This window comes from Urocitellus parryii, chromosome 3, assembly GCF_045843805.1.
Source record: "Urocitellus parryii isolate mUroPar1 chromosome 3, mUroPar1.hap1, whole genome shotgun sequence".
Taxonomy (NCBI): Eukaryota; Metazoa; Chordata; class Mammalia; order Rodentia; family Sciuridae; genus Urocitellus; species Urocitellus parryii.
In genome coordinates, this window is record NC_135533.1 from 144903729 (window position 1) to 145182998 (window position 279270).

The window sequence follows — 279270 nt, forward strand, 5'->3', positions numbered from 1 at the left end:
GTAACCACCTCCCCTCTAAAAAAAGATAGTGATACTTGTAAAATCATCTACAGGCTGCTTCAAAGAACACACACAAGAAAATAAGAGAACAGAGAAAAGTTAAAACAAAAATAGAGCCCAAGATCCATTAATATCTGACTAAGTTGACATTAGGGCCAAAAGCATTCTTTGAATTTGCTAGGAATAAAGAGGAGCAATATATAATGATAAAATATTCAATTCATCAGAAAGCTTTAACAATTCCAAACTTATGAACAATTAATAAAACAGTACTGAAATATGCAAAGCAAAAATTGAGAGCATACCAGTAGAAATTGACAAGTCCATCAGCAAAATGGAAGACTTCAACACCTACCTCTGAGTAACTGAGTGTGTGAACAACACAACTTAAAAGCGTGATTTAATTGATCCACTATATAGAAGTCAGTGCCCAACAATTACAGAATGCACATTCTTCACAATCACTTATGAAACATTTACAAAACCTTGACCACATTCCAGGCAATAAAGCATATTCCAACGACTTTCAAAACATCAATATAGGGTTGGAAATACAGCTCAGAGACAGAGTGCCTGCCCCAAATGTACAAAGCCCTGGGTTCAATCCCCAGCACCAAAAAAACAAAACACAATATCATGGACTGTGACCTCATGATCTCTGATCACAAGGCAAATCAATAATGAAGAGAAAACAAAAGGTTGGCATTTAAGAACTTTCTGTATGATTCATGGGCCAAAGAAAATTGTAATGGAAATTTTTAAATACTTACAATTGAAAATAATGAAAATGCTACAAATGGAAGTTTATGAGAAAAATAGAAATGCTGTAAATTCAAGTTTGTGGGCTATAAATTCAAGTTTATGGGATGCTATGAGAGAAGTACTTCAAACTAAAGGTATATCCTTAAATATTTATAATAGGAAAGAATGACTAAAAATAAACAAAGTAATAATAATAAACAAATAAACAAACTTAAGAAGTTACAAATGTAACAAAGTAAACTCAAAGAAAACAAGGAAAGCAATAATAGAAAGAACAGAAATCACAGAATAATAAGAGAGACATACCCCCAAAAAAGTCACATATTGGTTCTTTGGGAAAAACTAATAATATAGGCAATCTTTTGTTGAGATTGATCTACTCAAAAAGAAGTTAAGTACAAATGGAGAATGTGTCTAAACATGCCTAGAGGTGATATTTTTAAAAGATAAAGGAATAATGTGAAAACAACTTTATACCAACACAGTCGGCATTTTAGCTACATATGGAAAATTATGTATTTTATCAAAACTGGCTCAGGAAGAAGTAAAAATCATGAAGAGTCCTAAAACCATTAAAGGAAATTAGTCAATAATTTAAAATATTTCCTCAAAAGAAAAAAAAAAGGCCTAGGTAGAATTCCAGGCAACTTGTACCAAACTTTCAAGAAACAGAGAATTCCAATGTTATGAAAACTTTTCTAAAGAATGGATGACAGGAAATGCACCCCAAATATTTTTAAAGCTTATATAATCCCGATACCAAAACTGGACAAGAACAGCAACCCAAAGGATCATTACAGTATAATCTTACAAATAAACTTAGATGCAAAAATCCTAAATATTGAAAGGCAAAACATATATATATATATATACATATAACCAACGTTGCCAAGTTACTTTTGGACCAGGAATGTGGGATAAATTTATAAATTGCCACATTATCAGATTAAAGGAGGAAACGATATAATCATGTCCATCGATGCAGAAAAAAAGTGCCCCACAGAATCTAACACCTGAGGTTAGCTAAGGATATAAGAGTTTGGCAAAAATCAAGAGCATTCTGTGTGAACTGTAAACTTGGAAGTTGCAGTAAAGGAATATCATGTGTATTTTTTGAGTGGGGCAGTACAGGAAATTGAACCTAGGGGTGCTCTACCACTGGGCCACATCCCCAGCCCTTTTGTTTTGTTTTATTTTGAATCCCACTAAGTTTTCAAGGCTGGCCTGGAACTTGTGATCCTTCTGCCCTGGCCTCCGGAGTAGCTGGGATCACAGGCCTGAGACACCACACCCCATTGGAATATTGTATGGTTTACAATATTTGTAAACTGCAGGTTATGCATCCTGTATGTCAGAAAATGTATAACAAAAGTATCTGTTATTTATAACATAGAAAAAAAAAGGATGATGAGTCAATACAGTGAAATGATAAAAACCGAGACTCTGGCTAGAGTCTTTACTGCACCTCTAAGTGTCGTCTAAGTTTCAATATTTCAAAATAACTTATTCAGAAACAATGCAGGTGCAATGTACACATATGTAGACCAGCAAAACCTGACAGATGCATTTCAGGAGACCCAGTGCACTAAAAGAGACGTAAAGAGGATTCTCTGGGAAGAAGTCTATTTCTATGCAGTTAGAAATAGAAATTAAGAACACAGTGTGTTGGGCCTGGGGTTGGGGCTCAGTGGCAGAGCACTTGCCTCGTACGTGTGGGGCACTGAGTTCGATCCTCAGCACCACATTAAAAAAAAAAAAGAATAAATAAAAGCATCGTGTCCATTACAAATAACACGTATTAAAAAAAAAAAGAACACAGTGTGGGGGCTGGGGATGTGACTCAGTGGAAAAATGCTTGTCTGGCACGTGTGAGGCTCTGGGTTCTATCTCCCGCATCCAAACATATAAAAAAAAAAAAGCAGGATGGAACTTCTTCAAGAAAAGACAAATAAATTTTTTAAAAAAATGGAACAGAGTCACTTTTCTTTGGGCACTCACTCGATTGATGACATATTAAGAATGGTAGTGGATTAATGAGATTTCCGCAAGGCGAGCAGAGAGTCTTTACTCCTTTCTCACCCCATAAACTAAAAGTCCTCTTCCCACAAAGGACTCCATGAGATGTGCATTCGCCACTGGGAGATGCTGGCATGTATCTTCACTTCACGGAGGGTACCCCTGTGGCACTCCATCTCTTGGTAGGATTGAGAAATTGCACCTTTGGGGGTGGAAATTGGGGGTTTCTAGGTAAAAACCAAAGTTGAGATATTCTCAAATGGCTCCAAGAGCAGGGTGCTGGAGCTAACAGACAGAAACATGGGAAAATTGACCCAGTGACCACAGCTGACAGACAACCTGTCACATGCCTAAGTGACACCTCACCAGCTCTGCTATGCAGGAATGAAGAAGCTCTTGCAGTAGTCTGGGGAATGGGTGGGAGATGAAGGTGAGGGCCATCTGGCTGGTACTGGGAAAGTGATTCCTACTGAACCCAAATAAACTCTAACTTAGGAACACCTGCATGGTCTGAGTCAGGTCTTGCCTACCTGTGCAGCCTCAAAAACTGGCCTAAGGTAGATGAATTCATTTGCTAGGGCTCCTGTAGCCAAGGACCACAGATGGAGTGGTTTCCACCACAGAAATTCATCTCCGTCTGGTGCTGGGACGTAGACGTCTGAGAGCAGGTGCCAGCATTTTCCTCTCGGGTCTCTCCCCTGGCTGCTCGGGGGGTGTTTCCTCTCTGGGTCTTCACATGATGGCCCTTCTGTGCCTCTGTGTCCTCATGCCCTCTTCTCCTAAGGACACCAGGCAGGCATGCTGGATTAGGATCCACTCCTCTGACCTTGAGGTAACCCAATGACCTCTTTAAAGGTAGATCATACTATGGGGTACGATATTGTTAGGGCTTAGACATGAGGTGCCCCCCCAAAGCTCAGGCGTGAGACAATACAAGAATCGTTCTGAGGTGAAATAATTAGATGGTGACAGATGTAACCGAATCCTTAGGTTCGTCCACTGATGCAGTGACCACAGCCAGGTCGGGTGTGGCTGGAGGGGGTGGTCACTGGAAGTGTGCCTTTGGGGTTCCTATCTCATCCTTGGTGAGTGGAGCTCGCTCGCTCTCTACTTCCAGACGCCATGCCCTGAGCTGCTCTCTTCTGTCACACCCTTCCACCATGATGTCCTGCCTCACTGAGGCCCAGAGCCATGGAGTCGGCCCACCATGGACCGAGCTTCTGAGACCCTGAGCCAAAATACACGTTGCCTCCTCTAAGTTGTTCTTGTCGGGTCCTCCTGTCACCTCCTGTCACCGTGAAGAAGAGCTGATTAAGACAAGGATTCCAACATCTGAATTTCAAGGGATCCCCATCCACCCTTCACAGAAGGTATTCGATGACACCCCACTCAGCAAGTGAGCGAGTGGAGGAACAGCGCAGGCCTCCATCACAACAAGCCTTTCCTGGAGGAAGATCCCAAGCCCAGATGCCCAGGCTGTGGGGCATTTAGTAGCATCCTGAGCTCCCTCCCTTGCAGCCAGCCATCCAAGTGTGGAGAGTGGGTCCATCCCAGAGACACCAGGGAGCCAGGCTAAGTGCTCATCTGCTCATCGCTGCCACAGAGCTGAGATCTTCAATTTCCCAGCACTAAACCCTGGGGCCCATTTCCCCAACAGGAATCCACAGTCAGATCCAGTCACCTTTTCAAATGAACCCTTACAAAGCACACGACACACACAACCCCCACCCCCGAAAGGTCTCCCTTGTCACAATGTGCGGTAAGACAAGAGTGTGCCTGGCCCAAGATGTGGGGTCATGTATCCTCGGTTTTCTAGGTCAATGCGGTCACTAAGGCCAGAGTCCAGACTTGAGCTCGCTACCTCCTTGGTCTGTGGTTGCCCAAATTCTGGCAACTCAGGAAATGGTGGCGAAAAGCTTGAATAGCCCACACTCACAGGCCCTGATCTCTAGATATATCATCACTTTAAAAAGGAATGCTTTGGGGTTTTTTTTCTTTCCATTTTTATTCAATGTTTTTATTAGTGCATTCTGGTGATACGTAATTTTGGGTTTCATTTTGACATGATCATACATGCAGAGAATATAATTTGCTCCACCTCAATCCCCAGTACTTCCTATTTCCTCCCCTCCTCCTCCCTCCTCCCCTTTCTCTACTCCACTGATTGATTTATTTATAGCTTTTTCTTTAAGTGAGTGCTTTACAGGTGTACATAAAGGTGAGATTCACTGTGCTATATTCACATGTGTGTGTGTGTTGAAAAATGGAAAAGCATCTGAGATTCATCTAATTATGTTTTTTTTTTTAAAAAAAAAAGGCCATAAGAAATCCCAAATTTTAAGATACCTTAATTCTATGCAATATCCCGTTTTTCATCACACGCTTATATTTCTAACATATTTTCAAAGCCATATATGGCTTTGAAATCCATATGTCACTTCGTTCATTCATTCATTTAATCACTGGCTAACATTTACTACATGTGGGACACTGTCCTAAGCATTGGGATACAACAGTCAAGGAGAGTTTCTACTTCCGTGAAACTTACATATTAGCCGGGCATGGTGGTGCGTGCCTGTCATCCCGCAGCTCCAGAGGCTGAGGTGGGAGGATCAGAGTTCAAAGCCAGCCTCAGCAAAATCAAGGCCTAAGCAACTCAGTGAGATCCTGTCTCTAAATGAAATGCAAAATAGGGCTGGGGATGGGGCTCAGTGACCAAGCTCCCCTGGGTTCATTTCCCAATAACAAAAAAAAAAAAAAAAGAAGAAGAAGAAGAACTGTGATTTGTCCAAGGTCCCCCAAACAAGAAATACGGGAGAGGAGGAGATACCACATGTGAGCCCGATGATTTTCAACACCATATCGACTACCATCATCCCTCCTATGAAGTGCATGACTCTTGACCTAAGCCAGCTCCTAAAATCCTGGAAGATCTCAAAGACTTCTCTGACCTTCCTAAGGGACCCTTACTGTTCCTCTAAAGCCATTTGGGGGCCAGATCCAGGTGAGCTCCATCTGAGTCTCTGGGGAAAGATTTTAATAAACAGAGATGTCAGAATTTGAACCCAAGGCTGAACATACAGCTGCCTCTTTATTATTTTTTGGAAAACTCTCCTAGGCGATTCTGGTGAGCAGCCAGGAAGAAGACTGACCCACACAGACAGACCTCCCAACCACACAGCCTCTGCAGGGAACCTCCCAGACACCAGGAACTGGTCACATTCCAATTTTAATTCTAAGAGATGCAAACTTCTTTCTTGACTGCCTGAAGTCTGCTTTTCCCCAACTTTGGCTGGAGAAACAGAAGCCATCTCATGCCGGAAGGGTCAGAAATTCTGATAACTGATTATCCCACATCCTTCCTGGTCTTGTTTAGGGGTTTTGTAAGGGAAAACAGAGCACCCCAGTGTGCAAATCAGAAAAGAGAAGAAAAACATATGTTGTTCCTCATTATATCCACTTTGCAAAAAAAAAAAAAAAAGATCAATGAGACAGAAAGAAGAGGATTTGTGGAAAAGGGACAGGGGATAGGGGGAGCAGGTGATGAAAACAGGAAGAACAAGCATGGGTCAGACATGGGTTCTGCTGACCATGGCTTTGACCTCGAAAAACCCACTTTCAGTGATATTTGAAAGAATAATCAAGAGATTCTTCTCTCAGCAAGAACATGTTGTATTTACATTGGCCAAAAAGATGCAAGAAATTTCATCCCTTAATGTAAAAAAAAATTCCCTAGGAGCCCAAGGAAGAGCTTTCTCGCTGGATTGTGATGGCGAGTCCACTCCTTCATGTATAATTTAAGACATTCAGGACAGCATTAGAACCCTTCCTGCTCATAACACGGAACTGCCTTCCACCCCTGGCTAATGCGCAGTCCTCCCAGGAAGCTCTCCTAAGCTATTAAAAATGGTTAATTCTGAGTCTGAGAGCCTCCATGCAGATGGAAGAGCACATTCTAGACTTATTCACTCTTCAGCGTGCTCCCTCAGTGCCAAATGTGTAGGTGAGACTCATTAACTTTTTTTTTTCCAAAATAATGTAAATCATGAAGTGATCGTTTGGAATGAACATCTCCTTTTCATTTATCCAACTGATTTCTCATTTGCCAAGGGTAGGATGGAAAACTATCTTAAGTGTGGTCCCTACCCCTCAGGAACAATTTTCTTCCGAGGGCTTAATGCTGGAATCCCATCCAATTTCAAGACCTAATTTAATTCATATTGCACTGAAGCTTTATTTTGCATGACAACGGTGAGGCGTAGAGTCTCGAAAATGAGAAGGAAAAATCTTATTAGGCTGTGTGGATTAGAGTAGTGATATTCAGTCTCTGGTCCACAGATCAGCAGTACCTGAGAGTTTATGGGAATGCAGAACGCTGGTGTGGTGGCACACGCCTGTAAACCCAGCGACTCTGGAGGCTGAGGCAGGAGGATCAAAAGTTAGAGGACAGCCTCAGCAATTTAGCGAGGCCCTAAGCAACTTAGTGAGACCCCGTCTCAAAATAAAAAGGAAAAAGGGCTGGGGATGTGACTCAGTGATGAAACACGCCTGGCTTCAATCCTTGGCATGAAAGAAAGAAAGGAAAGAAGGGGTCAGAACCCTGCTTCAGTGCAGGGATGCCCAACAGAGGTGATGTTACGTCCCCCTGGGGGACACTTGGAAGTGTCTGGAGACATTTGATGGTCACAAATGGTGGTGGGGTGCAATTGGCATGGGATGGGTGGAGACCAGAGATTCTGTTTGACATCCTGCCATGCACAAGACAGCCCCCTCCTGCCCCAAGAGAGCAACAGTGCCAAGACTGAGAAATCCTGATTTAGAGAAAAGTGGATTGGAAATGGTGGGATGGGAGAAAGAAGAGCAAATATGGAATTGTTTCACTCTGGCAAATAATGGGGGTCCAAGAAGGAGGAAAGAAAACATTGGCATGAGATTCATTGAACTTGGACTGCGGTTGCAGGGGACGGTGTGCCCTTAGGAAAGTCAATTCTCTGTGGATTTCATTGACACATCCGTCAAATGAAGGAGAAAATAAAATTGAGCTAAAAGGACGGAGTTACCGTCTACAAGGTTCTTTGCAGGATAGATCCATCACATTTGGGATTTTCCCACACTTGAGTCACCCACACCTCACCCTCACTCTGTGCTGTCTTTGCTATTTTGGACTTATAACTCACATATCTCCTAGTTTAAATGTACTGTAAAGGAAATTGTACATCACTACCATTCGTTTAAAGCCACGCCTGGTTTGGAAAACTAGAAGTCAGCATGATCCAGAGAAAACTGTGTCATTAAATTTTAGCCAGATATCATTCGAGGGTCTTCCCAATGGAGCTTGAAACCAGTCTCTTGGTTAAATGGTTGACCAGGGAGAATTAAAGGGGTTGAAGGCATACGAGCCCCAACCACCAACCTGGACTCTCTGTACCATCTTAAGTGATCTTACGTCCTACACTTTGGAAGACCATGGTGTAGAGGTTGAGAGGGGAAGCTTTGGAAACAAACTCATTTGAGCCCCAGACCCTTGACTGGCTATGGTTGTGCAAGCAACTGAATCTCCTTGAGCCCCGGTTTCTCCTTGGGAGTTAGTAGTGGGACCTAGGCTGATATGGTGGGCAGCCTCTGAGGTACCCCCCAGGGGTTTCCCATCTTCAGGCATGGTATAAACCTTGAGTGTGCACTGCCCCTGGGGACCTGCTCATAGCCAAGAGAATGCAGCAAAAGTAAGGGGTGCCACTGCTGAGATTCAGTTGCAAAAGTCTCCCCACCCCCTCCTCTTCTTGCCATTATTCTAGAATAAATAGCTGCCCTTTCCCATATGGCAAGGAACTGAGGTCTAATGTCCCCCAGCCAACATCCAAGAGCAAAACCAGTCAGAAATAATAGAAAGTCAGAGGGTAGCAAGGATCTGTACCCAGAGGGACTCTTTTGAATCCAAGTTTGGGCGCTTTAGTTCTGAAAGGTTTCAGAAACAAGAAGAATGGCGGAGGGAAGGAGAAATGTCCCAACTTCTTCAACTCCAAAGCACTAAAATTGGCTGTGAAAGTCTCCTTTTTTTTAGGGTGACCGCAATGTGGTCATTCTCAAGGCAACTCAGTTGATGATGATTCTCCTGGGGATCCTGAGTTAGCGTGTGCTACAGCCAGGTGCTGAGACACCTGTTGAATTACATCCCTCTGGAGGTGAGATGAGCCCTTCACATCAATTCTCTTTCTCTGAGACGTGCAGGTCTGTGTGTCTCCTGCATTGTGGAACATTTCTCAATCCAAACCCTCTGCCGGTTCTATTCCTCCTGCCTAGCAGCCTGTTAGCTTTGTTCATGGCTCTTCTCCATCTCCTGCTTCAGGTCTTGGTTTCAATGTTAACATCTTAGTGAGGCTTTCCCTGACCTCTAAGCAAGTCCCTGTTACTGTTCTGTTCTCAGGTGGTCAGTCCACTAATCCTTAATGAATACTTCTCTTGTGCCAGTCCCTATTTGGTCTCTGGACATGCAAGTGTGACCCAACACAAGCCCTGCCCATAAGGAGCATTTTGAAATGATTTGTTGGTGCATTTTAAAATCATTTTGATTTGCTTTTATTGTCATCATTGTTTTGATTTGATTTTTGAAGAGAGAGGAGCCACCCCCCAAATATAAGCTCTATAAGAACCATGGACAAGGAAATTATGTAGCTCGTCATTTTATGACCCCCAACAACACATAGGTCAGTTTAAGGCATGCATTTGCACAGTATTTGCAAAGAAATCAAAGAATAAGTGACCCCTTTATTTCTGCCATGCTGACCAATTAGAACCCACAGCACGCTGGTTCTGGGTAAAGTCAGGGTCTTTTTCCCAAGACTTTGGAGTTTGATCCATAGAGACTTGGTCACTGGGAGCCACACAAGAAGAGACTAACCTCTATGGTGAGGTCCCCAGATCAGCCTGGCTCCTGCCTATTTTGAGACCTAACTCTTCTGGGAGCTTATGAAATAAATCTTCCTTCCAATAAATTTCCCAAGGTCAGCTTTAACCCACCAGGGATAGGCTAACATACCAGGGATGGGCGGTGGGGCTGTCGCTATTAAGCCTAAGGGGAAGCAGTCGGCCATGTTCTGGAATTCGAAGGCTGAGATCTGTGGAGTTAGCTGCCTCAGAGCACCTGTGAATACTTCAACTCAGTGATTCATCAGCTCTAGGCAACTCAGAAAGAAGGGGGTCAGGAAGGAAAATACTCTGGTATTCCTCTCCTCCCTTTTTCCCCTCTGCTAGGGGTCCCTGTTGGCCAAACTCATCTGCAACTAGAAGACAAGGAAGGAAGCCTGTTGGTATAGACTAGGAGTTGGCAACAATTTTTTTCTAGCAAATACTTTCAGCATATTGAGTTATACAGTTGCATGCTCTATGGCAACTCCTCAGCTCTGCCATGATAGCATGAGAAAAACCATAGATGACACCTACCTGAATGAGGGAGGCTGTGTTTTAATAAAGTTTTATTTACAAAAACAGGCAGTGGGTTATTGGCCCTTGAGGCAGAACATTCAGGATGGTCCGCTGGGGCAATGGACAAGGTAGAGATGGACGGAGAGTGACCCTGCGGTTAAACAGAATATATCTGGCATCCTTCCCCCAGTTCCCCCCTCCACCTGAAGAAATGACCATAACTCGGACCTTGAGGGTCCCCCAAAGGCCATATCTTAAAGGGTTAGTCCCCATGGTGTGGCCATGGTAGGTGGTGAAACCTTTAGAGGTGGGACCTAGAGGGAGGTCTGCAGGTCACTGGGGACATGCATTTGAAGGGGATGGTAGGACCCCTGTCCCTTCCTCTTCCTCTTTTTCACTTCCCAGAGACCCTGAGGTGATCCGTTTTGTTCCACACTCATTCCACCATGATGTGCTACCACAGGCCCTGAGCAAGTGGCCAAGTGAAATGTGAGCCAGTATATGCCTTTTTCCTTTACAGTGGATTGTCTCAGGTCTTTGTGTGAGGGATGGAAATCTAACACAGTACTCCCCTGTCCTAAGACACACCAATTATCCTGTTTTATTTCCTTCAGCCTAAAATGTAAGTATCTTATTTGTTCATCCCTAAGGGATAGCAATCATGGCTCTCTTGCTGGCCACTGTATGACTGGCGCCCTCATAGGGCCTGACACTATGGCCCACTGCCTGGTTTTGTCAATAAAGTTTTATTGGAACACACACATTCATCTATGTGTTGTCTGTGGCTTTTCTAGTGCTACAGTGGCAGAGTTCAGTATTTGCAACAAAGACCCTTGGACTCAGAAAGCGGAAAATATTTACTAGAAAAAAATTTGCTGTCAACTCCTACTCTACACCAACAGGCTATCTAACTGTGCATCTTTGAATGAGACAGGTTAACACAAATCCAAACTATCTGGTCTCCCTGACGTAGGTGCACCAAATGGCATGCTCCAGACATCGAAACTGGGTTCTCCTCTTTTGTTCACACTTAGCTGCAATTTCTGCCTATTCCATTTCTGTCTCCCAAACACCTGCCCCAGACCAAGCCTGTTCACCCTTCACCCCCAGCACCACCACCATCTGCGATTCCTTATGTCAACTTTCAGACTTTCAGACCCTCTGTGGTTTGGAGTCCAGAGCCTTTGGAAATATTCCTGTTCCATGAGACTTCTCCCCCATCCCTCCAGGTGGTCAGCTGGAGAAGACATGTTTTTCATGTCTCCATTTCACCCAATGAGAGCAAGGCATCTTCCTGGGTAGGGTGGTAATGGAAGGAAAAAAGAGAATAGAGCTTATGAGACTGTAAAATTCTATGCATCCTTATTTTTAATCCAAACATAACAGATTCATAAAATTATCCGACATGAGAAAACCAGTTAAATTGTTATGAAAGTCTTCAAAAATGATCAAGCAGAGAATTACAAGGTGGAAAGGATTTAGTATGGCGCATCAGGTTTCAAAAAATCAAGACACAAAATGAACACTTCTATTGCAAGTGTAATAACCTCAATACAAGGTCCACAGAGAAGATGGGAAATGTCAATTTATTGGGGTGTGGGTGATTTCTCCCTGATCAAACTTCAATATCTACCTCATTCTTTTGCCTCGATCCACTAGCAAAACCACATATTTTTTAAAAATATTTATTTTTTAGTGGTAGTTGGACACAATACCTCTATTTTATTTATGTGTATGTGGTGCTGAGGATTGAACCCAGGGACTCCCATGTGCTAAGCAAATGCTCTATCGCTGAGCCACAGCCCCAGCCCTGAACACATATTTTTCACCTATTTGGACCTCACACAAGCCCCTTTGCCTCTCTGATCCTGGGTTTTCTCATTTGTAAAAAAGGAAACTCTGGTCAACAAGGGTTGCTGTGGAATTTCAACGAGACAACAAGAGGCAGGAAACACATTGAGTGCACACAGTAGGCACTCATGAAATGTATGCTGATGTTGAAGTGCTGGACCAGCATTGAAAAGCTGGGTGGTCCATTACTCCATTACCCACTTTTGTGTGGTGCTATTTATTATGAGGGGCTCATCCATGAGCTACAGAGTATGTTGTCTCATCCACTCTGCAGGAAGAGCGATGGAATGGACCCTTATTTATTATCTGGTAAAATAAATGACAGATGGGGAAAAAAGACGGACATTTTCAGCCTTCGAGAGTTTGTTTCAATGTTCCTCTGGACTCACTGAAATGCCTAGTGTAAGAAATTAACGGTACAAAAATCTGTTTCCCATTCCTGTTCCCTTTCCTCCAATTTTTTTTTTTAATTTGTGAGAGAACCAAAGTTGTGGAATCTGAAAAGATAAATGGTTTTCTAATAATATTAGCCAAAAAGACACTGTTCTTCCTCAGCAAACCCCTGAGACCAATGCAGTTACTTTATGGCTGCTGAGGGCTGGGGCTTGAGGCTAATGTGTAGTTTGGCAGCGAACACATTCAACATCTTGCCATTTCCTAAAGATCTGGACTCTTTCTCTTGCATTTCACAGATCAGCAGATTCGTATTCCTCCTCTGTGTTTCTTGCTCTCACTCTGGCTCCAGCCCTCCTTTAATTTTGAAGTCCAGCACACAGCTAAGATCTCAGAGCATCCATTTTCAGCCCCCTCTCTGAGATTCAATATGGCTCTACTGGATATTATAGATGTGAGGATCCATTTGGCACCGGGAAGTCCTTCTCTGAATCCATCTCATTTCATCTCATTTGGAGTGCTTCATTTCTGTCGCCCATTGAATCGGTGATCCTTTCCTTGAGCTAAATTTTCATTCTCCCTTTGGCTCCCGTATTAAAATCCAACTTCTTAACCAGTCCATCTTAAGTTTTTTCTGTGCCCTTTCAAAGGTTGACATTTACCCTGTCAGATGGTGAGTCACAAGGAGATGATCACGAATGAAGACATTTGGGTACAAAAGAGGCTCATCATGACATTTTTTAAGTAATTGCTATAAAACCTTACTAAAAATAACCTAAATCCTAGCAATCGGGGCGTGGCAACATAAATAAGAGCCCATCAAATCAATGGGGAACCATGCAGAGTATAAAAATGTCTGCAAAGAATGTTCATTGTCATCCAACACTGAGGAAGAAATCAAGAGAACAAAATGGTATATAATTGCATTTTGCAAAAGAAAATATACACATGTTAAAAGAGAACTAAAAAGAAAGAAGTCTTTGCGTTTGTGGTACTTGCCATTTTGTGAAACCTCTCTTTGTTTATGCTGGTCTTCGTTTTCCCACTCTTCTAGAATAAACCTGTATTAGGTTCACATTTGGAAATAAAACTTTCACAAGGATCAAAAAGACAAGTTGCTACATTGAATATAAGCCTTTCCCTTCTACACTGTGTATTGAGAGTTGCTTTCTCCTCTGTCTCATTTTAAAGAGGGAAGGTGTTATCACATTATTAAGCAATCAGCCAGTAGGGTTCATCCAAGAGCAATAAACTGACCTCTCAAGAGAAAATTAGTGAAGCTCAGGAAATTAGACCTGGAAACCCCAACCAAGTGATCTAATGCATCCCTCAAGAATCAGTGCCATATACATTACACTCTCTAGTGTGGGCACTTTCCATTCAATTTAATTTTAAATGTTTCAAGTGATTGCAATTTCACTGCTACATTTTAGACCAGCCAACAAGCTATTAATCCATCTTCCCTGAGCAGAATATAATGACTCCAACAAACTTCGGAGATGTCCAGCAAACTTTGGCGATGTCCATCTAATATTCTTCCCTGGACCTGATAGCTGAACGAGCATCTTAGATCTAGTTCAAATCCTGGAACTTCCACTTGGCTGTAAGATTGTACACAAGTCCCTTGACCTATCTGATCCTAGATTTCCTTATCTGTCAAAATAAATAAACAGAAAGAAAAAGAAAAGAAAGAAACCTTGTCACCTACCTCACAAAAGTTTGCTGTGGGAGTTAAATGAGATGATGCCAAAGGAATACTTTGAGTGTGCATAGTAGGTGCTCATTAAATGGTGATTTGGGAGGGCTGATCCATTGTTTTTCTGGCAGAGAAAATAGTCTATGCTGAGTCAAGACAGTGAAGAGTTATATTTGAGATGGAATCAATAGGGTTTAATGAATAGTTCACAGACAAGCTGAAAGAGAGAAGAACAGTGGCTTCAAGCCCCAGACTTGGAGGCCTAGATGCTGCTTGTTCGGTGGATGGATAATCAGTTGGGTACCTTTGAAGGACCAGGCACTGCTCTGAGTGCAGGGAGAGAACTCAGTGAACTAAACAGAAGAAAATGCTCTACCCTGTGGAGCTTCCTCCCGAGTGAGGGAGACAGACAATGAGAAAAACACGGAGGAGAAAGGAGACTTTTTAACAAGGGGTGCTGGGAGCCGGGTGGGGTGGCACACTCCTGTCATCCAGTGGCTTGGGAGGCTGAGGCAGGAGGATGCTGAGTTCAAAGCCAGCCTCAGCAACAGTGAGGCACTAAGCAACTCAGTGAGATCCTATCTCTAAATAAAATACAAAATAGGACTGGGGATGTGGCTCAGTGGTGAGTGCCCCTGAGTTCAATCCCCGGTACCCCTCCCCCCCAAAAAAATGGTGCTGGAAAAACTGGATATCTGTATGTAGAAGACTGAAACTAGATACCTGTCTCTCACCCTGCACAAAAGTCAACTCAAGGTGTATCAAAGACCTAGGGATCAACCAGAAACACTTGCAACATAGTGAAAACATAGGGCCAACATATTGGCCCAGGAACTGACTTCCTTAACAAGAATCCTAAAGCACCAGAAATAAAACCAAGAATCAATAAGTAGGAAGACATCCCATTAAAAGTTTCTACACAGGGCTGGGGCTGGGGCTCAGCGGTAGAGCGCTTGCCTAGCACATGTGAGACCCTGGGTTCGATCCTCAGCACCTTATAAAAAATAAATAAATAAAGGTATCGTGTCCAACTACAGATAAAAAATAAATATTAAAAAAGTTTCTGCACAGCAAAGGAAACAAGAGCATGAAGAGAGAGCCTACAGAATGGGAGAAAATCTTTTGCCAGTACTCATCCAACAGGGGATTAGTATGTAGAATATATAAAGAACTCAAAAACTTAGCCCCTAAAACACAACCCATTGAATAAATGGACAAATGAACAGAACAGATGCTTCTCAAAAGAAGAAATAGAAATGGCCAACAAAGATATGAAAAAATTGTCAACATCCCTAGCAATCAAAGAAACGCAAATAAAAATTACATTGATAGTTCACCTCACCCAGTTAGAATTGCAATCATAAAGAATACAAATAATAATGAATGCTGGTGAGGACCTGGGAGGCGGGGGGAAGGTCCACTCTTACATTGTTGGTAGGATCGCAGATTAGTACAACCACTTTGGAAAGCCAGCATGGAGATTTCTCAAAAGACCAGGAATGAACCCACCATATGGCCCAGTTTTCCCACTCCTTGGTATTTATCCTAAAGAAAACTAAAATCAGCATACTATAGGGATTCGGGCACATCAGTGTTTATAGCAGTGCTATAACTAATTCACAATAGCCAAGTTATGAAATAAGCCCAGGTGCCCATCAATAAGGTGAATAGGTAAAGAAAATGTGGTGTATATACACACAGTGGAGTTTGACTTAACCCTAAGGAAGAATGAAATTATTTGCTGGTAAATGAATGAAGCTGGAGAAGATGATGCTAAGTGAAGTGAGCCTGACTCAGAAGGTCAAGGGTCAAATGTTCTTTCCCCTCTGCCCATGCTAAACCAAAATAAGGGGGGAAGGTGGAGCAGGGAGTCCCGTGAAATTAGAAGAGACATCAATGGAGCAGAGGAAGGAGATGGAGGAGGAGGAAGGAGGGATGGGAAAAGAGAAGAAATATGGAAGGAAATGGACCAAATATTGCTATGTCCACATATGAATATACCACAGTGAATTTTGCCTTTAGGGATATCTATAAAGCATTAATTTTAATATAGAGAGAGAGAGAGAGAGAGAGAAAGACCAGTAGGGTAGAGCAAGGAGAACAGCAGAAGGGGGGAGGAGAGGGGGAAGAGGAAGTACCAGGGACAGAAGTGATCTAATTATATCCCATGCATGTCTGATTATGTTAGATGACCCCCAATATTATGTATAATATAGTCCACTAATAAAAACATAAAAGGAAATAATTAAAAAGTAAATGAGAATTTTTTTCTGATTGTGAGAACTGACTTAGGCCATGAACAGGGTAGGGGGGTGGAGTCTAATAGACTACTGTAGACAGAATGCCCCAGAAGGCCTCTCCTGGCAGAGAGGGGTGCACGTCCTGAACAATGAGAAGAGGTCAACAGACAGAGAGGAGGGGAAGTCTCTCGGAGGGAGGAGCAGCAGATATGAAGAACTTGGGATGGGAAAAAAATTGGTGAGAAAGTGTGTGTGTGGGGGAATTCCATGTAACTGAAGCACAGGCAAAAAAGGAAAGAATTGGCAGAAGGGGAGGTTGGAGAAGTGGTAGGACCAGGCAGCAAAGAGGGAGCCGTGACAAGCAGGTTCTTATGGAACAGGTGTGGTTTGAGGTGCTTAAGGGGATCTCTAAGCCAAGGATCCAGGACTAGAGTGGAGACAGTACAAGTACTTAAGAAATCATCCAGTTGCATCAGAATTGCCAGACACGGGAGGTGGGAGTTCCTAGAAATATGGATTTCTCAGGCATTAAAAATTACAGAATTTCCTTTTTTGAAAATTCTAATTCAAGCTAGGTCTTTCCCAAGTCCTGAAAATCATTTTTTTTTCAACATTCCAAGTAGGTCTTGGCCCACTTGAGTTAGGCCTACAGGAATTTGTCAATATTCCCAGATCCTTCTGGACCACTTATTCAAGAACTATTTCCTGCATCCTTAATGTGGACCTGGATAATTCTTTTTTTTTAACATTTTATTTTTTATTTTTTTTTAGTTTTCGGCGGACACAACATCTTTGTTTGTATGTGTTGCTGAGGATCAAATCTGGGCCGCACGCATGCCAGGCGAGCGTGCTACCGCTTGAGCCACATCCCCAGCCCCATCAGGATAATTCTTAAATGCTCAAGATGCAACTCTGAACAGGTTAGAGAGCTTACAGTCTAGAGGAAGAAAGTGAATGAGTTAATTAAAAAAAAATCACAACTGTGATACATGCCAAAAAAAATACAACCTAGTAAGATATAGAATAATTATGGGACCGATTTATCTATGTGCTAGATAAATCCAAAGACTTCTCTTTGAGGAAGTGACATCTGAACTGACCATTGAGAAATAAGAAGGGAGAAGCCATGTGACAGTTGTCAGGAGGAACAGCATTCCTGAGAGAGGGATCAGCCAATGCTAAGGCTGAAGCTAATCTTTTGGTTTATCCCAACTTGATTAACCAACCAAAATAGGGGAGAGGGCATGACAGAGAAGGTACTCTTTCACCTTTGAGTGGTCCTCCAGAAAGCTTTGTCAAGCATATACATTGTACCAGGCACTTGGTGACACAAACATGAGTAAGATGTTCCCCTCTCTCAGGGAGCTTGCCTTCCAGTTAAGGAGACAGATTACCAAATAAGTATGACCCCATGAGACAAGAGGGAACATCTCAGAAAATCAGTTCACGTTCTGCGAAAGTCAAGCAGATGATTAATACTTTTGAGTCTGATGATGTAAGCAATTGTTTTTGAGACTGTGGATGACAAATTGTGCTCATTTTTATTTTCCTGCCAACTCAGAATATCTGAATATCAGGTGGAATGTTTGCAACAGTGAATATTGGGTTTGAGATACTATAATCAACAATATTTGGGAGAAATAGCACCCTAATAATAGCTAACATTTATGAAGCACAAAAATTTGTTCGGCTTAGTACGTACCCTTTCTCAGATGAAGAATTCAGGGCCCAGTGAGGTGAAGGGACTTTCCTGATGTCATTCCTCCCCCATGTGACAATTTCCCAGCTTTGTCAGGGTTCAGAGGCTCAGTTCTGGTCACTCATGCATGACTTAGATGCTGATACAATTGCTGTCTTCACCCCAGTTTCCAAAGTGGATCCCTCTCTCTTCTCTCCATCCCAATTATGTATCTGAGTTGTCTACACCAGCTGGATTCCCCTGCATTTCTCTCCAGGGGTCCTATTGGTGAAAAAAGCGGAGAGGAGAAAAATTCTTTGTTTCCATATTTGGGAGAGAGTGGAAGGCTCTGGTACAAGCCTTGAGTGACTCCAGTCTCCTGAGCCCTCTCTGGAGTGTGGGAAGCACGGAAAGCCAGTTATCAAATGGATAGGGTGTGGCTGGTCCCCTCTAAAGTATTCAAACTCAGCTGCTTTGGGGGGAAAATGAACTGGCCATCTTTAACCTTCAGACTATGCAGTTTGAAGTGTAAAGGGACTTCTTGGCTTTCACCTGCCCTGAGTCTCCGGACCTAGTGTGAGTGGGTGCATCAGTCCAGTGGTTTCTGGGTGTGTCCAGGAGTGCAAGGTCTTCCTCTGCCTTTGCTCCATTTCTCAGGGTAACTGGCTCCTTCTCTTCTCCCTCCTTCCCTCCCTCCCTCTTCGTGGGGAGGCTCTTGGCCCAGGTCCCTGAGCCCGGGCAAGTGCAGGGGGAGGACGCAGGAAGGGTGAGATCACATCTCCCTGGAGTCCTGTGCAACCGGCTTTTCAGAGCCTCGCCATGAGCCGGCAGACAGAGCCCCACACGGCGCAGACCGTGGGCTTCTCCGTCCTCCCTGAGCAGCCGACTTTGCCCATGTCTCAATACGGCCCCAGCTCGGACTTCAAGGAGGCTTTGGACAGTAGTCCCGAGGCCAATGCAGAAGATGAAAAGACGGAGGAGGACATGCCCATGCCCAAGAACTACCTGTGGCTCACCATCGTCTCGTGTTTTTGCCCCGCGTACCCCATTAACATCGTGGCTTTGGTCTTCTCTATCATGGTGAGTGAGTGAGGGCCAGAAGCAGCCCGGAGGAGAGACCCTCTGGGCTCTTGCGCCTCTCCTGGGCGCCTCTCCTAGGCATCCCCACGTGCTAGCTCTTTGTTGCCCTCACCTCCTCCTCACTTTTCCTGGACTCTTGGGCTGTCCCCCCAACCATTGGCACCTCCTAGTGGTGCTCAAATCCCTGACCAAGCTCCCCACCCCTAGGCTAACTTTCTGCTTCTTTCCAGCGGCCCCGGTGCGCGCTCTCTCCAACCCGGGGAAGTTCCTCAACTTTGCAGCTTCTCCCAGCCTCCTCCGATATCCCTGGACACTCGCAGGCCTCCCCACCCTACTTTTCTACAGCCCCAACAGCGCGCCACCCTAGCAGGCAACCTGTCCCTTTCCTTGCCCCACCGAGGGCTCTGGCATAATCAGTGCCTGTGATGGTCTCTGACTTGCATTTACTCCTTTCCGTCTCCGCTATGAGCAGTGCACCACCTCCACCCCTCTTAGAGGGTCTCGAGGCGATCCCCTCCTTGGCTCTGGTGCAGGGCTGTGGCACAGCCCGCTGTCCCCTGGGCCACAGTTTATTTTCGCTTCGCTTCTTCTTCTGTCCAGCATCCTTTCTTTGCTCCTCTCCGGCACCGGCTTTCCACTGCTCCCTAGACTGACTCGCACCTGCTACCTCCCCAGGTCTGTCTTGGAAGCCCCCGCGCCAAACGCGTGCTGCTCTTTTACTATATATACCCCAGCACCCCGTAGTTCCTCTCCCATTTGCTGCACTCCGACTCCGCACAACCTATTTCCAAATGCCATTCCATGCTCTGTCCTGCGCCGGGGGGCGCTGTGCGAGAAGCACCCGGGACTCCACGCAGGGCGCCGCTCTGCGTGCCCTAGGCGCACCGGACTCCTGGGCTGTGAGCGCTCCTGCCGCTGGTGCCTCCAGTCCTCCCTTAAAGAGTCAGCCCTCTTCCAGCCTCGTAGAAACTCCCGCGTGAACCCCACCAGGAGGGCGACTAGGCTTGTGAGATTCTTGCCTTATTAACTGGAGCAGCTGGCCCGCGGGTGGCGGCGGGGTAAGGTTCGGACCCGCATTGTCCCGGAACAACCCTTGCAGTGGCGCTCCCTCCCCCACCGGCCCACCTCTCCCGCTGAAGGGCCCTTGAACTGCCCGCCGCGGACCTGATTCCGCTCAGTGAAAGTTGCAAGCAACCCAACCCTTCCTCTGCCCACCAGGTCGCCCCCCCCCCCGTACACCCAATTCACCTCGCTGGCACCCACAGAGTCTCCATTTGCACCCGCAGATTGTCCGTACCCAACTCCCGGTTAGCAGGCTGCCTGCACCAACTTTCAAGTGCACAGTTTCAACTGCGTGCTTTCAAATTCCGGTTCCACTGCTTGCTAGTTGGGTTGTATCTGGGAATCGCTGCGTCTCTCTGAACCTCGGTTATCTTTGTAAAACCTGAATAATCAATCATAGCCTGGGGTGGCTGTGAGCATTCATGATATAATTGTAATGAGCATTCATGATATAATTGTAATGAGCATTCATGATATAATTGTAAAGTGCTTGGAACAGTACCTGGCATGGAATCTTTTTAAAATGGCACTTCATGAGACCTGATTCCTGTTAAAAATCAACCCCCCCACCCCCCCACCCCCACCCCCACACACACCATATTCTATTCTCCCTTCCTTATCGCTTTTGGTCCAAAGCACTTCTGTCCATCTATTATTTTATTTATTAATATGGTCACTGTCTGTGTCCCCTCATTAGAATATAAGCTCTATGAGGGCAAGGTGTTGGTCTTGTTTGTGGCTGCTTCTTCCCCACCCAAAAAAAAAAAAAAAAAAAAACTTCTGGCACCTTCTGGTAGAGCTTACCAAATATTATGAAAGGAATGCATGCAGGAGGGAAGGGTGTTAATGGATCCTCGTGTCTACTTTGCCCTGGTTTCTTCCCAAAACTGGAGCCTGGAAGCCATCATATCAAGTTCCTTAGGACCAACCAGCCAACTTCCTTCCTTCCTTCCTCTCCCCCCAAGATCCGCCCTTGGGTTTTATGCAGAGAGGAGCTGGAAGAGATGTAGTGGCAAACTCTCTATGTGACAGCAGACTGGCAGGCGGGGTACTGGTGCCCACTCCCCATCCGGTTTATTAATGAAGCAGCCAATTTGCCCCTTTCCTGTTGCCACTTAGAAATGGGCCTAGGAAGGTTTTCCCTTCATTGGCCCCAAATGAGCTAACACAGCAGGTAGTGAGAGGTTGGATACTATTGCCACCACTTTGTGCCCTGGGGGATGACGTTGGTACACGCTTTGACTAGAAACCTCTTTTTCTAACTCCTTCCTCTCCATTCCTTCTTCACTCCCATCCCCCATCTTTTTCCATCGTTTTATTGCAAAAGATCATCTTACTGTCAGAACCCAGACCCCGGAGACAGAGGTTGATTGTGGGACACCTTCATACCTTTTGAAAATCTTGGTTCCTTCTCCTCTAGAATGGGAATGTGGACACTGTTTCATATTGAGCAAAACTGTTGTAAGAATGAAAGCGAATAAAGCTTGTCACGCCCCCAGCACTGTGCTAGGAATGTGCAATTACCGACAGACAGATGGGCAGATTTGGAATCTGGAGACATCGTATGTCACATATGAAAACAAGCAGAACATCAAACAAGCGAGAACAAACCACCCTCCCTATGTGGAAGGATTTCCCCCATTGAAACAGTACAGATCTGGGCTTGATTCCGTTCTATAAAGATTCCAGATTTATTGTTGTTGGTGGTGGTGGTATTTTTTCCTTTTATGCTAAGCTACCTCTTCAGTCATTTCTTTTTTTAAAAAAAAAGGGTTATTTTTTAATTGCAGGTGGACACAATACCTTTATTGTATTGTTATGTGGTGCTGAGGATCAAACTCAATGCCTCACGCATGCTAGGCTATACCTCACTATACCTCTGAGCCACGACCCCAGCCTCTCCCCAGGTCTTTGTATTTATTTATTTGTTTTTTTTATTTTGAGACCAGGTGTTGTTAAGTTGCTACGGTTGACCTCGAACTTTTAATCCTCCTGCCTCCGCCTCCTGAGTTGCTGGGACGGCAGGCCTGTGCCATCATGACGGGTTAAAGTTTCTGAAATCTGAGGGACAAAGAAGAAGAGGAAGGGTGTGCAGGGGGAAGGTGACACCCATTTCTTTTGTTGTTGTTGTTGCTAACAACACAGTACCACAGACTAGGTCATTTATTTGTTAGAAAGAGAAAGGTTGTTATCGTTTAGATCAGGAATATCCTCCAATGCTTTAGTGTGCTGAAGGCTTGGTCCCCGGTGCAGGAAGGTTCAGAGGTGGGGTTTTGGAGAAGAGACCAGATCATGAGGGGCTCTGACCTCATCACCGTATTAATCAATTAGTGGATGAATGATCTGAATGGACTCTTGGGAGGTGATGGAAATTGTAGGAGGTAGGACCCAGTTGAAGGAAGTAGGTCACTGAGGGTATGTCCTGGAAAAGGTAATTCTATGTCTTTCTCTCTCCATCTCTCTCTCTCTCTTTCTCTCTCTCTCTTTCTTCTTCCTGCCAGCCATGAGCTGAGCCACGTTCCTCTGCCACACCCTTCTGCCATCCTGTTCTGCCTCACCTGAGGCTCAGAGCAACGTAGCCAGGCAACCAGGGACTGAGACCCCGGACGCTGTGAGCCCAAATAAATCTTTTCTCCTCTGAATCATTCTTCTCAGGTAGTTGTCACAGTGACCAAAAGCTGATTGAACACAGAGGTTTCATTTGGTCCAAGGTCAGAGGGCCACATCTAGTGATGCGCTAGCTGGCAGAGTCCTGAGGTAGCACAGGGCATCCCAGGACCAGAGACAGGCAGCACTCCAGAGACCTGGACAAAGTGGCTTGACGGCAGACCCTCCCTCTACATCACTCACTTGCTCACGAACCCAATCGTCCATTTATGACGTGAAGGGATTAATCCATTCATGAGGACAGAGTCGGAATCACTTCTTAGTGGTCCCAACTGGCCCGACCGCTTAATCCCTCAGAATGAAGATTAAGTTTCAGCATGAGTTTTGGAGGGGACACACCATTTCCAGATCACAGCAGTGGTCATCCAATCCCGCTGGGTAGACACTTTCCCTAAGGTGTCTTGTGGTGTCCCGTCCTGGCTGTTTTCAAATCTCACTTATCTGTAATCCATGACAAATCTGGGTACAGCAACAGTATGGCTGGGGGTCCTGACTGGAGTGGCACCGTTTCTTAGGAAGGCATTTGGAAATGTGGGGGAGCGCTTGTGATGGTGTCACTGATTTGGGACATCTGGCATTTGAGGAAAAGAGCCAAAGTGCTAACACCCTGCAATGCTAGGAATTGAAGAATTGATGCACCCCAAATACCAGTGGTACCCCGATGAAGAAACACCCTAAGAGAAGACAAATTGATATAAATGTGGATGGGTGAAATACAGGAGATGGCTCAAGACAACTAGTTCCCAGAATGGTAAAAATAGCCGACAGTCCCCAAGCCATCAATACCTTAATTTATTTCTTAAACCGAGTCTGGGGAGCCTTCAGTAAGATTATGAAGTTGGAGGAGGTGGTGGACAACAAAACTTCATTGAAAAATACACACTGGAGATGAGTGTTCTTCAAGCTGTCGGCCTCTGTGTTCTTCTGTCACCCGATGTGCAGCCATTATGCCATTATGTCGCAGCGGATCACAGATGAGTCCCCAGATGGCACATCTTGTTGTGTTGGAACGTTGGTGGCTCTAATATCACCTGCAGCAAGAACACAGAAGCCTTTGTTCATCTGTTTGTTGTTATTGCTTGTTTTTTGTTGTATTTTGGGTTCCTTGGTTTGTTTTATACCAGGGACTGAACCCAGGGGCACTTTACCACATCCCCTGCCCTTTTATTTATTTATTTATTTTAAATTTGGGGACAGGGTCCCACAAAGTTGCTTAGGGCCTTGATAAATTGCTGAGACTGGCCTCAAACTTGTGATCCTCCTGCCTTGGCCTTCCAAGTCACTGGGATTATAGGCCTGCACCACTGGGCCTGGCTCCTCTATGTATTGAAAGTACATTTAATTTGTACTCAACAGAGGGGGACGCATATCTCAAGAGTACTACTCCCAGTCTATAGTGGACCAGTTGGGACCACTGCAGACTGAGGTACTGCTGGCCCATATGGCACTTTCCTGAGAATTTCAATATGGCACACTCCCTCCATGCAGACATAGCTCTGTGCCAGGGCACAGTCTGGTAGGTGGGGCACACAGGCTGGCTTTCGGGCTTCTTTTGTCATGTTCCCTCCCATCCTCAGTTATCTCTGTTTATTCCGTCTGAAAAAAACCCCATGATTTCTCAATGAGGCCCTCCACTATGGAGAAAGAATACTTGTTCTTTCCACAAATATTTATTGAGCACCTATTTTGTGCCAGGCTAGGCTCCAGGCCTTGGTACTCCTTCTGATTCTTCTTTTTTCTTTTTTCTTGAGACTGGACCTTGTTATAATGCCCAGGCTGATCTCAAACTATTGGATTTAAACTTTCCCCCTGTCTCAGTTTTCTAAATAGCTGGGCATACAGGCCTATCTATACCACCGTGCCCGGCTAGGTTTTCTCCTTCTGTCAAGGGGTACACAAACTAGCAAGGTCTCTGCCCTTCTAGATATGGAAGAAGTGAGGTCCCGGGCAAGTTTCAAGAATGTTGGCAAATTTAGGGTGAGTTCACTATCTACTGGTTTTGTTACTAGAATTTGCTCCCTGATTCAGAAGACTGTAACTGCGTCCATGGCCAAGGCTTAATTCTCAATGACATCTGAAACATTGACCACTCTAATTTGGATACAAGATATCCCATGCCTTTTGAATGAGTGGTTTATGAGCCTTCTTTCAGCAGAACCTCTTCTCCTTTTATTTCTATAGAAACTTCCTAGAGACCACCCATTGGGGTTCAAATTCATTTCTGCTGTGGGTTATGTCTGTGGTTCAAAGCATGTGTCTCAGTCTTTCTGGAGTTTGGTTTTTATGTCCTGTAAGACAGGAACCCCCTGGGTTCAATCCCAGGTATAAAACAAACCAACCAACCCCAAATCACAACAAACAATAAGGGGTTGTGATAGGACTTATCCAAGTGCAATTGTGGAGATTAAATGATAAAAGACAAAAGTTTTCAGCTCCCTACCTGGAATACAACTAGGGCTCAAAAAGTATTGATGATGTTGATGATGATGACGATGAAAGTGATGATAGTGGTGGTGATGATAATGATGTGGTGATGATGGTGATGACGGTGATGGTGGTAGTGGTGGTAGTGGTGAGTGTCTATTCTAGAAATACAAGCCATTAGCTTTTCCAGTGGTAGTTTTTCTGCTTCAATAGTGACTAACAAATTTGATACAAATAAAATAAAATAAAAACCATGACCAAGCCATTGGAATAAATACCTGTTGTCACCTGAAGGTAAATATTAATGCTAAATTGAAAATACACCAAGGAGGACTTACGGTTCAGCGTGGAGTATGGAAAATAACTATTCTTATTTCTTCGTTCCCTTCTGATACCATTTTAAATTACATTTTAAAAAGGATCTAACACCTAAGGACAAATTAGGTCAGGATAAGAAATAAGGGAGGTGACAAAATCTTAGAGGCTTGAAAACAGCTGGCTGAGCACTGGCCAATCTTACCGAGTGCTCAACACTGAAACCTAAATCCTGCAGAAAGAACAGCCCACAAAAAGAAAGTGGGTTTTCCCTGCAAAACCTAGAAAGGTTCAGAAATTGGAGGTATGCACTGAAGGTATCGCCTTGGACAGTAGGAAGGAGAGGCAGGGCTGGAGACAGGAGGGGTCCGTGAGAGTCTGCCCCGGCACCAACCAGCTCCATCCTTACACGTAAAACTCCCAAGAAGCTTTCCAGTGTCTCCCTTTCATATACGAAGAGACAGCCAGAGACTGTTTAGACACTGAAGAAATGCTTCTGAAAGAAGAGAACTGTGGTTTACAGGTGAAATGAAGTAAAAGAAATAATTCAAGGAGTAGAAGAAAAATTCAAGAATAAATGATCAGCCCCTTCAGAGGGACATTTAACCTTGTCATGTCCACAAGACAGAAACAGGTTGGGAAAAAAAGTAAAACAATCTGAGAAGCAAAACAGGGTTCTTAGCCATTAAAAAAACGAGGGTGGGATTTTTAAAAAATAGTAGAAGCATTGGAAGTTAATGTCTAGGGAACTCAAGGAAGTAAATGTCCAAATTCACAAAGATGGAAAATATGGAAGCAACCCAAGTATCCATCAGTGGAGGAGTGGAGAACCAAAATATGATGTTTTCATACAGAGGAATATTATTAGGTTTTTAAAGGGAAAGAAATTCTAGCACACTCTACAACCTGGATGCACCTTGGAGACATTATGTTAAGTAAAGCTAGTCACCAAAGAGCAAATATTATATGATTATATGATTCCACTCAGATAAAGTACCCAGAGTAGTCAAATCTACAGAGACAGAAAGGAGAACATAATTCCAAGAAATATAACGTTCCAAGAAAGTTCCAGAAAAAGAAAATGGAAGAGAGGAAATTATAAAATCAATAACATGAGAAAAATTCCCCCATGCATTTTCAGATTAAAAAGATCTAGATGAAACAAGATACACAGCAAGACACACAAAGGTGAAATTTCAGATACAAGGACATAATTTCTCTCCAAATAGGGATTCATCAGGCCTTCAGAGTTTGTATCCATAATACTGAACGCTAGAAGAGAGCAAGAAAATGACCTCAAAACCCCGAAGGAAAATTATTTCCAACATCTATTCTATACCCATCCAAATAGTCATTCAGGGGAGAAAGAAGAATAAAGACATTTCCAAACATTGAAGATGTCAAAAAAAATAAAAATAAAATGTCTTCCAAGCAACTTTTTGGAGGAAGCCTGGGGAACCATGAAGATGGGTTTTCCCCCAAAAGGGGAGAAAATCAAGAACGAGGAAGACATAGGATCTAGAAAAAGCACCCCACACAGAAAAGAGGCAAAGTGAATACTCCTCAAAACTAGGCAATCCGTCTCATGAACCCTCAGAAGATGGAGCTGATGACAGGTGGACGGTGGAAAGCCACTGTCCCAACCCATCATCTGGCCATGGGCTGGCCTGGGAAGCCACAGACCTGCCCTGAACCTGACCACACCTCCCCGGGAAGACAAGGTTGGTAGTCACCAAGAAAATAAATGCCCACAGGCTGAAAGACAAACCAAACTGGGGGTTCCTTCTGTCTGACCCAGACTCCACCAGGGACAGTTTATCCATCAAAACGGTGTTTCAGGAGGACTTTCCAGAGGGTTTCCCTTTTTTCCCAGTGACCAGGGACAAATTTGGAAATATCAAGTCTTGATCCCATCAACTTGCAGGGCTGGATGCTACCTGTCTGTTGGAGGTGTGAACGCTGAATACTACGCGTTAGGTCTCTCCCAGGGACTTCTCCCGACCCTCTCTGGTTTCCTGTGATTGCCACCTGAGCAGTGGGGCATTAAGGTCATGGATCCTTGCGATTTGTCTCTTATTGCTCTCTGTGCTTGAAGCCCCAGAGAGCTTTCCGTGGTTCCAGGTGACCAAGACCTTGTCTGAGTGTGTCACCGTGTGAAAGCTCCCTTCCAGAAACCCAGATGTCACAGATCTGCAGGTCACCCAAGCAGGCTCTGACTCTTTGGCCACTTTCCTGACGTTCGCCACCACGTGGGAGAGGGTGGCCATGCACCCTTGGTATTTGGGGATCTAGAATGTAAATTGTAGTGGGGATCCTGTCAGTCCTTGATCGTTGGTGATACAGACTAGGTCTGTTTCAAGATGTGAATCTGCGTGTTCCTACCAAAGAATTTATATTTTAAATCCCATTTAGATTTACTGATGAAATGCTATAATGGCTGTATTTATTATAACCCACAATGCGGGGGGGATATATGTAAAATAAAATTAAAAAAAAAACCTAAGAGTGGCTACTAATGAGTGGTTGTTGGAGCTAGGTTATAGGACACAGGAATTCACTAGATTACCCTGTCTACTTTTAGATACTTTTGAAATTTGCCATAATAAAAGGAAAAGGGTTGGAGGAAAGGAGAGATGAATGAAAAAAACTCTCTTGGGCTAACTTTACTTCTTGGCGTGGGTTTGTGTATGTGAGTCCTGGGGGTAGCTCCGTCACCTAGCACAATTCCAGGCACATGGTCAGCAGGTAATGAATGTTTGATGAATGAATAAATGAACTTGCATAATTCTGTTCTATGATTCCCTCCCCTTCTCTAGTAATGGCCTTCATTTCTGCCAGTAACTTTTCTGGGAAATATCCAGGAGACCCAGGACAATGCTGTGGGTGACGGAGAGATTGGCCAAGGCTCAGCTCCCTAGGATAATTTTCCTGGCTGGTCTGGAGCTCACAGATATCCTCACACTCTGGACTAACGGGTCCGTATTTGGAAACTGGCCTTTAGTCTCAGCTTGCTCCTTCAAGACTTGCTATTTGTCCATTCAAAGCTCCTTATCCAGAAAAGTGACACGTTCAGCTCATAAGCTGAACACGCCTGCAATCCTCTGGTTCAGGAAGGTCAAGAGCCAAGCCAGACTTTCCAAAGCAGCGCTTCTCAGACAGCTGGTTCTGCCTGATGTTCATACATCTTCCCAAGGGGGCTGGGGCTGGAGGAGGATGAACTTGAGATGCGCCGGGGCTAGTTAAGGGTCCCTCTCCTTTGGAGCTTCATGGAGAGTTTGGCCAACAGCTGTGGCTTGTGGCTCTTCAGTGGGGCACGGGACGTTTAGTAAGCAGGTTGCTGGGAATCCTTTGATCATAAGGCTAAGATGCGGCAGATGCTGCACACTTCAGGGAATGCTGCTCTTAATGACTCAGTGGATTTCCCTGGAATGGGCTGAGAGGTTGCTGATGTGGGATTGCTGCAGGGTGCTCCATCCCCAGTGCTCTGTGGACCCACTTTAAAAACACAAAAGTGTTCTTAATGGATCTCCCTAGCCAAGCTTTTGTTGATTTCTTCCTCCTCTCTCTCTCTCTCTCTCTCTCTCTCCCTCCCTCCCTCCCTCCCTCCCTCCCTCCATTTTCACCTGTGCCTCACAAATCCCAGCAAGGTTTGCAAGAAAGCGGCTCTCACCATTTCCCCATGAGAAAACGGAGGCTCAGACAGGTGACATCAGTGGACGAAATGAAACACCACAGTCCTTGCCTCCGTGCAGTTTACAGTCTAGTTGCTTGAAGCATTCTAAAGGGCTGGCTATGACTTGTCCTTTGGTGGGGACACGGCTTTGATGGTCTGAAAGCTTTCTCTTTTAATAGACTTACCCCATCAATAAAGGAGCATCCTATAATACTGTCCATCAAGCCTGGCAGAATGCCTCCCTCCCTTTTGGCTTTTGATTGACAGGCAAAAAAAATAATTCTCACTTGTCCTTGAAGATGTTTATAGGGAGGAGAAGGAGCAAAGGCCCAAGATGAGTTAATGATGATCAAGAGGAAATGCACTTGTCATCTGGAAACCCAGTCTCAGAATTCCCAGAAATACCTGTAGGCGCAAAAACTCAGGAGCAAGCAAAAACCTAAGCAAGAAATTCTAAAGTCATCTGAAAACTCAGGCTTTATTACTAAAAATATGTACCAAGTGCCCATGAACATCAAGCTACTTGGATGGGAGCCTTCTATCTGGAGTTTAGACTCTAAAACAGCACTGATCTATATAAAGAAACTTCTTCAATCTGCACAAAAGGACCTCGGGCTGCCCTGAGAGACTGATGTCATTCTACAGGTATGTGTGGAGGGCAGGATCGGGGAGAAGGGCAGAGAGAAAGAGACAAATGTAAAGACAGACAGAGAGACAGCAAGACAGAGGCAGATTGATCAGCTTTCACTTGATTCCCAATGGCCAGATATGTCTCAGACATGCAAAGGCAAGAAGAGGAATCGTCATGGCTTTGAAAGAGAAGAGATGGTTTGAATAAAAGGAACGTGTTCTAAAATTAGAGTTTCAGAATGGCAATTCAACAAATCAGAATATTTGGTATACTCACATAGCAAAAATAAATAAATAAATAAATGATAAGTTTTAAAAGATTTTTTTAGTTGTATCTTAATATCTTAATTAATTAATTAATTTATTTTTATGTGGTGCTAAGAATCGAACCCAGTGCCTCACATGCACCAGGCAAGTGCTCGACCAGTGAGCCACAACCCCAGACCAAGATTTTATTTTTTGAAAGACCAGAAACAAACTTTAGTGCCTATGTAAGATTTGTACAAAAAAAAAAAAAAAAAAAAACTTTAGCAAGAGGTTAAAATTGAAAATCAGGGTCTGGGGTTGTGGCTCAGCGGTAGAGCACTTGCCTTGCACGTGTGAGACCCTGGGTTTGATCCTCAGCACCATATAAAAATAAATAAGTGAAATAAAAGTATTGTGTCCAACTACAACTAAAAAATATATATTTTTTTAAAAATATGAAAACCATTAATGAAATGGAAAGGCAGAATAGTACATACTAAATGTTCATCCCAGCATTAGTTATAAATTATAAAATGTGTTAACATGAAAATATAGTGCCTAGCACCCAGCAACTGCTTTATTGATATTTTTGTTGTCATTATTATAAATATGAAAAATTTGAGATTGATATAATTATTGATTCCAATACAGAAGATTGACTAAATAAAATACAATACATTCTGTGTGTGACGTGGGACATTATGTAAGTTCTAGAATCATACTTTTGAAGAATTCTCATAAGGACGTACTTAAAGGATGTCCCACACCCTTTATTGATTAAAAGTCTCCACACAGACAAGTGTGCATCCTGTAATCCCAACAACTCTGGAGGCTAAGGGAGGAGGATTGCAAGACCCTGTCTCAAAATCAAAAATCAAAATGGCTGGGGATGTGGCTCAGTGGTAGAGCACCCTCGGGTTCAATTCCCAGTAGCAAAAAAAAAAAAAAAAAAAAAAAAAAGTATCCTCCTACCCTTTTATATGCAAGAAATGAACAGGGGAGGACAGACAGGGTTGGAAATATTCCAAAATGTCTATGGACCATACACAGATTAGCAAGTAAACAAGGTCCCTTTAGAGGAGAGACAAGTACCCAAGTACCGCAAAGAGAATAAAAAGGCAAGTCTGAGAGAAGGACCAGTGCAGGCGGATGGCGGAGAGAAGAGGCTCCACTTTGGAAAGAGTGACTTGCAAAGCTGAAGGCCGAGAAGCCCGCCCTGGGAATGTCAGGCAGCAGACAGGGCGTGGGGAAGGGACCACCTTGGGGCTCTCAGCTCCCACTCAGGACCCTCACAACACGCTACCTGAAGCCCCCTCCTGTGAGGGGGAAACAGGGCCATCTCGTGGTTACAGTGAGAACGCTAGGCGACCCCAGGAGATTGCAAGACCTTGAAAAGAAAGCCCACGGTTTTGAGCATGCGCAGTAGCCCAAGGGTGTGACCTAAAGTTAATTTGTTGCTCATTAACATATCATTAACCTTGCAGTTTTGTCCCAATCCATGCATTTTGCGGGGTAGACGAGAGCAGGAAGCAACTTAGGCCTGGGTAGAAGGAAAGTAATTGTATAAAATTCAGCTGTCAATCAAGGTGCCAATCAACCCCAGATCCACCCAGAACTGAAGGGAGAGAACTAGCACAGCCCAATAAAAGTGAGCTTCATTGTGTAGACAGGGCCTTGAACTACTTCGCAGCCTGGCTGACTCTGTTCTTCCAGAATATTATCTTGCTACTCCCAAAGTGTTACTTTCAAATAAACCTTTTTCTTGCCGGCCAACGTTTTATTCTTGCTCAATTCTTTGCCCAGGGACAAGAACCTGGACCAGGACCCCTGCGACCCCAACCCTTGTGCCAGAAACAGAAAGATTGGTAAAGGAACAGGAAATGCAAAGGCCCTGGGGTAGCAATAAACTTCCAAGCACATGTGCTATCATCCATGTTATCCACTTAAAATGAGTTTGTCTCCCCTAGGAAGGAACCCCAGGGTAGGCCACGTAACTGGAAACTGGGTCCTCTGTCAGCCAGTGAGCTATCCCTCAAGAACTCTTAACAGACCTTTCTTCTTGGTCTGAATCTCATCATTCTGATGTTTTGATTTTCATTTCCCCAATAAGTAATGGTGCCGGGCATCTTTTCGTGTGCTTATTGATCTATTTTTATATCATCTTCAAAGAAATGTGCATTCGCCAATTTTTCATTGGGTTATTCTTTATTGTTGGATTATAACAGCTCTTTACATATTCTGGACATGCGGATATCCGATTGGCAAACACGTTGTCCTCTTTTGTGGGTCTTCTGGGTCTTCTTTCACTGCTTTGCAGACCTTGCTGGAGAGGTCTGGTTTTGTGTCAAGAGTCTTTAGTGAAACATCTCCTCCCGTTTTTTGCCTCTGTCCCCTCTCTCCCTTGGCTCCCAACGTGAACACTCGGCTGGGGACAGATTCCATTACAGACACCACATCAGTTCAGAATCTGAATGGAGTTCAAACTCCAGAGTTTGCATCCTGGTTCTGCTGCTTACCCTAACTTCTCTGAGCCTGGATTCTCCTACTCAGACATTGGGAATATGAATGCCAAACTCTCTGCATCGTTTTCAAAATTAAAGGCTATAAGGCTGGGCTCCCTTACACTCATTATCTCATTGACGCCTCACACCAGCCCACGAAGTAGGTAGCCTCCTCCCCAGGTCACAAAGGAGGAGAGCCGGGTTTCACAGAGATCCACCGGGGCTCATTTTCCTTTGAGTCCAGCTCTTACCCATGTTAAAGCTCCATACGTCTGCTTTCTAACATTGTCTGCAAGGACATTGGGCACGGTGCAGTTCTTGTGCATGTACACAAACCCTGGTGGCAGGCTTGGGAGTAGGACAGTTTCCACTTAGAGGGAAATGTCTAGTAGCTCTGGCTTAGGAAATGAAGAAGAGCCCACCCATGTTCCCCACTGCAGAGCCACTGCCTTATTGCCTCCGAGATGCTTCTCCCTGCCTGAAATCTCCTTTTTTTTTTTGTTTCATTTTTTTCAAGACTGAGTCTTATTATGTTGTCCACATGGTATCAAATTTCCAGACTCCAGCCTCAGCCTCCTGAGTGGCTGGGAATTTGGGGCACCCACCCCCCATGCCGGGTTTCCATTTTTAATGTGTCTGAATGATCACTGTAAGGCTCCTTTTGGAGGGCTGGGACCTTGTCTGCCCCATTCATACCTGGCTGGTGTCCCCAGCCCTTACAACAGGGCTTAGCATATAGTAGTGGCTTAATAAATTCTTAATGAATGAATCAATGAATCGGAAAAGTGGTTTACAATGCTTTCGTAGTCTGGGAAATGTCCCGCTAGACCTACTGTCTCCCTGCTAATGGCTGAAAATAGACAATGGTTTCTATTTATTGAATGTTAGCCCCATGCCAGGCCCTGGGCCAAGAGCTCTGGGCAGAGTCATTCGCTGTGCCTGGAGATTCCATGAAGTAGGTACTTCTTTGGCCATCCCAGAAACAGCGTCTGAAGCACAGAGAAGGTAGGTAGCTTGCTTTAGATTCCACAAGTGGGTGGCAGAACCGAGACACAGGCCTGGCACACGAGCTCAGAGCCCCTGCGTTCAATCTCCGTGACGCTAACGCCTTCCTGTACTAGACACAAAATCTTCATCTCCAAGGCCAGCGTTAGGTGATGGTCCCCAAACTTCAGTCTCATGGAGGATTCTCCACCCAATAAAACTATTGGAGGCTACAAAGCACTCTTGCCTTTGAGAAACCTAAGAAGTCCTTGTCTGCAAAATTCTCACAGGGAAACAAGTGCATGCTAAAAAATGAGGCCACTCTTCCAGGCTTATTTTTTGTAGACAACAACAACAACAACAACAAAAAAAAAAAACAAACAAAAAAACCGATTCAGATAACTAAAAGAATAGAGCAGTTTAGAATCCTAGAAAAAGAGCTTCATCTTTTTTTTTTTTTGGTGAGGGCAGGGGGGGACCAGGGATTGAACTCAGGGGCACTCAACCACTGAGCCACACCCCCAGCCCTATTTTGTATTTTATTTGGAGACAGAATCTCACTGAGTTGCTTAGGGCCTCGCTGTTGCTGAGGCTGGCTTGGAACTCACGATCCTCCTCCTTCAGCTTCCCGAGCTGCTGGGATTCATCTATTTGTTCCCCCAAATATTCTTTCTTACCCTCCAGCAAATGTCCCCATGGCTAGATGTCTGGGCAAAAGCGTTCATAAGGCTGTTTGCAAGTACACATGATCATAAGCTGGGAAATGAAAACCTGGCTATATGAACTTTCTTCTTTTTCATTAGGAACACACAAGGGAAGGCCCACGTGTCTGACCCTCCATTAGGCACTGGAAATGGAATGACGAGTGTAACAAGGTTGACCCGTGTCTCCTGGCGCTCACAGACAGGGGGCAGAGACACGCTGAAGTCAGAAGGCAACTGCATAAAATAACTGTGACTTGCATTAAGAACCACGGGAGAAACAGACTCACAGAAGAGTCAGAGCTACTGACCAGGGTCAGGGGACCTGCTTAAGATGCAGTGGCCTCAGAAGGCTGCCCGAAGTAGGCAGGTAAACCTAGACAAAGGGGGGGGGGGCTGGCGACAGGCAAGGAGGAGCGCTCCCAAGGAGGCTGGGAAGGCCATGATCAGTCCTGTGAGTGTCCCGGCGGGTGGATTTACAGCCATCCCCGTCCTCCCACCCTGTTCTCATAAGGCAATGTCAGGGATCAAGAACATTCCAGAACAGAGGTGTCACTGGCTGCTGGGGCTTCACAGTTACCTGTCCCAGGTGACCGAAACACACCTTCTGTGTCACACCAAAGGACGAAGGGGTTTAACGGCCCAGCTGAGTTTATATTGTACTTTTTTCTTAACATTGGGAACAGTCAGGGAAGCTCTGGGCCAGGGGGATGGAGAACGTAAAACATCCGCTTAATACCTCATGGCTCCCGTCTTCATCTGTGAGCGTGGGCCCGAATAATGACATCAACCAACAAGAGGCAATGCGCATATTGGGACGTTTTACCAAGTACCGTTCTGAGCTCTTGACTTGCAGTCAGTCACTCATTGAATCCAGAAGGACCAGGAGGCTAAAATAAATAAATAACTGATAATTATCTTCCATCAGTAATATTTTGTCTTTGGAAGCCATTTTTTTTTTTAAATTTGGTATCAGGGATTGAACCCAGGGGGTGCTTAACCACAGAGCCACATCCCCAGCCCTTTTAATTTATTTATTTATTTATTTATTTATTTGAGACAGGCTCTCACTAAGTAGCTGAGACTGGCCTTGAACTTGTGATCCTCCTGCCTCAGCCTCTCATGTAGCTGGGGTTCTAGACGTGCATCACTACCCGGGGTCACCCTATTTTCTTTATCAGTAGCCAAAATCTTATTAAGGTAGAATGAAGTCAGTTCTCTGGCGCTGGGGCTTCACGTCATGCATCCATTCTAACTCTTAGGCTCTTCCGGATCATATTAAAGTAGCATCTCTAAAGACTTGGTCAATTCGAGATCCTTTTGCTTCTTAAGTTCATGGCCCCTCTAGCAAGTTCCTTTGGAAGCAGAGATGTCATTTGCTTCCTCCTCTCTGAGTCTGGGTTTTCTCATTTGTAAAACGAGGGGTAACCCTGCTCTTACCTGCAAGAGGGTTGTTATAAGGATTTGGTTAGGGGATGCATCTAAAGTGGTCAGTGCGGGACCTGGCACAGAGTAGGTACTCAATAAATGCCAACTCCATATTAATGCAATGACTGATGATAAGATAGCTCCCAACTTCTTTTCCAGTGTAAACGGGAGATGAAACTCTCCCTCGTCACCTCTTTCTCTCTCCCTTCCCTCTCCTCCGGCCTCTTTGGCATCTACCTTTCAGTCATGCCGATTTCTTGGGAATTTTCAACAACAACAAAAAAATCCTTTCCCACCTCAGGATCATCACACCTGCAGTTCTTCCTGCCAGGCCTTCTCTCCCCAGCTCTTTGCAAACCTGGCTCCTTCTAAGGTCTTCAGGTTTAGTCTCCCTGCTCAGCCCCACAGAGCTCCCCTCCTCCATTTTTCTTAGCTTAATAATATTCCATAATCATATTTATTGCATGCGTACCTTTTTTTTTTTTTTCAGTCTCCACCAGAATGTAAGCACCCTGAGGTCAGGAAGCAGGGTCTGGCAGAGTGGGGCTCAATCGTCTTTGAATGAATGAATGTGCATCTGGGACAGTGGTTCTCAACTCTGGATGCCTCTCAGAATGATCTGGGAAATTTTCAACAAAAATTCTTTGGGTCCTACACTCCCCTCCCCCCACCCCCCCCCACACAAAATCCTGATCCAGTCAGTGTGGAATGGAGCTTGGGCACAAAAATATCTTCAGCGCTCCCTCTTCAGGTGATTCTAAGTGGCAGGCAGGGTCAGGAACCACCAGTCCAAGGGAATATAAAAAGAGTAACTTTGGGGAGTTTCGTCTCCGGTCTACACTGGCAACAACCCCATAGGTGACGCTCTCATCCGGGGTATCACGCGGGATGTAGCAATAGTTCTGCTGTAAAGAGCAGACGGAAGGACAAGTTCTTTCATATTTTCCTGGCTTAGGACAGCGGAGTAGCTTTACCGCCTGGTGTCAGGTGTCACAACTTCCCGGAACATCAGACCCCCTGGGGTTCGGCTTCAGCTATCCAACTTGATGGGGCTACTCTGGTCTCTCCTTCTTTGAGGGGCAGATGTCAGGAGCCGCCTGTACTCCAACAGGTAGCCAGGAGTCGCCACCGCAGGGACAGTCACCTTGCTGCTCTCTGCTGAGGCTTGGCCTAGACACAGTCACCTCACTTCTGACTCCTGACCAAGTTTCCTTCTGTGGGTATTTGGGTATCGTGTGTCCATCCAGGGAAGGGGTGTATAAATAAGCTCGAAATAGCTATATGCTGTGACCATGACATCATGAGATTTACTACAGGAGAGAGGACCTGGCCCACTTTCTGTCAGTGTGACCTTCACCAGCTCATGGCCCCTGACCAAGACCCAGATGCTCCTATTAGGTTTGTGGGTTTGTGATGGTGGCCGGGACTGGGGGGTGGCCAAGAGGCCCTGCAGGGTATTCCCGAGTGCCTTACAAAACGTGTACTGAGAACCCATTTGTTCTACACTCTGATGAATGTTTGTTTGCATCTCAGAAGAAAATAAAAACTGGAAAGAAATTAAAATCCCTTTTTTTTTTAAAACATATTTTGCAAGGATGAACAGACACAGCAACCAGCTGTGTGCGTGGCACTTTAAATAACAGCAGGTAGTTTGTGAAATTATGAGACTGACAGCTGAGAAACTCCTGGCAATGTCCAATCACCACAAGTTAAGAGACAACGGGCAGCCGGACATGGTGGCACATACCTGTCATCCCAGCAGCTCAGGAGGCTGAGCAGGAGGGTGGCGAGTTCAAAGCCAGCCTCAGCAAAAGCGAGGTGCTAAGCAACTCAGTGAGACCCTGTCTCTAAATAAAGTACAAACTAGGGCTGGGGGTGTGGCTCAGGAGTCGAGTGCCCCTGAGTTCAATCCTTGCTATCCAGAGAGAGAGAGAGAGAGAGAGAGAGAGAGAGAGAGAGAGAGAGAGAGAGAGAGAGACTCATGATGTTTCTGTAGGTTTAAAGCTATTTAAAAATAAGAAGTTGCAAAGGAAAAAATTGCACCATGGAAAATTCAGATATTTTTCCAAGAATTCAACAATGATGTGATATTAGGAAGCCTGTCAATGTGACTCAGTATCTTAAATCAGGAATGAGAAGGAGACAGGAATGAGTCAGATGGGGACCCACTAGCCTAGAAGGTCGCCCATCCCGTTCAGAGTGGGAGCAAGGGGGCTTCAGAACCAGTGTGGTAGAATGTTATTCATGTTTAAGGAACAAACACAGAATCCCTGTGTCAGACTGTTAAGACCGAGAAATAAGATTAGGAGAAGAGCTTTACTACGTACTGTATGTTTCTGAAGCATTTAAGAGCTTTCGTGTTCACCAATTCCATTAGTAGTTTTTTAAAAAGAATAAATAAGATCCATGTAAAGTCTCTAAAGTCATTTTGAGTCTTTCTAGTTCTTCCTTTCTAGAAAGGAAAAGGACCTTTTGCATTCTAAGCTCTTCAGAGAAGGATTTAGAAACCAGGCATTTTCTCTAAAACCCATTTCCACCCCTTCAGTCTGTTGATTCTGCCAAGAAACCCTTTGAAGGCCATTCCAACTGGGAGAGGAAGAGGATGGTGGCTGAGAGTTGGAGGGTAGCTTAGTGGTAGAGCCCCTGCCCAGCTTGCCTGAGGTCCTGGGTTCAATCCCAGCACCACCACCAAAAATTAAAATACAGGAAAAAAAAATGACAGTGGACATGTTGTGAAGGAAGAAAAGAACTCCTTCTGTTTAGTTCTCCATCCTAAAACCGAGACGTGCAGCCCCAGGAAGTCCTTCAGAATGAAGTCTGAGTGTCCTCAAGTCCCCTGCTCTGGTCCCTCCCCTCCATAGCCTTCCATCCACCCACCAGATTTCCCTGTGAGCAGCTCCGAGGACTCGCAGGGAGAGGAGAGTTCACACCCACACTTGATGCTTGTTGTTCAAGCCGACAGCAGCCCCTATTCCTGGACTCCTTCAAGGTCTCTCTTAGGAGCCCTGGAAAGATGGTTGTTTGTAGAGGAGCAGGTCACATACGAGATACCGGACTGGCAACAAGCGATCAGGGCTTGGACCCAAGTACCCCCCAAGTCAGGTGGTCAGCATGGCTGCCCTGACCTGTATTGAACAACTCCAATGGCCCCGGGCCCCCCTCCCATCCCACCTGAGCTCATGGGCAACGGATGCCTGGTCGATGGAGGTGCCCTTCAACATGGCACAGAAGGGCTGTTCTTCCTGCACGGTTGGTCATTGCTGCTGAGAGCATAAAACTGTCTTCTTTTTCAAACAGCCAAGAGTTGGCATTGTTTGGGGCAATATAGTGGCATGGAGTCTTATTATATTTCCTTGGGTTGTGGCCACATCAGCCATCATTAGATTATGACTAATCTCTGAACTATGTTTTTTAAGGAAGTATGAAAGAATAATGAGTAGTTTGGGAGAGGCCACATCTTCCTAGTTCTAGATTGAATGATGAGCTCTGGATTCAGGCTTCCTAATGTTCTGTGCAGGGACTTGGATTAGGAAGCATCCAGAACAGCTTCTCAAACTTGGGTCCTCAAAGATTTGGATCCAGCCAGGTTATTCTGTGGCACCCCAAAGATCTCAGCTTTCGGATAAGAATAGCGCGGGGAGTAGCAACTCGGTAAAACGAACATTTGTTGAACTTATACTCTGTGCTGGGTCAGTGCTGAAACCCTTGATGTGCATTAACTCACTGAATGCTCCAATGGGAAGTAGGTGCTGTTACTGTTGTCCCCAATTTATGGACGAAGACACCGCCTTAGCTCTCACAGCTGTTAAGACATGGAATTTGAACTCTGGTCTCTCTAAGCTTAGAGTTCATAGTGTATTCCATAGTCCCTTGGAATATATTTCAAGATAGTGGGCATCTCGACCTCCTAGAGATCAGGTGCCTACACCAAAGGTTTTCAATCCTGTGAAAGTGTAAGTTGGAAGCAACCCAACTGTCCATAGAGGGATGGGTGGATACACAAGTCGTGGCCCATGCCTTGCTGTAGTCCAGCTGGGCTGCCTAAGTCCGGCTGGGCAAAATAGCCGAGAGGTGACAAGCAACTTGAAGGTTGAAGCAGGTACTACTTTATTGCGAGTGAACTCAGCAGGAACTGAGAACTCAAAGTAGCGGGCACCCAAGGTAGCGGGACAACAGAGATGCATATACCCAACTAATTACACAAGCTTAACTTAATTAACATCATCTAGATACAGCAGTCAGTCATTCAGGAATCCTCATCATCTTAATGGCTCTCTGGCATTACTTCACAAACCACTCCTCCTGGCAAAGTGCCAGGTGCCCTCTTGACTTGATTTGCATCCCCTACAATGCCTGCCATAGAATATTATCCTACATTAAAAAGAAGGGGATTTCTGACACATAGGTGAACTCTAAAGGCATCATCAGCCAGTCACAGAATGGCAAACACTACAGGGTCCTGCATCTAGGAGGCACCCAGGACAGTCAAATTCATAGAGTCAGAAAGTAGAATTATCATCTTCAGGGGTGGAGGGGTAGGTGGAATGAGTTTGGCCTATATGGAATTTCCATTTAGGAAAGAAAAAGTTCTGGATGTGGCTGGTGGTTGATGTTTGCACAACAATGTGAAGATACTTCAATGTCATTGAACTGTGCACCTAAAAATGATGGATTTTATGCATAAATCATCATCATAAATGCAACCCTCAAAATGTGTGCCTCGTCTCCACACCAGTTTAAGTCAGAGTCTCTCTGGGACGAGGCCAGATATCTAATGATCTTAACTTCCCATCTGTTTCTAATTTGGCTCTCAGGGTGCAGAACTCCAGATCTGGGACTCGGATTTCTGGAACTCACCAGAAGTCCCCGAGTTGTCACAGGTTCCTCACTCTCTTGTGCAAACAAGGTGCCTGAAGCAAGTCCTCCTCGTTACTGATCCTCCGAGGCTATTGGTGACTAAGGTGGCTCAGCTCCAGGAATTAATGAAAGGCTCCAAAAGCAAAAAATCTCCCGGGTATTTCTCTGTCTTGGAATTGTCCGCACACACCTAACCCCCCTTGATCGTCCAGGAAGAGGACAATCATTACTGCAGTAATGATTTCAAATCAATAACAGAAGTTCCCAGTGAAACCTATGGTTCACACCACTGATGGAGACCCTCAGTACATATCTCTTAATAAATATGCCAGACTTCTTTAAGCTGCAGCTCAACATTGGGGTGATTCTTAGCAGTGGGAGAACAAAGAGGGTTCATTGTAACAAAGATGAATAGTTCTGGGTCTTTAGCTGAGCTGCAAGGATTCTTGAGCACCTCCTCTGAGCCTGCCCCGGGCTAGCTCAGAGAACTCCAAGATGCCCTCGAGGCACACACATTCTGCAGGGCAACAGCCATGTCCATACCTCTATTTAATCCATACAGATACCTTGAGCTCCTACCCTATGCCAGACACTGCTCAAAGAGCAACAAAAGGAATATTTAAATATTTAACAAGTTTGGCACAAACACAGAATCAGAAAGGAAGTTCCCCTGAGCCCAGTAATAACCCTTAACATGCTGGATTATGGAGATGTGGAGGAGGGGACGGGATAGACAGGACATTGGGGAAAGGAGACAAAGCTTAGTGCAACCTTTTAATAGGGAAAGCTCTACCTGTAGGTACCAGTTGAATGACAGGCTTGGCCTGGGCATAGAGGTGGTCCATTCCATCAAAGTCCCTGACCTCAGGGACTGCCCTTCTCATGCAGAAACAGGTGAAATTTTATTGTAAATGACCAAATAGCAAATATTTGAGGCCTAACAAGCCCTACAGTCTCTGTCCCAACTATTTAATCAAAATAGTCACAGACAATAGTAAACAGATGGATGTGGCTACGTTTCAAGCAAACTTTTATAAAAAGAGGCAGAGGGCTGGGTTGGGCTCATGGGTCCTAGTTTGCATAGTTAGTGCTAGTGGACAAGACAGACGTCCCCCTTCATCCTATCATCCTATAAATGTGTGCCAAGCATATTCTACGTGGCCAGTGTTCCTCTGGGCACTTGCTGAACAAGTCAGACAACGGTTCCTGCCCACATAGTCATAATATTCCCATGGGAGGGACAAAATCAATCCTTTTAGTAGTCTCTGGGACATGCTAAGATGAAAGCAATCAGGAAATACAGAGAGGGCGGTTGACTGTACCTTGGAGTTGAGGGGAGGCTTTCCTGGAGGACCTGCAAGCCATGCTGTGTGCTCCGCAGCCCAGAGCTGGGAGGAGCAGAGTCACCCAGCCTCCTAGAGACGTTGGGTCAGGACAGCCTGCGAATCCTCAGGCCTTGTGGGTGTGTGACGTCACCAGCTCTTCCCTTGTGTCCCCCAGTCTCTGAACAGCTACAACGAAGGAGACTTGGAAGGAGCCAGGCGGCTGGGGAGGAATGCCAAGTGGGTGGCCATCGCGTCCATCATCATCGGCCTTCTGATCATCGGCATCTCTTGTGCCGTGCACTTCTCGAGGAAGTAAGTAGGCCTTCTGAATCCCTCCCCGCGGGAACGCCTCCTCCTGACTGCCCACTGGCACCTGCTAGGATGGGTTAGGGTCCACCCCAGTAACAAATAACTCAAAACAAAAGGCTTTTTCTATCTGCTTCATGTGACCCCGGACTATGTTGTCAGGAGGAGGTCTCTCCTCCACACAGTCATTCAGGGCCCCAGGGTGACCCAGCTCCACCACCCTGCAGCTACTGTACCTAGAAAAGTGGGTGACTGGATTCAGCTTGTCATGACCACTGTCTTTTTGAATTGTAACCACCACGATTGCCCAGAATAATGCTAGTCGTTTGTCCTGCATAATTTCCCAGCAACTATAAACAGACAAAACCATCGGAGGGGTATGTGGGAGCTTTAAAACCAAATTCTGGCTCCAAGGATGCACCTGAATCTTTGATCTTAAGATAAACCAGATACATTCTAGCCAGGTTGGAGTCCGTTTTGTCCTAACCCACACATCCTCTTTCTGACCAAATTGCGAGGATTCAACTCTCTTGCTGCCATCCAGGATGACGCTTCCGTCAGCAAGAACCCTAATAAATTTCACCCTTTGCAATCCCAGCCTCTCTCTTGAGTCTCACCACATCTTGGGGTGGGTCCTCGTCCACTAGAATTGGGTTTTTCCAGAACAAGGGGTCAACAGACATTAGCTACAAAGAGCTAGGTATTAAATATTTTAGGCCTTGGACACAACTATTTGATTCTGCCATCCTAACACAAGAGGAGCCTTGGGCAATATGCAAATGAGCAGGTGCAGTATGCAAATGAGCAAGTGGCTGTGTTCCACTACAACTTTATTTATGAAAATAAGATATCTTGTCTGTGGTCCTCTGATCTAGAACAGGGTGTATCCTCAGGCTGAGACAGGGAGAAGGAGGAGGACAGGAGAATCTCATGTGGACTTTTCATGGCAGGAGTCTGGGAGTCACAACTGTCACTTAGGCTCACTATTAGATGAAGAAAACCAGTCACACAGTCCCATCTAACCGTGACAGGGTGGGAAATGCCTGGGAGTACATGGTGTATTTAGGAGGACTCCTTGATTTGCATTACCACATGATCTGTAAGATGATTCCCTGTGTGATGTGGCCTTAAACTAGCCCGGTGATTCTTAGTTTAAGGGCCACCAGAAACACTGTGTGTTTTGGGTATCAGGGATGAGCCCTGATCTCATAAAGAGACAGAGGCTGTTAATTGGGACACGTTTCTTCTGGTTTCTTCAGTTAGCTGAGCTAAGCTCCATCTGCTAGAATCAATGACCCTTTCCACTAGAGCTCTGACAGAGGACGAGGGGGTATGATGGACAACCCAGACTCAGAAATTACAAGTCCACATCCATCCCTGTCTAGCTGGGTCAATTCTGGTGATACAGATAAGAATGCCGAGAAATTCTTTAGGTTTCTGCCGGAGAGGTACAACTAACTCTTCCTATACCCTTGACCCCTGCACTTTGCCCCTTGAGCTGGGCAGGGCGATTCCTTGGCTCAGTTGACTAGAGAAGCTCATCTGGGTGGGTGAGGGAGGAAGTAGGCATCCTTCATCCCGCCAGATCAGCCAGCTTGACCTTGGCAACCAAGAGAGCAGTGGATGTCACAGTGGACCAACTTCCTATCGGACGTGCCAGAACCGGGAGCAGTCAGTGGCCCGATGGAGGGGGTGACATCAAGACAGAAACTGTCCCAGGTGAAAAAATAGGTGGCTCTGTCCCCAAAAGGGAGAAAAGGACACGGACACAGAAAGCTCAAAGCTTCTTGCTTTGACGGCATGGATGTCGACAGGGTCTAATTGATTGAAAGTTTATGATATGGGCCCATGAAGAGGAAGACAGTTGGGAAACAGTTGTGGACACTCCTGACTTTATCACAACATGCTGTGTGTGTGTGTGTGTGTGTGTGTGTGTGCAAGTGCACACGCGTGCATCATGGAGTACAGGATCAATGGTGCAGATCAGGCCCTCGCTTAGCATTGACTCACCTTCAGCCATTTGTTTAACTTCTCCTAACCTCGGTTTCCTCATCTGCCTATTAGGGGTTGTAATAGTACCCATTTCATTTCATAAAGCTATTGTAAAAGTTGATTAGACTGACCCACAGAATTTGTGGAGTTTGCAGTCTGTTTCTTAAGTCGTACACTAAAAATGCTGACCATTTATGAAGCCCGTTATTACTACTGTCACCAACATTATGGATAACGAGGACCCCAGGATATAAAATGCCATTAAACAGAGTTCAAGGCTCTGTATCTGTGACTCACACTCAAAGGATGGTGTTCCCAGGGAATGAGACTAAGTCTTGGCTAAACTCCTGAGGATTAGGGAAATACTCACTGCCCAGATCAGAGCGTGAGCTAAGAGGGTTATAATAATAGCAGTCCACGCTGGTATTGACCTTGCCATTTGCCAGACACCATTCCAAACACTGACATAGATTAATCCTTGTTGAAGCCTCACAGTAATCCAAACAGGTAGGTATTATTATCCCCATTTTTCAGATAAGGAAACTGAGGCTCAGAGATGAAGGGATTTGTGTAAATTTCCATAGCTAATTAGTGGGAAACAGGATGTGAGTGTGTTAGGGCTTGAGTGTGTGTTCTTCATACTGTTCTTCACCACAACTGCACACGACCTCCACAACAATGTGACCCTTCTGGTATGCACAGAAACGAAGGCAGTACTTAGCACTTGCCTTAGAACTAATGCCAGCACCCCTTTACAGGGGGATGGGGTTAGGGTTTCCCACTTCAAAAACATGTGAGGACCACAGGCCAAGGGTCACCAAGTCCAAGGACTGCAGGACTCAGGCAGGGAGCTTACGTGAATGAAGCAGCCCGGTCATGGGGCAATAGGGAGTGGTGGGGACTGTGGTTGATTGGTTTATAGAGAACAGCTACCACTCTGCCCCAATTGTTACCACTTAAGGCCCCATTTTTCAAGAGGTGTTAGAGATCTGGGCTTTTGTATAAGCTCTTCTGATTTTTGGATGTTGACTGCAAATTCATAGTGTTAACAGCCTGGGTACTAACTACTTTGTATTTAGTTGGCAATCGGTGGTGGACCATTTGGCTTTCAAAGATTAGTTACATGAGACATTGTCTAAGAAGTTTTGTAAGGAGCACAGAAGTCTTCCTAGATAAGGACTGTCTTCATTCCTCTTATGTTTCTTTCTGGACGTGTATACACTTGTGATTGAAGTTTGCTGACTTAGGAATAAGAAGTAGGAGAGAGGGTGATTTCTCATTCCTTCTCCCCATGCTTAGAGCCTAGACTTTAGGATCAGTTTTAGCAAGATTCAAATCCTAGTTCCAACACACAGACCATATGAGCAAGTTATTAAATTCTCTATGACTCTATTTCCCCATTAAATAAAAACAGAATTATTTCCCTATCTATAAATTCAGATTCCTTTTTTGGTTCTGGGGATTAAACCCAGGGTGCTCTACCACTGAGCTACATCTCCAGTTTTTGTTTTGTTTTGTTTTGTTTTTTCATTTTGAGACAGAATCTCACTAAGTTGCTGAGGCTGGCCTTGAACTTGCAATCTTCCAGTCTCAGCCTCCAGAGTCAGTGGGATTACAGGCTGCGTGCACCACCTCAGATTCCTTTTAAATACTTTTCCCTCTATGTTATAAAGAGAACACAAAAAAAGTTTCCAGAGTTAGAATCCCATGGAGAAACTCAAATTTAAAGTGTTTGTCATGTGTGTGCAAGAGAGAGAGACAGACACACAGAAAAGAGAGACTGACGCAGGGAGAAGAGGCAGAAAGAGTAAGAAGGAGAGGGAGTAAAAGAATGAGGCAGACAAATAAAGGAAAAAATGATGGAGAAAGACAATAAGGAACTAATCCTTAGAAAATGAAATCAATTCTATTTTCCTATAAAGATTAAAAAATATAGCCAATTTCTCAATAATCCTTTGGAATAAAAATTCCCCAGACCTAGTTTACTAGAGGAATTGAATGGCAATGTATAGCCACTAAGGAAGAGTTCCCAACCCTTACACTGCAGAAGAATGATCTGGAAGGTTTAGAAGTCCTCATCCAAACCCACCTTCAAAAGATTCCAGCTCAGCCAGGCCCAATGGCCCACGCCTGTCATCCCAGCAGCTCAGGAGGCTGAGGCAGGAGGATCGTGAGTTCAAAGCCAGCCTCAGCAACAGCGAGGTGCTAAGCCACTCAGTGAGATCCTGTCTCTAAATAAAATACAAAATAGGGCTGGGGACGGGGCTCAGTGGTCCAGGGCCCCTGAGTTCAATCCCTGGTACCTCCCTCACACCAAAAAAAGAAAAAAAATTCCAGCTCACTAAAATAAGATGTGAATCCCAGGAATCCGCATCTTTTCAGCTCTTCACACCACCCTGGAGATTCAGACACTGGTAGTTAGCAGAACCCTCTTTGTCAAGTCCTAGCAAATTTCCTCTCCCACGTCCAAAAGGAAGACCACACCTACGACGGTAGCTGTTAACACTGGGGTCAGTTTTCATTTACATCAGCAAACTCATCATCCCAATTTATTCCAAGTCAATGCCAAGGAGGGGAATAGGGTTACCACCAAGCAGATGTCCCCAGAGGAGGTTCTGTTGGAACAACCTAAAGGCAGCAAGGTCTTCCACAGAGGGTTGGGGAAATCTGACTTCAAAGGACACCAATTCCCAGATATGGTGGCTCGTGCCTATAATCCCAGTTACTCAGAGGCTGAGACAGGAGGCTAGCTAGTTTGAGGCCAGCCTGGACAAATTATGAGGCCCTATAAGAAAGAAAGAAAGAAAGAAAGAAAGAAAGAAAGAAAGAAAGAAAGAAAGAAAGAAAGAAAGAAAGAAAGAAAGAAAGAAAAGAAAAGAAAAGAAAAAATTTTTTAAAGTCTGGAGTCAGTGGGATTACAGGTGTGCACCACCTCAGATTCCTTTTAAATACTTTTCCCTCCATGTTATCAAAAAGAACAAGTCTGGAGATCAGATAAAGAGCCATCAATGTGTGTCTAAGTTTCATTCAAAAATGTAAACTGTCTTTTAGGCCTCGCCTTTCAAAATATTTGTCTTTATCCTCAACGTCCCACCTGTTGAAGAACAGATTGAAACCCCAAGTGGTTGAAATTCCAGGGAGTAGCTTTTTTGGAATAGCCTCAGGTCCTGATAGTCTTTACCCAAATTCCTCAGAAGGTCTCATTCATTCTAATTTTACAGGGTATCTATCCCAGCCACGTAGTAGTTGGGCAAAGAAAGATAGGGTTTGGTGTCATCCAATTCATAAGATCCGAGAATCACTTGAGTCAAAATGTTCGATAAGTTTGACTTGAACACTGTGTTGATAGAAGTGTTCTGGTCCAAACGGAATCATAAAAATTAGTCTTCCCCAAATTAGAAAAAAAAAAATTTCTGCCCTTAAGTTGCTGGGGAGAGTGAAATGATGAATGGCACAGGTGAAATTTGCACAAACGGTGGCCCTCTCTCTTACCAATCCTAATGAATTCCGATGCCCATCCTAAACCAGCGCACTGCAGGAGTTAGGGTCAGATCCCACCAGCTGATGCTCATTCTCGCGAGACTTCCCCTAGCCAGATGCCAATCATAAGCCCCAGACCTGTGCTTCGGACCAGTCCCGCATAAATTAGGAGTTTCCCAAACCCCTTCTTCAGGTTCTCTTAACTTGCTGGGAGGATTCACAGAATTCAGGGAAACATTTACTCATATTTACTCATTTATTATAAAGTATATCCCAAGGATGTAGATGAACATCAGAAGGAATGCGTAGGGCACGGGATGCAGGAAGGGGTACAGAGGTTCCATCCTTCTCTGAGCTGCACCCTCCAGGCTCATGCCCAGCAGTGCGGGACCTACTAGAAACCTGTCTCTGGGGAGTGGTATGGAGGCTTCATTATGTGGGCATGATTGATTGCATCATGGGCCTTGATGGTCAATTAACCCTTCACCCCTTTCCCCCCTCCCTGGAAGTTGGGGTGAAGAGGTCAGGCTGAATGTGCAAACTTCTAATCCTATGCTGTGTTCCCCTGGCCACCAGCCCCCATCCGAGTCTACCCAGCACCCACCGGGAGTCACTTTTTAGGACAAAAGATGCTCCTATCGCCCAGGAAAACTCTAAGGGCTCTAGAAACTCTGTGTCAGAAACTTGAGTCAAAGAGCAAATATTGGAACAAAAGATTCTCTTAGCACCCGGATCTACAAGAGCATTGGGAACTCTGTCTTAGGATCCAGAAACAGGGACCAAATACATAGTCCTATTGTCTCACACTATGACACCTAAGATGCCTGCTAGAATCCTCTGTTCTTGTGCTTTTCCTGGGAAGGTAGTGGTTTCCTCTTCCTCCTTCCTTGTGGTCATGTTCCTGGTCACTTGTCTTGATGTCCTCTGAAATTCACTGGGACTTCCTTAGTGGCATAGTCAGTTGACCATGACAAAGTTTGGGTGCAAGGGAGACCAGTGTTCTCAGCCATAAGTATGATACTCTCAGATGACCCAGTGGTCATCTGGGAGTGTACAGTGGAGCTGTGTCTTTTTAAAGGTGTCTTAAGACCCGAAACCATGTTCCAGGCTCTTGACCATGGAGCAGAGTGGCAGCGAGAATGTTTTTGTTTTTGTTGGAGGTGGGGGAGGGCGAGTGTTTTTGGTTGTTGTTTGTTTTGTTTTGTTTTGTTAGTATCAGGGATTGAACCCAGGGCACTTTACCACTGAGTCACATCCCCAGCCCTTTTTAATGTTTTTATTTGGAAACAGCTCTCTTACTAAGTTGCTTGGAGTCTCGCTAAGTTGCTGAGGCTGACTCTGAACTTGCAATCCTGATGGCTCAGCCTCCCACGTCACTGGGATTACAGGCCTATCTATGCCACACCATGCCCGGTGCTTTTTTTCTTTTTGAGTGACGTAAATAGTTGACTTGCCATAAGCTAAATGCATATACAAGGTGAGCCACTAAATTCGCATCTCTGAATGGTCTCAGAGATGTCTAAATAGCCAGGTACACATCCAACCCTGCATTAAAAGTGCTCACATGTTACTCTTCACCTTAGGACCCTTTATGTTCCGAGGTTTCTATTAAGGAAGAACTTGACCTTTGGGGAGGGCTAAGGGTCCCAAGATTGTGTCCCATTAATAGGGACATGGAGTGAGGAGCTATTAATCCATTCTTCACCAGGAAAGCATCTCTCTTATAAATGCACTGACATGAATGTAGTTCTCTGGCCTCAAAACATCCTATCTAGATGGGAGGAAAGTATGTCAAGATAGGCCTAAAGCAAGAACGTGGCCTTTTTGCAAAAAAAAAACATAAATCAAATCCATCTTCTTTCCTGTACTATGGGTGAGGGCAAGGTTTCCCGGGAGTTGTTTCTACCCAGATGTGTCTTTGGAGAATTTTTGTGATTCTGTAATGAAAAATGAGGATATCACCCATTTCCCCAGGTCAGAAGGGACTTTGTTGGCTCAGATAAGTTGAGGGAGAGATAAGTCAGAACTAAGTTGCCAGCAGAGAAAGAATTTTTTTTTAATGTGAGGGGCACATAAGCTTATGGGATGTTGGGGAAGAAATCAGAATAAACATGAAAAAAGACGGTCCCTCTCACTAGCCAGCGGGGAAGCACAAATTCAAGCAATAATGAAATACTGTGTGATTTTTGTCTGCCAGATTGAAACAATTAAAAAGATGGATAATATCTGTGTTGGCAGGGTGCAAAAAAATGGATACAGTACTATTGGTGGAGGAGTGAATGGGACAGTCTCTGGCAAGTCAATTGGATGTGTAGTCAGTACTCTGTATCCGTAGGTTTCACACCCGTGGATTCTACCAATCACAAAATTGGGGAGGGGGAATTGCATCTATATTTAAAAATGTACAGATTTTTTTTTTGTCATTGATCCCTAAACAATAAAGTATAGCAACGATTTACACAGGATCTACATTGCATTAGGGATTATGAGTGGTCGAGAGAGGATCTAGGAAGTGCAAAAGGGCTATGCAGATACTCTGCCATTTTATATACAGAACATGAGCTGCTGTGGATTTGGGTGGCCAGAGTGGGACCTGGAACCAATCCTCCTTGGATTCCAAAGGACAGTGATACTTATTAAACTTTAAAATCCACGTGCCTGCCAACCCAGCAATTCCACTTCTCAAAATCCACCCTGGATACAGGTGCACACAAATGCACGTGAAACAGTAATTCTGCACCCCAGCTACACAGCAGAATCACCTGGGGGGCTTTTTAAAAATTCTGAAGCCCAGAGCCCACCCTAGGGGAAATTTTATTAGAATCTCCCGTGATAGGACCGGGCACCAGCAGGTTTTAGGCTCACCAAGGCATTCTAACGTGCAGCCTGTGTTATGAGACATAGATACGCAATAAGTTCACGGCAGCTTGGTTTGAAATAAGGGAAACCTTGAAACAATCTAAATGTCCATTTGTGGGAAGTTTACATAAGTAGCAGCTTATTCTCAGGATGGGATACTACCCTGCATTTAAACATGAAAACATCTGTCCTACTCTAACCTTACAAGGCCTTGCACGATCATTTGCTGCCTCTCTGTCTCATCTTCCTACACTCTCCCCATCATGCCATAGTGGATTCTTCTGTTGGAGGAGTGCAAATATGTTCCTGCCCCAGGGTCTTTGCACTTGCTCTTGCCTCAGCCTGAAACTCTCTTTATTCTTATCCATGCAGCACATACCATCTCTTCCTCAGATGCATGCTCAGCTATTACCTTAGCTTTATCCAATTTTACTTTTCTTCCTAACATTTACCACTCCCTGGTTCCCCATACTGGGATGAGAAACCCAGGAATGTTTTCATTTCTGTCATTTCCCATAATAATAGACCACAGCCCTTAAGGATGCCTGCTTTGAAGCTAGAGCGCTAGAGTTTCAATCCAGGGTCCTTGGGCACGTCTTTTAACCCATCTGTGCCTCAGTTTTCTCTTGCATAAAATGGGGACAATAACAGTACCTACCTTCTGGAGCTGGAAAGATTCAATTGCATAAATCAGTGTCTGACGCTCTCTACTGTGTGATTGTCAGGTATTAAAAGGGTCAGTGGGGGCTGGGGTTGTGATCCAGTGGGAGAACATGAGGCCATGGGTGTGATCTTCAGCACCACATAAAAATAAAGGTACTGTGTCCACCTACTACTAATATATATATATATTTTAATTTAATACATTATATTAATAATATATTATATTATTTAATATATTTATATTATTTAATATATTATATTTATATCATTTAATATATTATATTATATTAATAATATAATATATTATTTAATTTTTAAATATATATATATTTAAAAAAGAATCACCAGTACTGAAAGTGATGCCCATCGTGTAATTGTTCATCGAATAAATTAACAAGTAAACAAAAAAAAATTGCAGAAAAGCATACAGTAAGCCCTCCATCTCTGTGGGCTCTGCATCTGACTGTTCAACCAACAGCAGGGGAAACAAATTACTTTTTAAATTGCATCTGTACTGAACATGCATAGACTTTTTTCTTGTTATTATTCCCTAAACAAAACAGTGTAACAACTACTTACGCGGCAGTTACATTGTACTAGATAGTATGAGTAACCCGCAGATGATTGAAAGTATGTTAGGACGTTCCATTTTCTATCAAAGACTTGAGCATCTGTGGATTTTTATGTCCTTGGGAGCCTGGAACCAACCCTCCATGGATACTGAGGGACAACTGTATACAGCATGAGCCCATTAAGTAAACACACACACACACACACACACACACACACACAATGAATATATAATTTCCAACTGCATATTTATGGATTTAAATGCAGAGGGAAAAAAATGGCTGAAGAGACCCCCAGAAGTTCTAGCAGCAGCACTCTCGGTTGGAAAGGAGAATGGGATTCAGACATGCTGGAGGCATTTGGTGGCATCTGTGTCATTCAGCTTTTTCCATGTGCCACGTGGACCATAAAACAGGCTTTCCAAATGTTAAATATTTCTCAAAAGGAATCCTCTGCTCAGGGTCCAAAGCACGCAGACCTGCTTGTCCTTCTCAGCATCTGTTTACCCAGACGAATCTCCCTTAAGTAAGGCAGACGGCAAGCCAAGGAAGCCGGCCACCGAGGCTCGGGCGCTGTGGGTCTGCCTGTCTGTCTGTGTCTCACTGTCTGTCTGTACCTCACAGCTCCTGAGAAGCCTGCTGCAGCCGCCAGCGTGGAGGATGGTCCTCATCTGCACACCCCCCTTCCCCAAAGAAACTGAGGGATGGATCCCCGACTTTGGACTGTGAGATCCCTTCCTCCAGGACTCTCCAGAGGCAGGTCCCTGGCCAACCAACAGCAAAAGTCCAAGATTCAGCAACCCAAGCAGCACGGCCACATCAGCCAATGTCCCCGATTAGTTTAAAAAGAAGAGGAAGAAGAAGAAAAGAAGGCTCCCATTCTGAGTGGAGCCCAGCTCTGTGTCCATGCCTCCTCCCTCGAGATGATCTCCAGACATCTCTTTTCACAGGGTGGGGAGGTCTGAACTGGGGGGGAGTAGGAAATTTCCAGAAAGCGCGGTGGATGCTGGGGCCTCTGCGGCATGTTTAAAGTTGTCTAATGCAGTTGGATATGTGTGTGTGTGTTTGTTCTTTCATTTTTTTTAGAGGTGGCAGGCAAGCTCTTTGGTTTTCCTGAATGCCACCCAGCTCTGCCACCCCCTCGTATTTCTTTTCTGTCCGCAAACCCCGAAGGTGGGAATGCGCTGGCTTTGTTTTGTTTGTTTATCTATTTATTTATTTTGAGACAGGGTCTCACTGAGTCGCTGAGGGCCCCATAAGTTGCTGAGGCTGGCTCTGAACTTGCGATCCTCCAGCCTCAGCCTCCCGAGTCGCTGGGATGACAGGCGTGTGCCCCGCGCCCAGCTTGGACTGGCTTTGTGACACCATGATTCTGCCTGTTGGAACACGCTAACGGTGTCTTGCAGAGAGAAGGCGCCCAGGCTGGTTTCCAAGCAGTTGATAGACATACTGTTAAGTGACATTGCACCACAGAGAATGTTTCCCTTTTCTCTTCTTTCTCAATCCCGATTCAGCCAGGAGCAAGTCTCCATTTTGTGCCAGTGGGTCCTTGACACCTTCCTGACCCTATGGTTCTTTGTGCTTTTTAACAAAGAAGGAGCTGCCCTTGGGGTTCGGTCTGCTGTCTAGATGGAACTCAATGGTATTCTTTTATTTTCATGTTATATATTTTATTTACTTCCTTCCATTTGTGGCTCTGCAGAGATGGATGTGTTATGTCATTTCTGTTCAAATAAATTCATATCTATAGATATGTGGCAAATTTCAAAAACGAACATTAGAAATACAGTGATAATGAGTTTTCCAGAGCAGAAGAAAAAGCAGTGAATTTTCATGGAAAGAATAAGAAACTAAAAGTCAAACTATATCTGTTCCAGTGCCTTTTTTTTTTTTTCTTGGCACTAACTAGCTATGCAAGCTGATGTCAGGCAAGTTTCTGGGGTTCTCTCTGCCTCCAGTTTCTTCCTCTGGAAAATGCAGATAAGAACACCTGCCTACTTACCTCACTGTGTTATGAAAATTAATTGTCACAATAGGTCTGTTCCCCGGGGAAAATGCTAAGAGTTTTACCAATACAAGTCGTGATTCTTAGACGACTGTGAATCTCAGGCATTGGCTAAGATACTGAGCCGTGGCTAAATAAATAAATAAATAAAAGTGAATGGACACCCGTTTCTACCCGCCATCCCACCCACATGCCCATTATGAGCCAGCTCTGGTCCCCGGAGGTCGCTGGGACACGGGTTCTCGGCACACAGGGACGCGCCATTCCAGGAGATCGGATCCTCGTTTCTGTCTATAATATCTGGTTGTTTGTTTGTATGTGTTCGGGTCCCTGGTCTTTTCCTCAAATTCAATGAAAAGTGTTGCTGAGGGGCAGAATAAAAAACGGTTTTAAGTAAAGCGTGTTTATCACAGTGAGTGAATTGGGTTTCCTTGGGGGCTCCCGTCCTTCTGGAGATTTCCAGAACCAAAATGTGGCTCTCCCACCACAGTGTCCTTCCATAGAGAAGGCCACAGAGAGGCCAAGGGATGGGGGCTGAACGGGGCATCCGTGCTCAGATAACCCTAGGGCATAAAATGGCCCTGGGGTCCATATATTTACTGGTACATGATAGTTGTACATCATGGTGGGATTTGTTACATATTCATACATGCACACAATATGATGCATTGTGCTTTGGCCAGTTCACTCCCAGCCTTTCCTTTTCCCCTCCCCTCCTCCCTCCCCCCATCCCTTTCCTCTGTTTTACTGATTTCCTTGGATCTTCATGAGACACCCCCGCCCCCACCTTTCATTTCCTTCCTCCTCTCTAGCTTCCACCTAAGAGAGAAAAACCCATGACCCTTGACCTTCTGAGTTTGGCTTATTCCCCTTAACATAACGGTCTCAGGTTCCATCCAATTTTTCTGCAAATGTCATCATTTCATTTTTCTTTATGGCTGAATAAAACTCCATTGTGTGTATATAGACCAGATGTATTTGATCCATTCATTGGTTGATGGACACCTAGGCTGACTCCATAGTTCGGCGATTGTGAATCGTGCTGCTGCGAACTGGGGTGTGCGGGGATTGCTCTAGTATGCCGACTTTCATTCTTCGGGCTAAATACCAAGGAGTGGGATAGCATATATACATGGTTGTAGATGGACACAATACCATCTTTATTTATTTATTTTTGTGTGATGCTGAGGAACAAACCCAGTGCCTCACATGTGCTAGGCAAGTGGCTCTAACACTGAGCTACAGCCCCAGCCTGAGTTTACTGTTTACATAAACTGAAAATTCTGGGAGAATAGCTTCAGGTATGGCTAATCTGGGGGCTCACTGTTAATAACAGCTCTTCCCAGTGCAATTCTCAGTCCCAGCCTAATGAGTTGGTTTGGGTTTCACGGTGACGAGATGGCTGCCCATAGAGTTGAACTTCTTCCTACCCACTTAGGAGCACCTGTGGAAATAAAACATTCCTTTAGTAACTACAGGAAGAAAAATCTGGTTTCATCCAAAATATTGCACAATCCATCTGAGATAGGACACAGCCATGTGGTCCCCATGCCAATACAAATTGCTGCTGTGGCCAGGGGTACTCAGCACCCTATGTGTCCACTCCCATGGACAGTGGTCAAGCCCTGGAGCTGAGTGCAAGGCTAGCCCGATGCAATCTTTACGGATGGAAGGTGTGGGCAGGGTGGTTTCCCAGAAGAGAACCAAGGTGCTTTTTACCAGAAGGAAGGACAGATCCTGGCAGAAAAACAACCACTGTCCACATGAACCATTCTGCACCCAATTACGCCTTCTACCCACAGGACTCTAGGGATCTAGTGGCTTTTCCATGTCCCTCTTGTGTTATCACTGTCCTCTCCTTCCTCCTCTGACCAACATTTGTGGGGCAGCTGCTCAGTCACAGAAGCTGGGGGAGGCTTTGGAAATTTCAGTACCACGAAGAGGGACCCCTGGAGAGGCTGCCCATGGTCTAAAGAGGGGGAACAGGCACACACACACACACCATCTGAAGGCCACACCAAAATGACAGGACAGGATGACCAGAGTACCACACAGTCACTTTGCAAGACAGAGCACCAGCAGTAGATGAGGGGAGGGAAGGTTCAGGAAACAAATGCCCATCTCACTGCCATTGGCATCCCCAGGCTCGGAGAGCTGCAGCTCTTGAGGCTGCCCCGTCTCTGCCCACAAGTTACGGGCAGAAGCAGATGCAGACATAAAATCGCTGGCCTCAGCTCCTGGATCAGCAAATTATCTTTGGCCTACAGGAAGACAGCTGCATTCAGCAGAACGGCACCACGCATGAATCTTGATACGTAACCCTAGATCCAGGCTTCTAAATATAAAAGACAGTTTAGGGCCACCAGTTACCTCCCCCACCCCCTGGGGAAAAAAAAGAAAAGAAAAAGAAAGAAAGAAAAATCTTCTAAAATAGCATCCACATTTGTCAAGTTACCACCAACCCTTAAAAAATACTCACGGACATGGAATATTTGAGCCTGGGGATTATCCTTGGAATCAGATCCCTGAACCCAGACATTTTTTAATGTTGGTTTTGAAATAAATCCCTTAACAGGCAAATACGCTGCTCAGGCATCACCCCTCATCACTGGAGAAGCCTCAGAAAGAAGGAATTCTCTTTGCAATAGATGGATCGGTTGCAGCAGAGAGTCATTATCAGAGGTCGGAAGAGGGATGTTGGAAGTTCCCTCTCTGCGATGCTGCAGTCATCTGAGGTACCCGCTCCTGTCCTCGGGGGAGCGCCCAGCAGGCCGGCAGGACCCAGGACAAAATGTTCACCTCTTCCTGCCTAAGTGCCGACTTGCCCAGGTCTCACCCACACACCGGTCCACTGGCAAGCACTGCTTTTTGTTCCCAAGCTGTCATCTCCTGACACTGCCACCACGTGTTCATATCTGCCTCCTCCCTGAAGGTGACATGGAATCCCATGAATGGGAACCGGTTGTGCTTTGGAGTGAAGTATTGGGGGGAACGCATTAGAAGTCCAGTCCTGCCTACAGGGAGGTAATAAACAGCCTGGTGAACGGCATGAAAGAGAAGCCATATGTCTTGAACCATTACCAAAGCTTATCTAAACTCTGACAGTAGCCTCCTACTCGGGCTCCTGTGTCTTCGAATCAGATTGATGGTGTTACGAATATTACAGAGTGACTTAGCTCAAATTTATTATCTTACAGTTCTGGAGGTCAGAAGTTTCAAGTGGATCTCCATGGGCCAAAATCAAGATGGTGGCAGGGCTGGAGTCCTTTCTGGAGGCTCTCTGGGAGAGTACCCTTTCTTACCTTTTCTACCTTCTAGAGACTGCCTGCATTCCATGGCTCATGACCCCCTTCCATCTTCAAGGTCAGCAATGGCCACTTAGCTGTCACACCACACCTCTCTTGTTCTGACACCTTTCTCTCCCACTTCCTTATTTAAAGACCCCTGATATGACACTGGGCCCATCTTGGATAACCCAGCATGATCTCCATATATTAGGGTCTGCTCATTAGCCATCTGAATTCCATCTGTTCCCTTAATTCTCTCTTGCTACGTAACCTAGTATCTTCACAGTTTTCAGGAATTCGTATGGGGCTGTCTGTCTTTGGAAGACCATTGTTCTGTCTAACCCATTCTGTGTTCCCATTCATGCTCCATGCAACAGCCAGGGCGACCTCGAAACGTAAATGGAGGGACGGGGACTGTAGCTCAATGGCAAAGCGCTTGCCTCTCATGTGTGAGGCACTGGGTTCCATCCTCAGCACCACATAAAAATAAATAAAGATACTGTGTGTCCATCTACAACTAAAAATATATATATTAAAAAAAAAAAAAAAAAAAAACCTAAGGGAATCCCATCATTCCTCTGCTGGAACCTGACCCACCCGTCCACAAATCTCCCATGCAATCACCACAGCCCATGAAGCCCTACATGGTGAGACCCATGACCGCTTCTCAGATCTCCTCCCCTAGTCCGGACTCCCCCTCACCCCTCGGCTACAGCCACACCTGGCCTTCTATCCACCCCCCCCCCCCATCATGCCAAGATCATTTTTGCCTCAAGGCAAAAAAATGTGCTTCCTCTACCCAGAACACCCTCCCCAGGGTTTTACGAGGCTGGCTCTTCCTTATGCCCCAGACCTCAGCCTCTCAGAGAAGCCAGCCTAAGCTTCTCACTAGAGCAGCCACTCATCCCTAGTCACCTGCCGTCACATCACCCTGCTTTATTTTCTTCGAGGGACGACCGGTGACTTAATAACCACGACCTGTGATTTTCTTATTTATTCAACCACGCGTTCGTTCTCTTCTTTATTGTTTTACCTGCTGGGTGTCCATCTCCTCCCCCAGGCTGTCAGCATCCTGAGGGCAGAGACTTTGCCCGTGCCGTTCACTGAGCACCTAGAACAGGGCATGGCACCAGGCAGATCCGGGGACCTATTGGCTGAATGAGTGAAAGTTCTTCTTCCCATGGGCCCCTTCACCTGGTGAAGGTCCATTCTGTGTGTCAGATGCAAGGCCTCCCTCTGTCTCATGTGAAGTACCTCTTCAGAGAAGCCTTCTTGGACATGCCAACCCTTCAAGAATGGGGGGGGGGGGTGTCTCCCGTTCACCTGCTCACATGGCGCTGTCGTTACCCTTTGAGATCTTATCATCACAGTAGCGGGGTACACTTGGTGTCATTACCACTTAATATCTGGCTTCCCAACTGAGTTGGGGTCCCATGAGGGTAGGGATGGTATCCATCTTGTTCACCTCTAAGTCCCTGAAACCTAGCCGGGTATCTGACGTGAAGAAGGTTTTCCATGGATGGACGGATGGATGGATGGATGAAGCTAACCAAGGTATTGGATGAAAATTCTGCAACCCCCAAACATTCTCACATATTCCTTTACCACCGATCATGAGGAGATGATGAAGCACCTATAGCAAAAAGTTATTTCAAGATGGGGACCCAAAAGAACCCAGACCCTCTGGGTGATCTGTCCCCAAGGCCTCCTCTGAGGCTAGGCTGCCCTCTGCTGGTAGCAATGGAGAAAGGCACTTGAATGAAGGGCTCTTCTTTAGTATCCTCTGAGGTTTTGGAATCTGGTTTAGAAACTCCCTGGGGATGTAGGTCAGTGACAGAGCTCATGCTTAGTATGCCCTTTGATCCCCAGCACCACCACCCAAACAAAACAACAACAAAGTAACACTGAAACAGAAGCTGAACTAATGCGGTTTTGTTTTGTTTGTTCGTTTTTTTATTGCAGTGAGTATTGGGGACGTGAACCCAGTGCCTCAGGACTGCCAGGCAAGCAGCTATACTGCTGACTACACCCCCCCCACCACCACCACCACAGCTAACGCTGTTTAGATCTTATGTCAGGCACTGTTCTAAGCACTTTGTGCTGCACATCCATTTAACCTTCACAAGAACCCACCTGCGGCAGGTATTAGGTACTTACCTGTAGGCACTAGAACAAAGCCCTGAAGTACAGTCAGCCGCTTTTGAACTAGATATTTGACTGATCACTGGGGTAATTTTTGGGCTAGCTCACTTTAAGATAAGGCTCAGGCCTGAATTTCACAAGAGTGATGCAGAGATAACTATTCATATCTCTGCTCCTTAGAAATACCCAAAGCAGACAAGACAATCGAACGCCTGGTGACTAAGAAAGACAGAGGCCAGATCAGCAGGGCTTGTTATTTAGCTCCAGACTCGATTCTAAGTTTATCTTTATTGGCTCGAAAGAAGTCATTTAGCCATTTAAAATAAATACTGGATAACAAATAACAAATATTATGGCTTGCTGTCTATTCGGGTACTGTGCTAATTCTTGACATGTATTCTCACTCAATTATCATTAGCATATATATATATATATATAATTTTTTCTAGCTAGTAACCATATGTGTGTGTGTGTGTGTGGTTTTTTTTCCTAGCTAGTCTACATTAGTTCTTTTTAAAAATTTTGTTCTTTTTAGATATACTTGACAGTAGTGTGTATTTTGACATACTGTACATACGCGGAGTATAACTTATTCTAATTAAGATCCCATTCTTGTGGTTATATATGATATGGAGTCACACTGGTCATGTATTTATTTATGGACATAGGAAAATTATGTCTGATTTATTCTACTGTCTTTCCTATTCCCATCCCCTCTCCTTCCCTTCATTCCCTTTTGTCTAATCCAGTGGACTTCTATTCTTCCCTTTACTCCCCCCTTATTGTGTATTAGTGTCTGCGTTTCAGAGAGAACATTTGGACTTTGGATTTTGGAGATTGGCTTATTTCACTTAGCAGGATAGTCCCCAGATCCATCCACTTACTGGCAAAAGTCATAAAGCCAATCTTTTTTATGGTTGAGTAATATTTCATTGTGTATGAATACCATACTTTCTTTATCCATTCATCTGTTGAAGGGCACCTAGGTTGGCTCCATAGATTAACTATTGTGAATTGAGCTGCTATAAACATTGATGTGGCTGTGTCACTACAGTGTGCTGATTTCTAATCCTTTGGGTATTATATCAAGGAGTGGTATATCCTGGGTCAAATGGTGGTTCCATTCCAAGTTTTCTGAGGAACTGCCATACAGTTTTCCAGAGTGGTTGCACCAATCTGCAGTCCCACCAGCAATGTAGGAGTGTATCTTTTCCCCCACATCCTCATCCATATTTATTATTACTTGTATTCTTGAAAATTGCCATTCTGACTGGATGAGATGAAATCTCAGTGTATTTTTAATTTGCAATTTATTTAATTGCTAGAAATGTGGAACATTTTTTCATATATTTGTTGGCCATTCATATTTCTTCTTCTGTGAAGTGACTTTTCCTTTGCCCATCTATTGATTGAGCCACCCTGGATTCAAGGACACTCAGCCCTCAGTACCTGTGGGGAATCAGTTCCAGGGTTCCCCTCTCCCCAGCCAGGATACCAAGGTTTGCAGATGCTCAAATGGTTTATACAAAATGGCATAGTATTTGCAGAGAACCAACACACATCTTCCCTTATACTTTAATCATCTCTAGATTACTTATCTTACCTAATACAGTGTAAATGCTTTATAAATACTTGTCATACTGTATTGCCTAGGGAATAGGGAAAAAGAGAAAATAAATCTCTACATGTTCAGTACCAGACACAATTTTTTTATCCCAAATATTTTTAATCCAAGGTTGGTTGAATTCCCAGATACGGAACCAACAGATACAAGGGGCCAACTGAGCTACTATTAACTCCTCTTGACCTCTGAAGAAACTAATGCACAAAGGAATTCAGTGATTTGTCCAAAGTCACACAGTTGAAAAGCTAAATAACTGGAGCCCAGCTACTCGATTCTAAACTCCACGTTCTTGATCATTACACTGGACTAATTCCCTTAAAATTATAAAACGAGTCTCACAGTTTAGTTCGTAACTAAGCCAAACTAGGAAAATGACCTTTTTTCACATGACAGGATGAAATGACCTATTAATCACCTGTTACCCATTTTCCATAATTAGATGCAAACTTGACATAAATTTGTGTGAGCTGAACTTTTGGGATAGATTTGCATTCATTACAATACATTTTCTGTTCGGAATCTTATCAACTGTTTAAGGAGCACCGAGGTGTGACCTCTGTGTCTAAAACATATTTTCTATGCATGGATAATTAATATTCAACAAGGAAGGAAAAAAAGAACAACATCCTTATTGTTTATGAATATGACCTCATCTGAGTATGAGTCAGAATGATTTTGGTTGCAAGCAACAGAAAATCCAATTGACTTAGCACGAGAAACATGAGAGAAGTTACTGGTTCTGAGACTGGAAAATTTCAGACAAAAACAACCTTCAAGGTTGGCTTGATCCAGCACATCACAGTAGGCTCTGTCTCTATTTATTTTGGATTCTCTCAGCTCTGTTCACGGTTAGACGTATTCCTGGTTCTCAGATTGACTTCCTTCGTGAGAGGAGGCTCTCGGGCTCCTACCTTCTCCATCCATGTCCCAGGAGAAGGAAGACCTCTCTATTCAGACCTGCAGACAAAATGTGTTCTGCATTCTCCAGTCAAAGGACTCAACTTTGGACTCAAGCCCATTCCGGAATAGTTCCTGTAGCAAAAGGAGTGGAACTGTCCCGTGGGGACCTGCCTGCGGAATTTCTCAGTAAACTGTAGCTTTCAATTTTTATCTTAAAATGATGAGAAGTGCCTACCTGGGTGAAGTCTCAGCAATGAGGATGACCAACAGTTAAAACTTAGTCCCCCTCACTCACAAATCGACAAATGCATAAATGCACAGGAAAATGTTGAGGTTCCGTTTTACTTAGCATCAATGAGGGTGTGAGAGCCAGAGGCCCCAAATAGCATCGTGGTGATCTTCTTTGGAAAGAAATTTAACAATTTCTACAAATTTTGGTAGGTGTGTGTATACTCTTGGGTCTAGTGATTCTATTTTCCTTAGGAATTATCCCCACGATTTTAATCGTAGGATATGTGAATGGGGCAGGTTGCATGGATACATGATGTTATTATTTATAAAAGTGCAAAACAGAATACAGAACTGCCCATCCAGAGAGACCAATCAGTCTTCTGGCTTCCCACTGGAAATAAAAATAAGAATGCAGGAAACCACACCAAAGTAAGATGTGGCTTAGTGAATGACTACCCGGCAGATATTTTAACAACTACCACTCAGGCCGAGAAATGAAATTTTGTCAGACACCCCAGAAGTCACAAAATGAGACTGTTTTCAAATTAAGATCTCTACCCCAAGAGTGGATACTTCTGAAATTCACAAGTCTCTATTTTTATAGCCAGCCGAATTCTTACAGTCAGTCCAGTGCCCAGATTCTATGATATTGTAAGATTTGTCATATCAATTATCACATGATAAACTGTCCCATGATTTCCCAGTGACTTGTCACAAAATCCAAAATTCTCACTGTGGACACCCAGGCCCCACCGGGTCAAGCCTGTCCTCCTACTTTCCAATACACTCCAGCCATCATACAAATGGCAGAGATGCAGAGAGAACACAGGCACGACTAGCAAGAAAAAATGGACAAGTCTCTTATGATGGTTTGGAAATGGTTTGGTCCCCCAAAGATTCACGAGCTAGAAATTTGGTTCCCAGCACAGAGGGGTCGAGGTGGTGGAACCTTTGAGTAGCAGGGTCTGGTAGAAGGTAATCAGATCATGGGGGCCCGGTCTCATGAATGCACTGATGCTGTCTCTCGGGAATGGGTCAGGTCTCCTAGGGGTGGATTAGCCCTCATAAGAGCAAGTTGGCATTAAAAGAGCAATCTTGCCCTCTCCCCCCATCTTTCGCTTCCTTTCATGCCCTGATTCCAGCCTGAGACCAGTGAGCCCATGGTGCCTCTGATACAGCAATGCCCTGACATTGGAGCCCTCCTGGGAAATGCCTTCACAACCCCTGAGACGTTGTGGTCTGACGCCCACATCAACAGAGAATCAGAGAAAGCAGAGGCCTTTCTGACACCAAGGAGAGTCGTGAACTATTGTCACGCAAAGATAAATGACACAAAAAGTGATCCAAAGGGGACCCCGCCAGAACTTAACTCGTGCAACAGGAGGTCCGACCTCTCTGTGATCTTCAACATGGGGCCAGTAGCTGATATCCATGTTCGTTTCTCTGTTCCAGGAAATTTTAATACGAAATGATAAGACTTTCCCATCAGTGGTTACAGGGACGAGTTTCTCTCTTTGCCATCGCCCTGAGAGGATGTCAAAGTCAGTTTGAGGACAAAATAGAGCTTTGTAAGTCAGACCCACCATCCCAGTCATATCTTCTAAATTCGGTGAAAATTCATTGGTCTGCTTTCATATGAGGCAATACTAAATAGACAAAAATGATAAAACAAAACAAAACAAAATTCTGAGCTCGATAAAGACTAAAAGGTCCTTTTTGAAAGTAGCAACAGCCGCGATGACAGTGTGGTTGGTTTTCCAGAATGTAACTGTGTGTACCCTGTTGTGGAGCAGTGCCATATATACCAAGGACCTCTGACTCCTCTGTTCGGTGTTTCTGTCAGAGAGAGACCAGGACCATTGCCAGTCCACATGGTGCATTTGTACCAATTAGAAAGAGGTACCCATTCCTCTAGGTAGCACAGCCTGGAGACTGGACCTCAGAGGACATCAGCACTTAACCTGCCTCCTCCATATGGCAGCCCCCCGGGGAGAGCGCACCTGCAGAACCCCAATAACTGGGTGTCCCAGCATCTTCAGGATATCAGTTATGGTGTTTGGCATCAAGAGTTCATGCTTCACCGTTATCCCTGGTCACTGTGAGCTAAGAAAGGCGTGGTCTTAAAACTGTCTTTAAGCATCAAAGCATCTGCCTCGATCCGATAAGGAGTCCACCCTTCTAGGTTCTTTCTTATCTCTCAAGTTGTTTGGGAGAAAACCCCAAGCTCATGGCTTCCTCAGTGCCTTGGTGAGCAAGTCAGGACTGCTATTAGAAAGACAGCCCAGAGATTGTATTCTGGGTCTTTTGGCAATCGCTTGGCTTATCCAATGTAGCCAGCACATTCAACATTTCTGAATATATGGAGAAAATTTAGGCTGTCAGTAATCAGCTCCAAGAAAATTTTCCTGATTCCTGTCCCCTTCCTTCACCTGGCTTACATGCCTTCTGGTCTTCTATAGAATCCCATGCCTCCCTATTGTCTTCTTGAAGATCTGTTGCCACCTTTGCTTTATGGATTCCTCTGGGTTTGGAACCATGTTTTATTTATTCTTGTTCACATCGTCACAGTAGAGAAATTTTCACACAATACAGAAACATGCAAACTAAAATGTGAAAGTCCCCCTTCTATCAGCTCCTGTCTCCAATCCCACTCCTCTCACCTAGGGACCACTAATAAGAGTGTTATGTATCCTTCCAGAACTTTCCATTAGCAAGTATGACGCTAATAAAAATGCTAACTATTATTGAGTGTTTACCAAGAGTCAGATGCTGCACTAAGCACTTTTCATGCAGGTTCCCAAGTAATTCACAAAACAAGCCTATCTAGGTGTTGTCTTCATGCCCCATTTCACAGCAGAAACAGCCGAGATGACAGTTGCTAAGTGGTGCCAGAATTGGAACTTAGGTGGGATGAGTCCATGCTTTTAACTTCTGTACCTGTCACTTACTTTTGAAGACTGCAATGTCATAGACCCTTCTCCATAGTTACCCATGTAATTCTATGTGTTCCTTTTCAACTCTGCTCCATATTCTATAAAATTTATTTAGCCATTCTCCTACTTCTGAACTTATAGGGTGTTACATTTTTTTCATTTTATTATTTTATGAAATCTAAGATTGCTTTGACAGTAAGAGGCACCCAATTTCAGAAGGATTAAAATATTTTAAAATGTGCATTTTAGAATTAAAATATTATGGTCTTAGAGAGAGTGCTGTAAATGAACATGCTTGTATATATAATTTTTCATGTGTGTATTTCCGTAGAAGTTTCCTAGAAGTAATATTGTGCATAAAAATGAAGATGCATTTTTTATTTTGATAGATACTGTTGAATTCCCTCCAGGAGACCATATGTTAGTCATCTGTGTTCCCGCTTACTTAGCAAAATGTCTGGTACACTGTAGGTATTAAATAAATAAAATGTTCAGCAGATGAAATGCAGAGGATGGCCCAGGAAAAAAAAAAAAACAGAGTATTTTTGTGGAACACACAAAAGCAAAACAGAATAACAAATATATGACAATGACAGTGAGGAAGATTAGATTATTTTAGTATCCTAAGTGTAAGCTTCTTGCTGAAGCACGGGCCACAGTAAATGACAAACGCTAATGCGTTTTGTGCAGAATGTCATGTCCAAAGTGATTATGAGAGAGCTTGAAAAATAACTTATCAGAAGGTGGTGTGCTCAGTTGAATAAAAATACACTACTAACTCCAGTGTTTTAAAACCCTCAAGCTAAGGGTTGTAAGACATTTCTAGAGATCTTAGGGTCTCCCTATTTTTCTTTTTCAGATCATGCAATACTACCTGCCTGTCCCCAGGCCCCCAATCCTAATCTCCAGAGAGGATGGTTCTGTGGTTTGGAGTAAAGGGCTGCATTGTGAACAAGCACTCCAGATGATGCTAATGCACTCTAAAGCGTGAGAGCATTAAAAAGAGGGCTTTCTTAATTCGATTTGCACTTTAGAAAGATGCCTTTGGCTGTCCAGTGTACAATCAACTGGAAGTGGACACAAACACCTACAGGAATCGCCACTCAGCCCCGAGCATGGGGCGCATATCCTAGGGGCGGCGCACGCTAGCGCCTCCTGCTGGCCCTCAGCAACCTCGTCTTGGGCGCTGCCCTGAGCGACAGACTGCGACTGCGCACTCCGAAGCCTGCGGAGGCTTTCCCTGGAGCTCCTGCGACCGCGCCAACCCAGACCGGAAGCGGAAGTGAGGTCGAGTGAGCCCATCGCGCCCCCCATCCTCTCGCTATGGGTTGGGCCTCCTCTAAGAGTCGCCGGAAGCGGAAGTTGTTGAGGGGTGGGGGAGTTGTTGGGAAAGTGTGTGGTTAACTTCCCGCTTCTTGAGTTCCAGGCGGGGCTCCCGGAGCCAGTGAAGCGCGACTAGCTGACCGCTCCGGGTCCCGAGCCGTCGCTTGAGGGGCGTGGTATCCCGGTGCTCCGACCCTTCCCCGGGACCCTGGGGAGCCCCTGTGGCGGGAGTGCCGTGTCCCCGCTGCCTTCCCCGGAGTGAGGCTCCGCCCGGCATCCCCGAGTCCCCGCAGATCCCGCCATGGGCAACACCAGCAGCGAGCGCGCCGCGCTGGAGCGGCAGGGTGGGCATAAGACACCCCGGAGGGACAGCTCCGGGGGCACCAAGGATGGGGACAGACCCAAGATCCTGATGGACAGCCCCGAGGACGCCGACCTCTTCCACTCGGAGGAAATCAAGGTGCGGAGCGTGAGGGGAGGTTCCCGCCACGGCCGCGCCGAAGCTCGCCGAGAGGTTGGGAAGGGAGGTTGGAACTTCGCGCGGTGAGGCCAGAGGCCGGGTCCTAGCAGTCCGGGGACCTGTGTCTAATTACCGATCCGAGAAAGTCAGCCTGCGGGGAGAGGAACTCGCTGCGCTTAACATCATTAAGGAGAAAGCAGCTCTGGGACCGAGTTTCAGGTTCTTAATTAATTCAGAGAGTCAAGCCAGCAGTAATTGAGCACCAGTCCCTGCTTTTCTCTTAGGTATAATTAATTTCACAGCTTGGAGAAATCTTCTCTCACCACGAAGCCGACTGGCGCTTTTATAAAAGTTAGTTTGGGAGTTTATTGTCCATTTCGGAAGTAAACCCGAGCGCATGTGTGAGCTGAAAGGTAGAGTTGACTAGTAGAGCTGGCACTCGTTGCCAGAAGTGTTTAGTTCAGACACTTTTGATTGACCCTGCTTTTTTTTTTTTTTTTTTTTTTGAACAGAAGGAATAGAAAAGTAATTCCGCTCCCAGGGGTCAGTGGGTGAGTGAAGTGTCAGTCTGAAGGAGGCAGCCAGCAGCTACTTAGGCTTCTCCCCCCACCCCCTTATTTAAATATGACTTGTACTTTAAGCAGACCAAAGCAAACATTGTCGCAAGTGGAACTTGGACTTCCTGCTGCAGTCTGCTTTAATCCCCTAAAACTTAACATGACTCTTGACTCCTGTTTCAACCACTTTCTGATGGTGTCCATCTGTTTCCAGCTGCTGGGCCCAGTCCAAGGACTCATTTTAATGATTCTGGCAGCTGATATTTAATCTGAAAAGAACCAATTCCTTAAAGGAATAAAGTAGTTTAGGAAGAATGAGGGTGCCTCCTGCCCAGAATAATCTTTTACTATCCATGTGTATGTTAGTCAGCATTGTCCATTAAGTTAGTTGCCTGGCAACTCATTCTGCCTTTATTCACATTTCTCAGATACTGGATTAGGTAATCACATTATTATCTCACAATCTTAGTTTTGAGTCAAAAGTGCTTGCTTTTACATAGCCCTACGTCCTGTGATTTGAACTTGTTTTCTGAACTTGTTGCATTCCTGAAAAGGTGTGTGCAGTGAACTTTGGAATCATGTTTCTCCAGTGACTTGCCATGCCTTCCTCTTGTAGTAATTTTGGCCCCAGAAGGCTGGTTAAGACACCATAAGAACAAAACTGCTTTCTTGAAGAAGCACATGTTGTTGCCATCACAAAACTCCCACAAGAAATGCTTAGCATACAGATGATCTGTGGGGAATGAATTAGAAGCATCCATTCTCTTTTCATCAGAAATTACTGAAATGATGCCCCAGATACCAAAAAAAAAAAAAAAAAAAAAAAGTTGGGGATTCTTTTAACTACCCCAGTTCAGTATTTTGGCTGCAGTCAGTTACTAGATCCCCCTAAAGATCCAGTCTCTTACTCTTTAATCTGTAAAATCTTGTTCAAATTCAAAGATTTCAGACATCTTTTAGTTAAGCTCAAATCAGTATTTGAAGTAAAAGTACTAGAAGCCTGCTGGACTCCCTTCAAGGTCTCTCCCAGCATGGAACTCCTGCTCTTTTAAAGTCTGTCTTCTCGCTAGGAAAAATGTAAAAGGTCCATAACCAGATAGATTTCACCCAGACAGGGTGGCTGTCATTTTGGAATGCTTCTGTTATTCAGTGCATACCATATTGGATGTTATTGTGAGGAGTCTGTTTTGTTTATCTGTTTCTCCTCAGGGATTAAATAGCAGTGAATGGTGTTTCCTTCCTTACAATGTGGATGTGCCAGTTTTCAAGTTGACAGTTCTTGAATTTTCCCCAATAAATTTTCATATAATTCAAATCTTGCTTAATAAGGGGGGAAGGTGATATTTATTAAGCTAGCATAGTCTCATATTCATTGCAGTCTTCTTCCAAGAAGGAAGTTTATTTAGTTTACTCGAGAATTTTTTTATGTAGACCTCTTTAATAAACAGTAATAATAATAGCTAATTATTTGTAAGCATTCACAACGTGTCAGACACTATGCAGAGCATTTTACATGGACTGTCTCAATCTTCACAACCTTTAGAAATGGTTATTTTATTATCTTCATTTTGGAGGTAAGGAAACAGGTACAACTAGCCAGGGACTGAACCGAGGTGGCAACAGCTGCCTCTTTAGAGTGAATTGTCAATATTAGCTTAACTGTCTATTGTAGGGAGCTCACCAGTGGCTTCCTGTCCCTGAGTAACTGCTCTGCTTCTAGGCTCCAGAGAAGGAGGAGTTCCTGGCCTGGCAGCATGATCTGGAAGTGAATGATAAAGCTCCTGCCCAGGCTCGGCCAACGGTGTTTCGATGGACAGGGGGAGGAAAGGAAGTTTACTTATCTGGGTCCTTCAACAATTGGAGTAAACTTCCCCTCACAAGAAGGTAATTGCCTGGGAAGTGTTTGTGTATTTGTCTTAACCCATGGATACTATTGTTTCTAAAGATTTCTGTGGGTGAATAGAAAAAAGGATGTCTTTATACAATGGACTCTGAATGACCAGAGTTTGCTTAATAAAACCGAGGGTCAAATTTTAAACCTAGGAAATCCAGGTTTAAAGCGCACTGTCTCCTCCCCAAACCTGACAAGAAGAAAAGCTGTCTTGGTGGCTCTGCCATGGACATCTCTCAGTTCAGAATCCCAAACAGGAGTGTGCTCCCCGTGCTGGAGCGAGTGCTGGGCCAGGAGGGAATAGGCTCGGGTTGGAGCCCACTGTGGCTGTGCACATAGCCTTGCACGCCTGCACCTCGATGTTCTAATCTGTATCAGAAATCCTGGCTTGGACTTCTTCTCAAATCCTCCCTAGTGAGGACTCTTGAAACAAAGTTACAGTGGTGTCCTGCGGGCTGGGCCTGGTGATTGTTGGAGGCTGCCTGTGTTTCCTGCCACAACTTCCAAGGAGGGAGCCACTCAGCCAGTTCAAGTCAGGGAAACAAAAGAACCAAAGTAAAGATGTTCCTCAGATTTTTTTATTTTATTTTATGTTTTTTTAGTTGTTGATGGACCTATGTTTTATTTATTTATATGGGGAGCTGAGAATCAAAGGCAAGCGCTCTCCCACTGAGCCATGACCCCAACCCCCCTGAATCCTTTTTTTAGTACAAGTTTCTTTAGACAACCTTTGTGCCTACTGCTGAATTGATCCCTCCTCCCAGCCAAAGCAGACTGACAAAGGGTCAGACTAGATGACTCGTGTCTCAGTGTCCTCCTTGGCATCTGGGGTTGCCAGGTGGTGTTTTGCACACAAACTTGAGAAGCGCAGTGCCTCCCCTTTAATGTCAGGATTGTGGGTTCCTAGTAGTCAAACAAAGTGATTTTCAGGAAAGTCTCCTGCCCTGCTCCTTATATAGCTTTTCTAAATTGAGATCATTGCACTGAATTGTCTAAATTGGATAAAAATGGTTGCTCTCCAGCAGCTGGACTCTTGGTTTTACAGGGAAACATTTTGTTTTGTTTGGTGGCTGTTTGAGCTCAGAGGGCAGCATCAGCCCACTCAGCTGAAATGCTCTGCTTCCTTTCTCTTTGCAGCCACAATAACTTTGTAGCCATCCTGGATCTGCCTGAAGGAGAGCATCAGTACAAGTTCTTTGTGGATGGTCAGTGGACACACGACCCTTCTGAGGTATTTTTCCTCCTGCCCTTGGTCCTCTGGTGCCTGCACAATCCACAAAAGTCACCTTCCCTTGTGGCTTGTTGCCAGATCCTTTGGTTCTGCTGGTAAAAGTCTCTGTGTGTGGCTGAGCGAGATAGCACCAGTTGTCAGAGCATTGATATTCTTGACCAAGGTGAGCAGACTGGCTGGCCAGGAGCTGAGACCTTCCAGCCAGGAATCCCAAGTCCTCTAAATAATAACTCCAGACCTTCCACGTTATGATTTCTGCCTGTCTGTCTTTTCCCAGCCAATAGTAACCAGCCAGCTTGGCACAGTTAACAACATCATTCAAGTGAAGAAAACTGACTTTGAAGTATTTGATGCTTTAATGGTGGATTCCCAAAAGTGCTCCGATGTGTCTGGTATGAACACAGTTATTTTATACCACATGTGTGCAGGCGGGGGCTACGCAGCCTAGAAATATTCTACTTTATCTTGCCTCTCCCTCTCGAGCTACAGTTGCCTAATCAGGTAGACGAGTAGCTCTCCCTGAAGGGGCTGCACATAGTGCCTACCTCTGTCACATCTGTTGATGTTTAGCCCTCTGTCATTGTCCCCGTCTTCTCGGGCATTCACTGGGTCCACATGGCCATAGCAAACAGATGGTGGAAATGGCACCAGAGCTTGATGTCATGTGAGGGGCAGGGCCAGAGAGGCCCTGGAGGGACACTGTGGTCAGTGGTGAGCTGTGGGTCAGGGTGAGCTGAAACTGGGGAGGCCTACCAGTTCACTTCCCACTCGTGGTGCCTGGAGAATTTCAGGCTGACAGGTGATAAACGGACACCTCAGTGACCTTGGCCATGACTTGTGTGATACATTAGCACCTTGTCAGACTCCCTGATAAGGTGAGAAAACGGCTCTGTACAGGAAACAGGCTACATAGCACAACTGTCCTTTCTGGGGACCTTCTCATTACAGTTCCAGTAAAACTCTTCTGTCTTCCAATTACAGAGGTTTCAATAAATTGCTTTCCATCCAAACCCGGCAGGAAGACACTACCTGGAACGTACTACATACAATTCAGGGAAAACGATGTGTTACAATCTCGAATGTCAGTGCCAATTGCACTTCCCTGTCCTGCTGTCCGGGGCTTAAGCAATTTTTGAGCCCTGTGGGCAGCAGTGAAAAGATTCTCCAGGAGCGGCTGACAGTCTAAGGAAAGGGCAGATGTTCAGTGTGCAGAACGGTTTTCATCACTCCCTGACTGGACCTGCCATCAGGATCTCAGTGTTCTTGGTTCAGAGATCACAGTGATAAATTGATGGTGGTGGGCTTGCTGTTGCTGAGCAGAACTTAGAAATCCCAAAGTAGTGTTCTTTTATTTGTAAACCTGAACTGATCTTTTAGCAACACTGTGTGTTCCTTCTTCACATGGGTAACATTGGAGCATGGAGGAAGTACCCAGGTATCCAGCCCGTTGATACATATAATGTTAGGTTGTCTACCTAAGCTTTTAGTCAAGGTTGTGCAGTCTAGATCAGCTGGGGAAGAAAACTGACCCCTCTGTTGATAAAACAACTTCAGCCCTCTAGACATCTCATCTTTAGACACATTCTTAAAATAAGTATTTATTCCTTCTGCCTCAGTTTTCTGCACTTAATGCTCTTTTCAGTTTCCTGCTGTGATATGGTTGGATCATGTGAAGGGAGTCCATCCCTAGGAAAGGACATTGAGGGAATTGGCAGAACCAGGCCATATCATTATTTATTCTGGACTAGCCATGGATCAGGTGACCAGAGCCCATCCCCCCCATTCACTGGATAATAGCTCAATACCCTCAGCTGGACAAACATCACTAAACAAGCTGCTTCTGACATGACACAGTGCACTTCCAGAAGTTTCTTAACCTGTCTGAATAATCATGATACTCGGGCAAGAATTTGGGAGAAACCCAATTATGATAGAGTCTAAGGGCCTTTAGAACAGGTTTGTTGTTTTTTGGGTTTTGTTTTTTCAGTTTTCAAATGTGCTGGTGCCTTGCATAACCTGTTTTATTCTGGCTGGGCTGGTGATGTTCATGAGCTTAGCCACTTAATCCTCACTTGAAGCCCTGAGCTGCTTTGTGGCATTTGCTAGCCCAGCCTGAGGTGAGAAGGAAGCCTTATTCTGCTGACTTGTGAGGTTCAGTGATTGAGAACGGCTCCTTGTTGCTTCTGACCCAGGCTCTGTCTTTGCCACCACCTCTCTCTTCTGCCAGGGCATCTGAGTTCACTGCTGATTTCCATTCCAATCACCCAGATTCCAAAAGGGTTTTCTCATCTCCTGTGCTCTCCACCTTTGGAGGCTGTGTGTCTTTAAGAGAATATAAATTTGTACCAAGGGAACCAAAGACAAGGAAAGCTAGATGACAACACCATAAATAAAATGAGACCGCTGCTAGAAATTCTGATTTTTCAAATGTCCTGACACCATCTCCCAACAGAACTGTCCAGTTCCCCGCCAGGACCCTACCATCAGGAGCCCTATGTCTCCAAACCAGAAGAACGTTTCAAAGCACCACCTATCCTCCCTCCGCATCTGCTTCAGGTCATCCTGAACAAGGACACGGGGATTTCTGTGAGTACCTGGGCATCTGCCCAGACCATTCTTCATGGTCATGTTCGTCTTCTCCCCCAGTCCACTCCTCGAGAACAAGCACCTTCGAGCTGGCTCAGTGTCACCCACTGATGTGAACTGCCATGTTCCTCCTTGGACATGGGGATGGGCTGCTTGCAAGACGTTCCACAGTGTGGATGTCGCATCCCTGTCTCACAAAGTCTTTCTGAACTTTTCTTGAATTTTACATCTGCCTTTAGCTTAGGCCCCATTCCATTTAAATTTTAGGAGAAAATACTTAACCACCTCTTCTTAGCAATGTATACATTTGCACTCTCCCAAATTTTAGAATCTAGTTCTAATCGTTAAATTGCTTTTAGAAACATGAGTGCTCCTTGATTAAAAAAATTGAGATAGTTGGCCAACACATTTCGTCTGCGAAATTGGTATTCTATGCAAAAGAGAGATCTGGGTCCAGGATCCAGAAGAGCAGTCAGTTATTCCCTGATGGCTCATTTTCCATTCTGTTTAACCTTGACTGTTTGATCCACCTAGCCCTGGAATTATGGCTTGGTCCAAGCCACTGTTCAAGAGGCACATGTTTGTAAGGTGCTATCTTAAGTCTTTTATCTGCTGCTACAACAGAATATCTGAGTCATTTATAAAGAACAGATTTGGTTTACAAGTCTGTAGGCTGGGAATTCCAGAGCGAGGCGCCAGCATCTGGCAGAGACCTCCATGTGCATCATTCCATCCTGGGGCTAAAGGTAGAAAAGCAAGAGGACGCTGAACTTGCTTTTATAACAGTCCACTCTTGAGATAAGGAATCCACTCCCATGATAATGACGTTAATCCATGCTCCATCCCGGACACCTGGTCACTGCTTCCTAGGCCCCACCTGTTCCCTTGGGATGAAGTTGCCAGTCCTTGAACTCTGGGGGACTCATTCAGACCATAGCAGAGGCTAAGATAACTATACCACTCAAGAGTCCACCCTGAACTAGTAGACACAGGGGCTGAGATGAGCTACATATGTAAATTGTGCAGGAGTCCCCAGCAGTAGTCACTCCTGGGCTGCCAGGGCCGAGTCTTGGTGTCTGTTAGCCCATCCTAACAAGACTCACCTTTCTTAGGGCACCAGGCTTGCCTCTGTGCCAAGAGTGCCCCAAGCACATGGATGACAACTGGATTGGCAGTTCCAAGGGGCCAGTGCCAAGGACCCGCATGTCTCAGAACCCAGTGGGCGGACCATGTTTCAGGGCTAAGTTGGCAACATCAACCCAATGGGTGAAGAGCTACAAGGTCATTTAGCTTTTCTCTTAAATGTATCCGAGAGAGCTGGCTTCCCTCAACTCTAGTTTCACAAAGTTTGTAGGTTAGAAGACACTCTGCTCTCCTAGGCTGGCAAGGTGTTGGTTTGTTTGTTTTCTTCCTTGAAAAGGGAAACATGACTAGCCAGCTTCCCTGGTAGAGGCTGCTTCTGGAAGTAGACTAGCCCGGGACTTGGGAAATGGAACAGCTTCAGGACCCCTCTGTCCAAGGCAGTAGAGTGCTAACAGCAGACTTTGGTTCTAGTTATAATACCGAATGGTTAATGTTGAGTGTGCCCTGGACTAGTCTGTCTTCACTCATTCCTGTGTTCTTTCCTAAGCCTCACAGCAACCTGGGAAGGGTTGAGGAGATTGAGGCACAGAGAAGTTAAGGAACTTCTCAGGGAGAGCACTCAGGCTCTTCTGTCTCAGAGATTAGAAGACACAAAACATTGTAACTAACTGTAGTGTCTTGCTGCACAGTAGCTCTTCCAGCAACTGAAATGTAGTGTCCTTTGACTCCATGTCCCCACACCACCCCCAGCCTGTGGTGTTTTAGATTTTAAGGTCATGTGGTGCTGCCTTTCTGTGCTGGGATTATTTCCCTTAACATGACTTCCTCCGGGTTCATCCATGGTGTCAATGGCGGTATTGCAGCCTGTTGAAGGCTGACTGGGATTCCCTTGCGTACATAGGCCACAGTTTTTAACTCCATTCATCCATTTGACATCTAGGCTGTGGTGGGTAGGTTGTGATGAACATGGGAGTGCAGGTGTCTCTGATGGACAGATTTCATCTCCTTTTCACACATACCCAGGATTGGGATTATACGATCATATGGTAGTTGTATTTTTTTTTTTTTTTTTTTGAGGAACTTCCATAATAGTATAAAAAATAGTCCCAGAGGCCTTACTAACTGACATACCTATCAACATTGCAAAAGAGAATAGATTTTTAAGCGTTTTAACTACAAAAGTTTTCCAGGGTCACGTAGTAAGTGGCAGAGCCGACATCCAGGTGAGGCAGGTGGGCGCCAGCTCCTTCCTCTCAACACCTGCCCTGCGCAGCCCCCAGCAGGGCCGAGTCCTATTGACACAGAACTCATCTGCCAGCCTCTGCAGTGCTAAGCCCGAGGTGAGGTCAAGTGCAGTGCTTGATATCTCCCAATTGATGGTGGCAGAATAGGAATCAGGAACTGGTTTTCCCAATAGACTGTCCTCACCTTCCTTTTTGAGAAAACCAGCATGTGTGGCTCTTATGGAATTGCAGTCTGTTCTGTTCCCAAGGAGATCTTCCCATACCTGAATCCTGAGAGAAAAAATGATTAGTGCAGACCTCCTAGACCAGAAGCCTTTGAGACGACCAGGCATGGTTTTGAAGGTGGCTTCAGCCTCTTCTTTGGGGAGGACCTCAGCAGTCCTGTGCACAGGGTAGAACCAGAGTTTGGTTCCTTACATCAGTCTGGGGCCATGAGCATGGCCCTTCCCTTACAACGGGGACCTAAAACCAGGGGCCTGCCAGTGCAGTACCCCCACAGACTGGTTGCCTGTGTCTTTATGTGTCATGTGAGCTAGCATTTGTATAGTCGGGAATGAACAGTAGGGAAAATAAACACATTTCTGGCTCCTCTTAAAAATAGAAATTGTGGCAACATTAATTGCCTGTTCTCAGTAAGCATTTACAGAGTAATAGTGTCTCCTGCAATTACCCATTTCTTCAGGCTCATTTTCTGAGTGTTAGAGACAAAAGTCAGAGCTCTGCTTGGGAGGGTTAGGATGGAGCAGCACGTCCTGTGCCATCTTCCAGTTCCATCTTCCTTCCTCTGCCCCACCTCTGTAAGATGCACAGCTGTGGCCCACTCTTGAGAGGCTGTGCTGAAAGCCTGACCAGAGGCACACACCAGTATTCAGCTGACTTGAGGGGCTCCCTTGAGGTCAGAGGGTGCTGCCTTCTTGCCTCACCTGTCATCTTAGGCCCTTCTGCTGCCCACTTAGGAAGAGAGGTGGGTACGAGAGTGTGCCTCCCTACCTGGGAAATAAAGGGAATTTATAAATGCTCACATCTGCCTTTGTTCCCTCACAGTGTGATCCAGCTTTGCTTCCTGAGCCCAATCACGTCATGTTGAACCACCTTTATGCACTTTCTATCAAGGTAATGACCCCCGTCTTTCACTATCGGAGCAGTTTCTCAGCATGTACTCTGAGGATCCCAGGCACTGGGAGTGCCTCGGGTGCTGGTTTAAGGGCAGCATCCAGGGCTGGGCGAGCTGTCTGGCTCAGTTTCTGAGGTGGGCCCAGGAGTATGTATTTCTCTTCAGCCCTGTGATAAGGGCTGTGCACGTTGAAGTCTGATCCCCTGACCTGGTCCCACCTTCAGTCAGTTCCTCCCTCTTCCTCAGGACGGAGTGATGGTGCTCAGCGCAACCCACCGGTACAAGAAGAAGTACGTCACCACCTTGTTATACAAGCCCATATGAAGAGCTGCGGCCAACGGTGGATCGAGGGACAATGGCACCATCAGGTTCCCTGCATGCATGCTTTCCACTAGAGGCATGGACTGTCAGTTTCTCATTTCACACTCTTTTTAAGACATTTCACACCTGCCCTAGTCCTACTTGAAGGTTCATCCAGGCACAGCAGCTCCAAAAGAGCCTGGGCCTGTAACAGTCCTCCTAGCACCGCAGCTGCGAGCCTTGGGGCTCAAGGCCAAGAAAGGCAAAATGGAAGGCGAAGGAGCCACAACCCCTGCACCACAGCGCGTGAGGATGGTGCGGTTGGAACACACCTCCCTCAACTGGTGTGGACACTCCTTAAGCCAAAAGTGAGTGCTGGCCACCTTGCTAGTAAAACTCTGGGAAGCAGGGAACAAGGCCACACAAAATTCCTATCATCTGGGCATCTTTAAGGCCATCTGCCTGTCCTTCCAAATTGAAGCAATAGATTGCCCTCCTTTCTCTGCCTTAGGGAGGTGTCATTTCTAGTGAAATTAAAATCCGTCTGGTTTCCAGGTAAAGTCTTTAGTAGTTTCCTATACTGTGCACTAAGTCCTTTTTTATTATCCAGAGGTGGCTAGCTGTACAAGCTAATAGCAATAAGTCACCATGACTAGAATATAGATCATGTGACTGCTCAGCAATAATCTGTTCCCCGAACAGACTTAAACATACTGCCAGATTTCTCCATTCACCTGGATGACCCTAAGGACTGACGACCATTAGCTGGAAGGTTGTCCAGCTTTTTATTCCAATTGTAATGACAACTTTGCAGAAGACCCTGAGCCCTCCTTTCAGCCACCTCTCTTGGGACTCGTGTCCCTAGTTAGAGAAGAAGGCTTCAGCTGTTGCTAGTAAAAGGGATTTAGAACCTGACAGCAGCCCTCTGAATTCATGCCAGGATGACACCCTCTGGACCAAAGTGGACATCTTTATACTTGGCTCACTTTCCAGGGAGATGCCACATATGTGCCCATTGGTGCAGGTTCCTGTCACCCAGTCAGCAAAAGTTATCATTGTCTCTTTTGTTCTTGCTGGGAGAGGGAGGGATGAGCTTGCTGGTGTACAGTATTTATTTGGTAAACCTGAGTACAGGTACCCTTTTTTGTTACTGTTTTCAAAACACTGAATTGCTGTCACCTTGACACACAAGTTTCAATAAAGCTTTGTAAAAATAATTGGACATAAAATTGGAGGAAGCCCTGGTTCTTATTCAGTTGTTTAGAGACTAGAACTTTCCCAGGTTTTTTCAAGACCACCCTTGTGGCACTCTGGAGTGTGGGGCAGAATTGTTCCAGCTCCCTTGGGGCTGAGGGACATGACCTTGATCCACGCACTTAGGCAGAATTTGGAGATATGTTCAGAGGCCTCTGAGACTGACTCCCTTTGCCACTCAGACCCAAGCAGAAGCAGGTGGGCAGGTCCCAGGCAGAGGTTTCGCTTTCTTTTGTTCATAAACAAGAAGCCCTGCAGGGACACCTGGAATCGTGATTCTGGCTTGTGAGACACCAGGACATTTTTGAGTGAGCTGTTCTATTACCTGAAAGGGGCTCAGGCTCTCCTCCCAAGAGCATGAAAGGTTGTGGGTGATTTTTAAGCCTTTTCTTCACACATCAGGAAATATTTTAAATAAACGGCAGAAAAAGGAGGGTCTGACTCATCTGGCCCATGGAGCCTGGAAAGCACCCCCAGCTGGGTACCTGTCTTGCCCGGAAAGCTGGTGACATGGGAATCCTTGATTTTAGAAACTAGGGTTTCATCAAGTAGACCTAGATGAATAGAAAACAGTTATCTCCAAATTGGATAAAACATTTTTAAACTATTGAAAACATCTAAACTTAGTATGAAAGAGGTAGTCAAACACCAGAAACGAAGAAGCCCTGCCCGAGAGCCTCCAGCAGAGCTGGTGCCCTGGTAGAAGCTGGGAGGGCCCAGTTAGGCCAGGACCTCGCTCTGAGCTCCAGGCTGGGATTGGACCCCTACACCCGGGCCCCCTGCCTGTGATGATGGGAGACTCCCGACTGCAACCAGAGTCAGGGCTCAAGGAGCCATCAGCCCTGGGCGGCAGGTGGAAACAGTGAGAAGAGAAGCCAGTATATAAATGAGCCCTCTCCAGGGCCGTGCTGGAAAACCCGAGCTGAAAATAAGTTAGGAACTAGTGCAGAGCCAGTGACCCTGTAACTCCCGGCTCTTGGTCCACAGGGGACCCCAGGGGAGATGACTGCTTAGGGCAGGCCTACCTGCAACTCATGAAGACAGGGGTGTCTGGGAGCTTCTCCAGCATTCTGTGTGTACATTTTAAAAGATGTCATTTTCTTGAAAAAGCATAAAACAGTTCATTATGATCCAGAACACTGCCCGCAGAGCCAAGTGAAAGATGAGACTGAAGAGGCTGGAGATCGTGGAAGAGGAAAAGCAGATCCTGCTCTGCACAGCACATAGGGCCGAAGCCACATGTCCAGCTGGGTATCCTGTAATCCAGGACATGCTCCCTCAGCACTCCTCCTGTTTACACAGTTAAAGCCTAACTCACGTTGCTTTTCAATGATGATACAGTTTTCCTCTGGAAATGTATATATAAATGAATTTATAGTCAAAGGTAAGGCCTGAAAAAGCTTTAAAATACAGCAATATTTCAGGGTAAATTGTTATTCCCCTAGTATCCTCAGGGGGCTGGTTCCAAGGCCCACCTCAGACACCAAAATCTCTGGACGCTCAGATCTCTTCTAGTGTAGTATTTGCATACAAGCTGCACACAGCCCCCCACATTGTCTCTAGATTACTTGTAATACCTAGTGCAGTGGAAATAATCCAGCTGTATTATTCAGAGAGTGACAACAAAAAAGGACAGTACAGTTTTCTTCAGCTTGGTTTTCATTTGTGGTCAGTTGAACCTATAGAAGCAGAAGCCTTGGGAGGGTCCACTGTAGAACCACATATTGAAAACTGAGCCAGAGAGGACAGGACCCAGGCAAGGCTGTGTCCTTCCCTCTGGCTCCAGAGTGTTAGCCGCCTCCCTACCATCCTCTCCAAGTGTGGACACTGGACAGAGATCAGGGATGTTGATCTAGTCTGTTTGCTGACCAGCTGTGTCTTTGGGCCAAATTACATGCCCTCTCTGATCTGGATTTCATTCCCTGAAGAATAAGGAGTGTTGTACCAGCACCTGATGAGGCCTAGAGCTCCCCTCGTTTCACCTGGGAGCCACGAAGCCTTGGCAACAAGGCTGGGATGTGGGCACAAACAGGAAGTCAAGGCACTGGGCAGGAAAACTAGCTTAATTAGGAAATCTCCACAGCTCCAAAGCTCCAGAACATCACAGTGATACCTCCTTGGCTCAGATCAGAGACAGACTATTTTAGGGAAAAACAAAAATTTTTGTTACTTGCCATTGGCATTCCACACATTCCTTCCTGCTGGAGAGAACAGCAACACAGTGCCATCTTGGGAGCAGACAGCAGCCCTCACCAGACAACTCTACCTGCCAGCACCTTGATCTTGAACTTCCTAGCCTCCGGAACTGTGGGAAAATAAATTTGTTTATACATTCCCCAGTCTCAGGTATTTTGTAACAGCAATACTGAACAGACTGACATCCACCATGTATACAAATGGTTTGAATGAGTTCATGAGGACCCTAGTCTGTGGCTCACTCAGATTATCCAGCTTCTGAGGAGTTCCTCCCTCTATTGACTAGTGAATTGGTGGGAAGTAGAAACTTGAGCCCTCTGCCTGGAACAACTATTATTGTCCTAGAAGAAAACATGGAGGTTAAGGACATGTAAACATTTCTTCTAAAACCCAAGTCATTCCAACTAATTATAAAATATCCACAGGGTCCTCCCAAGAGTTGTCACCGATGTGAGTTCGAACCTTGGAGGGGATCCTCAAAGCTGGAACTGCAGTCAAGAGCCTAATGTTTTGGGTCCAGACACTGTCTCGGGGACAAATGCTGGGCTCTGCCCTCAGGGTTGGCTCCCTTGACTATGCTGTCTTTTTCTTGCTCCTCATACAACTGAAGGGCCTTTTTCAGATGAGGCAGCCCTGGGTGTCCCCACTGCCCCCAGAGTTCCATCTGCAAACTCAACAGCCAGCAAGAGTGCAGCAGCCAGCCCCAGTTCTGTGCACTCTGGCTCCACTTCATCCATCCTGTTTGGTGGCTCTCTAAAGCAGCCTGAGTCATTAAAGCAGCAAAGTCATTTTCAAAGTCCTTTCCTCAAACAACCCCTTGAGGCCAAACAGAATTCCATTAATCATTGACTGGATGGGGAAGAATGGTCACAGCTCACTCTATTTCCATTAGCCCCATCTTCCCAGGCTTCAGGAAAATCAAGTTTCAACATCTGATTAAGCAAATGACAAAACACTTTTTTCCTGTAAACACTGAGTGCCTAGAGCCATAATCCCTTGCTCTGGCCATTAGCTGCAAATATTTAAACTGCTAAAAAAGAAATGCGACTAAACCAACCAGGACAGACAAGGTTTCCCAACCTTGGCACCTCTGACACTTGTGGCCAAATCTTTCTTTGTGGTTGGAGGGTGAGGGCTGCCCGGTGCTTGGAATGATGTTTAGCCACAGCCCTGACCTCTGCCCATTGGGCACTAGTAGTGCTCCACCCACTTATTGTAACAACCAAAACTGTCTTCAGACATTGTCAAGTGGTCTCTGGGGAAAGGAAGCACAATTGTCCCTGGCTGAGAACCACAGGAACAAGCCAGTTCAACTGTCACCTTAGGAATGAAAGCTTGGCTGGCCACACCCTTGTGGACCCACCCTTAAGTCTGCATCCATGTGTTTCTAAAGCCAATCACATTACAGAGGCCCACTTCTGAAGACAGACCAGCTCTTGGGTCCCATTAAACAAATCATCTCTCTTTGGCCTAAGTGTCCAAAAGCTTTCAGGTTATGAAATTTCCTGTGTATTTGACGTAATCTTTACACATCAAATCATCCAACTTCAGAGGAATCCATCCCTAACACTTCTCTTGACCAGCAAATTAGTGGGGAAACAGAAACTTGAGCCCTGGAACAACTATAGTGGTCTTCAGGAGGAAACAAAGAAGTTAAGGACATGCACACATGTCGTCTAAAAGCCAAGTCATTCCAACTATGGTAAAAATCTACAGCATGGATTAAAGTCATAAGCATGAAAATTAAGTTGTAAGCACAGAAAACACGACATCTGATTTTGTGCATAAGAAACAGGAATGGCAGCAGGGAGGGCTGGGCCTCATTTTCTGGTTGTTTCTTGGAGGTTGTTCCTTAGAGTCACAGAACCTACCTTGGTGCGTTTCTTTTGGAACCAAAACATGTTTACTTAGCTTTTAAAAAGTCTGTGTCTGCCAAGAATTCTCAGAACAATAACTGAAATGGTTGGTTAGTATTTAACATTAGAAGGAAATAAAGCTTCTAACATTTCATTTCTTCATCCTGTGAATTATTTTCATTCTTATAATTATGATCTTGTGGCCAATTTTTATGCCCAACAGTAAAAACAGAAAAGAGGAACAATATTGCCGATATGGCAGTACAAGCCATCAGACATAACCCTGCATGTCAAATTTTGATTATGGTAAGATTGCCTGATTAGAAAATAATAAGATCAAAGACTAAAAACAACAGGAACCATGAAAATATATATACCACCATTGCCAAAACCAATGTTTTTCTATATCTAGCTAGTTATATAACAAAGTAGCAGAGGAAATTCACCTTGCAGACTAAAAATGGATTTAGTTAAAAACAGAAGTATTTACATTTTTAGTTACCTTGATCTGAACTGCTTCCTCCAAAGACACGTACATTATTAAATTTCTGGTGACCTCATAATGGATGAGAGAAATCAAGTTGACCTGCTTTCCTGTTTGGCTGTGTTATGAGTGATCCATTCTTGAGAAATCCTTTTAAAATGGCCTACTAGACTGCTTACAGAGTTTTCCGGTTCTGCAGTTCTTCAAAATGATCTTAATAACCCATTCCTGGTTCCCTGGAAGTACTGACCAAACTTCACGATGGTGTGCTTTGGAAGAGAAGCCCCTGAGCTCTTGATTCCAGGAAAGCAGGATATGCTCATCACCATGTGCCCCCTGCCACCCAGAAACCTCCCACAGAGCCAGGAAGGCCCCAGATCATGAAGTAAGCCAATGCAGACACTGGCAATGTTTGTTTGTTTGTTTGTTTGTTTGTTTTATGGTTTCTGTCAAGAAAAGATGAGGTCATTGCACCAAAGCAAACATTTTTAGATCATTGCTTTATTTCACTATTGTTCAACAACAAAGTTCATCCCTCTCAAGGTGGATCTTGAATTGTTCCTTATGTTCTCATCCTTATTCTGAATAAAAAAGGTAATGAAGAAAAAGCCTGTACTTTTGGAGACCTAGAATCTTATTTATACTAATAAGCTTTTGACTGCAATTTCATGTTTCGATATTTCCTGCTGGCGTCTTGGTGGACACATGGAGCGCCCAACCCTCTGATGAAGATGGCTGTCCATAACTACCACCGTTGAAACCAAAAGTAAGTGTTGAAAAATGCACCTTTTACAATAAAAAAGTAGAAACCAATTCAATTTCCTTTTTTTTTTTTTTTACGAATATAAAGTTTCTTGTAAATATGTACAGTCTTTTGAGCTAGTTCTATATAGCAGGAAGCATTTCACAAATGAGACACACAATATACATTTTTCAGGGCTTGTGATGCCCTTTTTCTCATGGAGATCCTAAATGAAATGCCAAGACTGAAAGACCAATTATCAGTGACCTTTCCAAATACTTGTGGACCAAGAGACAAAAACTTCAGCAAACATTCAGTCAGATCTGCCCTAGGGGAGGGGGGAGAGAATATGATCCCAAGCAACACATAAAACACAGCAGCAGGACACTTGCCAATGGGCTACAACACGGAGGTTCATGGGTGGTTCAAACAAGAAAGCACTTAGGTTAAGAGACGAGCAGGAAGGAGCCGGTATCTGGGCCAGGTTGCAATCTGGAAAGTGACTTGAACTGTGGACACATGGGTTGAAAACACGGTCACGTTCACCTGCTGCGGTGGAAACAGGTCTACCTTCAGCCCACCTAGGATGTGCCTTGGTTTTGAGGCAAGCCTAAGAGTCATGGAGAATCCAAAGCAGGAGAGGCCTTGTGGGAGATTAAAGGCAGAAATAAGGCCGCTAGTTAGCTTGCCAACTGCAAAGCCTCTAGGTTGGTTCTATACCAGTTGCCAGGAACTCGGCCCTCTGAAAGAAGGCAGAGAGAAATAGGGGGTGCCGCACTGCACCTAGGGAGGACCAGCCAACCCAGTGGGGCTGGAAGAGTTGAGCTGCGGCTTCTCTCTAACATCCTGGTCTTAGGTCTAGCCCTAGGCAAAGGCTCATTTGAGAAGTCACAGTTTCAGGGTAGAACCGTGCTGGATTTTGTGTGAACACAGTCATCCGTGAGGAAGTTGGCGGGGGAGCGTGAGGGTCAGAGGGGAAACCGAGTGGGGGGCGGTTTGCTGAAGTCCTTCTCTGGTCGTAAGGCTTGAGCGTTTTGTTTGTTTGTTCAGTGCTACAGACTGCAGCTTGTTGTGGCCAGTTGTTGGCAAGTCGGCAGAGGGTCTCGATTCGGCGGGAGCTATGGGATGGCATCAACACATTGGCAGCGCAACCCAAAAGGGTCAGCCAGGTCAGGGGGCAGCACATGCAGTGAACCGCCATGCAGAGCTCCTGGACGGGTCTCCTCCCCATCCCAGAGTGGGGAGCAACACGCCATCAAGGACAGTCCCCTCCCAACCCAAGACCCCAACCCCAAGACCCATTAATGCTGGGCTCAGAGCAAGTCTTTTGCATGCTTTCCTGGCCAAAGCTACATGGTAAGCGGGGACAGCAGGCTGGGGATGACACTGGGGGTCGAGGAAGGAAAGCTCGGTGAGGTCCCTTGGCCCCAGGTCACTGCCTCCAAGCTGAGGCCCGATGACCTCCGTACATTCTCAGCTGGTGGGAGGGGAAGTCGTCAAGGCCATAAAAGGCAATGAGAACAGTAAACATTTGGCTACGATGTCACCCTACATAAAGCAGGGCCATCTATGAAAATGGACTGGAATGAGAATGAAGCGACAGGAACGTGGGAGATTAGCGGAACAACGGGGACTCTTCTACACTACGTTTCAGTGGCAGAGACCTGATGGTGTGATCTAGCTAAAAATGACTACAACAGGAAATACACTGCTATTCAAATCTATTAAGAATTCTGTTGTCTTTAAAAAAAAAAAAAAAGAAGAAGAAGAAGAAGAAACAAAGGAGAATACCAAAAAGAAAAACCAACCAACCCCAGGATCTTAAGTAGCTAATTAGGATTCTAACCACAGTTAGTGTTCCGGTTGGTTTCCTCTGATGAACTGGTACAGGCTAGAGCTAGGTACAAAAGTTTATGAATGCTTGAAAGAGTAACAAAGTGCAAAGAGGGTGACTGCAGGAAGGTGCCTGGAGGAGGCCCCAAGCAATGACAGCTCTCAAGAGCCTCGGCCACCTGCACCTCTGGAGACAGGGGTGTCCGAGCCGAGGCAGGGCTGTGCCCAGCTGTGCCGTGGGTGGCTGAGCAGATAGGTGCTGGGGTCCCCTGCAGTGGAGTTCCATAGTGTGTTTGGTGTTTTCCTGCAGACTGAGATGAGGAGTTGTTTTGTTTTGTTTTTTTCTGGCTGAGATTTATACTGAGGACTGGTCCCAGACCTACAAGCAAAGTAAAAATGAGAAGGGCGTTAGTCATGCGCAGCCAGGACCTGTTGGGCTCACTCTGCACCATCTAAACAGGCATTTAGAGTGCCTGGTCTGTCCCTCTGGTGGCCAGCAGTGAGGGTAGTGCAGGGCAGCACCCACACGCAGAGCCAGCCCTTCAACTAGGGTGGCGAGGGGGTGACAGTCACCTAGACATTTGCAGAGCTGTGAAATTCTCCTGAGGGGCACATGTGCACTGACACACACATAGCCAAGTTTACTGACAAGTGAGAAGCAATCTGAAAAAATGTTTTTTCCTCCTTTGTCTGCAGAGGTGCCAACAGGGAACTGCAGATGGCATTAGGAGGAGAAGATCATGCAGAAAGGGGGACAAAAAGGTTGCTCAGCCGTGCAGAGCAGGCTCCTGGATCAGGCTGGCCTGCAGAGAGGCAGCAAGCACAGGCCTGTCCTGCTTGTGGGAACCCCAGTCTTCCTCCTGTAGATAATACATGCACATGATTTAAAAATTTTTTAAACTTCAAAGTTCTAGAAGGGCAACCCTGCTGTAGCCTTCCAGGGGGGAAAAAAATCCTGTGCAAAGAACATTTTGTACAACACATTATCATTTGTGTTTAATGGGGACACACACACACACATACACATACACACTTATTCACACAGAACACCCCTCAAAGCTCTGGAGCTGTTGACACTGGCCTCCTGGGAGGGGAACAGTCCCACCCTGGAGCAACTCCCACTTGAGGACATCCTACACAGCCACACAGCCACCCTCAAGCCTACCACACCCCCTATCTGCCCGGGCAGCACCTTCTTCAAAACGGTACACTCTCCTCACAAACCCAAGTACCTTACAAAACCTGAGTAACAGTAGTGACCTCAGCACCTAAGGTCACACCTCTGGACCTTGTGACAGACATGCAGGCCTCAGGATGTGGCCTCACCTTGTTGACCTGGGACAGTGGGGTCCTCACGGCTCCCACAGGCAGCCGGCCCCTGCTGCTGTCTTCAAACAGCCTCCCAGGGGACCGCTCCCTCCGCGTGCTAAGCATGCGGCCTGGGGACTTCTCGCGCTCCAGGGGGCGGCCGGGAGACTTGTCCCTGCGTAGCTCTGTCCGCCCCTCGCGGTAGCGGTGGGGTGTGCTTGGCTCTCGGGGGTGGCTGGGGCCTTCGGGTGGCGCCGGGCTGGAGGCCACGCGCTTGGTGATGTGCTCGTTGTACGTCGGTGGGCCTCGCTTGTTGGGGCTGCTGGCAAGAAGAGAAGGGGGCGGGGAGCTGGGGAGTCAATCCCCAAAGGGCGTCCCCCTTCTACTCTGTGGCCCCACACCTCAAGGTCACCACCACTGTTTAGAAAAAGGCCAGGCCTGGAGCCCGGACCTTCTGCTTCTTGTGTCTGGGCAGTGAGGACAGGGAAGGCAGCAGCTACGCTTCCTGGCCCCAGTTCAGGCCACGCCTCCTGTGCGGGCCCTGTGGCGAAGCTCTTCCTGTGTGCGACCCCCTCATCTTGTTGGATCACAGCAGCCCGGGGAGCCGGAAGCAAGCAGGACCCTCACTGAACAGGCAAGAAATGGAGACACAGGGCAGCAAGGTGCCTGCCTGTGCTGGATTCCAAATCAGGTCAGTGTGACGTCATGATCCCCACTACACCCTGCTGCCCTAGTGCCCTCCAGAGCTGGGAAGGGACAGAAGAAAGCCTTCCTTTGGGGTTAAGCCTGCTACGACCCAGAAGTCAGGGACCCACAAGGGCCTCAGTGCAAAGGAACAGTTTTCAGAAATCCTGTGCTGGTCACTGTCAGCTGCCATAACCTGTCCCACACCTGAGTCTGGTGTTGGGTCACCTCTCCCTGTAGGTGGCTTTCCATGAGTCTTTGTGGCACTGCTGCAGATGTGGATGGTTCTAAGTCATGGCAGTAAGGTCATGGGATGCAGTGGCAGGCCGACACAAGTCAGGAGGCCGAGCAGGGCGACCACAGTCCAGCCAGCTCACCGAGCATCGCCCCCAGAGGCCGGTGGCCGATGACAGAACAGTTGAAAACGCTGGGGCCTTTATTAGGGGTGGGGATCAAGCCCAGAGCCTCGAACACGCCAGTCAAGTGCTCTCCCACTGAGCCACAACCTGGCTCCACAGGGCTTTCTGAACAATCAATCTGACTGCGCCCCCCAACCCCCCACCCTGGGCCGGGCCTGGAAGTTCCACATGAGGCCTTCAGCACATCCCTGGCCTAACGACCTCTGAAGAAGCCAGATCCAGATGCACAGGGAGAGAGTGAGCAGAGACCACCTCACCGTGGTCAGTTCACTGTGAATAGCTGCATGTCTCTCTTGCTTCCCTGGGGCTCTAACTGGGGACTCAGACAGTGCTCAGAAGGCCCACACCCCTGTGATGTCTGAGAAGCAGTGACATTCAGATTCCTACATCTTGAAATCAAGGTTCATGTGCACATCTAGCCGTACAGCTCTGAGATATGAAGACAAATAACAAATACACTCCAAGAGGAGAACTACATGAAGCCTATTGTAATGGCAGGGAAATCATAACCCCTGTCTTCAGAGGCCCATCATAGATCAGCGTGAGGGCGCTCGGTGCCCAGGGAAAGCAGGCTGGCCCAGGGAGGACGGCAGCCGAGATGAATGGGAGGAAGGAAACACTCATCATTGGAAGCTGAGCAGGCAGTCTTCCATCTACATAGCCATTAACGACCAATGATCTTCCATATCCATTTTATGTGTTTTGCAAAGAGTTATGTTTTTTGCTCTGCCAAACAGACCAGGAAAATGAGGCCTGCAGTGAATCACACCCGCCAAGCAGCCTTGTGCATTCTGACCTGCCCAGAGCAGTAGGCAGCAAAAGGACTGTTCCTTAAGGTGGGAGACAACCAAGACTGACTGCCGGTTCTCCAGACACGCCCGGGGGACCCAGGGACCCAGGGACCCATACACATTATTTTTCATCCCTGTTCACAGATACTACAACCATTTTCAACCACAGAGTAAGCAACTCCTTACTGGGAAACTTGAAAGGGTCTTTCAAGGGTCTTGAAAGCAAGGTGTCCGGCCATCTAAGAGGCAATGAGAGGGGATCTAATTGCAATATTTTGACTTGTTTCTGGCATGACTTGGAAAGCACTTAAGGAGGATCTAGATATTTCAGGGGAAGATAGTGGACCACTGAGTGGTCACTCTGGAGGCATCAGGAAGCACCTGGTTATTATAACTTGTGGATTCTTGGCAAGCTCCTGGGATTAAAACTATGCTTATGAGGGCAGGTAGAGCCCGCCCAGCACACAAGAGAACCTGGGATGGATCCCCAGTACTTGCCAACAAACAGAACCACACTGACCAGACATGTAGAAGGGCTGGGGCCGGGGCTGGGGCTCAGTGGCAGAGCTCTTGCTTAGCACTGGTGAGGCACTGGGTTCGATCCTCAGCACCACATAAAAATATTTTTAAAAAGAACAAAGAGCTGAGCATGGTGGTACATGCCTGTAATTCCCAGCAACTCTGGGGCTGAGGCAGGAGGATCTTAAGTTTGAGGCCAGCTTCTTGTCCATAGTGTAATGAAGCACTACCCAGCATGGGGTGCTTCATTACAATAACAGAAAATAGACTAATACACAGTGTTATTTTTAAAAAGAGAATTGTACACACATATGCTTGGGTATGTACAAAAGATTTCTAAGTAAAAACACAAAAACTTAAAACATGGGTCCCTTCCTAGATGGGGACCTAAGTGGTGGGGGCTGGGGAGAGTTGAGAGGCATGACAGAGCCAGCAGAGATTTTGTGCTGCCATGTGCCTTTCTCAGTCCTTTACATTCTACACCCTGGGATTGGATCAACAATTCAAAAATTATGAAATGAATGAAATTTAAGAAGAATATCAGTGTGATCATGTTGGGGAGGTCCTGCATTCGTGGAGGCCACCACACAGGCTGGGAACCCAGGCCCGCACCCACTGCTTCACGCCTCAGGGCCTGCACCTCTGTTTGGCACAGCTTTCCTCCTGCCAGTGTTCCCCACTGCCCTCCTGTCTGTCACCCCCAGCCTCACTTCTCCCTGGCCCCCAAGTCCAGGCTGCAGGGCCCTCCTGAGCCTCCCTAGTGCTTAAACTACCCCACCAGAGCCTCAACCTATGCTGTGATCCCCTGACTGCTCCCATCTCTCTCCCACCAGGCTTTGAGCCCATCAGAGAGGGCCACACCTGGCCGACTCCGCACTGCCCGTCTCCCACGTGGCCGACCACTAGCTCAGCAGAATATCTGCAAGCAGGGAAGCACAATCCGTGCTCCCAACTAAGCACCTCTGAAACACCCACCAGAGAAAGATGGGAAGGCTCTCTTTTCCTTTTACAAGCGGTCCTTTCCTAATTATCCAGACGCTTATAAAGGCTTGTGCCATTTCTGGGCCACAGACCTCCAAGAAATGAGTGGTTTGTGCTTAAGGGCAGAATGGAGACGAGAAACCTTCAACCAGTTTAGCAAGTTTCCTTTGGCTTTTCAGAGCAGCACGTCAGCCCCAGTGGGGAGGAGGGTGGGCTGTTACCTGCGGGAGGTGGAGGGGACCCGGTGGTGGTCGGTGCCGGACTCCTTCACAAGGTTTCCTTTGCAGCATATGACCCTTAATTTATCCTGATACGAGGAGGCCAGGTAAATCGCTCCTGAGGAAATCGCAGGGCCCAGGTAGCGTGGGTTCGGGATTTCCAGATACGCTCGGGCAGGGGTCCTACAGAGTTCCAGATAAGAGTTGGCAGTCACTGGGGGGTGGTGAGGAAGAAACACCTGCCCCTCCCTGGCACCCTGCCCCCACCCCTGAAGATGGAGTTCTCAGAGCACAGAGGCGCGGTGCTTACCCCAGCGAGGAGCGTGCCTGGATCTCAATGACTTCCAGTGAGTTGAAGTGGGTCACAAACAGATAGGGTTCTCTGTAGGCTGCGTGGCCACCGGGCACCGTGGAGGAGGAGCAAAGGCAGAGGAGGGTTCAAAGAGGGAAAATTAAAGCCTGGCTGTGAGGTCCCCTTTGATCTAGCACTCCCCCACTGCAGGACTCTATCCTCTAAGCACTTTACACACACACCCCTACATATACATACACAATGAAATTTTATAAAGGTGGGGATAAGAATATATATTTTATGAGATTATTTGCAAAAAGCACTGGAAATATAAGTGACTCAAATTTTTTCTTCCTTTAGTGGAGTACAGAGAAAGAATAAAGCAAATGGGAAACATGGAAGACTTCTCATGGTATACTATTAAACTAATTGTCTACATCGTCAAAAATTTTAAAAGATTGCACTTAGCTAATTAGATATTTCTGGTCTTAATATTCTATCTCTATATTAAGTCACTCATCTCTCTGTATAGTACCACTGAAACTGTAGAGGATATAATGGGCACTGTTGATTCTCACTATTATTCCTTGGGGCAAACCATTATGTGGGTATAGACTCTCAGTCATGCTTCCCAGGACTCAAATCCCCACGCAGTTCCCTTGCCGTGAATATGCACCAACCCTGTGGCCCCTTGAACCAGAATGTGGAGGCTGTGCCAAGGCTGCCAGCCTGTAAGTCCATACTCTTTGAGGAGGCCTCCAGCCACCAGCCCCAGTGGAAGTCCCTACTGTGTGTGTGTGAGACTGTCAACAACACATGGAGCACAGGTGTCCAACCAAACCACAGACTCATAAGCAATGACAATGTGCTGTTTTAGGTCACTAAGTTTAGGAATGGTATATCATGCTGTAATATATAAATAAAATGGCCTTAAAGGGTATTTCAGCCAAATGATATTCCAGAAAACTCACACAAGTTGTGTGTGTGCATATTTGCACGTATGCGGGTGTTTACTCTTGGACTCAGAAGCTCTACTTTTAGGGACCCGTCATCTGGAGATACTATTTGATAAGTGTACAAATATTTGTTCAAAGATGTTCATTACAGTGTTGTTGATGCTTATAAAGGTATGGACGTGGCTTAACCACTCTGCCTAATTAGAACTGGTTATATTGGCAGGTATTTGGCTATACTGTGGGACACTACATAGTGTTTGGAAATGATTTAAATAAGTCCACAGCAAATGGTCTTCTTTCTATGATGAGAGCTTAACAAATATTTTCCAAGGCTGAACTGTGGCCTGGTGGAGCTGGCTTAGGCAATTCTTCAGTAAGCCTCAGAATCTTCTGTCATGTACATTCACTTAGGTGACTGTTATACATGGTGCCCAGTGTCTGATGAAATGCATGACACAGTACTTAAGGCAAAAAGAATTCCATCTGCAACTCTTTCCCATAACACAGGCTCTGGCAAAACAGAAGCCCCCACACCATGCATCACGCACCAAAGGCTAAGGGTAAGCGGCTCCACTTGAGATCATCTGTGCGGCTACGTCTTCCGTAAGAATCCACGAACACCCCAAATTCTGCAAGGCATCAAGAGATGGGGCTTCAGCATCAGAGGAGTGGAGGGCATTGGGGACACACACAATGACACAAGAATGAGGACAGATCCCAGGGACAACTGGCCAGATTTAACTGAATCAATAAAACCTGAAGACCTGCTGACCATCTCCTTGTTTTATTTAAAATGATAATATAGTATTAATTTTATTAAAGAAAGAGGGATCAAACAAAAGGGAGGTGAGTGTAGGAAAAGAAACGGTGGGGGGAAAGCGGAAGAGAAAGGAAGGGGGTACAGAGATCGAGGAGGCAGAGACCCAGGAACAGGGGGGACCCAGATTTTTTAGTATTTTTAAAAAGTAAAGAAAATATCAACAGAGAGAGGGGAAGGGAGAAAAGGAGGTAGGGAGGAAGACAGGCCGGCCAGAGGTCGAGAAAGGAAAGAGAACAAGCAAGCGAGGGACAGAGAAGGAAAGATGGAGCTGCTCTGTGCAGAGGATGTGAGGGGGTGTGCCTGGTGGGCAGGAGAAGCCCAGAGGCCTCAGGTGCTGGACCAACACCCCTCTGTACTCTCAGCAGGCCCTGCCCCAGGTCCCCACGGCCTGGCCCCAGCCTGGCTCCCAGCCCCACAGGAGCAAGCAGGACGCACCGTGGAAGCACAGCAGGTACTCCTCTCGCTGCCCTGCCCCGTTCACCTGCACGATGGAGACAGGGAAGCTGTTGGAAGAGGAAGCAAACACAGCAGGCGCCAAGGAGTGGTCGTTCTTGTCCAGGAATTCTGTAAAGGCAGGTGGGAGGTGGGCTTCAGGAGGGCTTTCTGACCCTGCAAGGCCCGGGCCACGCAGCGGGTGGCGGGGGGACACCGGCCCTACCCTCTAGCGTGTACTGCTTCATGTCGATTTCGTAGAATTTGTTGGTTCCGATGAGGATACTGTAATTGGTGAAGTGGATGCAGCTGCAGGGCTCTGAGGTCTCGATCTCCTGAGACAAAGGGCAGAGAAGGACAGGAGATGACACAGGACAGCTGGCTCCTCTGCTCTTCTGTTTCTGCCTGAAGCATCTAACCTCGCTTTGTAGGTAGTCGCTGCCAGAACTGCTGACACTGTCACCCTTCACGCCTCTCAGGACGGCCGGCAGTCCCTCTGCTACCCTTTTCCTGATACTCTACACAACACCAGGCTTTTTTGGAAAAGAAAGCCAATTGCAGACAAAAGGTGGGGCAGGGCCGGAAGTGCTATTTCAATGAAAAGGTAGAATTTTAACAATTCGTTCTTATTGGAGAGAAAACTGGAAAACTACACAACTATTAACAGGGGTGGTGAGGAATGGTCTCCTTCCTTTTGCTGGCTTCTAAGTTTCTTTTTTTTCTTAATATTTTTTTTTAGTTGCCAATGGATCGTTTATTTTATTTATATGTGTGTGATGCTGAGGATCAAACCCAGGGTCTCACACATGCCAGGCAAGGGCTCTACCACCGAGCCACAACTCCAGCCCCGGCTTCTAAGTTTCTAACAGAAACCTCTATTACGCAGTACTTTCTGTCTTCATAATCACTGCATTCCTACCTTAATTGTCCACTTGCTCATTATTTATATTTGTTTTTAGGCCAATCCTGTGGTCAAAACACCAGGGGTTCTAATCGGTGGCCATGAATCATAAAGCAGTAATGAGTTGTGACAATTTTCCTCAACTTACGGTTGGAACTCCCGCCAGCACTATCATCACCACTGACTACGGACTGGCCACCTACCAGGGATGAGGGAAGGGGACACTGAAACAGCATGATACTAGGGAAAGACTAGGGAAACTGAACTTCAGATGTGGTCTTGACTTTGTAAGCCTAGGTTGTCTCCTAGCTCCAACTGTCCTACCTGAACACTGGAGAACTGTCCTACAAACTGTGGATGGCCAGCTTAGTCCCTGGTGCCAATGGGCGCTCAATAAACCCACAGACTAAACTATCAACCACAGCTATGAGTGGCTCTGGGCTCTTCCAGGAGGGAAGGGTCTCACTCTCTAGGGAGGTGATCCCAGGCTGAATGGTGGCAGAATAGAAGGAGTACACACTGCTCTCTGACACAAACACTTCACGTGGGATCCTTGGGAGAGCAGGATGGCGGGGCTGCAACTCACCTTCCGAATGCAGTACTTGCTGAGGTTTTCGTTGTAGCGGAGGATGACGACTTTGTTGGGCATGGCTGCACAGATACAGAGCCCATTCTCAATCTGCAAAGCCAAAGGGAAAAGAGAGAAAGAAAGAGTCACCCATGGGCACCCTGGCTCTGGAGCAAAACTAGGTGAGGAGCATCAGTTTGGAGCAGGATCTCTCCACCTCAGACCTACTGACAATCTGGACCAGTTTGTTCTTTGGTGTGGTGGTGGGGCAGAGGGTGTCCTGCATATAGCAGGATGATGGGCAGCATCAGGGTCTGGTCCTATGAGATGACTATAGCACCCTCCAGTTATGACAATCAAAAATGTCTTCAGACGTTACCAAATGTCTGCTGGTTGAAACACCACTGTAGCTGGGATCCAGGGAAGGCCTCAGGGTCCACCTGATAGCACCCACATTTTGCACACATGTGCCTTTAGGTAGAGACAGATTCTTCTGACAACCTTCCCCTGGGAGAAGGGGGCAGGACAGGATAAGGGAAAGGAGAGGAAAGGTAATAGAAATTGCTACAGGAATTTTAAGACAATTCCAGTATAAATGAAAATGCTCTTAGCTTAGGCCTGTACCTACAGATTCCACATCAAAACTCCCTTTTTCTAGAGTCAAATCCCTCTTTTTCACCCCCCTACAACCAGATCTTTGCCATTCATCAAGGGCGAAAAGATACTTATTGTTCAAATTGTCCTGAAATGAAGGTCAGCAATTGGGCAGGAAAGGAGAGGAATAGAGGAGGAACAGTTCTATTTCTTGGTTTGGATAGCAGGTTCAGGGGTGTTTATTATATCACTTGGCTTTATCACTTACAGGCTTATGTCTCATACTTTTTTTAGTATTTAAAAAATAAAAATAATTTATAATTTTAAAATATGAAAATTTGGAAACTAAAATGCACATTTCTAAGTAACTCATCATTCACAGGAGAAATTTTTAAACATGTAGAACAATTATAACAAGTTATAATATCAAAGTTTATAGGGCACAACTGAACTAGTAGTTAGAAGGAAATGCGTGGCCCTAAAATGGTTATATTAGAAAAATACCCTGAAAAGTTAATAAGTTTAAATTATATTAGAACAAAGAATAATGGAAGAAAGCCAGGAAAGCTAAAGGAAGAAAAAACAAAGGCAAAGGCAAAAATTAATGACCAATGAAGCAATGCCACGCCAGAAGCACTTGTTCAATAAAACCCAAAGTGTCCTCTGTTTACAGTTAGTACAAGTGAAATCAAAGACCGAGCATCAGTAACCTCAGGGAAGGAAAAGGTCCCCTCCCCGTCTAGTCCTGTAGCCCTAGGGCAGAGGTCTTTGAGGTCACACACAGAGGGGTTTGCTCAGTCAATGCCATCTGAGTAGCCTTCTGAGCAATGACCAGCAAGCTATTTCTGGAGCGAGGGGAAGTGGCTTGCTCCAGGCTTCACTAGAGTTGTGTGTGGAGGTCTGTATATGTCCATAAATATTCTTCACTTTTAATAAAAAAAAATTATTTATTTTTTGTGATGCTGGGAATTGAACCTACATCCTCACACATGTTAGACAGGTGCTCTACAGCCCCAGACCATTGATAAAACATATTTAAAGGAGAAGGCAAACAAACGTGTTTATGGGCAAAATTTCAATATACTAGAAATCACAAGAGAATCCCTTGAGTGCTGGTGAGCGGCTCTGTGGCATGCTTGGTCCTCGGCATCCACAGGCTCCACAGCCGCACATTCAACTGACACAGACTGAAAATATTCAGCAGGAAAAAACCTGCCTCTGTACCAAAAATCATTATTCCCTAAACAATACAGAATAACTACTTAGATAGCATTTATATTGAATTAGGTATTGTAAATAATCTAGAGATGATTTCATGAACGTGGGAAAATGTACACAGGTCATATACAAAGGTACAAACACTACCATCCTACAGGGTACAAAGGACTTAAGCGTCCTCGGATTTTGGTGTCTTGTTGGGGGGTGGTTCTGGAACCAATCCCCCTCAGATACTGAGGAATGACTGTCTAAATGTCGTAAGTAGGAATCTGTAAATCTCTAGTAATAAATTGTCTTTCCATCCAGATCAGACATGGGGTTCTATGTTAGGATTTTTTTTTTCTTAAAAAAAAAATGCTCATCACACATACATACTTCTAAAATTACGGATCAACCTTTTAGTTTTGCTCATCTTATTCTTGTGTTTCTTTCCAATTCAAAACCTGTGCAAATTTCATGGCTACCCAGATCATTTTGCAGGCCCAAAGGAAGCAACAGCAATTCAAACCAGTCTGAGGGATGCTTGACTTTCAAGGTCAGGTCAAGGAGCTATTGGCGACTTCAAGGACATTGGACATTCCACCAGCAGAGGCCCGAGGAGCACTAACCTTGCCAGCAGCGAACAAGTGGCAGCCCTTCACAGCTTCGAAGATGTTGGGCGAGATGTCTGGCTGGGCGGGAAGGTGCGACTGCGCCAGGGACTGCTTCACTTTCTTCACGTCCACCAGACACAGGGCTCGCTCTTCTCCTGAGGAAAGGAGCAGCCTCCGTCAACGTAAAGGGAGTAGTGAAGACAGGGAGGGAGGCCTGGTCTAGTTCCAAATAGAAGCTGCTGAGATTTCCATACACCCCTCTACACTGAGCACCCCTTATCTGAATTGCTTGAGATCACAAGTGCCTCAGATTTCAGATTTTGGAATATTTACATAAACATAATGAGATCACTTGGGGGTGGGACTCAAGTCTAGATACAAAATTATTTTATGTTTCATATATGCTTTATATACATGGCTGCAAAATGATTTTATGACATACTTTAAGAGCTTCTGCAATTTGTCAATGACTTGTCTATCATGTGAGGGCAGTTGGAATTGTTCACCTGTAGCACCTCATTAGCACTCAAAATGGCTCCGGTTTTCAAATTAGGGATGCTCACTATTTTAGATCTCAGATGGAAACATTTGGCCTTTTAGTCCAGATTCTAAGGGGGGAAATTCTGCAGACATAAGATTGGAGGAAGAACTGAACTTTTAAACATGTTCCTGGGTAAAGAAAGAATGTCTGGGAGCAACAAGGAGAAGAAATTCTATGAAACAACAGGCTTTGACTATGCAAATACGTCAATGTCAAGAAAGACAAATGGAAGGATGGGAACCTTTCCAGATAAAGACAGGATTAAGCGCAACCTTGGGTTGAACCGTGAGTTGAGGGGAAGACACTATAAAAAACATTACTGGGCCTCAGGTAAAATCAGACTGTGGGCAACGTATCAGACTATTGTATTATGGCAAGGGTAAAATTTCCTGAAGGCAAAAAAAATCATACCATGTGAAACTTTCCCACATGCACATACCAGCATAAGTTTGCCAAAACCCAGAGAAAGTGGAACACCAAGGGTGAGGCCAACAGACACTGTGGGCTTTGGGCAATGACAAAGTGCCCGTGCAGGTTCCTCAACAGCAACCAATGTACCAGGTGGTGTGGACACTGTCAATGCGGGGGGCTGGGGAGTGGGAGGGGGCTGCATGCCAATCTCTGTACCTTCCTCTCAGTTTTGCTGTGAACCTAAAACTACTCAACAGTATAATCAGGAAGGAAAACAGGAATGGAAGAAGGCAACAGGCCGGGAGGAAAGGGACAGCACAGAGCCACCATTCCAGGAGGGCCAGTCTCTGGCCACGTCACTTCAGTCTGTGGACCCAGCCACACCTAAAACATGTTTTGAATGCTGAGCCAATAATACTGTTTTTCCTCTAAAAAAAAAACTTGCCAACAAAGAAAAAAAAAATTGTGCCATGGTCATGTGAAAGAATGCCCTTGCTCGTAGGATACCCACACATGGAGGAAGAGAGGAAACTAACAAAATGTTAGCAAGTGGAAGCCAGGTGCAGAGGCACATCCCTGTGATCCCAGCAACTCAGGAGGCTGAGGCAAGAGGACAGCAAGTTCAAGTCAGCCTTAGCAACTTTGCAAGATTCTCTGAAAGACACTGCCTCAAAATTTAAAAAATAAAATAAAAAAGGACTGGGGAGGTAGCTCAGTGGTAAAACACCCCTGGGTTCAGTCCTCAGTACCAAAAAAAAAAAAAATGTGAGCCCATGGTGAATCTAGATGACATGTCTCTGAGTATTCAGAGACATAAGAAAGATCAGGAAGTAATCACACAGAGACTGTGAGGAGCAGGAAGCTCTAGGAAGGCCAAGGCCCACAGTGCTGCTGATGCCATCAGGACAAGGAATTTGACTTTGATGAATCTTTGAGGCTTGGCACTCGCCATGGTTTAGATATGCTCTGGGGAGCCCCAAGAGTCCATGTGATTGGAGTCTTGGTCCCCAGGGTAGCACTGGTGGGAAGTGCTATGTAATCTTTAAGTGGTGAGAACCAGTGGAAGGTCCTGAGGCCCCTGGGGGCATGCTCTCAGAATGGAGTTTCTTGTGAGACCCCTTGAGTGATGGAGAGGGATGTTATAGAGGAAGCAAGTCTGGCCCCACCCAGCTCTCCTGTGTGGAGTCAGCTTGCTCCTGAAAGCCCTCCCACCATGGTAATGCAGCCAAGGGTTGGCCTCACCCAGTCAGCGCTGTACTGTTTGGACTTTGAACTTCCAGAACTACAAGCTAGATAAACCTCTTTTCTTCATTAGTAGCATGTCTCTGGTGATTCATTATAGTAATGAAAAGCTGACTAACCTAAGCGTTCTTCACTATAGGTATAATAATGGTGAGATGTTCTTTGCAGGTGTCAGACTATGCTCAACTGAACACCAAAAGTGAACCAAACGTGGACAAAAAGGGCCCATCAGCTGAGGCTTGGCATCCCTCAGGAGGAAAGAGCTACTGCTGCTCCAGCCTTCCACCAGGAGAGCCTGCTTTGTGCCTCACAAGCCTTGTTTCCCTTAAAAGGAAAGGAAAGGGCTGTGCCTTGGCCTCACACCTGCTATCATGAGTAGCTTCTCCAGGTCCTTGATGATATAAATTTGGAAGACTGCTCCAACTCCTGGGACGTGGGTTAAGGAGTTTTTCAAGACATTCAGTGCATACAGCCCTTCCTCGGTGCCCACCAACACCACCTGTAAGGACAGAAGTCCAAAGTTAAGCACAGTCACGTCACCATGACATTCCCAAAGCAGAAGAGCCACAAAGCCTACACAGTCCTCCCTTTCTCGACGGTGTGTGGCTGTAGCCATACACTGGCTGACAGTGCCCAGAAAATATGTTACCTGGTCACTGAAGGGCAGTGTGCAGTTCATGTCCAGCCGGTCATCACCTTCCAGTTTCAGCAGGGAGTTTCCAAGCAATTTCTTTTCATATGTGAAAGAAAAGATGAAACGAAAAAGAGAAGCTTAAAGTCAAACTCAGAAAACACATTTTCTCCTAGCTCCCCACCCCCTTTTGTTGTTGTTGTTGTTGGGTTTTGGCACTGGGGATAGCACCCAGGGCCTGTGTAGGTTAGGCAAGCACTCCACCACAGAGCTACGCCCCCGGCCTCTTGCCCAGTAATTCTATCTGAGCTCCAAAGGCAAGATGTAGATATTATGGGTTTCTCTGGGGCGGTTGTTAATTAGCATCAGAGTCATAACTTGGCTTGGACACAGAAGTGAGTGTGTAGACACAGAGCTGCTCTGGAATAGGAAATAGCTGAAGCTACACAGATTTCACCTGCAAAGGGTTAGCAAGCCACATGGACGGCTCCTGCTGCCCCCACCCCCAAGGCTGCAGCAAAAGTGCAAGGCACAGTGGGGTCAGCAGCAAACCAACAGCCTCTGAATCTCTTTACCTGAACCCACGCTGGCAGAAGCTCGTAGAAAACCCAGCCACGGGCCTATTGTACACATATCAACGTGGATCTCAGTAAAAGGCTCACATGTGAGATACAGAACATTCACAAAAACAGGCCTGCCCAGCGAGCACAGCTCTTTCCAGGAGGCTCATGGTTAAGAATTTTCCAACTGCAAACCCTTAAAGTGTTTATTAGGAGCTAAGTGTCTGAAAAGAGCTGTTGGGTCTTGAGTGGAGCAAACGCCAATGAGCAATGAGCACTGTTTGCACCTTCGAACGTTCTGGGGGGAGTGATGCCAATCAAGGCACACCCACGTTCCTAACATCTGAAGGATAAGTAGGATTTCAAACCTGCCCACAGAAGAGCAAATACTGCAGGAGCAACCAGGAAGGTTGGGAAGAGCCTCCCTGAAGTCGACGTGGCTGTGGCAGCCCGCTGTGCTGATTCATGGCCAAGTGCTTGTAACTCAAGCCTTTAAGCCAAAGAACTCATCAAACAGCAGAGCAGATGCCCTTGAGCAGGCACAGGTGGCTGTACCACTGTCACACACTCTCTTGGGCCCCAAGAGCAGGCTAGCCGCTGCCTCCCCTTTCCTCAGAGCTGCCTCAGAGGGCTCGAGATGCTCCATTCCCGCCTTGGAGTTTCACCTCATTGCCACAGAACTCCTGGTCATCACTGTCTAGTGCTGTCACCCCCCAGAGGGCAGCCCAAGGGACACCAGGACAACCCAGGGGACCCCAAGCTAAGTTACCGAACTCCACCCCGGGGCATACTCACGGCATCGGCTTCTGCCTTCTCCCTAGAAACTCTCCCACCTGCGACAACTGATTCTAAGGCGGTGACCCAGCGCTGTTTGTCAGGAAAGCTGGGAGCTAATAGGTAGAGGGTCCTCCCGGGCCAGCACGTGGTGTGCGGGTGAGATTCCATCTTCAGAATGTATGGGACATCTAGGAGATTCCACAGAGAGCACAGGATTGGGTGTGGACTTCCCCCATTCCCACTGGCAGGGATGGCCCTGAGATACAAGACAGCCTGCCAAACCACACGGTCCCCATCACCACGAAGCCAGACGAGCCAGGGAAGGTGGGCTTCCTTGGCAGAGCCAACCCTCATGTTCCCCTCCAGCCCCTGCTGATCTGCCACGCCCGGCCCACCTGCCCTCACCTGCTTTGGCTGTATTTGCGAGTTCGGAAGCACCAACGGCACCATGAATAGATACATCCCCGTCGGGAAGGCACAGCTCAAATTCTTCCACCGGCCTCTGTCCAGCTTGGTGCAAAGAGGAAGGGGCAGAAAGAAAAACAAAAGAACAGGCACAAGAACGAGGGGAGAAGAGCAGAGCAGAGAGAGAGGGGGACAGAGACAGGGGACGCGTGTAGAGAGAGGCGCACGAGAACAAAGAAGGGAAAGAGGTGTGCAGAGAGGCAGAGAGGGAAGATAAAAAAAAAATAAAGTGTGTCAGATGAGTGGCACAGTCAAATTTCTGATGACGATGCGGATTTATGGGTTAGTTGGCTGAGGCGGAAGTTCTCTGAGGCATTAGCAGGTGGAATCTTCAGGGCAGCACCCTGCGGGCTCTCCAGGGGGGAGACCTATAGATGTGAGTATCGCACCAATAACCTTTAGAGAAGTCATTTGGCTTTTAATTTTCAAAAATGGGAGAGCGTAGAAGGCTCGCGAGGCAGTCCAAACAACGCCTTCACGCCAACGCTGGGAGACCTGGGTTAGCCACGTGCAGTGCAGTTCCCCCTGAGTTATTAATTTACCTTCTCTGGCTTCATTGTCATAAATGAGGACTTTGGATCCCTCCAGGACAATGTACTTCCTGTCCCAGCCCTGCTGTCCTCGTTTGTTATTCCTGGGAAAAGAAAATTGGGAAAGGAAAATGCTGGAACTCAGAAGAATCAGTCTGAAGGACCCAGGGGAGGGAACCCTCGAAAAGGCATCAGAACAGGAGTGGCCCGTGGCCTTCAGCACCAACACCTGGGGACCCCAAGCCACCCTGCAACAATACCTGGGCACTTTCATCCACCCTTCCAGGTGCAGGCTGCTGCTGGGGTCCTTGGTCTGCAGACCCGGGGAGTTCATTTTGTCACGGCAGAAGGCCTCGGTGAAGTGTGTGGCGTATTCGGCGGGCAGGCCGCAGGTGGCTGGCAAGCACGTGGAGCACTTGGGGTGACACATCACCTGACATTCTAGGGGAGAGCAGTGAACACCCTGAAAACATGCTCTCTGGGCTCAGAGTGTGGCCTTCCAGCCGAGCCTGGGGAGTCTCACACCCAAGCAGCTACTGTAAACAGGCCCAGCAACCAGCTCGACCTTAAGGCTTCCCAAGAGCAGGGCCTCTGCAGAGGCAGGAAACAAGACAGCCACATGCTCCCAACCCAGTTTTCCTGGCTTTGATACAGGCTGCCCACAAACAGGTGCACAAAGGATGTGTCTGTGTGGTTCTGTGGGAGAAGACGGGGAGAAGCCATCCTGGCAAAACGGCTGGACACCGACAGAGATGAGGGCACTTCACAGCCTGAGCTGCAGCCAGGAGTATAAGATCATTGCTTCAATGGGGTAAAAATAGTGTCCTCCCACTAAAATGAAGAGCTTGGCTACAAATGCATCTCACGATGAGGAACTTAGGAAAACATGGCCTCCACCTGATGGGTTCCTCAGATGGAGAAACAGGGCCCACCACAGATGCACCACCACTTCTCTTACCGAGACATTTGGATGCCTGGCGTCCGAAGTGTACAGTATCCAGACACACAGCACACTTTGTGGCTCGCATGTTCAGTCCTACGTTAAATCGGTGAGGAATATTGTGGTGCATGCGCTCCTTAAGACGCCGGCTATATTCTGAAAGGGGAAAAAAATTAAATCATCAGAGTACTGCAAATGAAAGTGAGGAGTCACCCATAAAATGAGGGGAAAATATTTGCAAATCATATCTGATTATGAACTTGTGTCTAGAATACATAAAGAACTCTCACAACTCAGTCATAAAAAGACAGTTCAATTAAAAAGTGGGTCAAGGATTTGAATAGATATCTCCCCAAAGTGGATAAATAAATGGCCAATAGGCACATGAAAAGATGCTCAACATCACAGCCATTAGGGAAATGCAAATCAAAACCACAATGCAATGCCACTTCACCACCACTAAGGACATCTACGACCCAGAAATGGAAAAACAAGAGTTGGTGAGAATGTGGAAAAATTGGAGCCCTTGTACGTGGCCAGGGGGAGAGTGAAATGGTGCAGCCACTTTGGACCTGAGCCTGGCAGGTCCTCAGCAAGCTAAACAGAGTTGCCGTCCGACCCAGCAAGTCCTCTCCCAGGTACACACCCAAGAGAACTGAAAACACTTGTCCACACCAGCATGATTTATGCCAGGAAAAAAGTACAGGTGATCCAAAAGCCCTTTGATGATCATTCCCTGTGCCAAGGAATACCATGCATACAGTCATAAAAGGAAACTGCGTACTGACACCTGCTACAATGCGGGTGAACTTCAAATACATCACACTCGTGGAAGGAGTCAGACACAAAAGGCCACGCATGGTATGATCCCACTGATAGGAACCCAGAGGAGCAAATCCAGAGATAGAAAGTAGATCTTACTGAAAAACACTGAACTGTACAATTTAAATGGATGAATTTTATCATATGTGAATTATCTTTAAATAAAACTGTCTTTAAAAAAAACATTAGAGTAGGTTAGTTGCAGCCTATGAAAGTATTTTGACACAAACAGATGCATCTAAATTTTTATGAATCAACTTCAAGTACCCACCACATGGTTATTAAGTTGTTTGTTTTAGTCTTAGGTGTTGAACCCAGGGGTACCTAACCACGGAGCCATATCCCCAGCCCTTTTTTGTATTTTATTTAGAGACAGGGTCTCACTGAGCTGCTTAGGGCCTCACTAAGTTGCTGGGGCTGGCTTTGAACTCAAAATCCTCCTGCCTTAGCTTCCTGAGCTGCTGGGATTACAGGCATGTGCCACTGCACCCAGCAGGAATTGGGTTTTATTTCCTAGTAGATTGATCATCCTATAGCATGTGTTTGGGGACATAAAGAAAACAAGCTTTAAAATTAATTGTAAATATTTTAGCCATAAAGGCTTTGCTTTTCAGATGAAATTATATATCTAGAGCTTTTCAAAATCCAATTTAAAGGGGCAGGGAGAATGGAAGGGAAACCCCAGGGAATGACATTGGCCAAATTATATTGTCATGTTGTTTGAATGTGTGAATGTGCAACAATGAAGCTCACCATCACACACAACTAAAATGCACCAATAAACATATGGGAGAAAAATCTCATTTAAAAGTAATTATTGTGAACTAAAGAATCTCTCAATTTTATGTATATGTACTGACTGAAGAATTCCCTATGTATGTCCAGTTTTTTTCATGAATGATCTCCTTTTGTTCATAAATCAACTTTTTAGTCTCAAAGAACTGATTCTTACATCTATGCTGTAAGGCCAACCCTTCACCCCCAGTTTAACAGGTTTCCTCTCAACGGTGACTTAAGTAATTAGAGGCAACTTTAGATAGAAAAGCTCTGGACATGTCCCTCTGAACCCACTCTGGTCGGCTCTCTTCCTTTCCTTCATGAGGAAGGATAACAGCAATGCACTGTGAGCTGGAAGGCGCAGCCCCAGAAGGAGAAGCGTTCACACCTCCCGGGAGGCTGCTCTCCAGTGCTCATCAGTGAGCACCACAGCCAGGAACCACGCTTTCCTCTAGGTTCCCACCACCATCTGGATGACTTCTAGAGCAAAGCTCTTTGACTCAAGGTGTTATGTAAACATAGGAAGAGACCACCTCATGGTGGAAAAGAAATAAGAGCAATAGTGAAATGCCGTGGAGACTCACAGCCCCAGCAGCTTTGATGGTGATGTCATGATGCTAAGCCACGGTTCTGCTCTGTTTTCCCCAAGCCTTTCCAAACCACTCTCCTTGGCCTTTGTAGAAGTCCTTTCCATCTCAAGGTGAACAGAGAATACTTAGGAACACAAATAAAACTCCTTACCCTGTCAATAGCTAAATAAACTGCCACAAACTATCTACACTTGAAATGTACGAAACCTTTAACCCAATGACTCATTTCCCAACAGTTTATTCCACAGCCACAACACCCACAGAGGTACAGGCCATTCTCTGCAGCGTGTCTGTGGTTACAGGGAAACAAACTAAGTGCCCAACAGCAGGGGACTGGTTTAATAGGTGAATCGTATACCCATACCATCTGGGTAGTCCTCTGAAAGCATGAAGTAAGTCCCTGTGTCCTGATGTGTGTCTAACATTTATCTGAAAGGCGTCTTGCAGCGTATAGTATAGTGTGCTATGATATTTATTTACAAGGTGGGGAGCTGAGAAAAATAGGCTTAGTTTTTTCACATTCTTTAAATCTGTTCCTATAAGATACATGAATTAATAACATGGCTACATTCATGAACTCTGGCTAAAGAACTCGATGAGTGAAAGCATCTGACGACTCTGGGTTAAGGGATCTGTCAGGGGAGGGAAAACTCACATTTCACTTTTTATTCCTTAGGATTAGTTGTAATTTTTACCATATGACTGCATTTCTTGGAAGGCTAAAAAAAATTCTACATAACTCCAACAGGCCCATAAGAATGAATATGGTCTGAATGAGTCCCCCAAAAGTTCTTACATTGGAAATTTAACCCTCAAATTCATATGAAGACAGGATTTGAAGAGGGGCCGTTGGAAAATCATTAGGGTTAGTGGAGGTGAAGCTAGAGCTCCCACAGCGGCATTCCTTTATACAAAGAGGAAGAGAGACCTGAGCTAGCTCACTTGCTCCATTCTGCCACCACATTATAATGCAGCAGGAAGGCCCTCACCAGATACTGGAGGCACGCTCTTGGTCTTCCCAGCCTCCAGAACTATGAGCCAAATAAACTTCTTTTCTTGACTACCCAGTATCAGGTATTTTGTTATAGCAACAGAAAACAGACTAAGATAAAAATATACCTTCTGGGGTTGAAGACTCCTTTCTGCGGCTAGACGGTGGGGCAAGCAGGCTCATGGCACTGGGCTGGTGCTCAGGTGACCGCACAATGGCAGACATGGCAATCTGCTGCCTCGCTGTGGCTGGAGTAGAAGGATGTGGGTGGTCTGTGGCTTTGCGGTGGGCAGCTGTTGAGAGACCAGTGTGATTTTGGGTTAGCAGAGTTATCAAGAGGACCAGATTAGGCAGACTGCCCCTGGGCTGTCTTTCAAGGCCCCAAGACCAAATAGATATAAGTCATACCAATTTGGGAACATAGAGGAGGCTATAATTTTTTAGACTTGGGGTGTCTGGACTGAAAACTCAGAGGCCATAAACAAAAATGGTGCTTTGGCCAATCTCATGGAGCTCAGCCCTCTGCCCCGCTCACAGCCTGGAGTGCTTTGTAGATGGAGCCCCTACCTTCCTCCCGGGCAGATCGGAGCTCAATGCGGGTCTTCTGAAGGGCTTCCTCCAGCTCTGCACAGCGAGCTTTTTCCTTCTCCAGGGCCAGCTTCAGCTCATTGTACTGCAGAGGAACCTGTGTGGGTAAAGCAGGGTCCTCTTTCCGTCGACTAAATAAACCCTAGCAATGGAAACAGAGATATCTCCTAACTCCTGGAAACTGGCACTGTGCACTAGCTAAAGGAAAGCTGACTCGGGAGGAGCAGACCACCAAGGCCAGGAACATACTCACTGTAAGTGTGTTTAGTAAAAATGGCATGTGAAGGGGGAAGGGGTAGGTTGAGCATCAGCCCATTCCAGCCAGCTGAAAAAAAAGTGAGGTGCGGACGTTTTCGCCAAGAGGGTTAAAGATGCTTGAATTGCCACCACCTCTTCCTTTAGCATTCCCAAGACAGGAGAGCCATTTCCTGAGAGTCTTTTCCCCTCAAAAAAATGGAACCAGGAGAGATGGAGTATGGAGCCAGGAGAGATGGTTCAGAGGTCACTCTTGCCTTTGAATTTGTCTCATGATGCTTAGTTACAAGACACAGAGAGGGGTGTTTTTTTTTTAAAAAAAAAAAAAAAAAAAAGCAAAATTTGATAATGAAGGCTAAAATGATGGTAAAATAAGGGGCTTACTAAAAATGAAAATGGAAACATTTACTGTACACAGAAAAGGAAAATAGAATAATGCAACTGAGACAAAATTAACTTAAAAAATAAGAGATGGAAACACCCTGACTACACCAAGTGACATAACCAGACACCAGTCCACTGCTAAAATAAAAAGATTAAATATCATAAGCTTAGCAATATATAGTCACATAGTATATGCAAGTTTGAAATCCAACCAGGCAGAGGCTGCTTAGCAGGAGGTAACCTCTGAATGCTGCACTTCCCCATATAGTAGAGATGGCACCAGGAACACTGGGACCAACCACCGACTTAGTCCTCCAAGCCTTTCTCCTGGATATTCCAAGTCATTAGGCCCTTTTCTATAACAGTGCTGCCATAGCCACTAGGTTGTACTAAGGCCTTTGGAAGGAAACTGCAAGTTCTTAGAGGCCTGAAACTGTGAACACTTGGCCAAACCTAGTGTGAGGGCTTCTGTGTGTTGGGAAAGCCGAGACTGGAGAAGCTACTTTCTGGAGATGGAGGTGTGGCTCAGTGGTAGGGCACTTGCCTACCAGGCCCAAGGCCCTGGGCTTAATACCCAGCACTGAAAAAATAAAATAAAGCAACTTATAATGTGTACCTATATATAACCCTGCCCATGGTTTGGGTTTTTATCCATAGTTAATTTTAAAAGAATGGTATGGAGAGTATGGCTATCCAGTTGGGCACTCCAAGTCCCAGGGTTCAGTCTCTTCATTAGCTGATCAAAACCACTGGGCCAGATCATTTGTAATTCTTCCTGGAGTCCCATGCAGGTAACCTAAGGACCGATTCAGAGTCCCAGATGTAAGACCTACTAATCCCTCTGAATCCCATACATGGGAGCTGCTAATCCTACTATAGTCCTACATAAAGACCTCTGAACCTGTTTAAGCAGGTTTGCATACATAACCTACCTATAAGTCCTTCTCTCTGCAGAGAGGCCCCCACCCCAGCTACTAAGTGGGAGGGGAAAACCACTCCCCTAACACAGAAAGGCGCTACAACTTAAGGGGCCACGAACATCAAGTTAGACTTGATTGATGATATGCTCTGCTAAAGGCTATTCTAATTATCTAAAAACCTATTTTTCAACCCAAAATGAAACAAGAAAATACACATTTTTTTCCTTCTATGTTCCCAAGGTTATACATCACAGTGGTGTCCACTAGGTCAGGAACCGTGCAGTCAAATGGCCAACTCCCAGCTGCCGCACACTTGGACCCACCTTTTTCTTTTTAGCAGGTTGGTCCATTTTGGCTTGCAGAAAATCAATGAGTTTGGTTTGTTGAGAAATAGTGCCTTCCATCTTCACCTTTTCATGAGAGTAGAGAACCTGGAATCATGGGGGAAAAAAAAAAAGATAACCTCAGAGCCAGACAGGAGTGTACTTCCAAATTTGGTACTTTAAGAAAATGAAAAGTAAAGTCGTTAGGACACTAGAAAATTCAACCCAAATAGCATGGGCTGAAATTCATGTGTGTAGTTCCAGTTTTATCAGAATAAAAAAAAAAAAAAAGATGGAGAGATATATGAGAAAGTAAAAATAAGCAAATAGTTAAGTGTAGGATCCAGGTGGTGGTCACTATGGAAATCTTCCACTATGAATATTAAACATATTCATAATTAAAGTGTTGAGAAAGATTCACACACACACACACACACACACACACACATGCTGTGGGTGGAACCTAGAACATCGAGAGGCTAAGCACCCTCCTGCACTGAGTCACACCCAGCCCTGCAGAGGGCTCCTCAGCAGATTCCCTCTGTCCACCCTCACCTGAATGTTTTCCAGCTGATACTCCAGATCGCTTCTTTCTGTCTTCAGCAGATCGGCCCTATCCAAAGCTTCTTGCAGCCCTTGAGTCAGACGGAAAATGTGGTTCTTCTGCATGTCCATCTGCTGCTGTAGCTTGGCTTGCTAGTGGGAGAAGGGCCAGAGAAAGACTCGACACCACCCGGAACACTACATGTCCCCCGCTGCTCCTATTCTCAATTAATTCCAGACATGACACTAGAGGTTCAGCTTTGGAAATCGTGTGCTTCCAGAAATACCACCTGTCTTTATTGTTAAATGACCCAGGCATGGATAAAAAAGAACTTGAAAGAAAATCTCTGATGGCCAAGTCACAAGATCCCCACCATGACAGGAAATCCAGGCTACAGGTCTGCCTTCCCAGTCAGTGATACACTTGAGAATACTTTTGATACTTAAGAGCTGACAGCAAAGTCAGCTCCCTGATAGCTAAGTTCCATTTGTCCCTATTTTTTGATCTTTTTAGGATCTTAATGGTCCTTAGGAGAAATCACTGTATGGGCAGTTTAGAATACCTATGGAAGAACTGTATCTACCCCCAACTTCATGATCACCATGACTCATACAGGTAATAGCCTCGATCACACTGTGGGGAGAAAGGCAGAGGATCCCAGATACAGTATATAAGTGGTAAAACCCAGGAAAAAAATTCAATTTAGTATATTGGAAACAGTTTTGTTCTGAAAAATCTCTCTCCAATTTTTATGTAGAAGTCAACCAGAAAATAGGACAAGTTATAAAGATACTGGTTTTATGGTTCTCTTTCCTAAAATGTGTCTGTTTCTTTCTGAAAATGTGTTCCATCCTGACAAAACTTCAACTAAACCCTGGGTTGTCATCCAACCATACTGCAAGTGACCCAAATAATCTCTTCCCTGGTGGCCTAGACTCTCTGCACACTTAGAGCCAGGAGCTAGGAAAGAGCAATAAACATCACCATGGAGTTTTCAAATGGTCCATGGCAGATCCCTCTCCCTCTAACTTTATTGCTCTCTGCTTATGTTTTTCTTTCCAGTCCTACTGCTCACCTGACCTTCTTCTTGAGAAGGACCTGAGGCATCTGGCTGTAGTCAAAAGAATCTGCACCTTTGGAATCTTTCAGACCCTAGTTTAAATCCTGACTTTAACACTCAACAGCAATATGACCGTGGGCAGGTCCTGCTGCCTCTCAGAGCTTGTTTCTTCATCTGACTGTGGGTAGAACACCTGGCCTCACTGGATGACACACTGAGCACGGCGCCCAGGGAACAGCAGGTGCCTGGTGGATCTCGATGTTTTCCACCTCCTTTGTCTTGCTTTCTTTGCTTCATCCAATTCAGTGCCTTGATCATCTTCCCATCTGCCTTTCCCTACCAATCCTGCCATAAAACAGGAAATACTAACTAAAGATCACCTAGCCTGTGTGTACAACCTGCCTGGAATTTTTTAATACAATTACAGAATCCCCTAAGACACATAAGGAATGAAGGAAGGAAACAACTGAGATGCCCTCTGAAAGGGGGACTCCGTTCCCCACAGCACAGTGACTTCTTCCACAAATTACCCTCTTTAGTTTCTTCCTAGTGTTTTAGGACAACACTAATTACTAGGCAGGACCCAGAAAGACAAGTGCTGGAGACAGGGATCTATTTGGTGACAGCCAGGCCCAAAATATTTTTCTAGAATAAATGCATCAACTGTCCATTGGCTTTCCAAGAAATAGGATGGTTATTTACTATAATAAAAACCAAGTCAGAGAGATATTTAGAAATGTTTTTCAAAACCACTTATCTGCTTCCTGGAGAAAGGCAAAAGGAGGCGACTTCCTGGGCCTTAGCCATTGCTTAGACCCACTGACTTTACAGAGGTGACAAGAACCTGGGAGGATGGATGAAGGAGCTGGATGGCAGAACCTGAGACATGGAAACCCCAGTGGACAGACAGGAGGATAGGTGAACCAGCAAGTTCAATAGAATGGTATTTCTTAAAACTTCAATTGAGTACATATAGAACATAAGGATGTTTTTAAAAAGGAAAAAAAAAAAAAAGCTTGTGGAAGGCTAGATGTGATTTTACAGGTCCCTGGATGTCACTGGTGTGATTAAAGAACCCAAGCAATTGGCAGAGAGAGGTTTACAGAGACCAGTATGGAGGAAGAAATATTCCACTGAACAAAGACCACAGGGACCATATTTGAACCACATGCACTTCCAGAAACTCTCTTTGGAAAGATAGAGCTAGCCAAAAGGATCATTCAGAGCTTGGAGGGATATGAAATGTTTCACTTAGAAAAGAGAAGGCAATCTGGAGTGGGAGAGAGCCTCAGATACTGACTGTAACTGAGATAATAAAAGAAGTCATCTCATAGGACTGTTGATAATACGTGTAAAGTTTTCAGAAGGGGCCCTGGCACCTTGTAAGTGCTAACAAAACATTCATTAAATATTAATTAATTAATTTGATCATTAGTCAATATTAATCTCGATTTTGGTTGGACAGGCCTGACTACTCTCTAATTTCATGTTTTGATATAATAGGACCAGTGGGTGAAAGTTGTAGGTTTTATTTCAGAATAAGAAAGGACTTTCTAAAAATCAGAATTGCTGAAAAATGGGTTGGGATGTCCAAAGTCACTATAGGTATTTTGCCTGAGTCAATGAGGGATGCCCATAAGAAGTGTTGGAAAAGGCAGTGTCTATCTCAGTAGGAGACGAGGATTGGTAACTGGACTTCACCTCTGGCATTACTTCCAATGGGCTGATGGTGGTCTGTAAATGTCAAGGCAAGAGAGCTTCTAAGGCCATTTCCGGCCCCAGAGGAAAGATGTGGGAGAGAGTTCTATTAGTGAAGTTTGTCCCAGTAAGGCAATAAGGGGACTCATGATGGGAATTTGGATTAGATGACATAAATATTCCTTCTAATTTTGAGACTCTGATTCTATCCTACTAAAAGTCTCTGCTCCTATGAAGAAGATGTTTAGGTTGGGGCCTTGGGCCCATGGTTACAAGGTGCACTCCACAACCAGGGATCTCAGCCATGTTTTGGCCAATAAAGACCATTCTCTGTGTGCAAGGCCCTGGGTTTGATGCCCAGCGTTGCCATAAATAAATGAATAGATAACCCTCATTCCCTGTTTCGTAATGGTTTCCACTGTCTGAAATTTGACTCAAGCTCAATGTCAGCCAGAAGCCTGTGCTCAAACATCTATCTGTGAGGGACAGACTGGGAGACTGGAAATGTTCTCACATGGGTTAGAATTGAGAACTGGGGGACTGAGACAGGCTCCCAGCATCCTATTCCTAGCCTTGTCACTGACTCACCATGTCACCTTAGGCCAAAGAACTGAGCTGCTAGGGTCAACCTGCCCTCCTCAGGAAAACACGGCAGTCAGGGGCATCTAGTATTCCTATTTTCTTCCCAGCACGAGCTCAAAGTGGGAATATTGCCTATTGATCCCAGATAAAAGCCCAGAACTCTATATTTGACCCCTAGGTAGAGTTAAAAACTCTAACACAGGTTGAGCATCCCAATTCCAAAAATCCAAAATCTGAAATGCTCCGAAATCCAAAACATTTTGAGCATGTGTCATCACTGTTTGTTGAAAATTCTACACCTGATCTCATTGTGCTGAACTGTAGTCAAAACACAGGCACATTTTAAAACTTGCATAAAATTCATCAGGTCTGGTGGTACACACCTGTGGAATCCCATACACCCAGGAGGCTGAGGCAGGAGGTTCACAATTTCAAGGCCAACTGGGTAACTTAGCAACACCGTGTCACAAAATAAAAAATAAAAGGCCCAGAGCTGTAGCTCAGTGGTGAGCATCCCTGGGTTCAATCCTCAGTATTAAAAAAAAAAAAAAAATTGCGTAAAATTACTTTCACCTATGTGTGCACGATGTATATGAGTCACAAATGAATTTCATGATTAGACTTGAGTCCTATCTCTAAGATAGCTCATTATGCATATATAAAAATATCCCAAAATCTGAAAAAGAATGAAATTCAAAATACTTCTGGGTCCCAGTATTTTGGACAAGAGCTACTCAACCTATATAGTAATATTCTTGGGGTCACTTTCAGTGAATTTCAATCATATATGTGTGTGTGTAAAATCAATTTTATTTTAAAATTTCTTATTGCAGCGAGGTACACATAATATAAAACTTACATTTTTCTATTTTTTTTTTTTTTTTGGTCACCCAGGGCCTCCTGCATGGTGGGTCATTGTAGCCATTTGTACACAGGTCAGTAGCATTAAGGACATTCACACTGTTATGCAGTAATTACCAACTATCCATCTGTAGACTTTCTCAAATTCCCACCCTTATTTCTCACGTGTCATTCTATGAGACATTGTATACTCACCTGCAATAGTCTCACTACCCTTTTCAAACTTAACAGCCTAGTGATATTATTCCTATCAGCAGGGCTCAGGAGCTGTGAGCACCATGTGACGACAGGGGATTCTGGGTAACGAAACTGCCAGGCTCATTATGGGTTAAACAGAACACTCTTTGGAGTCCAACTTTTCCTTAGATATCTTTACAAAGTGCATTTGCCCTTGCAGGTCAATTCTAATGAACAAAACAGAATCATTAGTGATTCAACATATAGGGCTTTGGTTGGGAGTGGGAAGTAATCATTAATTTAAATAGCAATTTCCAGAATTCTGTGAAAAGGCACATGAAATAACATAAGGGATGGGGTTAGGAGATCAATTTGAACTTGTCATCTTATGTCTCAAAAGCAGGGCACAATTATTTTTAATTGAATTAAGTGCACATTCAAAAGTCCTCATGAAATTTGGCACTCAGCATAATCTGATCAAATCCCTGCCCTGTGTGGGAAGCTAATTTGCATGGATGTTCTATCAGCATGAAACATAATACACTTTGAATATTAACTCTAAAGAACAATTTAACTCAATATTCATTCAGCCATGTATTTAATAAACCTCTATTCAGCACGTACTTACTATGTGCTTGACACTCTGTTAAGCACCATGCAGGAGGATACAAGCAACAGGGAGACCCCGCCAGTCAGAGACATATTATTTTAATGTGCTCGATATCTTATAGAATGTATGATGGGACCACCCTACTCTACCTCAAAGGTTCTTACTTCAAAATCTTAAAGTCTGACTTGGATCTGACCACGTGAACATAACAAATTTTCACTTTCTAAATCCCCCCTGGCTCTACCTCCCAGGTAATTTGCACTCACCTCTTCCAGAAGCCTCTGTTTGAGCTCTCGTTCTGTCTCCAGTTTCTGCTGCAAGCTTCGGGCATTCATTTCAAGCATGGCGTGCTTCTTCTCCAGGTCATTGAGCTGGACATTGGGAAAAATTGGCCGTGATGCCACATTTAGGGATGCTAGACACTAACGACTGTTCTAAATGTCCACAGGCCTTCACATATCAAGGACAATCAAGTTCAAAAAGTCAGAATGTCAGTGGTGTTTTTGAAAACATAGAAGTCCATATAACAGATAAGTCTCCCATATTGAGGATAGGAATTGTTTCTATGGGATGAGTCACATATATAGCTACTTTGAGTTCTGAGAGGATGACGGTGCGAGAACTTATGGATCTGAAGTTCTTTGGCTGAATTTAATTAAACAGTCCTATGCCAGGAGCTTAATCCTTGCCGAGCATCACGGTACTAGGATGAAATGTAGAATCTCATCAAGTCACATGCCCTGACCATGACACTTTGCCATGTGAAAATGGATAAGAGAGGTATGGAAAAGAGAACTTCATCCCAATAAAACAAGACAGAGAAAAGATCATTCTGAAATTTCTGGATTGCTAAAGGACAGCTGGCAACCAAATATTTCAAGAAAAGTCAGTCGGAAAAATAAATCTTCAAGTTAAACATAAAAGGATCCACTTGTCTCTAAATAATACATCTACTTTCCTCACACTTACAAAAAAGAAAGAAAACAAATCAATCTCAGGGAATTCAGGAGCATTCCTGAGCAGGAAGCACCAGCCTTGAATCCAAAATTCTGTTTCTATGAATTTCCAGTACGGAAATAATCACGAATACTCATAAAAACTTATGTTCATCAGGTTATTTATATGGCCAAAAAAAAAAAAAAGATTGGAAGAAACCCAAATTCCCAACACAAGGGGAAATGTATAAATTACATGCCAGCATGCAATTTGATTTTTTTCAGGATTACATGTTCAAAAAAACATTCAGTAACTCAGGAAAAGCTTCTAGTTATACAATGTTTTTTAAAAACAAACAAACCTAAGTTCTAAGTTTACAAAATAAATGTGTGGGTATAGTGTGTGTGTGTGTGTGTGTGTGTGTGTGTGTGTGCGCGCGCCCGCGCGCGTGCAAAACATACACAAACAAGATACTGCAAATAAAGTCACCAATGTAACAAGGTAATAGGTTACCAGTCATTTTTCCCTTTACTATTCTGTGATTTCTGTATGTTCCAGAATGATCCTAAATAATTACTTTTATAAATGTGGAATAGCAAAGTTATATAAAATACAAAATTCATATTTTTCTCTTTCAAGACTAGTAGATAAAATGTCCAAAACATTGGTCCATTGCTCTGCAAATTTCAAGGAATGGTGCATAGACAGAACACAATGTGTTTCCAGTGTGAAATACTAAGGATCACATGTATCATTAGACCCTGCTATGTTTGAATGTGCCCCCAAAAGTTCTTGCATTGGAGACTCAATCCCCAAATTCACATGTTGATGTTATCTGGAGGTGGGGCCCACGGGAGATAATTGGTATTAGATGAGGTTATAGGGGAGGGGCTCCAGGATAGCATTAAGGGCTTCTTAAGAAGAGAAAGAGACACTGGAGCTAGCACACTTACTCTGCCTCACCATGTGACGTCCTCCCCCATGCTATCATGCAGTGAGAAGGCCCTTACTATGTGCTTAACATTCCCAGCCTGCAGAACTGTGAACCAAACAAACATATATTTATTCTTTACATCTGGCTGCAGGTATTTTGTTAGAATGACAGAATACAGATTCAGATAGGCCCTTTTGTGTTCCTGAACTTGGAAAATGGAGAAGCTGAGCTGTCTATGATTGCAGCAATAGTGAACGTTAGTCATTGTCACCATGCTCTTCCCAAGCATGCTCAACATTAAATCCCAAAACCTTCTAGAAACAAGATCCCAGAAAACCAAAGAATGGTGCACCCAGACCACAATTTGGACTCTGGAGCCCAGGCAGGTAGATGTTAAGAAGCCTCTGACCAGCTGTGATAACCCACTTCCTACCACACCCACCTATGCTACTGCCAACCAAAGATGTCCCACAGTGAGTCATAACTGACTTTTTGGAATGAGTGAATGTATACTTATGAAATCTGTTTACCACAGATTGCACTTGAATTTGTGTCAAGCATGCCTTTAAAAGAAGGAAACAAAAATGTTGTCCTAAAAGGCAGAAGGCCTGGGCGCTGACCTTGTCAGAGAGGCTCTCAGCTTTCAGCTTCTGTTCTTTGAGAGCCTGTTGCAGAGCGAGAATCTCAGCCTTGTGCTCCTTCACTGCCAACTCCACCACCTGGCGAGACTCAGTGATCCGCTGGTCAGCTCTCGCCCTGTCAGGAAAACACAGGCCTGCTTTCAGAAGCCCCACCACTGCCCACCTGGAGAAAGGCTGCTGCACCTCCGGTCCTGATGAGCAACTCCACAGGCCTTCCTCCAAATTACATCTTCCTTTCTGGCAGCTTACGGAGCAAAGATCTGACCCATTTCAGATTCTGGGTGAAATAACCCTTGAGAGGCAAAGTTCCTGGAAGACTGACTTTCAAAGGCTGAAGGAAAATCGGCATTTGCAAATGCAACCAGCTGAATAAGGATGTGTAGAGCCCGCCGCTCTCTCCCCACGGGGGTGGACATGGAATTGAGTATCCCCTGAAGAACCACTGGGAGACCCCATTCAATAAAACATTTTCTCTCTTTAAAGCATATGCAGGGGGTAAGTGTTTTGGGTGCTCATTAGGAAACTGAAATCTGAATCTGATGAATGCATGCCTAAATAATCTAAATAATGTTAAAGGACACAAAAGCCAGAAGCAAACTGGAGAAAGTCACTTCCTTACCCCCAGTTAGGTACCACGTTTTCCTGCTGCTTAGTTTGGCTTGTACAATCTCCTCCACGGGCAAGACTCTCCTTCATTACTCTAGGGACTCAAGGCTTACCCCGTCTTTAAGGATAAACTCAAATGCTGTGTCTTCCATAACCTCTTCCCCAACGTCCCTTCTCCCTCACCCTGTGTCTGAAACAGCAGTGTACTCCTCCCCTAGCACACCTCACTCTTTCAGGTGCAAAGAGAATACACAGCTCCCCTCCTCTGCTAGACTCTTAGCCTGTGGAGGACAAGGATTAAGAATTATATTTTACTCACCTCAGTATCCCACTTAATACCAAAAAAGAAAACAAAAAGACAAGAAAGAAAGAAAGAAAGAAAGAAAGAAAGAAAGAAAGAAAGAAAGAAAGAAAGAAAGAAAGAAAGAAAGAAGAAAGAAAGAAAGAAAGAAAGAAAGAAAGAAAGAAAGAAAGAAAGAAAGGAAGGAAAGAAAGGAAAGAAAGAAAGAAAGGAAGAAAGAAAGAAAGAAAGAAAGAAAAAAGTAAGACCTCTCACAATTGCCCTGAAAGTAGATTTGAAAGTAGGCTAAGGCTAGTCTTCCAAGCACAGTCCATAATTACACTTTCCATGTGTGCCTGCGTATTTTTTGATTCTGAGGCTAGATCCGACCCCCAAAATTATCTCTGAAGTACCCTAGAAACAACTCAGATAGGAGCTGGACTTGAGGGTGGGAGGGAAGGGGTCTGTGGGAGAGCAGTGAGAACTTCCACCAAGACGGAGGAAAGCAGGAACAGGGTCTTAAAACAGCAGCCCCTCACCTCAGCAAACACCGTGTATGGGAGGATGTTCAAAACAGAACTACTTCCATTGGTTCCCTTGGAAACTTGAGGGTTTGTGTTTTCTGACTCCAGCCTTCCCAGCTCAACTGAACTTTGCATATATCATCCCTGCAACACCCTGCACTGAGCATACTATGGACCAATGCCAAGTGGGAGATACCAACATGAGTAGAATACAGCCTAATTAAGCAGTGGGTATTTCTCAGTATAGTTTATCTTGCTTAAGGAATTCAGAGAACCACAGGAAGGTGAGATTCACAGGAAGGCAACATTAGCAGAGCTGTGAAGGGCAACTACAAATCGGCTTTGCAGACAGAAAATCACAGGGCCACTGCTGGCCCACAGTGTCCTCCTGCAACGAGGCAAGGGTTCCTGCTCTTCCAGGTCATTTCCTTCCATCAGTAAGCATTCACAGCAAGCCAGTTATTCGAGAACAAACACATTCCTGCCATGAGCTACAAAACTTTCATGGTAACTCTTCAAACTGATGCCATCTTCATTGTAAATGGCCACCCCTGCATCATGCACCTTCTTCCTTTGCAAGAAGGAAACTCCATGCTTAGGGAGATATGGAAACAAATGCTGCTCAAACTCATTTCCTACAACGTGGGGTGGGGGAGGGGGGAGGGGGAGAGGGGAAGGGTGGGAGGGGGAACCCACTCAACTATTCTTGTAGAGTGGTGGTTCTCAACTGGGCGCAATTTCCCCCCCAGTCTAAAGGACATTCCTAGGGGTTACTCTGGCTGGATCAGTGTCAGAAAAGTCCAAACTCCTGACTACAGTCTGATATACAGTTTGCATTTCTCCTTTTACAGCTTAAGGCGGGTGGTGGGAATGGGTCAAAAGCCTCTTATGCTGCCATCTTGGAGCAGAACCCAAAGCCAGCCAGCACAGGGGCGACTAAGTTTAAAATCAAAGCGGCTCACACTGGCCTCCCAAAACTTGGAAAAAGGGCTGCTTCTAGCATCTAGTGAGGTTGCGCTCCACAGCCTCCAGTGCAAAACACAGCTCCCCCACAACAAAGAATCATCCAGCCCAAAATGTCAGCAGTGCCAATGCTGAGAAGCCCTGGCATAAGGGGAAGACTGGCAAGCACACATGACAAGGGTTAAAATGGTGATGGCCTTGGGCTGGGGATGTGGCTCAAGCGGTAGCGCGCTCGCCTGGCATGCGTGCGGCCCGGGTTCGATCCTCAGCACCACATACCAACAAAGATGTGTCCGCCGAGAACTAAAAAATAAATATTAAAAAACAAAAATGGTGATGGCCTTGCTACATGGTCACAGTGATAAGGAAATGATGCACACTGGTAAAAATGATTCTGCAAAGACAGCACTGAGTTATTTGCAGTGGCTCCCAGACCTTTGCCAGGGTAAAAAGATACCAGCCACGTGTCACAGAATCCAACTGATAGTGTCCAGATTTACTGTCAGGTGACCACCCATCCTGATCTGCCTAAGAGTCTCCTGGTCTTACAGCCTGGTTCTAGGACCATGGGCTCAAAATTCTCAGGAAGACCTAGCCAAAGTCATCTGCCACTGGCTTTCTGCAACCAGGAAGTCCCACCTGCTCTGCTTCTCCGTGTCCAGCATCCTCTGTAACTCTCGAACCCGACACTCAAACTGGGACTTCTCGTCACCAAGGACACTCCTCCAGGCCTCCCACTGGCGCTCCTTCTCCAGCAGCTCATCATTCAGGGCCTCCAAATCCATGACCTGCTCCTCCAGCATCGTGCACGTGGTCTTCAGAGCCTCCATCGTCTGCAAATCAATACCACTGGGTCGTGCTTTGCAGCAAAACGTTTCCTAGGGGTTACTCTGGCTGGATCAGTTTCAGAAAAGCCCAGGCTCCTGACTATAGTCTGAAATACGGTTTGCATTTCTAAGGCGACTGGTGGGAATGGGTCAAAAGCCACTTGTGCTGCCATCTTGGAGCAGAACCCAAAGCCAGCCAGCACAGGGGCCACTAAGCTTAATATCAAAGTGGCTCACGCTGGCCTCCCAAAGCATCCAATTTTAATTTTAATCTTTGTTGGTTCTTTTTAGTTCTCCATGACAGTACAATGTATTTTGACATATCATAGATTATACATAGAGTATAACTTCCCATTTTTTTATTCTTCATCTTTTAAAATCAAAATTAAGAAGAACTACTATCTACTTTGTAAAGCCACTTTTTTAAATCTCAAAACCTTGGCAACAAGACATGATTGAAAAGGAGCCTGGTTACTGGACAAAACTTGTGTCTTAGAACCCTCCTTCCAAACCCTCGTGAGTGTCCTCCAGGGACCTCAGGGCCTTGCTTAGCCTCCTCACTTGCTTCTGGCTGGTAAGCTGCATCTCCCTCTCGGTGATCTCTCGGCGAAGATGGTCCACCTCACTTCGAAGCTGGACTATCTCATCGTTGGCACCAGATGCCTCATCGAGTTGTTTGGACAGATAGAAGTTTTGGTTGTTGAGTTCAGCGTTGTCCTCAGTCAGCTGGTTTAGCTGTTCCTCCAGGTCTGTGATGACCTGAAAGGGGAAAGGAATCCAGTAATGCTCCAACAGAATTAATTTTAAGCAATGAACTGCTTAAAAACCACACTAGCGATGGTTTTTGCACCTGCGTGACACTGGCAATCAAAGCACAGCTGTCTACCCATGAGGCCAGACCTCAATTCCCACACCCACCCAGGTCTCCACTACCCAGAGGGAGAAAAAGGAAAGTCTAGGTTCCTCGCTAACTCAGGGTTCATCTGGAAAACACAGCAAAGACAAATCAATCAAAAGAGGCTGCTGTGTGGATGAGGCAAGCTGACATGAGAGCAGGTTAAAATCAGGGGGACAAAAATACAAGGGAGGGGGAAACGCAAGCCATAAAAAATTTGCCAAGGTGTCACAATCACCTAGTTAGGCTAATGACCTCGACACCATCTACAGATGCTGTCATCAGAAATGGCCACAGTAGAGAGAGCCAAACCAAGTTCCTATCAAGGAATACTGACAGGGAAGGATACTGAGAGTTAGTTGAATAATTATCACAGGCAATGGATTTAATTTCATGTAATCAAGAGGAAAAAAATCTTAAGGGAAGCTTGGAAAAGTCCTGAAAATACAATACTGCATAACAGCATTGCTTCAATGGATTTTACTCTACAGTTAGCTCTCAGCCTATATGAAATTGTCATTTTTTTGAGAGAGATTTAATCTGGTTTTGCTAAATTATTTCCCTGTTCAATGGCAGAATGACTTCAATTCCAGTACATTTAGCTTTTCTATTCTCTTAGCTGAGGTTTAGTATCGGTGCTTGCAGTGAGCTTTTATATAAAACACTTTAGAAGTTTAAGGGCAATTTTCTAATAATAGTTGGAATGAGGCACAGGGGCTGTAAATTAAATTTTATGCAACGAAAAGAAGTAAATTAAACGGAAACGTCTTTAGCGTATGGTTACTTACTTTATGAAATGTTACCTTTGTTTCCACGACTAATTCCCTGTTTTAATCCACTCTGATTATCAATTTGAAAAGAAAACAATCTTTCCAAACCCATAAAGTTAGAGAACATCAATTAAGGACATTTGTTCAATGTGGCTTGGAAAACACAGCTTTTCATTTTGTTAACTGAGCTGAGAACCTTCTGAGGTAGGAAAGTGGTGTAGTAATTTGGTTTTTAATGTCAGAACCCATGTTGATTTTAACCTGAGGCACGCTGGCAGCTATAAGAGGGGGATAAAGGTTATTGGGTGAGGCACCTTCTTTATCAAGGGGGAAGGCATACATCTTTGTCATTCCTAGCAGACAGTTAACACCTTGAAGGGTCATTGTGTCACCCTTTCTGTGACATGGTCAACTCTCCCACAGTCAGTGGCAGTGAACAAACAACGACCTTGTGTTCAACTTATGCCTTTCTCTAGGGAGCAAACCCAACCAATCGGATGCTTTTGCTCCTGGCTTTAAGCCTCTCCACCAATTGACTGTGCTTCCTTCAACCTTTTCCCCAAAGACAGTGAGACTGTGGCAAACCAGCTGGGAGACAGGCTGCATAATGGATTCTGGAACCCAAATGGGCCACCTTGGGCTCAGCTGCAGAGGCATCTCCACCTGTGACAATATGTACATACTGGGCTGACTTCTCATACGTTTGTATTGTTTGAGTTTTCTTGTACACCTTTTGACCTTAATGTGTCCTGTGAAATATACGGAATAAAAATTAATGACCAGGGGCTGAAGCTGTAGCTCAGTGGCAGAGCACTGGCCTAGAATGTGTGAGGCACTGGGTTCGATCCTTAGCACCACATAAAGAGAAACAAAATGAAGGCATTCTGTCTATCAACCAAAAAAAAAAACTAATGACCAAAATGTTTAATTTTTCAAGCCTCTTGGGGAACAGACTATAGGAAAGAATGTAGAGAAGTATACAATTCTCACAGAATATATAAATTTACTCGCTAGTCAAAATGCCACTTAAGTCTTCCTTTGATTCATGAAAAAAAAATAGTTTATTATGAGCCCATTTCTGCCATATCTTCGTTTCTCCCTAAATTAGGTTATAAAGGGCTAAAGGAGAAACACATGGAAAAGCCGTGGGGGGAGGTTTTCACTTGCACTTCAATTGCAGGGGGATCATTGGAGTAGGAAGAGCCCCTCCATTTCCCTGTTGTCGCCCATGTCTCTGATTCCTATTCCCAGCTTGTGACTGCTGGTTCTATATTTGGTCATTGTCCCTATTTTGTGCATTTGACAATATGAGGATTCTGAATCCATGTCAAGCTCCCATGCAAAGATTTAAAGCATTTTAACTTCTTACACGTTCTGTCTGCTCATGTCACAGCACATCAGCTGTGGACCTGTTTCAAGTGGCTGGAGCTATAGTTAAGTGCTAGACACATCTATACACGCATATTAGTGAGTTTATAGGCGCAAAGCCGACTTGAAACACAGGCAGTAAATTAATGGTCCCAGTGGTTAAAAAAGAAAAGTATAATAGGCAATGTTTACAGTGTCCTTTGAAGTAGGTATTATTGTACCCCCATTTTATACATGGGGAAATTGGGGCAGCAGGGAGGGAGGTGACTTGCCCAGCGACATGCTGAGAGTGGATAACAAAGCCAGATGCAAAGCCGGCACTCAAAGTCAAGAACCTCTGCTCTTATCCCTACAGCATGCTGCTCCTCTCCAACAGGGAAAGAGCTATTTATTCCTCTTTTTTTCCCCCCCAGATCTTTGAAACTTGAAATGATCGACCACTCAGGGTAACCCTTCTTGCTTTTGAACCAGGTCATATGCAAGATGCTTAAGTCTATTTTGGGGCCATGAGTATGCTCTCTTTATACCAAGGGCAAGTGATCTGTTTATTGACAGACTTAGGTTAAGAGTCTGCTAACCTTTGAACCCCAAGGATAGAGGGTAACAAAGACAAACTGTAAGGCTGATTCCATCTCAACAGTAAAGATAAGGGAGATAGGTTCCTAAGGCAGGAGCCAGCCGAACTTCCTTATGTGCTATTTTTGCAGATAAGAAATCTTGCTGCTGTTTTCTAAGAGAGAACAGGGATATAAAGAATTATCTACTCTGTGTCCAATTTTTTTAAAAAATAAAAGTCTCTGTGTGGGGTTATCTGTTGGTTTTCAAGGCTGTCGTGCAAACCTCATGGTTCTGAAAAGGAGATCTTGACCCCTCATAGCTAACTAAGAGATCAGGAGAGGTGAGCTGCCAGGTGAATGTCCAGTGAACATTAGGGGTGAAGAAACCAGGCAAATAATGAGCATCAGGCTAAAACCACATAGGCCTGAAATCCTATTTTAATGCCTCGCTCTTTCCTGAAGGCAGCTATTTGCATATTATTTATTTTTAATCTTATAGCTGACAGATTGATTCATAATTAAAGCTGTGTCATATGTTTGCCCACCAACTCCCCTCTAAAACAGACTGAGGTAGGGTTTTAGGTGCCAGATTGAATCAAATCCTTTTTTAAATCCCTTCAAAATAGAGCAATGGTCTGAGCTTGACAAATTTTATTGCTCCAGCTTGTTGGAAGCTGCTAACTGGGTGCTCCTATCAATTGAGCTATTATGGGAAGGAGTTCTCACCAGAAACAAAGATGACATTTCCTAGCGGGGACAATTTTGGACAGCACCAAAAAGAAAGGAATATCCATCACTGTCTCCCAAAGCGTCTTTAAAGGGGCCTTGAACTTGCAAAAGTATCACTGATATCTGCTTTTGTGATTGAATGTGGCTCTAAAGTAGGGGTTTTCAAGAAGCAGACCATTTTCCAAGCTGGAGGTTATAAGCCCACGGTAATAACACTGCTCAGTGCCTCCCATGGACAAGGCCGTGTGCAAGCGCTTTGTGTGTCTCATCTCATTTAATCCCTGCAGGAAACCTACGAGGGAGGTATTATTACCAAACTCTGTGACTCAGTGTTTCCTAAATCTTACTGTTTCTGAAACTTAAATGTACACTGGAACTAAGCAGCTCTCTCTCTTCCATCACCCAGAGAACAGTTATTAAATTGATTATGTATCAGACAAGCAGTGGCATATTACAACTAAGTGTAGGCCATTTTATCCCCATTTTACAGACAAAGAAATGGAAGCTTGGGAGGATAATGTCGCATAGGTTACTAGGAGGCTAGTTTATCATTTGAGCTTAGTGCCTGACTCCAGAGAGCATGGCACAGACCATGAAGTCACCCAGTTGCTCAAGCTGACCTGTGGGTGGGGGTCACTTTCTCAGGTTCTCCCTCCCACTTGAGAAGGTCCCCCAGAACACCAGAGGTAAATGAAGCAATGATTAGAAGTCACTGTTCCAGGAAAAGGAAAGGTGGACAGTCCAAACATTATACAAATAAACCAGACACCAAATTCATCCCACCTCCTGGCACTTCCCATTAAAAACAGACATCCAATTGTTAAAATGGGGGGCAGTGTGGATTACAAAAGCGTAGCAGGGAACCTTTAAAGAGTGATGGGTATGTTCACCATTTTGATTCTTTTGGTTTCACAGGTACATCTACATTATAACACTATGTTAATTATATACCAATTATATCTCCATAAAGCTATAATTCCTTTTAATTTCTTACTCCAAAAGAAAGAGAGAAAAGAGAATTTCAGATAAATGAAACAAGATTACTGATGAATAATACATTTTAAAACCATTCAAGTTTCAAGAAAACTATGATCTGTATTCTACTCACTGATCATTCATGAATGTGTATGTAATATAAGCAAATAACTCTGGTATAAAAATAAGAAACCAAGACAACAAGAAACTAAAAACTAGGCAGAAGAGAAGAGATTACAGGAATAAGATCCACCAACTCCTTAAGGAAGGCAGGAGGGATGGAGAAATCAACAGGCATTTTAAGGCATGTCTACCCTGATCCAACCATCATATCTGGAAACATGAACCAAAAATCTGTCTGCCAAACAGAGGCATATTCCACTCCTGGCTATAAGCTCACCAAAAATAAGTATCTACAGCCACCAAAGGCCTGCAACAGGGATATTTTTCTAAACAGCTCCATGCATCATGGAAACAACCTAAAATGTCCATCAACAAGGAGAACTGATAAATAAACTACACAGATCTATTCATACGTTGCAAATACTACAGTAATAAAAAGAACAAACTATTGACAGAGGCAACAACATGAAGGGACCTCACAGACAATTTAAACAACAACAATAACAACTACTACTAAGCCCAAAAGAGCACATCCTCTCTGATTCCATTGACATGAAGTTCAAATACAGGCAAAACGAATCTATGGTATCAGAGACCAAAATTAGCAATAATACTTTGAGAAAAGGATGCCAATGAGAAATGAGTACCTGAGGGAGACTTCTGAGGGAAACATCTGCAGCTTTTTTCCTCCCCTTTTTGGTACTAAGGATTGAACCCAGGTTTCCCCACCTCCCCAGCCCTTTTTATTTCTCATTCTGAGACAGAGTCTCACTAAGTTACTTAGGACCTCACTAGGTTGCTGAGGTTAGCCTTGAACCTGCAATCCTCCTGCTTCAGCCCCCGTGTTGCTGGGATTATAGGCATGCGCCATTGCAGCCAGCTCAACATCCTGCATCTTGATCTGTACCACAATTGCACAGTTGTCTATAGGTGTAAAAATTTCACTGAGCTGTACACTTAGGATTAGTGTACTTTATGCACTTCACTATCTGCATTTTATATCTAATTTACCTAAATTTTTTTAAAAAACCACACACACAAACTGTTAGGACTTAATGTCCCAGTTATAGTAGCTAAAGAGGAAATAAAGAGCTCATCATCATAAAAACATAAAATATGTATGAAGGGAGGTGTTCCTGGAAATCCACAGATGCAAACAGTACAAACGAGGACAATATCACTAAGGACTAAGAGGTAATAAAGTGGTGAACAGACCAAAGAAAAGAGATGGGAACACAACTAGGGACAACATTCCCATCTTGTGAAATGGGCCTATTTTTGTCTTTCGTTTTGATAAAAAATAGACTCTGCATTTCCATTGACTCTACCTTATTATATAACCTATGAATGTTGTTTATCTGCTAATAAAATTTACTTCTCCTGATATAAGTACCTTTGCACAAAGGGCCCTAGGCCTTGAATTTGCATGTTACGAAGCCAGACTATGTCTGTTAGGAGTCCAGACATCTAGATGCACAGGAAAATTAGCTGGTCTTGACTCAGCAGAGGCAGCAGGCTGGAGAAGCCTTATGGATACAACTGTCCCTAGCATTTGGAGTCTCTGGCCTGGGGTGGCCCTGGAACCTTCCACACTGAAGGAGGAGGAGGAGTTGCCCTGGAGTTTCTGTGCTGTGGCTGAGATCCAGTGGTAGTTCCACAATGAGAATTATTCTGACCATCCCAGCTATCCTCTTCCCCCAAACATGAGGAATACTCTGGTTTTGATTTTTTAAAAAACTGATAGAACCCTGAGAAACTAGTTATTTGGTGCTCAAAAAAATTTGACTACATTATCTGCTTCATGTTGCAAGTTCATATCAAAATTCAGTCACTGGTATTATAAAGAGATGTCCCCTTTTCCTTCTTTGTTTTAGTTTCATAGTATTTTAGCCATCTTTGGTTAATTAATACTCACAGTACAGCTGTTACGAAGGGCATCAAATTTGCGCTGGATTTCATCTCTATGCGCCTAAAAGGTAAGAAGTTGATTATGAATTTTTCATAGGGTAGAAAGCAACTGTACATGCTACGGGTCAAACACAGAACACAATCTGCCTGGAAGGCCGAGAGTGCTGTTGCAGTAGCCCCAGCACCTGTTCCACAAGGACTCACTCATCAAGGCGCTCCCCACATCAAAAACAGGTTACAGGAATATACAACGCTGTTAATAACAGGGGACTATTGAGACCACACATGCACACCCTGTACACGTATTTCTACATTCCTATTGACATCTAGGGACTTCTGGAAGAAAAGGAAAAAAGCAATAAAGGATGCAGTTTGGACTCTCCTTCACTTGTCCTACCCACTGTTCTCTTCCCTCTAAACAACTCCTCCCCAGCCTTCTAGACACACACAAACACACACATACACACACACACACACACAGAGAGAGAGAGAGAGAGAGAGAGAGAGAGAGAGATGCAGACACAAGACAATTGCCAGGAAAAAGTAGAAATTTTTTTTTCCTTTTAAATCAAAAGCTGCTGAGATTCAGAAAATCTTACATTGACCTTGAAGCAAATGAACAGGCATTCTGTGAGGCAAAGCTGCTCCAAAACAGCAGTATTCACTTGAGTTGACAAAAATTTTTTGAGTGTATGGAGTATGCCTAGCAGTGTGGTAGGGTTAGGAACATGTGGCCTACACTTTCATTCTGGTGAGGAGAGACAGGAAATAGATAAGTGCATGACTGCAGACTGGATCAGACGCCATGAAGGGGTCAGTAAAAAAGAATAGGAGAGAGTTGATGGGAACTTAGACGAGGCAGCCAAGGGGTCTCTCTGAGGAGGTGACATGTACCTTGAAATCTACAGGAGGAGGAACTAACTTTCAAAATACAGGAGAGGGCAGAGGGCATAGCATTGGTAAAGTCCTCAGGCAAAAAAGGGTTTGGTGTATCTGATGAAGAAAAGCGCAGAGTGGCGACAGGGGGTTGCAAGCTTCAGAGTAGGACCCAGTGGCAAGCATGGAAAGTGAGGTTTTTTGATTTTTGGTTTGCTATATTCAATGAAATAGAATAAACAGGACAGAAAACATCAGAATATGCCTTGGTTAGTAAAGGTGAGCACTATCTTAGTAAACTTCTGTTATGATACCATAACTCATCAGATTCAGGTGGCTATCAATTATTAAGGTCGATCACTATTGTACATATCAGTGAGAAAGAAAGGTGTGTCAATTAAACCAGGGCATGTTCATGTCTAAAAAGAGTATAAAATGCATCCTGATGTCAGATGCCTTAAAATCAGTGAAATACACCATAGAGTTGGCCCTCTATCTATGGGTTCCACAACCACAGATACAGCTGTGGACAGGAAATAGTAGGGGGAAAAATTTACTTTCTTACTATATATATATATATATATATATATATATTCTTGTTATTACTCCCTAAACACTATACTATAACAACTAATTACATAATGTTTACATTATATTAGGTATTATGAGTAATCTATATTTAAAGTACATGAGGAGATGCACATAGATTCTATGCAAATACTAAGCCATTTCATATAAGGGACTTGAGCATGTGCAGATTTTGGTATGTGTGGGGTATGGTCCTGCTAAGAATCCCCTCCCCATACCAAGGGATGAGTGTATACACATTTAACGAAAAGGATTTGCAGATGGCTTGGGGGTGGACGCAAAAGAGGAATCAAAGACATTCTTGAGAAATTAAGTAGATTATGGTATCATTTGCTGAGCTATGAAAACCCAAAGAACTATCTAGTTTCAGGCAGAGGTAAAAGTGGTCCTTCTCTTAAAAATAAAAAAAAAAAAAGAACTTATGACAACTCAAAAATTTTAGATCTATTATGTATATTTCTCATAAATTAAGGTAAGCTTATAATAGCAGATTACATACTTTAGAAGAAAAGTAAAATTGAAGAGACAGCAATAGAAACTACCCAAAATGAAACATAGAAAAAAGAGACTTAAAAAATGAACAGAGCATCAGTGAGCTGTGAGACAACTTTGAGAGGTCTAATATGCACATAGTTAGTGTCTCTGAAGTTATACACAGGTGAGACAGAAAAAAAAATGTTTGAAGAATAATGGCCACAAATTTCCCAAAGTTGATGAAAGCCATCAAAACACAGATACAAAATGTTCAAAGAACCATTAGCACACACAAAAAATAGAAGAAGAAGAAGAAGAAGAGAATTAACCTGAAGTACATAGTGATCAAACTGCTTAAAACCATGAGTAAAGGGGGAAATATTAAAACAAACCAGAAAAGAAAGACCTGTTACATTTAGAGAAACAAAGACAAGACAGATTTATCATAAAAGATAGAATATGGGGGGGGAGCTAGAATAGCAAAATCTTTTAAGTACTGAAAGAAAAAAAAATAACTATCAACCTAGAATTCTATACGCAGCAAAAATCTTTCAAAAAATGAAGATGAAATAAAGGCCTTCTCAGACATACCAGAGCTGAAAGAATTTGTCACCACCAGACTTACACTATATTAAAGGAAGTATTTTGGTCAGAAGGAAAATGACAACAGAAATTTGGACCTACACAAAAGAATGAAGAGCACTGGATAAATGATAAAACAAAATAAAGAAAAAACAGATAGTTACATGGACAGATTAATAAATAAAGTTCAAACTAACTTCCCAAATAATTTGTCCATGTTTTTAATGGACTAAATTAATGAATCATAACTTTTCAAAAATTTTTTCAATCCAATTTCTGCTGGGTGATATAGTCTAGATACTGAAATGTCCCCAAAGGTCCATGTGTTAAGGTTTAGTCCACAGAGTGGCACCATTAGAAGGTTCTGTTGTCCTTTAGGTGGTAGGACTAGTGGAAGGCCCTTACATCCCTGGGGGGCATGCCCCTGAGAGGGACTGGGGACCCTGGCTTCATCGTCTTCCTCCATCTTTGCTTTCTGCTCATGAGTTGAGCCATGTTGATCCACCATGTACCCTCCATGTGCTGCCTTGCCACAGGCCCAAACAAAAGGAATCAATCAGTCCTGGACTGGAACAGCCAAAACTGTGAGCCAAAATAAGCTTTGCCTCTTTATAAGGTAATTATCTCAATATTTTGTTATGATGGTAATTATGAAACATAAGAACATGGCCATCTGCACTATTGTTGAGATCTCATTTGTGATCAATAACACAAGCAGCCTGAGGCCAGCAGCAGCCTGGCCCCAAGGACCACCCAACCCCCTCTAGTGCATTCCAAGATAAAAGGCAAGGATCCTTCCTAGAGGAACCATAAGCCCTTACATTAATCAACTTTAGGTCAGGGGTCAACAAACCTTTTCTTAAAATATATTGAGTTTGCTGGAACTTTGGTGGACTCAGATCTGAACTCATAGACCAAGAGCAGCCATAGATAAATGAAATTCAAAGGAATCGACTCCTTTGAAGTATAAACAGTGATCATAAAAACAAATTCACTGGCCTATACATGGAGACAAAAACCCTGTTCCACTTTCTTCTTATGTTCTACTTTCTTATTAATAGCATAGTTTACAAATAACACTGCACCATTAAAAACTCATTTATCTGTCCCATTGGAATCTAAAATTTCAATCACTAATAAGAGTTCATTTCCATTAAAATGAACCATATGGTTTTTGGATCATTTCAGCACATCAAATAACAATTCTTTCTGAAAGTACAATGTAATAAACTACAATCGCTAGGACTTTTGATTTATTATTGATTATGAAAAAAAAACTGATCCTGTCAAGGAAGCTAGAAATACTATAAGCACTAAACTACTGAACTGATTTGAGTAAGAAAATAGTTAAAAAATACATGATTCAAGTTTCTTTACAATAAATTGTGTAAAAAAAAACAAAACCAAAGGTCACAAAATAAAATATACAAGGCCAGTAAAATACATAAGATAAACTTTGGATTCTCTCAATGAAAAATATGAATGCTAACTGGGTATTAGGCACTACAGGGAATAATATCTACACACTTAAAAATGATTGAGGGTCCCAGAGAGTGCAAATGTTAAAAGATAAAAAGAAAAAAAAAAGTCAAATGATATCTTAGTATTGCTACCAAAATGGTCTGACCTTGAGACCCACTAGGGATCCACAGACTGGCTTGCAAATCACTGACCTAGGAGTTCAGTGACCTCAAGGTAGGCTGAGCAGACTGGCCTTGCCTGAGGACCACAGACACCCTCTTTTGGGAGTTTTTATACGGAAAGCTACAAGATGAAGAAAAGTAAAGGAAATTACAATGAGGCCACGATGAGAGGAAAGACTTGCAGAACTGAGGAAGGAAACAGGCTTCAGATGTCTGACCACCTCCTGGGGTCAACAGTCAGGATTCTAGAACCCTCAGGCTTCCATGCAATCCATCCCCTCCCTGGTGGGCAGGCACCTCACAGGAATGTCACCTTCCATGCCCCAGATTTCATATCTTGACTATCATGCCTATGGCTTGCTAATTAAATTCAGGGTTTGATAATTATGTAAAAAGAATGAGAGCGTGCACTGATTGATGATTTTAAGGAATCAAAGAGGATGACTTTGGGATCCTGTGATTCTGCTATGCGGGGAGAAGGATCCTTTTCATTAGTGTCTCTGGCTTAGGACTCTTGATTATTCATCTAGTTTCTTGACTGAATCAGTAAAAGAACATGGAGGCAGGAGCACAAAGCATGTCCCTCAGGCCTTGCTGGTGTTCCCAAAGCACATGCCATCTACCAGGTTGTCCCACATGTAACACATCACATGACAGGTCTGTGCACTGCTCAAATTCTCTTCCCCAGACAAAGGGATCACATGGAGTGTTGAATGCCAAGTCCAGATCAAAAACCAAAAACAAACCAAAAAATACTTTTCTAGCAGTAAGTAATAAGCAATAAAGTTATCTTTAAAAGCAGGTTTCTGTTTAAATTTGACTCTGTTGGTCTCTACCTTGACTCAATCTCAGCTTTTAATAGCCAATTGCAATGCAAGTACAATTAACAGGATGGGTAAAGTGAGAGTGGGAAGGAAGGAAGCATTAGGAAGGCCAACAATGGCCTCCCCACCGCCCCTGCCAATCTTCTTCAATGGTGACCTTTAATTTAACTGTGCTCTACCAAATTTGGCTCAGGGGCGGAGGCCGAACAAGGTAACTGCTCCTTCCAGGCCAGGAGATGGACACCTCTTAGAATTAAACAATAATAGCCCACTTGACCATTCCCTTTTATTGATAAAACATCATGCTGTGAAGCTCACAAATCTCCTAGGAGATCACTTGAGATCCAGGCTGATTTAGTTTGATGGATGCCTGTGTTGAGTTTGAACGTAGGCCTCCCACAATAGGAAAGTATTACATTTGTGACCATTTTCTTCTTCTATTGGAAAATATACTCTTCAGAACAAAAACAACCAAGCCACGTGCTCCCATACATCTATACTCCGGTACTCCCATGTCAAGAAGAAGGAAGGGGAAATGCCCACGGCCTCAGAACTGGACTAAAGCATATTGATACGAGCCTTGGATTTCCACAGGACGGGTTTACCAGCAAGGCACTTTACAGATATAGTTTCCACAGCACCTTCATCTGCAAGAGCTATCGATAGAGCCCTAGTTTTTAGACCTCAGGAGTTTTTTCTTTTTTTTAACGAAGACTCTTTGAGGCAGTGATCTCATCTGACTAAATTAAGTCGTGACTGCTGTGCTAGGCTTCTAGCAGCCATTAGACACAGTACATTCCAACCAGCAGCAAGACAGGATTTAAAGGACTGATTTCCCCCAGATAAACAGCAGTGACACATGCTCTATTTTATATCCTCATCCTCCTCCTCCTTTCCAACAAGGGCAGGATAAGATACATGGTCACCACCTGCCCTCCCAATTCCAACAGAGCAGCAAGATAAACTGTCCTCCTCAGCTGCTCTGAAGGAAAAGGACTTGGGGAATCACAGGCCCATCTCCTGGAGAGAAAAGCTGGAGAGAGAGCACTAGGCAGGTAGCAAATGCTCATTAAATATGGATCACATTGCTGACATTTCTTTCTCTTTCTTTTAGAGCTTGGGTGTTTGTACAGGGGGAGAAATATCAATATACAATGCGTTAAACAACAGAGGTTCAAATTTGGGTGTCTCCCCCTAGCGGCTAAGAAATGCAGTCTGTGGTGCATTTCTCTTCGCCCACCGGCCCAGCAAGGGCCAGGCCTTCTTGGCTGCACTCCTGTACTTAACTTTCATTTTGAGTTCCCCTTTGCTTTTTCAGGCACTTATTTTCTCTTTGCCTTGTCCTTCTTCTTGTGTTCTGTTTTACCGTTTTGTATCTTGCCAAACTGTTTTTGATCCATTTTAAAACAAAGCAGAATATACAAAGCATTTCGTGACTTTTTTTTTTTTTCCAAACTAAATATTGGGTGTCACTGAATGAGCATCCTCATACAGATGACAGAATTTAAAGTCTCAATCAATACCCAGAGTTGGTACAAGTCCTGGACAATCTAGGCTGCACAAGTATCTTCCACCAGGATCGTATAAGCCGTTGTGTTCCTGATTAGTTCCTAAGGATTCTGGCACTCAAAGATCACATCCCCAATTTGGTTCAAACACTGGGATCCCCAAACCCAACAGTAGAAGATAACTTCTAAGAATAAAACTGGTTTAAAGATACACACACACACACACACACACACACACACACACACACACGCTATTTTTAAATAAGGTAATCATTAAGCACTAGAGATATTAGCTGATGGTGGTAAGGCCAGCATCCAAGTTGAGTCAGAATGAACAAGGTACCCATTTAGGAAACACCAAACCCAATCAGCTGCATTGTACCCTGCCCACAGGAGAGGGCACCCTGACCAGAAGGCGTGAGTATACCCATCTGCTTGGCAGGTACAGAACGTCACTGGGAGAACCATGTGTGCGTGGCTGACATTACTACGAAAACTCATTCGGCTTTCTAGGCTCGGAATCCAGGCCCACCAAGCAGCCTTCTAAGAGTAATAGGATTTTCTAAGTAGAATTCCCTAAAGGAGAAAGAAAACAGGAGGACTGGCCACCCAGAATGCCCTAGTTAACTTGGCACTTGTATCTCTCTAAGTTGCTGATGAGTTGGCATTTTACTTTTAAGACTCTTGCAAGCTTTGTTAACCCTGTGAGAATGCTTGGCTGTGGGAAAATAACTAAAAAGTCTCATTTTTAGACTCCCAGAAAGAACCAAGTTCCAAGTCCAGTGAAGCCCCTCCAAGCTCTACCTCCTGACAACACAACCAGCTGAGTAACTCAGTCTCTCAGAAAGAGCAGGTAAGACAGGTCCCTCTTAGAGAAAGAACCTCTGACTCGGAAGACTGTCCCATCCAGCTCATGCCAGAGGCATACCAAGGACATGAAGCAGAATCTCCAGCTTAAAATAAAGATAACACCAATGAGTTTAACCAAAATAAAAAACAGAAATATGGTAGCAAGACTGCTGTAAGATAGAAGATCATCGTCATCATTATTATTATTATTTTAATGACTATTAAAAATGAATGTAGAAGACCCAGGTAAACAAACTGGCTGAAATAGAATTTTTTAACATGATTGTTTTAAAAAGATGGAAGAAACATAAATAAAGGAGGTGTTTTTCAGGGTACCAAGGAAAGCTCAGATATTACCAGTCAAGCTTACATACTAATTCCAACATAGGAAAAGTCTACCTGAGCCAATTTGCTGCCCATTAATTATCTCTGGATGGCTTGTTCCCTCTTGGAGTCTCTAAGAGTGAGCAAAAGTCCTCAGTGCCACACTCACCCCAGCCCAGACCTTCTGAGCCTCCTGGACCTACCGTGAGAGCCTGGATCTCCTCTTCCGCTTCTGCTGTGGTCTCCTCCAGCTCTGTCTTAGCTTGCCGAAGCTGGCTCTCCAGGGCAGCCCGGGCGGCCTGCAGGGCTGTCAGCTGGGACTCGCGCTCCTGCAGAGACAGCTGCAGCTCCGTGAGCTGGCGCTTCAGCTCCAGTTTCTGCTCCTCATGCTCCAGGCTGACCTGAGGAGAGACAAGGGAAAGTGAAGACCCTCGAGCTGCTCAACCTACAAGCTTAAACCTGCTCTTGGAACCATCTTCCAAGGACTCACTAGGGACAGGGAAATGCAAGAAAATGGGCCTGACTTCCAGGTGTTTCAGAAATCAGCAGAACTGAGAGCACACGGGAGGATGCACAGCTGGCCCTCCAGATCCCTAGCTTCTGCCCGAGTTCAACCAACCATGGATTGAAAATATTTGGAGAAAAATAAATTGTATATTTACTCAACATGCACAGACTTATCATTATTCCCTAAATAATACAGTCTAGCAGCTATGCACAGAGCATTTGCATTGTATCAGGTATTTCTAAGTAATCTAGGGACGAGTTAAAGTATATAAGAGGATGCATGTAGATTCTATGCAAACACTTCTCCATTTTATAAGACACTGAGCAGCTGCAGATTTTGGTATCTCTGAGGGATCCTGGAACCAAGACCCTGAGGACACCAAGACTATATATACTAACCATCCGCTACCTACAAATATTCAAAGGCCTGGGAAAATGAGAAGAATATCAAATGAAAATAATTATTCTTTTTTTTTAGTTATTGATAGACTTTTTTATTTTATTTGTTTATTTATATGCGGTGCTGAGAATCAAACCCAGTGCCTCACATGTGCTAGGCAAATGCTCCACTGCTGAACCCTAGCCCCAGCCCCACAACAATTATTTTTACTAGAAACACTTAAAGAAATACAAATAGTCCCATATTAGTAACAGGAAAGACTTTACAATTATAATGTAAATGGAACAGCAAGTGAATTGTACTTATTTCAACTGTTCATGCTCTGACTCGTTCTCATTAGTTCTTTCCTCACTTTTAGGTAATCTTTCTTCTCTCCATCTGCCTGTCCATCCACCTCCCTACTCAACAGTTCATCCATTCAATTGCTGAAATGCATTCAGCAATTTCTGTGTTAAAAAGAATATGGAGATGAAAGACAGTCTCTGCCTTCAAGTTGGTGAGAAATTAAAAACCATCTACTCCCACATATTGTGGTCACTGCAACAATCAGGACATGTGGGGACTTGGAGGGAACATATCAGGGCGGGGGGGGGGGCAAACTCTGAATCTGAATTTACAAGAGTCAAACAAGCAGATAAGAGGGATGGAAAATTCCAGATAGGGGAAGCAAGACACTCAAACATACAGAGGTGAACGAGACCACGGCACTTCTGTTGACCTAACAGACACTGGCAAGGTCGTTCTAGGGACCAAGGCCAAGCAAATGAGAGATGCCCTCTGCCTTCAGGGGCTCACAGTCTAAGGAGACCGCCAAGAGAAACCCAGGTGGTGACCTCAGCACATCAGGCTGTAGGGTCCAGAGGAGCCTTCCTGCTGAGAAGCCTCCCTAGCAAAGGTGGCATCCAAGTCTAAAGGCCACAGGCACAAAGAGAAGGAGGACTTATAAAAACCTTGACCAACAGGATCTGGCAGTCAACTTGAGCTGGGGCAGTGAACAAAGGACAGAGGGGAGTTAGGTAGAGTGAGGCCAGAGGCCACGACGGGGAGGAGCAGGGAAGAGCCAGTGAGAGGATGGCTAAGTCCATGCTAAGGTGTTGAACCTGAGTTCCCTGGGAGACAATGGGTCAGAAACTCATGAGAAAGACCTCGCTGGAGATCCAGATCTGGGGCTTCATAGCAAACCAGTGGGAGAATCGTGCTCTACAGCCTCTCTAGTAACGATGGCAACTACGACGCTGTGGTGGCAGCAAATGGTGCCTACGACGTGCTGGGCGCTGCGTAAACTCACCGTACCTCGTAAAACCCAACAAGGGAGGTATACTATCACCTCCACTTACAGATAAGCGCACTTGGTGGTGAGACATCAGACCACTGGGCAAATGTCACATAGCTAAAGATGGCAGGGGTAGCATTCCAACTCAGGAACTCTGGCTCAAGCCCATGCTAGCAAAGACTATGAATGTCTATTAGAATGCCAGCATCAGGGCACTGGGACTCTAACAGTTAGCCTGAATGTCTCTGATGCCCCTCAGCAAAAACACAAGAGGTAGGAAGAGCGAGTCCAGTGCCTTCGGGTTGAGGCTAGGGCTTTTGCCCTCAGTCTCAACAGCAGCGTGTTGCCAGGAGGAGATGGACTGGCCTTGTTCTATTTAAAGCTAACTCTAAAACACCCAGGGAGAATACAGAGCCTGAGCCTCTCATGAAACATTTTTAAGTTTCTTCTATCATCCCAGGACCACTAATTATACTAATTTTAAAAGAAGAAAAGCAGCAAGCTTCCCTGGGGTCATTTTAACTGTCCAGATGTGCTACAGCCGCAGGACAGGCTTGGTAAGACACACGTGTGTATGTGGAAAGGGAAGGGAAGAGACAGCCAGTCCCAGCTCCCAGGCTGAAGAACTCTGCCTGGGTTATTTACACCCACACCTGAGGCTGACTCTGCCAGCAAACGTAAACAAGATCACGAAAGGCTTTGGACATCCCAGAACAAGGGCTCTCCAACTCCAGGGAGCGTATGAATCACCCAGGTGCTTGTTAAAAATGCAAATTCCTGTACTCCTTTCCAATTTCATTTTCAAAAGCTAAAGATGACATAAAGGATGCTACACTTTACCATGCTCCAGATGATTCTAACGGAGGGTCTGCACTGCTGAGAAACATGAGATTATACATTTTTTTTTCTGTCCTTTGGAAAAGAGGCTTGATTTTAATACTCATGTACAAATTAAGACACACCACAACACTAGTATTCCTCAAGGTCTAGTCCTCGGACCTGTCTGCTTATTAGTCTTTTCCTTAGGGAAGAGCATCAGCTTTCTGAAGAACTCCATCACAAATATCTGAGCACCTACATGGCCTTCACTCCCAGCCCTCATCCTACTTCCAACAACTGCTCTCCGTACCTCCAGTCCTGCTTCTGTAGGTCCAGCTAATCCTGGCCACCCGGCTAAAAGCCCCCAAGATCAGGAACAGTCTGTCCTCACCACCATATCCCTATGCTAATCACTGGCACACAGCAGGAATTTAATAAATACACAGTGAATGCACAATGTGACTTTATGGCTTCAACACAGCTACAATCAAAGTTGCTCTATTTTCCTCTCAAAAACCTGGTTTCTCTTCCAAGCTTCTGTGTATCTCTGAAGAGAACTACTTCCATGAAGCCAGCTCAGTTTGGCTGTGTCTATTAATCTACACACTCAGCACTGCCACACAGCATGCGTGGACGACCCGGTGAGGCCCTCATTCCTCCTGCTGAAGGAGGAATCACTCCACTCCCATTTGACAGATGCACCAATTTACATAATCCCCATGTGAGCCAGGGAGGAGATACAATGACATTTTACAGATGAGGAAACTAACGCACAGAGATTGAGTAGCTTGCAAAACTAAAAAAGAGGTCACAAAACTAATAGGAAGTCTAAGCCACTAAGACGTGAATTCTAAGCCAAATCCATGGGGTCCACTCTGTTCCTGGTCACCATACACAATGCCTCCTGTGTATGTACTGGCTGATGCTTGGAAGCAGGCTGGTTTGGAGCCTAAGTCCCCCACCCCCTCCTAAAAGCTCGGGAGACCACCCCTCGCTCTCACCTCCCTCAGCCTGGTCTCCAGCTCCAGCAGCCGACTCTTGTCACTGTGATCTTGGTGGCTGATTTTCTCCAGCTGTTCTTCCAGCTTTCGGTTCTGGGCCTCCAATTTCCCAGCCTGCGTCTCCAGGTAAAACTTCTGCTGCCTGAGTTCTGAAATCATCTCTTCCTGGGCCTTCCTGGTAGGGGTGGTGGGAGGATCCAAACAAAATCACAGCCATATCAGAGGTGAACACGTCTCCTCAGGACAGACAGAAACAGAGTGAGACGCAAGTCCTCATTAAGCAGACTGCAGTGGTTCTGAAGTTATCTCCCTCCTGATCTGGCCTCATAGGCATGAGCCAGGCCTGGGGATCCTAAAAACCATTTAGTCACCACTGCCAGATTCCCTCACCTATGGGGTTAGGGGTGGTCAAGACAGATGCAAAATATGCTAACAGTTCATTCACAGGGTAGGCCTTTTGAGTTTTTTCTTTGAGAGCTGCTACAGGAGAGCAGAAAGGGGCCTCCTCAGAGCATAGGAGTGTCCCCAGTAGCTCATTAACACAGGCTCTGGGAAAGAAACTGGAATGCAAAGAAATAATGCTATCTTTCCTCCTCTCAGCCAAACTGCTTGCAAACATCACAAACCTTAGTGACCCAAAGACCAAATCTAGCCCACCAAACTGCTTAAGATTAAAATGGGAATCTATGGGGGGGAAAAATCATAGAGACTGTAATTCTCTGGGTAGAGAGATTATGATTCAAGAGCTCCTGAAGACAGTCCCTACTGAACCCCAGCCCTCCCACCCTGGGGTACAGTCTAACCACAGCAAAACGATGCCTGACAGGATACACACAAGATCACCTCTCATTGCAAGAGGCAAGACTGGGAAAGGAGGACAGCACCTTTCCAAAAGCAAATGATAAACAGTCTTATTAAAGCAAAACACTCTAATTTGAGGTGGTAATTTGAGGCATTTAAGAAAACCCAACTCAAAAGAAAGGCCATGGTGAAGTGAGACCACTAAAGAGGACAAAATTATACAAGCGTAGGCAGGCTAGGCCAAAGTACAGAAGTAATTAACTCTGCTCCAGCTCCATCAGAGAGAAGGAAAACAGAGTTTATGTGCCAGAGGAGAAGACCAAAACATAAAAACGTACACAGTTAGAACCTAAACACTTACATGTTCCTTTGGGTGAAGAGACTGCTGTTTGCTGCCAGTTTATTGGCTTCAGACAGTTCCACAATCCTCTGTTCCAGGGATCTGATCTTGGAATCCATAGCGTTGATCATCTGAAACACAAGGACCTCTGACCCTCACACTCAGAGTTACACCAGAATTGGATTCACATGGGCCAGGTGATCCAGGGTAAAGTCTCTCTAAAATGCCAGCAGTTTGGCCACAGGTAACAAGTGCACCAACTAGTCTGTACCCTAAAGATCACAGATGTCACCAAACAGATGGCACTCAGTTGTTTTTCCAACCAAAATTAAACGTCTCCACACTAGCTAAGTGGCTGGCATTAAAACCACACAGAAGGACCTGCTCAGGAACCTGGCATCCAGTTCCTGTAAGAAGCAGACCTCTTTACATCCCAGTTGTCATCCACATGTGAGCTGGGCCTGCAGGGCCTCTAACCTCAACCTACAAGTTCATATTTAGAGCATCATATTTTTTCTTTTTTTAAAATATATTTTTTAAAAATCTTTTTTGTAGTTGCAGATGAACAGCATGCCTTTATTTTATTTATTTTTATGTGGTGCTAAGGATCTAATCCAGTGCCTCACATATGCTACGTAAATGCTCTGCCATTTTAAGCTATAGCCCCAGCCCTAGGGCACCATATTTTTCTACTTCAGAGTTTCCACAACTTATTGAATCATAAGAACCAGGGTGGAGTAGGATGGGCACTGGTTAAAGTTATACCTTCTCAGGACCCCCAGCCACACACATACACACACACACACACACACACACATACTTAGAGGGTCTAATGAGGAGAGTTTCAACAGAGTCTGAGGTAATATGAATACAGCATCAACAAGCATCACAGGTGAATCCTATGAGCTGTGAGTTTCTGAAACAACGGACTTTGAGGATCAGCAAGGAGAGAGATGCAGGAGAACAAGGACCATCGTGTCAGGGGCATTCTGAGGGGCCACATCCTAGTGGGTACAGATGAGCATGGGTTTTAAAGAAGAGCAAGCATGGCCACCTGGAGCCATGGCTCCATTGCCTTCAGGACAGGGAGCAGTTTCAAAGGTAGCTTCCTATTACCTATAGGACTGCACAGGGATAAGTCACCAGATGAAATGGAGTCACCTCAAATGAGTGACTCTTGGCAGGTTTTAAAAACCCTCCTTGAAAAAAATGGGCTCTTTGAGAACCCTTCTACCTACCGCCTTCTGCTCACTGAGAATCTTGCCCTTCTCGTGGGCCTCCTCCTCATGTCTCTGCATCAGGTTCTCCAGGCTCTCCTTATCTGCCAAGTCTTTCTTTATCTGATTGTCCAACACCTACAGAAACGAGAGAAGACGCCAACATCACAGGTAGCCAAGCGGGGAGCTGAGGGAGACCAAACAGGGGCACTTGAGAAAAAAGGAGGAGAGGAGGGGGAAGCACAGAGAAGCAAGGGCCTCCAAACTCTAGAGCTAAGAGAAGGCCAAAATCAGGAGGTGTCTGTCTGTCAAACAGGATGAGATTAGGAACTCAAGGACCAACATCGTCGAATGGCGAGTCACAGACAGATTTGAACTAGGAACTTATGTGAAAGTCAGCAGCCAAACAGATCAGAGCAGGACATCCAAGAATGAGCGGGAGGAAAAGATCTTTCCAGTGATCTAGAAAATAAAGTTCCTATAACTTTCAAATATTACGACTTTTTCTCAGTCAATGCACCAGTAGCTTTCAAAACATTGCTTGTTCCTAATTGTACAGAATGAATTCTGGGTTCTCCTGGGATGTGTGTGGAGGAACAGGAAGTCTGACCAAGGCTGAGATTCAGAAAAGGCCGGGGACAAGAGGATGTTGCCCACCCATGAGGCAGGTGGACAGGCAATGGGTGGGAAAGACCACATGAAAGAATGCGGGGGAAATGCCGCTTTCCTCCGTTCTTCTTCTGATCCAGCTAGGGGGGAAGAAGTTATTGGGAACAGAAACTTTTCCCAGGGGAAGAGAAACCATGTATTCTCTGAACCAAGAACACCACTGTAAGCACCTACTATTCCCAAGAGGAAAAAAATAACAGTGATGGTGTCTGTCACCAAGCATCAGCTTGACCTAATGTTCTGCAGGGCACACCCAGCCCTGCCAGTTGCCAAAACAATAAGTGAAAAAGAAAGGAAGAAAGAAGACCTTATAAATTGCCCAAGCCTTTGACCACGACTCTATGTCTCTCATCACAGAGGATCCATTCTGCTTCCAAAAATGGCACCAACTGCATCAAGAAGGACAACAGGATACTGGGAATAAAGCTGAAAGAATTGGGGTCACGGACGGGATTGAAATGTGCCTTTCCCACAATGTCTATTGTGAAGGGGCCTGCATAGCTCATGGGGACATTGTCCCTAAAAACAGCCAGTCCACAGGGAAGGGGTCCACATGATAAAGGAAAGAACAGATTTCAAAGAGGGCTTTAAACCAGAACTGATAGATGAAAAAAAAAATAATAAATAGAATAGGAGTTGGTGGAGAGAAGCAAAAGGTGGAGAGCAGGGTCATGGGAGGAGGGAAGCAGCTCAATAGGATGATAGGCCGCCAACTCTCTTGGACGTCTGAGGGTGATGCTAAAATTATGAGCCAGAGCAGGGCAGAATCTAGGGTATGATCATAATTATTACTAAAATGGCCTTACATAAGCTAGAACAAGGCACAAAAAGCAGAAAAGGTTAAAAAGGAATGGTTTTGTACAGATTCCAGTAGGGCACACGGAAGAAAACAGATCTTCCCTTAACACTCCCTGGGATCTATAAAACAAAGCTCTTTCTCTCTAGAAGGTAGCAGAGATCATATAATAAGCTCCTTTTTCATGAGGAGCTAAGGCAACGAAAGACATGTGCAGGAAAAAATCTGTTCTAAGTAAGCCCTTGACTTTGGCAGTGATGGATACCAATGAGAGGTCTTGTGGACCAAAGAGACAAGCCCCTATAGTGAATGGGAAGCATCTCTCACCTAGACAGGACTCAACTGGCAGAAGGACAAGAAGATGTAGTGGTTTGGGAGATGAGCAAGGACTTTGTTTGAAATGAGGGACCAGTGAAGACACCTAAATCAACCCAAGACAAGCATGGCTTTTGGCAGGAATGACAGTTTAATCACTCAAATCACAGAAAGGGCTTTACAAAGGGTCATGGTCATCATACTAAGCTGCCTTGGACTACTGTATACAGTCTCATTATTTTCTGAAAACTAGTTTATTACAAAGATAAAAGCCTGGAAGCCAGTAAGAGTTCATATAAAATTTAAAATTCATTAAAGTAGGGCAGTTCACAGGAGAAAACTTCTTCTTCTTCTTCTTTTTTTTGGTACTGGGGATTAAACTCAGGGGCACTCCACCACAGAGACACATCCCCAGCCCATTTTTTTTGTATTTTACTTAGAGACAGGGTCTCACTGAGTTGCTTAGCACCCTCGCTTTTGCTAAGGCTGGCTTTGAACTTGTGATCCTCCTGCCTCAGCCTCCCGAGCTGCCCCCGGGGCCGCTGAAATTAGAGGCGTGTGCCACTGTGCCCGACGAGAACACTTTGAGGTCACTTCTGGGTTATTTCATACATATACATGTATATGTGTATGTATATATATACACACAAATACATGGACATATATACATATTTTTATTTGTTTGTTTGTTGTTGTTTTCTTCTTTCTGCAGTGCTGAGGATTGAATCCAGGGCTCAGGTCTGGTAGGTAAATGCTCTGCCTCTGAGCTACACCCCCAACCCTTTTTAATTTTATTTTGAGACAGCATCTTGTTAAGTTGCCCAGGCTGACTTTGAACTTGTGATCCCCCTGACTCAACCATCAAACCTAACTCCTACACTTCTTTTAATAAAAAATAACTGAAGTCAAGTCGGGAGTGAAAGAAGAAAGACGCCCAGGTGGTGCTGGTGGCAACGCTGTGTGAGCACATACTACATGTTAGTCTCATCCCCAAGAAAGGGCCACTCAACAGAGGATTCCAGCTCTGGAAGTCCATGACAAGACTGTCATAAAAGTTAACAGTCTCCTTCAACATCCCGACTGGGAAGGGGAAGAGATAATGCTGAGATATAAGGACCAACATCTGATTCTCAAGAACCCGACAGTGGATTAAAGGCCTGGGGAACACTGTAATGGAAACCCGCTGTGATTTTAAAATGCAACTGATAGGCTGACATGTTTCTGAAAATACAGTGGGACAAACGAACGGGGCCAGCCCTCCTGCAGAACATGATCTAGAATTATAGATAAAATACAGAAATGTTTTCCCAGAAGGATCTATAAGCTGGCAAGAGAATCAAGATGTCATAGACAAAAAAAAAAAAAAAAAATCTAAAGGAAAACAGAAACTGGGAGAGGTAAGAAAGATATAAAGCTGTTTTTAACCTGAGGCATTTGCTCAACCAAATGAACTTGAGCTTCAGTTCTGACAGCCTCAAACATCAAGAAGAGACAGAAATCAAAAGCCAAGAGTTACCCCTTATGGTGGGTGCACATTTTCATCCAAACCTTAAAAAATTCCCATTAATAATTTTCCAAGGAAAATGAACAGCATTCCAGGCACACAAAAGGAAACAGGCACTGTGAGGGAAGGGCAGGGATGAAAACAGCAGAGTGAAAGCAGACCTTTGAAGTACAGATCATCAAACAATGACACTTCATGCATATCAAGAAATAAAAGACTTTAAAAAAAAAAACGACTTGAAAATGAAAACATGGAATTTAAAAGTATTGTTTTAAACAATCTAGCAAACTTGGGAATGAACCAAACAGAAATTCTAAAAATGTACTATCTGGACATGATAGCACATGCCTGTAATCCCAGAGACTCAGGAGGCTGAGAAAGGAGGATCATAAGTTTGAGACCAGCCTGGGTAATTTAGAGAGACCCTGTCTCACAATAAAAATAAAAACGGCTAGGGTGTACTCAGTGATAAAGTGCTCATGGATTCAAATCCCAGTACCAAAGTGAAACAAAACAAAAAACTATTACTAAAATTAAAAACTCAGTAACAGGGCTGGGGATGTGGCTCAAGCGGTAATGCGCTTGCCTGGCATGCGTGGGGCGCTGGGCTCTATCCTCAGCACCACATAAAAATAAAATAAAGATGGTGTGTCCACTGAAAACTTAAAAAAAAAAAAAAAAAACCAACTCAGTAACAGATTAGACACTGCTAAGAAAGAATTAGTAAACTAAAAAACAAGTCAGAAGAACTTACCCAAATGTAGCACAAAGAGACAAACAAATGGAAAATAAGAGAAAGGACAGATTTGAGGTGATAAACACACACCTAATCAAATTCCCAAAAGGAAAGACAGAAGAGATAATAACCATCAAGTTCTTGGAATTGATCAAAAAAGACATTAACCTATTCAATACTCCAGTAAATCTCAAGCAGGACAAATGAAAAGAAATCCACATCTAGACACCTCACACTAAAACTTCAGAATTAAAAATGCAGCAAAATTTTAAAGAAAAACAATAGATTACTTTCAAAGAGAACAATGTAGACTGACAGATGACTTCATAATGACAATATTAAGAGCCCTAATTAATGGAATGTGTCTTCCAAGAGTGTTGTTACAAGAAGACAACAGCCAATGTACACTTTGACCCCATCAAAACCTCTTTAGAATAAGGATGAAAAAATAAGCACATGTTCAGACAAACACAGAAGATAGCTTGTCACCAGAAGTTCTGCACTAAAGCAAGTTCTCAAGGATATACTTTAAACAGAAGGGAAAGAAGCTGAGGTCTGAGATGCAGGAAGAAAATTAAAAGTAAGAAATGTGGTGCATGCATGGCTAAATCTAAATTATCATAAACTAGCAAGGCCCAGTAGTGCATGCCTATAATCCCAGTGGTTCGGGTGGCTGAGGCAGGAGGATCACAAGTTCAAAGCCAGCATCAGCAAAAGTGAGGCTCTAAGCAATTCAGTGAGACCCTGTCTCTAAATGAAATATAAAAAGGGCTGGGGTTATGGCTCAGTGGTGGAGTGCCTCTGAGTTCAATCCCTGGTACCAAAAAAAAAAAAAAAAAAAAAAAATCTAAATTATCATAAACTGAGTGGTAGCAGTCTTTAAAAAATGTTTTTAATGGAATTGAAATATATAATGGCCAAAAAAATTTTTTTGAACTTCAGACCCCAAAACTTCCCATCATGGAGTGAGTATAGCATTTACCCCAAACAGTCCTTTGGTTTATCAAGAAGTGGCCCTAAGTACCCAGGAAGAGAAGAAAGCCATATGGTCCTATAGAAGGAAGGCCAGAGAAGACCAGAAAATATCTTTACTTTAATTTTTTCCTCGTAGTGCTGTTCTTTCTGCTTCAGGTGTACTTCTAGGTGCTGGGCTGAGACTTGGGCCTCCCGGTGTTTCTCCTCCAGCTCCTGGACACGAAAGAAGAGATGGTCAGGAGTGCCAAAGGAAGGACACAGCCAATGTACCTTAGACACCCACAGGAAACAAGACTTTGGCACAGGTGCCACAGGTAATAGGTAGCTGCTTCTCCATTACTAGCCTAAGGCTCTCAGGAAGGAAACCACCACAGTGCCTTGGCCCTGGTTTTCCAAGTCCAAGTGTTCGCACCACATATGTATACACAGCTGTGAGACTGTGAGGCCTGGGATCAGAAATATGTCAGCATGACAGGTCACACAAAGGCAGCTGTTCAACTTTGCACGGAGAAATGAGGATTACAAGGCAACACTTGGAAGTTTGGTCAGCACAGAGCCCTTGATCACTGTCTTGAGCCTCAGGCCATTTTTGCTCTTATGGCAGCCTTAAATGAGAAAAGTAATTTTGATTTATTATGATGATCAACAACATTTTGTGTTTCGTTCATTAACAAAATTATTGCTCAAGAACCCTAGCTAAAAAGGAAAACTAATGTTACAATTCAAACACTTCGAGATCTGAATGATTATTTTAGCCAGCTGCTATGTGGTGAATGTGAAGATCAGGAGATGTGTATGTGACATAACATAGACACGAAACAATGCTCATGGGAACAAAGACAAACACAAAACACACTGGTAATAATGACAAAAAATACATGCATTCGTATTAAAGATGGGAAGAGAATCTGGAGTAATATAAATAACTTAAATTTGAGGTTTGCCGAGTCCTTTTATTGTTAAGCTTTCTGCTTTTAAATAAAATTGTAATTCATTTGAAAATTATAGCAACTCATTTGCCAATGTATTATAAACTGATCTTTTAAAGGTAGTATTCAATTCATTGAACCATTCTCTAAATGCACAGAGAGCTGCATCTAAGTTAATTCTTATGAATCTGGACCCATTAGTTAATTACTGATATCAAAAGTCATTACTCCAAGTTTTCATCTCCTCGCAGTATTATGAAATTTTTCTTTGAAGTGGAAGCAATTATGGGAATTTTGAAGAATGAGGAAATTATACAGGATATGTCCATAAAATGGGAGGAAAAAAGTACTTTGTGATTCACATGCACATAAAATGTTAGTGATTAAGCTTTTGAAATTTTAAAGTCTGCAAGCATGGGCTTTGTTTGGGGGCCATTGAAATGCTCAATCTTAAGACCAGGTGCACAAAATCTACTGCAATATAACAGATGTGATCTTGTAAAGTTGAACGTAAACAGGATTCTAATTAATAAAAACATTGTTAAGGGCTTTATGTGTACTCACTAAAGTATTGCCTGCAATGACTTCTCTGATTAAAGCAAAAGACTTTGCTGTAATAAGAGTCCCAATTATCTGTTTTGAAAGTTCTTATCAGAATAGCAAATATTTTAAAGCAAAATGACATTCTGGAGTCTGTTTCCAAGCATCACCATTACGTAACAGTATTAAGGACCACTCTTTGCCCATGTCCTAGATACTCTGCAGCCTCAGCACAGGGTTCTTGAGCAAAAGACACCTTCTGTTAAATGAAGTCACAACCACAAAGGTACTTGGGCAGGTGGCAAGAAACATTCGGACAAAGAAATCCACTTGTTTTTCCTTTCAGTTAGAAATCACTTGATAAGCATCTTTCCTTATTTCAGTCTTCATAACATGGCACAGAAAAGGAAATCAGAATCTAAAAATAGATCCAAAATCAGATACTGATACTGATGACTTTATGACCAAATTTCTGGTCTACATATGAATAGGAGTTTATAACACATAATCCAGGAGTGCAGGACTCTATACTGTTACATTTTAATTATCAAAAAACCTTTGGAGAAACAGAAATCAAAAATCTGGCTGTTTGGTGGTTTGGCATTTTTTGTTGTTGTTGTCATTTTTCAAACGGATCTTTTTCTATATGTTTGGATCGACCCTTTAGTCACGTTATACAAAGACTGTTGTTGTTCACTGCTATATTTCCAGCTCCTGGAACAGTGCCTGACACATAGTAGAAGCTCATTAAATATTTGTTGAATGAATGAATGAACACATCACCATTAAACAGAGAAACATTTTGTAACCACAAGAGAGTTAACCACTTTGTACCATACAAGAGATACTGGTGGTGGAATCTAATCTTATTCACGATAAAATTTCACATACTTGACGATAGCCAAGAGAAACTTAGATGATGGAACAAGAGGACAGAAAGGGTAGACTAACAGTCACATTCGTCTTTGTGTGCAGACATATAAATATATAGTATGTGTATATATATATATACATATATATATATATATACACACACACACACACATGAAGACTGGGTGTCAAGGGAAAACAACTCAACCAATCCCTCTTTTACCTGTTTGTTCAAGAACATCCATATATTCACTGGTATACACAAACGAGAAACAGTGTCAAGTGTCAGGGTGTTGGGGTTTGATGTTAAGTACTGTATTAGCCTAGAAGTTGGCCATTCTTTAGTTCGTATAGTTGCTGGTGCCTCATTTCCCAGAGGTGATGCGAAGAGAGAGAGATGACTTGGCCTGCCCTCCACCTCACCTTTCGTGGAGAGGAACCGCCCAATTACTTTGGAGCCTTGCCAAGGGGTAGGACAGGAGGGAGTTATGAAGGGATCCCAGGTCACCACTGAGTCTTTCAAACGTGATATCAAATTTCTGGTTTGGGGACTGAGATCCAAGGAGAGAGCCCTTCGAGGGCCTGCCTTCTTCCCTGGCAGGGACAAAACTTCAATGTAACTGCACCTTGAGCCACCTGGGCCTTCCTCCATCAGGTTAATTTGGCCATCAGAGCGTGAGACAGAATCAGGATAAGCAACCTTAAAAAAGACCTGCCATATCTAAGGAAATTGAAAAAAATAATAATAATAACCAACTGTAGCAGAAAAAGTGAGTGGGTGAAGATGGATCTATGACAAATACTACTCTGAGAAAAATAATTCTGTATGACTAATTTCTTCCCTCAAAGCAAGAACACAGGTTTCAGCCTTAAAGGTCTAAAACCCCAACAGCTTTTTAAACTGGCAATGCAAAGTTAATGGCCATACAAAGCTCTGCTAATAGAAGGATGTAAATCCTCCTATAAAAATATATCAAAAATAATAGATGCATGTTCGACTAAAATAAAAAATGCCAGGCAGTAGCAAACAGAGCAAAAAATAGTACTGACGGATCTATTACCAGTGCCGAAACGTCCGATATTAGGTCATTCATACTGTTCTGGGATGTGGTACACACTGAAACCACCTCTCTTAATTCACCAAGTTGGTGAAACCTCCCGTGTGATAGCATTTAATTCTCCTCCTTACCCCCTTCCCTTTGCAACCTCTGACCTGTTATCTTTGAACTTTCCAACTTTCATTCCTGCTCACCAGAATTTTATCAGCCATCTGCTGGATCTGTTGGGATTTTGTCTGGATGTCATCCTTCAGTCTGTTTTCTCTACGCTCCATGGTCTCTAGTCTCTTTACCTTGTTCTCCAGAGAATGGCGGCGTTCCTGTAGATCATGAATCAATCAGAGAGTTTTAATGGAGCAACCGCTACGGGCATATCACCTGCACCATGGGAAAGAGCCCTCAAGAAGCATACACTTGAATCAGGAAGAAAAGTCTCAGGCACCTGAAGCAACAGCGAGGAAAATAAGACTCTATGATTCAGGTGCTCAGCTGTGTAGATTACAAGAGTGCATTCATTCATTCAAATATTTACCAAGCACCTACTATCTGCAAAGTACCACACTAGGCCTCACGGGAAATACGAGAGGAAGAAGAGCAATCCCTGCCCTTGGAAAGAGAGAAGGCGTACACAAGTCACACCACACAGGCTGAGAGAGGGAAGACCCACAAAGCACACAGGGACAAGCACTGTAGGGGGGACAAGCAGGAAGGGGGACTTTTAACAGCAGAGTGATACAAGTGCGAGCTCTGAGGAGGGACGGTGTGGGGAGGTTTGGAATGGATGGGGGTGGGGGACAGGAAGGCGGATGGCGTTGCACACAAAGAAGGCCCGCTACCAGAAACATGGAGGTGGTTGAGAGCCAACTTAGGCCCCAAGGAAAGCCAGACTGACTACAGCACAGGATAGACAGGGGACCAAGCAGCTGAGAAGGTGAAAGGATAGCATTTGTGGGTTAAATGTGAAGAGCTTCCTGTACTAGCTCAGGGGTGCACCTAGGATACATGGGACCCCTGAAATAGTTGGGGTGGGGCAGGGGTCCCCAGGGGCCATGAATCTGTGCCATTGAGGTGGAAGAAGAAGATCAAGAAATCACTCCATTAGTTAGCTAAAAGGAAAAGGGTTCGGACCAGATGGCAACAGGAATGGCAAGAGGGGGTGAAGGGGAGGGAGGGAGCAACTCTTAAGGGACTGAGTGACTCATTGAATGGTAGGGTCCAAGGACTCAGAGAAGACATCAAGGTTTCAAGCCTAGTGTGACAGAACGATGGTGGCCCTGACTGGTAGGAGAAAACTAAAAAGGGTAACCAGCTTGTGGGGGGAAAGAGACTCGACTAAGTTCATTCTAAATTTAAGGCACTGTTCAGACATCCAGCTAGGATTTCAGGGGAGCAACGAGAAATAGAGCCAGGAAAGAGCCACAAAGAGCCACATACCAGCAGATTCCCACCCAGACTGTGACGGGAAATGCAAAGACCCAGCAGGAGAGAGAAACAACTACAGCACATGCATTCTGCGGGACAATCACCAAGGGCTGGGGAGGCAGAGACGAGCAAAGAAGTGTCACTTTTTACCCTACACTTATCTGTGCAGTTTTAAGTTTTGACAGTGAAAAGGCACTCCCGTATTTTCTGTGTGATTATATAAATGATTTCAAAACAACAACAACAACAACAACAAAGAATTCGAGGGAGAGAAGAGGCCCCAAAATGTGGATCTGAGAGTCGTCCGCACACGGGGAGCAGGGGAAGCCGTGAAGATCAATATGTTATTAACACTGTCGAGAAGACGGCAGGGCAAACAGGAAGGGGAAGGAAAACTCCAAGGTAGCCAGACAGGGGGCTGACACACTATGAATGCTCCAGATAGGCCAGGAGCTCGGAGGGAAGCGGGCAGACAGGAAAGCTCTGGTGGAGGCATCTTTCGCTTTGGAGCTGTGGAGACAGATCTCTTTCCTCTTGGGGAGCAGCTTTCCGGGCCTGTCAAGTTTCAAAGGGATCTTCAGAAGGGAAGCAGTTTGGTCAAACATAAGCAAGTGATGCTCTGCAGTTTCTTTCCCTGGGCACAGCCGAGGCCTGTCTTGCGGGCGCCTGAGGGCAGTCCACTGCGGGCTGGAGGCCCCTGCTCACCTCAGCTTCCACCAGCTTCTTTCTTATGCCTTCAGAAGAGTCTTCTCGGTTCTGCAGCTTCTCCAGCTCCCTCTCGGCTCGCTCCTTGGCCTGGCGGATGTTCTGCAGCAGCTCGGTGGCCTCTGTGCTGGCTTTTACCGCCTGCGAGGAAAGAAGGTGCAGGGCACAGAAGTCCAAATCCACTCAGTGAAAAAGATGGTGACATGCCCTAAGTGGTACTTTCAGGGAACACTGAGAGTACACTCTCTCCATCTCCCAAAACAGTAAAAGCATTCTTTCTATTCTGTATTCCATCTATGCTAAGGTGCTACTTTATTTTTAACATCCCTGAATTTGGAATGCATCCTACAATGAAGATTGATGCATTTTTCTTTCTTGTAATACATAAAATAATGGTGTACCTGATAATCATTTGTATCTTTAATTCAATGTAATGTCATGAATGCAAACAAAAAGGTCTAGATGGATTGACCTACCTAGCAATTAAAGTATTTACCTCTGATCATTAATTTCCTTCTTATTTTAATTATCTCATTTGCTAATTTTCCTATGGGAAATTTGCACTACTCTTACATGAAGAAAACAAGATAAAAGCTATAATTTAAATACTTTTCTTTAAATAAGTCCCTTTCAAAGGTTAGGCATAGTATTAATGATAATTCACAAAATCCATATTTACAAGGAAAAAAAATAAACCTCTTAAAGTTTATTCTGTATTTACTGATTTTTATTTGGGCCCTAAATACACTAGTGGTCTTATAGCACCATAGGAAAGGAAAGACCCAAATTCATGAGACTAACAACTTCACACGTATTTTGCTTTAAATCAAAATTTTAAAAAGTAGTGGGGCTGGGACTATAGCTCGGTGGTAGAGCACTTGCCTTACATGTGTAAGGTACTGGGTTCCATCCTCAGCATCACATAAAAATAAATAAATAAATAAAGATATTGTACCAGCTACAACTAAAAAAATTAAAAAAAAAAAAAAAAAAAAAAAAAAAAAAAAGGAGAAACTGCAAGAAAACGCCAACTCCGAGATACGCACTGTCCTGTAAGGGAGCCTCTAGCCCCATGTGGTCCCTGAGCACTTGAAATATGGCAGAAAATTCACTTTTTAAATTTTACTTTGAGTTTAATTTTAAGTTAAATGAAAAGGGGAATTGGTGTCTGGAGAGTATAGAGTTTTGATATAAGATGAAAAATTTCCAGAGATATCGCCCAACCACGTTGAATGTACTTAACTTTACTAGACCGTACACTGAGAAATGGTTATTTAATGTTATGTGGAATATTTTTAATCACAATAATAAAAAATAAATAAATATTGGCTCTATTAAACCAAGCCAGCCAACACCTACACAAACACTCTGACAGGAGAGGCATGCCCAGAACCAAATTCATTCCAGCCCTTGAGTTAAGCATCTAGTGATTGGACAAAGGCAAGGCTTGAAAACTGAAAAGTTCTCACCACAAATAAATAAATAAATATATGAAGTGACAGGTGTGTTAATTACCTTACTTCACAACTGAGGGAACAAATCAGAGCACCATGGTATACGTTATAAACAGAGGCAATTTTTATTTATCGAGTTATATCTTCATAAAGCTAAGGTAATAACAAGTCAATAAAAATTATTAAATAAAAATAGAAGCAGGGGATTAACAAAGATTTTGCAGGACACTATCTACAAACACTACCCCCCACCATCACCAACCAGGGGATGACTCCAGGGATCCCCCAACCATCCTCCGGGCAGCCATGCTTCTGATAGAACAGCCCAGGCTTCTCCCACAAATGTGCAAACCGGGGAGCCTGGCCCCCTGAGGCGCGAGAAGCCGCCTCCCGGGTGCTGTTGTAGTATAATTAGAACTTTTACTTGAGAGTCTCACACAGCTTGGTTTTTAAAAATAAACACTGCTGACACGTCTCAAAAGGAAAAAGTATATTCAGAACTCTGATATTTTCAGGTAATAGCTCCCTCCCCCTTCATTTTCCTCGGCTCTGAGTGACTAATTCTATTTCTTTCATCTTCAGTGCTCTGGGACGAGGCAAAGAAAAGTCTATGGAAATGGGGGGAAGTTCCTGAGAAATCACCCTGGGCTTACCTTTTCCAGCTTTTCTTGGAGCTCCCGGATTTTGAGCTGCTGCTCGGCATTGATCTATAATTGAAATCCCAGGAAATAAGGAAAAAGGTAAATCAGCATTAACATCTGCATTTAGTGCAGTTCCAGTCCCTGGAGGTTTTCGGGGGGGTCTTGGGGGTTTGTCTTCCAAGACCTGCTCAAGGCGAGGAGGAGCGGTGGCCTATCAGAGAAGTCTATGGATGTCGGGTGCAAACTTCCATGAGGACTTTTCCTCTAGGACAAGTAACACGTATGTAGCCAAAAGACTAGAAGTCGAAGAGTGCTCCCACGCAATGGGAACTCTCATTCATGTTTTATTAAGTGTCTGCGTTTATGTGTTACTGTGAGGAAGATTGACAAAAAAATGAAGTGTCCTTTATCCTTCTGAGAACCAGAGCTAAAGCTCGACATGGTCACCCGAGGCAGACCATCAAGAAAACCTGGAGGGGCTGGGAGCGCAGCTCAGGGGTTGGGCATGTGCTCGACTTGGGATTGCATCCCTGGCACCAAAAAATTAAAGAAAATAAAGTAAAATAAATGTAGAAGAGATTTCTCGAGTCTTTGAGAAAGTATTCTTAATCGATGACTCAATACTGACAGCAATATTTTAAAATCTACCCCACAGAGCAAAGCCAATCACAGAAAATATACCTTCTCAAGTTTGGAATATTCTCCTGCTTCAGGCTTCCCTTGATCCTTAGCCTGTAATTACAAAGATAAAACACACTGGGAAATCTTAACAACCTAAAAGTCTTATAGACAACACCACCAATTTTACTTTCTTGGTCTCTGAGACCAAAATAATAATAATAAAAATAATAATGTTATCTCCTATAAGAAAAACATCAGGAGTTTCCAAAAACATCCCATTTATTTCTCAAACCTATACTCACTAAGCTAGTGCTCCCTTGTGTCTTGCTAAGATCATCCATGACTGTGCCCAAAGAGCATCCTCCTGGGGGATGGCTGACTACCTTCATCAGTTTATGCTGACATTCTGTCGCTTTCCGCTTGAACTCTTCGGCGGCAAGCCGAGACTCTCTCAGCTCAGATTCGTACAGATCGCTCCGTCTTCTTGCTGAGACAAGATCCTCTTCCAACTGATTCATCATCAGCCTCATTTCTTCCACTTGAGCCTGGTACTCCTAAAGAGCAGGCAATGCAACAAAGGTGAACTCTGGAACTCCGGGAGGAAAAGACAGGCTACCGACCACGGAGGGAGAGGCACGTTGACAGAGAAGGACAGAGGACCGACCCACAAACAGAGAGAGGTGAGTGGACAGACAGACCCAGCAAGAGACAGAGTGGGCAAAGGGGAGGAGCACCAGGAAGAGGAGGGAGCAGATTAGATCTCTACACTGCCTTCCTGTGTATCATGCATCTCACATGCCGAAAATAGGATCCTCTGAGCAAATGACACCACACATTATGAGCTGCACCTTAAGGCAGAACTCGGGAGCGTGCAGAGGGCTGTCCTTTAGACGAAGATAAACTGCTTACGTGTAGTTCTCCTCCAAGGATAATCATTCCTATAGATTTGTCCTTTAGAAGTCATGTGCTCCTAACACAATTAGACATGGTACTAGTTTTAAAATTAACCTTTCAAACGGCACCAGAGGGTAATTGGAAGTCTCAGTGGAAAGCATCCGAGAAGGTGAAACTCATCATTGTCAGTTTCTCACCATTAATTTTTCTGGCCCCAAAATTGAAGGATGAGCTTAATATTGCTCCTGCAAAGCAAGTCACCCTGAAATCTGGAAGAATCACAAAACACTGGCTCTGGACAAAATAACTCGTGAGAAAAAGTCTCAGGAAAGAATTATCTCGTTCCCCAGAGCAAAAATTTTTCAAGTGATCCAAACAGCCCTGACCTTTTCAAAAATGAATTGCTAAAATCAAAACACAACATTTGAACGGAGATTTTTTTTTTAATTCCATGATGGGATTTACCAGATGAAATGGGCAATGGTTTTGAAAAATTCCGGATCAAGTATAAAGAAAGATATTCTTCATTAGAGAAGTCAAGGCTAAGTATAAGGATTATATCTGAATAAGCACTAATCAAATCCAAGGTGACTGGGGTGGGGAGGAGGTATAATATGAAAGGTACAAGGGATTAAACAAAAGACTGTCTTCGATGTTCATAAAACACAGTAATGCCTCCAAGACCTCTTCTCCTAGGAAATAACTGGTAAGGTATCAACTGAGCAGGGATTTTTTTTTAAGCCATTAAGTTTGCCATTTATGCTTTTTTAATAACAGGATATTAGAACACTTTTTGTCCCACTATAACAGGTGATCTCTTGATGTGCATGAAGGGGAGGTGATGTTTTTTACAAAGAGCGGTGGTTTCCATGTAAGCAGCTCTCCCGCTCCAAAGGTAGAGAGGAAAGGAAAATGTGAGCCCAAGGAAGGGTGTGGGTCTCACTTCACTCTCTCCCACCCAAAATACACTGTCACTCCAATACAGTTTAGGACGCTGGGCACGTGGACCCTGGGTGGGGCACACTGAGTATTGATGCTTCACAACCTGCGTACAATCATCAGAACTCATCAGAATTCACAACACAAGTGAAATGGTGTATATGCTTTGCTTGGGGTTTCTGGACCCTCCTCTGCCAGGGCCACATATGACTGTGATTTTCGTGACTTTTGACACTAGGCCTGCCCTGGCTTCTTCCCCCAAAAGAAAAAAAAATTACATGCATATATAAATGCACACACGTATATACACACATATGCATAAATGTTTTATAACTGCATTTATTTAAATATAAGAATGTCAATATTATCTATGTATTTGATATAAAAGTTCAATTCTTTTGGAAGGACTTAAAAAATAAGTATTTTACATGACCCTAAAAGTAAAGTGGTCCCTTGTCCCTGAGCCTGCTGTGCCTAATGGGAAAACCAGTCCTACCCACACATAAACCCCAACTATGAGGGCAGCAAAGGGCTGAGGAGTCTCAGGCATCTATAGTCCTCAAGCTCCCCTTTCTGTCTTGGATTTATGTGAGCGCCGAGGGAACGTAATTTTTGTGTTTTGTCAGGAGCAAGGATAGAACGTCTGTCCCACTGGGCCCCCGACATCTCTCCTTCCTGAGCTGTCAGCACCCAGGGGAAAGAAGGCAATATCCTTGTCGTCTATTGGACTCTTGGATCACCTGACCTGCTACAGGCAGCAAAAGGAACCTAACGCATTTGCTGATCTTCTGTTATTAGGCTGGAGACTTCAAGGAAATCCTATAAATCCAACAGCTAAACAAATCCCTATTTGGGGATAAAGCTGAGAGATGATCGGTCTGTTCCCAGGGTTGCTGGGTGATAGCTGTCAACTCTGAGTATGGGACATCTGTGGGCAAGAGCTGGGCAGGTCAGAGGAGGAACCAGGGACAACTTTGATGGCCCATCTAAAGTAACTCTTCTGAATGGAGCTTCAGAGTTTGGGGGAAGGAAGGAGCAGGCATGGTCCTATTCATCCAGATACCCCCAAAAAACAAAAGGCTTTGGTGTACCCACACCTCTATTTCCTTTCCTGAGGAGGAGATGGGTGAGGAAGAATCAGCAGTTGCTACAACAGTGCCTGAATCAAACTATCCCAAGTGACCTTAAGGTGTTTTCATTTAAAGTCGAATCCAAATACTCTATAAGGTGTAGCTAGGTAGAAGGAATATATATTTTTAAAAAACTAAACCGTTGTACAGAAAATTAGCTTTTTAAAAGAAGAACAGGGAATTAATCCCAAATCTGGGAGGAATCAATATGCTGAAAGACAAATACTGGAAGTTTGCTGTAAGCATTAAAAGCTTTTTCCTGGTTTGCAAATATCCTGCTCTCACAACACATATCACAAGTTATTTCAATGTGTCCTCCTTTCAGTGAGAAATAAAATCTGAAACCAAGAAGATTTCTTCCCCCAAATGGAACTTTTAGCAGTCATTAAATCTAAAACTCCACATGTATGCCAACTGTGATATGAATCATAAAAGACATTTCTTTGAACTCAATGACCGGCATAAACCTTTTCAAAATGTCCTGATAATTCTGTTTCTATGGAATTTATGGACCCCAGCTGCTCCCTCTGGTGGCCAAACACAGCTTTCATTTCCCCAGGACGTCTCCAAAAAGTAAAATTTCCAAACACATTGAACTAGTGAGAGAACAAGAATCCTACCTCCTGAAACTTTTAGGATGAAAAACTACATTGATAAAAGGGGCATGAGTCACCTGTCAAAGCAGAGTTCTCAGAGTGTGCGTGTTCCCTTCAACATCTCTAAGGTTAGTATTGTTCAGAGGAGCCTGGTGATCCAATTGCAGTTTCCTATGCACATTTATTTATAATGATTTTATCAAGCAGGGGGATATTAACCTATCACTTAAGATATCAAGGGGACAAACATAGTATGACAACAGGGCACCCCCCCAAAGCCACTCTTTTCTTTAAATGGATCAAGTCCTTTGCAGGAGCTTCTCGGGTTCATACCACCCAGATGGCCAAGTTTGTGCTACCCCGAGATGAAAATGCTCATTTCCATCAGTGTTCCCATTAGGTTTTCTGAAGTGAATGAGAGTTGCCTGGCAGCTGATAATTCAGCTCTCCAATTACTCATTGCCATCTATTCATTAAAGTTTCTATTTACAGTTTCTTCAAAAGACAGAAAAATCCATGCTAAAAAGGAAACAATGAGGCAATATAAAAAATGAGCCATCTAGAAAGAAAACCCTTTTAGAAAGGAGGAAAAAAATAAAGAGAGAGGGAGAGTGGGCTTTTTAAAGACATCGGTTCCCTTTTCTGAACACACAGGGGACGGTTTTCTGCTTTCGGATATGGTTATGTTCATCCTGACTTGGCCTGAATGGCTCAAAGTTTTCTTCTACGATATTTTTTTGCATAAGTAAAACTATGAATTATCCTGGCTCCTCTCAATGTGGGTCTGGAAGGCTATAAAAATATTTAATATTTTTGGAAACATTTAAAGCAATGGTTAGCAAATTTTCTCTACAAAAAGTCACAGAGTGAGCAGTTTCAGCTCCGCAGACCAAACAATCTCCGTGACGTTTCACCTCTGCCTCCACAGAGTGAACCGTAGCAGTGACAGACAGGTTAATGAATGAGCATGGCTGCGCTCCAGGAAAATCGTACTTACGGACACATAAATTTGGATATCATGAAATTTCCACGTCACAAATTATTATTATTTTTCTTTTGATTTTTTTCCAACAATCTAAAAACATAAAAACCATTCTTGGCTTATGAGCCATAGGAAAAAAATGGTGGGTCATATTTATCAGAGGCTGAAGTTTGCCTAACTTTGCTCTGAACCAACAACTTATTAAAAAGAATAGACATTATGGGATGAGACTTCAAAAAGAGTTGCACTACAAGCACAGTATGATTTATATAAACCATGGACAATCTCAAGTGACCTACCTACCTTCTTCTCCCCCTCCAACCCTGTTCTCTCTCCTCCCCCACTCTCACCCTCTCTATCTCTTAAACATGCCTGAACTTGGAGGACCCAGCCGGCCAAGTGGCTGCTCTGCTCCAGACAAGCTGTCGTACCTGCTCTTTGATTTCTTGGAGCTTCCGGCTCTGCTCTCTGATGTCATGGAGAAGCTGCAGTGCTTTGTCATCCTCCTGGGACACCTCCATCCGTGCTTGCTCCAAACTTCGCTTTAAGCTCTGCAGAAAGCAAAAATTTTAATAGGGAGGCTCCACGGATCCTGCTCTGGTTGAAAAGATTCATTAAGGGAGCCGCAAGCTGCTTCGCCGACACCAGCACAGTTTCAGGTGACAGACCAAAGTTGACAATTTCCAGTTGGTTGCCGATTCCAGTTTTTCATCCTGTAAAACCCCTTGGTTCAAGAAACATCTCAAGCTTGTGACCTTATGGATCCAGCCTAAAACTCTATCAACCCTGCCACCATTTACCTAATTCCATCTCCTGCACCATCTACCTAATTCTCACAGGTACTTACTTGTGTGTATAGGAGTAAAAACAGTAAGATCCCTCGGCCATTAAACCACCATCTAGTCTTTTCTGTTACATCAACTATTCAGGGACCCTCAGGTAGATATGCTTCTTTCAAAGCTGCAATTATTTCTTCTACCTAGTTGTTATTTGAGAGTTCAGTGGACTACCTCCCCTTCCTGGCTAATTTTTCTTGAACACCTATCATCCATAAGGTTCCCTCAATGCTTCAATGGCACTGAAATATGTATCTGAAATACACAGCTGAATAACTTCACCCACCACTGAAAGGCAGCCAAGTCTGGAATGGAAACATAGCAGTTATTCTTAATCAGCCACGTTCTATAGATTTCCTCTCCCTTGTGGGGAGAAAAAAAAAAAACTTTAAAAATGTGTGATTCAACTTCTTAAGACTGTTTTTAATTGGGCACATTAAAAAAACACCTGAATGAAAAATTTAACGAGACAATGGAGAAGACAGTCTACTCTTGTGAAGGAAAGAAAAAACAAAAGTCACATGGTAAATGACAGCTGTCACTACACTGTTTCTAGGGAATGGGAGATTGATTGGGGGCAGGTTGGAAATGTTTTCTTGTATACATTTGGGAGTTTGGTTCCCAAGGCTGATTGTTTCGGGCATGGTGTGGACCAGAGAGGTTGGGATGGGAGATGTTAGGACCCTCTGCAACTTGCTGCAGTGACGGCTGACTCCCATCTCCAGGCTCCGTGGTACCAGCAGCCTATCTCAACCTTCTGTGGGAAATGAGTGCAGCCTCCTTCCCCAGGGACCTCACACCTGGTTTGTGCTGCTCTGAAATCGCAGATCTAGTCTTGCACTCTCCCTGTCTCTACTCTCTGCCACTGGCTGTGATGTGCCTCATGAAGCTGTCATGAAACAGGATGAGACACACACAACAGGAAGTGCCGCCTCCAAGGGAAGGGGGCTTTGGGGAAGGCTCACACTGCATTCTGTGATGTAGGTGGCAAGGTCCTGCTCCAGGAGGGATCTCTGAGTCTCAGAGGCCTTCAGCTCCACCTCCTTCTGACTAAGCACAGCCTCCACCTCTGACACTCTCCGATGTAACCGGGTCATTTCCTGCTCCATCTGAAACAGACACATCGACAGGTTAAAAGGGCCCCTGGAGGTCCTTCGGAGCAATCAAATCCCAAGCAGCCTCCGAAACCACCTGGTGGTCTGGGCTACTGCTAAATCGCCAAAAGTTGGGGTTGGAAATACCATTGTTTCTTCGCCCGGGAGCACACAGTTCTTCGCAAGGACAGTCACCAAACGCTAAGTCACTCCTCTCATCCAAGTCCTGCTTCACACTTGGTCACTTCTCTAACCCCGTTAGCAAGGAAGCCACCATCATCATTTTTCACCTGTTTGCTTTTTGCTTTTGTTTTTTGTTTGGTTTTTGCAGATGTCACTTTAAAATTTATCCCAAATCCATCTTGATCCCCCCCATCTCCTTGCAAAGATCTAGAGGGCAAATCCAGGACAGGGCAAGGAGCTATGTGTGTGCGTCTGCACTCTCAGGAGTCCCAGGCAAGCAGTGGCCTTTATTAGTTTCCAGAGAGTTGTCTCTGGGCAGGAGCAGTGAGTGTTAACAGACGTGGAGCATAATCAACACAGTGGCCGCAGTGACAGAAGCAGGAGTTTTTAAGGACTAGGAAGAGAGACTTCTCATCACTCAAAGCAGATGGGATGCATCTCAGCCACAGGTGAGGACCCCCGCCACCTGCCGGAAGGAGCAGACTTCGGGCTGGGTCATGCTGAGAAGCGGGCCGTTTTAAATCCAGGGCCTCCTCTGGTTAAGATTTAAAGGATTGACGGCAACGTCAAGGCCCGAATTCATCTCCCTCTGAGCTGCTGGAGGCGCGACTTCAGCGAGGGAGGGACGGCCTCGCTCTCTATGGATCAGGCGGCTCAGTGCCAGCAGCGGCCCCAGGCGGGTCCCTTGGCATATATTGACGGGAGGATCCTGGAGCAAGGAGGGAGGCCGACTGCAGAGATAAATACCTTGTGACACTTGTCCTGAGAGTCTTGCAGCTCTTTGCTTTTGATGAGAAGTTTCTTTTCCATGGAGCTAGTCTTGGCAGGGGAGTCCAGACCCGACACAACAGACCTGGACAGAAGAAAAACAGAGTCAAGGAGGCCCGCAGGGGAGCCTGAGGCACGAGGCAGAGACGAGGGACTTTTCAGTGTTCTGGAGCCACCAGCAAAGCTGGCTCAAGTGGCTTCTCATGACATCAAGGCCGTGAGGCAGAGGGGTGGAAGTGGGGGAGGACTCTGATGCAGGTAGCCCTGTGTGAACCGAGGCACCATGGACCTGAGGCAGGGACTCGGCCTCTCTGAGCTCAGTCTGCACATCCGGCGGGTGGTGTGATCAGAGGAACGAGCCCACAGGTGAGTGCACACGGGAAATGCCTAGCATCGTGCCTGGTGTACTTCCTCCACTCATACACTCTGTTTCAGTAACCTTCTGAGACAGTGATCGAGACACAGGGGTCCCTGCCCTCTGGGAGCTGACGTTCTGAGAACGTCAGGTAGATTCATAAACAAAAAGGATAACTTTGACAAAAGGAAGAAATGGAGTGGGGCTGGGGACCTGTTTTAAGCCAGGGAGATCAGGGAGGGCTTTTCAGAGGAGAAGACATTTGACCTGAGACCTAAAGGATAAGAAGGTGCTGGCCATACAAAGTTCTGGAAGGAAACAAGCTCCAGGGAGAGGGTGCAAAGGCCCTGCGGCAGAAAGGAGCTGACACAGCAAGTGCACGATGAATGTTGTAAGTCACTACACTGATCAAGGTGTCACCCCTTGCCCCAGCCCAACCCAGCCAGTTTGGTTTTGTTTCATTTTATAAAAACAGCTAATGCTTATGATGACGTGGCCAAATAATGCCCACTTTCCCTTCCTAATCCCCAGAAGCTATGAATATGTTAGCACATGTGGTAAAAGGTGCACATTGGTTAAGTTAAGGGTCTTGAATTGGGGTGCTATCCTGGAATACTGAAGTGGGTCCAATGTCATCACAAAGGTCCTCACTAATGGAAGCAGAGAAGGGCAGGAGACGTGACAGTGGTGGCAAGGGTCAGAGACTTGAAGACACTACACTGCAGGTAGCCGCTAGAAGCTGGAAAAGGCAAGGAGACAGATTCTGCCCTAGAACCTCTAGGGAGTAGACAGCCCTGTCTAGACTGATCTCAGCCCAGTAAAACCCATTTACGACTTCTGACCCCCAGAACTTGTAAGATGATAAACTTGTGTTGTGTAAAAGTCACTATGTTGGTAATGATTTGTTACAGCAACAACACAAAACTCATACTCTTATTGAGCCCTGGCCCACACCTGGTTCTATTCCAATGTTAGCCATGTTTTAACTCTTTACTCCTCACAACAAGCCTATAAAGTAGATATAATTTATTATCCTCATTTTCTGATAAGGAAATTGAGGCCTAGGGAGGTTGAGTAACCTGCCAGTTGACAAATGGCTTCTGTTGCTCTCAATAGGGAGCTGGGGGAAAGAGCTGGCTTTATGCACCCAATATAACTCTCTGGAAAACATCACAAAAATAATGTAACAGGCAGTAGACTAGGATGCTCTCCCCATAGAAAGGACAAACTTAACCCCACACAGTGCTCATCCTGAGAAGCAGTTGACTAACCCCAGAGGAGACCCAAGTTGTCATTCAGGGCAGCCTCCCTCAGTGGTTGGTGCCTGGGTACAAACCTGGCATAGGTGGAGGGCAGGCCCAGGTGATAGCGAGCAAAGCCTTTCACACATGGAGGGACATGACAGACCCCACCCCTTCCGCACAGTCTGTCTTTGTCACCTTGCTCACAGGATTGTAGGACCCGGTTATCAATGACTCCTTGGGTCTTCCTGTCAGACAAGTTCTGCTTTCTGCTGCCCCAAATGACTTCCCTGCCTAAAAGAGGTCAGTTCCCTGCAGCAATGCAAAACACCTCTCTGCCCAATGACAAGGGCTGGCATGATCTGTGCTGGCTGGCTATCCCCCAGGGACAGTTCTGCACACTCACACCATGGAGCAGCCAAGAGCGTCAACACCCTAAGTCCCACTGCTCTGTTCAAAATCTGACCCCAGCGCTCAAGAGCTATGGGCCTTTCCGAGCCTCAGTTTCCTCATCTCTCAAATGGAGACAATTCTCACCCTCCTTCAGAGTGCCTGGGACGGTTCAGTGGATGGTTCACACACGGCCCTCAACACGGCACCAGGCACCTCGAGAGGGTTCAGTAAATGTCAAGCGTTACGATTATTGTTTTGTTTTTATTATTACTCCACGCAACTCTGTAAACAGCACGTGCCTCGCGAGCCTAAAACAGTTGCTTGAAATGGTAACACAGGGGGCTGAACGTGCTCTGTGCCATTATTCACATTAAAACAAGTGGCGATTATTCACAGAAATAGGCAACAGGGAATGAAATCCAGAAATAAATCTTTTTAAAGATCTCATGTTGGGCTAGAAATTTTAACACCTCTCAACAGCCTGTTTTCTAGCCAACACACACACACACACACACACACACACACACACACACACACACACGCACACGCACATGCACACACAATTTCTCTTCGTTTTCATATGAGATGCAATGCTCTGCTGGCCTGGCCTTGAGTTTCCTCCACTATTTCCTTTATTCTTAGTGTGTGGGGCAGGGAACATGATGGACACCACCCAAGTGGGAGGAGTGATCCCTGGTCCTTCCGTCATCAAGGGTCACCCACGTGTCACTAAGTCACAGACATGACATGCGTCAAGGTGACAACATGGGCCACAGCTCTTGGTGCCTCAGCACAAAATGGGCCCCCTTTAAAGAATAATTCCATGGGCCCGTGATGGGGGATGGGCGTGGGCCACAAAACTTAATGACACGTGGAGGGCAGGGCAGGCCCGGCCGGCCATACTGGATGTTTACAGGGCCCTGCTCTGTGTACAAACAGACTGCTTATTCACAAAAAAGAAAAAGAAAGTATCTCTAGGTCATTCATTAACGGGGCCCCGAGCGGGGGAGATGTGCAGCCAGCACTCGCTGGGGACAGTGCGACAGCTCTCCTCATCACCGAGGTCCAACTCCGCAGTCTGCTATTTTGATGCTTGACAAATGCTCACTGTTTAGAAGTTCTAAGTACAGCAATTAAGAGCTCTTCAAAATAAATACGCTAAAGAAATCATTTTTCTTAGAATAAATAAAAAAATCACATCTAAAAAAAACTCTGGTTAAAAAAAAATGCTGTGACTAAACCCAGCGTAGAGCAATAGTCACATAAATAATAACGGGATTGGAGGGTGAGGCTGGAGGGTGAAGGGGAAAGGTCAACACGGCCTCCTCTAACTTCCCTGGTCCCCAGCCCCACTGCACGTTTGCACCAAACACTGATGTGCAGGGCCCACCCAGTGCGAGTACAGCTGAAACCCACGGGCTGGGAGGGCAGCCTGGGCACCACCATTTTTATAAAGCTCCTAATTGACTCTAATGCACAATCAGGATTGAGGACCATCGTGCTCATCAGAAGAAAGTGCTTGTGATTTAGGATCCAAGCATTCAAAACTCATAACTCTCCCCAGCATTTGGTTCCACGTGGCATTCGGGTTGGCCATTCAGTATCGGGGCCTTGTATTCATTATTTGAGTGTGAGAACCCCATTTAACATTCAGCATGGCGGGCTATGAATTTCATTCAAGACAAAGTTCAGGCATGAGACAATGAATCTCATTGACTATTCTAAAATATACCATCTCCATGAACTTCTAGAAAAGAAAATATTAGACAGGTACAGCTCACTTAGAATATTTACTTTCTATTTATTTTTCTTATAGACATGAAAATCAGTTCCTAGCACCAATGGCAAGCTCTCAATAGAGAGTTCTGAAGGAAAGAGATCCACACACTGCCAATAGACATTTTGAAATACTATCATAATTCATTTTTATAAGATTTTCATTAGCCATCCTTCTGACTTTCAAAGCAATATCAAATCATTGCTGATAAATGTATTATTCTAGAATTGAGTGTAATGTAAATCACTGCTCAAGAGCTTCCATCAATGCTGGCCTCAGAGCCACCAAACTATCACCAAACATAGCTTCTTGTTCTTCAAGCAGTAACTTGCTGGTCTTTGAAATCTTCCAAAAATGTACCACTTCATCAAGCACAATATTATTTAAAGGCTGACACCACTACTGCTTTAAGGAGTCTGCAGAGACTCCTGCAGCTAGTCAGAACTCTGAGGCTCTGAGCAATGTGGTACTGAACTACAGCTATTCATCTAGACATGAAGTTCCATTGACCCTGGAATGAGACAGAGTCTACCTGCTAGCTGGAGAGTCTTCCAAGAAGTGGCCTTTGTTCTCAAAATTCTTAAATGTCAACACATTTAAGAATGAATGTGAGCGGGGGAGGGCGAGAACACAGGATCTAGGAGGCCACAACCCTGAGCCTCAGGAGCAGCACCTGCAGTCCAGCGCTTCCCAGCCAGAGCCATTGCGCCCCCCCAGTGGATGTCTGGCAGTGTCTAGAGACTTTATTTTCATGACTGGAGTGGGAATGCTATCAACACCTAGAGAAATACTATCATAATTCATTTTTATAAGATTTTCATTAGCCATCCTGCTCAACAACCTACCTGCCCAGGAGAGTCCCCACCACAAGATTCATCCAGCTCAAAAGGTCAAGAGCACCAAGCTGAGAAACCCTGCTGTAGAGGGTATAAGGTAAAGGGAGTGACAATCCAGGAGAGAGACCTCTTGCCATAGCCCACATCATGAGGACTGGTGCCCGATTACGAAGCCCTCGCTATGTGCCGGGCACTATGCTCACCCTCCTCAGATTGTCCCCTGGATCTTCGGGAATCCTATGACCTGGTATCATCATCCGCATGGTCCCAGGGAGAGGAAGAGCTGATGTGGCAGCTTCTCCGCCTCCGTCACATGACGATGATGATGGGTGGGCAGGTTCAGGGCAGCAGAGCTGGGGGTTCAGAGGGGAGGGCTCTGAAATCAACACTCATGAGTTCAATCTTAACTCTGTCACTGCTGGCTAGACAGCACCAAGAAAAGTGCCACAGACGCTCAGAGGGGCAAGGGCGCGGAGGAAAGGGAGAATGGGTCACCGAGAGAAGGTGACCTCTAGCTGTGACAGGCTAAGCCTGAGCCCAGGACAAACTGGGGACCCAGGAACATTGATAAGCCAGGTCAGTCTACTGCCACCCCCGGAAACAGCTCAACCCACACAAGAGCTGCTCTCCCTCCATCGCCTGGAGGCTCACGGGGGTAATTAAATGGGAAACAGGATGAATATTAGAACCAGACCAGTTCGTGCTCCGGGCTCGAAGAGATGCAATACAATGAGGCTGCTAATAAAAGAACATGCAGCCTGCCCACACATTGCTTTCCTACTCCTCCTGGTCACATCTCGGATACACAGCCAGTTGTCCCCATGGAGAGAAACGGCACTTCTGAGCAGCGGGTGCATGCAGCCACCCACCCACACACAGCAGTGCTGTCTCTTCCAGCACAAAGCCAAGTTTGGGTTTTCCTTTTTTTCCAGCTTCTATTTTCTAGAAAAATTTACTCTGAAATCAACTTCTCTTCCTGATATACACATCTGCTTTATAATTATAGAGGCGCAGAGAGTATTGAGAGAGGCAGTGGCACACGACATGGGGAGGGGTTGGTTGGCAGCTGCCAGTGCGACACAGAGGACGTGTCTTCTTAACATGTATTAGACATGACCTAGAAACTGCTTCACATGGAACCTCAACATCGAAGTGAAAATGATTAAATGTGGTTTTCTCAATGATGGGCCTATAAATAATCCCACATCACCAGAAAGAATCCCTGAATAAAGCTCTTCACAGAATACTTCATATCAAAAGAGAATACAACGTGTCTTGTGTGAGTACTCACTGATCTCTGCTGTAATGATTAGGACCACGAGTGAGTATCAAGCCATCCACCGCTTCCCTGAGGAAGAGGACCGGATGCCTGCAAAATATGCTGCCAGATCCCATGTCACAAGTCACAGACATTCCTGAGATAGCCAAGGGCAGATGCTCCATGCTACAGTAAGAGTAATCAAAATTAGCTCAGCGGTGGGCCTCACCTTCATTGTGGTCAATGGCACTAAAAACTCATATATCCAAAAGATGTAATGTGGTAGAAAAAAAAAAAAAAAAAACATCAGGATTCTGTTCCCCCCAAATATAGGGGCTTTTAAGATGCTGCATCCTGAAATTTGTGAACTAACTTTAAAAACGCATTTTAAAAGACACAGTGGTATCTGTCATGAACACTTGGAAATATCGAAAACACTGCTCTCGCAAAGAGCTGCAGAGCCTGTCTAGCTCTGGGGACACACACACACCCCACATATATATATACACACACACACACACCACATACACACACACCACATACATACACACACACACACCCCACATACATACACACACACACCCCACATACATACACACACACCCCACATACACACACACCCCCCCCCACACACACACACACTGATACACTCTACCAGCAGTGGTCTCCAGATAAATTAGAGCATTTGTTTTTAAATAATTAATATCTAGCTCAAAAATCAATTATTAAAAACTATACTGTTAATAAAAGTATAGCTTCCTTGTGAGATTTTTAACACATTTCCCACCTCTAAGCCAGTGCCTAGCTCTGCAGGCTAATTCAATGACACCTTTCCATCTCTTGCCTGAATGAGTACAACAACCTAACTTACCTCCTGAATCTCAACTCTCTATTGCTCAACAATGGTCAGAGGGACCTTTGTAAATGAGGGACAGATACTCCAAATCACTTCTCAAAATCCTACAAAGCTTTCCTACTCAGGGTATGCAGAGCCACATTCAGGTTCGGCCAATCCCAACCCAACCATGCTTCCCATAATCCAGCTGCCCCAGTAGGCTTCTGTTCACTGGGACCCACAGGCTAGCCCAGCCTGGGGGTCTCTGCCCTTTTACTCTCTGCTTGGAATACTCTTCCCATTTCTTTGGCAACCAGCTCCTTGTTATCATTCTGGCTGGACACACTGTGCAGCAGGAATGCTTCACTGCTGCATCCCCCTTCCAAAGTGCTTGGCACACAGTAGGCTCTCAAATCTTTATTGAGTGGATGAACGAACACATGAATAAACGTCCATCTGTCCCAGCAGAAAGCAAGCTCCATGAAGATCCTGCGTTCACTGCCATGCCTCAGGCTCCAGCACAGAAGGCCTTCCTGAGTGGACCACTAAGTGCTGGTTTCAGGAAGTTGAGTCACCACCCACAGGGACACAGGGAGCACTATGAGGCGACTTGTAAGTCCATGCTGAGCACCTGCTCTGAGCATCGAAAGTGACCATCCCCACTCAGTCCCCATCCCGGTTCTGATTTCTTCAGAGCCCGGCCTCCATCTGAAACCGTCTCACATGTATACTGACCGCCCTGAGAACGCTGGCCCGCGAGGGCAGGGAACTGGCTGTCTGGCTCACAGCTGGGCCACAGCTTAGAACAGCGAACCTGAGGAGTGAAGGAATGAATGAACAGACGAAGGGCGAGCCAGCACTTCTGTGTCCCTGGAGGCCGCAGTTTAAAGGCCACAGTGGATCAAAGGAATCCAAAATGAGAAGGACAGGGCACGGACGCTGGCACCAAAGACCCTTCTGGCCTCCACATCAGAGATGACCTACATTGGTTCTGAGACGGCAATGTCACAGTGACGCGCACACTCTCCATTCAGGGGACACTCAAACTCACTAAAGGGGGTGGGAGCACATGACATCCACGCTGGGCACAGAACACAGTTTCCACTGGAACCGGATTGTGCCGGAACCTCGGGAGTGTTTCATGGAATACGCAGATTTAACCAACACATCATCGACTCCATTCAGAGTGAAAAGTTGGATGGAGATATTAGGACATCTGTCAGGCACCCCACGTGGAGCTGGAGTCTCTCAATGGGCAGAAACCAGTGAGATGTCTTTATTGAGTGGAAGCAAAGGGAAAAGGAGAGTCGACAGCACCCCAGCCCCAGCCCCACCCCTAAATAACAATAACTACCATGAAATGAACACCCGTCCCTAACGAGGGCTCCATGCAGCTCCCCAGGAAACCTACCAGAGAGGTTCTATTACACCTCCCACTTTAGAGGTGAGAGAGCTGTGGCTGCAAGAAGTGAAATGCCCTGTTCACACAACTAGGAAGAGGTGGAGCCCAGATCTGAACCCAAGTCTCTCCAATTCCAAAGCCTGGACTTTCAATGGTATGCTATAGTTTGCTCCTAAAAATAAAGCTTTCATCAGCTGTAAAGCTAAAAGTTGGAAAAATTGGCCACCCTCTGCTATATGCAAGCCCTGTGAGCTTCCAGAAGTAACCCAAGCTTCGTGATCACCAGCTTTCTTATCTGTAAAATGACGAGTGTTTCCGGGACTAAATGAGAATGCTTACTAAGCACTTAGAATGGGGCCTGGTACACAGTGAACTCTTGGGAAAGCCACGCTTTCACCTTGATTATCAGACAAGTGCATAATCTTGTGTGACCTAGCAAAGTCATGGTTGGTAGAGGCAGGGTTGGGGGACAGAGATCTGGAGGCAACTAGATACAAGGCTAAGTCTCAGATTGGTTATTACTTGCGAAACTTCAGGAAAGTAAGCTAAGCTCCCAAGCCTCGGTGTTCTCATCTGTAAAACAGGGATGATATTAGCCACTTCACAGAGCTATGGTGAGATCAGGAGGACTGAGTGAGATAATGCATGTAAAACCCCCAGAATAAATAGCTCTGGATACAAGGGAGGTGCCTCCAAAAAGAGGCTTTCATTAGCAGGTATATGAATTGTGCAGAAGGATTTGGCATCATCCCTGGCCACATTAGTCTAATTCAATTCAATAAATGTTACACCTGCCCTGTCTCAGGCAAAAGAAGAAAGACCTGGTTCTGCTTCAGTGAGCCTGGGGTAGTTTGGCCAGACCCAGAGAACCAGGAGGAGGTTCAACTGAAGAGGCAGGCTAGGGTCCTGGCATACCAGGCTTGAATGTCAAGTTCAGGAGAGGCCATTAATTCTATGCATACTGGAATGCTGTTGAAGGTCTCAGCAGGCAAATGACATCATCCAACCTATGCTTTGGAAGAATTCCACCCTCTGGAGAATGGAGTACAGCCAGGAAAGCCTGAGGCAGAGCAATCAGTTAGGAGGCAACTGCAACAGTCCAAGCAAAAGTCCATTAAGGGTGACAGTGAGGACAGAACAGTGCGCACAGACGAGGTACAACGTGGAGGACTTGGCAACTGATGATAGGCAGAAAGAGTTAGAGATGACTCCATTTTCTTGCCTAGAAGGGTAGGGAAGTGGGGGGCGGTTCTGAAATAAAATTAGGAAGAAGGCCAAGGGGGAAGTGGGAGTTAAACTCAAGGAATGGAATGAGATCACCAAGAACAAACTAGAAAGAGAACTGAGGATGGAACTTCAGGTGATGGGTATTCATTTTAAGGGCCTGAAACAAAGATGGTGGCCACAGAATTGGAGGGGAAACCCAGTATCCAGAATGCAGATGAGACAGAGCAGAAAGCCATCCAGAAAAAATAATTAATAGTGTCACACAATGAGATAGACACCACTGGATTTGGGGGCTGAGTGTCACCAGCGGCTTCTGATAAGTCATTTCAGTAGAGGGATGGAAGAAGAGGAATGGAATAGAGACCATTCTTTCAGGACGTTTGTCAGAGAGGAGAGGAGATGACAGGCGAGTAAAGGGAACCGAGAGGAATCCACTTCAGCACAGAGGAGTTGCCAAACTGGCGCGGAGCTCGAGAACATGTAGCACCATTTAGTCAATGACTGCCTTCGAACGGGATCCGAGGCAACCATGCAAATTAGCAAGTGTAGGCCAGCATAAAACACACTTGACAGATCTTCTGAGCCTAATCTTTAGAACTGGGATGGGACTGTTGGATCTGATTTCCTAAAGGTATCTTTAAGACAAGTGAGAAGGCGGCAGAGTGGTCCTGCCAGGGCTGCAAGGCAGCACGCACAGTCTAAATAGAGAACAGAATAAGGCAAACAGCAGAACAGGATGTGCTTGACTAGGAGAGAGAAGAAGTTGAAGGAGAAGAGGAAAATCAACACAACTCGCCCAGGCAAGCGTCAGACATGCAGTCCAGACAACAGTGGGACAGAAAAAGCACAGGGCACTTGAGGGCAGCCACCCTGAGCAAAGACTCATTATGGTTTCTTAACTTATTTGGATAATACAGCAGATACATGCCTTCAGGTACCAGAGAAGACACTGTCATTGTTGCTGACTATTTAAAAAAATCAAATCACAGATGAAACTCTTTGCAATAGGGATCTGGGCAGCAAGCACAATGTCAAAGAGCCTTTGGCTGCATGTGGAAGGAAAACAATCATTAAAGAGATGATCCTCCAACTCCCAAGTATTTCAATAAAAAGGGAGTGGTTGGAGAATTGCGGCCCTCTTCCGCCAGAATGAGTTATCTCAGGCAGATGGGAGGCACCTGGAAGGATAAAACAAACATTTGAGGAGACATGATCCGAGAGCCATCACGAAACTGAGATTTGCTCCCACAAAAGTGACTTGGATCAGCTCATCAAAGGCTTGCTGCGCAGTTATGGACGATCAGCTTGAAGCCTGGTAAGAATCAAGTCAAGGCGGTTTGCTGTCCTCGTTGAGCCTGCACTCCAGCAAGCAAGAACTCTCAGGGAGAGCGGGCACAGCACGTGTCGTGCGCATGCGTGCACACATACCAGGTGAGAGTCTCTAGAGGAGAAGAGGAAGAAATAGAGAAATCCAACAGCTCTACAGTCCACCTACTCAACAAACCCACAGAAATGGAAAACAAAGCCCAGCATTCAGACCTGCCTGGCAGCTCCCCTGATCTCACGATCTCCCTGGCCCAAATGCATGGCTCTTCATTCCAACAATGGCCTCCACTTCTGACAAGCATGTGACCCTGAGCATCCTACACAAAGTTCCTGATTTTTCCTGCCTGTGGCATTTATACGTGGCAGTGGAGCACAGAGGCTATGAGACTCTGGAGCCACACTGCCCGGGCTCAAATCCTGACTGAGCTACCAAAAGCCGCAAGATCTTGGGCAAGCTGCTGGGTCTTCATGCCTCAGTTTCCTCACATGCAGGACGAGAGTGATGCGTCCACATTCCTCTTGAGACTGTTGTGGAGTTTAAATGAGTTAATCTGTGCAAAGAGCTCAGAGCAGGGCCTAGTGAAGAGTCGGTACCCTGTAAGCTGTTGTTATCACTCTGACCACCTGAAATTCTCTCTGCCTTCCTCTCTACTGATCCAAATCTGTGGCCTTTTAAAGAGCCAACCCAAATATCTCCCTTCCATTAGCACACTTGTAAGCCTGGTGCCAGCACATGTGTTTACTGAGGGCCTATCCTGTCCTGAGCTCCAGGAAGACCAGAATAAATAAGCCCAGCCGAGCCCTGGAAATCCCAATCTTCACAGGGAAACGAACAGACATTCCAAGAAGGATCATCATTGTCAGTTAGCAAGAACTGTGAGTTGGCAGTACCCATTAAGTGCCCCCTGTTACATTTTGCCTTACTCTCCTGACTTGCCTTAAGCGGGTAATGTCCAATTTGTACCACGCTGTTCTGCAGCAAAGATGTGTGCTTTGTGTTCTCTGAATAGTTTCAACAAATCTGCTTTGACAGAGAACACCAGAATGGGGAGGGACCCATTCTGGGACTGGATCTTGTAATTCTGTCCCCCACAGTCTACTCTTCTCCAATGGCCACCTTTTGCCAGTGAGGATTTGGCAACTACAGGTTAATCTTGCCCTTGGTCAAGGTGGTTAAGCACTTCCAGGAGAAAATTCCTAAGAGCTGGGAAGCTGGGTTTGGGTCTGATGTGACTTTAGACTACCTAATATTTGCCAAGTCCTTTCCAAATCCTCTTGGCAGAAAGATAGATACAAACATAGACTGGTGTACTCGTAAAAACAAAAATAACGACAATGAATATTTATTGAGGCTTTCTCGTGCACTGGATATTAGAGCAAGGGCTTTGGGTGTTTCATCCAATCCTCCTACCTTCCTACAGAGAGGCACCACTGCTACCCCACTACACAGTTGAGGTACCTAACTTACAAAGAAGCCCCAGCAGAGCAAGAGGAGGCATCAAAACTGGCTTTCTGGAAACTTGGAAAGGTGGGGTGGTGGTGACTCTTCATTCCTCCACCGTGGCTGCATAGCTGGTCCCATCACTACACTCAGATCCACCCAGAAGCAAAGAGCCTGCGGGCAAAAGGAAGAGAACGCCCCCTTCCTAAAGCAGGGCCCCCAGACACTATGAGCCCACAAACCCAGTGTCACCAAGATCCCAGTGCTCCTGCAAGATTGCCAACTTCTCCAAACACAGAAAACCAGCATGTGTGGAACACACCAGAACCAACTGGTTTTTACCTTGTAGGTCCCCACCTTCTGAAGGCCTGCAGAAATGCACTGTGTGCCAGCAAGAGTTCAAATGAGGCAGTGCCTCAACCTAAGGGGAAGGAGGAAGGACGCAGAGAAATGTGCCCCATGCTGACGGAGAGGCAAGAATGCTGGGGTCCATTTATTTTTAAACCTTGAACACACTGAGATATCTGTCACTACTCTACTATTGTAAAGTTCAAGCAAACAGTTCAAGGAACAATTGAGCATTCAGAGCTTGGGAATTTCATTTGGGGTTCCTGTTGGCTAAAAAGGAAAAGAGGCACCAGAAAGACACTGTCTAAAACTCACCTTCCCATAGTGCCGCCCCAAAGATCGTGGCCCAGTTCCCCACGATCCCTCCTGCTCTCCCCAACCCAGGCTGCCAGGAACTCCCCCCTCTGCCTCATCCACTGAAATGCTGAGATCAAGATCGCTGCTAAACCTAAAATCAGGATGCACTCAAAGCTGGCTGGGGTTCCCCATCAAAAAAAAAAAAAAGATCCTAAAAAGTGAGAAGCAACCACAACAGTAAAAATTATTTCGTGGCCAGAGTCTCTGTGAAAATTCCTCGCTCATTCAGCTCCAACTCCGAATGTTTCATTCAATTCACTGGCAACAAATCTGGGGTCAATTTTCCTGGCACAGTACAGCGGCATCTGCAGTTGCCTCTGTGGTGTGAACAGTGAGTAACAGCACAGGTAATCGGCGTGTGTAAATAAAATCTCTGATGCCAAAAACATGGAGACGGAGGAAAGGAAACTCAGGAAGACCCTGGAGATCGCTGGGTGGCAAAGGTGACACCTCCGGGAAATGCCTCCCCCCTGCAAATTAATTCCCAAACTGCACGTCAACAGAACTGCAGGAGCTACTAAGCAATGTCATCCCTGCGTCTCTTTTATTGGATTTCTAATTGATCCTAATCTGACATGTCCAGGGTCACCTACATCCAACAGGTGGAGAGCATTAGGAAATGATGCTGTAGGTTGCATCCACAGAGCTGCCCTTGGCACAGCAGCCAAGTCCGACGACAGCATCACAGAACCAGATGAGAAGGGAAAGAAAATCTTTCTGACTCCAACTCCAAATTGGCATGGAAAAGGCACTAGAGTTCCTCAAAGATGGGAATACACCAATTCCATCCTCCAGAGAACAAACACACAGTTTTGTCTGTATGGACTGTTTTATTATTTTTTTTTTAAATGAGAATCGTATTAAACATTCTGTCGGGGCATTAACAGAAGCTCATTGGATGCTCCAGAGAGAGACTTTGAACTCCCAAAGGTGAAATCGCAAATCTTCAGACACAGTAAGCAACATAAACACATTCTGGGAGAAAGGACCCTGAGTAAATAAAATCAAGAAATATTTATCCAGGACCCGGGCCTTAACACTGAGATGCCCTGTCAGGGAGCTCCCTCAACTGAGCTTTCTGGGAGCAGCAGAAAGACGCAATTAGAGTCTTCCTGAAAAATAAGCAATTAATCACACAAGCTTCAGATTAATTGCCTTGCCTGAAATCCTCCTTACCATTCTCCCTTTGCCCCTGAAATCCAACTCCCCCGTGTCCTCCCTGATTGTTCAGATCAAGATTACCACCCTAAGCCAGCGCTCGCCCTGACCCAACCAGCCCACTGCCAACCGCAACTACCACTCCCCACATGCCTCCTTCCAGCCCGCTCAGTGACCTTCAGTGTGTCGTGAGTGTCAAGGTGGCGCTGCCCACAGGGCTAGCATCCTTCGACGCTGGGCCTCCACTCCTGCCCTGCTGTGACACTGATGCAACCTCCCAGCCCAGCTGGGCCACCGCAAATCCATCCGACGGCACATTCAACAGCTAGTCAGGCTGCTGCCTCTCCTACCACCATCCAGATTGCTTTGGGAGGTAGAGCAAAGAATCCAGAAAGGCACATCCAACGTGCCCAAATTCCACCTGAATTTTCAATGTGATCTCCAGCAAGGGAATAAAGAAAGCCCACCTCAATATGGCCCACATAAAAACCTCTCCCAAATTCAACCACAGCCTACAGCCCTATCCCATATCAAATGCCCAAATCCCCATAATAATCTGAAATCTTTTCAGGAACCTTACAGTCAAAACGGCACCCATGGGGAGACACCATCCAGGAACCAGTGCGACATCCCTTCAAATTGATATCTAAACTACAAACACAACAAACAGGGACTGGATGCTGCCAAGGAGAAAATCAAATTCTGCTTATCTTCTAAGTGGGCACCAACTAATTACCCAACATCACCCCCAAGAGCCTAGAAGTGAGGGAGTCGAGGTGCCTGGGGAACAACACAGTAGGTCTAAGACCTTCCTGGGGAACTTCCTTCTCTGAAAACGGAATGGCATCAAGCTCCCACATCCAGAGACTACTGCATTTTGCAGAAATTCTAGGAGACTGGAAGCCAGGACCCTCTGATCCAAACACAGTGTAAATGCATTTTTCAATAGCTTTTTGTAAGAAAGGAGAAAGACCTGCTAGGTCAAGGTGTTTGCAGCGATATTTATATTTCCATTTTCTAGTTTCCTGGTTGGTTTGCCCCCACCCCACCCCCCGCCCTCATGAAGCCCAGTTTCTGTGAATCAGTGACTCGGCTACATCACACTCTCTCCTGGTGGCTCCCACTGACGGGGCTTTCTCTGGCCGCCAGTGCTCTCCTGGCTCAGAGGCTCAGCTGCCAGATCCCTGATCTTGCAGCATACTTGGAGAGGAGCCCAGCATCGTCTCCGTTAGAGCTCTGGTTCAGACACTTGCAGCTCAGTTAAACCCATCAGGAAACCTTTAGCTCACGAGCCACAGTTTGGAGGATTCTGTCAATACGGCAAGACAGCAACCATCCACCCACTCGAGACAGACAGATACAGAGATGATGGATACAGAGATGGGCAGCTCGTCTTAACTCCTGCACGATTTCCCTTTGACCAAAAATCTGCACTGCTAGAAATCCACTCTCTCCTCACCAAAGACTGGAAAACTAGCCCAAAGTAACAAATTCACAATGATGATGCCACAGACAGGAGCAGGCACCTCACAGGCTGCAAAGCAAGGATATTAACAGTCTAGCCCCCCAAAGCCCAAACAGGTAGCCTGCTCTCCAAATGCAGACAGATCACCAGCCTCCCTCCGCCGCACTCCCCCCACCCTCCCACCGCCACCGCTGCCACCACCACCGTGCATCAATGCAGGTCCCCCAGAAAGTCCGATTTTCACTTACTCAGATCTACCAAGAATCCCCAGTGCCTTGCTGTACGAAAACCCCACAAACGGCAGTTCTTCGCCCGAGAAACCCGAGGGGCTCAGCTGGCACGGAGAGGATGAAACCCACGAATTCTTCTCTGGTTCATCAAAATTGGAGGTGTCATCGTCAGACTTGAGGGTGGGGACGAAGGGGGGAGGCGCTGGTTAAAGAAAAACAAGAAGAGGTGGGAGAGAAAAAAAATTCAGATGGATTCCACACTGTTGCGGAGCAGAGCGTCTGACTCCTTCGGCGTTGGCGACAGCACTGCAGCGCCTGCTTTCAATCTAGCTCCTCGCAGCAGACCCAGCCTGGCTCCTACAGCAACAAGAGATTAACCCCTTCCCTGCCAACATGGCCACCGACCCGCAGACAGGCTGCCTCCCCGGCGGGGGCAAAGTGAAGAATAAACTCAAACAGGTCACCCGGTGCCACAGAAGTGCTGGATCACTCACAGGAGCCCCTGCCTGACATTTCCAGAAGGCTGCTGTGGGGCATCAGCTGACTGGTGCCAGGTGACCTAACCCTACCTAGTCTCTCCTGGTCTGAGTTATTAACATCGAGTGTTGATCAGTGAAACCAGATGGAACGTCTCTATCGTGGATTAACCAAAAGAGGATGAAGGAACAGAAAAGGGGACTTGGGAGGTTTTGGGACTCAGGCTGGATACCACCGCAGTGGACTTCACTCATCTCTGGAGGAGTCTGCTAGGAGATCTCAAGAACCACTTTTTTTTTTTTAAGTTCATCACCCCTCCTCCCCAGCGCAATCATGCCCCTGGAATCCACTGCAGTTTAATCAGCATAATGAAACACCAGCCAAGTAAAGTTCCTCCTGGTGATCCACAGCACCCCGCGCGGAGGGTGGGTGCACAGAGGGGCAGCTGGGCGCGGGTCCTACCTCTTTACGGCATGACTCCTGGCTAGGGTGCACCACATCCTCTCTGCTCCCTGCCACCTACTGAGCTCTCTTGCTCAGGGAGGTAGACACCTGTCCATCAGTCACCAGGAGGCTGCCCATCACCGGGGGCTCCCAGGGGTACCTCCAGCCAGAAGCGTTACCATGGCTGCCAGCTGGGGCGTCCGTGGTGGGCCGGCAGGGGGCAGGCGGCCAGCCGGCATCACATCCCCCGCAGTGCAGGCTGCACGCTCCCCACTCTGAGGCGCGTGCTCTGGCGGTAACCCCACCTGGCCGCCTGCGTGGCCGGGGCCAATGCCGATCTGAGTGACAGAGCGGCATGAGTCACTGCCCGCCAGGGCTCGCTAGAGCTCCCCCTAGGACAGTTGTCACAGCCCTTCACAGCCCAGGCTTCTTTTTTAACTCCTTCTTTTCTGGACAAAGCTGTAATCCAGATAGGAGCAGCTCTCCGTTTTCTACTTGCAGACTCAAAAAACTCCGGCTGCCTCAAAAGCACCCCAGGATAACATCCGAAGCCGCGCTGAGAAGGAACCGGGCGGTGAAGGGACCTGGAGGAGCCAGGGTATGAGCAGAGATCTGGCTGCTAGGGAAAGTGCAAAAGAACATTCTCAGAGCTTCAGGTGCACTGGGATGAGGTGGGAGAGGTAGGAAGATGGAAAATGTGCACTACCAGAAAATTATCTAACACCTCCAAGCTGCCTCAAGAGAATTTGAATCTTCCCTGTAAGAATTACATGCTTAATACTTTAAAACTTAGCTGATGGGAAGAAAATTTAGATTGAATGCTTCAGCCCATATCCCATGTGTACGTCCATCAATACAAGCTCAAATCCAATCCAAGTTCAATCACTCAATAGCTTTTTTGAAAAGAAAAGAATTATGGGAAATTATAATTCATAATGATCAAAAAGATAAGTTTCCCATCCCATAATAAGGAAACTTAGATAAAGAGAGGAAATTTATGCAGAGAGATTTGCAGTTGACACTAATTAGGAACACAGTGGTTAATAGCACACGCACTAAAATCTGAGTGAGTTAAAATCCCAGCTCTACTACTTATGGGCTGTGTGATCCTGGGAAAAATCACTTAACCTCTCTGTGCCTTTAGCTACAACACAGGAATAACTACTTCAAAGGGGTGTTGAGAGGTTTAAATAGAAGAGCCCACATAAAGAGCTTGGCACAGCTCTTAGAATACAGCTAATACCCATAAAGACTCTTTGCCATTATTATTATTGCTCACATGAGGTGCACTTTTATGGCAGATTTTGCAGTTATTAGGAGTGAGGTACAGTAGAATCTCTACTGAATATTTTCTCCTGTGCAAGGCACAGACCCATCAAGGTGAATGTTTATGTTAATCCTATCGTATCATTTAATTCCTAGCAGAAGCTTAATTCCCTTTCCACTATATACTAATTCATCTTTAGGAGACTAAAATAGAATTCCATTTCTGAGTGAGGAGTATGATTAATAGAGGGGTAGGAGCCACACTCAGAGAAATAATTATGACTTTTGAGTTTCTATACTATAAAATAAGATTCATCCATAAAACTCCGTCATGCTCAAAGTACCTTAATGTGGTCAAGATTGGAAAGAGGGCTGGATCATTTTCATATTAAAAGAAAGGAGAAGTCATTGTGAAATTCTCCAGCTAGTAACAGGTAAGATGTTCAAAAATGAAAAGGTAGGTTGCAACCTCTAGACAGGTAAGTGCAAGAGGAACTCTGAAAAGAAGGGCTTTGCAAGAACACATTTATGCAGGGGCAAAACCAGAGAGAAATGGAGGAAATGAAAATAATCTGCTCTCCAAAAAGTGCTGAGGATGCTCGGCAGGGTCCTTTAGTGGAAAAGAAATAAGGCAGCTAGGAGAAACCATGGTCTCAGGTGGGGTGTCTACGTTCACAGTATCCTGCACAGTGTGAGAATCACAGTTCAGGAAATTATCAAGAGGACTGTTCTCTTAGAACACTGGCAGCACAAGTGGAAAATAACTTACAGGGACACTTTCACAGCCCAGGGCACACAGGAGGTTGGTGTCTGCCTGCCTGCCTATCTGCCTGTCTCCCTCTCCCTCTTTCACACACACACACTCTACCATGAAAGAACAGGAGCAGACATAAGAAAGGAGAGAATTTACCCTCCAAAAGCTGTAGCTAAAAGAAAAATCTGAAATGGACCATAAAATAAATTTGAATTTATTATCAATGTAAACGAGTAGAAATTTGAATAAAAGAATAAGACTCTTTGAAAAAGAACCAAGCTTTGGGGCTAGGGTTATGGCTCAGCAGTAGAGTGCTCGCCTCACATGTGCAAGGCCCTGGGTTTGATCCTCAGCACTACATAAAAATGAATAAATAAATAAATAATAAAGGTTATTGTGTACAACTACAAAAAAATAAATATTGAAAAGAAAAAGAACCGAGCTTATTTTTGAACGGAACAGAACTTCCAGAAATGAAAAGGACTGTTGAATTTAAAGTGTAAAACTCACTAGATATGTTAAATAGCAGGTTAGACACAGCTGAAGAGAAACTTAGTGAACTAGTGATTAGATCTGAGGAAATCACATAGAACCATGATACTCAAAGTGTGATCCATAGACTGGAAGCATCACCATCGCCCAGGAGCTGGCTAGAAGTGCACAGTCTCAGGCCTAACTCCACTGAATGACAACTTGCATCCTAACAAGATCCTCAGGTGATTTATAGGGATTTGTGATTGAGAAGCACTTGTATAGAAGGCAACACCCAATGACAAAGAGATGGGAAACCTGAGAGCCTGGGAGACAAGGAACCACACAGCTGAACACACTTTTAACAGGGGACCAGCAAGAGACAGTAGCAAAGTCGCTTAAAGTCTGGATGCCACACTTCAAAACAATTATGTAAAGCTCCGTCAAGTCTAACACCTACCAAAGTAGAGATCACATTTATCTTAGGAAGTAATTCTCCGGTTCCTTGTGCCTTATGAAAAAATGTTTCTTTTTGATCCTCATAAACCCAACCCTTTTTTCTTTTAAAAACATCACTGGAGGGCTGGGGTTGTGGCTCTGTGGCAGAGCGCTTGCCCAGCATACGTAAGGCACTAGGTTCAATCCTCAGCATCGCATATAAATAAGTAAATAAAGTAAAATAAATATATATATATATATATCACACTGGGCTGGGCTGGGCTGTAGTTCAGTGGTAAAGTACTTGTCTGGCATTCATGAGGTCCTGGGTAACCTATGGCATTACAAAAACAGCAGGGGCTATGAGGTTTTAATAGGTTATTGAAATCATACCAATTGGTTTTGATGGAGATACATATGGCAATCCAGCATACAGAGTAGCACCAGGCACATAGTAGGTACACATAATATTTAAATATGTTTTTTAGTTGTAGATTGACACAATGCCTTTATTTATTTATATTTATGTGGTGCAGAGGATCGAATCCAGTGCCTCACACGTGCTAGGAAGAGCTCCACCACTGAGCTAAGCCCCAGCCCCCTCAATTATATATTTCTTTATTGAATAAGGAAATATATAATTAGACGGCTTGAATATGGGTCTTACAAAGAGAGCACCTAGCATAATACAGACCACAGAGGCATTTGATGTTTGAATTAAATGAAGAGGCTTTGATAATCGAGATTATTCCGTCTGAAAACTATGTTAATGAGTACCTCCGTTCCTATCTCCTGATACAGTGCTATGAGATCATCAGCTCTCTCCGCCACAGGCCCACTGCCCTCACCAACGACAAGGAAGAAGTCATACATCATGCTCTGGGGTTCGCTGGCAAAAGCCACTAGGGGGGAAAAAATCTTTCCCCGTATAGTTTTTAAATAAGTTAACCTATTTGAGGTGACATCAGGACATATTCTCCTTAGTGGCAAAGGCTATACAAGTAACGTTTTAAGGATTTTTTTTCTTTTTTTTTCCCCAGCAATAAGATAGATGGCAGAATAAGGCTTTCAGAAACAAAGAGCTATTTTAAGAACTGTGGTTAATTTCTCTTCTATAAATTCTCTTTCTCTCTCTCTCTCCCCCCCCTTTTTTTAATACTGACATTCATTAAAAACCTTGGGGGGGAATTTATCATCTTCAAAAATATTTTTAAAAAACAAACAAGGAAAAATCAAATGGATTCACCCAGTTGGCTCTGCTTCTTTCTAACATGCTCCACTGAGCCCTGGTTATTCCATTCCCATCTTTAGTTTTTCAGAATGCCAAACATTAATTTTAAAAACAGAAAATATTTTCTAATTAGCCAGGCATGGTGGTGCCCTCCTGTAATCCAGCTACTCCAGAGGCTGAGGCAGGAGGATTGTAAGTTCAAGGCCAAATGGGCAACTTAGCAAGACCCTATCTCAAAATAAAATAAAAAGGACTGGGGATGCAGCCTAGTGGTAGAGCACCACCCAACCTGTGTAAGGCCCTGACTTCAATCACCAGCATTTAAAAAAAAAAAATCTAATTTTGTTCTTATGTTTATTGGCTTCTTTTTGCACTGAAACACAATTTCCATGACAGGAAAGACAGTTGTGTTCACTACCATACAACTAACCAGAACAACGGCTGCCTGTCCTGATTCAGTATTTACTATTTTGCTAAAGGAATCAGTGAATAACAAGAACCTTAGGTGGAATAATTTCTAAGACCTAAGAAGCTACTGGGTACAAAATGCCACTTTAAGAAACCCAAGTATTGATGTGTCACAGAGTATACAATTTAGTCATGAAGAACTGATGTACTTGAAAAAAACTGACCCTAGTAAAACTTATAAGATGATGATGATGATGATGATTACCAGGGACTGAACCCAGGGGTGCTTAACCACTGAGCCACACCCCCAGCCCTTTTTATATTTTATATTTATATAAAATATTTTATATTTCGAGACAGGGCCTCTTAAGTTGCTCAGGGCCTCACTAAGTTGCTGAGGCTGGCTTTGAACTTGGGATCCTCCTGCCTCAGCCTCCCAAGCTGTGGGGATTACAGTCCTAAAACTTTTAATATCATCAGTATTCGTTACAGACACTGGTGCCAAGATGCGGGTGGCAGAAGATGATGAGCAATACCAGCTCTGTATCCTAAAGGACACGATCACACAAGTAATTATTCTATGATGAGACAATGAATCAGGGCTGTGCCCAGAACACAGTGGGCACTCAACACATGAAACCAAAGACATGCTCAGCTTCACTCCATCTACCATGGTGCCCTGCCCCCTGACTGACAAATTAGACGCTGTATTCAGATTCAGATGTAAAGGAATATTGCCCCCAAATTAGCCATCTTACCTACTTACAAAGAGAGCTGTGAAATAAGTGAAGAGGAAGAAGAGATCTACATCAGCTGGAGGTCAGGATGTGGGTATGGAAAGCAGAGAACACCCCCTGAGCGGCACAAGCTGTGCTGACTGGGAGGCAGTGAATTCTTGCTCTGTTCCTTCAAAAAAGTGTCATGGAGGTGACTGAATCTCAAAGTTGGTTAAAAGGTATCCAGCCAGGGGCAGCAGCGGCACACGCCTGTAATCCCAGCAACTCAGGAGGCTGAGGCAGGAGGACAGCGAGTTTAAAGCCAGCCTCAGCAAAAGCAAGGCCCTAAGCCACTCAGTGAGTCCCTGTCTCTAAATAAAATACAAAACAGGACTGGGGATGTGGCTCAGGGGTCGAGTGCCCCTGAGTTCAATCCCTCGTAGCCCCCCCCCACCCGCCCCCCAAAAAAGGTATCTTCATGGGCTGACGTGGGAAAGAGCGCTATTTCAGAAAAGCTACTATGGCAATAGTAGTGGCCCAAGAGTGACATGGCTAATGAGGCTGGGGAGTGAGAGAAAGTGAAATCTGGGCAGGACCTTGAAGGTGGAGCCCTGGATCCAACGGGCAGACATAATAGCAGACAGGCATTGCAGAGGAAGAGGTCAGGGCTAGAAGCTGTAACAGAGGAGTCTATAGGCAAGTCAACACGAGAGGACCTACACTAAGGAGGTGGTGAGAGAAACAGAGAGGCAGTGACGGACAGGAGACAGGCTACCGCAATAAGTGACACAATTTGACAACTGACACAAGAGCAGAGAGTTTAGGAATATTGAATGACAAAATACTCAAAGAGAAAGGCTTCAATGGGAAAGAAAAGCAAGATATACAATGTTTGAGGCCTCCTGGGAACTAACCCCAAAAGTAAGGTAGGGGCTCAGCAAATAAGTTGGTTAGTAAATATACATGAGTCATTTCACCCAAGAGAACAGGTAACATGATCTAAAGCCTGAGGTCCACCCTGCACCCTCTCTCCTCCCAGTGGGAAGCCATCAGATATGATTCACCCACACCATGCCTTGCGTAAGAAATTCATAAAGAACACAAAGCAGACCCAGTTTGCAACAGCTTTAAGTAAAAAAAAAAAAAAGTTATCCCAACTCTTTGACTGCCCCAAGAATCATAAAGAGATGTTAGGATAATGGTGCTCTGGGCTGGCTGGCGATCAATTTTTACAATGCTGTCTTCAAAGTAAATGGATAAGGAAGCTAGCATTACTAAAGTTTGCCTCGATCAATCAAACTAAAGAATGCTGTGGGCACCACCCCCCCCGCCCCGCTGGCTGCCAACAGCTAAGCAGATGTCCTCTCTAGTGGCCGATCTCGGTGGATGTCAATGGAGTTTTCATTCTGGCTCTCGCCATACTCAAAAGGCATGTTCCTCCTTCAAGGCAAGTGTTTGGTAATCAGCTTGTGTTTTCCCACAGAGGGAGAAGTGCCAGACGCTTCCCCTCACTCCTGCACTGGGCTTTGGCCAGCCTGCATATCACTTCAGCTTGCTTTGTTCAACCCGCCTTGGTCTGGGTCCTCAGAACATGGAAAGAAGCCTCTCCATGAGCTTAGACACACATTCAAGGGGAACTTCTCCTGTTGCAACCAGTCTCTGCAAAGCCCTGTTCCAACACAGCCAGTGTCTCAGGCGGGTGGAGCTCCCTCGGGACACATTTAGATAAAAGTGAAGGAGCTAGTTCACTGGCTTCCGTTCCCCAGGACCTGTTACTAGCAGCCTAGCAGGTTTCACTTCCAACCCCTTCCCCTGGGAATCAGCCACAGCCAAGAACACAGCAAGTGCAGTGCATTCTTTGCTGCTCTCCCCACCCTACCCCACGCCCACAGGTTCTCACTAAATTGCCCAGGCTGGCCTAGAATTTGGCAATCCTTCCTGCCTCAGCCTCCAGAGTAGCTGGGATTACAGGTGTGCACCACCAAGCCTGGATGCCTCCCCATCTCTTTAGTATTCATTCTTTTCTCCAACATTTTAAAATTTTATTCTTAACTTTTTATGATAATTTTCACACACAACAAAGAAGGGAGTGGAATGAACCCCCAGATGCCCTTTACCCAGCTCCAACACCTAGCAATGCCCACTCTTACTCCTCTCACCTCATCCCCCCCTTTGTTTGCATACTTGTTGATTATTAAGAGAAAAGCACAGATTTGGGCGGGATGGGGAGGGGTACCAGGAATTGAATTCAGGGACACTTGACCACTGAACCACATCCCCAGTCCTTTTTTATATTTTATTTAGTCACAGGGTCTCACTGAGTTGCTTAGGGCCTCGCTAAATTGCTGGCTTTGAACTCGAAATCCTCCTGCCTCAGCCTCCCAAGTCACTGGGATTAGAGGCATGCGCCATGCGCCAGCACCCCAGCAAACCCCAGATATGATATCATTTCACCTGTAATTACTGCAGGAGGTACCTCTAACAAGGGTTTCTCATTTGTGCACTGCTGATGATGAGGAATGCAGAATTCTTTATTGGGGGGCAGAGCAGTCGTATGTGTATTATAGGGTGTCTGGCAGCATTTTTGACCTCCAGCTACAACATGTCAACAGCACTCCCCCACCAAGACCACCAAAAATGTCTCCAAACACTGTCCAATGTCCCTAGGGGGCAAAATCCCCACCCACTTGAGAGTCACTGCTCTGACAGATAAGGATGCTTTTAAAAACTTAAGCACGATGTCATCATCACATCCAAAAAAATGAACAATGCCCTAACATTATCTAATACCATGCCTGCGCTCAATTTTTTCCAGATGTCCCCAAAATAACTCTTTATACTTGGCTTGTTTGAACCAAGGTTCACACTGGTTTGGTTTGATGTGTCTATTTCAACCTCTAGCATTCCTCAACTGTATTTTTTTTTTAAATACCATTTATTGGTTTGAGAAACTAGATCAAGCATCCTTACAGAATTTCCCACATTCTGAACTTGGCTGACTGCTTCTTTGTAGCATCATTTAACACATTTCTCTGTCCCCTATGTTTCCTGTAGATTGGTAGATAAATCCAGGGCCTCTGGACATTCATATGCAAGTTTTTTGGCATGAACATCGCCCAGCATATGTTATCGGACTTGATTTCACATGACACTAGGGAGCACACAGTGTCTGCTTGTCTCGCCTCTTGTGATATTAAGAATGATCCACGGGTTCTGATGATGTCAGCCTGATCCCTCCAATTTCTCACCTAATGGTTTCAGCATCCATGATGATCATTGCCTGAGGTCACTATTTCATAAAAAATTGCAAAATGGTGGTTTTCTAATTTCATCCTTCTATGTTTATTAGAGCACATCAACATTCTGGTTGCCCTGCATACAATTCAAATAAGAAGGCAGGATTAGTGCTTGGTTCTTTCCCTATATTTAGCAACATTCCGAGTAATGATTTAGGGCCTTAGCAACCTCCAGGAGTGACCAATGAGATTTCTCTTTCAGTATCATTATGAACTCATGAATGTTTATACCTTCCATGTTTCAAGCCACTGCAATCTTGCTGATACTCAAATTGTTCCATTCTAGGCCAGTGAATGCCGATGAGACATTCTTGTGAGAAAAAGTCAAATCAGAATGTATTTGAACCTTTGGAGCTGCATTCCCAGTTTACAGGGGCAGGAAGCACAAACACCCCATCCCCCACTGAAGTCACAAGGAGACAAATCCAGAATGTGAGAGTATTCTAAAAGAAAATGACCCAGGTTTCTTGTCAAGTCAATGTTGTGAATATCCATATGCCTGTCCAAGAACTTTCTAATTTTAAAGAAATTCAAACCCATCTCCAAAGCAGAATCTATTCCAAAATATGAGTGACTTTAAATCCAGCGCTGAAGTGTTAGCAAGGATGTGGAGGAAGGTCTCTCATACACCGTCGGTGGGAATGTAAACACTACAGCCACATTGGAAAAGTATGGTGCACTCTTAATAGGTTAAACACATGGCTGCCATGTGATCAGCCATCCCATTCCTGGATACTTACCCAAGAGAAATGAATGCACGTGCCCGGGGCCTGTATACTAGTGATAAAAGCAATCTTATTTAAATGTTCTAGAAATAATTGCAATATTAATTATTTAAATATTTAAACAGCCAAAAAACTGGCAACAACCCAAACATCTATGAGCAGGTGAGTAGATTAATAAAGTGTGATACATCCATACAATGGACTCCTACCCAGCAATGAGAGAAACCAACGTGTGATACCCCACATCTACAACACGGGTGGCTCTCGGAACAACGCTGAATAAAAGAAGCCCGGTGATGTAAGTACATGTTCAATTGACATAAACTTTAGAAAACACAAACTGAGCTACACTGAGAGAAAGCAGACCAGCCATTGCCCTGAGGGCAAGGGACAGGGATGAGGAGGAATGAAGGGAGGATGACAAGGGGCAGAGGACAGGAGTGACGGACATGCTGGTTCTCCTAAGCCTGGTGATGGTTTCACTGGTGTGTACCAAGGTTGCTTTGTCCCCACTCCTTTCCTGGCCTAAGGGGTTTCCACGAAGGCTTGTCCCGTAAGGCAGGGGTGTTGGATAAGCACCTCCAGTCTCATCCTTTACTCCCCACTCAACATGAAGGCAGGAGCTCCTGGGACTCGTCAGAGCTGGACAGATGTCACCGGCCCATGCTTTACTAAGTGGGGGACTCACATGCCTCATGAGTAAGGCCCATGCTTAACACTCCCTCTCTCGGGGGCCCACATCCCCCCTTGGCAGGTGTTCAGCTAAGTGACAGTGACCGTCCTCCTCAGTGCCAGCAGCCCCGTGGCAGGTCCTCCTGTCCATGAGAGAAGGCCCACCATCCTAAGGTCATTAGGTTGGGGAATTTACCAGAGACCTCCATAGAAGGTTACTGAAAACCCATCTTTCTAAGAACACAGTGGGTATTTTGGTCCCTAACTGGCTATCAGTTCTCCGCATGTGTCCTTTATAAGTCAGAATTTTGAAGGACAGAATGAAGGGCTTAGATCTCAAACTGCCAGCTCTGAAGATGCATTTTCCACCCCCCGGGATAAACAGAGTTGGCCATGTTTATTTCCTCTGAAATGAGACACTAGAAATCGTTTCCAAATCCTCAGTCCTGAACCACCTGGGCCTCCCACTCTGTCTCTACGCTTTCATCTCTTGTGACTCCCGCCAACCATTTCCTTTAGTCCTATCCAACCTTCACCCTCAGAAAATGAGTGCAAATGCAATCACCATACTTCATAGAATTGATTAGGAAGCTGGCTGCTGAATAGAGTCCCAGATGTTTAATATAATTTTGAATCTTTGGCCAAATCATTTCTATTCTTGCTTGTTTGTGATAGGTTTTCCAGCGAGTGAGAATTTAAGGGTGGAAGACTCCAATTTATGAGCTCTCTAACAAACCTAGTCCCCATTTCTCATCTTCTACCAGGAAAGGCATTGCTTTATTCAACTGGAATTGATTCACCCAACTGGAATCTGGCCTGGAACCACTGGCTTCTGCTGAGTGGCACTATAAAAAGCAGCCATATGGAACTTACCAGGGCACATATAGGAAGGATGGTGTCCACCTCATCACAGGGGCTCATTTATTGGAAACCCGATGGTGAAATTCCTAAAGCTCAGTATCCAGAAAATTGGATCTTCACTGAGCAAATCATTGTGGAGTAAGGCTCTTGCCACCGGTCATTGTCTCCTTTCTGCTTTGGCCACCAGGAGACTGGGGAGTCACTAAGTATTCTTCCTCTGGCAACGTAACAGATCCACCTTTGTTCTCACTTTTAATCCTGACTTAATTTACCTTACCCGGATACTTCCTTCACCCACATGTCTACATTTACTTATTTATTTATTCCTATCTTCTTAATATTGCAATTATTTCTAGAACAAGCTTTCTCCGTTTATCTTGGACTAAAGTGGACTACTCCATATTTTTAACATCTCTAGATGCCGCCTGTAAATTCGGTCTGGAGGGGGAAATCCTATAATCCTAATTCATAACATTTAGCTCTTTTTAGCCTATTTCCTCCTCTTAGTAACTTAACCTCTAAAACCAGAACAGCCCCCAAGAGACACATAAATATTCTCCTGCATATCCCAGAAGAGACTATAAGAGCTACTGACTACATATCTTCATTTCGCCTTTTTTATGTTCCAGCAGGTGATGCCTGCATGTCCCTGGGGTTGAATTTCTCCAGTCACTACTGTTGCCTCCCCATCTTTCCACCCTCCTTTTCCTCCATGAGAGTGCCCCAAACTGCCTCAGCCTCTCTTCCTCCTGCCCTGATGGGGAGATATGCACCAGGGTGAACCGTGCCCCAAAGGGAAGTCCACCTCCATCCTCCCCAAACTAGCTTAGAAAATGAAACATGGCCAAATACCTGCTCAAGTGATGGGAAGCCCCAAACAAGCCGGCCTTCAAAAGGCCCAAAACAAATAAACACACATACAAAATACACAAGGCACTGAGATGATGCTCTTCTATAGGCAGAATGCTAAAATAAACAAGCAGAATATGAATGTTAAAACCATAGGGGTTTTCACTTGGGAGGAAGAGTGCTACTTGTCAGAAATCAACAGCAGAGCGGCAAACCCAAAGGATAAATGTAGCACAGTCTTATAAAAACCTTTCCTCCATTTTTTTTCAATGATTGAGGGAAATAACCTGCCAATAAAAACTCCTAAAATCTTGGAAAGCAGTATAAATACGCTGCTAAGAGTATAGTCTGGCCCGGCTTGGTGGCGCACACCTGTAAACCCAGCAGCTCAGGAGGCTGAGGCAGGAGGATTGCAAATTCGAGGACAGCCTAAGCAACCTAGCAAGATCCTAAGCAATTTAGTGAGACCCGGTTTCAAAATAAAAAATAAAATTGACTAGGATGAAGTGGTAAAGTGCCCCTAGGTTAAATCCCCAGTTCAAAAAAAAAAGTACAGTCTGTGCCAGTGTGTATATTAACAGAGTATTTGGGAAAGCTATACAAAAATCCAACAGCAGGAGTTCACTTTGGGGCATGGGGTGGGAGACATTTTTCACTGTATAACTTTCTGAACCACTTGAATTTTTACCATAGAATGTACTACTTTTTCAAAAAATAAAAGCAAAGAGAACTTGAGTCAGAGAGACCTGGGTCCATGACCTTCCCTCGGGGGCTCCTCTCTTCAGGCTTCGGTGTCCTCATATGTACTGTGGGACTAATTAGAAAACCTAACTCACAGGGGGTTGGGAAAAGTAAGCAGGACAATAATATGCTTTGCAGACTCTGGCACACAGTAGGTACTCAATAAATGGCCTGGCAATAGACATATTCATGAACACCACTTAATGCATCATAATTAAAAGTGAACAGGAGCTCATGGTAAAGAAGAGAGGGTGGGGGAGGTATGAAATGTCTTTTTGCTATCAGAAGATAGATTAGGTTAGGGCTGAGGATGTGGCTCAAACTGGAGCGCTCACCTGGCATGCGTTCGGCCTGGGTTCGATCCTCAGCACCACATACAGAAGATAGATTAAGTTAAACCAGCAAATTTAAGGATATGAAGGATATAAAGTCAGAGGGGAAAAAAGCTTTAAATTCCTCAAAAACATAGTATAAAATCCAACAGTTCTAAGCAGTCCCATCTACCCATGGAATCCTTTGCCAAAAAACAGCCTCCTCCTAACCTGAGCCCAGAACAAAATGAGGAAGACACAATGATAAGCCAGAAACTCCAAGGCTGACAGGTCTGATTTTTCTCTTTCTGCATGGCTTTGTAAATGCTAATGTGCACAGGATTACCTGGGGATCTTATTAAAATGCAGCTTCTGACTTAGCAGGACTGAGTCTCTGCATCTCTAACAAGTTCCCAGGTGATGCTGATGATGCTGGTCCATGGACCACACTCTGAGTAGGAAGGTCCTACTGACCCCAGATAACACTTCTGCGGTTTGTTAGCATGGTGGTCTCGAGGGATTAAGATTACTAGAATGTTATCTCTGCTGGTAACAACCCAGCCAATTTTTCTAAATTAATGGTTCTCAACTGGCACCAACTGACACTGGGCAGTGCCTGGTGACATTGTGGGTTGTCACAACCACAGAGGAAGATGCTACAGATATCTGTGGGTAAAGGCCAGGGATGCTGCTGAGCATCCTGCAATCCACACACCACCCTCCATGACAAAGAATTATCTGACCCCAAATGTCAACAGAGCCCATGTTGAGAGACCCTGTTCTAAATAATAGGAAACAAGATGAACCCTGAGACTCCTCTGTTCCTTCTGACACTATAAATCCTGACTCTAGAAACGGGCCATGGATCCCACATGTCTTAGACTAAATCTGAGATATGAGGAGGATAACAAGTTAGCAGGATGCGATATGTGGAGAAGGGGTCAGGGGTCACAGGTCACAGTCTATGGTCTATGTTTTGTTTAAAATCAATGTGGTTCAGTAACCCCATAGGGAATCTACAAAGCATGAAACCTCCTATCACTTTGAGGTACAGCAATTTCACAAGACCATGAATCTGTTCAAGCAAAGGGCCAGTTAGGGTCTTAGACTGTAAGCTATACGAAGGCAGGGCCACGTCCAAATTCGCTTATCAGTAGAGCCACAGCACCTAAAATAGCACTTAGCACACTGTAGATAAATCTTGCAGAATCAAAAGCTACTGCAATTCCAAATGTTCTTAAATAGACCCAGAGGTTATCTACTCTCTATTGTGACATGGTTTATTATTTGCCATCATCAAAACATTATTACTAATAACAATGCCAAGGCCCATATGGTTCTGTGGAAAGAACACAGTCTGTTGTTTGCACCAGGGCCTCGTGCATGCTGGACAAGTATAGAGCTACACCCCCAGTCTTATATTTTGAGACAGTGTCTCCCTAAATTGCCCAGGCTAGCCTGAAACTTGCAATCCTCCTGCCTCAGCCTCCCAGGTAGCTGGGATTGCAAGTGTGTGCCACCAGGCCTGGCTAAGCACACAGGTTTTGAACTGCACAAAATTTGACCCAAATCCAGACTTGCTTGCTTACTTGTTATACAACCTTGGGCAAGTTGCCACAGTATCCATGTCTGTAAAATGGGTATAAAGTTCTTACATTGAACAGAATTTTTTTCTGAAGTAATACAGTGTGATATACTTGAATACCACACAACTGGCACAGAATAGGTGCCCTCTCCACATATCATGCTAAAGGACTGGCATTTTAAAACTTGGCAAGTTACATGGTGTTCATTTTTTGCACACAAAAATTTTCAAGAATGCCACCCGGAGCTTGGTCAACATGGCATGTCTCTCCTCTAAGCCAAAGACCCTCACAATTAAGGTTAAGGTTCGTCAAGCAAACACAAGGTATGCATTTGAGGTCTCACTACACCCATTCAGAGCCAGGCAGTGAATAAAGATCCACGACAACAAGGACACATGTTTGGAAGGACAACAACACGGCATGACATCAGCACGGGATCACCATGCACTCGCCACTCACAAAGACAAAGGGCCTGAAAAATCAGGATACATTGGCAGGAACTGTGCCTTTCTGAAAATAGTGAAAGGAGTAATGGACAACACAGTTCCCCAGAGCATCAGCCATAAGTGTTAGAGGAAATCACCCACAATCATCACCCCCGCATTACGCCCTTCTCTCTGTCTTGGATGACAGGTGCAGGTGTGCTGGTTCCAGCCACATCACTGTGCCCTTCGGGGAAGGGCAGGGTTAAAAAGATGTGACAAAGAGTACCAGGCAGCAAAACTCTTCCACCGACAGAAGCAGGTAGGATACACCAAATAAGGCAGGTGTGATCCCAGAGGCTCTGACTGGCTCCTGCTTTCGAAAAGCCCAGAAAACTCAAGCAGAGTGTGAGCAGAATCCCTCCCCGAATCTGAAGTGTCACTGAAGGGCACAGCCTGAAGCAGCTGGTGGGCTTAAGAAACCCCTTACTGAAACTTGGAGAGCAGCCTGGATACAATGATGACTATAAGCCAGAAAAACACAATCTTGTGTGAGGCTAGGGGTGAAACATCAGAGTGATGGGCATCTGGAGACCCCAGGGGTGGCCGCAACTCATCTCGGGGATTCTCACTTGCTGGGAAACTCAGTATCCCTCAAGTGGGTCAGATCCCTGCTTCACGCGGCGCTGCCCACAGCATCCCCCCAGCAGAAGGACCTAGAAGGGCACAGATGCTCTGCCTGACCTCAGTGTCAAAGCCAACGCATGTCCTAGTTTCTCTCAGTAGCCACTCCCAATTCTGTCATTCATAAATCTGTCCAGACCCTTCTTAAATTGCATTTATACCTCCTGCCAGGACCACCTCTTGAGATAATGAGTTTCAGAAGATTATTACCTGCTGTGTTAAGCAGTACTTCCTTTCATTGGTTACAACAAGAAAAAGAAGAATTAGGGGTGAAACAGCAGAGAGGCTAATGTTGCTTTCATCAAGGGACCATCTTGTGTTGTGGAAAGCAGAAATGTTCAGCAGCCTGGAACCCAAGGCACTGAAGCAGCAACCATGAACTGAAGAAACTTGATGATTTCAAGTGTTTTGGTTGATGAATGTCACACCACATGTGTTTATGAAAAGCAGGACTGGACAAAGGCATAATTTATGTTAGAGTTACCTAGTTAGCAAATGGCTCAAAGAGCACAGAGTTCAACAATGCTCTCAATCACAAAATCCTGTGCTGATTGCAAACAGGCAGGGCAAACGGGAAGATCTGCTAGGAGACACTGAAATTCACACCATGCCGCTCTGCAGAGTCAGGAAAAGGCTCTCCTGAACCTCAGTGGGCGAGAAGCTCCCAGCCCCTGGCTGAGCTGCACCAAGTATCTACGCTGGGCTGAGCCCCTTCAATATAAACACCTAATTGCAACATGGTACCCTGGACTGATTCCCTGGAACAGTAAAGGAACTTGAGTTGGAAAACTGGTGAAACCTAAATAAAATCTGAAGTTTAATTAACAGTAATATGAAAATATTGATCTTAGTTTTGACAAATGTCAAACCATTAAGTAAGGGGTTCCCATTAGGGACAACTAAGTGAAGGGTAGGCTGGGACTGTTGTACTATCCTTTGACTTTTCTACAAACTTAATATTCCAAAATTAAAAAAAAAATTAAAGCAAATCTATTCTGTGAGTCTTTAGAGCCACTACACTGGGAGTTGGGAGTCAATAAAAACCATCAAAGTTTTTAAGACTCAGGATTCAGTCCGGGGAAGAGAAGTCCCTGATACAAAACACAACGAGGGTAGGAGGATGTGGGTTAAGGATAAGAAAAACTGAAAGACTAAGCGAATATTTATAGGGTAAGGAAAAAATAAACAGAAGGCCACAGAAGGCGTGCGTCGTGGACCCTACAAGGCCACATGTGAATGTGACCAAGTCTAGAGTGACCTACCACAAAGCTGCCTCATCCCAAGGACAACCAGAGCTTCTCGAGGACATGGGGCTGGGGTGGGGTGTAGCTCAGGGTTAGACATGTGCTCAGCTCTTACTAAGGCCCTGGGTTTAATTCCCGGCATCAAAAAAAAAAAAAAATGGGCCTCATGATGGACAAATGTCAAGAACCATATTTGACAATGGCATGTACCCTCCCCAGGCTCTGTACGATTCATAGAAAAATAGTTAAAAACTCAATAAGCCTAAAACCTGTAGGGAGGCTAGAAGGAAAAGACTAGAACAAAATCTAGGAATCCTGTCACAGTTGGCCCTGAATGTCCACAGATTCTATATCTTCAGATTAAACCAATTGAGGATTGAAAATACTCCAAAAAACCTGCATCTGCACTGAATGCATACAGACTTTTTTCCTTAATATTCCCTGAGCATCCCTCTAAAATCTGGAACAAGACAGGGATGCCCTCTATCACCACTTCTATTCAATATAGTTCTCGAAACACTGGCCAGAGCAATTAGACAGACTAAGGAAATTAAAGGCATAACAATAGGAAAAGAAGAACTTAAATTATCACTATTTGCAGATGACATGATTCTATACCTAGAAGACCCAAAAGGATCTACAAAGAAACTACTAGAACTAATAAATGAATTCAGCAAAGTGGCAGGATATAAAATCAACACGCACAAATCAAAGGCATTTCTGTATATCAGCGACAAAACTTCTGAAACGGAAATGAGGAAAAACACTCCATTCACAATATCCTCAAAAAAAATAAAATACTTGGGAATCAACCTAACAAAAGAGGTGAAAGATTTATACAATGAAAACTACAGAACCCTAAAGAGAGAAGTAGAAGAAGACCTTAGAAGATGGAAAAATATACCCTGTTCATGGATAGGCCGAACTAACATTATCAAAATGGCGATATTACCAAAAGTTCTCTATAGGTTTAATGCAATGCCAATCAAAATCCCAACGGCATTTCTTGAAGAAATAGATAAAGCAATCATGAAATTCATATGGAAAAATAAAAGACCCAGAATAGCAAAAGCAATTCTAAGCAGGAAGTGTGAATCAGGCGGTATAGCGATACCAGATTTCAAACTATATTACAGAGCAATAGTGACTAAAACAGCATGGTACTGGTACCAAAACAGGCGGGTGGACCAATGGTATAGAATAGAGGACACAGAGACTAATCCACAAAGTTACAACTGTCTTACATTTGATAAAGGGGCTAAAAGCATGCAATGGAGGAAGGATAGCATCTTCAACAAATGGTGTTGGGAAAACTGGAAATCCATATGCAACAAAATGAAACTGAATCCCTTTCTCTCGCCATGCACAAAAGTTAACTCAAAATGGATCAAGGAGCTTGATATCAAATCAGAGACTCTTTGCCTGATAGAAGAAAAAGTTGGCTATGATTTACATATTGTGGGGTCGGGCTCCAAATTCCTTAATAGGACACCCATAGCACAAGAGTTAATAACAAGAATCAACAAATGGGACTTACTTAAACTAAAAAGTTTTTTCTCAGCAAGAGAAACAATAAGAGAGGTAAATAGGGAGCCTACATCCTGGGAACAAATTTTTACTCCTCACACTTCAGATAGAGCCTTAATATCCAGAGTATACAAAGAACTCAAAAAATTAGACAGTAAGATAACAAATAACCCAATCAACAAATGGGCCAAGGACCTGAACAGACACTTCTCAGAGGACATACAATCAATCAACAAGTACATGAAAAAATGCTCACCATCTCTAGCAGTCAGAGAAATGCAAATCAAAACCACCCTAAGATACCATCTCACTCCAGTAAGATTGGCAGCCACTATGAAGTCAAACAACAACAAGTGCTGGCGAGGATGTGGAGAAAAGGGTACTCTTGTACATTGCTGGTGGGACTGCAAATTGGTGCGGCCAATTTGGAAAGCAGTTTGGAGATTCCTGGGAAAGCTGGGAATGGAACCACCATTTGACCCTGCTATTGCCCTTCTCGGACTATTCCCTGAAGACCTTAAAAGAGCATGCTACAGGGATGCTGCCACATCGATGTTCATAGCAGCACAATTCACAATAGCTAGACTGTGGAACCAACCCAGATGCCCTTCAATAGATGAATGGATAAAAAAAATGTGGCATCTATACACAATGGAGTACTATGCAGTAATAAAAAATGACAAAATCATAGAATTTGCAGGGAAATGGATGGCACTAGAGCAGATTATGCTTAGTGAAGCTAGTCAATCCCTAAAAAACAAATACCAAATGTCTTCTTTGATATAATGAGAGCAACTATGAACAGAGCAGGGAGGAAGAGCAGGAAGAAAAGATTAACATTAAACAGAGACATGAGATGGGAGGGAAAGGGAGAGAAAAGGGAAATTGCATGGAAATGAAGGGAGACCCTCATTGCTATACAATATTACATATAAGAGGTTGTGAGGGGGATGGGAAAATTAACAAGGAGAGAAATGAATTATAATAGATTGGGTAGAGAGAGAAGATGGGAGGGGAGGGGAGGGGGGATAGTAGGGGATAGGAAAAGTAGCAGAATACAACAATTACTAATTGGGCATTATGTAAAATTGTGGATGTGTAACCGACGTGATTCTGCAATCTGCATTTGGGGTAAAATTGGGAGTTCATAACCCACTTCAATCTAATGTATGACATATGATATGTCATGAGCTTCGTAATGTTGTGAACAACCAATAAAAAAAAAAAAATATTCCCCGAGCAATAGAGTATAACAATTATTTACATAGCAGTAAATCACATCAGGCATTATAAGTCATCTAGAGATGATTAAAGTATACAGAAGGATGTACATAGGTCATATGCAAATACAGCTCTGTTTTATATAAATAGAGACTTGAGCATCCTAAGATTTTGCTATGCCTGAGGGGTGCTAGAGCCAGTCCTCCTCAGATACCAAGGGAACACTCTCATACCAAAACAACATCAAGGTTTACCAAAACAAAGAATGAAGTTACTCAGATAATTAATCGCCATTCACAGACTTTCTTAAGTAGAGACATGTAGTTGGGCATAATCAGCACATTTGTGCATAAAAAAATTAATTGCTTGTTCAGAAAGATAAGAGATTAAAAAGGCAAAACTAGGGAAGATTAAGTACTTGAACAGCAGCTAAAAATTCTATCAAAATCTTTCAAAAAGCATAAAAGGAAGAATGCTGAAAATATATTACTGATTAAAAAGTCTCAACTTTAGAGGTTTGGTGGGAGGATTGTCTAAAGATTAGAAAAAATGAAAATAGTGTAGCTACCAAAATGATATGGGTTGGATCTTAAATGTCCCCCAAAGGACATGTCTGGAAGCCTTGATTGCCAATTTGTGGCACTATTGGGAGAGAGTGGAACCTTTCCCAGACAGGGCCTAGTCAGGTCTAGGACCCAGGGAATAGGCTCCCTCCAACATGCATTCCTGCTATGACGTACTGTGCCACCACAGGCTCAAAGCCACAGGGCCAGGTGACCATGGACTGAAACCTCTAAAACCCCGAGCCAAAACAAACTTTTCCTCCTTTTAAGTCGATTTTCTCAGGTATTTTGTCAGAACAACGACAACCAGAACTCCAATCCAGAAGAAAAACATGTGCCAAAAAAATATTTATGGAAATGCTCCCCAGTGAAATATTTTGGCAGAAGGTTAGAAAAACCATCAAAATAGCCTCCAACTGGACAATTCTGGATCTTAAGGACTCTTGTGTCACAGCCAAGTGCACAAGAGGTTACGCAAGTTGAATATACCTCATTTGAAATGCTTGGGATCAGAAGTGTTTTAGATTTCAGATTTTTTGGATTTTGGAAAATTTGGATCTACCTAATGAGATATCTTGGGGATGGAGCCCAAGTCTAAGCACAAAGTTCATTTATATTTCATATGCGCTTTGTACACACATACATAGGCTGACGGTAATTCTAAGCAGTATCTTTAGGGTGCCGTGTTTAGACAACAACCCCTCATGAGGTCAGATGTGGAATTTTCCACCTGTGGCATCGTGTTTGTGCTCAAAAACTTTCAGATTTTGGAAGCGTTTTGAACTTTGGGATTAGGGAAGTTCAACCTTAATTACAACATGGCTCCAATCAGAAGCCTGGTTTTGATACCTAAAAACAAGTCCCACCTCCCCTCATTACCAAAAATAAAACACTCAAACAGGCAAACTGCTCTCCCCTTGACTCTAAGCCAAACTGATCATTGGGTCAGGTCATTAAGTCACATGTAATCAACAACATGTGTAAGGAATTATCCTAAAAAGAAATTGCCAATCTGTTTTAAAAAAAAAAAAAAAAAACAAGCTCTTTGATTTTGTTGATAATAAATCAGGTTTTTGTTTATAATTGATCGATTCAGTTTGCAAAGCTGATCACACAGTGATGTGTGCATGAGTCCACAGTACATACACATTAGATATTATACGTATATGAACAGGGAAATATCACAGAGGGAAACAAAGGAACACAGCAGGGAGCTTGCCTCCCCGCAGGCCCTGCCATTAGTGGAGCAGCCTGGGCACCCTGCCTGATCTCAGTGTCCTCTTCCTAATCTGTGAATGAAATAGCTAGGTCCATGTTTCCTCTGGGAAGAAACTGTCAAACCAGGAGACAAGCTTCAAGCCCCATCAATTTGTACCTCGAACTTACTGTGAGGTAATACTCTAAAGACCACAAAACTGTAGAGTTTGACAAATGACCCAGTTGTATGCAAATAATGCTAAAGCAGAATTACTCCTCAGACAGCTATGTCAATAGCCCTTTTCTCTTCCTACATGTAACTAAAGCCTTTATTTATGTCATTTACCCCAGCTGCTTTGAACTGGAGTAATTTCAGGTTGCTCATAAATATTTTTCAATCCCAACACCCAAATTTAAGAAACATGCTCTACTTACAGTTACGAATGTCATTCCAGTCAATTTTAGAGAAGAAAGGGTGGCAACAGAGGCCCTCAAACTTCAACCTCTCTCTCTGGCCACACAACAAACTTTGAATGAGATCAAGGAATCCACTGCTCACTTTGGGATCATCCGGAAATTTCAAAAACCGCTGCTCCAAAAAAAAATACAATAATTAATTTTTTTAGCAGTGATTCAATTTCTCACATCCCAAAGAATATTTCTCATATATGCAAGTATTTTTTACTTTTATCTTTTTTAAAGAAAGTTTTATATCCTCTTAACTTTGGACCAAAGGCATGTTCCCAAAATAAGTGGCCTGTTCACATCAATAGGCCTGGCTCCTTTGTAGGGGCTCCATCTCCTCCTCAGCTTGACCTCTGCTCCCCTCTCCAGCTCATCTTGCATGCTCCACATCTCTCTCTTTGCTGTCCAACAATGATGAGCTATTTAAAGTTCCCTGGACACATCACACTGTTCTCCCGGCCTAGAACTCCCTCCCCACCCACCAGCCTTCCCTGGCTCCCTTTCCTACCCTGGTGCTCATTTCCACAGGCTCCCTCTGTACTCTGCTCTTGCCCTGACACAATGTACTGCAGTTTTTGACTGATGATGAGAAAGGGCAGCGAGGGCCTCCTTGCTCATCACTGTGAACCCAGTACCTCCGGTATCTGCTGCAATTCTCTTGTGACTGAATTACTCAATGAATGAGTGAACTGAAATGAAGGAAATAAATCAGCCCCAAGAGTCATCTAAGGGGAAACTTCAACTCAAGAGGAGACTCAAGAATAACAATGTATGTACATTAAGAATGTGTATTAACCATTCCAGGAAGATGTAAATTGAATTAGATACGAAAACCTAAGAAATAAGTTCCCGTTTTTCCTTTTGGTTGAAACTGAAAACTACATATTTATCATGTCCTTAAGAATGAGCTTAGTATAGCGAAAATTACAGTTATTAGAAAACAGGTGATCCTTTGCTTGTTTTGGGTTTTTTTTTTTTTTTTTTGCAGTACTGGGGACAGAACCTAGGCCTCTCCATTTTAGGCAAGTGCTCTACTACTGAGCTACACTCCCAGCCCAGAAAATACTTTTATTTCACTTTATATACATATATTAATATAATTCTAATTAATTTTCTTATTCAATTTTACTACCATATTTGATAATTCTCAGAAGCAGTACAACATAAAATCAAGAGCATGGGCTTCAGAGTCGGGCTGCCTGTGTTATGTGGGGCAAGTTACATAACCTCTCTGTGATTTGGTTTTCTCATCTGCAAATGAAAATTATCATAATAATAATACCTACCTCAGTGTTGTCTGAAGATGAATTAAGCTAATAAACTATATTTCATCAATTCAAAGACTCACATTTATGCACATTTAACAGAAGTGAAATCAAGATGCATTTTATAATCAATAAAAATATTAAAATTAATTGGCAGCAGTTTTTCTTTTCTAGTGATACATGAAATAATGACAGAGTCTTACAATTACTGGCAATTACAATTATAGTTTAATTCTATGAACTATAATTAATAAAGTGTTAGCACAGCTTTTGGCACAAAGTGAGTGTCATGCTGATTTACATATAAACATTCATTCACACCATTTTTAAACGGCATTTCTCAATGTTACTTTGAAATCTAATGGCCCTTTACCTGGAAGTTCATGATGTTATTGAAGGTTCTGGCTGAGGTTCCCTCCGTGAACGGGGTTCTCCCATAAACCATTTCGTAGGCGATGACTCCCACGGACCACCAGTCACAGTCTGGACCATAGACACCTTTCCCGTCCCCATTCATAATGGTCAGCACTTCAGGAGCCATGTAATCTGGGGTGCCAATCGGGAGTTTGGAGTTCACCTAGAATCCCATCAGTAAAGTGAATTCAGCAAACTTTCAAGTGTCCTCAAGTAGAGTGCCACAGCCACATCAGACCCAAGCTGATCTGCCACTGATCACACCTCTGTCAAGTAACACATTATCAGGAAACGCAAACATTTACTAATTTTCTTTTTTAAAAGCACACAATACAATCCAAAGGCAGCAGGACAAAATGTGTTGATGACCTTCACCCCTTGGTTGTACAAATGGAAGCTGGGCATGTGGCATCAATGAAGGTGTTTCCTGGTATCTCCTGATACAGGTTCCTGATTTGCTAGAACTTCTTTTACTTAAGAAAACAGCAAAATGATTATAAAGCCTAACAAGCAATCTAGAAGATCAGTCTAACCATCACTAAGGAACTGGCAGCTAACAGGCAATGCAATATTACAAATGCAGGTTAGATCTCAAGTTCAAAAAAACGGGGAAATAGATTCTGGAATCCGCATTCCCATGTTAGCCTGCCCGCAGGGTGTGACATGACTAATACCTTCCACCCAGCGATGGATGTTAATGAGTTCATTTTCCTCACCTCACTCTTTCTCCTGTGATCCCTCCCCACTGTTTAAAACCCAGGGGTCTACAATCCAATGGTGCCCCAGCACCTGACCTTGGCAAGGCATTAGGACAACGTAGGAGGTGTTTTCATAAAGGTAAAAGTATTCCATTTTTAGGAACTGTCCTTTTCTCCCTGAGAATTTGTCCTTCTGGATGTTTTAGTGTTTAAATGTGCTTTGTTTCTTGAAATGATGCTGATGAAAGAATTAGGTCTTCTGCCCCTCATTCCAAACCACTCACTAGGGGGGCCCGTACGTGGCAGCCCGTCTGGTCTTCAAAATTGTTTTGAAGTTTTAATGAGCCATGAAATTTGAAGTCTGAGGATCACCTGTCTAACCTCCCTCCCCATCAAAACAGGAAGGCCCTGACTTTAGTCACATACCACGTTAACCAGATGTCCTATTACCCCACGTGGCAAATGGGCTTCTCGGGTCAGCAGTTAAATGGTGTGAAAGAACCTTCTCCTCATTAAAGGATGTTAAGTGCCCCCGAGAAAGCCCAGAGATTGGGGGGTATGGCCACACACCTGTAAGACTGGACTTCATATCAAGAAAGTAAATTTGCTTTGCTTTAATTGGGTATTGAGAGAAAGGGGAATGTTTAGAGAAGATACTGTGAGGCCTCCTTTCCCCAGTGATGCTGGATGAAGCTCTTCCAGCCCGAAACTAAGCTTGTTCATTCCTCTGACCAAGATCCTTTTATTAAAAGAAATGAGATTTTTCTGGAATTCTCCCATCTCCTCTCATTTTATACACACACACACACACACACACACACACACACCCCAATATGTGGGCAATACAGGAATATATATATCATTCCTATAATTCTCCTGTCCCTCTTCCTTATCCCTTTCCCTTTCCTCAGGCCCACATTCTGATACAGGATTCTGGGCTAGGAATGGGCTCAGTGACAGAGCACTTTGTCTGCTGTGCACAAGGCCCTAGGCTCCATTCCCAGCACCAAAAAAAAAAAAAAAAGAAAAAAGTTCAGTGGTGTAGGTTCTTCCCATTTCTGACACTAATCACCATTGCTTTGGGCAACAGGATCTCCTCTACAAGCCCCCACTCAGGAAAGCTGGACAGTCCGATCACCCAAGAAACCCGCAAGCAGACCTGTGCTAAAGGACAGAAGTAAGAGCAAAGGGGCCACATTGTGGTCCAAACAGAGCCACAGCATGATTGAGGCTTAAGTCAAGGAAGGGAAAGCCTTGACATTGGGAAGTCTAAGCCAAGACTCTGTCCTATGAGCTCAGCACAGGGTTAGGATTAAACTATAGGATCTTGGCAAAAACCACAATCCTAGCACTGAGCAAGAGGTATTCTTTAACAAAACAAGAACTGTCACATCTTGGCTTAGCTAAAGAATGATAATGTCACTAGATTGTTGATCAAATGCCTAATTACCTTGCAGGACCCGAACTACACAGTTGTCAAATAAGCACTATTGGATTTTATTTTATTTCCATATAGGTTGTTCCAGAATATTGCTTTTCTTGTTTGCAGCTGACAGGACAGAGTCACTCGTTCACATCCAGAGAGTTGAACTTGACTTGGTCACATATCAGGGTGACCCAGTCAGAAAGCATAAAATATCAATGCCTCATTTTAAAACTAATGATTAGACTTATTAAAAAGAGTCAGATAACACATACCTTGCCCCATCATAGGTATGTGATTAAATATATTTACATCCAACAATTTTTAAAATTTCATTATTAATTTAGAAAGCTATGACAGGAAAAAAAATACCAACTGACTTGCTCACTATACAATTCCACATAGTGTTTACTTGCCATTAAAAAGACTTCTAGTGACTGACCATTAGTCACTGACCTCCAAGCACCTTAACCTGGTCAACACACACATAAACTTACAAGTCCTGATGGGGATTTTGCAGTATGCTTTCACTCTCCTCTGGTGGCAATTCAACCAGCTAAGCTGAGTGAGATGTTAAAAGTAAACATGCATCTGGAGTCCAACCTGCCCGCAGTACACTATTCCACAAGGCTCCAATAAATTTGGTTAATTTTTACTATATTGACAGGGAAAATAAACCAGCTCAGCAGGAGACAATAAGAAAATGGCCAGGGGACAGAAGAGTCTGCTATATTTGAGGAAACAGAAGGAAAAGGAAAGAAAGGAAGGGAGGGAGGGAAAAAGAAGAGGGTTAACTTAGCAGACTCTTATACCAAAAGCAAATGAGGAAGTAAGAAAACCATCCCAATCCCTTTTCATAAAATGCTTACATGTAAAACTGTTTAAAACCTAAGTCTCTCCATCTAGATGCCCAGGGCATACACACACACCTGTAGAAACCGGGAAAACGGAATTCTCACTATGTTGTTCCTCTTGTGCAAAAGAAAATTACATCTTTTCACTCCTACGTAAATCTAAACAGGAAGAGTGCCTATGGGCTTCCAACTGCTCAAAGGGGCTCTTTATTGCTGAAAAATGCTACAATGTGCTTAACTAGAATCTCCTTACAACTCTTTTCAAGAAAGAAGAATAACCGATTGGAACTGGGAGAGGTTTACCAGTCTCTCAGATTCTTATAAGGTGAAGTGGGTGACCCAAGTCACACAGCAGGTCCTGTGGTCACTAGGCCTCTGCTCCTACTGAATAACATAAAATTCTCCAAGGTAAAACACAAAATACTTCTGAATAAGAAACTTGAGATAAAGACAATGGACAGTGGAAAAACCTCAATGTATCTAAGATTCAGAAATATCTAAAAAACAAAGATAAAGTTTGGGAAAGGCAGGAGAAAGGACTGATTGACTTTTGGGTGACAGTAATTGAAATAAATGTGGATATATTTTTTCTAGTATACTGAGTGCAGAAAATATATCCAACCTACTTTAGGCCTATAAAACATTCTATTCAAAGGAAACACATATTTAACCCTCCAACATTGATCAAAACTATTTTTTTAATTACTAATTCTATATTCACACTTAAAATGATCTAGAATTGTAAATTATTGCTCTTCTGTAATAAAACAGCCTTTACATGTAAAATAATGCTAAAAGTTCCCTCTTATCTATTTCTCACATTTTGACCCTAAAGGCACAGGGAGAAAAGAGGTACAATATTCTAAGTGTGCATATGCAATGATGTAACTCCCTGACCAAGATAATGGGAGACTGAGCTTTGAGCTGCAAATAAACCTGAGTGCCTCCAAGAGGATCCCGCCTGGAGTGAAAGTCAGCTACAATTAGAGGAACTGAAAAAGGCAATTGGCAGCACCAGAATAGAGAAATTTGACTAGGAACTCGCCTCCCCACCAAGTGCTCTGAAGAGAGTTCCTCTAGATGTGGAGATAGGCTCTTATTCTCAATTCTTATTTACGAAGCAATGACTATGGATCTTAATCCAGTTTCCTGGGTAGGTTTTCTATGGTAAGCATGTTGCCAGCTCTGATTAATGAGCTTCTTGAGGCTTCTCAGTCTACTATAGACATTCTCAACTCAGAGTGGTAATTTTGCTCCCCTCCTTCCAGGGACATCTGGCAATGGCTGGAGACATTTTTGGTTGTCATAATTGATAGGGAAGGTACTTTTGGGACCTGGTGGATAGAGATCAGGTATATAGCTAAATATCCTAAAACACCACAATAAAGAAAAGGCAACAGAGCTGAAGTTATACTGTCAAGACTACAGACATACACTGCAATTTATTCTCAAATGCATGCGTTTCTGGGTTTTAATTTTTTGAGATGGGGTCTTTCTAAGTTGCAAAGGCTGACCTTGAACTCTCGATCTTCCTGCCTCAACCTTCTGAGTAGCTGGGGTTATAAACATGTGACATCATGCCTAGCTCTGATGTGTGAGTTTATTAATGCCACTAATACAATGCATAAGTTTTTTTAATCTTAGAAGACAGTTTTGTGTTATTTTTTCCTCTGCCTTAATTTACTAAATTTAATATAAGTTTTCATGCCTGTTTTGGAGTTATACTTAATTTTTCTTGCAGGGGCACTAGGGCTTAAAACTCAGTGCCTTGCCAGTGCCACCCATATGCTCTACCACTGAGCTACATCCCAGTCCTTCTATATCATTTTTAAAGCATAAAATGCTTTGAATCTATAATCTTATTCTTACTGTGATGATTGAGTGAGCAGATTATAAGAACATAACTCGAAAAAAATAATAGTGCTGAGGTTGAGAAATCCTAATTCTGGACAGCATTTGGAGCCTGTTTTCCAAGGGCCCAAACATTTAAGTAAATTATCTTCAGCAGGTCTCAGGTCCTCAGAACACACAGGCCAGACGCTGAAGTACAGTGTGTTAACCCAACTCTCAGCCTTCTCCTAGTACCAACCTAATAACACCCGCCTTTCCTCCAATGCATTTTCAGGCAATTTTACATACTGTCCTATTTATAAAGGACTTAACTTAGACCTGGGGGGCATTTTGAAAAGCAGCTTCTAACCTCTTAATTTGTGCATTTTAACTAGAAACAGTATTTTCTAGAGAAAAGAATAAAGGCCAAGTTCTTAAGGATTTGTCTAGGTCACCAAGTGGTTCGGTTGTGAAATTAATCTTAAAACCTAAGTCGATTTTCTCTTAGACCATTCTTTTTGCAAGCTGACCTCAAAATTCACATTTTAGTAAGAACCAACTTTCTTAGAGGATTTTTTAACTCCAATTTTTTTAAACTTTGTCATCTTTTTCATGAAGTGTTCTTACTCTTGATCTCAATAGCTCCACTCCTGCCTTCCTAATTAGCATGTGGAATACAGTTTAATTTACTAAAGGTCCAAAACTTAAAAATGACATTTTGAGCACTGGTTCTTGACACTTAAGGATATTTAATTCAAATGCTCTGATTAGCTTCAGTTTTGTTGCATAGGAAACGGAGGATTTGAGAAAAAGAAGGTTACATTACATAAAATATTTCAACAAAATATTTTAAAGTAAAAACGATACTACATCAGAAGTTTCTAAGAGACAAGAAAAATGAAGGCAAAAACAAAATAAACATTTTCCTTTCTTTTTAACCAAACTGTTCCTAAAGATGTTTCATATGGTCTAAAAAGGCATTATACATAAAAGGGTGCTATGAATAATTCCACATCCCCATTCCCACCCTATCCCTCTAGGAGTAGTAGTATTCTGGCAGACAAAGTCTCCAAAAGGTTGCTCATCACTGTATCCCATTATTTCCCAAATTTATGAGGCTCAAGGAATGCTTTTTTGGCATAACCTCTATTAAGCTATTTTATTCCATTGTTACCATTTGATTTGAATTCATTTTAGCAGCTGATCCAAAATCCACCAACTTGATGTGTCCTGTTCGGTCAATGAGAACATTCTCTGGCTTGATGTCGCTGTAAGAAAATGAGGACCCTGAATTAGCACTGTGCTTGATAATCAGCAAGCAATCGCTAACCAAGGATCTCAATCAAAGCAAGAACCTTAGTGTATGTATTCCACTGCATAGAACCTGCCTATTGATGGATATAATTGGCATACATTTTGAAAAAAAAAAAAGGAAGGCAGAACAGAGAAATAAAAAGGAAAAGAAGAAAATCCATGTTATTATATGGATTATTTCTCCTACAAACACATATTTTGCATTACAAAACTAAGGCCAAAGAAGCTAAATGAGAACTTAACCAAGGTCATGCAACTAGCCAATGAAAAAGCTGAGCCTTTGCCCAGATTTTATGAATATTGCTCTGTCATTATATTCCCACAACATTCTCAGATTTTAAAACAGTATGAGTGAAGACGAAAAGAAGCACTTATCACTGAGGATTTTGTGGTGCACCTTTATGAATTATTAATGGATATAGTTAAAAGTGTGCTATGGTTTGGATCTTTAGTGACCCCCAAAGGCCCATGTGTTAAAGGCTTAGTTCCAAGCATGGTGCTTTTGGGAGGTGACAGAATCTTTAAGATTGGATCCTTGTTCTGTTGTAGATATGAGGTGTCTCCCAAAAGTTCATGTATGAGGCCATGCAAGAATGCTTAGAGGTGAAATAATTGGGTTATGAAGCCTTAACCTAATCAGGGCATTAACCCACTTGAATGGGTTAACTGGGTGGTAACTGTAGGCAGGGAGGATGTAGCTGAAGGCAAGGTGGATCACTGGAGTGTGCCTTTGGTGTACTTTGTTCTTGGCAAGCAGAGCGGAGCACTCTCTTCTTCCTGGTGCCAGGTCCCATGCTGCTTTCCTCTACCACACTCTTTTTTTTTTTTCCTTTGGACTTACAGATGTTTTATTTAAGAGAATAGGAAGTAGAAGGAAGATGGCTCCTCAGCCACACTCTTCCATCCTGATGTGCTGCCTTACTGCAGGCCCAGAGCCACGGAGTTGCCCCTCCATGACCGAGGCTTCTGAAACCATCAGCCCCCAAATAAACTTTCCTTCTCTAATTGTTTTTGTCTTATCTTCTGGTCACAACATTGAAAAAGCTGACTAAAACAATGCCAGATCACTGGGGGCTTGGCCTCAAAGAGGGCTGTTGGACCCTGGTCTCTTCCTCTGCTTTGCCCTCCACTGGTGAATAAGTGGTCTTGCTCCATCATGTGCTTTTGCTGTGGTGTGTGACCTTACCACAGGCCCAAAGTGACAAGAGAAAATCCATCATGGGCTGAAACCTCCAAAACTGTGAGCCAAAAACACCCTTCTCCCTTGTAAGCCGATTATCTCAAGCATTTGACACAGGGGAAAGAGAAAGCTGACTGACGCAAAGTACACTCCATGTCTCCCTGTGGCACGCCAGGTCCTTCCACAAATCAAATTCCACGTATCTACCATATAACTCAAAGAACCCATACAAGGGTTCTTGATCCTATTAGGTACACTAACTATTAACAGATGGTACCAGTAAATTTGGTGCTAGTAAACTTGAGAATATTACAATTTTAGATCTATTTCACTGGTGAATTCACAAGCTGTCACCTCTGCCATTTTGGAAAGTTTTCTTTCAACCATTTACAGGTAAGATTGTCTAAAAACTGGATGAATCGTTATTTTGATCCTGAAATCTTTCATCCACTCATTTCCATGCAGTAACTCTTCCATGATACAGATAAATTCTCAGTATGCTATTAAGGAATCTCACTTACCGGTGTACATATCCCATCTGATGAACACTGTGAACAGCCAAAATCAGTTCAGCTAGGTAAAACTGAATCATATTTTCATCTAATTGGTCCTCATATCTATTCAAAAGTGACAGCAAATCCCCTCCAGGCTGATATTCCATGACCTGTATACAATACCAAAGTTATTAATTTTTCACACACCCCAAAAAGAGGGAATGCTTCAATTAGATCTTCGAATACCACCTGACATGTTATAATTACAATGTCTCCACAAAGCAATGAAGATGTGTGAGACATAGTGTAAGACATAGGATAAGGTCCCTGCCCTGCAGAAATTACATCCATTACCCAAGAGAACTGATATAATGAAAGACTAGTCCCAGGCACCGTGCACAACGTTTACAAGGCAAAGCTTGAAAAGTTATATTAATTCCACCTACTCCCCCATCCACCCACCCAACTTAATACCCCATTCCCTAGGATTCAGTACATACTGTAGATGGATATTCCTGGAGGGCAACAAACTCTCTTACCTCCTTTTTGCATTCCTCTCAGCATCCAGCAGAATATAGGAGGCGTGCAAAAAATGCGTCACTATTTTTTCCTTTTACAGACAGTGTAGAGGCAATTGACAGTCTCTATTAAAAATCTAACCATGAATATGTACCCTTTGACCTAGTAATCCCACTTTTTTAAAAAACTATTTTTAGTTGTAGTTGGATGATATCTTTACTTATTTTTTAATGTGGTGCTGAGAATTGAACCCAGTGCCTCATACATGCTAGGTAAGTGCTCTACCACTGAGCCACAACCCCAGCCCTGTAATTCCACTTTTAACCATTTATTATTTTATGGTAATTTGAAGATAGGTAGATAAATAAGTAGATCCACTGAAGCATTGTGAGTAATAGAAAAAAAAGAAAGAAACCTGGAAATCTTCCAAGTATCTATCCATAAGAGAATAGCTAAATTATGATATATTGAAACGATGGGATATGATACAGATATTAAAAACAAATGGATTCCATTTATTCCTACTACCATGGAAAGCTGCCCATGATAATATAAAGTGACATCCTGTATAGGATAAAGTATAACCTCTTTTTTATGAGAAAAAAAGTAGCAGATTTATTGGTGGATACAGAAAAAATCTAGAAGAAGAACATAAAGCTTCAGGTAAATGTTTGATTAGTTTAAAAAAATTTTTTTTTCTTTTGCCCCAAGGACCTGAAATCCTTCCTCCTTTTGAGGATAACCAGCTGTGATATTCCTGAGTCAACACAGGGCCTTCAGGCCAGTTAACCAGTTGGCGGCAGACTCCACCTGATAACTTCACCTCTTTACCTTTCAGTCTCATTCCCTGTAAACTAAGATAAGACTAATCCCCTTGCAATATTTTTTTATATTCAGATTAAACAAGACAAGGTCCTGGGAGGTCCTGCACAGTGCCTGGTACCAACATGAAGTCAGCCACCATTCAATCCCTGTCCTTCCCCTTCCTGTACTGTGTGCATTCTTTCCTGGCTGAAGAGAAGACTGGGCCCATTTTGACCACTGCTGCAACCAGGTTGACCTTCATGGAGTTTGCCTGTCCTTTGTTCTGACTTGAATTTTACTGACCATTCTACAAATATCTTTTTTTTTTTTAGAGATTTATTTATTTATTTATTTATTTATTTATTAGAGGGGGGAGAGAGAGAGAGAGAATCTTTTTTTTTTAATATTTATTTTTTAGTTCTCGGCAGACACAACATCTTTGTTGGTATGTGGTGCTGAGGATCGAACCCAGGCCGCACACATGCCAGGCGAGCGCACTACCGCTTGAGCCACATCCCCAGCCCTACAAATATCTTTTAAGTTATATTCAATCTTTCCTAGAAAAAGGCAAGATTCAAATAGCCTTCTTTTGAAAAACCCTGAATATCCCAAACACTATTTTCTGAAAACCAATTTTGGGATGTAAATTCTCACTATTATCCCCCACGAAACTCTTGTTTGCCTTTAGTTAAGAATTAGAAGAAAGTTCTAGAAAGTCTAAACTAGTTGAACAGATCCCTAAATGCCCCAGACTGGTTCAGTAAAGATGCCAGAAAGTCTGCCCAGCACCAGGTCAAGCCAAACCAGATCCCCCTGGGGAAGCCAGGGACTTACATATCCTCCCTGAGGGCTCCTTGGAACCTGGCAATCTGCCACATTCGCACAGCTTCTTACACTCAGCAGACACCCAGCCAGGCTCCAGACAATTACATTAGAAGAGCACGATTCCATTTACACTGCAATTACCAAAAACAACTGGATTTGTGAATTAACAAGGAGGACAACACTTAGAGGGGCAGCACCTAACATGCATACCATTTCCCCAAATTCACAGCACATGTAAGATGTTTGGCCCAGCCCTCGAATCCACAGAAGCCACCTGGTTCCCTCCAGCCACCCACTCATCCCAACCTGGCTCTCCATAGGCCCTAGGTATGTGGGTGAATGCTAATTTGTACGTCTGTTTTAAATACATATTGCCATCAAAAAGGTCTTAAACATAAAAAAATGCACAGATAATAACAGAAGTACTCATACTTTCAGAACTCAAATGCCTTAAAATAAGAACAATGCATATTTATGATGACATGCTGCAGTTGTAAATTTCCTATGGTTCCATTAAAGATTTGAAAAAACAGAACAGCTTTTAAGTTTAAGGCTCAGAAAGTCAAATATATAACAGCCACTGGCAACTTCTAAGAGCTCTCAAACTGATCACTACTTGGTTCTTAGTGTCTACTCCTAAAGATTTGATTTGTTGTGACCAGCAGAATAGTACAGAAAATAAGAAGCATCTCTTTCAAGACAAAGAGGCATGTATTCGTTGCTCCTATTCAGAAGACTCCCTGCCAAACTACATTAATCTTTTCTATGGATCAAACAACTTTCCATCTCTTCAGAAATCCTGGATTGATGAGAAAACAACCAACAAAAACCAGCATGCTTTACTATGTGGGGCCAAAATAGACATTCTAAAAGACAAACATTTAAATAGACAGGGTCCTTATCAGAGAAACTAATCAAACTCAACTCCCACCCCCCAACACAATTCCAGATTACAGCATTAAAAATTGAACTGTGCACATTAGGAGAACATAGTTTGGCCATTTACTGGGTAAATTTGGCTATTCCAAGATGTTATTCATATTCCAAAACTACAGTATGGGGTATAGTTGTTCCTTCTGGAACACATGGAGTCCATGGGAAAGAAAGTTTGTGCAAATCAAAAAGCTTAATAAATCATTATGCTATTAGGTTTAAAGATACAATGAAGAACCAGGACTTGGGGACTTTCAGAAACACTTTGGGACTGTTAAAAATGGTACCAAATCAAGAGACTCCAAAAGCATCACTGAAAGTCACAAACTGTAAGTCTTGAAGTCTCCACACCAGATGACCTACTGTGAAACAAAGAGCGGTGTCAGCAGATGCTATGAACTAGTTAAGTCCAACATCATCATCCAGGCTGTCCCAGAGTCTCCGTACTGCGTCTGATTTTATCCAAAAATGTGACTCTGACCCTGACTTTTACTACTCAGAGATGCCCAGTGAGGTGCTCACGTATCTCCCTCAGAAAAAATGTGGTTCTAATTCAAGAAGACTTTCAGCTATCTAAAGCATGGTTTCCCAGGCCCACCTGCCCATCAGAATCACCAGAAGAAAGACTTTTTAAAAATAAGACGATGCAGAGGTACACACCTGTAAACCCAGTGACTAGGATGGGCAGCTGAGGCAGAATGATCAAGTTCATGGCCAGACTGGACAACTTAGCAAGACCTATCTCGAAATAAAAAGGGCTAAGGATGCAGGGTGCAGTGGCGCACGCCTGTAATCCCAGCAGCTTGGGAGGCTAAGGCAGGAGGACTGTAGTTCAAAGCCAGCCTCAGCAAAAGTGAGGTGCTAAGCAACTCAGCGTGACCTTTTCTCCCAGTAAAATATAAAATAGAGCTGGGGATGTGCTCAGTGGTCAAGTGCCCTTGAGTTCAATCCCCAATAGAAAAACAAAAGGACTAAGAATACAAAGTGCATTGGTAAAGCACCCCTACATTCAATCCCTAGCACTGCAAAAAAAAAAAAAAAAAAAAAAAAGACTATTCATCCAAATAAACACCTGAGTGCCTACTATGTGCAACTGTTCTAGATATTAGGAATAGAGCAGTGAATAAGACAAAAATCTCTGCCTTCATGGCAGGCATCCTAGTGGAACAAAACAGAATTTCAGATGATAATAGTCATCATCATCAACAATGTGCAAAAACAGTAACACACATCTCCTTCCCACCCTAACCATTGAGGAAGCTTGTTAAAAACATGGATTCCAGAGACTGACTGGCTCCAGACTTCACAGATCTAGCTCCATGGGTGGAGTCCAGGAATCTGAATATTTAAGGAGCTCCTAGGGTGATTCTGATGTAGCTTAGTCCAGCACTGAAGTGGTACCCGCTGCTGACAAGGCTGTGGAACCAGTGTGGCTTCTTATTCAAACTGGATTAAAAGGTTCCACAGCAGAGGAGAGGTGCCCTTGAATGGACCTTGGCTTTAATACAGCCATCACGTCTGCTATGCGTATTTTTTCAGTGACTACCTGAATATCAAGACAAGATCACTGACAACAAAGGGCTGGAAAATAACCAGTCCATCAGCACTGAAGCAATGAGCTTCCATCCTTGCAAGGACTGGAGATGTCTCCTGTACACAATGAGCAGCTGTAGGTCACCCCGATGGTGATCACTAAGGACAGTAATCCGAAGCAGACAGACAGGAGGGGGGAAGAGCCCTCTAGTGAAACAGCCCTAAACAATGTGGCAACCCTGCTGACGGCTGAGAAAGCACAGCAGCTGACAGACAAGCCCGAGCCAGGCTTGGAGCTATAATGGACTTGCTCTTTTAAAGCAAAGACTTTCAGGCCAACAGAGACAGACCCTTCTGATGGCAGCAGCTGCAGATGCTAATTAAAGGGCAAATCTTACATGTGTTCAGTTTGGAAGGAGCGGATGCTTCTCTGTTGGTGTTTCCATCTATACCCCAAGTACTGAGATAGCAATTTCCAAGCACTGCATTGAATTTAAAGTGAAGGACAAATGCAGGCCCTCATGCATGCTAGTGTGCCCGGGAGTGCTTGCATGCACACACATGCATGTGGGGGGAATGAACGTTTAATAGTTCTTTAGTACTGCTGTGGTTTGAATGTGTCTCCCTGAAGTTCCTGTGTTGGAAATTTAACCCCTAAACTCACACCTTTTTTAAAAAAATATTTTTAGTTATTGATTGAACAAACTTTCTTTCTTTCTTTCCTTCTTTATATGTGGTGCTGAGAATCAACCCAGTGCCTCAACATGCTAAGCAAGTGCTCTACTACTGAGCCACAACTACAGCCCTAAACTCATATCTTGATGGGATTTTGAGGTGGGACCTTTCAGGAGTAATTTGGGTTAGATGAAGTCAGGAGAGTGGGGCCCCTGCAGTGGCATTAGTGGCATTATAAGAAGAGGCAGAGAAATCCAGACTCACATATTTGCTCTCTCTTGCCATGTGATGATGCAGTAAGAAGTCCCTTACCAGATGCCAAGCAGATACCAGAGTCATTTTCATGGACCTCTCATCCTCCAGAACCATTAGCTATCTAAGTCTCTATTCTTTATAATTTACCCAGTCTCAGGTTATAGCACCAGAAAACAGACTAAGACAAGGACTCTGTTATAATTTGAATAGGCATCATTAGAGGCATGCTGTTCTAGGGTGGTTAAGAAGGTCTTGAAACTGTTACCTTGAAATGCTTGCACATTCAGCATGACTGAAGTGACATTTATAAAAAAAATGTGATGATACCAATGGCTTCCATGGTATCATCTTCCAATTCTCCTGATCTTTGGCACGTGGGAGGAAGGGAAGGCATTATTTAAGCAGAGTGACACCTGGCAGAGACCCTATATTATTCTTCATGAAGGGCTGGGTGACCCAGAAAAAAAAGAGAGAAGGCCCTTTGTCTCAGAAAATATGAATCCCAGTCTGATTCAACCATCTATTAAAAAAGCCCTTATTGAGGATTGAATCATCCAGAATCTTGGCAAGAGAGAGACAGTACACTCAAACCAGGTAATTGTGGACATTAATTAATGAAGGGGTTATTTACAAAGGTACAAATTAGCTTAAAAGGAAACAAACATAGTATGATAGGACACCCCAGGGCTAGCAACAGCAAGAACATATGTGTCACTCCTGGGCCTGGAAGACAAGGAAAGGGATTTCAGATATGTACACTATTGCTGGCAGGACAAGAGGAAGAAGCAATGATCAGAAAATAACCAGAGCTAGAGCGGCAGATAACGATTCTCAAAGTGAGATCCCCAGAGCAGCAGCAGCAGTATCACCTGAACACTTAATGGAAATGCAAATTTCAGGGTCCCACCCAGAGCTACTGAACCAGGGGAACAAAGGAGGACAATGTGATTAAACTGTGGCTCCTAAAATGGCAAAACTCTCAGCACACTCAGGTGAGATACACCTGAAAACACAAAACAACTATTTTAAAGGCACAAAAAACTCATAGAACCCACCCCTACTCCCCACCCCCCACCCCCCAGCTGCCAAGGCAATAACACACTCAGCAACTGAATTGGGGTCAAAAAAAGGAATTAATATCTCATCCGACAATGAGAAAATTGAAGCTGAAAAGGCCAACAACTCTGGAGAGACCAAACAAGGAAAAGTAATAAAACAAGAACGATATTCCAAGGAACAGCCTCTCTCTGAAGGGCAGCTGGCTTCGAAACCCTGGCTTCTGAAGTGGCAGCGCGTGAGCACATGCCTGGTGAGTTTTGAGAAGTGCCTGAAAAATCAGATAATCTTAGCCAAGAGATCAAAACAGCACATGGTCTCGCTGTCAAAACTGTCATAAGCTGCACATTTCAGTAAACAATGGAGTTGCATTCATTAACTCTCTCCTGGCTCCCAATGACAAAAACATCATGGGGGGGGTGTTCACTAAGTCCCTGGGGTCAGTACCTAGAAACAGTCCACTTCCAGGTTACTCCAAATTGCACAGGTGCAGTTTAAAAGTGAGAGAGGATATATAAAAAGCTAATCCCAAGCAGCACATCACAGTCATGAGGCAATCAGCAATCATTTCGGATAAAGTGGTGCAATACAATGAGTCAAAATATGGAAGGTGGAGTTAGGAGGCCTGGCTTCAAATCCCAGCTCCTCCTCTGTGGCAGACTCAACTGTCCCCACAAAATCCATCCTTCCTTTCTTCCATAGTAATAACAATACCTGGACATAGGCCATGCAGCTAGACAATACATGCCCAAGTCTCCCTGGTGGGTAGATGTGCACTCACATGACTAAATTCTGGCAAGCAGAATGTGGGAAGAAATGGTGGCCCCTACTTCCACATCATTCTGTGTGAAAGAAACTTGCCTGCTCTGAATTCCTGCTCTTTTTTCTTTTTTAAATATTTATTTATGTATCTTTAGTTTTATGTGGATACATTAGTTGGTTTTTATGTGGTGCCGAGGATTGAACCCACTAGCTCATGCATGCTATCACTGAGCCACCACCCCAGCCCCTGCTCTTTTTTCTTAACAGCCAGCTGGAACAAAAACATGAAATGGCCCAACTTCAACCATGTAAAAAAATGTAAGGAATGGAGGAGCCACAAGATGGAAGGAACCTGGGTCCCTGGATTATCAAATACAACAGAGCTGTTCCATTAGCCTAGAATGGATACTGGAGACTCTTTGTAATAGCCGCTGAACTTATACCATAACTAACACTTCTCAGTCCAACTGGGGACAAACATTTGGAATGAACAGAGAGAAGACAATGGAAGGTAACAGGAGGGAAAGAAAGTTCATGGGTCAATTATAGGCTGAGAGCAAGGGCAGTCTGAAGAGCCCCTAAATATGAAAAATATCAACCCAAAAAAAATCTCACAACAAAATTTAGATACAACAATACTGAAAGTGGCAGGTTGTAAAATAATGTTTTCTTTGTTAAGATCAGCTCCTTCACTGAAGGACACTGATGAAGGCATCTGTTGCACAGAACTGAACAGATTTCTCCATGAACCAGATCAACAAAGCACTGCTTCCATGGGCAGCCTGCCAGAACACCAGACTAGCCTGTTATATAGAACCAGACAGTAAAAGGGAATTCGCAACCATTTTCTATGCACCAGAAAATGGTAAGCCTCATTCATTGGTATGTCACTACAAATGGAAATTTTTAAGCCTCAAAATTCGAAAGAAACCAAGTTCAATTTCCCTGCATTGCATTCCAATTTTTGAAAATCTTATTGGATCTATCTTGAATTACGTACTTGAGAGAGCAAAACTCCCACTGCTAACATAATATGATTTTGTAACACAATAAGTAAATTTGTATGTAAATCAGATTTCTATGAAATTAATCATACATTCATCTAATAAATATTTCTTAGGCATTCATTTGGCAAAGCTCTATTGGGAACAAGAGAGAGATAATTGCTCCCCTCATGGAGAAAGTAGCCTAGTGGAAGAGCCCAGCTGTCACTCATGTAGGTAAAGTAGAGGGTGCTATGGGCATAGAGCAGTGGGCATTCATCCCAGAAGCAGAGGGTCCAAGAAGTTTTCTAGAAGCAACATCTGATCCAAGCCCAGAAAGAAAACCAGGAGTTAGTCAGGTAAATAGAGAAAGAATGAACAGCATGCAGAAGAGTCAGAAGCAAGGTCAAAGATCCAAAGAAAGTTCAGAATGCAAATAAAACGAAAGGAGAGAAACGGTGCTGGATGAGTGCACTCGGAGGCAAGTGAACCACGCAGAAGAGTCTGAACTTCTTCCAGGTGATGGTGGGGCGTCTTGAAGAATTCTAACAGCAAGATGACTCGGCTGCAGTATGTGGGCGACCTGGGGGGTGGGGCAAGACAGATGGCAGGGAGAACACTCGGGAGTTTACGACAGTAATGCAGGCCAAAGAAAACAGAGGGGTCTCACTCAGGAGAGGTAGGACTGGAAAGCAAGGATGGCCAAGATGCACAGTAGGTAGAATTTTATTTGTTTTTCATTGATTTAAAATGTATCTTTAATTAAACTATATTAGCATTACAAATTGGCATTCAACTGTCAGGGGAGCTTACCACAATATCTAAGTTTCACCAAGCTCCAAAGATTTAGTGATCTATAAGTGGCCAATAAACATGATGGAATTTCAGTTCTTTACAGTGCCAATACAAATCCAGGATTCCCTTAGTTTGCAGCAGAATGTGTTTGGAGACTCAGAATGTTTCAGATTTTGGAAAGGCCAAGTGAAGCATACACTTTATATTACATACCACCTCAATAAGGGGCTGGATCAGCACCTCATAATCAAATGCATTCATAATTTTGTGGCAAAATACGTGAATAGTCACACTAAAGGGAATAAATAAAGAGACAAGTGGCCTGAAGAGTTCAGGTCAGACTTTGATGCAAACTGAATTCAAGTCAGTTCTGCTGCCAAACAAGTGAAAAAAAGAACTTGAGGTTATTCAGAGCTCTGGGCATTTAGGAATTACAGATAAGGGATAGTAGAACTATCAACACATCATCATTCCCATGCTGTTTGAGTTTCTATATGAAAATCATACCTCTATAAAGCATTTTACTCCAAAATACCAAATCACTTGAGAAGAAAATACAGACAAGGAAATAATTGCAAGATCCCGTTGGTAATACTCAATTGAGCTACTAAAGAAGGGTATAAAAATGTTCTTGAATCCAAGTATCAATGGTCTGAGACAAACAGCACTTAAGAAAATAGCTGTTTTTAAGATGTTTCCCATCTTGCAAGACGGCAGATGGAAAGTCTGAAAAGAAACTGAAGATGTCAATGCCAGGGGTAAGATCAAGAGGGATGGCCCACAGCCAGAGTGACTAAATAAGAAAAAACCCCCGCAGCTGGGACCCTGTCCTAGAGGAGGAACCAGCAGCCATCACCATTCTGAGAGGTATGACAGGAGGGCTTTATCCAAGCAGAAGTTCCCAGGAGCTAAATCCACAACTAAGAACTAAAAAGAAAGGCACGGTTCCTTCCACTATGACAAAGCCAGGCTGTAGTAATAAGAATGATGACACCAAAGCAGGAAATTCTCAAAATGCCCAGATACCACTCTCTGAAGATGTCACCTGAAAACCACTGGACCATGACAAAGCACTAGAGTCAGCAAGGAGGAAAAGCGCAGCTGGGGTTCCCCACAAGACCCCTCTGATCTTCATCATTGACCTCCAGGAAGGCAAGCAGGTGCCCATCAAGCCACTGAGCAGTAGCTTACCACATGTGACTAGACCACTAAATCTTCCACTGAGTTCCATTACACAGAAACTCAAAATTGGCCATCACCTGTACCAAAACTGACCTTCATTGCATGAGAATCCCAAACAATGTTGAACTGTAAGAAGCAGCAGCTTTATGAGATAAGGCATCAAGGTGAGCTCTTTAATCCAAAGGAAGAGAAAAATGAGTTTACAGAACAGTGAAGGGCAAACAGGAAAACTGTGGACTCCCAATATTTGCAAAAAAAAAAAAAAAAAATCTCAGTCATCCTGACCCCAGGGCTGCCTATGCTCTATGTTGCCTTGAAAATGAGGCTTAACCCCACAAGCTGGTGTCCTAACCTCTTAAAGAACTCTCAGTAAAATACCCAAAACAACACAAACACACACCCAAGAAGCAAATAAAACAAACAGAAGTGCTGCTATATCCAGAAAGCTAACGAAGAAGCTGGTCCATCCAAACAGGACAGGCTCCACGAGACACGGAGAGCACAAGGCAAGTGTCCCCTGGACAGCAAGTGGCCTGGAACAGAGGTGACCCCAGAAATACACCAAGGTCATCAGAAGAGGTGAGGGATCCACACTCCAAGTCCCAAGGAAAGAAAGTGTCCATGGAAAGGGACACGCCAGTGCACGGCCAGGCTCCCAAGGCCTCATGTGACAACACACTCACTCAGAAGGCTGGGTGACACCAGGGGCTTCTCCACAGGCTCTGGGTTCTCAACTAGTAGGAAACCAAGGCAGATCACAGACAAAGTGCCCAGCAAGAGTCCAAGACAGATGACCGTTCATCTCTCTTCACTTTTTGTTACGTGAGCTTCTATTAAAGTTTATCTCCATCCAAAGTAATATGATAAATTTTGTTTTGTTTTGTTTTTGATACTGAGGATTGAACACAGAAGTGCTTTTCCACTGAGATATATACCCAGCCCTTCTTTTTATTTTATTTCTAATTTATTCTCAGACAAGGCCTTACTAAGTTGCTAAGGCTGACCTCAAATCTGAAATCCTCCTGCCTCAGTCTCACAATCACTGGGATTACAGGCAGGTGCCCCCACACCCACCTTAGCCTTGTTTTAAGGGCTGAGTCAGAAACAAAAATTGTTTTGGACACAATATCTTTATTTTATTTATTTATTTTTATATGGTGCTGAGGATGGAACCCAGGGCCTTGCACATGCTAGAAGAGCACGCTACTACTGAGCCACAACCCCAGCCCTAGGATACATGTTTTAAACTTATGAATGTCATCCCCCAAGAACCTAAACAAGGCCCTAAATCAGACTCCCTGTGTACCAGGGAAAACTATGCCGCCATCCTGAAGAAAGAAGCAGGGGCCAGCTCAGTGAAGTCCCTGGGTTCAACCTCCAGCACCAAAAATAAAAAAGAATGAAGCATACCTCTATGTACTGACATGCAAGGGTGTCTGGGATAAAGTGTTAAAAGGAAAAGAAAGAGAAAAAAAAGCAAGCTGAAGAGTCAGATGGAGAGTAACATACCATTTTTGTATGAGCAGATTCAATCCCCCTTGCCCCCCAGGCCATAGTTAAGGGTCAAAAAGAACATCACCACCGTTAACACTTGTCTCCCTAGAGGGGGATTTGGGGGGAAAAAATAGAGACCTATCTATCCTACTTCATACATGTCTCAGCGTGTAGGTTCTCTCTTTTTTTTAACTGACACATAATAATTTTACACATTCGTAGGGTACCGTGTGAGATTTCAAAAGAGGTATACAATGTGCAATCATCAAACCAGAATAATTAACATACCCATTGCCTCAAATATTTATCATGTTTACATTGGGAACATTCAAAATCTTCTCTCCTAGTTATTTTGAAATGTATAATAAATTGTTAGCTATAGTCACCCTACCGTGCTAGAGGACACCAACACCCAAGCCTCCTTGATGTTGGTATTTTTGTACACACTAACCAGCCTTCCTCTATCATTGCCCTCCCCACCCTTCCAAGCCCCTGGAAACCACCATTCTACTCTCCACTTGTAGGAGATCAACTCTTCTAGTTTCTCCATGAGTGAGAACAGGCTGCATTTTCTCCTAACAAAGTAAATCAAAGCAAGATTCTACTAAAAGCAGTTACAGATGATTCCCAAATAAGCCATTTCTTGTTATTACCCTTTAAACCAGAGCTGCAGGACTCAGGAGGCACCAGGTGTTTCTAAATGGGCTGGCTTTTCATCTTAGAACAAGGAGAAAAGGGAGACACCTGGGAGTCAGAAAAGTGACTGAATGAATGAGAGGTGCCACGGACGTCAGGGGCAAGAACCACATTCAACTCTGCAACTGTGGCACCTGCCTGTCAGGAGCTCGGCTCATTCCAGAGAGATGGATGTAAAGACTCACCAGGTAAAGGTTATTTTTATCCTGGAAGGCATACTGTAATTGGGGGATCCAAGGGCTTGTACTCCGAGATAATATGTTCCGTTCTTCCTCAAAAAATGAAACCTAGGGAAAAAAGAAACCCTTTAGATAATTATAATACAAAGATCCGAATTGGGGGTAGGGGAGTGACCTTTGCTCTGTCTTGAAGCCTAAACTTGCAGTTCTTTTTTTTTTTTTTTTTTTTTTTGGTGGTGCTAAGAATTGAACCCAGGGCCTTGTGCATGTGAGGCAAGCACTCTGCCAACTGAGCTACATCCCCAGCCCCTTAAACTCACGTTTCCAAAGAAAAAAAGCCATCCCATAGCTTGGCATTCCACAAATCTGTTATTCACCTACTTGGTTCACAATGTTTGCCAGAGCCACATAATAACTGTTCAATTATTTACTTAGCATCTTTCTTTAAAGTCAACCTACTTCCTTGGAATTTAAATATCTCTGTCCCTCACATTCCTATGTTCATACAGGAATACACAACCAGTGTAACTCCACATCATGTACAACCACAAAAATGGGAAGTTACGTTCCACGTATGTCTGATATGTCAAAATACACTCTACTGTCATGTAAAACTAAAAAAGAATAAAAATAAATAAATATCTCTGCCCCTCTTCACCGTAACTTCTTAAACAGTTCGGTCTGAAGGCCAGCGGTGGAGTGCAAGGGAAGCACTGGGGAACCTCAGTGCCAAGAGCAGGGCATCAGTAACTGGCAGTGTACAGGGTGGCCACCAGGCATGAGGCAGCCAGTGTGGCTATCAGGGGCCAACACAGGGGAAGGAGGACACCCACATGTAAGGGTGATCTCAAACAAGTTATTAGGACTCACCAAGGGGACAGGGGATAACAACAAAGATAGTAGAGAGGATGCAGGCAGATGAAAAAGTACGTAAAAATATTAAATTTACAATCTCAGAGAAGAGGGTTACTGCTATGATTTGGATAAATGACCCCCAAAGGCTCATGTGTTAAAGGTTTGGTTCTCGGCCCACTGTGCCATGGGGGATTTTTAAGAGGTAGAGCATGGAGGGAGGTCCTCTGGTCACTGGAGGCATGCCCTCCAAGGGAATGCTGGGAGACGCTAGCCCTTCATTGTGCTTTCACACCCTGACCATGCGGTGAAGAGTTCCGCTGCATGTTGCTGCCTCAGGACAGGCCCAAGAGCAACAGGGCCAAATAGCTATGGACTGAATCCTATAATCTGTGAGTCAAAATAATCCTTTTTTCTTTATAAGCTGATTTTCAGGTGTTTGTTATAGTAAAAGAAAGCTGACTAACATAGTTATAAACATGGAAAGGGTGAAAACTAAAATGAACCCTCTTCAGTTGGATTGGAATTAGAAAATACTAGTGTGAATATAGTTTTCAATACATAGCTACGTAGAAATAAATACAGAAGTAAATGTGTGTGTGTGTGTGTGTGTGTGTGTGTGTGCGTGCTGTATAAGTAGGTATATTGTACATATATACTTGTATTCCTTAGCACTGTCCCCTGAAAGGAGTCTGAGAGCAGTGTCATCCCAGTAGCAATCAGAACATCCAGTGTCCAGATCTTGGCCTCTAAACACCATTTCCACAAAACAGGGCTCCTTGGAGAAAAGACTGATGCAGGGAAAGTAAGCATATGTGAAAACCCAGGACATCCTGCAGTACCAGAAAACAAGAAAGTACTCAAGAATGATATGTCAGAGGGACACAAAAGCCAACCTAAAGAGACAACTTGGAGACAATTCAATATAAAAATAAATAATGATAGTAACAGATTGTTACAATAGTAACACATTGACTGAAATAGAAAAAAAATCAAGTCCACATAAATACAAATGAATAAATCATGAGTTTTATGAGGAATAGGATATTTACATTGTTGGAAGGAACCTCCTCCTAAAATTCTGATTTGGGTACAAAGGAGGAAAGCTTAACTCCACAGTAGAAGAGCATGGCAAGCAGATTAATGCAGTAATCAAAGTGACCATCACCCAGAATGTGACAAATGGAAACCCCTGGGAATCGGAATAGTGAATTGGAACAGCATCTCCCACCTGCAATATTTCTGCCAACGATCTATAACCAGGATCTAAGCCTGAGCCATATCAGACATATCCAAGTTCTACAAAACAACTGGCCTATAATCATCAGAATCATACAGGTCACAAGAGCCAGGAAAAATTAAGAAAGAGACTGAAGAGACAGGACAAGTAAATGTCAGGTGTGACCCTGGACTGGTTCCTTGATCTAAAAGATGTAATGGGGACAGCTGGTGAAACCTGAAGGGAGTCTGAAGATTAGCAGGCACTAAGGCCTCATTACTCATTTCCTGATATTTGGGGAAGTGGGGGTACCTGGAATTGATCTCAGGGGCACTCGACCACTGAGCCACATCCCCAGCCCTATTTTGTGTTTTATTTAGAGACAGGGTCTCACTGAGTTGCTTAGTACCTCGCTATTGCTGAGGCTGGCTTTGAACTCTCGATCCTCCTGTCTCAGCCTCCCCAGCCACTGGGATTACAGGTATGCACCACTGCACCCAGATCATTTCATGATTTTGATGGTTGTGTGGTAGTTCCTGAGAGAATGTCCTTGGTGAAGGAAATACACACTAAAGTTTCAGAAGTACTTTAGTTTAGAAGTACAGGTCAGGTTGACAACTTACTTTTAAAGGGTTCAGCACGGGAAACATTGTACTTTCCAACGGCTAATTCTTCCTATTGACCTGGCTAGTTCACAGCACTCAGTTATTCAGTCAAACACTAACCCAGGTGTTGCTGTGAAGGTGTTTCAAAGATGCAGTTATCATCTACAATCAGTTGCCTTTAAGGAGATGTTCCTCAGTAACCTGGGTGGGCCTCATCCAATCAGTTGAAAGGCCTTAAGAACAAAATTGCAGTTTCCCTGAGGAAGAAGTTCTGCCTCAGGACTGCATCATCAGCTCCTACTCAAGAATTTCCGCCTACTCTCCTGCCCTGCAAACTTTAGATTTCCAGTTTCCACATTATATAAAAATCAACCACCTGAAATAAATTCTACAGAAATGTATATACACATGCATTTTATGTGTATATTCTATATGATCCTTGTGTGTATGTAAATTGTAGTGCATATATATTGTGTGTATACATGTGTGCATGTATGTATGTATGTGTGTGTTTGCACACACAAATACAATCATCACTTGGTATCCATGGGAGACTGGTTTCAGGACCCCTACAAATACCAAAATCTACAGATGCTCAAATCCCTGATACAGTATTTACATAGAACCCACACAATTCTTCCCATATACTTAAAATCTCTTCTAGGCTACTTTTAATACTTCATTATAAGTGCTATGCAAATAGTTATCCTACATTTTTTTTAGGGAATAATGACAAAAAGAAAAAGCCAATACATATTCAGTACACATGCGATTATTTTCCCCCTAAATATTTTTCTCATTTTTCAGTTCACTGAATCCACAGAAGCAGAACCCACCAATATGGAGAGCAAACTATAAACATCAAATATTTCAGGAAAAAACATACTGTATGTCGGGCTGGGATTGTGGCTCAGTGGTAGATCACTCGCCTAGAACGTGTGAGGCACTGGGTTCGATCCTCAGCACCACATACAAATAAATAAATAAAATAAAGGTATTTGTCAATCTACAACTTTAAAAGTATTTTAAAAATATATCCATACCGTATGTGATGGTTATATACACACATGTATACTGGTTCCATTTCTCTTGAGAGCCCGACTGATACATTACACTTGCAACTTTTCTATAAATTTGTGATTGCTTCAAAATGTAAATAAATGTGATTCTTAAATATACCTCCCAGGATGGGAAAGGGTAGGAAACACTGAATGAATTTAACAAAATCATGTTATATGCATATAGAAATGTACCACAGGAAATTTCTTTATGTATATGTAGAGAGTAGCAATCAAAAATAAACAAACACTAGTGAAAGGAACATCAGGAGAGAGGAAGGAGAATGAGGAATGAGGAGGGAGGAGGGTAGGAATGGGAACTGAAATCCTTACATGTATGAGTTCATCAAAATATATATAACTACTATGTATGATTATAATGCTCTATAAAAACAAACAAACCTCCCATTTAGTTCCAACAACTGTGAAAGTACAGGCTTTGATGTGCTAGTTAACATTAAGTTATCAAATGTTTTTAAATAGTTTGTCCATGCACACCCCCAGGGATACATCCAAGCCATGTGGAGCACAGCCCCCCAGCCCCAGTCACTGGCTGCCCCTGAGGCTACCCCTTCCTTTTGCTGACACAGAAAAGGTGTTCATGGAGATTGGCCGAACGCAACAGTCTCCACTTTTACTTACTTGCCACTCACTCTGACCCCTGAAACTTCCATTAAAGTAAATGGTCTCTGAGGACCTCTTCTGGTTGTCACAGGACTCTGGGCTCCCAGGTGACAGGCTTTGCTTGCAGGATACCACTTCTCCTTAACCTCCTCTCCAACTTTTCCTTTCAGTTTCTCCCTGTGCTAGCCTCTCTCTCTCTCATGTCCTTAAATCCCAAACCCTTACCAGGATTCCAAGAAGGACCCTTCTTTTCTCTTACATTCACCCTCTTAAGAAATGGGTGGATGGTTTTCATTAACTCCTGCATGTGTGTGATTTTAAAAAGCTCAGCCCACACCTCACACATGGTCATTTCAGGTCATTCATCTGAAGAAGGACACATCTGTCTGAACATCTCTATGATCTGCCTGCAGTGTGGAATGTTGAATCTGTTTCTGTTTCTTTTTCTTTTTTTTTTTTTTAACCCAATGCCTTTATTTTTATGTGGTGCTGAGGATTGAACCCGCCCGTGCTAGGTGAGCACTCTACTGCTGAGCCACAATCCCAGCCCCCTGAATCCATTTCTTACATGCACTATTTCCCATCTAAGACATAAGCACTTCAAGGTTGAGCTACATCTAAGGCCTCTACCCGAGGACCTAGAAATACACCCAACACAGTGAATGCTCACCAAGTGTGCACTGATGATGGATGGTTCCTACCCTGACATGGGAGGCTGGGTGAACAGCTCCACTCCTGTCTTCCAAACTATTTGCAACATCCATCATTTTTCCTTCCTATGATGCTGCTCACATTTTATTCCAAAATACAGAGGCCACATCATCCTTGGTCTCTGACAAGCAGCTTTCCACTCTCCACTGCTTTTCTGATTAGAGGCCACATGCAGTCACTCAAATCCACTGGGAACCAGACTCTGATCCCAACCTCTCCTTCCAAAAGCCTAAATGATCCCAGGTACCTCAAGAAGTGAACTGCAATTCAAAACAACAGTTCTTGGGGGGAGATGGGGAGGTATTGTGTAATGAGTACAAAGTTTCTGATTGGGATGATGAAAAATTTCCAGAAATGGATGGTGGTTGTGGTTGTATGACATTGTGAATGCTCTTAAAATCACTGAATCTTACACAAAAATGGGGATATGCAAGGAGATTTTGTTATGTTTATAACACAATTAAAAAAAATAAGATTCTTGAGATTTCCCAATTGTCCTCTACCCAACCATTTCTCTGTATATCTGTTCTATATCACTAAACACACACACACACACACACACACACACACACACACACACACCCCTACAGAGCATTCTGTGCCCAGACCATGTCACTGATGGCCACACTTCTACCTCACATGCTCTCACCACTTCTCTCTGCCCAGAACATACCTTCCTTTTCATCAGTGAGGACTTTCCCTAACTGTCTTGGGCTACAGGACATCTCTCCTCACATCATCATTAATGAATTTGCTAATTGCTCTCCCCCTCTGTGATGCTTTAGCTGGTAAGCACCTGCTTTCAATGCTTGCATTTTTTTCTCCACTTTCCAAGGCTGTTATTAAACCCTGAAAGTAATAGCCGTGGAACTTCAATTCTTTCTGTAGGCTTCCTGTGGAGCTGGGTACATTATCGGACACATGATGTGCACCAGAATGCCTGTAACTAATAAATTACTCTCTGAACTCCAAGGCTGATGGTAGTCTCTCTAAAACACAGCAGATGAATCAATATGCCTAGAGACAGCAGCCTTTCTTAAAAGAAAGAAAAATACCACACCAAAAAAATAACTTCTTAACCTGTTATCAAACAAGCAACTCTAGCTACGTAACAATTTTATTTAACTTCTTCAAAGGCCTATTTTAAAGTCAAATATACATGTCCACAACACAAATATCTAAAGCACATATAAAAGCAAATGCTATCTGATTTCCCCTATAATATGCACATCCCTGGATCCCCAGCTGACAGTCATAAAAGATCTTAATCATGAGTTAAAAGACCAATTTGGTTCTGAAAATAAAAAAGTATAGAATCATGATACAGAAATCAATGGAAATTTGTGAGCCTTCAAAATGAACTAACATCAGAGAAGAGCTAAGAACACAAGAGAGCTTTGTGCCCATGCAACCATAATTAACTATGGAGTCAGAGGAAAACTTGCTGGATCCTAGGTGACAGCTCAGCAGATTATAGTCTTTGCAATGAACATTCTGGCACAGACAGGGGAAGGGCCAATGTTAAAATGCTCTTACCTGCTCCTGGGCCAACAAGGCCTTCTTCTTCATGATTTTCATGGCATAGATGTCCCCAGTTGCTCTCTCTCTTACCACCTGCACTTCAGCAAAGTGGCCACAACCTACAAGACTTCTGACTTCAAAGTCCTTTGCCGAAGGCTGGAGCTCCTGTAACTCAGCTATGGTGTCAGAATCTGAAGAAGAAGGGAGTCACGCCCAGGTAAATAAAGCACTTGGAATATATGCATCTTTATGAAACAAAGGAAAAAGAGTTATGTCTTCCCTGTCAAAAGACATTTAGTCACTTTCTCATCCATCATGAATAATTATAAAATCAGCACAAAAGTGTTTTTATATGTTAAGTTAAAATTAAGGGCTCCAGAAATTCCAAAGAACGGTTTCCATGGTAGCCATAATTTGAATCCTGTAGACTCAGAAAATAGGGAGGAAGGTTACAAACCATGCTTTCTTCTTTCTCTGAGGGCTGCAGGGCAGTGTTGGCCCAATGTGCTCATCAGTAGACTGGCTTATAATGTCAAACAAGCAACATGATTGTCATTTCAATCACCTTTGGTGTTAGCTTCCAGGTCATTCCATTCTAACGCCATGTGCTGTGCTCAGTATTAACCCATTAACCCAAGTTTATCTCCCTTGCACTGTGTCAGCTCTAGGAACTCCTTCCTTGCCTTATGTTATGGTTTGGGTCTGAAACATTCCCCCCCAAACCTCATGTGTTGAAGACCAGTGTAGCAGTGTTTACAAGTGGGGGCCTTGGGGATCATGAGGGCCCTGACCTCATCCATGGATTCAATCATTATGGATTCTTAGCTTAATGGGTTTTAGGGTAGGGGCTTGGTTATAAAAGCCTCTTTCTCTTTCCCTCCCTCCCTACTGCTCTCTGCTTGCTGGCTGCCAGAGTTGAGTAGTTTTGCTTCCTGTCATGACGTTCTGCTTCATCACAGGCCCAGAAACAATGAGGTCAAGTGACCATGGACTGAAACCTCTGCAATCATGAGCCAAAATAAATCTTTCCTCCTTTAAGTTGATTTTCTTAGGTTCATAGTGACGGAAAACTGACTAAGACATTTTAACATGTGGCAAAGCTTAAAAGAGGGGACAGAGCTTAGCCCAAAGGACCAAACAGAGGTCTGACATTTACTCTGCAGGGTAACATTATCACACATCTGGATGGGCTTGCAACTATCTTTTGCTTAACACAGTCTTATTCCTTTTACAAGTCCAGTCCCACAGTCAGAGATCAGCTAGGAATGCAATGTGGACTAAATGGATGGTGGGTTTGGAAATTCATATGCATTTATTAACTCTAACTACACTAAGCTGAGACATGGCTATACCTGCAATGACTTTACTGACTTGTAAGAATGGAGAAGAGCTGCAATGACTGAGCTAAAAATAGAATCCTGCACATTATGAAAGAACTGTGTCACATACAGGGGTTATACACCAAAAAAAGGCAAGAGATATCCATAATCAAAACTATCCTGGGCTGGGAGTGTAGTTCAGCAGGAAGCTCTGGGTTCAATCCCCAACATAAAAATATATATATATCCTGGAGAATCCCACAGGAAAGTGTCATGTGGAAAATCAAGAGGCTAACTTGAAATTCCCCACAGATACTAGAATCCTCAAGAAACTGGAAGGGATGGCCATTCCAGTGGTCAGGCACTAGACAAAATTAGGAGCAGTCAACTCTCCACATCTAGATAACCTGCATCTGAAGATTCCACCAACCTGAGGTGGAAAATATTTGGAAAAATCAAAAATTCCAGAAAGTTTCAAAAACAAAACTTGAACTTGCCATGCACCGAGTACTACACTGAACCATGCAAATGAAGTGATGTGTAGACACTATACTGGGTATCATGAGAAATCCAGAGATAATTTAAAGAATACAAGAGGACGTGTACAAGTCGTCACTTCATATAAGAGAATTGAACACTTGACTTGTGCACAAGTTACTATGTCACTTCATATAAGGGACTTGAGCATCTAAGGAGTTTAATATCTGCAGGTGATCCTGGGACCAATTCTCCATGAACACCATATTCTGGAGTCACATTCAACTCTATGAGTCATTCACACGAGGAGAAGAACAACAAAGAGACAGGCCATTTCATACCACAGTCATTGAGTGGCATTTTGATGAATTAGCCAAAGCAGCTGTAATTATTATTATCCATTCCTTTGTCTTAAGGGTGGAGTTGAATTCTCTAAAGCACAAATGGTGAACTCCACCATATTGAGGGTTTCCTACCCAAAGACCACACTCACTTCATCTGGTCATCCTTGATCTCTTGGGGATCCCCTCTGGTGGATCCACATGAGTTCATTGAGACCACTATAAAAAATAAATCTAAAATACTCCATGAAGAATACAATATGGAGGCAAAGTTGAGAGCTGCATGGCATTTTCTTTTGGTCCTGACAACACTGTGCCAGCCAAGCCCTGTCTTCCTTCCCAGTCCCTTTCCAAGTTTCTTTCATGTCATGTATTTGAGCTTTGAATTACAATTCATCAAATACGCTGACTTGCACCTCTCTGGGTTGAACCTGATTTCATCACTGCTTGGACTCAAGGCAAATCCCTCTTAATTTCCTATCAGGCCTTGGGCCCCAAAGTGCCTTATGGCATTGCCCAACTTAATAACTCTGGGTCTGCCACTGGAGACTGCCAGGCATCTCAATCATACAAGCAGACAAACTGCTTTGTAGGCAAAATTGCCCCGATACTCTGAGAATTTAAAGAAACCATTCCCAATCACCATGTTTTTATCCAATGTCTTTTGGATTATTAAGGAGAAGAGGCAGGATGCTAAGATCAAGTCTATGACTAGAAAAAATAAAAAACTTGGGGCTACGGATGTGGCTCAAGCGGTTCGATCCTCAGCACCACATACAAAAAAAACAAAGATGTTATGTCCACCGATAACTAAAAAATAAATATTAAAAAAATAAAATAAAATAAAAATAAAAAACTTCACTATTTGTCTCACGATATCAGCTGCTTCTATAGACCCCAGGACCACATCAACCCTTCAGCCCTATACACTTTTTAAGTATTTGTGGGCCCAGTACTGAATACTGAGGTGAAGAGAAAGACCCAAAAAGCTCTATAATGACAATGCAGACAAGGTATGGCTTTGTCAGATAAACACTCAGACCAAGGAGCAAAACGCAAAAGTGAGTGCTGCATGTATTGCTTCTTTTTTTGAAACTCAGTAATCAAACATGTCAACTTCTAGGAATCCATCATTCACAGAAGCCTCACACATGTCCTCAGAAAAGATCCATATGAAAATGCTCATGATGGGAACAGTTGTCACAAAAATATCAGATAAACACTAAAGGTCCATCAAGAGGACAATGGAACAAATCTAAAAACCCACCCACACAAAAGAATGTTAATTAAGCTCATGTTGAAAAGAATGACAGGTGTCCATCATTATACATATGTTAGAATGTATATTCCCACAGGAAATGTTTGTCTGTTTCGATCACCGCTGCAACCCAGTCCCTAACATAGCTAAGTGTCAGGAAATATTTGTTGAGTAAATATTATCACTAAGGGAGCAAAGAGAGCAGAAAAACATTGTACACTGTGATCTATGTCATGTAAAATTAAACAAGTAATGTTAGAACACGCACAAAATGGGCCATCAAACCCGGGAGCCAGTTGACTGGTACACAGGGATTCATACTATTCTGTTTGTAAATTTCCATAATCAATATTTTTAAATCACACACACACAAAAAAATGGAACATTATGCACAGAACATTGGCAATGGTTATCTCAGATAAAAATTCTGAGGGATTTTTCTCTCACTACTTATGTATATGATGTGCTACGGTTGAAATGTTTGTGTCTCCCCTCCCCCAAAATTTTTGTCTTGGAATATTTTTGTGTGTGTGATACTGGGGATTGAACTCAGGGGCACTTTACCACATCCTCAGTTCTTTCTATTTTGAGACAGGGTCTGGCCAAGTTGCTGGGGCTGGCCTTGAACTTGCAATCCTCTTGCTTCAGCCTCCCAAGTACCTGGGAATTGCAGGCCTGCGCCAACATGCCTGGCCCTGTTTCAAAACTTAATCCCCAGAGTGAGAATATAGGTGGAGCTTTGCAGGAGTGAGTGAGCCCTGAAGGCTCCACTCTCAGGAATGGAATTAGTGCTCTTACAGAAGAGGCTGAAAGAAGTGTATTTACTCTTCCTGCTACATAAGGACACAGCAGGAAGAGGCCACCTTTGAAGCAGACAGCACCCTCACCAGAACTGCTCTGTTGGTGCCTTGGACTTCCCAGTCTGGAAAACTGTGAGCAATAATTTCCTTTGCTTACAAGTTACCCCACCTTAGCAGCCCAAAGGATGAATACATGATGTTTAACCTTTCACGTTTGTCTTGTATTTCCAGCTGGGAAAAAAAAAATTTCTCAAAAGTTATCATGCATTCATAAATTCTAAAGTTGTGAACGTTCAGAAGATTATTGTCTCAGAGAATTAACGACAAAAAAAACGTATAAAATTTCAGCTACTCTCAAATTACCAAGAACAGCCTAACTTTGATCATTATCAATACTTTTCTGTACATTTTATCACATTTGCTATTTTTTTTAAACAAATCATGACACTGCACTTAAGGTATGCCACTTATTTTGTTTACTTAGAAATGTGTTCATTTGGTGAGGGAGGAACAGGAACTGAAATGGAGTGGGTCAGATTCCATGCATGTATGATTTTGTTGGGATGAACCCAGCTACTATCTACAACTATAATGCTCTAATTTTTTTAAAAAAATGCTCATTTAGTAAAGGTTTATTGAGCATCTAATATATGCCAGACACTGTTTTAGGCACAGGAGATAGATTGAAGAGCCGAATCATGCGCCACATAACACCATTTGGTCAACAAGGGATAGCATATGTGATGGAAGTCCCATAAGGTTAGAGTGGAGCTAAAAGATTCCCGTTGCTTAGCAACATCACAGCCATGCTAACTTCATAGCACAATGCATTTCCTATGAGTTTGTGGTGATACTGGTGTAAACAAACTATTGAGCTGCCAGTCACATCAAAATGTAATGTATATAATTACGTACAGAGCATAATATTTGATAATGATAATAAATGACTATCTTACTGGTTCATGTATTTAACATACTATACTTTTATCATTATTTTAGAGTATACACCTTCTATTTGTTATAAAAAAAAAGTGGGCTGGGGCTGAGGCTCAGTGGTAGAGCTCTTGCCTCGCACATATGAAGCACTGGGTTCGATCCTCAGCACCACATAAAAATAACTAAACAAAATAAAGGTATTGTGTCCATCCACAACTAAAAAAATAAAAATAAAGAAAGAGGTCAGTGTCAAGTGATTTATGTATCTATCTCATCCAGGTTTTGTAAGTACACTCTATTTCACCCACCAATGACAAAACCACCTAAAGACACATTTCTCAGAACACAGTCCCACAGTTAAGTGACACGTGACTGAAATAAAGGAAGACAAAAATCATTCCCGGCTCCCAGATGCTCCTTTCCTGTCTCTACACCCCCACTCTGCACAAGATCGGGGCATCCTGCTAGAGACACTATTGCAGAGAGAGTCTCTGTCCTATTTCCACATCAGCCCCCAAAGAAAATCTCCATCTCTTCAGAGACACCCAAGAAATTGGCAGAAGCAGCTGAAAGACACCTCTCCACATGGAAAAGCAAAGCTTATATTCCAAAACAAAAACCAACTATATTAATGTAATCACCTGATTTCAATAATGACTTCTTCACTTCCTCCCTGGAAAAGACTCTATAAAAATGTGAAAAGTTACAAGCAAGAGATTTCTGCTAGAACAACATGAATTTCCCTGAACCCAGTCCCAGATGACTCAATGGTTCCTGATAATCGACTGCTTTTAAAAATCCAAGACCAGGGTTGGGGCTGGGGCTCAGTGGTAGAGCGCTCGTAGCATGTATGAGGTGTTGGGTTCGATTCTCAGTACCCAGAAAAATTAATAAATAAAGATATAAAAAATCACATCAATCTTTAAAAAAAAAAGAAGAAGAAGGAAAGAAAGAAAGAAACCAAGGCCAGCAGGAGGGGTCTGGAGATGGCTGTCCTTGGAATGCACTTCCTTTCCCTTCCCACTCTTCACTTGAGAATTTCAACATTCAAGAAAAGAAGGCAGAAGCATATTCAAATAAATACATAATGATGAACAAATACCCCAGGTACATTTTGAAGGTACACAATGTATTAAATATTGTTGAGATTGATGACTATCATTATTGAGTAACATACAGTGTCCGTAATGAGCCAGGCAACATAAGTCTAGTCTGCCTATAAACTCATTCACAGCCTTATTAGACATACATCACACCCTTTTCACAGATGTAGAAACTAAGAAGAGACAGGTATGTGTAAATACTGAAGGTGAGTAGAGTGGAAATGCATCCATTTTGCTTACTCAGCACCCCAAGTTCCTCTGGGTAACTGCACATCCCCATCCCTTGAGGTCCTGGTAATCACCATGCCCTGACAACTTGGAGAGTCCAGACCAGATGGATCACAATACTTCACCTCCTGACAGTCAAATGACCCAAAGCAGAGCCAATTAAATTTTCCCTGGTATTGTATAAATCTATAATGGAATAAAATAATTGGGAAGGGTATGGAAGCTGGTCTCCAAAAATGGTACCCAAAGAAACATGCCACTTGGGATTCGTGTCCTTGTGGAGCATGCTCATGTGTGGAATCTGGGCGGCCCTTATGATTTGCTTAAAATAGTGTAACACAGCTGCTCTAGTTTGGGTCTGGAATATCCTTCAAAGGCCCATGTGTTAAAGACTTGGTGGTTGGCGGCAGCTGAACACCACTGGGAGGCGGTGAAACCTCACAGGCTGTAGTTCCCTGACCCAATATATGAGCCCACATCACGAGCCACATGGAGAACAAAAGGCCACCTCCCTTTAAGATGTGGGGCCTAGTGAAAGGAACTGCAGTCACCAAGGGCATGCCCTTACAGGAGACAGTGGAACCCCAACTCTTCCTCTCTCCTTTTTGTTCCTGGCCATGAAGTGAACAGGTGTCCTCCACCAGACACTCCCACCATGATGTACTGCCTGGCCACAGGCCCAAAAGCAATGAGACCAACCAATCATGGACTGAAACTTTCAAATCTATAAGCCAAAATAAACATTCCCTTAGCCAATACCCAAACAAAATGCCGAATGTTTTCTCTGATATAAGGGGGGGTGACTCAAAGTGGGGCAGGGAGGGAAAGCATGGGTGAAAAATTACCTCTAGATAGGGAATAGGGGTGGGAGGGAAAGGGAGGGAGAAGAGGAATAGCAAGGATGGTGGAAGGAGACGGTCATCATTATACAAAATACATGTATGAAGATATGAATTTGGTGACAACATACCTTATATACAAACAGAGATATGTTAAATTGTGCTATAAAAGTGTATTAAGAATTGTGATGCAAAAAAAATAGCTCATGTATAATGGCATAATTTGATGTGAACATACTCTATATACAGAGTTACAAAAAACTATGCTGTGGATGGATAATTATGAATGTAATGCACTCCACTATTGTCATGTATGTAAGAAAATAAATAAATAAATAAACATTCCCTTTCTTTACATTATCTCAGGTACTTTGTTATAGTAACAAAAAGCTAACCCAGCAGCCAAAGAGATTCCATGTCCATTCTGAGACTAAGCCTTAAGAAAGCCTGGAAGCTTCTACTTTTATGCTCTTGGAAACCCTGAGCTACCATTTGGGAAGTGTGGCTATCCTGCTGTACACCATGCACTTCAGGGGTCAGTAAAGCCTTTTCTTTTTCTTTTTTCTTTTAATAATCTTTTTTATAACTTTATTTATTTATTTTTTTAATGTGGTGTTGAGGATCGAACCCAGTGCCTCGCTCATGCTAGGCAAGCGCTCTATCGCTGAGCCACAACCTCAGCCCAGTAAAGCCTTTTCTTAAAGGACCAGAGAGTAACTGGCTTAGGCTTTGCAAGCCATTTGATCTCTGTTCCAAATCTTCAAATGCTGTTGTGGTGTGACAGCGGCCACAGGCAACACAGAAACATGCAGGCATGGCGTGTCCAAGGAGAGCTTTGCACATCACAGACTGTGGCTCCCTGAACCCTGATGTAGAGGCCACATAAGGGAGGTGCTGAAACTTCATGAGGATGGATGGAGAAAAAGAGAGTGAGTACATCTCAGAGTCACAGCTGAGCCCAGCCTTCCAGCAGGGAGCCAGACACTAAGTGAGCCATCTTGAACATTCCCCGCCCAGGAGAGCCCCAGATGACTGCAATCTTGGCCAGTGTCTCTCAGAGCAGAGGAATCTCCAGCTGAGTTCAGTCAGCCCACACACTCATGAGAGGTAATACGACGACTATTGCTTTAAGCCACTCAAGTTTAGAGTGGTAGGTAACACGGCAATGTTGTAAAAGGCAGGGTTTCTCAAATTTGGCACTATTGACACTGTGGGCCAGAAAGTTCTGTGCTGAATGGGCCCGTCCTGTGCACTTTAGGATATTTAGCCGCATCTCTGACTCACCCATTAGATGCCCCTAGTTATGACAACAAAAAGTGTCTCCAGATATTACCAAGAGAGCCTGCAGGGTAAAATCACCACTGGTTGAAAACATTGGTATAAACTAAAAGAACATAAAACTGGGACAGAGCAAACACTGAGGCACTTCCCCACCACAGGGAAGCTGAGCAAAGTGTGAACCAGGGTGAAGGCAGGGCTGGTTTATGACTCTGAAAGGCCCTCAGGCTCTTTTGCCTTCACCAGCCCCTTCTCCATAAAAAGAAATAAAATAAAATTACATTTATGACAACAAGTTACACTTTATGACTACACTGATATAAAGAATTCAATCCAGGGAGCTAGAGGTATGGTTCATTGATGAAGCATTTTGTTAGCATGAACAAGGCCCTTGGTTCAATCCCCAGCACAAAAAAAAATTTAAAAATAAAATAAAGGCCATAGTCTAGAATCATTACTATATTCATTTTTTTATGATTTGAGATTAAATGAAGCTAGTTAAAACAAATCTCTTAAATACCATGGGCCCGTAAGCACTGTGTCTCCTATAACTAATGTATCAGGGGACATCACTGAGGTTCCTAGAACCAGCTATGCCTGAAGTTTGACTCGTCTCTGGATTTCCGAGTTTCATGGTCAATACATTCAATCTTCAAATCGAGTTTCTGTCACTCACAACCAAGAAACTTGACTTACTTGATCTCCCAGCTCCAACAAGAGGAACATAAGTCTGGGTCTGTCTTATTCAGACCAGAGTTTTTAACCCACTACCACCAACCACTCTCTCATTCCACCTGCAGCATTGTTCTAGCGTTCTATATCAGGACAGTTTTTGAGAAAAAGTTCCTTACTTACACTTCCGGACGAAGTTGCTCACGTGCTTAATCTTCATCAGAGCAGGCTGACTGCATTCTTCAAAGAGAACAAAGAGGGCATCTAATATCCCTTCTCGGGAAAGAGGAGACATCTGCTGTTGAGTCATAAAGGGTGGTTTCCCCTAAAAACAGCCAACAGCAGATGGAGACACTGTCAATAACGAAAAGCTTTGATCAATAACATCCACACAGTAAATTACAAGCCACCAACTCAACTAACTGCTCACGACACGCTACCAGCACAATTTGGGGGCTTCATTCTATAAAGCAGCACCAATTGACAGTCATCGTCACTTGCACAATTCCATTACTGTGGGTTTCTCTTGCTAGCAGCTGGAAAGAAAAAAACGTCACAAGCATGTCACAAACAAGAAAGGGTGCTGACCCAGGAACAGTGGCATGCACCTTAATCCCGGCTATTTGAGGGGCTGAGGCAGAAGGACCACGAGTTCAAGACCAGCCTGGGCAACATAGCAAGATTCCTTCTCAAAAACAAGGTCCTTCATTCTTAATGGTCTGAGGCTCCTGGGAACACTTACTCTGGACGTGCTTGTTCTGACCCTTTTCTGTGTTTCTACAGCATGTGTGCCCAGAGTCTGTTAACACAACTTCAATTTCTTTTTTTTTAAATTGATTTTATTTTTTTAAATACACGATAAGGGAATGCATTACAATTCTTATTACACATATAAAGCACAATTTTTCTTTGTATACAAAGTATGTTCATGCTAATTCATGTCTTTATACATGTACTTTGTTTTGTTTTTTGTTTTTTAGCATTACAATTCTTATTACACATATATACCCCAATTTTTCATATCTCTGTTTGTATATAAAGTATGTTGACACCCAATTCGTGTCTTCATACATGTACTTTGGATAATGATGTCCATCACATTCCACCACCTTGCTAATCCCCTGCCCCCTCCCTTCCCCTCGACCTATCTAGAATTCATCTATTCCTCTCATGCTCCCCCTCCCTACCCCACTATGAGTCAGCCTCCTTATATCAGAGAAAACATTCAGCATTTGACAAACTTCAATTTCTTTAATTCATTCAGAGTAGTTTAATTCATTTAGAGTAGTGCGCACGGAGTGACTATAAGCCGAATTTATTCATGATCAGGAGGAACAGTTACAAACTGGCAGACTGTGTCTAGCCCACAGACATGTTTTGTTTGGCCTGTACTGTTTAAAATAATTTGAATTATCTGCCAATATTTAAAAATCAGGATCTCTCTCTCTCTCTCTCTCTCTCTCTCTCTCACACACACACACACACACACAGATGAAAAGAGAATGTCTGGCTTCTCTTGAAATTGATGGATCTACCAACACTGCCCCATGTTCCTGCCAGGTGACACTGCTCGGGAGCTGAAGGACACTACCCACCTCTTGGCAGTGGATATGCTCCGGAGTTCACTACAAACTTGACCCCTTCATACCCAGTACCTGGTCCCCAAAGACAGTGTTATACAGCCCTTAAAATATAAATATTTTATTATTTACAGAAAAAAATTAAGAATTCTGGGTTAGACTACTGAGTAATGAAAGACTTCATGAAGAAGAGAAGCCATATAAGGGAAGGAAGACTGAGGTACCCCAGCCAGCAGTTGGCACCCAGATTTTCCAGTCCCAGATGGGACCCCAGCTGATGTCACAGGGTGGAGTAAAAGAAGCACTTCATTGAGTCTAACCAACACAGAATGGTGAGAAAAAGTAAGACCCTGTGGCTTTAAACTTTGTGAGTGGTTTGTCCTACAGCACTGGACAAGATGAACAGACTGGCTACATTTGAGTTCTTTCTAGAGAACTGGAGAGATAGTTAATGAAAAAAAGAAAAGAAAGAAAGAAATGAAAGAGAAAAAGAAAAAAAAAAAAGATTCTCTGGTCCTATCCCCAACCTCCTGAATTAAAATTTTCTACATTCTAGCTTAAAATCTGTTTTCTAACAAGTCTTCCAAGAGATTCAGAGTTCGGTTGGGTTTGGAAAGCTGGGCCACATTTACTAATAGTTGCCACTAACTCAGAAAAATAAGATTCTTTGTTTTCTTCTGTTTCTAATGAATTTAGGCCAACTAGACCAAGGGTTGCCAAACACAGTACCAATTCTTACCAAGATTTTCAACAGCCCACAACGAAATGCAATGAAACAAGCCCCAGGTAACATCTCTTTCATAAAGCGAAACATATTCAAATTTTTAAATGGTCCTTTATTCTGAGATGCTGCTCTTCCCCTCTTGGTGTTTCTTAAGATGCCCTTTCTTTAGAAAATAAAAAAGAGGAGAACAGGCTTTTCTTCTGGTTTTTTCACATCCTGACTTGGCAAACCTAAGTCTGCCTAACAATTTGTGGAACTTTTCTGGGTCTGGAAATCTGCCAAGACGGACTGAGAACAGTCTGGGAAGCAGGGTTGAGTGGAGGGAAACAAGAAAAACTGAGATTGTCCAGGGTACTCACCTGAATGGAAAACAAACTCGCTACTGTATCTAAACCTCAATAAAATAGCACAGTATGGGAAAAGAACAAGGCAAATGTCAGATGCATGCTACACTTGCAATAATACCTTTTCTGGCAGCAGGAGGGGATCTTGCTATGGTCTAGATGTCCCCCAAGGGTTGTGTTGTAGACTTGGTCCCTAGTGTGACAGTGTTAAAGAGGTGAAGCTTTAAGAGGTGAGGACTAGTGAAAAGGGATTCTGTCTTTTGGAAGGATTAATGCTTTTTTTACCCTCTGAACTATGAGAGCATGCTGCTATAAAAAAGAGCAAATCTGTCCCTCCCTGGGTCTCTGGCTTCCTATCTTATCCATGTGATCCCACCTTTGCGACACCATCCACCAGGAGGCCCTCACCAGAGCCAAGCATAAGTTCTTGCTACACTCTTGAATATCCCGAACTGTGCTAAATAAACCTTTTCTTTATGAATGCCTTTCTTCAGGCATTATGCTATAGCAACAGAAAACAAGACTGAGACACTCAGCATTAAAAAGAGACCCTGCATGCATAAGGCCCTGGTTTCAATCCCCAGCACGAGAGAGAGAGAGAGAGAGAGAGAGAGAGAGAGAGAGAGAGAGAGAGAGAGAGAGAGAGAGAGGAGGGAGGGAGGGAGGGAGGGAGGGAGGGAGGGAGGGAGGGAGAGATGAACTGAGGGTTTACTTACAATCCTTACTGATATAATGACACTTAAATATAAGATACACTTAATAAACCCTGATATGTACTAGAAGCATGGCCCAGCGTTTCTGTGAGCAGCCTCTAGAATCAGATCCAAGATGAAGACTGACTCTGCCACTTACAAGCTGCACGATCTTGGGTAAGTCCTTGTCTACCTCTATATTTATTTTCTCATTTTTTTTAAGTATAAATAAGTATAGTCCTTACCTCTGTTATGAGGCTGAAGTGAGATAATAAGGAACATGTTAGTCCTGTGCCCAACACTGCAGAAGCTACAGCTACTATATAGTCATCACATTATGAGCCATTAAGTTATTTTGTAGTAAGTGGGAGACAGGTTGAAGTTAAAAAAAAAAAAAAAGGCTTAAAAGTAACAGCACTTCCACCATCTAAGATTAGAGACAGATCACACATTTGTGAAAAATATCCCATGATTTAAAAATGATGAGGCAAATGGACCCACAGAACAACCTAATCTTCTAATCTAATTCTACTCTGATCTGTATGGAAATCCCCCAACACTAATATTTTATGGAAGAAAAGGTTAGCAAGAACATATTACTATTCACCATCATTTAGGTATCCCACATATATACCTAATTATTATTCTGTTAACAGACATGTATCGTGACTATAACTATACTATGCCACACTTGGGATGAACTATAGTTACCATTTATAAAGGGCTTACCAAAAGCCAGGCAAGGTGCTAAGTGCTCTATATGGATTATCTTATTTAATCCTCACAAAAACTGTGATTAGGTGCCGCCTGTTTTAAAGAGCAGATCCAAAGAAGGTCATTGACCCATGCAAAGAAACAAAGCTAACAAGTGCTGGCTGGTAGCAGGATTCAAATCTAAAATCTTTACCACTATCTGTTCTCTGGGCTTGTGAATATATCAGTCAAATAAGGATTCCTACTTCACCAGCATTCCATATATACCAGAAACAAAAGGATTAAATATCTACTTGGAAATATCTTCATGACATTAAGTTTCAACACTTCTGGGATGAGGGAAGTATTATATATCTTGAGAAGGATGGGAATTACACAGATGTAGTACTTATCAAAACTGGCTTTCCTTTTTAAATCTAAAAAGCAAACACCCCTCAAATGAAATAAGATTAGACCTACAGAAATTTTGGTTAAAAAAAGAGTGCCTTTGTTCATTTGTTCTGCTTTATTTAATAAAAGGATGAAGTTTAGAACAGAAGTGAAAGTGTGAGAAATGATTTAAAAAAAAAAAAAAACATTTCTCAAGGGCAAGTTCAGCTATCTACCCACTGCACAGTGGATCCTTTTTCCAATACAATCATTACATAAAAAATATCCAATTGGATTTCTCTGAAAATATTAACCTCGGTCCTATGAAAAAAACAGCAAAGGTGAATGGTAAAGAACTGCTAAGGCAATAACACAGGTGAGCACTATTGGCAGGAAGCTTGTTACCTGGAAGAAGAGATTCAGCCTGGAGGCCCGGCTGGCAATGGGCTCAACGGCACCAGCATCCTGTGTATTCCGTGATCCATACTTGAACTTCAGCATCTCCTCACTGGTGCTGAAGGGATATGAGAAAAGGTCAAGTATGCAGTGACATTTTGAGCAGGAAGGGCTTGAGAAATTCCCATCTCCCCCAAGCTCTCAGGGATGGGGAGATGAAAATCATCCACTCTCCCAGTTTTAGGAAGCTCAGTCTGGCCACAGAGAGGAAAAGACAGATTTTACAACCTGTAAGAGGAAGGGATACACTTCCCTGACACACTCTTACTTATAAATGTGTTAATTATCTGCCCCCCTGCCACTCCTTTGAATACAAGCTCAGGGTAGGAAGGGATTTCTGTCCCCACACAGTCGGTACACACATAAACTAACAGGTAGTGATTGAGAATAAATAGTTATTACATGTGTAACTGACATAAGCAAATTACATTGATGTTGAAAGGTGGGAAGTGCTGTCTTTTGTTTTAATGAGCAAGGTAGGGGACAATGAGAGTGGGGAAGAAGAAGTGGTGCATTTTTTTTTTTTAAGTGCAATCTGGATAAACTTCACTGACAAGGTAGCATTTAAACCAAGACCTGAAGGGGGTGACCAGCAAGCCTTGCTGTCATCCGGGAAAGAAAGGTACAGTATCCCTGGCAGAGGGAACAGCCAGGGTAGTGGTCCTGAGGCAGGTCCTGGCCTCCTTCGACAACAGCAGGAAAGCCATTGGGGCTGAAGCAGTGAGAGGTGGAAAGGAAAACATGATGAGAGTATGGATACACCGGAACAGAGAGGGTAAGTAAATTGTTGTGGTCACGCAGATAATGAAGAGCTGAAGACTCCACTGGAGAGAACAATTCAGGGAGGAATGCTGACAGGAAGCAGACTGTGACGTTTATGAGAGGAACAAGCCCCACTTCCCCAGGCACCGCGGGGCAGACCCTTGGGCTCCCGTGGAGGGTGGGCGCGTGCCCTGCCAGCCCGGGCGCGCCCTCCCGGCCCCCGGCAAGCCCAGGAAGTGGAACCACAGCCCTCCCCGCCGCGGAAGGGAAAGCCGGGATTGGTACGGGGGGAGGTGACCCTTCCCCTGGCCTGACAGAGCTGGGTGAAGAATTGGAGCGGGGGACAAGACTCACCCTCAGCCGACCCTGCAAGCCTGCGCCCCGCGCCTCCCGCCGCAGCGTTTGAACCCGGGGAACGGCGCAGGCGGGGCTCAGCCGTGCCTGGACCAATCATCGCGGGCAAACCTATGATAGACAGGGGCGTCTCATCCAGGCCCCGCCCAAGTCCTTAAAGGGACAGAGGAAGTCGAAAGAAGAGCCAATCAAATTGCTTCTTCCTTTGACTTGTGACCAATAGGAAAGGGGGAAGGGCAAACCGGGCAGGGCTGGTCTTGGAAGTTTGAAATTGGCGGTTACGCAGGTTGTGGTGTTTAGGGACGCTTCTGTTTGTCGGATCCCACGGGGAGGTCGCTTAGGAGGGCGCTGTCTTCTCTCTCAGGGCCACCTGTGAGGAGGAAGTCCCCTCTCCTGGACTTCTGGTCCCGCACACAGGGTTAAAGTCGAAGTTACTTGTTACTTTGTGAAACAAACCGGTTCTGCACTACAGCTGGGGCCGCAAAAGCTTTGAGCTTGATCTTCCGCCTGCCTGGCTTACTGCCCCTCTGGGCTGACTGTCCTACAACAAGTTGGTGAAGGTCGTTGAGACAGCCTGAAAGGGTATTTTTAAATAAATTCGAGCCAAGATCATTAAATAGGCAGACTTCACCAAAGAAGAAATCCAAATGTCTAGTGTATGAGAGGAGCCCCCATCTCAATTGTAATCAGGAAAAATGAAAAACAAGACTAGGGGAAAAAATTCTGTCAGTATTTGCGAAGATGTGGAGTCCCACTTATACATAACTGATGGGAGTGGGAATGTAAATTGGTAAAAACTCCAAAAAAAAAGAGTTTGGCACTCTTCACTATTTGCTAGCATGGAAGGTTTGTGCTTTTTATGACTACTCTTGGGAATATTTTCTCTACCTTAGACTCCTAAATATGTACTCCATGAGAGGTGTACAAGAATACACAATGCAAAATAGTATTGTACAATATCATGACCAAAAAAAAAAAAAAAAAAAAAACTGGAAGCAGCCCAAATGCCCAACAACATTAGGAAGGGTAAATTTTTATATTGCAATGTTTTCACACAGCAATGAAAGGGAATAAATTACAGCTAATCACAATGACATAATGAGTCTCAAAACAATGCCAAGTGAAAGAAGCAAGACAATCCAAAGTAGGATTCCATTAATATAAATTTCAGAAGCAGATGAAACAAAGCAATGTTGTTTAGGGAGGGATGTACATACGGGTGGTAGAACCATAAAGAAAGCCAAAGTTTAGAAGAACAGATACCTGAGGCTGAGATGGAGACCTTTCAGGGTGTCAAGAAGTGCTGCTATGATCTATTCCCTAACCTGAGTGATGATAATATGGATTTGTTTTATAATGATTAAAGTATGTGTGGGTGCATATGCTTATGTTCTGTTTGTATATGTAAATATATGTATATAAACACATAGATTTGTATAAGTATTTATATATACAAACAGAACATATGCACATGCACCCACACATACACGCACATATATATATGGCAGTCTTTCCTGTAGTCTTCTAATCCTTGAACTAGATAAAATATAGATGTCTCCGCTCTCCCTCTCTTTTTCATACACACACACACACACACACACACACACACACACACACTCATATATACAGGAGCAAAACCAAAGCTGCAGACTTGCTTAATACACACTTTTTCCCCAAACATGACTTTCTTCTTGTTCTCAGGATAATAATGATAGTTACTATTTATAAAGCCCCCTCCCTTTTTAAATCAAACATCTTATTTCACTGTAATCCACATTCTATATGTAGGGAAATCTTGAGAAATGGAGTGACTAATCTTGGGGCTTGCAGCTTTAGATAGTGGGGCTGGGTTGGCAACACCTGGACTAACTCCAAATTCCTTTCTTCTACACAAAATCTGCATTTCAGTGGGCATTAGAAATTCTTCCAGCCTCTTCTTGCAGAGGTTGACCCAGTCCAGAAAAAAAAATCAAAATGAGAAATGCTTCTAAACCTTCTACAGGAGGAGGTTAACCAAGGTTTTGGGCTGTCCAGCTGAGTGGAGATATAGATTGTAGACAGTTGAAGCCCAACTAGATACAAAGAATCTCAGAAACTATGAAAGCTAATTTAGTAAATGTATCTGCTTATTTTTCTCATCTAGTCAAACTTGTTAGTATCCATATATCACAAATAGAAGCCTTTGCCAGAATCTTTCGACTAGTTCATCCTAAATTCAAATGTTATGTTAATAGCACCATTTTTTACTGCCCTGAATCCAGACTATATATCCTACTACTTTCCCATTAGAATAATTATTGGTGTCTGCAAATGCTTTGTGGAACAAGATAGGAAATAAACAATAGATTAAAAGAATAAAGAAACATAAAGCAAAAATCACCAATTTTCTTTAAGGTGTAGAATCCATGAAAAGTTTATAGGGAGAGACAGTAAGAAAGGACCAAGATTAACTGTGTTGAGACTAAAGGGATAAGATGCTGCCAAAAGCCAGGTGCAGTGGTGCCCAACTATAATCCCAATGACTTGAGAGGCTGAGGAAGGACGATCACGAGTTCAAAGCCAGCCTCAGCAACTTTGTGAGGCCCTAAGCAACTCAATAAGACCCTGTCTCTGAATAAAATATCAAAAAGTGTTGGGGGTGTGGCTCAGTGGTTAAGTGCCCCTGAGTTTAATCCTCAGTATGCCCCCACAAAAAATGCTGCCAAATGAAAAAAACTTATCCTTAAAACTAGGCTGAAAAGAAAACAGAGACTTCATGTTTGTTCTTGCACAGAATGAAGCAACGACCAATCATTTGCTAAACCTGAGTCCATGATTACTGTGACAGAGATCTGGGAAGAACACCATCATCACTGAGTCTTGATGAAGGATATTAGGATATTCTTTCATTTATTTAAAAAAAAAAATTTATGGTGCCAACCACTTGGGGGGGGGGACCAAAATGAAAATGATGCCCTTCTTGTCTATTGTTGAAAAGTCAAGGTTAGTGGAGAAATAAGCAAACTATTGTGGAAAACGGTAATAAATTCCTGGGATAGGGTAGGGTACAGAGTGCTGTCATAATCAAAAGGAGAGAAAATGGTCTGTGAAAGCAAAAACCCTCACCTGAAACTTGAAAATAAAGGAGATGGAATTGTCCTCAGAGCCTTCAGCTGGGAGGCGGCTCAAGCCGGGAATGCCAAGAAACCTTCTAGAGATAAGAGGAATGGCCGCCAGACTCAAACTAGTCTTGCTGGAATGTTAAGCATTGGCATGCTAGATACAAAGAGACAAAGCTATTCAGGTCCCCTTGGCTAGTGCTATGGCTTAAACCTGTCCCTCCCCTAACGTCACTTCCTGGAAACTTAACCCCGGCCCCCCATGGTACTTGGATGGTGGAGCCTTTAGTAGGTACTAGAGTTGGGATCTGCAGGGTCTCCCCCAAGGCTCACGTGGTGAAGGTTCGGTTCCCAAGGCAGCAATGCTCACCAGCGAGGCTTCTGGGAAGCGACCACATCTGATGCATCTGATTCCATCAGTGGGTCAACCCATTGGTGGCTTCATGATTGAGTGGACTCTTGGGAGGTGGTGGAAACCGTAGGAGGTGGGGCCTGGTTTGAGGAAGTATGTCACTGGGGACCTTCCCTGGAATGATGTGTCTTGTCCCCAGTCCCTTCCTTGCTTGTTGTTTCTGCTTCTTGGTTGTTGTGAAATGCATAGCTTTCTCCCTTCAGGCCCTTCTGCCCTGATATTCTGCCTCACGACAGGCCTAAAATCAGTAGAGCCAGCCAGCCACGCACTGAAACCTCTAAAACCAGAAGGCAAAAGAAACTTTCCCTCCTTTGTTTTTCTCAGGGTTGTTTTGTTGTTGTTGTTTTGTTTTGTTTTGTTTTGTTTTTGTTTGTTTGCAGTAGCGGAAAGCTAATGCAGGATTAATTAGTATTAGATGAGGCTATGAGGTTGGCATCCTGTGACGGCATTTATAAGAGAAAGGGAGACCCGAGCTGGGACTCTTGCTCTATCTCACTACTAATGCCCTCTGCCATGTTTACGATGCAGCAAGAAGGCCCTCACCAGATGCCGAGGAGTTACCAGCACCATGCTCTCAGACTTTCTAGCCTTCAGAATTGGAAACCAAATCAACCGTTTTTTTTTTTTTTAATAAATTATCCAGTCTCAGTTATTTTGTTAGAGCTACAGAAAATGGATTCAGGCAGCAATGAAGAGTTCCTCAAGCTAATTTAGCCACAAATAACTTCTAAGTAATAAAAATAACTACCATGAGCTGATTGTTTTATAAGGGCAAGCCACATCCTAGATTTTCTCTGTTTTCCTCATCGATGGTAGAAGAGACACTTTCAGGTGTCTTACCAATGTCATTTATGTTTTAAATTACATATTTAAATTATATATTATAGTAAAAACTATAGCCAGTTCATCAAACCAGGTATAGGTGATATCACTTGGGGTGAGGCTAAAGACAGTATTTAAGAAGAAACTATTGATATTGAATCAGTAAAGAAAATGTTAAATAAACAGTATTTGGGAGGTAGGTAGATAAAACTAAAAAAAAAAAAAATCAAAATTTAGAAAACATTGTATATCTGACATGATTCTCAAGCCAGCCCTTAAAATAGGCATTAATAGTAGCACCTTCATTTAACCAGAAGAGAAATTTAAGCTTCAAGAAATTGTCACATACTGGTAAGTGCTAGAGGCAGGATTTGAACTGGATGAGCTCCTTCATTCTAAGGCCCATTTCAACAACCACCAAGCTGTTCCGACTTCTGCTTTTGTTTATCCCAGCACCAAGCACAGAATAGATATTTACAAGTATTTACAGACTATGATAAAATCTAGCTCCATCCTCATTTGATTACAATTTGGTTTCTCATAGGAATACACCTGGAGTGGTGGTTCACATTGGGATTACCTGGGAGCTTTAAAAAAATGTGACGCCTGGCCCCCACCCCTGGAGAGCTTCATTTCACTGTTCTGGGGCCAGTCCTGGGCATGGAGAGATTTTTAAACTCCCCAAATGACTTCACTATGCAACCAGCATCAGGAACCACCTGCCAAGAGACTACTCACCAAATGTCACAGTGTGTTATTCGTTGTAATTTTTTTTTTCTTTTTCTATGCTAGGGGTGAAACCCAGGGCCTCACACATGACAAGAAAGGGCTCTACCACTGAGTTATGCCTCCAGCCCCATTGTGATTTAATACACTGGCAATCTGGCTTGGCGATTGAACCCAGTGGTACTCTACCACTGAGCAGCATCCTCAGCCCTATATATAGATTGTGTGTGTGTGTGTATGTGTGTGTGTGTGTGTGTGTGTGTGTGTGTGTGTGTTGCTGGAGACAGAACCCAGGGCCTTCTACATACAAGTGCTCCACTACTAAGTCACGTTCCCAGTCCCTCTTTTTATATTTTTATTTTGATATGGGGTCTCCTTAAGTCGCCCAGGCTGGCCTTGAACTTGCCTGATCCCCCTCCCTCAGCCTCCTGAGTAGCTGGTATTACAAGCATGCAGTCAGCACACTAGGCTCATCATCAAGACTGTATTAGCAAGCGTCGTCTGTGGGGAGAACCCACTCTTATCAGGCACAAATACAGAGTTACCTAAAGACCTTAAAATGGGCTTTCCAGCCTTTGTCCTGTGATCTGCCAAGATGAAATCCAAGACAGTGATGGCCAACTGTTACTTTTTGGTATGGGTTGTGTGAAGCTTAAACAAGAGCTAGGCCTTAATACTAATTTTCATGTTTTCATATTTGGAGACTTACATGAAGATAAGTATGGGAAAGGAAAAGATTCCCAAGCAATAACCCAAGCAAGGGACATGAGACTTGGTTTCCTCTCCTCTTTCTTCTCTCCCTTTCTCATCTTTCCCTTCTTTTTCTTACTCCAATGATGCTCCATTAAGTAGAGGTTTGGGAGGATTTTTTGATAATGGAGATTGAACCCAGGGACACTTTACCTCTGAACTACAACCCAAGCTCTTTTTTTTCTTCATTTTGAAATAGGGTCTCACTAAATTACAAGAATCTTGCTAAACTGCTGAGCTGGCCTCAAACTTGCTATCCTCCTGCCTCAGCCTCCTAAGTTGCTGGGATTACAAGCACATGCCCCTACCCCTGGCTTAAGTAGAGATTTTAAACACAAATGGAAGTCAATTCTAGACACTTATTCCAACTTCTTTCTAGTCTACCAACGATCAGCTTTGTAAACTCTCAATCAATTATTGAATTCATAAATGAACTAACTTCTGATTCTCTCCTTTGGGCCTAAGTTTATGCCTAGCTATTGTAAGACTTAAGAACTAAGAGCCCGGAAGCTAGTGCACCCCTGTAATCACAGTAGCTTATGAGGCAGAGGCAGAAAGATCATGAGTTCAAAGCCAGCCTCAGCAAAGCAATTCAGTGAGACCCTGTCTCTAAATAAAATACAAAATAGGGCTGAGGTTGTGGCTCAGGGTTGAGTGCCCCTGAGTTCAATCCTTGGTACCAAAAACATGTGGTACATGTGAAAATGCTTCCTAAAATCTAAAGCCAGCAATTCACAGACTGGGAGAAATTATTTGTAAATCATATATCTAATAAAGAGACGAGTGTCCAGAATGTAAAAAGAATCCTTACAATTTAGATGGGTGCCTCTGTGTGGGCCTGCAGTACTAGCTGTTCAAGAGGCTGAGGAAGGAGGATCACTTGAGTCCAGGACTTAAGAGCTAGCCTGAAAAACATAGCAAGACACCATCCCAAAAAGAGAAAAAAAAAAAAAAGGAAAGAAAAATGTCTCCAAAGAAACACAATAAATCTCTGTAGCAACAGACCCCAAAGAAAAGGAAATTGACAAATTGTCTGACAAACAATTCAGAAGAATGATTTTTAAGGAAACTTAATGGGATATAAGTGAATACAGATGGGCAATTCAATGACATGAAGAAGACAACTTGTGATGCGAATGAGAAATTCATCAAAGAGATGGAAGTCATTAAAAAGAGCCAATGAAGCCGGGCACGGTGGCGCAGGCCTGTAACCCCAGAGTCTTGGGAAGCTGAAGCAGGAGGATCACAAGTTCAAAGCCAGCCTTAGCAACTTAGTGAGGCCCTAAGCAACTTAGCAAGACCCTGTCTTGAAATAAAAAATAATCTCTTCTCTCTTCTCTCTGTCCTCTGACCTCCTCCTCTTCTCTCTCTGCTCTCTGCCTCTCCTTTGGGCAGCCCCCCAATAAAATCTCTTGGTTGAATCTCAAAAAAAAAAAAAGAAAGAAAGAAAGAAAGAAAAGGGGCTGGGGATGTGGCTCAGTGGTTAAGCACCACTTGGTTCAATCCCCAGTGCCCCCCCCCCAAAAAAAAAGAACCAATGAAGAATCTTGGAGGTGAAGAACTCAATAAAAGAACATTTTTAAATACCCAAAGTCCAGAGTTGACGACAGGGTGCTCTCCTAATGGTGCACACTCTGTGGGTTTGAACAGTATAATAACGTATACCCACCATCATAGGATCACAGAGAGTATTTTCACAGCCCTAAAAATTCCGTGTGCTCCACCTATTCATCCTACCCTCTCTCCTAACCCCTGTCCAAACAATGATCTTCTTACTGTTTCCATCCTTTTATTTTCCAGAATATCATTATCATTGGTATCATACAGTAGGCAGCCTTCTTAGACAGGATTTGATTTAGCAATATGTATTTAAGGTCCCTCCATGTCTCTTTATGACTTGGTATTTCATTTCCTTTTATTCTCTGAAGAACCGTCCGTTGTCTGCATGTACCACAGTTTATTGGTTCACCTACAGAAGGACATCTCGTTTGCCTCCAAGTTTTGACAATTGTGAAGAAAGCTGCTATATCTATTTGCTTGCAGGGTTTTGTGTGGACATACATTTTCAACCCCTTTGGGTAAATATCAAGGAAAGCGATGGCTGGATTTTAGGGTGAGAGTATGTTTAGTTCTATAAGGAACTGCCAAACTGTCTTCTAAAGGGACTGTGGCATTTTGCATTCCCAGTAGCTCCTTTCCTCAAGCATGTGATGGTGTCAATGTCCTGGGGTTTGTCTGTTCTGGTAGACATGTAGAGTTTCTTTTGAGTGTGATGGAAGTGTTCTGGAATTAGATGGCAGTGATGTTTACCAAACCGAATAAACACAGTTAAAAACCACAGAATTGTACACTTTCAGAGATTGAACCTTATGGTATATGAATTAAGTCTCAATTTTTCAAACATGAAAGAAAAAAATCTAAAGCTAGTACATAAGTACAAAACATCTTTGTGACTCAAGGATTCTCATTCTTAGCACTATCAACCTTTGGGGGAATATAATTCTTTGTTGTTGAGGCTTTATCCTGTGTTGTTTTGTTTTTTTTTTCCTGGTCTCCACCCATTACCGCACAACCCCAACTGCAACAACCAAAGATGTCCTCAGACATGGCCAAATGTCCCCTGGGGGACAAAATCATCTTGGATGGAGAACCACCTGTTATAACTGTATGATGTGAAAATTCCCAGTGAGTACATTAAATATGAAACTTTATTTAAGCCTGCAGAGATTGTGAACTCACCAAAGTACATTGGTTAGATTTTACATGTAATGAAAATCTTAACTGGTTGATAGAAACTTCATTCTGACCCCATTGCTTTCCAAATGTTTCTTCCAAGTCTAAGCAAAGGAGTTTCTGTTTGTGAGGTTTTTTTCCTTCTTTGACACTAGACAAAGCTTTTAAAAGAAAAGCTAAAATTTTAGAACTTAAATAGCAATTATCCTCTCTGCTATTTGATTTTGGACCATTTTTCTATGATGCTTGGGCATGTCAGTTAATTGTGTTTCTTGAAAAATGTTATAAGCTGTAAAACATCCCTCTAAGCCTTCGGCATACCAACCTCAGGACTGTTTTCTCATCCCTACTGCATTTATAATACAAGAAACTCAGGCATCTGATTCATATTGGCTGTTCCCTAAGGACAACTCAGAAAAAATGTCATCAAATCTCTACATTGTCCAATTCCTCTCTCCGGATATCGAACATAATTACTACTGACGTCTGACTAGAAAACCCTACTAGACAGAGATTAGATAAATGTCAATCTCTCATAACTGACTAAAAGCATAGACCTATTATAAACCGTGTCTTGTGCCTTGGCTGAACTTCAAGAATACAAATACCTGGGCTGGGGATGTGGCTCAAGCGGTAGCGCGATGGCCTGGCGTGCCTGCGGCCCGGGTGGCCTGGCGTGCCTGCGGCCCGGGTTCGATCCTCAGCACCACATACCAACGAAGATGTTGTGTCCGCCGAGAACTAAAAAATAAATATTAAAAATTCTCTCTCTTGGGCTGGGGATGTGGCTCAAGCGGTAGCGCGCTCGCCTGGCATGCGTGCGGCCCGGGTTCGATCCCCAGCACCACATGCCAAACGAGGATGTTGTGTCCACCGATAACTAAAAAAAAAAAAAAAATTCTCTCTCTCACTCTCTCTTTAAAAAAAAAAAAAAAAAAAAGAATACAAATACCTTATCCTGGGAATACGATTAAATAGGCCCCCTATCTTTCATAGGGTTTGCAGATAAAATTAACTTTACTCTTCTTGTCAACTTAGTATTTGTTTTTCTTAAACCCCTTTCCTATGCCCACCTATACTCTAGCTGCAAGACAATGGGACTCTTGCCCATCTTGCTCCAAGTGGCAATCCTCCATATCTTGCAAGTAGCTGACTTTAGATTTGTCCTCAATAAATCTGTATTCTCTGAACAATGAATGACACCAATAAAAGTCATTTAAGAGACATAGGGAAATTATAGGGATTAAAATAATTTGATTATTTCTTGATTAAGAGGAATAGGAAGACCTCAACAGATGTCATTCATTCATTCATCATTCACTCAACCAACATTCATTGAATGATGACAATTTGCTGGTACTCTTTTAGGTGTTGGGAGAGAGCAGAACATAAACCATACAAAAGTCCCTGACCAGGTTAGGGACAAAACTCGGTGACAGAGCACCTTGCTTAGCATGTGTGTGTGGCCCTGGGTTCCATCCACAGCACTACACAAAATAAATAAATAAATAAATAAATAAATAAATAAATAAATAAATAAGGTAGTAAAGCCATGACCTTGTGGAGATCATGTTCTATTGAGTAAAGACACACAATAAGCAAGATAAATAAGTAAAATGTGCTATGGGGAATGAATGAACCAGAAAAAGGGTTAACACAGCACAGGGGAAGAGTTATAATGTTAAATAAAGTAGACAAGAACAACTTCATTGAGAGAGTAACATGTGACTAAAGACCCCAAGTATGAGAGAAAGCCACACAGATAGGGGAAGGGAGAGCACTCAGGAAGCAGGATCAGCAAGGACAAAGGCTGTGGGGTGAGAAGGAGTCTTATTGTGCTCATAAACAATGAGACCAGTGTATTAGTTTCTTTAGGCTGCTATAACAAATGATCATAAATTTAGTGGCTTAACACAATACAAATTTATTCTCTTACAGGTTCTGGATGCCCAAAGACTGATACAAATATCACTGTACTAGGAGCAAGATGTTGGCAGAGTTGGTTCATTCTGGAAATTCCAGGGAGGAATCCCTGTCCTTGCTTTTTACAACTTTTAGAAGTCAACCGCATTCTTTGATTCATGGTTCCCTTCTCCATCTTCAAAGCCAACAAATAATGTAGTAATGTAGTAAATGTAGCATCTTACATATTCTCTCTCTCTCTCTCTCTCTCTCTCTCTCTCTCTCTCTCTCTCTCTCTCCCCCTCTCTCTTCCTTCCTTCATTTTTCACATCTCCTTCTCTCTCTGACCTTCTTGTTTGCCTTCTTATAAAGACCCTTTAACTTTTATTGGGCTCACTTGGACAATCCAGAATAATCCCCCATTGCAAGATCCTTAATTTTTCAAATTTTTTTTTAGTTGTAGATGGACACAATACCTTTATTTATTTATTTTCATGTAGTGCTGAGGATTAAACCCAGTGCCTCACACATGCTAGGCAAGCGCTCTACCACTGAACTACAACCCCAGTCCCACAAGATCCTTAATTTAATCATCCATGTCAAATCCCTTTTGCCATGGACTTGCTCCTGGGTTCTAGGGATTAGGACATGGACTTCATTGGGGGAAACATTATTGGGCTTACCTCAACTGGGATGGGTGAAGAAGAATGAGTACAGATGAGCACAGCAGGGAGGGAGGCCACAGATACTCTTTGGAAGTGCCTAAAAGCTTATTCACTTAAAAAGAACATTATTTTAAATATTTTAAATTTTTTAAACATTTTATTTTAAAATAACATTTTAACATTTTTAATGTTTAATTTTTAAAAGCTTCTATTATCATCATTTCGTAAAGGAAATGACATTTTAACAACAGAAAAGTGAGACTACAGGTCAGGATTTTCCAAAGAAATAAAAAAAGGAGGTAGGTAGGTGGGTGGGTGAATGGATAGATGGATCGATGGATAGATGGATAAATAGAAATGTAGATAGAGATGTACGAGAAGGAAACTACTCACCCAATCATGGATGCTAAGAAGTTCCACAACTTGCCATTTGCAGGCGGGAGACCCAGGAAAAACCAGTAATGTAAATTCCAGCCCAAGTTTGAAGGCTGGAGAACCAGGGGTGCCTGTGGTGTAAGTGTACAATCCAAGGACTGGGCAAGACCATTGACTCTGTTCAGGCAGAGAGAGAGAATTCACCTCTCCTCCACCTCTTTGTTCTATTTTGGCCTTCTTGGGGTTGGATGACACCCAGCCATCTTGGAAAGGGCCATCTGCTTTGCTGGATCCACCCATTTAAATGCTAATCTCCTCCAGAAACATTCAGACATAATATTCAACTGGATATTTGGGCATCCCATGGCCGATACAAGGCAACACATACAATTAGCCATCACAGAGCCCATCATTAATCTCAACATAAGGGACACTGCATGTCCCTTTGGCTCCTTTATATCCGTTTTGAGCATCATCCTCATTTTCTAGTTGGTCACAGGCTGGCTCTGGTCCCAAATAGGGTTTGTGAATCCACGTTAAGTCATTGTCTGGTGACTGTGTTGGCTTGATTCAGATCCCACCCACAGTTTGAAGTCTCATTATTTAGACAGACTGACGATCAAGATGTACCATCTAATCCTCCCATCATCCACCCAACCTCTGCCTTGGCCAATGGGATATGTCCCCCTTGAATGGGCCAGATCGTATCTTAATTGCTTTTTGAAGTGAGATATAAATCCTAGGAGAGCAAGAGCATGGTTTCAAGGGTTTCACATACTCTCTCTTCCTTTCTAAGTGCTGCCCAAACAATGCCCAGTGGTGGTACCCCTGCTGCTGCCAATCCTCTGTATGAAAGCAACTCTCTTCAATCATCCGGAGAGTCCTGGTTGGACGATAAATGACAAAGGGCGCTCACCTGAAGCCCGTGACCCTTCCAGCTGGGTCAGTGGGTGCTCTGAGCATCTTATAACTTCCCAGGGACAGGTGCTGTAGACAAAACCCAATCACGATGTCCCTTTTGCTTCCTGCAGGTGTTCTAGGTATTGATTGCTGAGAAGCCAACTGGCCCAACTTCTTGTGATTCTGTAGATCAACAAGCAGGGTGGTTTATCTGCTGGTCTCTCCCAGGACAACTGGTTCATTCCCAGTTAACTAATGGCTCCTCTTGGGCTGGAGAGCTCTGGGTGGCCTCTCTCATATATCTGCAGTTGGCGCTGTCCCTGGCACACTGAAACCTGCTCCATGTAGCTTTTCATCCCCCAACAGGGGGATCTTCCCAGCCTGGTGATCTCAGGCTCTCCGAAGTCCAAAGCAGAGGCTGCCGAGCCACTCACAGAGGCCAACATCCGGGACACTCACGCAACACCACTTCTTCCTTGTTCTGTTGACCAAAGCGAGTGAAGAGGTGGGCCCAGATCAGAGTGTGTAGATAAACTGTTAGTGTTTCTGATGGAAAGAGCAAAGGGCTGTGGAGGCAAGGAGTGGGAGATGCCTAAACAGGAAATCCTTCCTCATCCTAAGCAGGAGATGAGAAAATGTGGTTCGTTCTGTCTCAGTCCATTAATGTCATCTAGTCTTGTGAAAAGGGAAAACCCCAGGCCACTGGGTTCTCTTTTCTGCCAAGATAGAGAGTTCCATACACCTGTTAAAAGTAGAGACACCTTAGCCTGCCTCACCTTTAGAGCCCTAGGCAGGCTGATTTCAGGATCATAAACTTATGACTCCACTTCTAGCTGTTTATATATCTCTGCTTATTTTGCTTTCCAGAAGTTTCCAGGACCTGGAGGTTATAAGTAGCACCATCTCATGTACCACATATACCACTCATTACCTGTGGATTGTAAGCAAATTATTTAAATTCCCTTTGTGTTAATTTCCTTGCCTATAATACAAGATCATAATACCTACCTCACAGGGCTATGTGATAAATACATTAAGCAATTTGTCTCCACTGGATTTCTTCCAAAGTTCTCTGTCTTAAAGGTGTCCCTCTGAGAACATGCAAATCTGAAACTAGACAGGGAGGGTGAGCAAGTTTCCTCGGGAAGGTACTCTCTTAGCACATATCTGAAGGAATGGTGGGAGATAACCAGGAAAGGGGCAAGAGAAAACATTCCAGGCAGAGGGAACACATTCAAAGGCCCTTATAATAGCAAAAGAAAGGCCCAGTGGGTGGTGTTGATCAAAGGGTAAAAGTTTCAGTTCAACAAATAAGTTTGTGAGATCCATTACACTTCCTAGTGGCTACAGTGAAGAACAACGTATTTTATACCTGAAAATTGCCCAGGGAATATACCTTAAATATTCTCACCACAAATAAATGATAAGTATGTCAGGTGACGAATATGTTGATTAGTTTGACTTAATCATGTCACATGAGCACATACGTGCAATACATCATGTTGTACACTGTAAATATATGCAATTTTATTCGCCAATTAGACCTTAATAAAGCTGGGGAAGAGGAAGCCCTGAGCATAAAAGAATTGAAAGAAAGCAGTGTCTCTAACGCTCCAAACATAGGAGGGTTTAGGGGAGTGGGGAGCAGATGGGCACCAGGTTAAGTATTTCTGTTTGGAATTGCGTATCAGTTTCTCGTGGCAGCTGTAACAAATTATCCCAAGTTTAGTAGTTTAAAGAGCATAAACTTATTTTCTTATAATCTTGGAGGCCAGAAATATGAAATTAGTATCACTAGATTGGAATCAAGATGAGGCAGGGTTACACTCCCTCTGGAGGCTCTAGCGGGGAGAATCTGTTTCTTGCACTGTTCAGCTTCTGGTGGCTCCAGACCATCCTTGCCTTGTGGCTGTCTCATTCTAATCTTCAAGGCTAGTGTCTTTAAATCTCTCCACTCTGTCTTCACAAGCCTTCTCCTCTGCCAGTGATGAAATTTCCCTCTGCCTCCCACTTAAGGATATACGTGATTGAGTTAGATATAATTCTGAATACTAATTCCATTTCACAATCTTCAATCACATCTTCAAAGACCGTTTGTTCCCCAATAATGTAACATTTACAGACTCCAGAGGTTAGGAAATGGGCATCTCTTGGGGGACCATTCTGAATCCTACCATATAATGAATACAGTTTATAACCAAGGCCTGTCATACGTAGAGCACTTAATAAATTCTGACTAATGATATGATGATCAATGTTAAACCATTACTATATTAAATAACTCTTTAAACCCGGTGTGGTGGTGCACATCTGGAATCCCAACACTCAGAAGGCTGAGGCAGGAGGATCATTTGGGCCCAGGAGTTGAAGACCAGCCTAGGCAACATAGTGAGAGCCCATCTCAAGAAACAACAAAAATAAACAAATAAAAAGTAGTCTCTTTTTTTAATCCCTTCTCCATTTTTCAGACCCTGTGCAACTAATGGTAAATAATATTTTAGGGTTTTTTTTCATGTGCTTTTCCACTTATTTGTCTGGGGGACAAAAAGTACATTTACATAGTTCATATTTTAAAAGGTACATCCCAGGTGCACACCTGTAATCCCAGCGGCTCAGGAGGCTGAGCAGGAGGATGGCCAGTTCAAAGCCAGCCTCAGCAAAAATGAGACCCTAAGCAACTAGGGAAACCGTGTCTCTAAATAAAGTACAAAATAGGGCTGGGGATGGGGCTCAGTGGTCGAGTGTCCCTGAGTTCAATCCCTAGTACAAAAAAAAAAAAAATGTACATCCAGAGAGAATATCATCCCTACTGTGAGTGACCTTCATGTGATTCTCCCTACTTCAGAAATAATTTCAGTTTTTGTTTTGTTTGGGAGTATTTATTTATTTATTTATTTATTTATTTTGGTACCAGGGATTGAACCCAGGGACACTTAACTGCTGACACACATCCCCAGTTCTTTTTTTTTTTTGGTGGGGGGGGCATACCAGGGATTGAACTCAGGGGCACTTGACCACTGAGTCACATCCCCAGCCCTATTTTGTATTTTGTTTAGAGACAGAGTCTCCCTGAATTGCTTAGCATCTTGTTGCTGAGGCTGGCTTTGAACTCTCCATCTTCCTACCTCAGCCTCCAAACCCACTGGGATTATAGGTGTGGCCACCACACCAAGGCCCAAAACAATTTTTATATAACAAGTATATGTTTATATATTCTGTGTTTAATATTTCACACAAACAATAGCATGATATAATGCGGACTTCTCTTCAATTTGTTTTTTGTACTTAAAAACATGCCAATCATAATCTTGGTGTGATGGTGCATGCCAGTGACCCCACCTACTCAGGACACTGAGGCAGGAGGATGGCAAGTTGGAGGCCAGCCTCAGCAATTTAGCAAGACCTTGTCTCAAAATAAAATTAAAAAGGGCTAGGATATAGCTCACTGGTAGAGTATTTGCCTAGTATATGTGAAGCCCTGGGTTCAATTAAGAAAAAGAAAAAAGAGGAGAGAGAGAGAGAGAGAGAGAGAGAGAGAGACTTTAAATACATCTTTTCAAACATGTTCCAGTTTATCTCTAGGATAAATTTCTGAAAGTAACTGTGCTGAGTCAAAGGGTTTGCTTAGTATGGTTTGATAGGCATCGTTAAAGTAGCCTTCAGAGTGGCCATGCCATTTTACGGTCCTTCTAGAAATGTATGATAATGCCTTTCGTTCACCTTCTCCAGCACAGTGTGTTATTGAAATGCGTTTTCTTTTGTCAACCCGATAGATTAAGAAATGCTGGATTCTGGGCATGGTGGCACGCACCTGTAATCCCAGTGACTTGGGAGGCTGAAGTAGGAAGATCACAAGTTCAAGGCTAGCCTCCTTAACTTAGAGAAACTCTGTCTCAAAAATAAATAAATAAATATGTCTGGGGATGTAGCTCAGTGGTAGAGCGCCCCAGGTTCAATCTCTAGTTACAAAAAAATAACAATAAAATAAAATAAAGTAAACCTCTATATCAGTATTATTGAAGTTTGGTATCTGCATATTTTAAAACCATTTTTATTTCTGATAATAGGTTTTTTTTGGGGGAGGGGAGTTTGTTTATGTGTTTGCTGAGGGTTGAATTCAGAACCTCATGCATGCTAAGTGCATGCTCTACCACTGAGCTTCACACCCAGCCCCTAGTTAGAGGCCTTAAAGTCCAATACCAAGTTCTTTTTCTTAGCCAAGAATGGGTACCGTTATTTATATTTTTATCACAGTAAAATACACATAACATAATTTCTCATGTTCACCATCTTAAATGGCATTAAGTACATTCATAATGTTCTATAACCATCACCATGACCCATTTCCAGAACTTTTTTTTTATCAACCCAAACAAACTCTATGACCATTAAACAATAGCTCCGAATTTCCCCCTCTTCCCAAATCCGAGCAACCTCTGTTCTGCTTACTTAACCTTTATTCTACTTTCTGTCTCGATGAATTTGCCTCTATTTTAGGTACTTCATATAAGTGGAATCATCCCATGTTTATCCTTTTGTGTCTGGCTCATTTCGTTTAGAATATTTTCAGGGTTTGCCCATGTTGTAATGTGTATCAGAACTTCATTCTATTTTGTGACTGAAAAAAAATTCTATTGTGTGTATATACCATACTTTGTCTTTCCATTCATCAATTGATCGACAATTGGGTTGTTTCTACCTTTTGAAAGAACATTGCTGTACAAGTGTCTGTTTGAGCCCCTGCTTTCAATTCTCTGGGGTATATCCTAGAAGTGGAACCGCTAGATGTTTTGATAATTCTGTGGTTAGCTTTTGGAAGGACCACCAAATTGCTTTCAGCAGTTGCTATACCATTTTAAATTCCTACCAGCAATGAAATCAGGACTGTGGTGTGATTGGGATCTTCAATGTCCCCCCAAAATATATTCATTGAAGCCTTGGTCCCCAGTGCAGCAATGCTCAGAGGTGGGGCTTTTGGGAATGATTGGATCATGGGAGCTCTGACATCATCAGTGGATTAATCCATTTGATGGATTAATAGTTGGACTATGGAAGGTGATGTGAATCACAGGAGGAGAGGCATGTTAGAAGAAATAGGTCATGAGGGGCATGTTCTGGGTGACTATGTCTTCTCTCTAGCCCCTTCCTCTCTCTCTTTGCTTCCTGTATACCATGAGCTGAGCAGCTTTCTTCTGCCATGTTCTTCTGCCGTGCTGTTTCTGCCTTGGAGCCAGCCAACCATGATGGACTGAAACCATGAGACAAAATAGATCTTTCCTCCTCTAAGTTGTTCTTGTCAGGTGTTTTGATCAGTGATAAAAAGCCAAATAACTCCAATTTCTCCACATCCTTAGGAACAATTCATACTATTCATATTTTTAAAAATATTTTTCAGTTGTAGATAGACACAAACCTTTATTTTATTTACTTTTATGTGGTGCCAAGGATCAAACCCAGTGCCTCACAGGTGCTAGGCAAGCGCTCTACCACTGAACCACAACCCCAGCCTACTTTCCATATTTTTACTTACTTTTTGTTGTTGTTTGCAATCCAGTAGTATATAGTATATTATTCAGAGTTGTGCAACCTACACATTTTTAATTATATAATAGCCATTCTAGCGGTATGAAATGATATCTCATTGTATCTATTTTTTTGGTCATTTCTTCCCCCCCCCCAGTTTTTTAATTTTTTATTTTGCTTTTCCTCTCATCTATTTATTTTTATTTTCTTTGGTTAGTAATAAAATATTTCTCATAAAGTATTTCTCCAGAACACAATCATCTCACACTGCCCAATGAACACCCGTACTTCCTCCTATAGCAGCTTTGTTGCCGCCTTCAAAATCACTCCCATCAGAGAGAACATTTGGTTTTCTGGGATTGGCTTACTTCGCTTAGCATGATATTCTCCAACTCCATCCATCTACCTGCAAATGCCATAATTTTTTCTCTTTTCTCTTTTAAATGCTGAGTAATATGCCACTGATTAGAACAAATAAAGATATCTATTATTCCTTCCATCAGTGGCTTCCTATTCTCTAGAGCACCGGAGGCACCAATGCTTGGTTTGCATTTTGCCTCACCGGAGCAGAGGCTCTCTCTAGTGGTCAAACCGAGTAACTGCAGGGGCAGCCCCATTTTTCCCTTGTCCTGTCCTTGGTGTATCTTATTGACCTGGTGATCCATGTGGTGGTGCCATGGAAGGCAATGTCCAAGTCTAGTTCACAAAGGGATGTTTCTACAAATAGACAGGTTTTCACCCCAAATGACAACTCCTTCTCCAGTCTCCTTTTCATCGTACCTTTCCTAAAACCGGAATAACAGCAATGCAGCTGACATCTTAAATGCAGCTGGTTTGTTGAACATTCTTTCCAAGAAGCCATTTTATTTTCTTCGAATCTCTTCCTTCAACTGCTACTTACTGAATCCCTTAAAAGACAAGTTGGTTAGTTCTTAACAAAGAGCATAGTTCTTGGGTGTCTTATAGATCTGATACATCACTCACCTCCCCGCCCCCACCCTCCCAGAGGCTGAGCTTTGGAGTGGGGAGAGGGAGCAACCGAGGAGAGGGGTCTGCTCTCTCAGGCTGGCCATCCTCCCTCCCTGTAAAGCTCCTCTGATGTTTGGGGCAGAGACTAGAAATTAAGGGAAAAGGTCACATCCTACACAGTTTCATAGATTCCTTCTTGGACTTTTGCAACTATCCTCCCTTCGATTTGCACCCCCAGCTAAGTTCCAAGATGTCCACCGGATTCGTCCGTGTCCCACCTGGCATTAGGCATGCCAGCTGTTCTGTTCTTCCCCCCACCCCTCTGCCTCTCCATCCCTGCATCCCAACCTCCTCCTTTTCATTTTTCTCCTTTTTCTTTAAACACCACAAAAATAAGAAAGAGGAGTAAATATCACCCTTGGAAAAGAAGCTAATGTTATTTACAGGGGATGGAACGCTAAACCTAAAAAACCCAAGAGACTCAACTATTGAAAGTGTTAAAACCGGGGCTGGGGATTTGGCTCAAGCGGTAGCGCGCTCGCCTGGCATAGAAATTATTCTATTCCAGTAACAACAAGCTATTAATCTCCTGTAATAAATCAAACAAGCAAAAAGTAGGGGCCACATAAAGGAACTATAAAAAACCAGACTACAGGGCCTGGGGTTGTGGCTCAGCGGTAGAGCTCTCGCCTAGCACGTGCGAGGCCCTGGGTTCGATTCTCAGCACCACATAAAACAAACAAATAAATAAAATTGCAAATATAGATTTAAAAAAAACCTGATTACAGACATAAAAAGAAGACCCAAGTAAGAAGAGGTATGGCTTGTTCCCTAAATAAGGAGTATCAGCATTGTAGAAATTTCCTTTTCATCTCAAATGAACATAAAAATGAAAAGCAGGATAAATAAATTATGGTTTATCCATACAGTAGAGTTCTACTCAGCAATGAGAAGGGATGAATTATGCATATAAGCAATAATAGAGATGAATCTCAAAACCATTATGTTGAGTGAGAGAAATGAGATTCAAAAGGGCACAGACAGTGGGATTGTGTTTATGTAAAACTCTAAAAAGAGGAAAAAGTAAAAGAAGCTGCAGGTGAGAAGGAAGCTGAGGATTAATTGCAAAAGGGCATGAGGGATCTTCTGGGGGCAAATGAAAATGTTCTATATCTTTTTTTTTGGCGAGGGAGGTGGGTACTGGGGATTGAACTCAGGGGCACTCGACCACTGAGCCACATCCCCAGCCCTGTATTGTATTTTATTATGAGACAGGGTCTCCCTGAGTTGCTTAGCGCCTCACTTTTGCTGAGGCTGGCTTTGAACTCACAACCCTCCTGCCTAAGCCTCTGAGACTGAGACAACAGGCGTGCGCCACCCTATGCCCGGCTGTTCTATATCTTAATGGCACTGTGATTACCTATCGTATACATTTGTCAAAGCATTATAAAGGAGAAGCTAGGAATGTCGTTCAGTCGTGGAACTCTTGCCAAGCACACACAGGGTTCTGGGTCCCCTTTCCCAGCACTGCAAAAAAAGTTAAATGTATTCCCAAAGTGCTGGTTTCTTAAATGTAAATTATAGCTCAATAAAGGTTGGAGGGAATAAAACAAAATTCAGATTGAAATGCAATTCTTAGGAGAAAATTGTGGCAGGAGAAAAGTGTGGCAGAGAATTCAGGCATTGAAAATAAAGTTCTTCAGGAAGAATAAATGCATGAGATCAGCTAAGGAAAAAAAAAATAGCTTGGAGAGTCATCAACTAATCTGAAGTCCACACTGTTGGCTGTGCTGGTCACCTGAGGAATGAGGTGCTTCAGGTTCTCAGGTTCTCCTCCCACAGGTGCCCTCTGTGTCTGAGAAAGGCTTCCCAGGCCTAGGGTGGGAGTCAAGGGAGGCTGTGGATAGCAAAGTAGTTTCATTTCATCCCTTGTTTTTTTTTGGGGGGGGGGGGGAGCTGCTTGGTTTGTGTTTGTTTTGCACTTTGACCATGCTAGGCACACACTCTATCACTGATGTACCAGCCCTGGTTCCTTCTTAACAGAAGAGAGAACTAATTGTTTTCTCCTCTTGATGGAGGGTGGAGTCCTTGAAGCTCTTTGGAGACTCTCAGCTTCAAGTCCTATGTGGCTCCTCCTGGGATGTCCTCTTAAGAACAGGCAAACAAGAGGCTCTGAGTCCTTTAAGATGCTCCTTTTGTTATGGAGGTCTTCAAGTATACAGGCCACCTACAAACAAAATAAATTCTAGAGACTGATAAAGGGGAACGTACCAATGTTACATGGTAGATTCCAGGACACGCTGAGCAGGAAGAGAAGAGCCATGAATTTGATTTCACGAACTCCCACGATTTGCTGATACTCAGGATTAAGACTCTTGAAAAAAGGAGAACAATGGATTGATGTATCGACATTCTCTGTGCTCACTGCCGAGGAAAAGCAAGACGGTGCTTCATGTGACCAATTTCTCGGGGCATAAAGACATTCCACCACCATGAAGGCATTTCTCTTTCAATCGATGTGCTTGGCGGCATATTTTTGGAATTGAAATCTCTAAAAAGAGGTGGCGCGGTTTGAAGATGATCACTCTTCCGAGGTCGTTTTCTCCCTGTTCCCCATTAGCGGGGTCTAAAAAAGCAGCCTTTGAGCAAAATTCCCAGCCTGCCTGCCACTGCTGCCAGGAAAATCTTTCCCAGCATGAACAAAACAGTAGTACCTCTGAGAGTCTCTATCCATTTTTCACTCTGTGTAACTAAGAGAGGAAAAAAGGACATCATTGAGATTTGAGATTTATTGGAAATATTCACAGGAGCCAATCAATGACAGAAATTGAAGACTCTCTCTCTCCATGGCAATTTAGAGAGAGAGAGTCTTTTTGTTTTGTGAGGCATTACGGTGTGTCTTGATTCAAGGATATGAGTTGATAAAATGAGAACAACCTTCTAATGTGAAGCAAATGCCTGCTACAAATTAAATGGAGCTTATCACTCAGGCTGTCTGTATGAGTTATCTTTTGCTGCATAACAATATTGCCAGCAACTTAGCAGCATAAATAACCCATGTTTGTTATCTCACAGGTTGTTCGAGCCTGGAGATCAGGCACTGCTTAGCTGGGTTCTCTCCAAAGTTACAAAGTGTTGGCTAGGCAATAGTTTCATATGAAGGTTTGACTGGGGAAGGATGTGCTTTTGAAAGCCCACTCACGTGCTGTTGGCCACATTCAGTTCCTCGAAAACCATGGCTGCAGTTCATTTCTGTCTGTCCGTGAAGGTCTCCCTGAGTTCCTTGCTAGGTGGCTGTGTCCGTCAAGTAGCTCACAAGATGGCAACTCGCTTCTCAAAGCCAGCAAGGAAGAGAATCTCTCAGCAAGACAGACAGGATGAACTTATGTCATGTAGTAACAGAAGTGACAGACCGGCTGGGCACGGTGTTGCATACAAGCAGCTCCGGAGGCTGAGGCAGGAGGATAGCAAATTCAAAGCCAGCCTCAGCAAAAGCGAGGCGCTAAGCAACTCAGTGAGACCTTGTCTCTAAATAAAATGCAAAATAGGGCTGGGGATGGGGTTCAGCAGTTAAGTGTCCCTGGGTTCAATCCCCAGTGCCTACCCCCCACCAAAAAAAAGTAATAGACCTCATATTGGCTGTATTGTCCAGGTTAGAAGCAAGTCACAGATTTTTACCTACATGCAAGGGGAGGGGAATCTTACACGGATATAGACGCCGGGAGGCAAGGATCCTGGGGGCCACCCTGGAGTCCATCCATGTCGTCCATACTGGCTGCCAACATCACACTGATGCTCCCTTCCCATATACCGTCCTCTGCCATCAATCCTTTTTTTTTTTTAATATTTTTTTTATTTTCTTTAGTTTTTGGTGGACACAACATCTTTGTTGGTATGTGGTGCTGAGGATCGAACCCGGGCTGCACGCATGCCAGGCGAGCGCGCTACCGCTTGAGCCACATCCCCAACCTGCCATCAATTCTTGAATGCAAAGATAGCATTTGCCACACGGCTGAGAACAATCGTGGATGATTTTATTTTTGTTTACCTGTTCCTTCTTGCTTTTCCGTCCACCTCCCCTCCGAATACAGTCATGTGCCACCACATAATGATGTTCCAGTCAATAACAGACCCATTAGATGATAAAGGAACTGAATAATTCCTAACACTCGGTGAAGTAGCAGTTGCAATGAGGTAGTGAGGCACATTCACTCAGGTTCATAGTGAGGCCGGTATAAACAAACCTATTGTGCTGCCAATCAGATAAAAGCACAAGCACCTACAATCAAGCCCAGTACGTAATACTTGATAACGATAATAAATAACATTAGTGGTTTAGTATTCACCACGCTGTATGTTTTATCGTTGTTTTAGTGCATCCTCCTTCCACCTGTTGAAAAAAATTTTCACTGTGAAAACCGTGCCAACTTATGCCAGAAGTAGCCTTCTCCGTCTCCGGGAATTCAGCTCATCTCTTGATTGCATCAAGAGGTCACGGAGAGTGATTGACCCACGCCAGTTAGGTTTATGTAAGCAAAGTCTGATGTTCATGCAACAACAAAATCACCCAACGAGCTGTTTCTCAGAATGTGTCCCCATCGTTAAGCAACCTGTAACTATACTGGGAATCCAGGCTGCTCCCCTACTGGCTCATCTCCCTGAGCATATTGCTTGGATGCTCAGCAGCAGGGGTACGCACTCGACAACGTACGTAAGGGTCTCCCCCAGGACCGTGGCCATCACTGCGGTTGTGCAGTGCCTCCACTGGACAAGGTGAGAAGGGAGGCACAAAGAATAATGGGGCATGGGACTCAAGATGTTAATGAAGTCTGATCTATGGTCCTGAAGGGCATAGGGGACAACTCTTGTCCATGGTGCTTGAATTTTGTGCAATCAACAAAAAAAAATTATAAATTTTTAATTATAAATCACCGGTCACTGAGAGGATAGGTTAGGAGTTGAGAGCAGATATTCTGAAGCAGAATCCTGAGGATCCTTAGTGAAACCCACTTCCTCCCACATGTTTTCAACCATCAGGTTTGGGTAGGATTGATCCTGATTTCAGTAATGAGCCTGTATCTGGCATCAGCCAATGTATCCCAAACCGTAACTCTGAGTGTGGGTGTGTGTGTGTGTGTGTGTGTGTTGCTGGGGACTGAACCCAGGGTCTCTTATATGCTAGGCAAGTTCTTTACCACTGAGCTGCACTGCAAGACCCCCAGTCACTCTTTTTTGTGGGGGAAGGCGTACTGGGGATTGGATCATGACGGTCTACCTCTGAGCTACATCTCCAGCCCTTTTTATTTTGTTTTGGAGACAGGTCTCACTAAGGTGCCCAAGCTAGTGTCGAATTTGCAATCCTCTTGACTCTGCCTCTCGAGTCACTGGGATTACAGGTACATGGCATCATGTCCAGTCATTCTAAACAGATTATTGATGGATATTAAGCTGGCTTTCTTTTTTAAAAAAAGGATTCTAGTAAGATTGCTTTTTGTCTTTTTGAGTGGGCTGGGCAAGAGCCAAAACTGAGCTGTTCCAGAGAATGGAGGGAGTTTGGTTTGTAACCGGGAATAAATAGAGACCAGGGAGTAGAGAAGAATGGGAGGAGAAGAGGCTACCATTTAGGGAGGAAATTTCAGCAGAACAAAGATGTTTAAAGATAATTGTTATAATTTTTGCAGTGAGAAATTCACAGCTTCTGTCCTAAGCTACTTCCCATTTGAGAGCACTGCCATGGTATTTAATTAAGAATGACTCTCTGATTCAGGCACAGTGGCGCACACCTGTAATCCCAGCAACCTGGGAGGCTGCGGCAGGAGGATCGAAAGTTTGAGACCAGCCTCAGCAACTTGGCAAGGTCTAGTAACATAGAAAGCCCGTCTTAATAAGTAAAAAGGGGCTGGGGATGTGGCTCAGGGGTAGTTGTCTAACTCTCTCCATTTGGGCTTTTTAGCTTCTCAGTGGCCCCGCAGCTTTGACCACGTTTCTTTTTTCCCCTTATAAAGTTCCTACCTGTCTCCCTTCTGCTTGCCTTGCCTGAGATCCCAGGTGCCACCGAGGGTTTCCATCTGGCACTTGCTGCCTGGTTTCCCCTGACTGCATAAGATCCCTGGCTGCAAATTCCTTCCAACATTCCAGATCCCCAGCACGGCCCTAACAACTAATGTCACACTCCTTTGCCAAGCCATGCCTTAACTCTTATTCTGCAACCTTCCTCTCTCAAAGGTTCTATTGACCTCCTTTGTGCACCCAAAACGGGCACAGAATGAGATTAGGAGCACCAGGTGCCAACAGATTGCCATCCCCACCTGGAAAGCAGTGTGAATCCTGCCCCCTGGAGGACGGTTTCAACATTACAGTCCGTGAAAATGAGCTCTCTTCTCCCAGGATTGTGCGGCTGGGGATTCTTAAAAGCTGTGTGACTTTGAATATGTCAACTAATCTCCCCCGGGGGCTTAGTTGCACCATCTATAAAATGATCTTAATTTATAGTAGCTATCACACAGGATGTTGTAAGAGGAAAATGAAATGGTACGTCAGCACAGCGACTGTTAACATTAGAAATGTTCTACCTGTGATCCTAGATTTTGTTTTCCACAGATGAGCACAATGTCCAGCTCTTCTCAGATCTAAGTTTAAGTTGCATCAGAGATGATATCCTTCAGTATTTTGGTGGCATTAGCAGGTAATACTCTTTGGTCCTATTATTATAGAGATTTGGAACCATTTGTCAAAAGTTATGATGGGGGGCTGGGGTGGTAGCTCAGTGGAAGGATGCTTGCCTGGCATGTGTGAGGCACTGAGTTTGATTCTCAGCACCACATACAAACAAATAAAATAAAGTTCCATCACCAGAAAATATTTTTAAAAATAAAAAATATTTTAAAATATTATTATCTTTTAATTTTTTTTAAAAAAAGTTATGAGATGGGAATGTGTTCTAGAGGGGATTGTGGGACCATGATCTCTTCCTCCTTCTTATTTTGTTTTCTGGACATGAGAACAGGCTTCTCCCAGCAAGCACTCCTGCCATGCTGGGCTGCCTTGCTACAGGCCCCAAAACAATGAGGCCAACCAACTATGGACTGAAACCTCCAAAATTGTAAGCCAAAACAAACATTTCCTCTTTTTAAGTTGATAGTCTCTAACATTTTGTTACAGTAACAGAAAGCTGACTAAAAGAGAATGGTTTTGTTTCAGCACATTTCAGCCAAAACCCAGTACAAATGCAAGCTTAGCGTACATACAGATTACCTACTAATATCATTAAAAATGTAAATCTGGGGTGGGCTTTTATTTCTACACAGCTCCCAGGTAATGTTGATGCTGGACACTGTTTGAAAAGCAAGGTTTTATTGAGGTATGATTTACAGATCATAAAACTTATCTAAGTGCAGAGTTTAATTTTGTTGAGAGAATTTATCAAGTTCTGTGACCATCTGCATATATTGAACATTTTCATCACCCCAGGAAGATCTCTCATATGCATTTACAATTAACCCCATTCCTACCTTCAGTCCAAGACAATCCCTACTCTACTTTCTCTCTTTATCACTTGCTTCTTCTGGGCACTTCACATAAATGGAATCCTATCATATATGGTTATTGGTGTCCTTCACTGCACAAATTTTTTGAGGTTCATCCACATTGTGGAGGTGTCACGACTCCGTTCCTTTTCACTGCTGGGTGATATGGATAGATGACTCTTTGGTTATGCATTCACCAGGCAGCAGATTTGGAGGTTGCTTCTGTATTTGGACCATGAATAGCGTGCTCCAAACAGTCTCAGGCAGGGCTTTGTATGTTGCAGTTTCTCCCAGGGAGAAATTACCAGGGATCAGGATGGCTGGGTGGCTGCAAGGTTTTAAAGCATGGTAGTGTCCTTCACAGTGCTGTGCCGAGGAGCAGAGTGTTGTTATTTATGACTATCCACAGCCCAGGGACATGGTTACGGACCCTTGTTCTATCAGGCCATTCTGTTGCTATTAAGTCTGGGTTCCTCAACCTCAGCACTTTTGATACCTTTAAGACAAATAATTTTTTGTTTGTTTGAAGATGCCTTGGGTGTTGTAGGAGGGTTGAGAGGCATCCTGGGCTCCACCCAATAGGTGCCAATAGTTCCACTCCCAATACCTACTTGTGACCACCAAAAACATCTCTGGGCATTGTCCAATGTCCCCTAGGGAACCAAATGCCCCCTACATGAGAAAAAAAAATTGCACTGGAATTTATCCCCAAAGTGAAAACCATGCCAATCCTTCCTCTGACCTGGAGATATTTAGTGGTTGGGTACATGGCTCTGCCCGGCTTCTGCTCTCGGAGTAGGTGTGCTGCGTCCCGTCTTGGAGCGCTCCACGTTGACGTCCTACATGTTACTTTATTTAAATTTGTTCTAAATCAGTAGTTCTCTTGTGGCTCGGTGTGTATGTGTTTGTTCTCAAATTGGGCCAAGGGAAGAAGGAGAGGGCTGCAGATGGAGCCGGCTGCGGTCTCGTCTAATTCGGAGCAGTTCATCCCAGCAGGTGTTTATTTCAAAAGTATGAGTTTCAGACAACATGTAATAGGTATTCAGAGCCTTCACACAAGAAACACAAAGCAACATACAGGAGACGGCTGTGGTTTTTGAACAGCCAGGCATTATATTTTTCTCTTCCAAACAGTACCCTGCTTGGATTTTAAAGAACTACTTCTCCCTGACTGTAGGCAATTGGTCTCTCTTTCTCTCTCTCTCTCTCTCTCTCTCTCTCTCTCTCTCTCTCTCTCTCTCTCTCTTTCACACACACACACACACACACACGCACACACACACACACGCACACACACACACACACACACACATCCTGGCAGATGCCTCCTGGCCAGGTCCCTGGGGTGGGCATGTATTTTAGCCACCTATCTATTGCCACTCAACCAGAAGTCCCTGATTTAGAGGCTTACAACACTAGTGATTTCTAATGTCTCATGATTCTGTGGGTTGGCCTTCTGGGAAGAGGTAACAGTCTCACTGGGGCTTATCCACAGCTCTGGACTCAGCTGCAAGGCCAGCTGGGCTAGAATTTACCTAGTCTCACTCAATCTCAGGTAAGAGGGTGTTGACATTCATTTTAGGAGCCTTAGTTCTGCTCCGTGTGACTTGTCATCTTCCAGGAGGCCAACCCTACAGCAGGGTGGTCTCAGGACTCCAGAAGGGCACAAGCAGAAGCTGCAGGGTGACCCTAAGTCCTAAGCCCTAGATCTCACATGACATCCGGTCTGCCGTATTCTGTGGGTCAGGGCAAATTGCAAAAGCAGCTCCAATCCAAGGGACTGGGAAAAGAAACTCGGCCTGTTGAAGGGAGGAGCAGTTACAACACAGGGCACAGAAGGGTGGGCCTAGGAAAGTGGGATTCTCCCAGGGCCATCATATAATGATTGTGTGCCCCAGGCTACTGCAGTGAGATTCTTTCTCAACAATCCAGGTTTGTGCGCATTTGGCCTGGGCTGGCCAGGTTGGCCTCTGTCACTTGCAACCCCAGAATCCTGATCTATGAGTTACATTTGTCGAGTGGATGACCTTTCCCAGACTTCATGTAGGAACATATATTTACATTTGCTTTCTCTTACCAGTTATAGGGGGCCAACAACCAGTCCCTGAAGCCTGTCTTGTCTGCATTCCCACCCCAGCGGTGTCCCCCTTTAGCATGTGATCCCAACTCCTTAGCCATCCTTGTTATATCAGGAGTACAAACTGACTCTCTTGAGCCCGATCGGATTATTTCTTCTAAGACTTGAAATCCGTGAAGCTCTGCTGGCCCATAAACTCAAAGACTAAGAGATGGTCAGTTTCTACTCTCTGCAGGGAAAAATAGAGGAAGTTGATATCAAGAAAGGAGAAAGAGACAACAGAAATACTGAGAGGAGAGACAGAGACGAGACCTAGTGACACCTGCAAAAGGAAACCTAAGAGATGTTTGACCTTGGAGAGCTTTCCGGTCTCTGGTTCTCGTGTACTGGCCACAGTGACTGATTCAGGAGTCACCAATGACTGGATTTTGGCACCAAGAGATAGTGAACTCCAGGACCCATGAAAGAGATACCAGAAGACATAAATTTTCTCTTCTCCTGGATGATACTGTATGACAATGTAAGATGTATTAAAAAGAGAAAGATCTTGGGGCTGGGGATGTGGCTCAAGCGGTAGCGCGCTCGCCTGGCATGTGTGCGGCCCGGGTTCGATCCTCAGCACCACATACAAACAAAGATGTTGTGTCCGATGAAAACTAAGAAATAAATATTAAATTCTCTCTCTCTCTCTCTCTCTCTCTCTCTCTCTCTCTCTCTCCTCTCTATCTCTCTAAAAAAATAAAAAATAAAAAGAGAAAGATCTAGAGCATCTGTAGGACCACTAAGTGGACTCTGAAGATGGTGCTAACACCTTGGAAGTTATGGAGAAGGAAGAAGAAATTATATGCTCGGTGACATTCTGTGAGCTACTAGATCAAGCCTTACCTGCAGGAAGCCCTACCTATAGACTTCCAGTTATGTGAAAAAATTAAAAATAAATTCCCTGGATGGTTGAAGTCATCTGGAATTAGGCTGCTACTCAAAGCATCCTCATAGACAACTATCTTTTATAAACATAACATGCTGTCTCTGTGCCAGGGTACCAGATGTGGAGGCAACTTCATGCCACATGCCATTGAAGAAGACCTAACTACAAAAGCACGCTCTGCAGACCTTCATTGTACTTTAGGAGATATTCACAAATCTTCCCTGAGCCCCTTCAGTTACCGAAACCACATTCATCGGAGTCTGTCAATAAAACTTATTGGATCTATTGGAGTCCCCTACACAAGCAAAAACTCAATAAATTGGCTGACCATAAATTTTCATTTAGACTTAGCTAGTCATTGAAAATCATCCCTGTGTTTTGAGTCTCTAAATTTGCTTATGGATAGGCAAGCTGAGGCCTCTGGTGGTGACTTATCAACTACAAAATTAGCTCACCCCTGTAATCCCAGCTACTCAGGAAGTTGAGGCAGGAGGATCACAAGTTCAAGGTCAGTCTGGGCAACTTAATGAAACAAATTAAAAATAAAATTAAAAGGGGGCTGGGGCTGGGGCTCAGTGGTAGAGCGCTTGCCTGGCATGTATGCGGCTCTGGGTTTGATCCTCAGCACCATATAAAAATAAATAAGTAAAATAAAGGTATGGTGTCCATCTACAATTTTAAAAAATTAAATTAAAAAGGGTTAGAGACCTAACTCATAGGTAGAGTGCCTCTGGGTTCAATCCCCAGTATCACCCCCCGCCCCCAAGAAAATCAGCAAGGACATGCATTTGACGCTGTGCGGAGCTCTTAAATCACCTTACAGAATTCGGTATTATCCACCTACCTCGACATCTAAAACTAGAACTGGGGGCTCTGGGTGGCTAAGAGGAGCAGCCTGAAAAAGTTTTTAAAAAATTTAAAAAAAATAAATAAGAAGAAGAAGAAGAAAGAAAGAAAGAAGGAAGGAAAGGCCTAGAGCATTTTAAAATCATCAATCTAGTTCAAATGATCAGGACATGCATTGTAGTAACTCAGTGCAGGGATCTCATTAGTGATTGACTTTTAAAGCATTATTAAAATTATCCAGAAACGAATACCTCTCCTTCCACAGTTCCACCTGTAGAATCATACACCATGAGTAAGTACGAAAAGTAGCAGATACCCACGTGTCCAGGATCCAAAAGAAATAAATCAAGCAACATCCCCAAGATAACTTCTAATAAACTTTTCTCTTCATTAGCATTTAGTTCAGTTTCGTTCAACAAGCAGAGATTTCTTCCTTTTTTTTCTTTTTTGAGTACCAGGGATGGAACCCAGGGGCGCCTCACTACTGAGCCACATCACCAGCCCTTTTTAATTTTTTTATTTTGAGACAGGGTCTCACTAAATTGCTCTGGACCTCACTGAGTTGCTGAGGCTGTCTTGAACTTGTGATCCTCCTGCCTCAGCCTACTGAGTTGCTGGAATTACAGGCATGCACCACATGCATAGGGTCCTAGGACACTAACTCTTATTTTGCTGGGCTGGGGATGGAACCTAGGGCCTTGTGCATGTTAGGCAAGCACTCTGCCACCAAGCTATACTCCGAACCCCAGCAAGAAGTGTATAAATAAATGTCCACTACATGGCCCTTAGTATTATGGTCAGCTGACGTCTCATTTCCTCTTTAAGCTCTTCTGGGTGGAATACTGTATCGGTTTCTTAAAGCTGATATAACCAACAGGAACAACAGATTTTTATTCTGTTCTGGATGCTGGAAGTCCGCAGAGTGTCCACTGAGCCATCCACCCTCTGAAGCTCTAGGGGAGGATCTTTCTTTGCCTCTTCCAGCTTCTCATGATGCTAAGTGTTTTTTGACTTGTACCTGCACCACTCTAAGCCCTGCCTCTGCCATCACATGGCCCTGACATTTATTCACACACTTCTTGCTGGGGTCAGGAGTGTAGCTTGCTGGCAGAGTGCTTGCCTAACATGCACAAGGCCCTAGGTTCTATCCTCAGCCTAGTAAAATAAGAAAAGAGCTGGTGTGGTGGTGCATGCCTGTCATCCTAGCAGCTTGGGAGGCTGAGGCAGGAGGATCACAAGTTCAAGGACAGCCTCTATAGGGGCCACGTGTCTCTCCTCTCCTTATAATCTGGGCCCATCCTAAACCCAGAATAACAATTTCATCTAGAGGTCCTTGCCAGTTTCACCGAAGCTTTTCAAAGGGAGGAGGAGGACGTTTAGATGACTCACCCCACCGCTGAGACCTAGAGGTCCCTGTCACAGATTAGGGTCCTGGGACACTAACTCTGAGATGGAGTCTTATTAGAGAGTGCTCTGGGATCCCCGTCCTTGGAAAGCTTAGGAAAGAAAGCCAGACTGTCCTGGAGACGTTCAGCTGTGCTATCTCACAGTTTGGCTGAGCCCCCGAAACTTTAGGTGCCCCCATCCATGACTGGGCATGACCCTCCTAGGGCAGGGGTGTGACCTTGGAGCAGCAGCTCTCTTTAGGAAAGGCAGCTCCTGGGGAACGAGAATGCCATCCCACAGCAGCAGGGGGAGGGCGTCCTGCACCCTGGAAGGATAGTACCTCAGGGTGTCGCCACTCCTCCTTAGTCATTTCTTTCCCCTCTTAGTCACTTCTCTCTTCCCACAGCTGCCAGGAGGGAGGGCTCCCTTTTCCTCTTGCCCCCTCACAGAGCTGAGGCCCCCACATGCTCCTCCATCCCACCTAAGCTTCTTGGCCCACACTTGCACATGCAAACCCACCTGCAAAGCAAAGTTCTGAGCCTTGGTTCAGGGTCACCTCCTTGAAGGCAGTCGACAGCAATCAAGGCGTTGGTTGACGTGGCTTGTTGGGAAGCGGAATGAGCACGGGGTTTTGAGGGAGAAGGAAAAGCGGTGGGACTTCAGCAAATCACTGCTCTCAATGAGTGGGGGACAAGAACTAAGTCTGTCCTAACACTGATTATGTGGCATCTAAGATAGTGCCTGGTGCACAGGATGTTTTCCTAAACATTTATTTCTTTGTGATGAAGTTGAATTGGTAAGAATAAGCTAGATCATGATTTCTTTATTTTTTAATTTTTTTTAGTTGTAGATGAACATAATACCTTTATTTTATTTATTTATTTTTATGTGGTGCTGAAGATCGAACCCAGTGCCTCACACGCACCAGGCAAGCGCTCTACCGCTAAGCTGCCACCCCAGCCCCTAGGTCATGATTTCTCATGTGTGATCCTTGCATCAGCAGCAACAGCATCTGGGAAGCTGTTAAAACAGGTAATTTATTGGATGTCATCCCACAGACCTGCTGCATCAGAAACTCTGTGAGGAAGGGTCCAACGTTATGTGTGCTATAGACTAAATTTTTGTGCTTCCCCAAAATTCATGCATTGAAAACTATATTAAGTCTAGATTCCATTGCTACAACAAAATGCCTGAGGCTAACACTTTATAAAGAAAAGAGGTTTAAGAGCATGGTGTTGGCTTATGTTGAGCTCTGGTGAAATCTCCTGGTACATAGCATTACAATGGCTAGAGTACATGCAAAAGAGAGGGATCACAAGGCAAGATAGGAGGGAGGCCAGAGAGCAATCCAGGAGTCAGGATCACTCTTGTGGGAACTTTTTTTTTTTTTTTAATACTAGGGATCAAACCCAGAGGGATGTTACCACTGAGCTAAGCCCTTTTCATTTTTTATTTTGAGATAGCTTTTCTCTAAGTTGCTTAGGGCCTCATGAAATTGCTGAGGCTGGCCTATCTAACTTGTGATCCTCCTGCCTCATCCTCCCAAGTTGCTGGAATTACAGATGTAGGCCACCATACCTGGCTTGTGGGAACTAAGCTCCTGTGAGTGCCACATGAATTTCTTCTGAGGGCAGCACTTGTAATGACCTCCTGGCAATAACCACCACTTCCTGGTACCGCCACACTGAGGACCAAGCCTCCACCACATGAGCCATTAGGAGTCACACTCAAACTACATCCAAACCATAGCTAAACCTAACCCCCAAAGTCATGGGGTTTGGAGGTGGATCCTGTGAGAGGTGATTAGGTCATGAGTTGGAACCCTTATGAAAAGGATTTGTGCCCCTATATAAGAAACCACAGAGGGCTCCCTTCCCCTCCCAACCCATTAGGACACAGAAGATGGCCGTCTTGTTCAGCAGTTGACCAGTTTATTATCTTTTTTTATCACCTATGAAATGTCCTCCTAAGAGCAAGGACCTCCCAATGTCTTCTTCACTACTGGAACCGAGCCCCTAGGACAGTGCCCAGAGCATAAATCCACACTCTATAAATGTCCGTTGAATGAAGAACTCTGGGTTCTGTTTCCCTTTGGGGATATTGGCACTCTGCTTTGTGGAAAGAAAACATCTTCTCTATGAACTTGAGATAACAATGAATTTCAGCAGCAGAAACATTTTTCCACATTAAATAAATGAATCCAAAAACTGAAGTGCATCTGGGAGTCGTGTGTGGAGGAAGTGCCAATTTGAACAAAGGGCTCACAGGGTCGCCATACCAGCTGATCCACTTTGCAGCCTCCTCTCAGATGCCTGGCCAAATAGCCCACTCACAGCCAAGTTCTGTTCGCACGTTACTACGCTAGAACTACGCGTGGTGTCCTTGTAGTTATGAAGCTCTGCATAGATCTATTTTCAGGAGAAAAAAAATAACATTTAGGGTCGTTTTTTAGAGTTTCTAATTTCAGAAGCATCACAAGCTCATTGCAAAAAATTTGGAAAATTGGGAAAACACAAAGAAAAATGCCTATCTTCTCAACAGTGAAGTTGTTTTGTTTTATTTTGTTTTGTTTTGAGATGGGTTCTCACTACATCTCCCTGGTTGGTTTCAAACTAGCAGGCTTACATGGGGATTCTCCTGTCTCAGCTTCCTTAGGTAGGATGCACCCCACCACACCCAGCTTGAATACCGTCGCACTTTGAAATCTAGACTTCCCAGTCTGTTTTCTCAGAATGCCTTAAAAATGAGTTGGTACTGGGGCTGAGGTTGTAGCTCAGTAGTAGAGCGCTTGCCTAGCACGTGTGAGGCACTGGGTTTGATTCTCAGCACCTCATATAAATAAATAAAAATAAAGTTCTATCAACAAATAAAAAAAACGTTTAAAAAAATGAGTTGGTACTATTTAAAATGTTTTGTAGTCTAATTATTCCCTTGCTCATGTGTCACAGAAAGATTTTTTAAATTTAATATTATTTGACTGAAATGTTTATTTGTGCACTATGATCTAGTTAAATTAATTAAATGATCTTCAATTATATAAAAATATAGGTTCTTGGTAAAAAGAAAAAAATCAAAGAGCTGAGAAGTGTAGGGGGAAAAAAAAACTTCATGCCACTCCTATTGCTAAAGGTTTCTTGTGTATCTTTACAGAACATTCTTGGCTTATAAAATGCACAGATGTAAATGGAGTCACAGCATGTTATTATTTAACAACTTCCTATTTATTATAACAATGTGTCTTAGATATCTTTCTATGGTTGCATGGTGTTCTGCTGCATAAATACATAATATTTGTTTTGTTTTGGCACCAAGGATTGAACTTAGGGGCACTCAACCACAGAGCCCCATCCCCAGCCCTATTTTGTATTTTATTTAGAGACAGGGTCTCACTGAATTGCTTAGCACCTCACTTTTGCTGAGGCTGGCTTTGAACTCATGATCCTCCTGACTCAGCCTTCTGAGCCACTGAGATTCTTTACTTGATGGACATTTTTGCATTTCTTCATTTTCAATATTACACACATTGAAAAAATATTTGTGCTTTTCCTCACTCTCTTTCTCTCCCTCTGCATATATACGTGCATGGAATATTTCCACTAAACTGTCTTCATGTAATTTGAAATTGTTTTTTCTCTTGGGATTGCTGAAAAGGTGAAACATATCTATGAGTTAATACATTCTAAATATCAAAATAAATTATATATATGTAAAATATATAGAGTGGGGGGGGGAGAGAGAACAGTGCCCACACATAGTAACATTGTGTCTCTGCGTGTGTAATGTACATAGGGAGGACAATTTGGCAATATCAAACAAAATTTAAAATGCATTTCTCCTTTGACTTGTTAATTCTGTATACTTTGCAAATCCATAAATTTTTAAGTATCGAGTTAATAAGTCAAAATGCATAACTGATTGTGTATTTTAAATTGAGTTAAATGCTGCCAAATTACCCTATAAAATTGTGCCAACTTCCACTTTCACCAAGAATATGAATGTACCTATATCTCTGCTCTTTTGCTAACAC

The 279270-nt window shown here is 43.9% G+C and overlaps 3 protein-coding genes and 2 long non-coding RNA genes across 8 annotated transcripts; 3 read left to right on the forward strand and 2 right to left on the reverse strand.

The window, feature by feature from the left end:
* Positions 1-18816: 18816 nt before the first annotated feature.
* Positions 18817-54791, forward strand: Tmem233 (transmembrane protein 233). 2 transcript variants are annotated; one of them, XM_026403387.2, is made up of 3 exons: positions 18819-19138; positions 42127-42263; positions 52445-54791. In XM_026403387.2, exons 1-3 carry the CDS (start codon positions 18878-18880, stop codon positions 52449-52451), a joined length of 405 nt encoding a protein of 134 aa, XP_026259172.1. In that variant the 5' UTR covers positions 18819-18877; the 3' UTR covers positions 52452-54791. The 2 variants fall into 2 exon arrangements, with proteins under 2 accessions (XP_026259175.1, XP_026259172.1); XM_026403390.2 differs by lacking the exon at positions 42127-42263 and having other exon boundaries at positions 18817-19138.
* On the forward strand, positions 19911-30227 carry LOC144253657 (uncharacterized). Its single transcript, XR_013343348.1, has 2 exons — positions 19911-20196; positions 29250-30227. It is a non-coding gene; the product is annotated as an uncharacterized LOC144253657 (long non-coding RNA).
* Positions 54792-54956: 165 nt separating the features above from the next.
* Positions 54957-56768, reverse strand: LOC113193069 (uncharacterized). The gene is made up of 3 exons (XR_003302096.2): positions 56305-56768; positions 55828-56086; positions 54957-55269 (listed from the first exon to the last, which is right to left on the reverse strand). It is a non-coding gene; the product is annotated as an uncharacterized LOC113193069 (long non-coding RNA).
* A 9492-nt stretch (positions 56769-66260) lies between these two features.
* On the forward strand, positions 66261-77969 carry Prkab1 (protein kinase AMP-activated non-catalytic subunit beta 1). Its single transcript, XM_026403393.2, has 7 exons — positions 66261-66725; positions 69003-69166; positions 70311-70404; positions 70682-70796; positions 72857-72990; positions 76362-76430; positions 76678-77969. The coding sequence occupies exons 1-7, from the start codon at positions 66567-66569 to the stop codon at positions 76753-76755; spliced, it is 813 nt and encodes a 270-aa protein (XP_026259178.1). The 5' UTR covers positions 66261-66566; the 3' UTR covers positions 76756-77969.
* Positions 77970-84581: 6612 nt separating this feature from the next.
* Positions 84582-242534, reverse strand: Cit (citron rho-interacting serine/threonine kinase). 3 transcript variants are annotated; one of them, XM_026403399.2, is made up of 47 exons: positions 242439-242534; positions 237794-237935; positions 228375-228550; positions 221776-221877; positions 209106-209248; positions 207265-207358; positions 201245-201448; positions 199577-199730; positions 177056-177239; positions 161368-161473; positions 160309-160452; positions 158939-159058; positions 154350-154520; positions 154027-154077; positions 153358-153411; positions 151251-151391; positions 149318-149443; positions 145844-145939; positions 140753-140869; positions 139536-139645; positions 138374-138548; positions 134577-134774; positions 126713-126766; positions 119942-120139; positions 119193-119386; positions 116160-116295; positions 113936-114040; positions 108693-108833; positions 108138-108245; positions 106235-106352; positions 105796-105960; positions 102506-102643; positions 101808-101988; positions 101560-101651; positions 100958-101062; positions 100571-100740; positions 99234-99314; positions 98948-99083; positions 96406-96545; positions 94004-94096; positions 92743-92851; positions 92520-92648; positions 91813-91893; positions 90327-90405; positions 90020-90199; positions 86423-86726; positions 84582-85475 (listed from the first exon to the last, which is right to left on the reverse strand). In XM_026403399.2, the coding sequence occupies exons 1-47, from the start codon at positions 242532-242534 to the stop codon at positions 85452-85454; spliced, it is 6165 nt and encodes a 2054-aa protein (XP_026259184.1). In that variant the 3' UTR covers positions 84582-85451. The 3 variants fall into 3 exon arrangements, with proteins under 3 accessions (XP_026259184.1, XP_026259183.1, XP_026259185.1); XM_026403398.2 differs by having other exon boundaries at positions 106235-106397; XM_026403400.2 differs by lacking the exon at positions 149318-149443 and having other exon boundaries at positions 106235-106397.
* Positions 242535-279270: the final 36736 nt, after the last annotated feature.

Coding starts and splice junctions, on each gene's coding strand:
- Tmem233 (XM_026403387.2), top strand. CDS start 18,878: ATGAGCCGGCAGACAGAGCCCCACACGGCGCAGACCGTGGGCTTCTCC. Junction 19,139..42,126: donor CTTTGGTCTTCTCTATCATG/GTGAGTGAGTGA, acceptor TGTGTCCCCCAG/TCTCTGAACAGCTACAACGA.
- Prkab1 (XM_026403393.2), top strand. CDS start 66,567: ATGGGCAACACCAGCAGCGAGCGCGCCGCGCTGGAGCGGCAGGGTGGG. Junction 70,405..70,681: donor GGACACACGACCCTTCTGAG/GTATTTTTCCTC, acceptor GTCTTTTCCCAG/CCAATAGTAACCAGCCAGCT. Junction 76,431..76,677: donor TTTATGCACTTTCTATCAAG/GTAATGACCCCC, acceptor CCTCTTCCTCAG/GACGGAGTGATGGTGCTCAG.
- Cit (XM_026403398.2), bottom strand. CDS start 242,534: ATGCTGAAGTTCAAGTATGGATCACGGAATACACAGGATGCTGGTGCC. Junction 120,140..126,712: donor CCCTTCGTAACAGCTGTACT/GTGAGTATTAAT, acceptor TTCCCCTTTCAG/GTCATCACAGACCTGGAGGA. Junction 90,406..91,812: donor CCGCTTACCCTTAGCCTTTG/GTGCGTGATGCA, acceptor GTGGCCACGCAG/CCTACAGAGAACCCTATCTG.